The sequence below is a fragment of the Paramisgurnus dabryanus genome, chromosome 11 (assembly GCF_030506205.2).
Source record: "Paramisgurnus dabryanus chromosome 11, PD_genome_1.1, whole genome shotgun sequence".
Classification (NCBI taxonomy): domain Eukaryota; kingdom Metazoa; phylum Chordata; class Actinopteri; order Cypriniformes; family Cobitidae; genus Paramisgurnus; species Paramisgurnus dabryanus.
In genome coordinates this window covers 19,161,600-19,449,957 of record NC_133347.1, presented here as the reverse complement: position 1 = coordinate 19,449,957, position 288,358 = coordinate 19,161,600, and the positions used below count along the sequence as shown (strand labels likewise).

Genomic DNA, 288,358 nt, shown 5'->3' with positions numbered 1-288,358 from the left:
TTCTGTCCTTACTTTACAATAATGAAACATATAGAACAATTAAAGATTCATTCATTCATAAAGGTAGATCACTGTGCCTTAGTCTTCTTTTCAGAATGCTGATTGTGGACATCATCATCAGTTTCTACTTAAATTGTATAAAAAACAATGCAAGAACAATACTGAACTTTGCATGGGTGTGTACGCCATTTATAGCGGCAATGGGACACAAGTATTTGCCAAAAATCTGTGCAGTGTTTCAGATTGACATTTTCCAGATTCAGTGGCGAAATCAACCACATATTCTCTCCACACAGTGCCGTTGCTTGCTTTACCTAAAATAGTCTGTTTTATCTTAAAGCTAACTTTGATCTGCTTTAGATCCCAACCTTTGATAAGTGAACTCTGGATGAAAGCCTAATAAAACAAGGGAAATTCATAAGGCTTCTTCCATTCTTGCTGAATAGTACTGTATAGTGTGCTGTAATAAAAAATATAATAATAACACCAGACTAATGTAGACTTCAAAGGGAATGCTTAGGTAATCTCCATAGTAAATTTTTATAATGTTTTATAATGTAGTACAATTTTATACCTATTTATAATTGATATATGTTGTTGTTGTAGCAGTTTTAACTCTATTTTAAATGTAATTTGCATACAAGTTAATAGTTCAAATGTTTTATATTTATATAAATTTAACAAAATCTCGTTTACATAATAAATATGTGTTTTTAAGTAATTGAATATTTGCATGTAAAATGTAAATGAAACAGTAAAAACTTTGGTAAAACTCAGCTTGTGTATAATACCTCCTGTTATTTTTACACGATTATTGGAAAGACAGCCCAACTAACACTAAAAACAACACAGAATATATACTGTAAAAGCCATTGCTAATTCTTGCTAAGATTTGTATTGCTCTTTTCCACCAAAATGATGTCATGTCCTGTAGGATAATGTTATTATTTACCTATTTTCTAAGTTAATAATTGCTAAGAATTATTTATATTACCAAGGACTAACATGACAGATAATTTAAGGACTCTGAAATGAAAATCTATGAAATTACATTTATATTATAAAAACATATTCCCAATAAAGCAAGGCTCAAACAAAGAAAAAGAATATGTATATTTAAATGTATATGTAAATTTAGCTGTGGGAAAATGTAATACAAAGTATACAGAAATTGTTCAAAATTCATCCTTAAGTTTACTAATAGTGATGGTGTGAAAAGAAAAGATTTGCAACTAAAATCTACTACTGTTTTTTACAACTGTAGTCCTATTCATTGATAATTCACATTTATTCTTTAATTACATGGTAAAAGAACCACAATGTTTACTTTTCTTAAAGTTTGATATTAGTGCATATATTAGCCTATATGGACAAAACTTTTTTTCAAATCAGTACAGACCACCACGTGACTGTTCATTCTTTTGATAATTTCTAATTGTTAATTTAACCTAATTAAATCCATCCAAACGTGTTAACTACAGTGATTAGTGTATATGGATGCAATGGATAAAAACTCATGATAATTAGGCTATGTTATGAGTGCGTACTGTAATACGTGAATAAGTAAAAAGTGTATTGGCCACATGAGGGCGCTAGTCTCCCTCTGTAATTCTGTATCATTGAGAGAGCTATCATATCTGTCAAGGTCAAACCGCACTAAACTGCCCTCGACGCTTTAAAGTAATAACATTCATTTAGATGTCATTGCTTCACAGAGCAGTATCTGATGTATATTCAGAAATCACATCTTAAGATTTTTTATAATTATTTAAAACTCTTTTAATACATTACCTATTTAAATGTTATATAACAAACATTTTTATTATTGATGCTTATTAATGTTGATAATAAAGGGTTATGTATTGCATACACACGAGAATTGAAGTGGCTGATCATGACAGCGGAACGTTTTGCCAGAGAAATGCTGCCTTAATGTTATAAATGCATTTACTTATTTAATTTCTTTATCTCCCTGACGATTGTAGACAGAAACATAAAAAAGAACTGCGTCTTTGATTAAATAGCATTTATAAGGCATATTTATAAAAGAAAAAAAAACTAAAGGCACTTTTAGTCCTGTTTAAAAGTATCTGAAAAAGTTAACAAACACTCATTAAAATAAAAGTTAACTTCTACTGCATTCTTGCTATCATTTGCAAGAATGTTCTGCCTTTTCTATTAAAAAAAAGAATACTAATTAAATAAATCAAAATAAGATAAAACCCGTATACTTTCCCTGCTGCAATAACAAATACGATATATGACATTGTATTTTTATGTTTAGTGTAAAGCATATGTATAACGTTTGAGACCTTAATTTGCTGATACACTAAAGATCATTTTGTGGTAAAAGCGGTAGTAATTAAAATAAATAAAAAAATACTTTCAACATATGAGATCACTTGCTGGAAGGATATTTAAAAGAACAAAATCGGTTAAACTTTATAAAGAATGGATGGCGCATATAAAAATAAGTATGGATATTTTATTTTCTCTCTTTATAATAATAATAATAATAATAATAATAATAATTTGTATGTAAGAAAACTTTTTAAAAAGATAGTCAGTTGTTTGTGCCGTTTTTGTTTTGTTTTAAAGAATTACGCGTAAATTGAGGTGTGTAAATTTGTGTCCACTGCATTGAATAATTTATTAAACGTTGATTTAAAATACAAGTATAGTTAGGTGGCAGTGTGATGCTCTCTGAATGCGCATCTGCGTATCCAGTACATTCTCATGAAATGCGTATAAATAGCAAGCAGTTGAAAAGTGGTGCAATACATGGGACAAATTCCAATGTTGCGTGCATATAACACGCCAGACTTTCCCGTTGTTGTGGGTGTATTTTTTAAGCATTTTAACCATTTACAATCATTATTTATTGCAAAACAAACAGTAATTAATATTGATGTAATAGCCTATGTTGAAACACATTTAATGTCACGTGGAGATGTTAACTCGCTGCCTACCTTCTCCTATTATTTGAACGCCTGCTCCCCTCAGGAAATAAAATTATTGGGTTTTAAAAAAAATATATAATACATTTGATTTTAATAATTTCGACATGGAAGCAAGCCCATTTGATGCAATTTGCACGTTTTTAAATATCAATAAAATTAATAATGTAGTTTTTCATTTATGCTAATTAGTTGTTTGATGGTTGGTTGGATAGTTGGTTAATTGGCAGATTGAATAAAATCCATTTATTGGGCGCTAATCCAATTTTTCATACGGAATTAAACAATATAGCTACATTGTGGGATAAAACACCACAAGAAAAAAACTTTTGAAAGTACATTTGGAGTAGCCTACCTAACTGAACTTTTCTCAGAAAAAAAGTACTTTAAAATACCTAACTAAAACTGTTTAGTTTCAGTCAATTGGCAAAACACAATAAAAAAAAAAAAATACATACCTTTCCTCATTAAAAAAAGCACTGTGATTCAATAGCAGTTTTGGCCTTTAACGCATGTTCTGTTGTTCTTACCTTGTGATCGAACTATCCGAGTGGTTTAACTAAAACAGTGTTGCATAGCTGGCAAACCCTTATTGAGTTTAGATTAGTTTTTTCACCCTCTCTCTCACTCACTCACTCATTTACTATGGTGCACGTGCCACACACCTGCTGCTCACTACCATTTTGAGTGAGGGAGGGGTAGGGGGGACATATGAAAGAAAACAATTAGAGAGTCTTTCTCAAGCAACTTACATTAATCACATATATTTGCGTTTCTTTGAGCCTTGTTGTCAAAATTATTTAAATTCCAGATTACCGAACCGATTTTGTACGTTCGTTAAACCCCTTTCAACTTTTGTGGGCACAACATTTAGGCCTACACGCCACCAGTGTCGGAAGTAAAACGCTTTAGGGTAGTCCAAGCATTTAAGGCGTTTGCTTTGATTGCCTTTCATGCTTGTCCAACGAGATTCGTCTTTATGAAACACTTCGTAAACCAGAGATCCAAACAAAAGGCCAAGTCCCTGTAACACACAAGTCACGCCACCAGCACATTGCTAACGGGCTTGGACACAGTTCATTCCTCTCTGTAGCAATTACTTTCTTCATAGCACATACCATAACTTGTGGTTTTCAGACCAGTGCAGATGTCAAACCTAAGATCAGACAACTGTGAATGTCCAATGGTTTTCTTAGATAATGCGTGCACATACAAGCTGCTTTGAAGACTTTAATCCAGACACTGAGTATGCCAGTATGTCAAACACTTATCTTTATAAGTAAGCTATACAATAAATAATAATGGCATTGCCTATATCAAAAGCAATTGTATGTGGTACTGCAACACACATACCCATTTTCAAATAATATGCCCTTCTTTCATTGCAGCTCGTATTCGAAACGCAAGGGGGAGCCTTGCACAAATCTTGTTTAAGCACAACCACGAGTGGGTCTCCAGCTTCCCTGCAAAGGATGCCCGGTTACATTACAAAAGATGCCCAGTGAACCTCAACTATCGAGGTAAACGATCCATCAGTCTTCCCTACTGATGTAGCATGTAAATTACATCTCCCCCAAGGTGAGTAGCTTTCTCAGCAAATTTGGAAAAAGTGTCACAAACAAAATTAAATGAAAATGTATATTCAATAATAGTATTTTATTTAATAATACATCCAGGTCCCTTTATGCATTTAGCCTATACGTCAAATAGTTATCAGCTGTTTAGTTGATATTTTTATGTCTATATTTTTAGGTCTATGGCTTAAACGAAAATACAGTTTTATATATTGACATGCAGACAGAAATTCTAATTTCTTTATGCGTTTACTCCGTGCCCACAATTTATCAGTGCCGAAATATTGCCCTTAAAACAGTTACATTCCTTCATGTATTTAAACCAAAAATATTTTAACCAAGATGCATATTCACATCCAATTTTCGGGCAAGAAAGCGCAATATAAATCGTTTAGAAGAAAGTAATGAACTTGCCGATGTGGCCTATATTTTCTGACTGTCGACTAAAGACATTTCTTTTTTAAAGGTGTTGGGCTTGTGGGGGTTATTTGATAATGAAGGGTCATAGGTATCTCACTTGGCGACTGCTTGAAGTCTCCTAAATGGCTCGGAGGTATTACGGAGTCCCGGGAGTGAGGCGGTAACAGGGGAGCGTGACGAATTACGTATAGCGTGAGGAGGCTAGAGTTAAGTGCGTGCATTCCTCCCTCGTAGTATGATGTTTGGAAAATAGCGTGTCAATTCCCATGTTTAAATATTTAGACTTTTAAGGGATTTATTGGTATAATAAAACTGACATTAGAGTGTCCAAATGTCAATATTTTACGCATTATTTTGCAGGCGCTTCTCAAATACATTAGCTTTATTGGACAAATCGTTCATATTTCCTTGTTTAAAACGATTTTTTGCATTTTTAGAAAGGCTTGCTATTTTTAGTGAGTTTTTTCTCAATTATTTCGAAATAGAGGGAACGAAAAGTTGATTGTAGTTCATCTCCGAAACAGCTGAGGACACATGCAATTAATAAAGATCTGAAGATGAAATAGCAACCATTTGTGGGTTTTAACCAAAATTGGGATTCTAACAAGAGCTCTCAAAACGTTTTCGTAGAGTTACCATTGGTAGTCATGGTTATCATTAGTCTGTCTGAAATATTTGTGAAGCAGTAGGTTACCATAAATTCAACTGATTTATTAATTTCCTTCATGATCAAAACCGTGAGCAAAAACGTTTCCTTTCACTAAAACAATATTAATGTATTACAGTACTGCAATAAATGTTTTATAAATGTTCAAGTACATTTACGCTTCGTTTAAAGTTATAATTTTATCATATGAAACCGCTAAATTAAATACAATGCAGCTAGCACGATTTATGACGAATAAAATTCGAAGGTTACAGAATAATGAAATTGAAGGCTACAAAATGTAATTATTAATTTAATATATAAATGCAAATATAAATATCAATGCAAATATAAATTTAAGGCATTCTCTTTATTGCATTATTATTATTATTATTATTATTATTATTATTATTATTTAAAATGACAATTGATCTTACCATAATATGACACATTTAACTCATTAGCTCGATTTTTATATTTTCTGTTTAGTCGGTACTATTATTAATCCATCTATGTGAACCCTATAAGACTGCACCGGGTTTTTGCCTTTTATTTCATCTGGCTCTGTCAGCCGCTGTCTGTGGTTATCGGCCCTGATCTCCAGGTGCATCGGAGACGAGGGTCAGAAGGTTCGAGGCTTCATAATGAACACAAAAGCACAAAGCATGCGGACGGACCCGGCGTGATGCTCCGCTACCTGATATCAAAGCCAGCCGGGAGAGGAAAGGGCCTCGAAGCAGCCCGGCTAAAATCAAAATAACATCGTTGTAAGGTTTGAAGCTGCCGCATCTATTGCCATTAACATCAACATATATGTTTACAATTTTCGTGTTAAGCTTTCATGTTGATCAAATTAATTACAAGCAAAAAAAAAAAAAGGAAAAGCCCTGCGTAATTACAAGCAGTGCTACAGAATAAATGCATATTAAGTACATAACGTTTACTGTTATAATACTCTGCCGTTATTACACTGTAATATGAACACTGGAGTGCTGTTATACTAAATCACAATATTGTCAATAAAACAGAAATGAAATCTAAGTCATAATGATACTAGTAGTAGTAGTAATAATAATAATAATAATAATAATAATAATAACTACTATTATTATTATTATTAAACGGACCCTTTTTTTCTTTTTTAAGTCGTTGTTTTGATCGCTAAATTGGCACATTCTTTATTATTAAGCGTTTGTTAATTAGCAGATCACTGTCGAATTAGTGTTTGTTTTCATCTGAAAGTGCATTAATGATTGCAAAATTGCTAACTTTTTGCATTGTGTGTGAGATATCAAAAGAATTCTAAATTATGTAGATGGTCTTTTTTATTTGTTGCAAAACTTAATTTCTTAATATAAATATATAGATTCTTTTTTTCTTTCTTTCTTTCTTTCTTTCTTTCTTTCTTTCTTTCTTTCTTCCTTTCTTTCTTTCTTTCTTTTTGCCAAGCTGTCGTCATGATTATGACAGTTTTTAGACCTCATTGTTTCACCACAATTTGGCGTTGTTTACTATCCTTGTTCGCCTCTGGTTTGGGAGGCCACGCGATTTTAGAGGCGGAACGCATTTAGTTCCACACGGCAGAGTGCACGCACACTGGCGCACCAATAGCATCCCAATGTCAGTCAATAGTCTGGAAAGTGACGCGACCAAAAGGGGAGGGTGCATTCTCTGAAGCCTATCTCAGTTTTGAGCTTTCTCAAGCTGCAGGGAGCCGAATGGCCCACTAATTTAAGAGTTAACGTTTAGACATCTCCTCTATGTTCTGGTGGATTTTAATAATTTCCTAAAAAAAAAACTTTCGGGAGTCGAGGCGACTTGCACGGTGTCGGAAAGGGAGGATCACTCCTTGCAGTTCGTGACAGCGCAACCGGAATACAAACTTTGAGCTTCGTGCAGAAAACGTCTAGGTTGACGCGGTCAGCAACTTACAGGTGATTTAGCGCGTATTCTATGTTTAGTAATTGTGTCTTGTGCTTGTGCTAAATGGCTAAATTAGATTAGATCAAGAGCAGACGCTAACCTTCCCTGTGCCCGTTGCAATGAAAAGTTTTCTTAGTTGCAAAGGCAAAGATTGAGACTTCTATAATGTCATGTTATGTTGTGTGCTAGTGTGGAGATCCCAAGCGTGGACAGCTCTGACAGTATATTGTTATGGATATTACTACAGGTCCTGAGTATTAGGACAGCGCTTCCTTGCAGGTAACGGTGGGAATATTTAAAGATGTTGGACGGAATAAAACTTGAAGACCATCCGCTGCGGTCAGGACAAGCTACACTTGGAGTTATGCTGGGTAAGTAAATGTCTTAAACATCTTTATTCATGTGAGTAAATGTGATTTTAGAAAATAATATTGTACGAAATGACTATAGCTGAATTTGGGGCAGTAGTGAAGTGGTGGTACAGGCGGCTGTGATGAATCCTCATGTGTCATGCCTTTAATCGGCCGGCCGCCTACATACTACCCTCAATAATCGACCTAATAACCTCAATACACAACTGTTGTTTCTTGACATTTCATGCGTAATATAATGGATTAATTTAAATAGCCAAATACCTTCATTAAAAAAAAAAATATTAGGTTTAATTTGATTTTAATTTATTTATTTATTTATTTATTTAAACGCTACCTATTTCCAATTCACACCGCATTTTTTATTTCATATATTTATTACACTTTATTCTAAACTAATAACTGTAACGTGTTAGCTAAATCTTTAAGAATAAAAATTATTCTGATTCTCATGCAGAGCTCAGTATTTTTTTTAGTATAGAAATACACTATTAATTATTATTTAGGCTTTAAATAGACAATTATATTGATTACATTTATTTATGCTGACAGCTTCTGCGTTTCGTACTTTAATCCTCTTAATTTGATATCTTATTTGAACCTTTGAGGCTTTACTATTTAACATTTTTATTGTTTATAAATTATAAAAATGTTTGTAGGCTATTATATACTTTTTTGATTTGCTGTTGTGCAATATATATTATTATTTGTTATTGTCTTGTTGTTGTTTTTTTCATTGTGCTATAGTATTAATTTAGTTATATAAATTCAAACGTATGGCACTAATATAATAACCACTTGTTGTCGAATTACCCATGAATGTATATTTATTCAAACATTTAGATGAAGTTGGTAATTGGAATTATGTATTTAATCTTCAGGGACAGAGTGCCATCACCAGGCGGTGTGTGAGGGGTGCCAGCGGCCCATATCCGACCGCTTTCTGATGCGCGTCAACGAGTCTTCATGGCACGAGGAGTGTTTGCAATGCGCTGTGTGTCAACAACCGCTCACCACCAGCTGCTACTTCCGGGAGAGGAAACTTTACTGCAAACATGACTACCAACAGTAAGGGCATGGATTGTTTTAATAATAATATTGGTGTAACACGAAAAAGCTTAGGCTTGACCTTTTTTAGATCAAGCAACGTAGGTGACACAATTTTATTTTACCGTCCTATACCTATAAGTAAACATCACCGATTCATTGTAAATGGTGGTGGTGGGATTTTGTATGCTTCTAATCAACTAACTGACATGCGTCTTTTGTACCATTGAGCTTTAACGGGTTAAACGAAGAGTCGTCCTCGGTCCAAGAATTCCAAGTTAAGGAATTTATAATAGGCTAAATATAGTTTGCTTTTTCGTTATCTGTGAACTGATAAAAAGCCCTTTAAGCGATCGAGTTTTTTTGTGCTCGACTTTTTTTTAGTTTCAGTAAACATATTTGTTTGGATTTTGGAGCTGTAATATTTTGCTAAACGCAGACAGTCAAAGTCAAAATTCAGTAGCCTAAATTTGGATATGTTTCTTAAAATTTCGATCTGTAAAGAAAGTCGTAATTATTTGATGATCTGTTGTTTAGTCTAAAGATGTGTTTCATTATAAATCATTTGCTCTTTGTTTTCATTCTAAAATAGCTAGAAATGTAATTGTGCAAAATTGTCCAAATTGCCTGTTATTTTTAGATTACCTGAATTGTTAAATACATAATTTATTTAGTAGACATTACTACTACTAAAATTGTTGTGCCTATTATTTATTAGTTATTATTAGAGTAGTCGTATTATTGTTTTACTGTGGGCCTTGTTTATTGCGTTGTTTTATAATATTGAAGATTTAGTTTGCCCTTAAACCTTATTATAAACAATGTCATATACTCGATAATTAATCTGGATATACACTATTTTTTGATGTTATATTATTTGTATATGTTATTTGGCCAACATCCCTCAAAGTAGGCTATGTTTCTGATACAGCGCATATAATTTTTAACACCATGTATAACATGAAATATATAAAATGTTATTTTAAATGTTATAAAATGTTATTATATATATTTGGCACAAAAAGCACAAATTCGTATTTCATGAAATTGTTTTCGTATATTTTGAATCTGCACAGTGGGTGTGTACTGTGTTTATATTCACCCTGTCCTGAAGCTGTGAATGGACAGCAGGGTGCCTTATGTTGCATAATTTCTCTCTGTGCATGTCGCTACTTTTGCTAGTTTTTTGTGTGTCAGGTTTTGAAATATCGCTGCTTCTCTCACTGTGATAACTGGGAGGCCCCTATCCGACATGATGCAACAATTAAAGTGCCAAATCTACTGCCTGACTTTAAAGTCGGCAATTCTTTCGGTTTGCTCGACATGATTGTGAAGAGTTGGTATTAACTAAATTAATTTCATAGCTCAGGTCTTACATCCCATGCGACCCTCGAGGCATCAGCTATAGCGCAGAGATAGGCCATATATTTCACAACGCTGCTCACACCAACACGTGTATATTATTTGAGTGCGGTATTATATTTAAATGTAAATGAACATTTATGTTTACCTACACAGGGAACAGTTCTTCATTTTCTTCTGTGTAACTTACAATTGCAAATTTAAACTCTATTAAATGCTATTATGGCCTTTGTGGATGTAAGTCGACATCCCCTCCGACAGATTTGATTTGTATAAATCATAGTTTATAGTCTAATCCCACAGCGAATCTTTTTTGCACACACTTGCTGTATGCATCAGCATCACAAACCCCGTCGTTTCACAACCTGCAGTCTCATTTCAGTCTCAAATAAACCTCTCACACGCGCTCTTCACACGTAGATTGCAGGATTTGTTTATTTATTTTGCAATGATGGGCCACTTAGTAGATGTAATTGGCACCTTTTTGACTTTTATGACGTTCATTTAGGTTGTACTTGTCAACCTTGAAAAGCGCCTGTGGCTCCAAGCCTTTGACCGTTTTTGGTGGGACTCCGCCTAATGACATCCAAGCATCAACTGATTCATGCCCTATAATCATTAGACCCGTAAATCACAATACTGGGCAAGCGTTCATATTCACACCTCGCTGTCAGTTATTTACAGCACGGGCTTACTTTGGGAATTTATAGGTTGTTTTGGCGCAGAAATTCCTCCCCGCTGTAGCTGAAGAGTTACTTGAAATAACAGGCTTGCGTTATTAGGGGATTAGCGATGTGCATTTAATGTTCTTCAATGGCTTAGCAGACCTTTACATTAGTGCCATTTAAAAAGCGAGTGTGAATACTGTAATTGTGTTTTTAAGCTATTAGAGGGAATTAATTTCACCATATTGTAAATTATTTGCTTTTATTAGCACACCATTTCACTTGATATAATATACTGTATTCGGTCATTGCGTTTTATTAGATTAATTCTTTCTTTCTTTCTTTCTTTCTTTCTTTCTTTCTTTCTTTCTTTCTTTCTTTCTTTCATAATAATAAAATAATACTAGAAAATATTTTTTTGAAAATAAATATGTTACTTGAAAAATCATTTAATATATATTTTTAAATAAATGTTTGGAATAAATAATTATACACTTTGGGAAAAATTACTTAGATTAAAGGAAAAGTCAAGAATTTATTGTATTTGCAAATAAAATCAATTCTTGACTATTCCTTTAATCTTAGTAATTTCCCTAAGTGGTTTTGAGTAATATGATGCACTAGGAAAATTAGTCTTTTCTAGCTTGATATAAATGATTCTTATACTTTTATGTTAAGGATTTAAATACCATAGGATTCAAGGGGAATCCCTAATGTACCTATCATTCCATCCAGTGTTTGTGTGTGCAAGTGTTGTGCACACACAAATATGTAGATGGATAGATAAGCCAACCTCAATGTTTGCAATTTTACACTGTTGTTTAACAGATATCAACATACGCTATTTTCTAATGTCAAGTGCACTTCCCCTCTGGTGCTTATAGTGTAAATGGGACCTGGCCCAGGTCTGTTGTTAGTCTTGGTCCAGGGATAATTTGCTGGAGGTAGGAAGTTGTGGATGATCCCCTGGTGTGCTGATAGTTCTATTTTAGCACTGTGGGGGCGTTCTCCTGCGATTTGTTGTTTTTTAATTAGCTCTGCTTTGCGAGTGGGATGTTGTATTCCTGCTGACATGAGTGGATTTTTGTCCTGGCAGTGTGTTTGTTACATGACTAGAGCTGTACACACTCCCAGCATACCCAGCAGTTAAAGCGTTTTATCCACAAAGCAGTGCATTTACTGTTTTGTTTTGTATTGTCATTGTTTCAAGTGATCCTGTATATTGTTATGTGTCACTACTGTTTAGAAAGTGTCACGCTTTATGTTTATATGAAGGTGTGAGGAAATGATGGCTGTGGAGGGTATAATGATCTTACAGCTTTCAGAGGTTTTTGCTTAGTGTGGTGAAGGCCGTCGTAGGGTTCTGCTGTGGGATGAAACCGGGGCTAAACCAGCCTGTTCCTCTGCAAGGAAGTATTAGGTTTTGTGTCAACATTGGCCCAGCCTCTCCTGGCAGCGTTAAAATGATGCAATCATCTGTCATCTCACGACTGGTGCCCCCCACCACAAGACGGTTAATGCTTTGACCTAACGGGATGTTATTCTGGTGTATAGAGATGCCTGGATTTTGATTTTAAACTTTAAACTTATGGAATAGATTATTTAGATTTCTAAGATTGCTCTTCTTTTTGAGAAGTGCTTGACTTTACAGCTCATATTTTATTAAACTATGTTTGCTATGTCTATATATCTATGTCAAGTGTCGGTGTTAAATGATATTTAAATTGTCACTATAAATACAGTATGTGCCAGAGCTAATATTTTTTCAACCGTTCTATGCATTATATATGTCGTGATTAGTTTTCAGTTTAAATTCACAAAATTGATTCATGTTGTGTTGACTCCACCACATGACACTTATATGACATGTTTTTTCTTGAACGTCATAATGTTTTGATATTTACATAAACATATTTATATTTTCATATTTACAATGTGCTTGATTTTGTTTTGCTATAGATTTTTTTATGAGTTAAATATTTAACACATCAATAACTCTTCTTAATATTTTAAGATATTTATTTTAGAAATATTTATATTTATATAAATGTGTTTATTTTCTTAAAATTATTTTTTTTATTTTAATTGTGAATTAAATTTTGTACAATACAATCCTTACTCTAACTTCTGTCATTAGTGAGATGTACAATTCTGCAATGCGAGGCTGGCTTGGGATGCTATAAACAATTATTTGAAAGCGCTGCTATATTTTCATTCTACAGAAGAATTAACCAATGCATGGATAATATTCGACTCTAAAAATTAAGTTGCAATGGAAGGAAGGTTTTTTATACACTTAAAGTTATTTGTAATATTATAATGTACAATGTAATATTGTCCACTATGAAACAAACACAAATACAGATTTATCAGCCAACGTTAAAAGACTGTAAGCATGATATTCTTGCATTAGTCCTCTCTAATGCTGCTGTAAAATATGTGTAGTTATTTTCTCCTTGCTGTTCCTCTGAGCAACGCAACAATAAAGCTTCAGGCCTTCACATTGTTTTTCCTAAACAGACGTTTCATAGGTATGCTAGTCAATATTGGCACTGCCGTCGTAAGTGAGGCCACAGGGCATGTAGCTTGCCCACAGCTCACTATCACACCCACCTGAAACATTCTGTCTGGACATGAAGAGGGTTTGGCTTAAAACAAGGGTCTTACAAGTTAACCAAACAGCAAAACATACAATAGAATTCTTTAGAATATTAACCAACAACAACATAAGACAATAATGTGACAATTTTTATATTGGCCTCTTTTAAAATTCACAAATCCTAAAAAATAATCCCTTACTATTAAGTTATCTTATAAGAGTGTTTCAACGTTCTTGTCACAGACAAGAAGATTTAAGTATAAAATGCACGTCTTAGATGCAAGTTATGAGGATGAAAACCGCATCTCATCCTGGACTTATGAGAGTCCGTCTTGCTCCCTCTCTTTCTTCTTTCATATCCTAATAAGATTAGCCTCCCATCAGCCCTAGTACCAGCCTGTTTGAATGATGGGTCTGCTTCGCTATCCGAAGCTATCTTGCTAAGCTCTTTGCTGCTTTGTCTTCAGTGGAGGGACTGACGGAAGCTGTGTGCCCTAATCCTCTTATTTGTGTCAGAAGGAGAAAAGAGGAAAGAATAAGGCGGGGACGGTGCTTTGGAATGGCACCGTCGCCACTTCCTCCTCCTGAGCCCTCTCTCACAGCCAAGTGAGCATGAGAGAGATCTTACGAGGCTCAAGCTCACCGACAAGCACAGTCACACATACATAAACTCGTTTGATCCCTCCATTTAACCCTTGTTTAGTTTCCGCATGCATTTTCTCAACGTCTAAAACACTCGGCTTGGTGGAAAAGTCCATAAATGGAAATTAATTTGAGTAGCATGAGATTTAAGCATTACAGTCCACATTCAGAAATTCAGCAGGTATTGAATGTCAAAATGTATATGTGTGTCCATGTATTGTATATCGGAACAGTTTAAGGGTCACTTGGAGAAATGACTTCTGATAGTGCTTGTTAGATGCTTTGCGGTCTTTTGTGCCCATTCGGTTTTCCTTCACGTGGAATAAGCTTTCTCCGGATTGCCTCCTCCCGGAGCTGGTGCTAATCTGTCTTCAGCTAGAGCTCCCACAGTTCTTTATTTACTCATTCAACTAGTTGGAAGTCTGTTAGACTGCAGATCAGATGCTCTGAAACCAATCTGATTACCCCAGCCAGCCAATTACTTTCCTCTTCACAAACCACACTTCTAAAGCTTCACATAGCATACCTGATTGTGAAATTTCTTCATTTTCATTACAAAAGAGAAGAGGAGCAGTCAGAACAATCTTTCCAACAACAATGTCACAGTTGTCCTGTAAAGTGGTACCTGTAGGACCTTCAGAGGCTATAAACCTGTAGTACCAGCCTGATCTCATGGGAATTCCTATGTATTTTGCAAGATGGCTAATTCGTATGAATTCGTACTACGCAAATGATTGTTATATAAAAAAATAATGAAACCGCACACCTAACCCCAATTTGACATGGGTACAAAAACTTACAAATGTGGTCGTACAAATTAACCATGTACAAATTGTCATGACATTGCATTGGGAGAATGTTTTAGGTTTAATTTTTTGATCTCATTGGATTTTTCCTAAATAATTATGAAAACAGATGCTGATTGGGAATTATTATATTTATGGACTTCATACTGTAGTTAACTTGTATTGTTCATGAAAATATTAGTTATGGTAGTCAAGTGCATACTTTAGTAAAATTTGGGTTATAACATTTAAATGAGTTTTTTCTATTTTCTATTACTATTTTTATTTAAACTTGATACACTTAAAAATTACTTCCATTGGTCTAGTCAAGTTGATTCTGTTATACACTATAAAAATGGCGGTTTTTTTAACACATGCTGGGTAAATATAAGGCAGAACTGCTGCCATGGGTTAAAAATTACCCAATGCTGGGTTGTTGTTATGCAACCATGGGTTAAGTTGGCTTAAAACAACCCAACTGTGTATTCTGTCCACTTTTTACTCAGTATGGGTTAAAAATAACAAAGACATTTTTAGAGTGTAATAAATGTTTTTTCACTTTAAATAACTATAAAAAGTTAAAGTCAGATAACCTAAAAAATCTAACTTATTATGACACAAGTTCACAGATTTGTTTCTTATATGTTATCTCATGCTTGAATCACAACATCAAATTCATAAAGATTTTGTGATTTTCTCCACAAGGGAGCCTTCGGTCAGAAGTCTATTTGAAGAGATTAAGTCACAATTATGCTATAATGTCTGAAAAAGTTATTTGATTTTTATGTTTTGCTCGAAAGTAAAAATGTGCTGTACAGAGCAGCTTAGTTTGTGTGTATCCGGGACAGAATCCTGAACCCCAAATGGAGTGGTCTAAAAATGTCTTGTTTTCCTCCAGGATTAAGGGGGAACTGAGGTGGGAGGCAGGTTAAAGTAAACCGAATAAACAGCGTTCTGACCAGCAAGAAACATTCTGTTTCCCCACCCATAGTCTTGATCTTCTGTCACTATGGGGATCACTGTTGATCGCCCCATCGCTGACTGGACCAAGGAAAACAAACGTTAGAGAGAAATGACGAGGATCGTGTTTCCATACCTCCATGGGACTGCTTGCCCCCCGTGAGCAGCTAAAATGATTTGTGCTGGAGGTCAGAAGACCCTTGGTAGCTTCAAAAATGGATAGTGAAAATATTTGGAAGATTTTGATGCTAGGAGAAGTCAATAGGGGGCACAATGATATAGAATGGAATGATATATTAAAAAAGGCAGGGAAAAGAGATCAGTGCCAGTCATGAACAGCTAACTGGAGTGCAGATGTTAAAATTATTTGAATAATCTCTTGATTATTAAGATTCTAAGGAATAAAACGTACAACCACAGCCATGTAAACAGTAATTGTTTTTAAGTCAAAATGATATAAATAAAAACAAAACAGATTAAAATTATAAACGTGAGAAAGAAATGGTTATTTTTGGAATCTTTGATGAAAGGATTTATTGGTGAACCATAAATGGTTCATTTGGCATTGCTGCAAGGAACTCTTTATAGCACTTTTATTACACATAAGCTATGTGGTGTGTGTATGTGTGTGTGATGTCATTTTCGGGTCAGTTTCTCTCTTGCTGTTTTACTCAGGGATGCCATCTTTATAAGGAAAACCAAACAATTCCTGAATGTATGATACAGATCGACTGTGCTTTCCTATCCTCCTTGCTTTCCTCCTTCCCTCTACTCCCCACCATTCCGTGTCTCCTGGCTGGATGCTAATATTTCTCTGAAAAGAGCCACAATACATCTTCCTGGGAAATTCCATAGCTCGCAAGTGCAGCAAAATGATCTGCAACTCTAAGGAAAGGCTGGATGAGGGAATGAAAAATTGTGGATTTCCAAAAATCGAATAAAGAAAATGATTTATTCCACAGTGCCATCTTAATGAAGACTCATACTGTTTGTGTACGTAAGACACGAGACAAAAAAGCAGTGTAATATCGAAATATTAAACTTTTTTGTTTTTGTGTCATACACTGCATCCTCTTTGTTCTGTTTTACCTATTGAATACTATTGTTTTCATAGTACACTTTTCACCAGCTCTACTGATACCCCCCTTAACCACAAACACAAACTTGCTGTTCAGACACAATACTAGTTTTATTTAAAATAAAAAAACACAGTGAACCCTTGGTTGGCTTATTCAGTGGGAAGCATACCTAAACATCTGACAAGTTCTAAGTCACATATGGAGAATAGATAACTCTTGGTTTTTGCATATTTGCCCCAAAACTGTCAAAATATCATAAAATCTCCCAAACCACCATAGATTGGCTTTGGAGTCAAACATGTTCTGCATCTCAGACCAATCCATCTCTTTTCCTGGCTTCCATGCTTCTGTTGTTTTCCTTGGGAGCGAGCAAGTAAGCGCATTCCCCCCCTCCCGAGGTGGGCGTCTGTCTGTTGTCAGGCGTGAGGAGCGGCCCCTGCCCCTGCAGTTAGCTGGGGGAAAGCGATCCTGACCCCCGGCCCAGAACATGAAACCAGAGCCGGTGTGTGGCGCTTGAAGCTCAGCTGGAGAGTCGGCAGTACCCCGACCTCAGCTCCACATCACACCGAGCGCCAGACTCCTCTGTGTCCTTCTGCTTCAGGTCTGCGTTAGTAGGACACGGTGCCAAACCACCTGAAGGCAAAGTCTGAACGTTCCACGCACTCAAAACTTCTCTTCATCTGTGAGTCAAGCAGTCTGCTGACAACCAAAACAATTTGCTGTCAAATTTTTGCATATGTATCCACTTGTATTCAATTTTGCATACCTACTCTATACAAGTGCTTGTGATCACAACGCATTTATTTTGTGGAGAGTGTTATACTACATATATAATATCTTAAAAAATGCACATATTCAAATATACTTTTTAAGATCTGCCCCTTTACAGTGTGTCATGTAAGTAGGAAAGATGTGTTCTTTTGTACAAATGTTACTAGTATAAAAAACTTAATATAGATACAGTATCAACTAATGCAAATTAACAGGCAATACATATTGTTTATAAATCCAAGTTTTACCAAACGTTTTATACAAGGCCCTGCCCAAAAGCAGTGAAGTCGTATATCAGTGTTACAGCAAAAAATAAAAATAAAGTGGCAAAGATCCCTGCAGCATTTTTACTGCAGCCCTGTCATGTTTGTCGTCATACTATTGTTTCCTGCAATTGCGACTTCTGTGTAAATACATGTTGGTCGTCTTCGTTCGGCATTAGAAAAACACAGTTTGTTTACCACTTTGGTGTGGCTTCTATGTCGAGGAAAATAGCTCCAGGTAAGCATAATATTTAACCATGATATAATTGACTTATGCCTCGAGGGGTGCAAGATCTGCCCCCCGCATTACGTGGGATGCGGAGGTGTCTTGTACGTCAGTGATCCAACTGTGGCTTCAAGAGGTCATTCATGAGTCCTCTTCTGAGAATAGGGAGGGATTCTAATATATATTTGCTGTACTGGATGTCCCTTTCTTGTTCCATTGTCATCTAAATTGTTTTCTTATTCGTGGTGAGGCTCCAACCACAATAGTTCCTCTATTTTGTTGCATTTATTTAAAGGTTCTTTCTGTGTTTTTGAAGCTTTGATTGTGTTTACAGTGCGCAATATAACATGTGTTCATGTTTCACGTGTAACAAAATTCAGTATTTTTTCACACCATTTACTTATCTGCAGTGTTGGGTAAGTTACTCAAAAAAAGTAATCCACTACAAATTACTAATTACTACTTTAAAATTGTAATTTGATTACATTACTGATTACTACATGCAAAAAGTAATCTAATTACTAATTACTTTACTTGTAAGTTACTTTGACAACATCAAATGTAAAAAACTACAAAGTGAAACTGTCAGAAACAAGGACAGATAAACCCAAACGCAGTGTTAATGTGAAAATGTTTCTTGTAACATTTGAAAACAGTAATGATTACAGTGCATATTTGAATGCTTAAAGCTATTTTTGGTGTGATTTTGCCCCCTCCTAAAATTACTGGTCATATAGTGATCCAGAAATATTTGTAGCTTTTATTATAAGTTACAGATGTTTAACATTTCTCATTAAACATTCTACATTCATTAACATCTATCTATCTATCTATCTATCTATCTATCTATCTATCTATCTATCTATCTATCTATCTATCTATCTATCTATCTATCTATCTATCTATCTATCTATCTATCTATCTTTCTATTGTAGCAGTGTTTAAAATGATGTTCTTGGATGTTTATTACAACTCTGTTCTGTAAGGGTTAACGCTGAGTTTCTGTTCTCTTTGCCATGTATTCCCTGAAATGTGATTGGTTAGTGCAACGAGGGGAGGGGTTTTTTGTTTTTGTTTTGGGCTATGATGTTGTGCACGCTCTGGCGCGGGCGCGCGACTGGATGTGCGTGAGCATCGTCCTACGGGTGCTCTGTTAAAATAAAGCCAGCAGTTTAGTTAAACGAGTGTCTGTGCATTTCTCTTGAATGCTACACTATCTACATTCATTCGCGGTCGCGGAGACAGAAACTATAGTTTTAACACGTCGTCGCATTCGCGAGGGCTTTTTGGTCAAGTTAAAGAATGTTAATATTCATGTTAGTTCGTTAAATATAACAATTAAAAGTGTTTTTGGTAATTGTTTAAATAAACATATGATTACTTAATGCAGTGCACGCATTGAGCTCATGATAAAATAACATAGTTAAATAATGTTAACAAATAAAACCTTATTGTACATTAGTGATTTAAAAACACACCTGTACGACCGCTTCTAGCAGACCAGATGTCATCGCGCAAAGCCCACTCTGAAATGCCAAGGTTTTGGACATGTATTGTCTGTATTCCACTTGAAGGATCAACCACCGCTCACATAGCATCCATTTGCTTGCGTCTCAGACGAGTGAGTAAGCATATGCTCGTTAACTGACGCTGCGCGCATGCTCGCAGACGTTGCCGTGCAATGGCAAAACGTCATTTTAAAATACATTTTAATTAATTTTTCAACACTTAATTTGTAACGCTAGTAACGTAATTTTGTTGTCATTGGTAACTGTAATCAAATTACATACATTTAAAATGTAAAGCGTTACGTTACTGCGTTATCAGGAAAAGTAATTAGAGTACAGTAATGCGTTACACAGTAACGCGTTATACCCAACTCTGCTTATCTGTATAGCTTTTTTTCACTGTCCTCAAAACGGCCCAATGTGTTCCTTGTTCTATGAAGTCGCTCCTTCAGAAATACATAACAAGTTCTGATTGTGTAGTTTGTTTAGTGTGTTGTGATTCGATAGCAGCTTAGCTTGCTGTTAGCTTAGCTGGCGAATGACGTTTTTACATTTTTTTTTTTTGTCAAATCAACATATATTTTTATGTTACTTTAACTTAACAAATAAAAAATAAGTTAAACAATTTCGACTTTTTTTGTCAGCGTATCACAGTTCAAAATGTACAATAGTAGGTTGAATTGACTTCCAAAACCAACCATGCTGCCCTTTTTTACAGTGTAATAATTCACATGGATGTGCCACCTTGTGAAATACAAATTCCTTTGAGATCAGGCTGGTCAATTCTTGCTGTGAGAATACCAGTAGAGTATTGTCAAATGATATTTCTTTGTACTTCAAAGCGCCTCTAAATACATGAACTGCCTTATCCACAATTAGCCAAACAAAACTGTCAACAGCAATGTGTCAAGTTCTTCAAAAAGAGCACTGCAAACACATAATGTCAGGGCCAGTTATGAAAGAGGAGAAGAACAAATGATCACCTCTGAAGTGTTAAGTGCTTTAGTGTTATGCTATCAAATGGAGCATGAAGGCTTGGACAGAGGTATATGGTTTCGCTCCATATCTTTTTCATACTGTTTTCCTGACGTTATTGGCTGGTCTGAGCAGCTGTCTGTAACCCACACACGGACTGTATTTGCATACAGTTGCAACTTTGTGCTGACCCATCTATGTTTGAGTACAAACGTCTTTTAACGATGGCATGTAAATAACCAGGGGTTCTTAACTGGTTTTGGTTCAGAACTTGTTTACTTTTACACAGCCTTGTATTTAATTTGTTTATTGAAGGAAAGTAAACAAAAGTCGTAAACAATGCGTATTAGCTTTAAACTGCACAGTCCCAACAATGTGCAAAATTATTAACGTTACAACAGCTAAAATGTTTACGTTTCATGTTTTATTTATAATGTCAATGTTTGGTTTCTGAATGTTTTTAGAGTTTTGATGGTTTTAAACTCTTAGCAGTTGATATATACTGCATAAAACACAAAAGTGAACCTGTATTTAAAGACATAGTTCAACCAAAAAAAACAGTTACTCACCCTCATGTTGTTACAAGCCTGTATTAATTTCTCTGTTCTCCTGAAATTATATTTATAACTTTGAGCACCATTATCTTCCATAGTAGTATTTTTCTTACTATGGAAGTCAATGGTGGTTCTGTTTTCTGCTTTATTACAAATATCTTCCATTGTGTTCAGCAGAACAAAGGTTTGTAAAAACATGACGGTGAGTCTCCCTTTAATGTAGTCTGGGCTTATTTTTGATGTTGCATTGTGTCAGTTTTGTTTTAAGGATGTCAAAAATGTCACATAAAGTGTCAATGAGCAAAAAAACATCATATGAATTTGCATCAACATACCATACTTTGTACAAAATTATCTTCATAAAAGCCTATTCATGTTGATACCCTTTACTGTCCACTACTACATGCTTCATTGCATTTTAACCCCCAAGTGACCCATTCAATTGAGAACCACTGCCGCAAACCAATGATCACATATGGATGTGTACATGCTAAATATCATTGAATGGATGTGTAAGACCTCTTAGAGAGCAGCTGCACGTGTGAGTGTGTTTGCACCAGTTTGCATTTGATAGTTTTTAAGTTTTGGTGATATATTTGACAGGCTGCAGAACGTGTGGGCACTAGCTTTTTGAAGTGCTGATGTTCAGTGTGGAGGGGCAGCTGCTGTATTCGCAACAATTTGGCTCGATCCGCCGGTTATGCACTCGCAGGCACGCACATGCACGCTGCACATCTGCATCCCACATGCTTAGATACACGCGTACATATGTTGTCGGATTTGAGACTATAATCAGATTAATTGGTCCATCTTTCCTTGGAAACTCAGCATACACTGTACGCTTAAAGCATTTTTTACAAGAGCCGTATCAATGTAACATTAACCAGAAGCCATGCACGGAGTGTGGGGTCAGAGGGAGACTTGCGGGCCCCTGACATGACATTGTAATGAAATAAAGACTGCAGAACGAGAGAGAACACAAGAACGAAAACCCAGCCATTAAGAAACAAGAATGATTCTTTTTCTCCGTACCACGCTCACAAATTATACCCCTCAAACGGTCTTCTACCTTTTTTGTTTTTAAAAATGTTAACGTTTACCTCAGATGTTACGTCTCCCCATTTGAGAAACATGAGTAAAAATCAGTCATGGCCCCATGAGGGAACCGAACATTAGTTGAAGTATGTTTCTAATCCTTATTAACATTCTCCAAAGTCATGCATGAAATATGTTTTGTGCCACACGACGCACCATGTGTTTTTCTTTTTCTCCACAAGTATTTTTCAAACAGAGATCCACTACGCGCACCGCTGTGCATTATTTTATTATAGGGTTTAACCTCACCGCAGCTCTGACTGAGATTTTAAGAGAGAAAGAAGGAAAAACTGGCCTTGATTTTCCAACGGGGTTTCGTCTGCCGCATCCCAGTGTCCCAAACCATTCCGTTGTTATTTCTTAGTCATCGCTGTGATTTCATCGATGAGGTGCAGGTAAAATGTGCCTTTCTCTTGGTCTTTTGTTCTGACAGTTCTTGCATTACTACGGCTTGTGTTTTCTCTATGGCAACCGCAGGATCATCCACAGGCCCTGTCTCCGCGTCCACAAAGACTCATGAATCTCTATTTCTATTTGTCAGGTTTTCGAATCTTCCCAAAACCGCCTCGAGCTCTAGGGAGAAACGAATGATCAATCAAAGGCTCACGCGTCTTTATTTTCGCTTGCTCGGGAACTCCAAGGATCTCCCACCCATGTGTTTCATTCCTCTTTGGGAGATATCGAGATATATATTCAATAGCTTTGAATAAACTCTTTTGCCAGCCATCCGAGGAACCTTGGCAGACATTCGTCAAAGATTAAAAGAGATGTTATTCTGTGTTTCGTAATTGAAATGTTACATTTTTCTGACCAGTAAGAAAGACAGACGAGTTGCTTGGAGAAAGAAACGGGAAGTTGTGGACTGTTGGCAGGAGTTCATGAGCGTCAATGATAAGTCACTTTTAGTTTGCTGAATTTGAAGATGTGGTCTCCACACTTGAGCCTGGAGTTTTGAGGTAAGATGGGAAAATAAAAGAGAGACGAGAGAGAAAAAATACTGCAAGTGGTTTCTGAGAGCAGCATTAACACAGGGATCTGTAGCATTAAAAGAGATTTACACCCTAGTGTTTTAAGGCAGTTTTCTTTAGCTCACCAGCTCCTCTTTTACAGATATTTCAAGGAAGCTATAAAAGTGAGCCGACAACTAGAGCAGAATCCCTGACGCAGCATTGGACATCAGCCCTCAAGTCAAACTCTATCTGAGACTTGACAACTCCTGGGGCCGCTGGGTTTATGTTCAGCTACGGCTGGTGTAACTCATAGCGAGATAAATAAGTATGCCTGCGTGATATGCTTGCTTGTGTACGTGACTATATAACCTGTGATTGTATGCAAGAATCACATTTCTTCAGGAAGAGACCGAACCTGTTCTTCTCTGTGAACTGGGGTTTCTCTCTGCCGGAGGGCCTGTTTGTGACCCAAATGTAGTTGTGTTGTCTGTTTCTCATGCAGGGTATGAGCTCTTTTGAAGCATGGGATCTGCGTGGTCCAGAGCTCCTCTGCTCTGTGTCAGATGTCATACTCCCCTCTGCGCTGACCAACAGGCTCTCTTTGCACCCTGGTGTGCCCATAACATTTAACGGTGCTTTGGCAACCGCAAATGGAAACTTTTACCTTGCCTTTGCAATCAATGTTCATTACCTATATGGTTGCATTTCGGTGTACATTTCCTTTGTTATTAGTTAATTAGTTATTTAAACCTGAGTCTTTAAGACATGGGAGAATTAATGGAGAAAAGGCACAGCTTAAAGAACTACATTTTTGCTATAGTGTAAGTAGCAAGTGGTCGGCTTTTTCGGGTTGTTTTAGTGTGTTAAATATTAGTACCTCAAAGGTACATATTGGTACCAAATGTATACATATATGTACCTAAATGGTAAATATTACGATTTCAGATGCACCGATATTGCATTTTTCCACCAATTATTTTAGACTGATACTGATGGCAATAGAGATAGTTTGGTGGTTATATTAACTTGCATTAAAAAATTCGGAGAATTTAATTTTCTGAATGTTATTTATTGTAGTATGACCATTAATATTGATCGTTAAACTAGTGGGGGGAAGTTTTCCGGACAAAGTTTAGATTAAGCCAGAAATAGGTGTGCATCTTGAGACAAAACAATGGCACTGATATATTTTAAGTTATGTCAGTACAAGGTGTTTTAAATTAAAGCAGCTCAAACATGCATTTTAGTCTGGGACTAGGATAAGCCCTGTCCGGGAAACCACTCCTTGATATTTCTTTACATTTTCTATACCCAGAGCTCAAATTAATTGCATTTTCCTGTTCTGTTTTGATTGACAGGATATATCGGCCACGACTATCGGCTGTTTTTAATAATAATATTTTTTTTATCTTTTTCTGACAGTGCAGAGGCAGTAGAAAAAAATCATTCGGTCCTGGAGTGCCGACGTCCTGCAGATTTTAGCTCCAATCCTGATAAAACCTTGCCCACCTGCAGTTGACTCTTTAGACCTTGATTAGTTGTCTAGTTTAAGACCGACCTGGTCTAGGGCCTTTAAAATGTTACACTAGTAAGGCTATGCGCACTTGTATTCTTAATTGTTTTTAAACAGATTTTTACTCTGCGTGTATGAGGAAGAATGTATATGAATAGATGAATGGCGGAATGAGATCATTATAAGTCTTTGGTAACTTGATAGCTTTGTGTCTTGATAATGATGTAGGTATCATAGGATGATAATCGTGTAAGTATCATAGGATGCGCAAAAACAATGCTATCTCATGGCAATTCGTGCGTATTTTACAAGGTGGCTTATTCACATTAATTTGTATGACCACGTGCCCATTTTTGTCAGTTTTGCCTTAATTCCTTGTGAAGTTGGGGTTAGGGGTGGGGTTTTATTAATGTTTTCATGAAAATCTTTTGTTTTAGCATGATTAACTACGTACAAATCGATACGAAGTTCTTGTGAAATCAGGCTGGCAAAAATATGTGAGAAAACAAAAACTGCAAAGTGTGCTGTCTTTGTTTTCAGCTCTGCACTGTCCACCACAAAACAAGAAGTTGGTCTGGTTTGATAGATCAGTGGAAATACACAGCATTTGTGATTTGATCCGTTTTGGTGACTTTCATGCAGACGAATTTGTATCAAGTCCAGGATGCAGTAAAAATGTCCTTCGCACATAGCCGTTTATGTGGAAGGTTCAAAAGACCTGCGGGATCAAAGCACAACGGCATGGAGGGGAACAGGAAAAATAACTAGAGAGGGCATGTTTTTCTTACTCTTTATTTTGTCTTTGTCAACACTGTTAATCATGTTTGCATCGGCTTTATGGCTCCTCCCACGGCGGGTCTCTTGCTGTGGAGAGTTGCCCATTATTTTAATTCGTTACTTTTATTGCCATGAAACAAAATAAAACCAAGAGAATGCAAAACAGACCTCTTATACACAAGAACAATAGCAGTTAAAAATCAAAAAGAAAAGCAAAACATGAAACTTCACACCACCACACTTCTATCCTATTTCTGGGCATTTTTTATTGCTTCGCAACAATTTGTTCTCAAGGCCCAGGTCTCCGAAGGACCCGTGACTGAATGAAGATTGCGCTTGACAGATGCTTATTCTTCCTTACATTCACCATCCCATTTGTTTATTTTATGAGGTTTGTTTTGCATGGAAGCATTCATCAATCTACTGTACAAATGATATGTTATATGTCAGGCAAGTATTTGCAATAAACGCTGATCCCATGCAGGCCTTAATTGACCTGATTGCTACGCGTATGTGTTTTCTAACAGTTATCATTATGAAAACACATCTGTTTGTTTGTCTTACCACGTCATATCTTAATGTACTAACCACTCGAAAACTCATAAAGTCTGCAAACTGATTCCTCTCCAAAGCGAAACGTTATATTTTATGCTGTTGCTTCTTGAAATGAGTTGTTGGACAGTACAGTATGGGCAGAAGAATGTTGGATGGTTCTCTGATTTATTTGAGCTCTAAGGCCACACAGACCTCAGAAATGTGTGGTAGGGAATCCACAAGCACGTTTCACCCCATAATCAGAATTTATATGTCAGCGGGGTCGAAAGCGATTTGTTTTGGCTGTCTGTCGGAGTGCGAGCATGTGTGTGTGACTGGCGGAGATGGAAGGGTGAGCGGCCTCGGAAACCTCTGGTTCCTGTCTATCACATCATCTGTTACCCTCTCAGTGTTTTAATTGGGAGTTATTGCTCGTGAGATAAGTGTTGGGATAAGCGTGCTCTTTTGCAGTCTGATGCATGAGGTGCTTGGAAATTGCCAGCGCTGTGCGGTAACATATACGGGTCTTTGGGTCGATCCGTGCTCCACTCCTCTTGACCTATGAAGATGTCTCTTGATCTCTCACACATTTATTTTTTTCAGCACTTTTCTTCCTAATTTGTTAAAACGGCACTCCGTGATGTGTTGGTTTAGAATTGGGTTGTCTTAAATTTAACCATCAGCATTGCGCGGTAACTTTTGATTTCGACCTCCAAGGTCACGCAATGAGCATTTATTGTGCCTCAATGTTGACCGAATAGGTGTTCGTGGGGTTTATCCCCATTCCGGTGATGGCACTGGCAGGAAGACGAGAGAATTCCAGGCCTGACCATGTTAATGCTCAGCCTAAGGGGGGTATTAAGGAATGTGTCTGCTTTGAAGTTACCCCCTCTTTCCCTGTTAGTTTCTCTCCCTTGCTTTGGCTGTTACCTCTGGTGTCGTTTCCCAGGTCTCTCCCCCTGGATCCCTCCTTGCTCTTTATTCTGTTTTCCCCCCACATTATTTATGGCCTTACCCATCCTTCACCTGTGAATAAATGGTGAGGATGAAAGATTACAACTCTTCAGGCGTGCATGACTGTTGTTTCACATGGATTAATGGGACTAGGAGTGCTTTCCCTAAGCACAAGGAGACAAATTTGAGCATTAAATTAGACAACTCTTACATGCCAAAAGTGTTTGCTCATTGGACAATTGCCAACTTGTTTCCAGAGCCTTGTGGAGTAAATCACCTTAGATTCACTGATGAACACGCTAATCCTGTAAGCATGGAAAAGTATGCAGAAATGTAGACTATCTTATACATTTTTTTTTAGGTTAATGTAAATCTAGTTTTGAGTCATATGTTTTCAAACCACAGGAATATGCTTTGACGTTTCATGGGCATTTACGAGATGGTTATATTTCCTATACCTTGAAGTTTAATGTAGATGTTTAATGTTGGCCATAAATCTTTCACACCAATAGAATGTTCTGATATCTTGTGTCACGTCTAATTAGAATTGTAAATGTAACTATCATAGAGAATTTATTTAACAACCATCACGAGTGCAGTTTTCATTCTTGTATTAAAATATATTTTTTTTAGAAACAGGAAGTTGGGGTGCACCAAGATGCGTACAAATGACACGCAGTGTGATTATCGTGCAATAGATACGCCAAATTCCGATTTTGCGTGCATATGATACGCCAGTCCTTCCCATTCACTTATATGGCGAATCGTTTCGTGACGTTTTATTTATTGTTTTCTCATTTGTTTTCTGTTTTTTAAACCATTTTCGCTTGGGTTTAGGGTTAGATTTCACATTTGTTTAAGCAGGTTATTTAATAAACAGGTTTCTCTAAGTTTTTATCTATATTTAAGCCATGGTCGCTTGGAGTTGGGGTTAGAGTTGGGGTTTGGGTTAGGATGTCATTTTTATATAACAAAAAGTTGTTCTAACCCTAAACCCAAGCGAAAATGGTAAAAAAAACAGAAAACAAATGAGAAAACAATAAATAAAACGTCACGAAACGATTCGCCATATAAGTGAATGGGAAGGACTGGCGTATCATATGCACGCAAAATCGGAATTTGGCGTATCTATTGCACGATAATCACACTGCGTGTCATTTGTACGCTTTTGGTGAGAATGGGTTGGGTGGAACATATTGAAAGGCTTGTCTCTTTTTAACCAATAGGCATACAATTATTAAGTACAATTACGGGTGCTATATCTACTTATTCTACATTTACATGTATTCATTTAGGAGATGTTTTTATCCAAAGCGATCCAAAGTTGGTAAATAAATATAAAAATCCAACACAACTGTGAAGGGTTATCAAATTTTTTGAGGAATTTAAATGTTTGTCGTTTTACAGTCAGAGGCTGTGCGATCTTGTGGCATCTATCATCTCGCATGATGCATCTATGTTTATATATGTCTATGGTTGACACTGTGGCAGTATTTGTATCATTATCAGGTTTACCACTGTGTCAATGGCCAATCAGTCAAAACTGCAGATGTTCAGACCTTCAGCCTTCTATCAAAAGAAAAAACAAAAACAAATCTTTGATATAAAACACTGTGAGACAAACACACAAATACACACAATTTAGTGCCTTTAAACATCACTATACATCATTGCAACAACCAATCAATCATCCGATGTGGGCCGTGATCATTCTTTGGGACCTCGGGCCACGTATAGCCACGTCTGTGTCTCAGGACCCCAGGGCTGTCTCCCTCAGTGCCTGTACCTGAGCCTCCATTATTAGCTCTGGATCCAGGGAACGTGGCTGCTGTCTCTTCCTCTCCCCTCAGGGAGAGCCGTAGCTGAAGTCGGGCAGGGGTGGTGGGGAAAGGAGTGCTAGCTGTGCTGTAATTACTCCATTGATATTCCTTTCACAATAACGCTGTCACTGCTCATTTGCATAAGTGCTTCTCCTCTCTCGTGGGAGCAGATGAGCGCGGAAAGCTGAAGAGAAAGCTGGAGGAGTTTGGGTTTCAGTTCAGATTAACGGGTTCAGGTTGTGCTGTCATCTGCCCTGATCTATTTCCATAGAAATGCGCTCGGATATAACAGAATAGCTGCGGTTAAATGCTGTGATGGTAGGAGGGGGACAGGTGGTTGTCGCTTGAGTCGGACCATCAGTGTCAGGATGCTGATATGATTAAAACGTATGGAAAGTGATGATATTTGAGTTGGCGTGGTGCAATTCAACTTACCACGAATATTTGGATTCTGACCTGTCCATGAAACCCATGTAAATTTGGATACATTTTGGGATTGAGCCCCAATTTTTTTTTTCATTTTAGAATATAAAGATGTCTACTCATTGGAACAGCAGTTGTGTCGGTAGCATACATAGGCAGCCTACAAGGTTTTGGAAGAAACCATTTGTATAGCAGGCATTTTAGCCAAAATGGTTCTTGGTTTCTTTTGCAGCTTGCATCCATCCAGTCTTGCTCAAACAGAGGGCATGCTGGGTGGATTTGGTGGACGTGTGCACCCATGACAGGTCCTCCATCTTGGTAGCGGTAGGTGTTCGAAGCCTTTATTTAATGTCACTGATCTTCGCCTCAGCGCTGGCGTGATGAGCATTGGTCATTGGCTGTTTCTCCTCTATTGCTTTTTCTGAGCACGCTGAGGCCTCCACTCTCTCCCTTCGGAGTCGGGCCCTCGGGCTCCACATCATTTATTGCTGTCAAGAGTCAGGGAGGGAAAAAAGATGAGGTGATGAGCAGTGAGAGAGTGAGAGAGAGAGAGGGAAGCAAAAAAGTGCCCAAGTGTGCAGAGGAGAGAGTAGCGATTCCAAGGGGGACGCACAGAAGCGAAACACAGACGATTTAGTCAAATCTCAGCTGTTGAATATTTAATGGAGCCTGCAGTGTTTATTTAGTTAGCCTGTCGATTTTTAGCACACTGTCAATAGCAGACTCACATGCCGGGCCCTGATGATCTTTAGTGTCTGCGCTCCCTGGGGTACAGACGCTAAACACAATTATGGATTTTTTTCCCCTCCACCCTTTTCTCTCTCTTCCCCACCACCGCAATGTGTTTGATATTTTTACTGATCTAATTTGCAATCTGGTAGTTTATTGTTTGGCATTTTAGTGGCGCTCAAGTGGCGAAGCAAATTCGATTTCTGCTCATAATTCTTTATAATGTCATTAATGCCGTTAGCGCACAGGCGCGGGTCTTAAATAAAAAAAACACTGGAAATCTGTCCGCGGATGCACGCATTCTTGCTTTTATTGTCTCTCCTCCCACGTTCATTTCACTCATTCAGTTTTTAATTAAAAATCCTTGCCGTGGTTTTCTGTCATTGTGAAATATGAAATTACAGTTGAATTGTGTTTCCGAGTGGGGAACGGGAAGCTAGGCATGCGCTTAAATGTATAGCCGCACGTCTCGCAGACTGACAAAACCGAAAAAATGAAAATAAATGAATGAATAAATATCATGGGAAAATAATGGCACGCTTATTGTTTTCTACAGACGGAAACGTTTAAGACGGAGAAATTATTCATACCACTGAATGTCTACGTGTAACCTTTGCATCACAATATGGATCCTTCAGCAATTTGACCATTTGTACCATTTACGTGCAAGTTTTATCCTCAACCCTATGTAAATCTCAGCATCCACGTCTCCTAAATAAGCTCCACTGGAATAGTCTGATGGAGAGCACACAGCGGGCTAATGGTGATGGTGTGCAGCCTCTTGTGAGGGATCTATTTGCTGATGATGGATGAGCTGTAAGCCACCCAAGACCTGTGATTTTCCACACTCAAGAGTCTGTCAGCTTCTTAAGTGGACGAGCACAATTAGCACTGAAACCAGAGCTCGGGCTAATCTGATGGCACGCTTGAAAACGGAGAGAGCGGAAAGAAGAAACGTGCTGTTTGCAACCAACCAGAAAAGAGATTAGAGCAATCGCTCCTGTGTATTACAACTGAGGCGTATGCCGGTGAAAGATAAACATAATTGTGGATTGCAGGAACAGAATGATCTGTACTTGATCTGTAAACATTTTAACCGCAGAGTGGATCATAAATAGTGACGTCAAATTTGCCCAGCAGTCTATTTGCTGAGGGATGTTAGGATTGCTGCTTACCAAACGCACGTTTGTTTGTTAGTTCAACTGCTGACGTAACCGGTTGGCAGGTGCTTCTGATCTGTCTTAAACTTTTTTTGCGCTGCACTGCAGCCAGGTATAACAAAACTTTTCAAATGTAATGATAATTGCTTACTGTATAATGATAGGAACAGACTTTCTAAACACATCCGCCCCCACTTATCTTTTTTTGTGGTTGTAAATGGACACCTTTTGTTGCTATGTTATAAACATATTAATAATTACAGACTATGCTGGAGAACAACATGTCCCTTTATTGAACACTGTTGCACGGTTAAGCAACAACACCCGAGGCCCTGCACCTCTACTCCCATGGGCAGCACATCATCTCAGATCTGGTGTTACGTACTGTTTATTATACAAATTATAAATGACTTAAAAAAGCATAAAGGACTGTGTATGTGTCTGTGCAAGATTCCCAAAGTGTCAAAGTAGTGCAGACCATGTGTGAGGTGGAATCTCGGGCACGTCACAGCAGCTCAAGTGTGTTTCTCAAACAAACTGGCTACACATCAAAGAAAGGCAACACCCTGCCCTCTTAGCAGTACGTGTGTGTGTGTGTGTGTGTAGGTGTGTGTGTGTGTGTGTGTGACTTAACCTGTTCTCACCTGATACATACCTGCCATCGCTGGAGGGATTACCCGGCTGTAATTGAAGGCTTCTGTGTTGATGGTTATTTTAACACCTTGAGGTATGAACCAACCTTTGGTCTCATTAAGAACTGAACACGTGGTCTTCGAAAGCACCTGAGGAGACTCTTCAGAAGCTCTCCACTCGACGTGGCTTCTTTGTATTGCAATTACAGCGTAATAAATTGAGAGTTTAAGAAGGAGAAAGTAATGAGAAACCGCAGAGAGTAAGGAGAGACCGCAGAGCCATGGGGGCTAAAACAAAGTAGGTCTCAGATGGAGCAAAACTCTTTCGTATCCAATTTAGTAGACACTTATATCTTCACGCTGTTGTCTCTTTCGATTGCAAATAATTCAGGAGAAAGGATATCAGATATATGTGACAGTGATTCATTGTGGTATGATTCTCTTGGGAATATGGTGAGGATTGACTATGGAGGGATGAGGTAACAAGTTTAAAGGTTCTTGTGGGAACAACATAGAATAAGTTCTGTGTAAGAAGTGGCCGCAAGTTAATTTGTCTCTCTGTTATTGGGAAACTGTCGCGTACATACTTCGCCGCTTAAGAACAATTTAATCCCACGAACCGCATCATTTACACATGAGAATATATGTCCTGTCAAAATAAACCTTTTTATGAAGGAGCCAATGTGTTTTTTAAATTATACATAAACATATTGGTTTGATTTTAAGTCAGCAGTTGCTACTGAACAAAACGTCACCACTCTCAGTCACAAAGTTTATGACTGTTCTTATGCTAATTCTCACGCCCTGATCAGATATCTAAACTCATACTGCATTTGATGCGGTTCAGAACAAATAGTCTATTGAGGATTCACAGTCTCATCTCATGCAGTTTTTTGTCTCTGATTTTTGGGGTAACAGGGAGTGGTGAGAGAATCAGATCTGTTTTATTGCTCTCATTTTATAGCGCCATGCATAAAAAATAATATACATGCCTTATTCCATCCACCTCATGCCTTGCGCCTTTTGACTGTTCAGATGACAAGACCGAATCAAAAGAGCTGCACAACTCTTGGCAGAGCGGTCCCTCGTTTTTGCCCATTTGCATCAAACAGGAAGCAGATGTGGGCTCTGGTGTCTGCCACACGGCCAGACTGCTGGAGTGTCTCAGCGGGACTTATGCCCCCTCCTGTCGTGCCCACGTCCCCCTCGCTCAACCCGCACCAGTGTGCCTCTGCACCATGAGACATGCCGGAGCCCCGTGGTGCAAGAAAGCCAAATCTCCCAACTAAATGAGAAAACCTCTCAGGCTGGATTCAGTAATGACAGAGCCCAGAGCTGTGGTGGACTCATAAGGCAGTCTAACTAGTGCTGGGGTTACTATACTTTTTCAAAGCTTTCCCATGCATAGGAAAAAAATGATGGATTGTTGCTTGAGTGTTCATACTTTAACGTTTAAATGTCTATAGTACAATAGTCCTTTAAAAATGCATTGATACTCTTACAATAGACAGAGTCAAGACAATTGCTTGTCATATAGTTAGAGTACATAGCATAAATGCATTGCTGAAATAATTTGGTTATTTGAGATATTTATTTGGTGTTTTGGAAAATCTAAAATTAGATTATGGCATTGTTAAAATTGCTAGGGTGCTAGTTAGAAAGCAGATGTATAAGTCCCGTTCAATTCAATCTCGTTGCTCTTGGCGAAACAACTGAGAAATAAAAAAGATCTCATTTTTTCCTACAAGCGTTTTATCACTTTGTTCTTCTACATCTTCCTCTTCTCTTCCTAGTCTCCTCTGCGTCTCGGCTCATCACTCTCCCCCTCTCCTCATCTGTGCCGATCTGTTCAGCTCCATCCTTCGTTCTCTCCCCAAAGCGACTTTCTGCCCTAATTTGATCTCTGTGGCAGATCAGAGGAATGTGATTGAATTTGCGGGTGAGAGAGAGGCGGAAAAAGAAAAGATATACATTCTGATTTATCTGCTCTGACTCAGGTGTAGCAGCAGATGCGTCATTAGACCTGGGCTGAGGGGAGCAGAGCTTTGAATGTTTGTCTGGATAGACAATAATGTTTTAGTGGCACAAGCGAGTAAATTAACTTGACTTGAGTTTATATCACAATTGGATATAACGCACAGTATTATTTCGCTGATGTTGGATCCACTCTCTACTTCTCTATTGCTAATCCATCAAATTAAATTTTCAAATAATCATATCTTATTGTTTATTTTAGTTCATTCATGTTTCTAGTTCTTCAAAATCTTAACAGTAACATTAGCTAAAATTGTGGTTTAATTATATGCCCTATAAGCTTTGTGTTATGGCACCAAAGGGGTCCAGCAATGCCTTTGTTTAGCAATGCATATTTGTAACGCACTTAAAATCAGATAATTGTAGAAAAGCTGCAAAGCATAGAGTTGAGCATCAAGCCGATTTGCTTAATCCCATTTATTAGAAACCCTTTCGGATACATGTTCTGTGCCTTTAGCGTTTGCAGTACTAATTGTAAATATTTATACATGCAAATATTCACTTTGTATAAGTTTTAGCTAGCCCATTTTTGTAATGGTTTAAAATTGCCCGCAACCGAACCTGTGGATTGACACACTCCTGACATGCTGACTGGCACTCAATACGTTATCGGCCAGAACCCAGCAATGAAATAAGAGGGAGAGGGCCGGGTGAGAGAGGGCCAATAGAGCGCTATTGATTTGTTTAACAAATTAGCCATGATGATGGCAGGTGCGGTCGCCGGGGCAGGTTGCCCGGGTCAGCTCGTCATATGGTTGCTAACAGACATAATATTGCTCTGCGCTCTGATCTCTTCATACTCACACAAAAGGCTATAGGGACACCCCTGGGAAATAAGCTGTCTCTCCCTCTCTCTCTCCCTCTTTCTCCTCTCTCTCTTTCTCTCTCACACACACACACACACACACAAAATACCCATCACTGCCACTCTTCAAATTAACTCCCCAGAAGGTTAAGCTCCCTTGATTCATAATTATTCAGTGTCCGTGCTTTACTATCTCTCTCCCTCTCCATTCTCCGTCTCCTCTCACTTCTCCTGAGTGGCACTTGCCTTTTGGTGGACGACCAAGGGAATTAAATTAGCTTTACTGACCTGAGAAAAGCATAGCCAGATGATGGGCGATGGGAATACGACTTGATCTCTGCCTGTTCGGCTGTCACTCTTCATAATCTAGCTGTCTGTCTGTCAGATGAGAGTGTTATTGCCCATGGACCTCTCTGTGGACATGCTCCCTTTCCACGTTTTGTTTTTGTGATTATGTTACCAATAAACACGACTGGCGTCTATGCATCCGAAAGCGGTGCGAAAGGCCCTGAACGTCCGTCCATGTCCGCAGAGGATGAATAGTACCCGAGTGAAGTTTAATCTAAAGACGTTGTGTACGTTGAAGTATCTGAATGACAGCGAACAAATTCCTGTCAGGCCTGATGGTATTGTAACGGCAGTAGCTGCAATTTATGTCGTTGTCCCCGTAGGGTTGCTTGGCATGGGGTTACGTGAGGCAAAGGACAGAAACAGAGAAAACAACCTTAAAGTGGAAACACTGCAGAGCGCCAACACACAGTGGTTATGTTTTTAAGAGTGGGAATGACATGAGACCTTTATCTCTTTATGTGATATACCGAAGCCATTTGGTCTAGCTGGCTTAGAAGAGAGCTATTATTTCACTCTTATATCCAAAGCAGGGCAGGTTAGTGATACAGTTTTTTATATTTTCTTCTGAATTATGTGGTTTTCTGGTATTTATCCATTTCAGATTTGATTTGAGATGTTACAATTATGTTTCAGTTCTCACGGTGTGTTGTTAGGTATCACAATTCAGCTCATTTGTGGCAAAAAAGCTCTGTGTTAAATGAGAGTAAAATAGTTTGCGGTCTAACTTCAAATTTCACTGCTAGTTACAGACATTGTATTGCACTAGTTTGCCATTATGAAAGTGTGATCAGTGCACAAACTGTACATAAACCAGTAGCATTTTTGTATTCTTTAATACAAGTAGATAAATGTAAACAAAACATTTCCAAGGCAGTATACAGCTTTATATCTCATCATTATTCTTTCGAAACCCTTGAGCATGAACAAGTCAATCGCAACTTTCTCTCGAACGTCCTTTAACGTAATGAGCGCTAAAGCCTGAACTTGTATCTCTCAGAATACCTCTTAATGAACGCTCCTCAAAAGCCGGTCTCCTGACAGCCGCGTTTGCGTTCACTGCATATAGGCGAGGTTCAACGCAGCGCCCGCCCTTTTTAAAACAGATACGAAGCCGTTCCTGCATGGCCTACCGAGGATTAATTACCAAACTACACCCTCCCATTGGGGCCTATTAGGAGACAGAGCAAACATAAACACACTTACACGCACGCGTCGACACACATGCAACATTCGCACGTTCACAGACGCAAAGGGACGTTTCACAACCAAACACTCTAATGATATGTCGTCAATTTAGATAATGACCAGCAAAGAGATAAACTGAAGTGCATTGCAGGTAATTAGATTTACAACACTGCAGAGATAGACTCAGGTAAAGACTGCAGGTTTTTCCTAAGCTCTATCTATGGACCACAACGGCAGAATGTTTTGGCATTAGATGAGGGTTAGCTGAAAAACTATTTGAGGGGAACAGGGTGAATTATCTCTAAATAGAAGAACATTAAAAAGTCCCCATGAAATTAAAATGTAAGTGTTTTGGCTTTGGTAATGAATATGTTAGCATATGTTAGCCTTAAAGAAACGTGTAAACTAATGTGCTTAAAAGCACTGATAAAATAAATTTTAAGAAAGTATAGGCATTCGAAATATGCAATGAATGATTTTGATGACATCATTCTGCATTTACTGTAGCTTCCCATCAGGCTATGATGTAAACACTTCTGGCAGTTTTAAAAGGGGGAGGCATATCCTGCTCAAACTCGTCAAACAAATTCGCACATTTCAAAGCAGTTCAGCGGGTCTTTAAGACAGCAAAAACTATGATTGGTAACGCAACAGGTCTCCATTAATCTGATATTCCGATCTGCTTGTTAAGTCTGACGTTATGCACAGCTTCCGGGTCCAACCGATCTCAAATGCCATAGGGAAATAACAAAAAATTACGCTAATATACTCATATTCTCGTATCATAATGCAAAACTACCAAAACACAGATCAGAATTTTTATCTCCATAACAAAATACGAGATGACCAGACATGGACTCATGGACATGGATTTTTAATGAATTATTAATATATTGCTTTCAGCGATTCTGTAAACCTGCAGACTGCAGTGTACACTGTGAGTTTACAAAATGTCTGTTTAAATGTGTATTTTTTTAAGTATTTTTTTTTTTTTGGATAGACAGTAAAGAAGGAGATGACAGGAAAGTATAGGGTGAAGAGGGGGTGTGGGATTGGCAAAGGACCTCGAGCCGGGATTCAAACTCGGGTCGCCAAAAGTGCGTTTGCACCATGTGTCTGAGCACCGTCTACTACACCATCGGCTCCGACCGCTTAAATGTGTATTAAATAAGGAATAATTGACGACGGGCCATTGAATTATAAGAAAATAATGCACACCCAAGGTGCAATGTTACACTGTGGGTGTGCATTATTTTTAAATAATTCAAAGGACCGGAGTCAATTTTTCCTCTTATACCACGGTTACCACATACATTGCTCTGGTGCCTATTTTCAAGACATTTGTCAAGTTAGGTGTGCGGTTATCAGAAATTAATGCATACCCACGGAACATTTCTCAGCCAATCAGAATACAGCATTCAACAGACCCATGGTATAAGAATAAATAATGTTTATAATTGGCTGTTTAAATAATATCCTTTATTGAAATGAGAGGAAGCTTGGACTTGGAAACAGACTTAACAAGGAACTTATTGTTCATTGACTAGTGCTTGAGAATTATGAAATCAAGAATAAATATTAATTATCTGGCTGAAGTTAAACGTAAATCATGCTTTTAAAACTGTTCAAAAATATACTTTGCTAAGTTTGAACTTGGCACACTGTTTTTTGTAAAAAAAAAAAAAAACTTGTGTCGTGATATTTGCATACTGCAAAACACAGGATCAGGCTGCTAGAAATAAAAACTGGCTATACTGGATATTGTGTCAAATCTGCATCTTCTTGTTCTAGAAAAGAGCTCACGTTTACCACATAGCATGAGAATCACAAACGAAAAGCCTCTGCTTTTATGTGTGCCTAATGAAATAAACAGTTCAGTCAAGCAAAAGAGAGAATTTTTGCCCGAGGGTTCAAATACTGCCAATCACTGGAAAGGAATAGTTTTTCAAAATACTCGCGCCTGGCCAGTTCAGTCATTCAGAACGCTGTTTTGCCAAAGAGAGAGAGAGAGAGAGAGAGAGAGAGAGAGAGAGAGAGAGAGAGAGAGCATGCGTTTGTTGGTTTGTGTTGGTTTTGTGGAGCGTGTTGCCACTACAATCGGGGTCAGATTTTTTACCTTCTTAATTAGATGAGGGACGGGCTAATTAAATCAAATTCATTATCCGCAGGTCTGGAAATCAAGCGGCACTATTGGAAATAAGGTTAGGCTAGCCGTCATCCATCATGTTCCTAACTAACCAATTTACAGGCCTGACTTTTGCATGCCGCGTTATTAGCTTGTCATAAACAGTTAGCTTTAAGATCCGTGAGTGCAGCCCTGATAGCGTTGGCGTTTATCGCATTAGTTTCTAGCACTGTGTCAGCCTCTTTCGGCCCAAGATAAAGCACATAGCCTGTAATCGCGTTACACACACACACACACACCATAGAGTTACAGTACAAACGACCGCCACTTAAAGCAAACCTTTAATCCACCATAATTAAGACATACTGCTGCCGCCTTTTGCGAATAAAGCATCTTTAACATTCTTTAAATGGAAACTTTTCCTTAGCAAATGAATCAGACAGCACGTTTATGTTTATGCATTTGTGTTCTGCCTCCTGGTTTAGTGTCAAACAAAACAGGTTGAAGCAGGATTTTCATGTATGTACTATTTAGGAATGTTTGTTTTAAATTTCGATTAACTGCTAGCCTGATTAAAGTTATAAAAAGCTGAGTGACATTTAGTCAAACAAATTTGTATGTATTAACTGCTGGCCATACATGACTTTGATTTGATTATTTTTTCAGCACAGCAAGGTGACAGCCAAAACAAATACGGAAACAGGTTAATGCTCAAAGATCATTGATTTATAGTGCTGTTCATGTTTAAATAATTTTCTTTTTTTTTTAATAAAAAGTGCTAATGCTTCTTTGCAGCGATGACATAGAAGAACTTTTTTTTGGTTCCCTAAAGAACCTTTAAGTTTTAAAAGAACCATTTTTACCGTTATATTCTACTACAACCTTTTTCCACCACAAAGAATTGTATAACAACAGAAAGGCTCTGTGGATGTTAAAGGTTGTTAACGAAAACCAAATAACCCAAAAGAACCGCTTAGGAACCTTTATTTTTAAGACTGTGGTACTTGTCCTTCACTTTAGTCTTGAAAGTGAATTAGGGAGTGAGACTATGGAGAAGGTGATAATGGGAAAACTAAGAGGGTGATTTGTCGTCTGTGTATATTATATCGCTATGGTCTTACTCCGAGAGAGAGAGAGAGAGAGAGAGAGAGAGAGGGAGTAATGGGAGGGGTGCATGGGTAAGAATGAGTGTGTGAGCGATCGTCTCATCACTCAGAGTTTACTCACACTAAATTGAGTTGAAATAATAGGCTTATTCAAGCGGCCCTCACACAATGACACCAAGGCAGGTCATATCAAAGGCTGGCCTGAGGGCCGGGGAGACACTGCACAGGGGGAGGGCTTTCAGAGGACGGGTGACGGCACTGTCACCGAGCAGGGGACCCTACTGACAGGCACCTGGAGAAAGGGGAGAGGGGTCGGGGGTTTGGACGGGGCCCCGAGGCGCTGTCATCCGACAAGGGCTGGAGGTTGATGACAGCCCTCGGGTCATCGGGTACCGTAGAGCCACAGCGGGGTCGAGGGACTCCTGAGACCAGCCCGGGGTTGGTGGGACGTGTTACCAGCACCGGTCGCACAGCGTGTCAGTGACCCTCTGGATTTGCTCGGGGTGGGTGTTTCAATCACGAATGTGATGATCCTCTGCTTTCGTGTTTGTAGCTCTGTGTGTGTGTGACAGTCATTTTCACTGCCTGTTTTCGAGTCATTAGTCACTCTGTGGCATATAGTGCCGCCTATGCATTACAGAAGCAGCTGCTTTTCCACGGGCCGCGCGGGTACACAATAGCCTTCACATATATAGACAATACTGTGTAAAATCACCCCATGAATACACACACACGCTCCCAAAGTCAAAGGGTGTCCAATTGGCTCATGAATACAAGGACACTCGCTCCGCCAAAGAGCCGAGGGAGAGCAGGCGTTTGTTAAAGGGAGCGAGTCGTCTGCGCGCAACAATATAAAGAGACGGCCTATCTGATCAATATGAGAATTCGCACCGTGCGGGGAGGTGACAGAACAACCCCTCCCGCGGGCTTACATGAGCTTTAGACAGCTGGTGGGATGCTCAGCTGTGTAACCATGGATCAACATGTGTCCGTCATACATTTACATTTCAGTTATTGGATAGCGTGCTGATTAGTTCAAGCCAGAAAGCAAAACAAACAATTGATTTGGTTTAAAATTAAGTTGTACATAATTATCCATACTCGTGTAAACTTTAGGGTGACAGACTATAAATAGTACCAAGTTGAGTTAGTTGTGGGAAAAGATCTACCGCCACAGCGTTCAGACAAAAGGTTAGGCTTACGTGTCCAAAAGCGTGTATCCGCAATGAATCTGTTATATAAAGGCTTCAATAGAAATGTTCACATTTAGTTGACAGTGCGAATTAGAGATGGAGGGTTTCCTGTCACTCTCGCTGCCAGATCACCGGAGGCGAAATGCATAGCTGGGATGAGAAGACTAAAAGAGATTCATAGTAACATTAGATGGTAAAATCCCCATTGCGATGACAGAGATAAAACATCCCTGCAGATCAGATACACTGGACATGTATAAGCAAGCTAAATTTTTATACAATTAATTTATTGTTCTTTTTGGCTTGTTGTTTTTCTGCCTAGCACTTATGGTGCAGTGTCTAGACATTACGATGTGTTGGGTTATGCGCTCTACCTGTGAGATAAAAAGGAATTTCGTATGAAGTCATATAGTATCAATCATTATATTATAGCTAGTAATTCTCTTACATAATAGTACATTTAACTGGGTTTGACATTTTATTATTGATGTCTTTATAATTAAAATTGTGTTTTGAATAAATGTGGTTTAATATTATACATTCATAAATAGAAAGCCAATGATGATTATTTTGTAAACAACTAAGAAGTTTTAATAAAAAAAGATATTGCATTATGCATTAAAAAGCCCAAATAATTTTTACTTGTATTATATAGTGCAAGAGAGGATCATGTTGGAATGGGTTCAGTTACAAGGAAATTCTTCTTGAATCAAAGTCAGAATGCTTCTCCAGTTGCATTTGTAACTGTAATTCAGTCAACTGCGGCCAACTCCATCTGTGCATGCGAAACCGTGAGCGAGTGTATGTGTGTGTTTAGAGTGGCTTTGTGGGCTGAAATGGAGAGCCTTTGGTAAGTGGCTGATTGGAGGGGAAGTCTGTCGGTTTGGCACGTGCCCTGTCTCATGGGACATGTGATAGCCCGGTGCCCACGCAGCAGCGCCAGTCTGAACCAGCAGGGGCTTTCGTTTCACCCTGCTATTGCCAGCCGTGCGAAGATCTGACTCTTCTCAAACAAAAGGTTGTGCATGATGATCCCTATAGTATTGTTCTGCTTGAATTGAGTATGTGTTGCAGAGGAAAACAACATTTACATGAACACTAACTACAACATCATACAAAAAAAAAGGACCGTAGCGTACCATATGGAATTTATTATGGCATTACAACAATATTTATTTTCTCTCACGAGAAACAAAGTTCACAAGTGGTACTGATCTCTGTGCGCGCTCTGTGCGTCCAGATCCTCTACCGTTATGTTGTTCTCCCTCACATACCAAAGAAGCTCAGGGGCATCTTCCCATCTGACCCTGTCCTCTGCTGCTTAAGGACGGACTTTCAAACCCAGCCAGCTCCCTGTCATGCCTGGAGCACCACCAACTGGCCCAGATTCAGCCCGGAGAGAGTGAAGAAGAGATCGACAACTCCTTTCAGAGCGCTATCCTTGCCAGTCGAAACAATCGCTGGATGCCGTCTTTCACTCACACCTGCTGCTTTACAAACACAGCTCTTTACAGAAGGATTCAGACCCTTCGGATTTTCCCTCGCTGTTACTTTACATAACCCGAAGTGACATTTGGTTCTTTGTGGGGCACTCAAAACAAAGCACACTAGGTAGTGCTCAAACTCAAAAAAAGGGAGATTTTTTTTAGGTAAGATAACATTCACAACCACAAATAAAACAGAAAAGTTTTTTTTAAATATACAACTCCCACATTTTAATATTTCATGAAGTCACCTTTGGTAATAAGGTCTATTAACATTTGTTAATGCATTAGCTAGCATGAATTAAAATATGTTTTTTTATCTTTGATAATGACGGTTGTTCATGTTAGACCACTATGCATTAATGTTAACACATACAACTTTTGATTTTTAAAATGTATATGTCTATAAAATGTTATATGTATGTTGAATTATTGTCCAGTTAATGTTAACTAATGCATTAACTACTGTTAACAAATAGCCTACAACCTATTATTGTAAAATGTTACCAGTTTCATTTTGACACAGTCTATCGGTTCATTGGTGGTCTGAGATCTTCCCATGTGTGTGCTTGTGTGTCTTTTTCCCGCATTCCATCATTGCTCTTCTCTCGGCTGTGCTCCTACTTTCGCCATGGTTGCCATGGTGACATCTACACATTTCATGCCAGCCCCTCACACAGCAGACATATTTGTTTGGCTAGTGTAACTCGGCCCCACAATGACAGGCGCTTTTGAGCATAACACCTCCTAATCTGGAATTGAGCTTTTTGAAGGGGCCTGCTGAGCACAAATTCAAATATAGTTTCTCTATGCTAATCTGAGTAGTAATCCTCCAGCCTTTGGGTCCTGAAACATCCTGTCAACAAAAAAGCCTTGTTTGTTTTTCATTTTCTCTTCCCCATCTCAAAATGTAGCATTCTTCAGGAAGCCTGACACGGTCAAACCGCTAACCGATTATAGAGACGTTTTCGTTTTTTTTCTCCACCACCAAATTTCCATTAAGCTTGTGTTCCCATAGTGAAACACAGAAATGCTCCGCTGGAGACTACGGCTTAGATCCCTCTGTGAACTTTGCCCTTAGGTTCCCTGTAGCAGCTGGTCATAGCATGTACTTGTAGCCATCAGCCGTCCAGACATCACATTGGTTAATATGTGCCCGCTATGGCTAACATATCCATCACGGAGGGATGTGCTCGCCCTCTCTCTGTTGACTAGCGCACCCTCCCTGCTCTTTCTCGCACACCGAGCTTCTTTTCCTCATTCATCACCGGCGGCTTTAATGCCTGCGAGCCTGCCAGTGATGCCATGGCAACAAGGCTCTCTATGAAACAATCTCTAACCAGGTTCTTTAAAGCCTGCAATGCACAGGTTAAATTGTCTGGGACATTTTTCCTGTTCTGTGGAGTCATAGAGGGGGGGATATAATTCACACCTAAATTCCTACAGTGAGAGGTCCTCGTGATTAAAAGATTCAGACCTCGAAAACCCTATGGAGAATGCAATACCTCAGATTTCACTACTAAGAGGTTTTTTAAATTTGACCAAGGCTGTGAACCCCCCACATTTTCTCATCACATTTGTTGTTTGCACTATTATACTTAATTCTGTGTAACTGGAACCTGTTGTACACAAATGTGGACAATTACACTGTTTAAAGGAAAATATATAGTTATCATATTTATTGGTTCTTCCTAACACCAAATAGCTGGAAGAAATCTAAAATGCAAGTCAATCCAAAGTTCGGGTCTTCGGTGGTTAATACTGGATGAGTAAGGTCATGTCAAAGATTAAAAACAATGTGAGATCAAACTCTAATGCTCTGAATCTCATAATTAGATGATAAGACTTTAGCCTGAATTTCACAGACAGAAACATAGACAAAAAACTGAAATTTTTGTAAAACGATCAAATTAAATTTAAAGCATAGGCTACCCAGTCTCATGTAGATGCGTATAAATAGCACAAAGTGTGAAAGTCGTGCAATACATCGCCTATGCCAAATTCCACTTTGCTGTGCATATGGTACGCCACTCCCTCCCATTCACTTAAATGGCGCATCTTTTTTGTCACTTTATTTATTGGTTTTTCAATTAATTTCTGTTTTTTAAACCATTTTCGCTTGTGTTTAGGGTTAGATTTGAGATTTGCTTAAGGAGGTTATTTAATATACAGGTTTCTCCATGTTTTTGTTTATATTTAAAGCAACACTAGAGTTTTTGCTCTTTGCTCCCCCTACAGTTTGGAAGCGGAATTGTCCGTTACCACTGTCGTAAATAATTTAGCCTACTGCAGCATAGCTGGCTCTGATTGGATTGTAGGTCTGCCGTAAAGCAAGTTTTTGTAGTTTTCACTTGAACTACAGGACCGCGACCCGACGGTTGGAAACTTCTTTTGTGCGGTTTTGGCCGATAGAGGGCTGCAAAGCGTATGTGAAAGTGCCGTTCAACCTGTTTCGAGTGGATGAACGCCTGAAACTTTTTTGGAAATGTTATTTTAAGGTGAAAAAACTCTTTGGTGTTGCTTTAAGCCATGGTCGCTTGGAGTTGGGGATAGAATTGGGGTTTGGGTTAGGATGTCATTTTTATATAACAAAGAGTTGTTATAACCCTAAACCCAAGCAAAAATGGTAAAAAAAGCAAAAAATTGAGAAACCAATACATAAAACGACAAAAAAAGATGTGTTGTTTAAGTGAATGGGAAGGACTGGCGTATCATTTGCATGCCAAAGTGGAATTTAGCGTATGTATTGCATGATTTCACACTCCGTGAAACTTGGTTCGCATAGGGCAGATTAATTGAACAAATTAGGGACTTTAAGCAACAGCTGGGAATGGAACGGCTACGGCGACCGGAAGTATGCTGTCAGACCGCCGTAGCCAAGAACGTAAAAATCACTAAGCAACCGTAAACAGGACAGCGCAACGCGGTATTAATTCATTTATTAAGATACAAAAATATGTCATTTAAAAAAACAAGAGAAGGATTGCTTTTGGCATTAAATGACAATCTTTTGTCAGAAGAAGAGTTTTTACTATTGTATGATGTAAATAAATCTTAAAACCTAGATTTAAGCAATACTGAAAATGTTGAATACTTAAAAATCTTTAAAATTTGCTTAAATTTCAAACATTTGAACACATATTATATAAAAGACTTTTGGTACAATCATAAACTGATGCAATTACAATGTCATATGCCATAAAACATAACATTTATTTACATATTCTCTCACGTTGTAGCGACTACGGCAAATCAGCTGTTACAGTTACAGTAGAACGTCGCAAAGTAGCAGTTAAATTCGCGCATGCGCAAACCAACGCCAGAATGCCGTTGCCGTTCCACCAGAGGCTGTTGCTTAAAGTCCCTATTATTTGGCCCTCCACTCAGATATGGAGCATATCTGAGCATAGCAAGCATTGTTGAGTTTGAAAACCCTTAGAGATACTCCTAAGAGACTATTTTGTAATCTTAAACCAAAAGTTTGTTTTCTGGAGGAAAAAACATGGTACACTTTAGAAAAAGTCTCAGGTCACTGTCCATTTTCATTTTCGTCAGAGAAACAGAGATGGTTTGATGGTTTATCAGTAAATCCTTCGTTCCTCGAACTTTCAATGTTCCTCCTCTGCTCTCATATCTCCCACTGCCCTGTGAACTGACACGGTCCTCTTCAGCAGCTTTTCATGGGGTCAAGAGAGCAGCTGTTGACTTTATAACTCTGCAGAGCCTGCCGTTTCACAGCTAGCTACCGACTTTAAACAGGTCTATTAAATGTGCATTCGCCACATCTTAGCCAGACAGTGACAAGACGGCCAGGGAAGGGGGTACACAAGTTCGGAATGTTCTTGTCAAGTCCGCTGAAATATATCTTGCTAAAAACAAGCATTGTTGTTGAGGTGAGAAATGAGGAAGAGGATGCATATCGATTATTTTACGGCTGCATATCCTTTAATTCTCCTTTATGTTCATTTGCATGCCATGGTTGTAACAGTATTCTTAATACTGCAATTACATTAACATTATATTATGTTTACTAAGCATCAGTTGCAAAAGTAGAAGCTCCAGGCAGTGAGGATGTAGATAAGTAGATAAGTGAATTAGGGTACCAGAGTATAGATGTCAGTGTCCTAACTCGGTGATAAGATATTTAAAACTGTTGTTGTTTCTGTACCTTGCTTGCATTAGTAAGGCAAAGATCATTAGTTCGATTCCAGAGAATACATATTCTTATAAAATGTATACATGTGTAAAGTGCCTGCCTAATGCATACATTTAAAAAATCCCGAAAATGTTAATTTATACTTGAATGAATCATTTTTTAGTTAGTTCGAAAGGGCAATATAAAGAAACACTGATATTCTTTTTCAAAGTGAAGGTTGACTCACTGGGTGTGGAGAATTTCCCCCATTTGAAACATGAGACTGAATTCTGTCGGAATAAAGAAATAAGTGGCAGAGCACACAAACGGGTCCGGGTTCATCTCCACGTCGACTAAGCCCTTGTCACCACGCATTCTCTTGATTTTCAGCTTAAGCTAAGTCCCTGTCGCGTAAACAGACCCCCCACCTCAGCGTGCCAGCATCCAAATAATCACAGGGTCATTCCTGCTAATTAAAACCAAGGTAAACACTCCTTTTCACATTTTTGTAAAGACTTGGGGGGAGTGGGAGGAACCGAAAGGAAGAAGACACGAATACGCAAGCGTCTTTCCAGGCATTACTCTTCTGTCTTCTTTTAGTAATCCGCTGTCTATTCATCCAGGGTAAACTCCGCAAGATGGACAGGGCATGGTTCTTGATGGAGTAGTGGTCTGGTGGGGGTGTACTAGCTTCTTCAGCCTCTGTGTGGAGCTAAGGAATTTTTCATTAGTGAACAGCTGGGTCACAAGTGCTTCCAAAGCCATCTTAATATTGTGTAGGCCCACAGATTAGGGCGCCCTGAAAAGGAGCCAATGCGTGACGCTCTCCGCCGAATCCCGCCTTTGCATATTTGCAAAGCCCTCGCTTCAGAACACCTTATATTACTGTTTGTTTTATTTCTCAGCAGAAGGCCCTTCGGGGTCAATAGTAATTATGAAGCCCTCTACTCCAAATGTTGCTTTTTAACCACTTCAGAGCTGGAGAATTCCAGCCTTTGTTTTCTTTCCCAAGTACGCCTCGGGAACGGATGGGATTGGTACACTAGATCCAAGTTTCAGCACTCCGTACAGAAAAAGCATTGTGATGGTACTTTGATGTACAGTAGAGTGGCCCCAAAAGTACTAGAACACTGTATAAAAATGTATAAGTGTATTGCAACATATGACAAAATATCAAATAATGTGCCATTTGAATTGAGAAATATTTAATAAAGCAGTAGATAATTAAATTATATGGACACTTTGGACTATGGTTGTCAAACTTTAATATGAACTACACCTGTGGTTTCTCTGCTTTGATACCTGAGTGCATTTACAGTAAATAGACCTGATTTAATACATCAACTAAATTGGCTTTTGTTCAAGTTAAAAGTGATTGAAATTAAAATGTTTAATAAAAGATGATAGTTCCAATAAATCTAGCATTATTTGTTTGCAGATGCCACTTTTGATATTTTTGTATCTAATGCAAAGACACATTTCTTTTTGTATATCCTGTTAAAAAAGTAGATGATATTTTGAGCAATGTCTGTAACCAAACGGTTGCCTTCCATAGTATTTATGGAAATAAATGGTGCTCATACTTTATTACAAAATATATTTCAGAAGGACAAAGACATTTGCATGGATTTGAAACAACTTGAGGGAAAGTAGTTTAGCCAAAATGTCCCTTAGTCGAAATATATTTTGGGCACTATATAATTAATTACAGTATAGTAACTTAATAAATTAATAATTTAATCATTTAAGCTGTTAACTGGCACTGTCCCTTGAGTGTTTATTTTATATTTCTATTTTAATCTATCATGACAAATTACATATTGTTGAAAAGGTTCAAAACCTTTCAGCAGAAATAATAATGCAGTGACTGTAATTCATTAATTTGTGACATATGCATCAAATCTCACAGCAAACCAACACAAACCTCATTTTCTTTTGATAATTTTATGTATAAAATAATACTATATTGCATCATTTTTATTTATTACAATAAATTTAAACTGCTATAAAAATGTCTTATTTAATATTTTCACCTTTCACCTCCAGACAATTCCGTAAAAACTTCAGAAAAAAGTGTCTTCTTTTAAAAAAAGACCAAAATTAGGCTTTGAGACCAAAAAAATGCCAGGTTAATATATTAATTTGAAGGGGTACATCACCTTTTCACCCCCCCCCCCCCCCACTAAAAAACCACAATTCTGTCTTGTTATATTATCTCATGTTTTTAATGTAGTATATCCCCTCCAAAAGTTTTAACATTATTTAACAATATTCATTTTCATTGTGATTTTTAAATATTTCACCATATGTCTGCAGTTTGAGTGAACATGTATATGCTGTTCAACTATCGTCCCTGTTCTTCATCTGAGATTATGTCATCCACCGATGCCTGACATTAATACGGTGAATTTTGTCTGACCAGCGTTTTCTTTCATTAGGGCTATCTATGGGAAGTTATGGCTCATAGCATACGTTATACCATCTGAGAGTTATTAGTCCCCAATGTAAGCAGATTGTCCGCAGTGGTCTGCACAGCAAGAGAGTCCTGTTAGACCTCATTTAAAGTGGCTTGGAAGGCTAAACCACTGAGTTATTAGTATTATTATAAAGGTACGGAAATTTTTACAGGGAGTCCTTTGTCCGTTTGCTTTGCAGAATCTCGTTTCGCTATCATCTATCATTTGTTCGCTCTATTTTTTGCTGCTTTAGTTGAGTGTTTTTTCTTTTGTGCTTTTTCAAGATATAGTTGAATCAAGAGTCCTACCGCCCCCTCTTTCTTTCAGATACTCTCTCATTTGCAGTGCATGTGTTGTAAAGATGTCAGGTCTCCAACAGGGCCAGAGAGGAGATGAGCATTACTGCAGGCTAAAGTTTCAGAGCAGAACGTTGTGATGAGAAGCAGAGCGGTCTGCAGACATCAGCCTGTAACTCACGCCCTCATGCCTCCTTTACAAGGGAACACACTGTAGCACGATGACAAAGAGTTTGGGAGATGCTAAACGGAGAACGTTTAATGATGTTTACATCATGAATCTTTTCATATATGAAAGCTGTCTGATCTTCTGAAATCAAGACCTTGTTGTATAAAAAGCAGTTAAATCAGCTTAAGATCCATCCAGACCGGTCTGATTTGCTGGTTTTGGAGGGGTTTTGAAGATTCGTCAGACTGGAAGTCCAGATAAACCAGCTATGAACCAGGTTTTTCGTATCTTAAAAATCTTACGAGTCAGCATTTTATTTATCTACAGTATAAATCTGACTTAGATGAGTTAGTCTGGTCTCCGCACGCCCTCTCACTCCCCTTTTCTTTTATGTTTTGTAATAGGCAGCACTGTCCTTTGTACATAGGAACTGTGGTTGGGCTTTGAGCATGCTCATCGGAGAACTACAGCTGTCCAAACACACACTGTGTACCTGTCTGTCTGATGCTTGGGCTTTGCTGTGTACTCAACCTCCTCTGCTCACCATCCTGCTCTGTCCTTTTTATATTACTACAACCATATCTCTACACTCATCCTCCTCTCCTCTTTTGTGAATGATTTTTTTCTGTTTATGTATAAATGCAAAATGATTTTGACATGTGGTCTGATTTCTGTTAAGTAGTGCAAATCAATGTGTCTTCAGATTTCTTTCATTGGTAAATCAATTGGACTTTTTTGAATAGTTTTGCAAGGAATAAAAAAAAACTGTGGTAACATTTTACAAAAAGGTTGTATTTTTTTAACCATAGTTAATGCATTAGCTAATATGAACTATCAATGAACAATACTTCTATAGGATGTACTGTATTATTCTTGGGTAATGTAAGGAAAAATTGATGACGGGCATTTGAATTATAAGAAAATAATGTCAATCCGAGTCAATTATTCCGCTTATACCACGGTAACCACAAACATTGCTATGGTGCCTATTTTTAAGACATTTAACAGATTAGGTGTGCATTTACAGAAAATAATCAACACCCATGGAACATTTCTCAACCAATCAGAATAAAGCATTCAACAGGACCGTGGTAGGCTTTGAGTTAATTTTAACATTTAGTAACATTTAAACTCTTAACATTAGTTAATGCACCAACAACTAAAATGAGTAACTGTACTGACATTTAAGGGATAGTTGACCCAAAAATGAAAATTCTGTCTTCATTTTCTCATCCTCGTGTTGTTCTAAACCTGTATGAGTTTTTTTATTTATTTTGATGAACAAAAGAAGATATTTCAATAAATGATGGTAAGCACACAGCTGATTGTAACCATTGACTTCCATTTTATTTGTTTTTCCTACTATGTAAGTCAATAGTTACAATCAGTTTGTGTGCTTACCATCATTTATCAAAATATCTTCTTTTGTGTTCATTAAAAAAAAGAAAGGTAACACTTTATTTTACAATGTCTTTGTTACACATGTTACATGTAATTATTATAGTAATAACAGTTAATTATGCATAATTACATGCAACTAACCCTAAACCAAACCCTAATCCTAACCCCAAACCTATAGTAAGTACATGTTGTTAATGATTATTACTTAGTACTTAAATGTATAATTACACTGTAACAGTGATACCGTAAAATAAAGTGTGACCAAAAGAAATTCATACAGATTTAGAAAAAAATAAGGATGAGACAATTGCAGAATTTTCATTTTTTGGTCAACTATCCCTTAAACTAACATTAACAAAGATTAATAAATGCCGAAAAACGTCTCAGGTTACGTATGTAGCCCTTGTTCTCTGAGAAGGGAACGAGACGCTGCGTCAAAGTTGACGCCATCACGCTGTAGGCATTCCCCAATAGTGTCAGATCTGACGCAGCGTTGAAGTTCACTCGAAAGGGAACTATTTTGTTCATTGTTTGTTCATATTAGTTAATGCATTTACTACTAATGTTTACTAATACAAACTTATTGTAAAGTGTTACCAAAATCGTTTTTAATAATGCATTTGTACCATTTGCACTTAAACGAAAACTAGTAGGTTGAATTGACTTGCAAAACCAAGTTGTTTTAACTTCATACTGCAGTTACTTACTTTTTACAGTGATGTAATAAGTTCAGTTTATAAATTATTTTGATTGATTTGTTAAATGGATTCATTCATTAGGAAATAATTTGTAAATCCGACTACCCTGGTCATATCCAGTATGGACAAAATAACAAAAATAAGTTTTTCTTTTCACATTACAGACTCGCAACTCCACAAAAGCATCATTTCTTTTGCCGTAGTGTTGTAGATTTAGCAGTACAGAAAACACTGTCAGAGTATTTTAGTATGGTCTACAATACACACAGAGTTGTAACCAGAACCAAACATCATAAAATAATTCCCGTGATTTTTTTTTAAGAAACCAGAATCAAAAACAGTTCCAGAGTGCCGACCCTAGTTAAGTGTTAACTCTGTAGTGTTGAGATAAGTGTACAGGCATGTTTAGACACTGATGCACTCCCTAAGACATTTCATTCACCCCTGACCTCTAATATAACACTGCTTCCAGTTCACCGGACCAGAAAGCATAACATCGTTCATGGACGTTTTTCATGATCCCAGAATAATTTCACCACCCAACCAGGTAGAAAATGCCTCATATAATTTGACTTCTTCCAGCGTCATATATATTTGATTTAGTCAGATCAATAAAGTCGAATCAGCCATGCGTGGAATATTTTCCTGTCAGCTGTGCACGACTAGAGCCCCGCTGAACATGTGTTTCAGTGAACAGAAAAGAAAATGTAACATGTCATTTAACCACTTTCCAAAAGAGTAGGACAGACCCTAAGGCAGCAGTCCCATTTAAGTCCTCAAACATCACATGGATTTTTGGATCTGAAGCAAAAACACAGATTAGACTTTAAAAAAAGTTTTATAATGAGCTGACCTGTCAAATGTAGTTTTTTCGATGAGAACCATAGCTACAGTACAAAGCTGCCTTGGGGATTTCCTCAAAACTACATTACTCGATATGGGCCACATATCGCTCTTCGATCGTTACGGTCTTTAATGGTAAATTCATTATGTGATTGTATGTGAGCTCAACATTTGAATTATTCAGCTGTTGAAAACAAAACCATGCGGTTAGTGAACCTAAACTAAAAATTTACAGCATTCATGGATGCAGCAGACAACGGTGTCATAGACCACAGCAGATCCTGTCTGGACAAATCTGCCCGCCCGCAAGGCCACGGTGCGGTTAGACGATCACAAAAAGTTTGGCAAGATGGTGATGTGCCTTGTGGGCCATTTGTTGGCCACAAGCCATATCATCAAGACCCACAAGCTTCAAAACAGCCCGCCTCTAATTTGATAGATATTTTAAACATACAGGGGGACAGAAGGAAAGATGAAAACTGTCTTCTGAGATCTTCCCTCAGTGTTCCTCAAGAGAGAGGGTGAGCCCCAAGATTGTATGATGGAGGAAAACACCTCTGGGCCAGTAATGAAGGTGCATATTCTCCTCTAATGTATTTTACTTTTACCTGCTGGGAGTTTAATTAAAAAACAAAGAGCCTCAATTTAAAGCCCATTACTATGCTAATTTAGTATAGAGAGGAAGGTGATTAAGCAGCTCTTAGCTTTGACTTGAGCTTGCCCAAGGGAGCAGAGAGAAGACACTCTTTATTTGCCTTCATTAGCTCACACTGTAATCTCTCCACGCCGAAGAGAAACGCTGATACCGAGCAGTAATAGAGGCCCGTTTCCTCATGGATTATTAAAGAGTTTTACTTTAATGGTTATAGTATTTGTCTAATGAAACAGCATTTTTTAGTCTGTGTTTAAAGTTTTAGGATTTGAGTTATGATCAATTACATTTAATATTGCCCTCGCAAAATGGAGGAAGCGTTGCAGTTACTCTTAAAGCATATTAAAGAGGAAGGATTTTATTGCATGCTAGACTAGTAGAGACTTTTTATACGTTGGTCGCTCACAAGCAAATCATTATTTCGGCAGAGTTGTACAATACCAGTACGAGCCTGCACTTTTTAGTGCTTATTTTTAGGTCATTTTAATGAAATAAACTTATTCAGATTTTTGGACAACAAACTGTAGACTTTCTTTTTTTTAATGAGACCACACATGCTTGGAGTCAAAACGGTTCATGAAGGGAAACCACTAAAATATGGGTATTACTTGATTATTTCTAGTCTATGTTAAAATTTCACAAAATAAAATGCTATAGAAAAGTATTTCAAATTATCTTATGGTCGAAAATACAGAGGTACCTAAGGGCGCATTCACATTATCCAAACCAAACCGCACTCGGGCGTGTTTGACCCCCAAAGCCTGGTTCGTTTGACTAGTGTGATCGTTATGTACCACGCCCGGGTGCGGTTTGGTTAATCACGCCCTTGCCGGCTTGCAGAGGTGGACTGGAGTGTGGTTCACTTTGGCTTATAGTGTGAGCACAATCGCACCTGAGCGCGATTCAAAAGGAGAGACGTCAATTGCGCGATCACTCATCTTCATCTGCCTTCTTGAAAACGTTCTGATGCGCGCAGCAGGGTTACGTGAACGTCCGGGCTGCACACTTGACAGACCAACTAAGCAACACGATGGCATGTGAGAGGGCTGTGTGTCATTGCGCACCAAACGACTCTGAATAAAAAAACACAGACTTAACATTATAATGGGTTACAGTGTTAAGAGAGCGCTTTACTTCCTGCTTTGTTCAAAACAATCACATCCTAATGACGAAAGCGTTCTCGGGCTCGGATCGATAAAAGTACAGTGTGAGTGCGTGCATCTAGGGGAGTAGGGAGAGGGACAATCACGCTGGGGCATGGTTTGATTTCGATAATGTGAGTGCGCCCTAAGTTCTCTTGGTGGAGCATTGTGGTAGCAGTGCAAAAGGTCATGGGTCAATTCCCAGGAAACCCACATATTGAAAAAATGTGTTGTTTTAATGCACTCTATGTCGCTTTAAATGAAAGCGTTTGCAAAATGCGTAAATGTAAATGTTGATACTACAGTTTGAACTTTGCCACTTCACACAGCTACCAGAACCAAGCTGTAACTAAGAAGCTCTCTCTCTCTCTTTCTCCCTGGACACCAAGTTTGCCTTAGTCCTTAGTTTTGCGTCAAAGATGAGCCAGAAAAGAAAGGTCAAAGCAGCCATGTAGCCTGTAAATCAGCATACTGTAGGTAGACGGCATGCTAACGTGACTGTCAAAATCCAGGGGTGTCCTACAACGTTCTTTCTCACCTGTCACCCTGTAAACATCTCTGTCTTTGACAAGAATGACACATGCTCACATGCTTATCTGAAGGAGCCTTGGGGGGCTGTCTTCAAAGTGATTGTTTACAGCTGTTAAACAGAGGTAGCATGAGGACTTTGATGGAAATGCGGTGACATAAGAACCCATTCCCATCTAAATTGTTATGGGCCCGTGCATGTTCAGTAGAAAAAAATGATGATAGGTAGGGTAGAGAGCATGTGTTACTAAACGCACAGCGATTATCCCTCCGAGCACTCCCCCGCACCTCTCTTAACTTCTCTAGACTCATCTTTAATCTCCTCGGGGCATGTGCTCTTTATCAGCGAGCCAGAGGCATTGAGGGAAAGGTCTTCCATGGTTGGGAAATCTTTGGCAGCATGTGGTGAAAGCTTTAAGATGTTTTGTCACACTTTAAGTTGCTCATAATCTGCTCAAAGAAAAGCGCATACTCCTCCATGCAGCCCGGTCTGTGGTTCTGAGAGAGGAGAGCTGAGGAACTGGAAGATCGGGGCCAAGACTTGGCCGAAGTGGTGAGCCTGCAGCTGTGATTGACTTTAGGCAGTGCTTTAGAAATATTACTTGTGATAAGGCGGCAAACGTCCTGTTTCCACAAGGAGTAATCCTTGGTAAAAAATAATTAGAAAATAAAAATAAGATTTGCATGTTTACATTTTGGCTCTGAAAGAAACATTTTGGCTATTAGATTTCCAAACACCTGTTGCACTGAGAATTTAATGATGGGATGTTTCTTCTGGATGAACTTTAAAGCTTCATCACAATGCTTTTTCTGTATGGAGTGATAAGACATAAAAAAAGATATTTAGAAAAATGAAAGGTTTTAACCATTCTTTCAGTGGTTGTTTTTATTATTCCATTAGCCATCAGATTGCATGCAGAGGATTGTGGCATATGTAGATAAATCACATGTAGTATGCTGCCTTCAAAAACCGACCAGATAAAGACAAAATGTTATGCAAGTATTGTTATGCAACAAGTGCCTTGTTGGCTTCCTACCTCTGGATAGTGCCTGTGGATACTGCTTGTCTAAATACTAAATTCAACTAGTGACTGGAATCTTGGGTTTGGAAGCAAATAATCATCTCCAGAGGAGCTTTTCTAAAGTTATCTCTGTGGATTATCTGTGATTTGACTCGTGGTGTCTGAGTCTGGAAGGGTTTGAATCAATATTGGCACTGCAATGGCTGAATTGTGTCTGTTGATCTAAATGCGAGGGTCTTATCTGCTAATCTGTGCATTCAGGTGTTTTGAGGCCAGTGTACATCCTCGTGACAAACAAATTGGGTGTTTGAAGAATTTTAAAGCCAGTCCTGTTTGGCTTCCTTTTGTTTTAATGTACAGTAACTTTATCTCATCTGGAGTCTTTGGCGTTGTAATTTTAGTTCGGTATTACGGTATAACTATTACTATGCACTAATGAACATATCAGGCCAAACAGCATTGGTACAATCCAGCTGCGTCATGTTAATAACTCTCTTGACAGAAGTGGGATCTGTAGTCCTAAAGACAAATATGATCTTATGTTTTGTGTTCAGTGGTTGTACGTTCTCTTTATTGAGTTTGTAGGGGCAGATAGTTTAAAAAGGCCCAGATGTTGGGATGTGTCTGGCCCCACAGTGTGGCAGCTCAATTCCACTTTCTTCTCTCGATTCTTCTTTCATCTCAGACCACAGGACAGCAAACCCTTCCAGACCGACACACGGACACAGAATCCGAATAAGTGCCGTTTACGTTTTTGAGTACATTTACGTTTCACGTGCCAACGTCCGGTCCGGTCTTTCCCTGCGCTTCCATTCTCCATTGCTCAGCGAGGCTAATCAGGTAATGTTACGGGAGATTGAGAGCAACCAACTTCACCCCCCGCCCCCTGCCCCCACTCATCCACTCCCAACCCGGTTGGCCTTCGCCTGCTCACACCGCGGTGTTGTTTTAAAGCGCATTCTTTCGCCGCTGAACTTGGAAAGGTATTAAAGTGGGATTAGGGGCTCCTCCACAATCCAGCGCTTGTGTCATTCACCGGTTTGCTCTCTTTCAACCCCCCCACTCACACACATAGACATACACACCCGCCTTTCTGTTACCCCCCGCCTCTGCCCTGTTTGATTGTGGCGATCAGTGGGAGTTGAAGTGACTGTGCCTTTCAAAAGGAAAAAAGGGGTAGGGTTAAATCCCTACTCCACTGCTCCCTGCTAATTCCCCTTGTTCCTCCAAGAAGGATTTACTTCTTCTGCCAGCTTGTGAAAGGCTTTCTCTGCCCATCCGAAAAGTTAGCCGTCGCCTTCCTGCGGAGGTGTGGTTGCTATAGCAGGGGCGTCATGCGTGGCTATTCCATCAGAGATCCCACTGAGAATGGGGAACGGGTCAGGGGGGGCGACGACAGCCAAAAAGTCCGGATTAGATTCCGGGACAAAGCCGGGACAGGAAGATTCCAGAAGGAACAAATGGGAATTACAGCAGCAAAAATAATACAAAGTGACAGAAAGGGGAAATAGAAAAATAATGGCTTACAAGATTAGAACGGTCGGGTGAAAAGGAGGCGAGAAGAAAAGAGGAGAATTAAAATGAATGTTTTCATTTGGACGAGAGAAGTGTTGGGCGGCGTAGAGGTGAGCGGGCGAAACTAAAAAGTGTCACAACTGCTCAGTAGGGTCATTTCCTGAGCTTTTTGCCCTTTGACAAAGATTCACATTATTGAATAAACATTTGATTCAGTGTGGGTCAAGACGGATTCATTGTTCTGTTTGACAGAGCTGGCATGTAACTGGTTAATCTAGCCAGGTCAGACTATAAATACCGTGTCAGCCGTCATTTCATATGAAAGCCGTGAGTATTTGGATATGTTTAGACAGAAGAGATTCCATGAATATGATGGAATGTACAAAATCATCTTGTTATTGTTACCCACTCATCTTTTTCTAATGCACTTTACAGATGTTTCACAAGATTGTATCATAGAACCGCATTCTTTGATGCCAAAAATTACAACCATGCTAATCTTCATTGCTTGATTTGTGGGTTGAAATAGTTGTATTTTCAAGTGATTAATGAAATCTGTATGGACGTAATTGCTGAAACAATAGGGAGTAACCAAAACAGATCAAGCCGTGTCTAAACACAAAATAACTATGTGTTTTTCTGCGGTAATGTTTTGTTCCCTTCTGTCAGAGCCAGGTAGGCGGATATATCACGAGATCAAGAGAACTTATGACATGCCAAAGTTTTGTTAGGATTAGGAGTTTTCCACTGTGAAATAACAATCTTCTAATCTCTTTAATGTCCTTACATAAATAAAAGATTTGAAGCTTTTGTTCAGCCTGGTATTTCCAATGTCTGCATTGTTATGAAAAGAAAAGGCATTTTAAGTAAGTAGTAGTTCGGGGAAAAAACTGTTTAAGGTAAATATTTCAGCAACAAAAAAATCATTTAACAAGAAACACCAATATCTGAAAAAATGACATAGTTATTTGTGCCAGCTTATAATGACGCTGATTCAGAAAATGACAAGGCACTACCCCGTGTGACATTTTTTTATTCTCGTGACAACTCAATGGACGCCCGTAGAAACTCTGACACGCACAAAACAAGGGCAACAAAAAATCCCCAGCTATACAAACTCGCAAACAGAAATGCAGCTGGCCGCAGAACCATGTGTGTCCAGTGAGCCGTTATTATCACTGCTCGCATCACCATTTCACAATGAAATTACCATCACAAAAACCCGCCATATTTACACATATTCATCTGAACTCATATTAACACATATTCATCACTGTCAACCGATCCCTTCCACCATCAACAGAATATGATGATGGCTATTCTCCCGCTCGCTCTTTTTCTCTCTCTCATTCCCGGTGAACAATACCATAGATGAAATGCGGAGATACACGCAAGCACCGGGGCAGCTGTCTTACCAGCCAGACTGAACAAAAGAACCAAGGCTAATAAATCAGCTTTTAGGGGATGGACAGTGTCACACGCCCGCTCTTTCTGTGCGCTTCCTGTAGAGGTGGGATCCCGCTGAACCACAGAAGATGAGATAGAAATGGCAATATCTCTGCCTGTAATGAAACAAAAACGGTTTTATCGACACCATTTGGAGGAAATGAAGGCTGTGGAGGTGGCCGGGGTGTGTTATGTAAACAGACGTGTGTTGTGGCAAGGCATATGATTTTAGAGTTTATCTGATAGGAGTGAGCGATATCGCTTTGAAGCGATCATAGTTTAGATTCGGTTTATTGTTTTTTAGTTACTTTAAGCTAAAACCATTAAAAACGGTTTCTGGGTTGGTAAACTGATGTACAGTTTTTGTTTTTAAACACCTGTGGTGAGCACATTTCAAATTGCAAAGGAAGGTATGGTGGGACGTATTAATAGACCCATTGCTAATTTTAAGAGCCATGAACATTGATATTTGCTGTTTATGAGTAGATGGTATTAGTGGGAGGGTCACTGTTATTTTAGGGAGCATTTGATTGGGCAAATAGTATTTTAATAGTGTTAATTACACTACACTACTACCATGTACTGTAACCGTAAAGCAGAAAGAGATGAACAAAAAGCCACACAACTGAACTATTTTGAAAATATTTCATTCTTGTTGTGAATGATTACAAAGATTAATCTCCAGCACATCACCATATTTCTCATGAAGCATTATGCAGTTTGTCACATGAACATTAGATCGATTTGCCCTAACAGATTTTAAGAAATAGCTTCCCGTCTTAGCATCATTGTGTGAGTGGCGATGGAGCCTGTCTAATCACTGCAGTGAGTGGTGTAAAGCCTGTGGAGCTGAGGGCCCGCAGCGCTGATTGAGGTTTGCTGGTGCGTTGGGTCGAGAGGTGATCCTGTATTTCCTCTCATTGGGTTCTGCTGAAGCGTTGAGGGGTTATCCAGGCCGCTTTAACAGATGAGGCAGGGTCTTAGCCTCACGCCCCCTGCCCCCTTAATCACAGACTATGATGGACAAGCACATGTAAAGACATTTTGTGAGACTGACTGACGCTTTACACTTTGTTTCGTTGCTGAAATCTGTTTGTTGTAAGTGTTCCTGTAGATTGTCAGGCAACACACATACTGATAAACGATTATTAAATATACGATTTATTTGGCAACTGTTAGGATCCTAAACAGCAAAAACACTTGAAATCTGATTTATACAAACCCGATTCAAAGCACAAACATATGTGGTTTGAAATCTGATTATGAGACTGAGCAAACATGTCGCATTTCATTGCAAAATAACAGTGTGGACGGTCAGTCCTAAAGATAATAAATGAATCCAGAGCAGATCCAGAAATACACACTGAACGAATTTAAAATTTAAAGCAATAGAGGTTTATAGCTCATGCTTTTTTTTCAAAGCGACCTAATCAGTATTTGTCTAATTGAACTCGCCACCTTTGCAGGAACATTGTTTTAACTTATGCCTTACAAAGTTTTTTTCCGTTTGCTCCTCAGGTTATTCGCCACAAAATGCAGCGGGTGTCTGGAGAAGATCGCTCCCACAGAGTTTGTGATGCGAGCGCTCGAGTGCGTGTACCACCTCAACTGCTTCTGCTGCTGTGTATGTGACCGTCAGCTGAGGAAAGGGGATGAATTCGTACTCAAGGACGGACAGCTGCTCTGCAAAAGCGACTACGAAAGGGAGAAAGATTTGCTCGGCTCTGTCAGCCCAGATGACTCGGATTCAGGTATGCATGCAGGACCAAAGAATAGTACAGACTGTAGGATTAATGCATATGTAAACATTTTTATTGGGTACAAACGCACAGGTAAAAAAACATATATTGACTACAATTGAAGAGCTCAGATGCAAAAGATGTTTTCTTGTAAATAAGCATTTTTTATCAGGCTCATAACGGATTTTGCCAACAAACAGGTATTTCTGAATAGGCTGAGGCTGGGATTAAGTAGATTTGAAGCAAAACTATTTGATGAACATAAAATACGTGCCGAGAGCATTTGGTTAATATTATTATCTCATTTTTGACATAGGTGACATTTAGCAGCGTTTGCATCTGAGCTCCTCAATTGTATCTATTATTTATATTTGTTGATCATCTTTTGTCAAGCCTCCATGCAACCTGCATACAAAATGTAAAATGTATCTTCGAAAATTATTTAAATAAAGAGCAAACATGTCAGGTGTAAAAATTGGATAACACTTTTGGCCACTACTGTATCATAAAAGGCTTTGACTACTGTGTAGACATTTATTTAAATTAAGCTGCAAAAAGGTCAGAAATTTTAGATCCATATCTGTCTGGTTATTTTTCTTTTTCCAAAATATCTTCATTTGTGTTTTTCAGAACAAAGATATGTATACAAGTTTGTAACAACTTGAGTGTGAGTAAATGATGACATCATTTTCATTTTTGGGTGAACTATCCTTTAAAGGTGGATTTTGCAGGGTCAGAATATGCAAAAAAAATTAAGAAAGAAAATAAAGAGCTTTAGGGTGAAGAAAGATGGTCTCTGACAGTGAGAAGCAGAATCTGTTGAGGTCAGGTTGAGCTGCTGGAAAGAATTATCGCTGTGAGTCTCCGTGAGTGACAGAAGGGGTTTTGGGCCCTTCTCACCCACGTCCCTGCACTTCTTATCGGCCTCTTTGACTACTTCCCCTCACTTCACCGTAATGAGGCATCTCACCAAACCTCGCTCTTAACATCCCCATGTGGCTTTCATTTAAACGCATGCTCGAGAAACGTCAAGAAATTTGTCAGATGCATCCATCCTTCATTTAAAGTGTTAGAGCGTTTAAAAAAGGAGGCTTTTCCTGCGTGTGTGCATTTGAGGCATTTGGGCGGGGGTTTTGAGATGACCTAAACACAAGAAGTGAACTGTAATGGCAAGGAATTCGATTGGATCTTTGCACACCACACAACTGGCAGAAAGATGAGAAACAGATGAGAGAGAGAGAGAGAGAGAGTGTACGAAGTCTGCCCGACGTTTTCGCATCTCCTGCTGATCGCTTGAAAAGGCCAAAGCGTTCGCAGATCTTTATCTCCAGAGATGTTCACTGCTGATGCCACGAAAGCCACCAGTGCCAAATTGCAGAAGCCCATAATCTAGAAAAACAGTCACGCTGGGACTGTGCCCATTTGGGTTTTTAACTCTTGAACTGGGCCACGTTATGGAGTTTGGTGCCTTTTTTTAATTACTATTATTATTCTATTAAACACAAGCTGATGTGGCTTATTGGAAACCTCCACCCACTGAACAATAAAGCCAATCCCCTCTTTGACTATAATAATTACAGTAGCAGAGCCAAAAGCCATTTTGTGAATATGGCACATTAGCTGGACCTACTGAGAGAGATTATCATGACACAGGGCAGGCTTGATTAACCCGCCTGAGGATCACCTAAGACTAATTGAGACACTTTGATTAGTTCATATAAACCAGTATCAGACAGTGTACTTCTTGATATGAGGAGAGAGATATTGAATATTATAACTTTATGGGCTGCACTGATGAAAAACGCAAACTGACTAAGGAAAACTGCTGGTCCTAGCTGGTCTTTCAACTTGTTCCTTTCCCTGGTTTTAGAGGGGTTTGTCAGCTAGAAACCAACAAAACAGAACACCAATACTAAGACCAACAAACAACCTTAAGCTATTTTATTGTCTTTTAGCTTTAATTATCCTCACATACTTTGATTTGTTTGATTTTGTTCCCAATTGTTCGTTCTGCAGTTTGGTTTTGACAGGCATGTTTTGACCACTGACGTGGGCGATGACATACACGCACTTTGAATTTGTGGTTTCGCTATCTACTTCGCTTCCTCTGAACATTTCCCATATGTTCACCGCTTTCATGCCTTCCCCCAACAACATTGCGTTTCCTGCGTGTTGGGAATCTTATCAAAGATTTATATAGTGTAAAACAGCCAAAGCCGTGCGCTATTAATTCTAAATGACACGACGTCCAATCCAATGACAAATTCTCATAATTCACAGCGGTTTGCGAGATGGGTTGTAGTGTTGCCGTGGATGTGGCCCACTCTTTCGCTAATAAATCGATAACAGAAGTATTAAAACCACATGTGTCTCCTTTCGTTATACATGCACTGCGTCTGAATTTTTTTAAATTGAAAAGGAACAAAAACATCTAGTTATCAGTAGGTTGTCTAAATAGATAGAGAGTTTTAAAGGAAAAGTACTGAACTCTGCGAATGATTGATCTTTCTCTAGAGAAGAGTGAAGATGAGGAGCTGGATATCAAGCCGGAGAAGGGCTCTGGAGGAGGCGGAAAGGGAGACGATGGGAAAGACCCCAGAAGACCCAAGCGACCACGCACCATCCTCACCACACAGCAGAGACGTGCATTCAAGGCTTCATTTGAGGTGTCCTCCAAACCTTGTCGGAAAGTAAGTTCATCCAGAAGAACACTAGTTTCTGGGTTTCTGAGAAATGTGTGGTTTTGTTTTTTATGACAGTACATGTGTCAGATATTACTCTTTTATAGCTCAGTCTAGAATAAATAATGATATTAAATAGAGTTTTTGTGGATATAAAGTTAGAATCTAACATCGGGTTTTTCCATCTTTTTAATCTAGGTAAGAGAGACGCTGGCCGCAGAGACTGGTCTAAGTGTGCGTGTGGTACAAGTTTGGTTTCAGAACCAAAGAGCTAAGGTAAGACCCAATGTGCTACCATGTTAGTCTTTCAGTATTGCCCGTACAAGCCTGATAATGTGTCCGAGGTCCATATAACGCAACGGTTTGCAAAAATGCACTAAACTTGTCGCAACCGCTGCCAAAATGAAAAGAGCAAGAGGCTAGAGAGAGCAAATCTTAGTCCCTATCTGCCTTAAGCTTAACCTCTCGACGCATTCCACAAAAAACTCCCCAAATGTTCGAGAGAGATGTGTTCACATCCATCCTGCTCTTACGTTAGCGTTTGAAACCCACCTCAGAGTGCTGATTTTATCTTCAAAAGACTTTGGATAATATAATGCGGCCAGATCGAGCTCTGTGTAGTTCACGCTGAGGTGAACAACAAGGAGCATCTCTTAGATATAGAAAAGTTGATTTGGGGAGTCTCACAGTTTTCTGATTGTGCTTTTATCGTTATTTTTTCAGATGAAGAAGTTGGCACGAAGACAGCAGCAGCAACAGGAGCAGCAGAACTCCCAAAGGCTGGGCCAAGGTAAGATGTCCTAACATGAACCTCAAGGTCGAACATCTGTCCGAAGCACAACTCTTAACACTGTGTCCTAACTAAACTTATTAAAAATAAAGATGCTAGAAAGGGTTCTTCACAGTGATGTTATAGAAGAACCATTCTGGTTCTCCAAAGAACCAATTAAGTTAAAGGTTCATTAAAGAACCATGTCTTTCTTACTTTTTTATAGTCTAAGAAAACTTTTTCTACTACAAATAATGTTTTGTAAAACAAAAAGGCGTCTGCTAAATGCATACATGTAAATGTTTTATGTACAATTAGGTGACTGGACCAGTTAGATTTCACAGTGGGCGGAGCTACTCAGCACATCTCCACAGATTTACTACCCAAGCAGTGATGAAACTTCTGCCTCTTTGCATGCATGGTAGAAATCTTTCTAGCTTACAGTATAACGTTTGGTTAGGACAAAGTGTAAATCTCCATGAATTGTTACAAATCCCGTAGCTTAGTTGGTAAAGTATAGCACAAAAGTCATGGGTTTGATTCCCATGGAACACACATACTGATGAACTGTATACCTTCGAAGTCCATTTTATGGGATCCTTTAAGTAGTTTGTTATCCATCTTGTTTAATTTTGCCAAAAGTCAGATAATGTTCTCATACTTTGGTGTTTAAAAGAATATTCAGCCCTCACATCTGGATGTAAGGGTAGAAAGTGAAGTATTCCAACTGACCCTCCAGTGTAAGCCATGTCCATCCTCCCAAAACCAGAGTAAAGGGCTCAGACGCTGACCCCTGTTCGTCGTAGATTAGGTAGAAAAACGAGTGCAGCCCTCGTGTGTAGGGAGGAAGTGTGGAGGTGGATGAATTAATTTACAACACAAGCGCATTGAAGTTGACCGATCCACCCACCTTATTCCCTCCTTTGCTGGAAGCAACCCAGCATCCCAGCTTCAGCAAGCACTCGTCTTAAGTTGCTACTCAGCCAGGCGCAGATGAGAAGCCATTGTGTGTCTGTGATCTTCTTGGCACTTACGGATCTGTTACAAACCACTCTACCACCACATTTATTATTAGTTTTAGCAATGCGACAGTGTGGCTTGATACTAAAGTTAAAGGGATAACTTAACCAAAAATGTAAGTGCTGTCAACTCATCATTATGAATTTATATGACATTCTGTTTTGCTTGTGGAACATAAAAAAGATGTTTAGAAGTTGCTTTTTTCCGTGGATAGGGACAAGGGATGGTTGTGATCACCAGTCCCTTACATTGAAAAAAACACACTTGGACATTCATATTTATATTTGGACCATATTGACATTTTATGGAAGAAAATCATAACAGATGTCAAATGTCAAAATCAGAATTGTCATTTTTGAGTGAGCTTTCCCTTAATTTTTATTTTATTTTTAGGTTTTAAAGAGCTATAACATTAAGGAGTGTCTTTTTGAAATATGTTAATATGTTGTTGAGAGGATCCAACTATGCTTCTGTAACAGATGAGTTTGGATGAGAGCGTCTGGAAAACAGAAATGTGAAGAATATTATTCCAAGCACTCCGGAGGAGGACAAATGTTTCCTTTAAAGCTCAAGATCTTTAATTCCTGTACAAATATTTGTTGTAAGACAACAAAGTGAAGTCCATTCCCCCATAATTCATGTCTGCACTTTCTGCATTTTCCTTTAGATGTAGTGGATATAATCGTAAAGCAGTTTTACTTTAGAGATTAAGTATGGATACTGCAAGCTGGTTATGATTGTATGGGTCAAAATATGACATGTTAGGGAATGGTGCATTATTGATCCAACATTTTAACATCAAGTAAATTTAAGGCCTTGAATTAATATTATTCCATACTCTAGTTTAGATGAAAAAATCCCCACAAAAAAGAGAAGCAGATACAAAGGCAAATGTTTGTGTTGCATGAGCCATTGTATTTTTTTATACTGTTGAAATCTCAAGGTTTTTTATTGACATTTTATTGCCGAACAGACTCTCTTGTGCTTTCTCTCCTGTAAAGTCATGAATCATTTTTTAGCGATAAACCACAAGTAATAACACTTTGATTTTATAGACCTATGTTGGACTATTCTTACAATGCATTCATTTATGAGTCCTTTCACAAACTCTGCCGTGTAGAGCATCCGAAGTCTATGTCTTTGTTATCCCAATCACACAAGTTTCCCATTGTTTGGTTTAGCAAATTCATGCCCTTTAGCAGATAGTGATCTATCTTTGGCCATGAACTCTATACTTATGAACCAACAGAAAATGTTTTCTCTGAGAAAAGAAAGGGAAATGATGGTGGTCATTGAGATACTAGAGAAGGACAGCTAGCTGTAGATGAACTAGTCTGGTGGTCTAAGATATTGAGAAGTCTTGGGAAGCCATACTCCCCCTTGGGGAATATTAAGGCGGACTTGAGTAGTCCATGATGTAATGAATCATGAAGTTGACCTTAATATGTCATCAGATCTGGCCTCGTGGTTAAGACGTTACTGTATCTGTTATCGCAAATCTTATCGGTCTTGGTTATAGTGTCGGCTTACAGATGGCTTCAGATATGGGGCCAATGATTGGAGTAAAAACATTTGGGAAACTAGACTTTGGGATTATCCTAAGAGCCTTTCTGTTTGACATCTATATATATAAGTAAAAGGTTCTTTAGACTTTTTAATAACTTTTTTTTAAGTAACAATTTTTAAGGGTGGTTGAAGAATGTCATATTTTTTAAAGACAATAACATATTCTTTTCATTCTCAATTACTTTCTTTCAAAGCTCGTTTTGCAAGAGAAACTTGATATAAGCACTGTACTATTTGTGTGCACAATGTCTTTTCGGTGTGGTGAAGCTCAACTTCAAATGTCTTTGCATCCGAATAGATGTAATGGAAACTTGTGGAAGCTTGTAGAAATGAATTGCAGACATCTTTCTCGCAAGAGCTCACCACTCAAAAGAGGACTGAGATGGTGGGCTCCAGACTAGAAGCCACAAGAGTCATTCCTAGCCCTCAGCATTGTGTATGAGTCATACAGTACAGTACTGCCCTATAGGGCTGGTGTCACAGCTCGGCGTATTCCTTGCTGCAGAATGTTTCTTGTTTGTTGGTTTTTCATGCCATTCAACTTGATTTCGAGGGCAGATACCAAACCTAGCCTTGATTTTCAGCGAAACACAATATCCTTGTCGAAGGAACAATTCTTTCTAAATGAAGCATTAATGTTTTCGATTATGTACAGTTGTTTAACTAACTGTAGACTTTGGTTTGCGAAGATGAAGTCAGTTGTCTCAACCATGAGAATGTCCGGAAGCTGAAACTTTAAAGTTTTTCAAGTTGATCCTCATCATCATCTTTTGTTCTCTTTCCAGAGGTGATGTCCAATAGGATGGAGGGCATGATGAACTCCTACACACCACTGGCTCCAGCCCAGCAACAGATGGTTGCCATGGAGAACGGTTACAGCACCGATCCCTTCCAGCAGGGCCTCACCCCTCCTCAGATGCCCGGGGACCACATGAACCCATATGGTGAGCATCAGCCATCACGATCTCGTACCCTTCTCCAGATCTCGGTCTTGTTTGCTCCCTGAAGCTGGACCACAAAGTGCAGACATCGCTCACAGAACCATACCACCCTTCCTTCCTCATGAGATTCCACATACGCATTCGCAGGGCCACCGCATTATTTTGAAGTTTTGCTTCCAAATGAATCCAATATGTTGCAAAACCATATCCACCCCATTCATGATTCCCAGAGCTTTCCATTTGCTTTATTCTCTTTTCTTACATGTGGGGATTAATGCTATAGTCTGTTGTGCTATGTGACACTGTCTGTTGGTTGTTTTGTAAAAAGCCAAGCGATGATCTGTGGTGCGGCATTTAAAACAACAATGGTTAACCCTGATGACAGACACTGCGAAGCATCATAGGAAAACATCTACGGGTGTGCTAGCAAAACAACACAACGCTAAGTGCCTGGAGAACTAGCCTCATGTGCATTTGTCAAAATTGGGTGTAAGGATCTGGTAAGAAGCGAGCAATAATTCCTCAGCCGCTGCTTTGAGAACGAAGCTGCAGAACTCTAATAGCCGACGTTCTCAATATTATTGACATTAACTTCAAGCATTAGTCACATAAATCTAGAGACATTGGTCACAGCCAACCACAGAACAGGTCCCAGGTGTCTTGTCATTCATTCCCTCTGAATGGCAAGGCCCAAATCCCCGGCCTCATCACGTTCTCCAGCTTGGGTTTTATGGGAGAACAGCGGGGACAGACAACATTGCCAGCTCATTAAAAAACCATAGCCCATCAACCTGTCAGTGTCTTGTGGAATGGTGTCATTAAGTACTGGAAAGCGCATTACAGCTAACTGTGCCCACAAGGAAAATGACAGAGCGGGAAGATTAGCTCAGAAGTAAACATTTGCCATTAGTTCGGTTGTTAGCGAGAATCCATTTAGTTTAACAATATCTGATTGTCAACTCACGTCCTTTCGGAATTTGTGATCACAATCAAATACGTAAGCCGGGCGGTTTAAAATATTCCCCAGCGTTTTACTGTACAAGCAACTTGGATAAAACTATAAACAATGCAAACTTTTTGTCAGTATAAGTAGTTAAGCTGTAACAATGGCAAATCTGTTTTATAGCTGTGAATCTAACTCTTTCAAATCTTTGTTTTTTCTCACCGTAGGAAATGACTCGATATTCCACGATATTGACAGCGACACTTCATTGACCAGCCTCAGTGACTGCTTCATGGCCTCGTCCGAGGCGGGTTCGATGCAGGCGAGGGTTGGGAACCCCATCGATCGACTCTATTCCATGCAGAGCTCCTACTTTGCTTCATGAAAAGCCAAATAGACAAGAAAAGGCAAAAGTGGGTCACTCACTGCAGCTCACAAGTCTCCTCAAAGTACGCCGCCTATCAAGGAAATGGAACAGAATTCTCAGCTAAAATCTAACATGGGACAACCAGGCAAAATCTGAAAAGACAAGTGAACCCGAGGACCGATCGTCCTCATTTTCTGCAGTGAAGAGCCAGCTCAGGATGCCAGGGCACCTGAGGCTGTCAGGTTTTTTTCTAGTTACTTGTAGATTATTTGTACATGACTTTCTTGAAAGTAGCATTTCACCTTCTCTTCATCGACTCGTGGAAAAAAGACTAAGGCCTATTGATGTACAGTTCCAGTCACTGAAGCATCAAATGTCCGCTCGACGAGAGAAGCAAAGGACCAAGACACAAAGTTCATAGTGCATGAATTCATATCCTCGTGATTGTTATGTTAAAAAAAATTGGAAAAAAATCTTGTGTTGTTCAGATGTTGAAATGTGATGTTTGGACTCGATTTCTTCTTTTCGTTATGTTCAGCATTACATTTTTTCACTTTAATAGGTTAGCCCTCTGAAAGACTGTAGAGAGGGGAATATATGTATAGTGTATCTGCATTTGTAAGGATGTTTGTTTGTTTGTTTGTGAGTATGTGTGTGGTCATCCGGGATGAATGTGTGTGACTGTGTGTGTGCGTGCACTGCAGTCTCCCATGACTGTGTGCTTGTGTGAGTTTATGCTGTGCGTATATTTGAAAGCCGGTAGGGGACTGTCATTGTAAGCTCGAACCATGTGTATATATATATACTTTCCCAAACAAATCATTTGTGCATGTTAAAAATGGAGATCATTCTATTTATTTAACTAAAACATGCTTTTGAAGGTACTTAAAACTGAAAAGCTTTATTTAATAAGGAGAAAATCATGTTTAGTAGATGACGCATTCATTTCTCAACACGTTTGTATGTCTTTTAATTATGAAATACAGTGTATCTTTATTCCAGCAATGTACATCAGCAAAATTGTGCTATTTATTTGTTACAGCCCTGACATGGTCAAAAATGCATTTCCAAATGCGCAGATTGCTAAATTGCCAAAGTCTGTTGGTACAATGAATAAAGTCCTTTTTCTCCTTGATTTTCTAGTTTTAACAATCCTATTTCAGTTTTCTTATGTTAAATTAAAATATATACAGTATTTTTTATTTTGCATCGAATGGGGAAAGAAAAATAGGGTAAAATATGCAACAAAGCACCTCAAATCTACAATACTATGCAAAAGTCTTACCATTGACCATGTATAACTATTACTCAGCCTCTTTATTAGAATACAACTAGAACATTTACAAAAACTGGACATTTGTATATAATTTTAAAAAATCCGTAAAAAAAACATCGCCATGAAATCAAAATGTAGAATTCTTATTTTTATTTGTAATATTGTAGTGTTTATTATAAATGATTTATATCTGCACTTTAAATTCATGTGCCCTCATAATCTTTGATCAAAAATGTTTATCTCCTCCTCAAAATACCTCTCAAAAGCTATCGGAGACTTGTGTCTATCCGGCAAAGGATTGTAGTGATTAGCAAATAGCAACTCGTCCCAAATTCCAACCACGTAAGTCCCGCCCTACACTTTTAAATGGGAAAGTTGGATTAACTTAAATTAACTAAATTGTTAACACCTAAAAATGTTTTTTTTTCAACTTATATGTTTATGTTAAGTGAAAAATGTAAGTAAAAAAACTTTTTAGGTGTTACCAGTAATTTTTAAAGTTAATTAAACTTATTCACTTTTTACAGTGTACTGTACATGGTCATTTTTTATTAGATGTGGCAGTTTAAAGGAAAACACCACCATTTTTCAATATTTAATTTAGTTAATTTAGGCTATTTATTTATTTTTTGTCCCTGTGCGCCGATCAGAGATGAGTTCACTGCTGATTTTCTGAGAGCTTTCTAGTCTCGCGGCTGTCATCAGCAGCGCCTTGCATATCCCAATCAGCGGATGGCAGGCGGGTGAGGTTTTGAAAATCGGTCAAAAACGTTGGTGCGGATGAATGGCGGACGGATGATGAGTTTTATGATGCGGATGAAATAATAGCCCATCCGCGCATCTCTATACTGCGCCCACGGTCGAAGTGCTGCAAACTAAATGCTTTACCGCCATACAATATAGTTCGCATTTGTATCTGCTTAAACTTACTCCTGTAACTACTCATGTAACAGTCTTTAAATAAGGAAAACATGGAAATGTTTGGTGGCTTCTAAATTCATCCCTGTTTGGATCCTAAGGAATGAATGGGGCTAGGCTAAATGCTAACACATTCACAATACGCTGTACAAAGATTAAGTGCACACATTCAAAAAAGATAGGTATGTATTCTTTTGTCTGAGTTGAGGTAAAAATATAGTAAAATTTTGAAAAACAGTGGTGTTGTCCTTTAATACAGCAATGAGTGTTATTCCAAAATGAGGTGTAGATTATCTAAACACAACATTTAAAATTTTAATTATGAATTAACTATTAAGAATGCAACTTTTATGAAAGCAAGTTAATAATTTCAAAATGCATAAGACTAACATTTCCTGAAGTCATCAAACACCCCCCCCCCCTGCACACACACATCAAAAACATCAACAAAACTAAACAAAAAACATAACGCTTTGCACATTTCATTGCATTTTCCATTTGTCAAAACCCCGAATGGACGTTTTCTATGAAGTCAATATGTTTACCGGAGGATATAGTGTGTCTTCTAACAACAATAGGTTTTGAGTTACAGGAGATGGGAACAAAGCTTTGTGAGCATGAATCACATATGTTCACATCTGGTGTCACACAAGTACAAATCACATGCCACACACTGAGTTCATGCATGCATGTTGGTACAGCAATGTTGGTTTTTAAAGCCATAAATTAATCTGACTAGTTTTGGATTCTCCAGCAGGCAGAGGCCTGGGGTGAAACCTAGTGTGTCTACCAGCACTGACGCAGGTCCTCTATGATGATCAGGTGGAGGTATCGCTTCCCTTATCTCCCGCTCATCTGCCACCACAGGTGTTAGTAGGTGCGGTTGTTCCAGTCTCTGTCAGAGCAAGTCTTATCATCAGATCTTCTGTCGGATCTCTGCCAAGCATAGATTTACAGTGACACGACAGATCTTAAAATACAAAAAATAAAATAACAAATGGGGGGTGCTCAGTTTGACCCACTGACCTTATTATGGGTTCTTGTTCAAATGTATTACTGTCATTCATTTGATTCTGATCTGCCACTTCTGCAAGATGTTGCATTATTTACATACATGTCTATGGTGGGAAATCAGTTTATAAAAGGATAGTTCACGTGCAAGTCAAAATGCCAGTCATCATTTAACCACACGTTTTATTTTAAATCCATGTGACACTCTTCTGCAGAAAACAAAAGGAAATAATTTATAAATATCTGGTTGGGTGGATTCAGTACAGTAGCAGAACAAAATGACTCACTTTGATGCTTTATAAGGCGATGAAAAGTATGTTTGGCACGCTGGTAATGTTCCAGATCACACTGACGGTTATTCTGAAAAACCTGATGCATATTTAAGCAATTAAAATCTCTCATGCAAAATTTTTTGTGCAATTGTCCTGTGATTCGTCCAACTGTTTCATAATACAAACTGCAGCTTAGATCATTTTTTAGTTTGTTTGAGTCATACATTTTTGACGTTTACGCTAGAACATTCATGCGGCAGGTACTGTCATGATTCATGTCTTTTATGAGTCATAAAGACATCATTAGCGGTTAAGAACAAATTTAGATGTGATAATGTCTCCACAAGCATCTAAACACAGTGTGTGTGAAGTAAGTAAAGCAGTAGCTCAGGTGGGACAAGGTATTTGCCTTGAATCTACAGTATGGACAGTATAAAAAAATCAGTAGTAAGGATGGCGAAGAAAAATTTAGACTGAGTTATTAGAAAAGAGCTTTCAATGCAGATAGCTTATACAAAGTTTTTAAGTAGTGAAGCATGCACTTTCTTTCTTTACAACACAATTTGTTTTTTTGTTTGGCTTAAAAGGTTTGGAGCTATTGTTCCTATTTACTGCAATTGCAATATTGTTCATTGAGCTTTGTTGAGTTCTTGAACAAACTAATTACATTACCAAATGGAAGTTTGATGGGTTTCAAAGTAGATTGCGTGAAATGTTACCGTAACCTGATGGCATGCTGACCTGAAACGAATTATAAACATACTCTGGGTATTTTCCTACTTCTTTCATTTTTCATGTGCTTGTGTCTTATTAGATTATTTTAATTGTTCTTTTTTTACAATGATTTAGGCATCCTTTGATTACGTTTAATTCGATTCTCAAGGGATGTTTCCAGCCTGCAAAGCCATATTAACTGGGTTATGGCGATTCTTACTGTGGTGGGGTCGCTTCACTATTGGGGGCCCTTAGGAAAGAAGATTGAATGAGAACAAGAGAAGCTTAACAGCATTCTCAACACTGCTACGGAAAAAGTTATTCTGAGACTCCTTACATCACATTAGTAGCTACTTTAATTGTTGGGAAGTTGTTAAACTAGTTGCTGGGGGAAAAGGCGGGGAAACAGTTTAACCTGACATGGACCCGGAGGTTAGTGACATTTTATATTGCTGCACGTAGGCATATAAAACATAATTATAATTTATTGATGTGAAAATAAAATTAACCTATTTTTTATCAGAGGCCGACACTACTTAAGTATTCGTATTTTATTGTAAGAATTCATGTTTTTCTTTGGAAAACATATTATCATATTTTTACTCCAGTACATTTCATAATAAACCAAGTTTTTGGTTTATATTTAATATTTAAGTACATTAAACATCTAGTATTTTTTTACTTTTTACTCAAGAATTTTTATGTAATTAGGTAAATCATTTTTTATGCAATATAAAAGGAATACACTATATGATTCTTTGCTTTAGAATGTAGTGAACATTTTTTAGTAAAGTAAAGTAATTTTTTCCCAAGACAAACACTCTTATAAAGCACTTATTCTTGGAAAATGTACTTAAAATATTCAAGTAGTGTCCGTCTCTGTTTTTTATATAATGATATGTAACCCTGCCTGTGAAATCCAAGCTAAAGACTCATAATCAAAACATTGGATTTTAGTTTGATTTCACATTGATTGAATCTTGTGACAGAATGATTTTTTTTTTTAAACAATATGTCAAAAAAAAGACTTACGCTGGGTTTTTACAGACAGGTGCATGAGAAAGTGTTGTCACGTGCTACGAGTAAACAAAGCTGTGCTAAAATATGAAGATCTGAGATGCAAAACCCAAGTGCATCTTGTTTACCTGTTCTTATCAGACGCTTAATAGATTGTACCAACAAACCAGTACTTTTGAATTGCCTGAGGCCAGGATTAAATGGATTTGAAGCTAAAGTATTTGATCAATGTATAATACATGAGAGCTTTGGTTCATGTCATCACCTTATTTTTGGCTAAGATGGCATTAGAGACTTCTGCATCTTATATATTAACAGGTACAAAAGCATATATTTGTAGAACTGCGATACATAGATATGTATATTAAATATGATAAATGCATATTTATCTGCAAATAAAAACAAAATGAAAAGCTTTGAATGTTGCCAACAACAGAGTAGGTGGTGGGAACAGACGGCGAGCAATTTCCCTTTCGTATTTGAGGCATTCTGTAATAACTCCACTCCCGATCCACTCCAGCTTTTCTGTTTCTTATTCTGTTCGCTCCACCTAGTAAAACACATTTTTTCCATGCAGTGCAGTAATAGATGATTTCATCAGACGCATGCGCATTGTCAAGGTTATGCGCCTGAACTGAAGTGAACTTATGGTCTGTATTTATTTATCTATCAATCTGGCTAGTGGCTAAACTGATCTCTGAAACAAACACCTTGTCGAAAATAACATGTTTTGGTTTGCTAAAGACGAGGGGAGACGGCGGGCTCTTCACAACTGTGTAGAGAGGTTTGGCAGCCAGGCAAGATTTCAAGGACCTGTGGCTAACATTGTAAACATTCATTTTACACAACAACGTTAGCTCATTGTAATAGTTGATACGCATAAGATATGATGTATGAATGAAGGTAATTTACTTGTTATTTCCTTCCCTTGTTATCAGAAATAAACTACTGTAAAATTACTCCGTTGTTATTAAAGTCTACCTGAAGTTGCATTTAGTCCACAAAAGCCGTTTGTTTATGTTGTTGCTGACCGAGTCATGTTAGAGAACCAAACTGAGAAATTGTTCAATAATATCCACCTTATTTTCGAACTTGGAAGTGAGTGATGTGACAAGTGGCAGCTCGTGACTGCTCATCCGAGGGACCCAAATTCAAAATATGTGTTTGTTGCATCGTGTGAACCATGTGCATCACGTGTTTTGTCAAAATAAGTGCCTGCTGCACACGCGTCAAAAGCGTTTATGATAAAAGAGATGCTCACCTTCACAAAATACACGCAAGGCACTCCCTTAAGAGTAAACTCTGATTACGCATGAGATTATGTGAGTATCTATTAAACGCGAGCGTCTCTTTTATCATAAACCCTTTAGACGCGTCTGCAGCAGGCACTTATTTTGACAAGACATGTGATGCACATAGTTTCAGTAGACGCACAGAACACATTGTTTTGAAATTACGAACCACACACATGACGGGCCACATACATGTTGTGACGGACTTCGCATCAAACGCCTTTGGAAAAAATTAGTCACCGGGGGCCACTGGATGTGACCTATTTCCCTTCTTTGTGCAAGGCGTATTAAAAGCCGGCCGGGGGAGCACGCATAAAACATGATTTAAACAGTTATGGTAAATATTTACTACACCTGCCATGTATGACTCAGTGGGAGGATGAAATTAAGAAATGGCCTGATACATCATATGAAGATATATTTAATCATTTCGTGTTGTTGCTCGGGGTGACGGGTCTTCAATGCCCAAATATAAAAGCACAGAGGCATACCAGTATCTTTAAAATGGGAAAGTCAGTGGAGTGTTTGTACATGAAATAGATCAAAAATTTGTGTTTTAACCTGTCAGGCGATGGTCTAAAATGTCACAACTGTCCCTCTGGTGTGATTTTTTTTTTTTTTTTTTGTAAATGGCAATTTTAAATTGACTTGTTTGAGTTTTTATGGGACACATCAAGCTTCACAAGTCAGCAGCATCTTTCTCATTAGACACACTGTAAAAACATAAACATATTAAACTACTACATGTATTCAGTAATGTTTTCATTTTCCTTTTTCATTTAAAACATAACAAAGTACGCACAAACACATTAAGGATTACTATAAAAATTAACTAATAAGCAGTTTTTGTTGCAAATATTCTAATCTGTAATCGCATTTTTGTAATAATATATAGTAGCAGAATTAATAAAACTGCTAAATCAGCATGTTTTTATCAGCATAATATTTGTTTTTTAAAGATTTTTTGTATTTATTGTTCACTGGCAGATTCTATGAAAGGTTTACTGGATGGATGTGTGGATACAGATCATGAGTGCACGTGCGCCACATACGCATTCAGCTCTTGTACTGCGTTTGTACCAGCTACTATGGCAAACTCCTAACTGCACAAATTCTTCTCCTTGGATTTCATAATAAACATTAAAAAGCCAGTCAAAATGGCACACGCATGTCCCTCTCAATACGACTACCATAAGCTTTAATGGCTCACTGGAAGTCTTACACAAAGGAGCTCAAAGATGGCAGTGCCCACAATTACGTCAAAAAAATAAGGAGGACACTGTACATATATTATAACCTGGACATTATGATGCAAAATGTGGCGATGGTTAATCTGACCTCACATTTCTATATTTTTGCAAATTTCGCTTGAATCTAGTATTTCGACACAGAGCAGTGCATTGTCACAAGTAACCTCTGAAGAGCATGGGTCACCTTCTTATCAGAAACACAAAACCTTTCAGCTCATATATCAGAAATTAGAGTGTAGCTAATTGTGTCCAAACAGAAAGTGAACTGAGGTGAATACAGGTCTGTATCAGTAACAAATGACTGACCATAGAGCTTCAGTCCATAGCACTTCTCTGAATGCTTCAGATAGGACAAACCGGGTGGCCCGAAAAGACAAACATCTCCCGTAACCTGAGCAAAGACACGCACGCTTACAAAGACGTCAGTAGTTTAACCGGTGAAGTTTTCACACATTTTGTCTTCAGCAGGTCTGGCTCCACATCGGAAATTAGCCCTGCGACAATATTTTCGTTAGATTAACTCAATGCCTCATTTTCAGTCTAGTGTCTGTATTGCCTCTGTATGCCCCTCCCCCACGCTCTTCAAATTCCATGACCGTAGAAAGCTTTATCCACCCGTTTGTTTATTCAACTTATTAAATGAATTAGTGTATAAACTCTCTCTTGGTAGGCTCTTAGGTGCACAGCTTGATAGCCGACACTCTATACAGTAATGTAAATTCAGAGTTAACATATTTAAAGTCTCCCTGAAGTCAGTAATTTTATCAGTTAAAACTCATCTTTAAGCATCATAATAGCTTAAATAAAAGTTTTACCTGTCACAGTAATTTCTTCATGCTTTAAAACAGCTTGATTGCCTCATTTAGTATACGCAGATCTATGAATATGCAAATTAGTCACCGCCTCTACTCAGTAGTACAGCTGGGACTATAGATATGAATATGCAAATTAGCCCCTGCTTTCACTCTTTCACACCACCTCGGACCATGGATATATATATGAAAAATTTGGTTCCAAAACGCAATAAATCGATTTTGACTAATTTGGGTATATTAGTTTGGGATTCATTGGACGCACGATGCGGTGACGTGATAACGCATCTGGTCATAACTTCTTTCTTTTTGTTTAATTGTCTGACTAGTTGCTATCCTGAACTCTTGAACAAATACCTTGTTGAAAATAACAAATGTTTTTGTTTCCTAGGTAATCTACGTGTTGTTTATTTTGCTTGTTATATAAATAAACTATTTTGAAAGGACTTTGTTTTTATTTATTCTTACGTGTGTTCCACGAAAGCTGCTTGTTTATGTTTTAATGCTGAAACGTCTAAACAAAGAAAGTGAAAAGATGAAAACCACTATTTTCTGTTACAAACTTTCACACAGCATCTTTAGGTTATAATAACCTTAAAAATTCAAATCCATAATTTTATTTTCAAAGATATTTAAAAAAAACTGATCAGCTGTAAAATGTTTTGGTTCTGCTCGATGTTCATTCAGTAAAATAATGGTTTTTATGGAAGTTTTTCATAAGATCCCCTGAGATCAATGTGTTAGCATGACAGAAGCTTAATGTTGTCGTTTGAGAAAAGGCAACAGCCGGCATTTTTCCTTCGCCCGAATGCCTCTCGCATAAATTATTAGATTTTGATGGCTTACATTTCTTCCCCACCACAGAAAACCACCACAGGTTTATCAATGCCATCAAAAGTATTATTTTGTTTTTGTTTGTTTGTTGATCATGAAGTACAAAGTAGATGAGTAAAACTATGATCCATGTGTATTCAAAGCGCCACCATTATAGTTTACAAAGCGTGGAATGGTGCGCTGTGATTGGTTAAGTGGATTTATTGCATTCTGCAGAAAAGGAGGACTGGCGTTTGTCTCGGTTTGTTGGAAAGAAAGGGAGAAAACATGACAGAACAACACAGCGAATATCGGATTTTGCGTAAAATGAAGAATTTACTTTTTAATACTGACCAGATAAAACTGATTTTGAACCCTTTTTTTACTGCCGTTTATCACGTTTTGGAACCAAACTCTTGCCAAGGCGATCTTAAACCGGGGGAATGAGAATTTTATTTTATGGAGAAAATACTCAATAATGGTTTTGAATGATGAATTTACACATGACTTATCTTAAATCCAATTTAAAACACCACATAGACATATAAACAACAATAAAAACCTGTTTTTACACTTTATTATTTACCTTATGTTGTTCCTATTGTGCCCCAAATGTGCACAAGACAACAGTGCGTTTCTACTGGGAAATGAAAGCAAATTGCTGCTCTGTCAATTGTCAATGTGAGTAAAATCAATATTGTTTTGATTTTAAAGGTGCTTCACAATGCTGTAAAAGAACCAGTTTTTGCTGAATTGACATGAAAAGAACATTTATATTTATCAAAAAGTTATTTTTAATAAAAAAATATTTGTATTTATTTATTTATTTTGGCGTGTTGTGGCTTAATTAATTTGGTTGTGTTGTGGTCTATTTCTGCGTTTTGCTGCTTAGTTTGGTTGTATTTTGGGCTATGTTTGTTCTGATTTGAACTTTAGTTTTCTTTGTTTTATTGTGTTGTTGACCTTTAGGTCACCATATTTCCCAAACATGTATAATCCTTTCTTTAGAGAAACACAAAAACATCTACACAATGACAGAAATGTTAATAAAGTTTTATTTTTGTTGGATATATCCCTTTAACAATCACTGTATAAAAAGGAAGCTTGCAGTTTAAACAACTTAATTATGCAAGTCAATTCAACCTACCAAGTTTTGAAACTCAACTTGTTAAAAATATATGTTGATATGACATATTTTTTTACAGTGCACACTTTACCTGTTTTGCATAAGATGTACCTTTAAAAACCTTTGCGTGCATCTTCTTGTGTCATGCAGTGGAGATTTAGTTTTTGCGCCTACTGCATTGCATCCTTTAATTATAAATGCATTTCTCAGCTTATTTTCCATCATTCTTTGGCAATCCTTCAGTTACCCAAAGGCACTGCAAAACCACATATTCTCTGAACCAATTAATTCCAGTATGGGTCAAAGATAGGCAGAGCCTCTTTGAGTTTGGCTAACTCAGCCCCAATGCTCTGAGGTCAAAACCGGTCCAAACCAGCAGCAGATGAGAGATTTGTAATGGAATGTTTTGTTGCTTGGAATTCACCATTTGTGAGAGCGTTATTATCCAGCATCTAACACGTTCCTGTGAGATGTTCTTCTTGCTATTACTCTCAGAGGTGTGAGGGGTTAACCTTGATCATGCAGACGGCATGCTAGAAGGTTGTGACTATAGAGAAAGGTCATGAAAGCCATCTAAACACCTCTACACATAATAGCTCAAGGGCTTCTCTGTCCTTCTATTGATACTCACTTTGAAACCCAAGGATATTGTATCAGTGACACTGACAAGACATGTGAAAACCAATGAGGTTCAGTGAATTGGCATGCGGCCATGTTTGAGTTTACTGCACTGATCTGTATGTTTTAATTAATACACAACATGTTAATTACTAAATTACATGAACATTAATTGTTGTCTTACCGATATATACTAACCCACTGGAATCTTTTTGGAGTTGAGGACCATATAATAAGATGATATTACAGCATTTTAATATACAGTTGTTTTTTTGTGTTAACCTAAAAAAATATAACGAAGTCATAAAACTTCTCGGATGACATGAGGGTGAGAAAAATAATGAGGGAATTGTCATATTTGGGTTTACTATTTTATTGTTTTCCGAGGGTTTAGCTGTATTAGATGGTCACAAGAGTTAAGCTTTTCTACTGAATGCCATCTGTTTTGCTTTTAATCTTTTGATATAATTAGCACGTATTAGTACATGGTCAAGGAATTCAGGTGGATGGGTTTGATGTGGGAACAGGATACCATGGTCAGAGGTCATTGAGAGCACTGGCCATGACCTCGATGGCTAACACTTGCTAACACCATTACTTTACCCTTCAATAACCATCACTAATTTTTGGATCCTGCTTGCTTCTTATCAATGTTTCCCACAGTATGTGAGTGTTAGTTTTAGATGTCTGTGATAAGTTTGGCAAGATGAGTTTGTGGGGTTCAACAAAAGTCTGTTTGATATTTATCGGCCGATTTTTGATGAATTTGAAACCATATCGGCAATAGCACAAGAAAGACCGATACTGATTGTTTATTAATTAACTGCATAAAGAAATCCATTATATGTAAAAAATGAGTTAATGTTGTTAATAAAAGAAATGCTGAATAGCAAAAACCACATTTGAAGGTATATTTGTTTGAGCTTAATTTGTGCCTCTTTTATTATGTTGGTCAGTTGAATATTAATTAGATCAAATCCATGTTCAGTAAAAATAATTTGATGCAGAAATAAACTAGCTAATACACCAACTGTATAGTATTGTATAAACGTGTTTAATATCGGTATCGGCCTCTGTATCGGCCAGAAGTTGTCTGTTTAAATCGGTATCGGTCCAAAAAATCCTATTGGTGCATCCCTACTACCAGGAGTCATATGCAAAAGTTTGGGCACCCCATGACAACTATCAAATGCACCCGTCTAATTTTGTATTGATGCATATTGCAAATTTTCTGTTAATCCAATAAACCTCATTTCACTACTGAAATATTACTGTGTCCTTCAGTTATTTTATAAATCAAAATGAAATTGCTGATCCAAACACCCAAATATTTATAAATGAAAATCATGGAAATTGTCAGGGATGCACAAACGTTTGCATACGACTGTAGGGATGTTATATATGTAGTTTATCTCAATTGTAGTTCGAGTTTTTGAACACAGAATTTATGAATTAAAGATACAATTTTCAATTATGATTAAAATAACATTTAGATATTATGTAAGATATTATGATGTAAATAAAATGTAAGAATAATTTTACCATGGTGTATTCAACTTTTACAAAAACATCTTATCAAAATAAAAAGAAGTTATATAAAAACAGCATATTTTCATTTGTTTTATTTCTGATCACATAATTTTGTGCATGAGTGTGCAGACTCCACAATATTTTGTAATGTATTCAAGATTTGTCATTTAATGCATAATAATAATGATCTGTCATCAAACCTCAGACCCTTGACAATTGCACTGTGCTCATTGAAATCCATCGCCATTGTTCTCTTTTGGATTGCATTATTTAACAACGTATGAGTTGTAATTAAAGTCCTGGACAGTCTCATTATAAACTAAATAATAGCATTATTCCACCTGGACAAATATTCCTATAGAGAATTTTCAGCTGGTCACGTAGAAATTTAATTATGGGTTCAAGGGACAACATAAAAGTCATTATTTACATGCCACTTAAGTGAAACGAAAGATAATTATTATTTGTGCACTGTAGTAATGCAATGTAATCTTATACCCGTCAGTCAGTTCTTTATAGCACAACCTGCCTGGCTTTAAATGTAGAGACTAAATTTGTTAATGGCCATTCTCATAAACAGTACAGTACACGACAATAGCAGCACTCTGTGGAAAACAGGTACTGAGTATTGGATTACCCGAGAGGTTTACAAATGCATCCTATATGGGATAGGCACCGTTTTTTTTTTTTTTTCAATATGCATGCAGTCATGATAGATAGGCAGTCTGCATTTGTGGTCTTTTGCACGTATACTGTAAATTCATGTGAAATCCGATAGCAAGGTGCTTGTTTAGGTCTATGTTATAAAGCTTTACCGTTGAGGTTGCAATACTTGGATCATTGCAATGGATAAAGAATAAGCACTATAGTATTTTACCTCAGATATTCTCCACAGCAAACCACCAATGACCTGTAAATCTGAAGGAGAAGAGGAAAATAATAGATTATAGAGTCAATTTTCATGTCAGCAGCCAATGGCTGGTGAGCTCAACCATGCTGACGAGAAATCTGCCCTTGGCAAATTGTGTCGCGTTGCCTCGTTCTAAAATCACCATTAACAGCTCCATTTTGTGAACTTAAAGAAAGCTTTTGCTGTCTTGTAAGGATTAAGTGAGCTTTCCAGACGTCGTCCTGTTTGGGGCTTTTATTGATGATGTAACCCAGTATGGGTAAAAAGTGCTTTTAGTTTTTAGACTTGTTTTGAAATTACCTGCACTTAGTAACTTTTATATCCAGAATTTGTGTTTATACACCAGCTTTTTGGTAAATTTTATTGTAGTTGACATGCAAAAATTTTGGTGTTTTATTAAATTTATATTTAATCACTTTTAAATAGCAACATTCAAAATGCTCCTAATGGATTTTAATGCTTAATGCAGACTGCTAAAGCAGAGGAAAATGGTCTTCAGCAACACTGTCTCAGTTTCTCATAAAAATTTAAATAAAAAACAGGAATAGACATAGACATAATACAGACATTTGTCAAAAAAAAGGGGTACAAAACTGTACCTTTTCTGTGGCTGGGGTGGTTTCCTTAAAGGTTCATTTTTGTACCTTTATGGGTATAAAAAAAAACTAAAATGTTGTACTTTGTGGGGTATAATATTACACCCTAAGGACCTATTGTGTACCTTAAGGACCAATTGTCTACCATTTTAGGGAAACAAAACAGTTAACTACCTTTAAAGATACACAATAGATATTTAAGGTACAGTTATGTACCCAAAAAGGTACAGCATTGGATTATGTTCTGTAAAGTACAAAACTTAAGGAGACCACCCCATCGACAGAAAAGTTACCATTTTTAACCTTTTTCCTACAGTGTATAATTAAAAGCAATCCATAGCTATACAATTGTGGAGATGCTGGATTTAAATGATGAAGAATTGAAAATTGATTGAAATGTGAGGTCAAATGGTCACATTTTGGATGCATTATAGTTTATGTATATTACTAAACACTAATTATGAGCAATAAAATAATGTGGATAGCGTACCTCAAGAATTTGATGAGAGATGTCTAATTGCAGATTTAAAATAAAATACTTTTGTTTGAAGAGCCCAGTTTCAGTTATCGTTTGAAAGCGGTGATGATGAGATACATGTAAGATTTCTTAGGTGCTCCTAAAAACATTTTAATGGTGCACACTACTGAGGTTTTAAAATAGGTCTGATTTGCTTTTATCTTTAAGTGAGACTATTTTTGAGAATACAGACAACACACCCGAAGTCAGTTCAGCTCTTTTTCAAAGGCTGGAGAGATTCTTCCACTTTCACTGCATCAACAGTCACATGACCCAGGACTGGGACTAGTATTCCCAATGAGAGGACCTTTGGGTAATGTTCAGAGCAGACAGTGAACAGGATTAACTCCACACAATCAATGCAAAACAATGAATCTGCCAAAATCCAATCTGCTGACTTCTCAATTATTTAAGCTCCTCTGCCTTCCCTACACAGCAAAATCACTGGTGTTAAAATAACACCCAGGGTGTCAAATTTAACACTGGAAAAGTGTGTATATGTGTCCACACTACACTGTGTTAATTTAGTCAAAAGTGTAGTGTTAATTTAACAACACTCATTATATGTTAATTTAACACTCAATATTGTTAAATTTTACACTTTGTTCAACACTATTCATTGTTGTTTCCACACTACACTGGTGTTGGCACAGAAATACAGTGTTAAAAATTAACACTCCTAATTTAAGGTCAACACCAGTGTAATGTGAATTCAACAATGTTAAGTGTTAAAATACTGATTAATAGCCACTTTTGTTGCTAATGGGTTGTTTCTATAAAAGACAAATGACAAGAAATATTGCAAAACCTCTTTTTATTAAAGTACATCACATTTAATATTTACATTGATACACACAACACTTTGCATTTAATACTGCTTATTTAAATACCTCAGCTACAATTAGAATACAGAATACAGTATGGAATAATGAAAGTTATCTTATACCACAGCGCAGTGACATGAAAACCACTTATTATAAAGGTCTTTAATATATCAAATGAGAGTTTAAAAAAAATTAGCCACCCTACTCAAAACTTGAACATTAAAATACACTGCAATTACCTTACTGGCAGGCAGAAATGCTTATCCTTCACAATACTAAAGATTTTTCCATAACAAAACAGACATTTCAATTCAAAAGACGTTTCATTTTTCTTAAATACGTTCCAACCTGGTATTTAGTTCTGTAGTTGTTTTACTCATGATGTAGTGGAAGGCTGCATCAGTGGTCTTCATCATGGAGGGAATGGCTTTTTGGTCCAGAATGATGCAAAAATTCTGGATGCAACTTCTGTTCCCAACGCAGTGCAGGCAGGGCTGTGCTGATTCTTCCCCCTCAAAGCATGGATTGATGCTAATCACCTAAGAGTGTTTTAAAAGAGTGTATTTGATGAATGTATTTGATGTGTATTTATGAACTTGTATGCATTTACATGGGGTGAACAATGCAAGCAAACTAACTGCTGAATAAATAACTAGAACAAAATACTAAAAAAAACTTACACAGCACAATCAGTAGCTTCAGTTGCACATTGACCCTCTTTCTTCTTTCTTCCTTTCACAAATGAAAGGCAAGAGGTGAATGAGCCAGGGAAGAGCTGCCACATCACTGTCCCGTCCTAGCAAAACAGAATTTAAACACCATGAGTATACAGTTAAACTTTAAAACCGTAAAAGTAGCAAACCCATGTACACTTACCATATTTAAACTCCTGTTGACCAGACAGAGGGTCATCCATATCTTCATCAGGATGTAGTCTGCAATTATCCTTTAATTGTTGTATGTTGGTTATTTTGCAATACATCACCTCAGCATATTTCTGCAGATTTTCAAAGACAAAAAGAGTCAAGAAAATACCAAAAAGGGTGCAGTTTTAACCGTTATTTGAATCAAAATCATCTCAGTATAATAAATCATGTTAGAGACAGTGTACAGTACAAATGTACTGTGTGTACTCACATAGTTGGTAAGCTCTTATCCTCCAAACTGGGTTAAGGAATAACAGTTCCAGAATCCATGGGTATGCCGTATTCAAATATAGTCTGGTAGGGTCCTATCACAAAAATGACAATAAAGACTCTGAAAACTCAACATTCTTTTTATATTAAAAACAGCACTCAAGACAATATGAATCTTCATTTATACATTTTCAAAATAGTAATCAATTTGATTGCTATTTAATATGACATCAATAGCAAAACGATGTATGAGAAGATAATATATTTTTATTAAAGTTGGCAGCAGGTCATGTGACTTTCTTTCCAGATTAATAATAATAATATGTACAAAACTACATATACTAAAAAGATTGGTTAACTGTTCAGTTATGTCAAATAAAATGATTTATATGTATAAATATATAAACTTACCTTCTGTAATGAATTTATATAAGTATTAGCAGTCGTTTCTCATTGGAAGTCATCCATGTCAGGTCTTCTTTAATAAACTGCCCTAAAAACAGCATCTCTTCTGAATGATTTGAAGCACTCAGTGTGTACTTTCACCAAACTAGCATCTATAATGACAGAAAAAAAAAACGTTCGCCATACACGTTTTACACTTTCGTATGTATTTGCCATTTGCATCTGTCTGACATCTAGCGCCAAGAAAAGCTTACAACACACAATGCATCCAATCCAGCAATCTGTGCATACAAATGATGATATATTGTGAGGTTTTGGTCAAATTAATTGTTGGTTTGGCGATATTTCCCCTGTTTGCATACATCTTAGAAAAACACATGACGATGCGGTTGCGGTTTTCTCCGTGTTTTTCAGTAATTTGAATAATTAACCGATATCCGTGCACTCACGTGCATGTAAACGACCTCGTTAACTCACGGTATCTAGCCTATATGATTACCTTATAACGAGCATCATATGGTGAATAAACGAGCTTTCATTTTACTTAATTTCATACCTTCAATTTGTAGTGCATGTCGCGTTTTATCATGGTTCAATTCTTTCGTTCATATCTCCTGTTAATATTATCCTTCTTGGTTTTAAACTTTTAGCTAGCAGTTTAACTTTATACTAAACTAACAAGGGAACAACGTAACACAAGATAGCTTTGATTAAACTGAACCAAATAACGAACAAAGGGGAAATAAAATGGGAAAAATATCTTATTTAGGTTTTTTGGCATATGGCTGCGTAGAGTCAGACAGAGAAATAACAGTTTAATTTAGCTAAACCATGTGAATATTATGAGAGTGATTTACCTGATCTCTTCAGTCCTCCTGTGAAAGAAAATGGCGGTAAAATCCCTGACAGGATATGTTTAGTGGAGGCGTGGCTTGATTTACACCGCTCAGAGTGAAATCTGATAACACCCTTGTTTTACACTGACACTGTCGTGAATATAACACTGGCCTAGCAATGGCAGTGTTATTTTATTACCAGATAGTGTTAAAACAGCATCAACACTGTGTATTTAACACCATCCCTGAAAATTTAACACTGGTGATTTTGCTGTGTATGGAGCTATGCTTAGCCTCCACCTTCTTGGCCGGGCTATTAAATGCTTCTTTAACTGAGCTAACTAAATGACAACCCGAGCTGGCTTTGGGACCGGTGTGGCAGGCTGACCCAGGGTGATTGACCTGATAATAACTTGTTTTTACAGAGGGCTCTAACATGTCACCGCATGACCTGGGCTGACCTCCAGTGAGATATTATAGGGTCAACGTCTGTGTCAGGTCATCAGTACAATTATGTTGCTTTTATGTTGGTGTGACTATGTTCTGTAATACAGAGGAGATAACTTAATTAAAAGACAATCTTCTTCAAATTGCAGTTATTTTTGTTCTTTTTTCATAAAAAAGGGTAAAGACTTTAAAAAGGTCCATTAATGTACCATAGAGATATTGATACATTTGGTACCAGTGTACCTCTGAAGTATTAATATGGACTCTACAAAGATTAGATCATTAGATCATACAGATACTTACTGTAATTTACAAGCTGTAAAATTAGCATTTTTGTCAAATTTGTAATTACAAATTTTTATTAAAGCTCTTACTTGATCATTATGATATTTTGTAAAAAACCAACAAAGTCAATATTACAGTTATTTAACTCTTTATTTCAACAGTGCATCAATTGAATTAATTCTGAAATTGAATATTTTACTGTCTTGAAAAACATAAAACAATTATTAACAATTTTAATATTAAAAATTAAGCTTGTCCCCCTTATTTTCTATGGTGGTTTGGACCTGATTTAGTCTGATGTAGCCCAATACACTGAGATACCTACTGTGGCTCTGGGTCCTATTTTGCCTCTGGGTTCTTTAAATCATAATAATGGAAATCATTAAGACAGTCTATAGAATCTAATGTCAGCATGTAATATAAAAATCATTCATCAAATTTGAGGTTTCTGACCCTTTAGGACCCTGACATCTAATAAACACATCCACCTCCATATTCTTATGCTTGCCTGACCGTGTTGAATCTCTTATTGGCAGATGTGCTATGCATTCTCCAAATGTCTCACATAAATAAATTTAGATACCGTTTTCCACTCCCTCTTCAAAGGTTAGTTCTTCTCAAGATATAGATTTTCAGTCTCTCTTCTAAAATGCCACAGTTAATAATTAACTATCAGAACATTTGTAATGGGAACCTTTTTTTTACGATGGGTCAGACTGGTAAGGTTAATTGTTGGATTTATTATCAGCCAATTTTCCTTTCTATTGCGTAAATAGAGATGTGTTTTAAAATGAACCCCTTTGAGCTAATTAAAGAAGTTTAACCATCCTACTGTAGATTAAAAAAAATATGTTATTTACAAACAATAGACCAGAAATGATTTCAGTTTGTTGTTTGATAAAAATACAATTTTACAAAATGAAGAGATTGTGTTTTAAATAGCTGTTTTATAAATGACAAATTTTGTTCAAAAGGTAAATGATAATGTAGAGTCAGACATCATAACCACAAAATAATCCAATCAGCATGATTTAGATCGAATTGCATGTCTGCTTACCAAATAAGTAAATTGGCATTTCATATAAATTCCAGAGTACATTATTCGTTTAAAAAACAGAGCACATACGCTAGACTTTACACAGTGTAGGAGATATGGAGTTAAATATACAACATTTTTATTGCAAAATCCAATAGAAAATTATTGATTTTATAAGAAGTGGTTAATAGCTCAGAAGATTTGATTTAGTGTTTTATCAATTTGCTTAGAAAATAGAAATTGTTGAAATTAAAGATGGGGTGCATGAAAGTCTCTGAAAGCCAATGTTGATATTTGAAATCACCTAAACAAACACGCCCCCAATAGAATCTGAACCTTTTATGATAAATTTTTTTGCATTTATTTCTACTATGGATGCACTGATACCGATACTCGATACCACATTTTCTAAAGTACTCGTACTCGTTAAAAGTCCCCCGATACCTGTAATCGATACCACGGTCTGAAAAATGTCTATGTTTGAGCGGCGTGTAAGGGGTTAATGTCTCTTGTGTTGTCCAAAGAGGCAGAGATTACAACAAACTGGAAAACTAGTCCTTTGTTTTTTTGTTAAATTATATGACTAAAGCTGTTACCTGTAAATTTAAATCATGTTTTTTTATTAAGTACTCGTTATCGGTATCGGCAAGTACTGAAATGCAAGTACTCATACTCGTACTCGTATTCCAAAAAAGTGGTATCGGTGCATGCCTAATTTCTACTGTCGAACAGAAAATGTTATTTATTTTTATGAAACCGATGGTGTAGTGGGCAGCGCTCTGACATGTAGTGCTTTCGCACTTTCGGCTACCCGAGTTTGATTCCCGGCTCGTGGTCATTTGCCACTCTCATTCCCTCTCTCCTCCCTGTACTTTCCTGTCCTCTCCTCTATCACTGTTTAAATAAATGCAAAAATAAAAAAAATAAAAAAAAGTTATTTTGATAAATGATGGTAACCACACAGTTGCCGGTACCCATAGTAAGAAAAACAAATACTATGGAAATCAATGGGCACTGTCAACTGTGTGCTTTCCATCGTTTATCAAAATATCTTCTTCTTCTATAACTTTACAAAGAAACTCATACAGGATCAAAACAACATGAGTGTGAGTATGTTGAAAGAATTGTCATTTTATGGTGAACTATCCCTTTTATCTCATCTATGTGGATAAAAAAGATAAATATGTAGAGAATAATAAAAATAATCTATGTAATAATCTAATAAAAAACATTACATTTCTATGCTGGACTCTGTATTATTTTGACTTAGTATTATTTTTGTTTATTTTTATGTATCATGTTAACCTTTCATTTTGTTCCCCAGTCATCAGGAGAGTTAACCAAGGTGGTGACCACCCCCAGCTTTCCTCCATTCATTCACACTGTAACTATCCCAAGTGATTAGAGCACAGAGGTTCAGTGTTCCCCAGTAGAGATTGAGGAGCGTGTGGCTGCCATCACCCGTGGTCAGGCATTGCCCTCCACCCCAATCCCTGTGTAAGCACGTCTGCCGGCTCATGTGTTGACATGATAAGCACAGCTTTCATCCGGCCGTGGCGCTAAGAGTGCGTGTCAGCCCGTGTTTGCGTTGACGTACGTGTGTGTGTGTGTCGCGCACGTGTGCAGGAGTTTTACGTTTGGTTCAATGAAGGCCGATGGGCGTTCAGGTTGCCAGGTCGGCCTCTTTTGGGCTCCGTTTGTCATCAGCAGCAGGGTACCCTTCTCCCGCCTGAATGTTACCACGCACTTCCTCTGCTGAAAAAGTCGGGTTGACATGCTTACATTGGGCACGAGCCACCCAGAGCTGCCATACATTGAGATGAATGGCATTTGTGTTAAATAACCCCTTGATGCCTGTATTTCACATTTAGCTTAATGTTATTTTGATGATTCACTAAATTTTAAATTATGAATGTATGAGTTCTTTATGGATTTCCTGAATGGATTTGTTAATGAGATAAATTGATAGATTTACCGAATGAAATCGACAGTTATAACTTTCTTGGTAAGTCTGCTTTATAGTCACGGCCCGTTCGTTTTCACTAAACGTGGATTTAGTGTAACATAAGCCACCATCTAAGCTGTAAATCAATCAGGTGTGGAATGACTTTTCCACAGCTTCCAACCATCAGCAGAAACTGCAACCAAAACTGACACAGGAGAGCCATATTCAAAATCATTACAACAGATTGTTATTGCCCTAAATCCATACTCTGATCCACTTGGCAGCTGCTGTCAACCTTGAACGGAACTGATACGCCAGGATCGGCCCGATATGTTTCACATAGCAGAAAATAATTCTTTGACAAAGGCCTTCAGGAGCATGTTAGGGAACCAGGCGAAATCAGCAAGCCCTGACAGAGAATCGAGTTGTAAGCCATGCTGGAATGAGACCTCGGTCGCCCGGAGCCAAAGACAGCTGCCCACAAACTGCTTGCCCGGTGGCTGGGTGCTTTAAAGGATCTGCAGGTCGGTTCTTGTCTTCTGATGCCTTTGGGAACATTGAGTTCTCTGTCAAACACATGATCACAGAGGCCTACATGTCTAAAGAAGGACCTGTCTGTCTGGTAGGGCACGGTAGTTGATGTGATAGAATTGCACGGACTGGCGCTCGTGCAGTTGAGATTGGCAGAACATTTGCATCTGAATTCATAACTGAAGGTGCGACCTGTGGCTAAACAGCCCTCGCATTTTGTTTCTTGCAATGTGGAGAACTTTGTGAAAAAAGAAAAGCCCCTTGCAAGTGAATAGGTAAGGTATATCTCAGACAAATTCACCACTGAGTGGCATATAAATTGTGATTTGTTGGTCTGTCTTTTAAATATGCGTCATTGTGTTTCGTGAAACAAGCAGGATTATCGATGTGCTGCTGTATTAGAATTTATCTTGCTGATCTTTTTTGATAAAATATTAATTGTTGTCTCTCACAAATGTATCATTTTGCTTCAGAACACATGCAAAAGCCTCTAAACGCCACCTCCTTCAAAAATAAGACAATAATAGTAATAAGTTCTAATGCTCTTGGCACGTATTATACATTCATCAAATATCTTCGCTTCAAATCAGCTTAATCCCATCCTCAGGCCATTTAGAAATATTGCTTTGTTGGCAGAATCCAACTGGCTAAATGCCACATTTTTCAGCGAAGTCCTCTAAGTGCACAGAAAATGAATTGGATTAACGATTGTGGATCACATTCAAACTTCGGTCCCTTATGAGCAGTTGGACCTGAATACAACTAGAATGTGGCAGTCACATGGATCACAACACCCCCTGGTTAATTTTTGTCATTTTTACAGTCTGACTTTTATCATTTGAAATGTTTCTAGTTTCTGTTTACCTGTCTTCTCCAAAGAAGTGTAATTTACAAACTATACTAGTCAACATTTGAAGTGGATCAAACAAGTTTATCAAAGTTGTCCTAAGACAAGAATGGGTATTAGGGATTGGTTTTATGTAAACATTTATTAAAGGTTTTGATCCACTTCGAATGTTGACTAGTGTACATTAGTTAACATGATATAATAATGAATTGCACTTAAACAGCATTTATTAATCTTTGTTAATGTTAATTTCAACAATAACTAATACTTTATTAAAATCTTGTTAACGTTAGTTAACCCCTTACCCTACAGTCACATTAGGTACAAGAGACAGAGCGACAGACTACCATTCATTTTTAATGGGAGTGGCCGTTTGCCAGCGACAAGCGACGAGTTGCCGCTGCGCCGAGCAACGTTGGGCCAAAAAAGACAAGAAGGCTATTTAAAGGCACATTCACATTATATGTGACTTTGTCGCTGTGTGTCGCTCGTCTCTTTCAAACGAGGTGTTTCTATATCTGGTTGTCATAAACAAATGAGTAACGTCCACTCCAGTAATTGACGAGAGATGGATGATGTGAACTCCCCTGCTTCATTCTCATTGGTAGTCGCTCCTGAATGTCGAGAATAATTTGCATAAAGTTAAACATTTCTCAACTTTGTCGCGCGACTGGACACGCCCATCCAGCCGTCAACGGTCACCGCCAAGCTTCCATTGAAATCAATGAGATTGCGTCGCTCTGCTACTACTATGGCCGTTTCACACGGTACGCGGTAAGCGGCAAAATCGCCGCGCGGCTTCAGCTTTTCTCTTGTATTGGAAGCCATGAAGTACCATGTTCGGAGAAGGAACAGAATTTTGGGTGCACGAGCAAGGTGTGTGGACCAACTTCGCTTCACCTCTGTAACCGCCCCCGTTTTGCCGCTTTCGGTACGTCTCCTATTGAAAAAGAACTTAACACTCGCGGTTGCCGCGTACCATGTGAAACGGCCTCTAGTCGCTTATAATGTGAATGTACCTTTATGCAAATGCTGAACGATGCGGCAAAGCGGCTGCCAATCGGAGTGAAGGGGTAGCGTGACGTAAGTCAGTAGTGGCTCGAAAAGAAAATAATTTAAGATGGCGGAAAATGCATATTTCCGTAAATATCTGATAATTTTGGCATTTTATCTTATATATTTTGTTACTTTTATCGAGAAATAAATACTTATAAATCCAAAAACTTGTAAACTTAACAATACCTCTGAAGTGAATTTTGATACTGCTTTTAGATACTACCCAGAAACGCCCATCAAGTGAGTGCGTGTCAGTCTGTGTCACTCATGTTTGGAGCTAAGTGACTGTGGGGTTAGAGTCCTATGGATTACTATAATGATGGATGTGCATTTTGGACCACGATTCAATAGCATTGCAATGCTATGAAGTGTCAGGATATTATTTGATATTAATCTGATTGTGTTCAGCTAAAGAAAGTCATACACGTCAAGAGGTGAATACATTTTCATTTTCTGGTGTGTTATTCCTTCAAGCACCACTAAAATAAGATACAAAATGGTGTTGTGAAAGTGACATATCTGCTCTACTTTCGTTCTCTTCTGCAAGAAGCATAACGTGACCAACAGGATTTTCACAGAAGGGGTGGTATACTGAACATGGCATAATTGCAGGGCAACAGCTATTGGAACAGAGTTCTATTAATAGATCATTGCTCAGTTTAATGCAATTAACTCCGAGTGCTTTTCTGCTTTCTATTTCTCCAAACAGGTGACAGCCATCTTTAGTGGTTATGACACAGTTTGCCCCTTTACATGATGTTATATGGTCCTAATTGAGTTAATGAGTGATGCCCAGAGAGTAAGTGTGTTTCAGCACAAGCTCACATCAGTCTCAAGCTGTTAATGATCTCAACAGGGAATCACGCTCTAAAACAATAAACTAATCAACCTGGAAAATGCACTGGCCACTCAAATTACAGGAGCAGCAATGCCCAATGGGATCAAAGCGATGAGGGATTCCACAAAAATGATTGGTCGCAACATACTTCTTGAGTGCTGATAGGGTGACATGGAACAGTTAACAGGGCATACGCGCAAGTCTAGAAAGGTCTTAAAGGGTGAAAAGAGTTAAAATGCTAATTCTGTCATCATTCACATAGCCTAATTTCGGTCTAAACCTGTGCTTCTGCAATTTTTTATGAACATGAGGACACAATATGAAGAATGTTGACGCTGCTGCGTATAATGAAAGTAAATGGGGACTAAGACAGTCACTTACAGTAACATTGACTTTCTGTTTTATGAAAGAATTTCAAACAGGTTTGCAACAACATGACAGAGTGTTTATTTTTGGTAAGCTGTCCCTTATACTGTCCCCAATAACAACGTTTATGCTGATGAGTACATGATAATATTAAAATCTTTTCTCATACTTTATGGGGCGTTTCCCGGACAGGGCTTATTCTAGTCCCAGACTAAGGCCCAATCCCATTTCTCTGTCTTACCCCTTCCCCTTACCCCTACCCCTTAGTTTTGCATGTTCACTAACATGTTGGTAAGGACCAATCGAGATCTCGTGAATGTGCAAAACTAAGGGGTAGGGGTAAGGGGTAAGACAGAGAAATGGGATTGGGCCTAAAATACATGTTCAAGCTGCTTTAAAGGGGACATGTCATAAAAATCTGACCTTTTTCATGTTTAGGTGATATAATTGGGTCCCCAGTGTCAAGAACCCAGTTTTAACCCAGTAACTTAGTTTTGGTAAACCATTCTCTGCATGCATGTGAAAAAATAGGTAATTGAAATTTGGCTCCCCTTGTGATGTCAGAAGGGGATAATACCACCCCTTAACCTGCACTAACGGCACCGCCATTTATTGCAGAGATCAGCTCATTTGCATGTTAAAAGACACACGCAAAAAGGCAAATTTTTCCTCACACCTACAAGGTGGTAATTTTAACGTTATAATAAATGATCTATGTAGCATTTTGAGCTAAAACTTCACATACGTACTCCTGGGACACGAAAGGTTTATTTTACATCTTAAAAAAGTCCTGTGAAATGTCCCCTTTAATTTAATAACAACTTGCACTGACATATCTTAACATATATTTGTTTCATTGTATTGTTGTCTCAACATCAGTATTGTTTTTTGTAAGGTAAACCTACTTAAATGTCCTTATATAACCAAGGCCTAGTCCTGGTTTAATCTAAACTCTGTCCGGGAAACCACCCCAGAATGTCTAAATTATTGAAAAGTTGGTATTGTAAGTTAAATGTTTTCCGAAATTTTTACAAATCTTACTGTGTACCCCACTTTCTCAAGCACAGTGACACAATTACACTATATTAATATTGCATAAGTTGTACAATGTTTTATTTACAGTACTGTATATTCATATAGAAACATAACTTTGAATTCAAATATTTTTATTAATACTAAGAATTTTATAAAAATTTCAATAAACATAGGTTTCTTCTTGAGCAAAGGTGAGCATGCAATTTAAATTTCTCTCCAAGTGGGTTGTTAGATGACGGTGGTGGTGGTAACCATGGAGTAAGCGTTTGATTGGCTAATTTGATTAAACCATTTATTTTACATCGACACCACACTGTTTGTACTTCATGCAACACTGCACAGACCAATCAGCTTTGCATACCCCTATCATCACCTTGCATTCCCTTGGGTATTCTGGTTTATGGTTTATGCAAAAAAAAGAGCTCAATGTATTTTTCTATTTGTTTTAATTGTATCTATATTTAAATTTGAAACATTGTCTGTCCCCTGTACTGTGTGACCTCGTGCTTACCTTAAGCTTTGTTTTTCATTTTGTTTTATTTTTCAAACCACAAACCACTCTATGCTAAAACTGTGGCTAACCAGCACTCAGAGACACACGCCGTGACATTCTCAGATGACAAGCTCAGTGTTTTCATTGGCATAACATAAATTCATGTCATGACCACTGATTATAACCAGCCATTTTTAGCAAGCTCACCATTTTCATTTGTTGATAAATTTAAAGCATTTAGCGGATTAAAAATACCAATTCCTGTTTATGAGTAATGCAGATACCACATTATATCATTACTGGCCAAGTAAATCTCTAGGAAGCTTTTGAAGATTTGGAGCACTAAAAGTATTAACAATAGTTTTACAATAAGGTTGTACAGTATTTGTTAACATTGGTAAATGCATAACATTAACTAACAATGAGTAATATAGATTTTCAGCATTCATATGCATTAACTAATGCATTAACTAATGTTTACAATTACAACTTTAGATTTTTAAAATGTATCAAATAAATGCTGTAGAAGTTTTGCTCATTGTTAATTCATGTAGCTAATGTTAACAAACACAACCTTATAATAAAGTGTTAGCATAAAATTAGTTTGACATCAACATTACACAATATCAACTATGTACTGTATAGGATGACATCCTGGCCAGGATTTAGTTTTTTATTTTTATGTTTTGCGCTAAACAGGTAATGCTGGTCCACCAACTCCTAGCATAAACCAGTCTGTACCTACACTGAAATTCAGACAAATAAATAAGCAAAATTTTATTCACCAGACCAGAGAAGACACATTTGTGAGTACCATTAATATCACTGCAAAAATAATGTTGATCAAATACTAGACTACATATTATGGCACTACACACACATTTGTGTAACTAGCAGGTGTGAGTTACTCCCCACAGAGCCCATTCATGAAACACAAGCAGAACAAATTTCTGTGTCAATTATTCTGCAAACCATTCTTTTCAATGCAACTCATCACTTCAGCACACATGTAAATGTGCATGCATGTGCATGGTTGCACATGCATCTTCAGACGTATGCATATGCAAGTGTCACATTGGACGTGTGGCAGCTGTAGCAGGACAGAAAGCACGCTGTCATCAGTACAAAAGCTGGGAGGAGAAAGGGAGGAGCGGATCAGTTAACAGCACTGCACGCTCCTCTTTCAGTCTCTAGGAGAGGTGGCAGTGATCAAGGGCCGATGCCCTTCTGCATGAGGGCCCAGGGGCCAAGAAGCAGGTGTATGTCTGTGATGAGATGTTGAAGTAGCAGAAGTGTTTCATATTGGAGATATTTCTGGATAGATATATTTTGAGGTTGTTTATTTGTGTGGGTTGTATCTTCCAGACATGGCCAAACATAGTGTGTGTTTGCCAAGGGTTTGTATTCTATTGTATTTGATACCTTATTGCCACTGAATACATATGATTTAGCCAAGCATTCTCTCTTTTTGAAAAGATATTAAAAGATATCCTGCTCCTATTGTACAGCTGAGGCAGAGATCATAGTTTGGATTCAGTTTTGCCATACTGTAGCTAGATCATATTTTGAAACAGCGCTTTAATTTAATAGTATAAAATGACAGTGCCAGTATTTCATATAACTGTCTAGACATCCACATCATTGCTACAGCTTCTGTCGAACAAAACATTGGGCCTCCACATCTGTCTTTATTTTTATATGGTTTTTCACTGTCTATCAGTCTGTGGCTTTTCAAGCTCACTGGGTGTTGCTGACAATCCCCAAACAAGAAAGCTATAATAAATTTATTACCATATTTTCGCCACGGTTAACCATGAATATCTTTTAAATTATTTTATTTTCATAGCTGTGGAAATAAATATTTGTTGACCATTAAAACCATTAAATGTAACAAACCAAAAGCTCGGATAAAGACATCTTGTGACTATTTATTAAATAAAAATGTTAGCGATTTTGAGGTTTGTGCAAGGGGTATTCTTTTATAATATTAAAATTGCAGCTGAATTTATGATTCAGTGGCCGATGTTAATTATTGTTGTGTGGAAAGAGCTGGTTAAACATTTTGACATTAAATCCTTTGTGTTTCCATGCCACATGATGAAATTTATATGATTTTATATGAGACTATGAGGCTGGGTACAGTAAGTGAAGACAGTGTATAGCAGAATAAAAATGTGTTATTTAATTGGACTTACTAAATCTAAACTTGTAAGTGAATGTGTGATTGTAAACTAATAAAAAAATAATTAATAATTACTTTTTATTTTCCATTCTTAATCTACTTCCAGTAGCTCAGAAAACAGCATTGTGCTTTTGTGCCTTTTCAAAATTAAAATTAAAAAAATTAAATGTTTTCCTTCTACGAACTCTCCAAAAGACATGTGCCTGGCTGCTGATTTGACTTGACTGTGTCTAATCACTTGGTCTTGTGTTTGAACTCTCAGGCCGATGGAAAGAGGAAAAGCTGAAACGCAGGTCCCACAGTCTTGGATTAATTAACAGTGGGATACTCCCACTTTTTAGGAGGCTGGCATGGCCGAGGCTGATGTTTTCCTAACAGTCTTCTTTTCCACAGGGATACGTTTGCACTCATCTTTGATAGTTAACCCAGGCTGACATTTCCCTGACTCCCACACCAATGCTGACCTGCTTCCTATTAGTGTTTGTCCACCCGTTCGGCCGCCTCTGTGGGCCCATTGTGCCTAGCACACGCACGCGCACGTGCACACTCAGGGTGAAGAGGATTTTACAGTGAACGCCTAACACATCTTTAAAAGATGCTTGGAATAAACATTGTGGGCTTAAAGTTCATTTCTGAGCCTGAATTATACAGCTTGGTATTTTACGAGGGTGAGTTTACAGCATCTCGACGGATGCACAAAAAGTCATTTTAAAAATATCACCTCGGAAATACAATACGTCGTGAGTGCGTATGGACAGATTTAGTGAGATTCTGTTTTGACTCCGACTCAGAGGAATTTGTTTGTTTATCAGCATCTCCAGCACACCATCACTTTTGTTTTGTTGTCTGCTATAAGGCCAAATTTTTGAAATAATGATTGTGACTATGTAATCTTAGTGCTAATACTAAGTTAAAGCCAGGAGGTGGCTTTTAACACAAAGCACTTGTGAACCTTGCCGGCTATTTCGCGGTAATATTTCACAGAAAATCCAAAAGCAGGCGAGTCGGTTTCTGAATGGTTGTGTTTTGAATCCTTAGTTCTTTTTAAACTTATTGTCCTTTACAAATTGGCTCATATGGTGGGGGAGCTCTGAGTCAGGGCATCCATCTTCAGCAGTGCTGGCTGTTACTGTGTGCTGTGCTCGGCATTTATCAAGTAGACTCACAGAGGCACAATAAACAGGGTGATGTGACTGGCCCGAGGCTGAGCCGAGGGGGCACGCTTACTAAAGGACACCAGACAGCTACCACCTGCATTTGAGTCCCTATGGAGCTGTGTGTGTGTGTTTGTGTGGCTGGTGGGAGGAAGATTGGGGAGGGTTGTGTGTTGTATTTATGCATGTGTGTTTGTGTGTATATTTGTGTGTCTGTTACAGTTATAGTGCTGCACGTTGTTTAAGGGTAATGCAGCTGGGTTTGTGCTTGAATTTCCATTTAAAGATCACAAAGGTCTTTCTGTTTGTCTATATTTTGGATATTTCTGATTTATCAGGAATGTTTGATACTGTAGGTACAAATGTTGCAGTACTGTCTTTGCAAGCGGCATCCAGAAATAAACTTTATTGATCATTTTAATTTGTATTTGTTATATACTACACATAGTTGGGTTATGTCTTTGTGAGTAAATTGAAAAATTACAGGAGAAAACTAATATAAAGATGTTTAAAACCTATATGGTCGGTTGCTTTAACTCATGTTTGGGTAAAATATGGACAAACCCAAACGTTGGGATTAAATTAACATGTCCTGGGTTTGTTGGTTTAACCTTTGTTTTGGTCAAATAGTTTTTTAATCTAACCCAACAGTTGGGTGTGTCTATACACTCTTAGAACAAATGTGTTAAAAACAAAACATTAGTGTTGATTCTGGGACAACACACTAAATGTGTTGTCCCAGAGTCCACCCATCTCTGTGTTATTATTGAAACAACACATTTTGGGTTACTTTTAAACACAACTTGTGTTATATTTTAAAACAAAATCAACAGAAAATGACACATTGTAATCAATGTAATAAATAATGTAATATTTTTGTCCTATTAAAATATTGTATTCAATTACATGGTCAGACTTCAATAAGGAGTTTAAATAGTGTTAGCAGAAATGGTGGAAGTATGCTGGATCCCAGTCGAGATTTTGGAGTAATTGGAGACGATATGATTAAAACATTTCCCAGTTAAAGCAACTCAAGCTGAGATTCTTGCAGGGCTACATATGCCCCACAATACCAACAACCTGCCACATAGACTAAACTAGAGCAGCAATTGCAAACACCTTCTGTTATCACTGTCACTCCAATTTTCTCAGTCTGAGATTATCAAAGTTTTTATATAGAGAACTTTTTTGTAAGCAAATGTAAAAAAAACTGTATTTTAGGGGCGTATTGAAGTTATTTACATATTATGTTTATCATACAAACGTTTTGTACTTTATGCAAATTAGTAATACACTGTTTTAACTTACAGTACCTCACTAGGCTACAACATGAGGACCTGAGTTTAAATTGTTGTATGTTGTTAATCAAATATATTTCAAAATTTCCCCATCATTATTTTACATTTTCATGTTTATAACATATTATTTTTGAACACATTATAACATGTCTAAGTTACATAGCAATACAAAAAATGTAGGCTAACAACAAAAACATAACAAATAGGTGCTTTTGTGAGTATTTACCCTGTCACATTCTATAGTCACTATTGGTTTAATAGAAATGTATGCGAAAGTTGTGTTTAGCCATAATACTTTTAAACAGTTTTAGGTTTAAAGCTTGTGTAATTTGCTAATTTTATATATATATATATATATAAATATATATATATATATATATATATATATATATATATATATATATATATATATATATATATATATATATATATATATATGTGTTGCAACAACACATATATATATATATATATATATATATATATATATATATATATATATATATATATATATATATATATATAATTTCAAGAACCTGCTGACTCAGATTTCGGTAGCACTTTATTTTACAGTACGTGTACTTACCTTGTACGTATATGGTAAATAAGTTGTACTTACCGACAAATGTGTGTTACTTACTTTTAGGTATCTACATGGTAATAAAGTGGTATCATTACTGTACTTACCAGTGGTAAATACTTGGTAGTTATTATATAACTCTAGATAAGTACTGGGTATTAACATATACATACTTATAGTGTAGGTATACTGTAAGTAACGAGAAACATAACTGTACTTACAAATAAATGTACAATATAAGTATTAAGTATTTACAGGCAAGTTAGGGTTAATGACAGGTATTTATAGTGTACATATATGATAACTAATATCAAACACTACTGTACTTACAAACTGTATATACACAATAAGCGTGTACTAGTGAATGTACCCAGTAGTTAATGCATATGATAGTCAATGGTTGGGTTTGCCTCACAGTAACATGTATATGATGCTATAATCTTAGGTGTTAGATCCTTTGTAATAACTGTGTAAAAAGCAACACTTTATTTTACAGTCCTGTTTCCATGCAGTTATCATGGACGTACTAGTGAATGTACACAGTAGTTAATGCGTATGATAGTCAACGGTTGGGTTTGCCGGACAGTGACATGTATATGATGCTATATTTTAGGTGGTAGGTCCTATGTAATAACTGTGTAAAAAGCATCACTTTATTTTACAGTCCTGTTTCCATGCAGTAACCATGGACGTACTAGTGAATTTACCCAGTAGTTAATGTGTATAATAGTCAATGGTTGGGTTTGTCTCACAGTAACATGTATATGATGCTATATCTTAGGTGGTAGGTCCTATGTAACAACTATGTAAAAAGCAGCACTTTATTTTACAGTCCTGTTTCCATGCAGTTACCATAGACGTACTAGTGAATGAACCCAGTAGTTAATGCATACGGTTATTTAATGCTTGGTTTAAAGGACAAAGATACTGAGTCTGAGTACCAATATGGCACATCAGTAATGTTTGTTCTTAGTTATCATATACGTATGGTATAAGTATAACTTACACTTGCCTGCAGGTACCACACACTTATCGTGTATATACAATTTGTAAGTACAGTAGTGTTTCTCATTAGTTACAGTATACATACACCATTTGTGCCGGTCATTAACTTACACTGGCCTACAGGTACCACACACTTATCATGTATACAATTTGTAAGTACAGTAGTGTTCGATATTAGTTATCATATATGTACACTATAAATACCTGTCATTTACCCTAACTTGCCTGTAAATACTAAATACTTATATTGTACATTTATTTGTAAGTACAGTAATGTTTCTCGTTAGTTACAGTATACCTACACTATAAGTATATATATGTTATTACCCAGTACTTACCTAGAGTTACATATAACTACCAAGTATGTACTACTGGTAAGTACAGTAATGATACCAGTTAATTACCATGTAGATACCTAAAAGTAAGTACCACACATTTGTCTGTAAGTACAACTTATTTACCATACATGTACAAGGTAAGTACACGTACTGTAAAATAAAGTGCAACCCAGATTTCTCCCATTTAAGATCTGATTATCACAAATCAAATATTTGTATTTATGTATATATATATATATATATATATATATATATATATATATATATATATATATATATATATATATATATATATATATATATATATATATATATATATATATATATATATATATATATATATATATAGCTGCATCTCCAGTTCTGATGTGGGTGACTAAGACGAAAGTCTTGTGTACTAACTGCACAAGTACTAACCTGTCTGTGTGGTTTAGATGACTAAAAAATTAAGAGAGATGCATCATTTCAAATTTATGCAGTTTGCGGACAAAGCCAAAGGAATACAGTGCAGTGCATTCAAGATATAAATATTATCATTTTGTGCATTTCCAGATTGAATTATTTGATGCTCTACCAGGGGTACAAAACATAACACTTTCATTCATTTGTTCTTTGGGTTTATGGCTACAGATTAGAAAATTTTCTTAAATTAACCTTACTACTTCATTCTTAAATTTGGTGATATTATTAAGAGAGCTTTAACGCTTACATATATTCTCGTGATGATCAAAAACTGGTCAGATAACATACTTTGCATGTTTGTTCTCAGATGTTAATTGTGGCTCCTGACATAATGTTTCACAGTGTAGCACAAAATGTTCAACCTATTTAAATGCATGTTATGTCACTCTTCAAAAACTGAAGCAATTTACAACTCAGACTCAATAGTATGGAAATAAGAGCTCTCTTAGTTCAATACTGCCCCCTACATTTCAGTATGTGCATTACAGTTAAAAGGATAAGACGGCAAGTTAGTAGTGGCCCCTAATAAAATAATAAATTGAAAGTATTCAAAACTTTTCATAACAGTAGTGAAAAACATCATTTATTATATATATATACATCTTATTTATTTATTTATTTTAATGCAATATCATTGCTTAGATGCCAATGCAGTTGCTGACAATCTGCTTGATCTCTGATTGGTCTATAATTACTTCTTTAACAAAAACAAAGCATAATACGGTCAGAGTATTGATTTTGCTCCCTGGTAAATTTCTTTTTCAGATGCATGCTGTTATTCAGTCTCATATGTTAATGATTTCAAATTTTACTGAGGGCTTCTCACAGCGTCTATCTGCAAAAAGCAGTAATCTAATTTGTATTTGTAATTTTATTAGGTGTAATCATAAACGCTCATCAACGTCCATCGGCGGCACAATAGGGAAAGATGAGTGTGTGTTAAAATTAATGCTATTAAGAAAAAGCTTGCCTTCAATCAAAGGGCTATAAAACTCATCATTATTAGACACGACCCCTCCCGAGACCCATTCACCCGGTAGCTAACCTGAGTTATGGCTCAAATCACAGCTTTCATATGCTATATAATCATCACGCGATATTACAGTACATCCATAGTTTTAGACGGGCTCTCGTGTTTGTTCTGTATAAATGTTTTATTCTTTTCTACTGTCTCATCTTCTTCCTCAAGTCTTACTCAGTCTTATCCACATACTTGTTGTCTTATATTCCTCAAATTTTCCTCACTACATTGCAACTAATTCCTATTCTGCAGTATCGTGCTAGAATTCCTAATTTGTGTTTCGGATACACTAACGATGCTCTAACCTCCGGCCGAGGAAACAGTGCTGAGTTCGGGAATCATAAAGGCAGACACAGCACTCCACAGGAGTCCAGTCCGGACAATAGCGAGTTTAGGAGAATGAACCGAGGGCATAAATCCCCCTCCCAGCTGTGGGCCTGGTCAGATCCCCATGCTAAATTCCTGAGAGCACACTGGAGGAGCCTTCAGGGCAGAGTGACTGGCAGGGTGCAGGACTGTGGGAGTCTGAGGAGCCCAGAGGCTGCCTCTCAAGATTTAGGTGGGGACAGAGGTACCACAGGAGGCCTATTTGATGCACCGTGCATTCTTGACCCCCTTGTGCTTTCGGTGTCTCGTATGTGTAAGTGAGTAGGTTCAGCAAAAGTTGGACCGGTCTATGCACATATTGCCCCCCACCTTTCGCTTTATTCCTCTTTATAGTCTCGTCTAGGTCCCAGCTTGCCTCATGCCAGGTTTGATTCCAAGAGTTTCCATGGATGAGGCTCGGAGACTGAGGGTAATAATGTGTGCCTTTGTAAGGAAGTTCAGACCGAGGAATAGTGCACACAGAGTTCAGAGCGGGGTCGGGGCGCAACGCTGCTAGCACACACGACGGCCAGGCACACATCTCATATCCACGACTGAAGAGCGGAGAGCCTCAGTCTGTCTGCGACAGAAAAACAGCATGAATCACTACAGGGCGTGAGACGGGGCCGGACGAGAGCAAGAAAAAGAGGCGATGCAGTTTTTTGTGTGTGTAAGGTAGGGCCTGAAATCGCCCGTGTATCCCAGTGAGATTTGTTTGAAAAGACGAATGCACTCTCAGCAAGCGGAGTGTCTATTTGTTGTAATAGTTATCAGAGCTCTCATCACGCAATACTCTGAAATGGCACTGAGCATTTACAAAGGAATAGGAGCGGATGTGGCTTCTCTAGACGGAGTGAAGAAAAAAGAGATTTGCTGGTTTGATGAAAACCAAATCCTGTATGGTGCTGCTTCAGCGGAAGAGAGAGAGAGAAAGAGAGAGAGAGAGAGAGAGAGAGAGAGAGAGAGAGAGAGAAAGAGAGAGATGAAATAGTTACCTATAGTTTAAAAATTTGCTACCTATAAGGGCACTGAGGGACAGAGACACTGGGATGCTACTTGTAGGGTCATTCCATCACAATCTCATGGGAATATTATGGCTAATAGGGCTAATTCATATGAAATCATACAATCTCATTTGTATGTTTTAGTACAATCTGCTTTTGCCCTGGTGACGTTTAGTTTAGGGGTGGGACTTCATTATTGGTACATATTGGCTTATAGCTGCACCCGTCCATATTCTTTACAATCCTGCTTACATTTGTTAATATGTGTGAATTTCATGTGTTCAATTTCTATTCTATTCTATTCTATTCTATTCTATTCTATTCTATTCTATTCTATTCTATTCTATTCTATTCTATTCTATTCTATATTTTTGTATGCTTCACATTAAATTTTAAAAAGAAAATTCACAGATGACATCTTTTTTGATGTCTAAATTACTTCCCTTGACATCAGTGAGATTACACGGAGACCAAATGTAAAAAACAAAATCTCACAAATGTGTCCATACGCCTTATTCAGCCTGCTGTCATGTTGATTCCAAACCGAGGCTTTGAGGGCTGGACGTCCAGAGCGTGCGCTTTAAACTTATTGTTTTGCATTAGGATGCTGGGCATTCAGCAATCAAAACACAAAAAATACATAGTTTTACAAATTTCCACAGGACAAACAACCTCAGAAAACGTGGATTGTTCAAATTAGAACGGACATATATGACCTAATTTGAGATTAGAATAGCGCATTGTGTACATAATAACTGTTTGGATATATCGATGAATTTTCATTTTGTAAGCTTGTTTAGTTTTTTAAAAAACAACATGATCTCACGGAAAGTCGTGTTATAGTCACACAAATTTGATTAATTTATTGGTGTCCATGGCACAAAATTCAGCTTTTTTCGTACCTAGAGCACAAATGTATTTTTCGTGTCACTCGCACAAATTTCTATAAGTTATCTGTGGCACGACTTTCTTTTTCGTGTCATTTTATGTATTGATCCCCCCCCCCATTTTTAAATAAACCATTTTTAAAGCTTGGGGTTGGGGTTAGATTTGGGGTTTTGCTTAGGATGTATATTTATATATTGGATTCTACATCTTTTTCTTCTGCTTTTAAAACTATCTCGCCTGGAGTTGGTGTTAGGCTTAGGGGAATTGAAGCCCAGTTTTCCAGGTGGATTGGGTTAGGTTTAGGTTAGGCCGTCTAAAAATGTAACAGAAAGTGATTTTTACCCCAACCCCAAGTGACAATAGTAAGAAAATAGGAAAAACTATGAGAAAACAATACATAAGATGAAACGAAAAAGAAAGGTAGCCTATGCAACGAACACAAATTTTTTTTTTATAAAAATTGTGCGAGTGACATGAAAAAGACATTAGTGCTCATGGCACAAAAAAGCTGAATTTCATGCCAGGTATAAATTAATCAAATTTTGCATGATTATAACATGACTTACCGTGAGATCGATCTGTTTAAAAAACACAAACATAGTGCAACAATACAATATTTTATGACAACAACTAACTTTACATCTCCAGTTTGTATATAACATAAGAGTATGTCCAATGTATTTTCTCTGTTATGAACCAAAACTTAATAACGTGTTATTAACTTGATAACAAGTTATTTACGTGAGAGTTTGTTGTACAAGAGAGGTAAACCCCCATATGGACCCCCAAAGTTTTGTACAATTGTTATTTAGTTAGAAATAAAACCTGCTTCTGTTTATTCCGGTAAATGTGCTTAAGAAAAGTTTTTAATGTATTCATGCCTTGCGTTTTTTGTAATCTGTACGAATTGGAGACATGTTTCTAATTATAGGACTATATTAGTGTTTTGAAGAAAAGTAAGCATGCTTACATCTTTAGAAATTAGTGATTAGCCAACAAAAAGCTAATAACAAAACAGATTTTATGTACTGTACATTGCAGTGCTCTTATCTCAAAATGTCCCTTCTCATTTTAACAATCCATGATTTCTGAGGTTCTTTGTCTCGTGAAAATTTGTAAAATAATTTATTTTCTGTGTTTTGATAGCTAAATGACCAGCATCCCAATCGGTTTAAAGCACACGCTCTAGACGTCCATCCCTCAGAGCCTCGTTTTGGAATCAACATGGCGGCAGGCTGAATAAGGCGTATAAGAGTTTCAGAAGAAATCTCAACTTTGACAAGCCTGCTATCAAAAGTCAACATTATTGAAGATTTCAATACAAACTCAAACATTTTTATCAAATGTACATAAATCCAGATTTTTTAAACTATACAATCTGTACATTTATTTTACAGCTCCATACTGTTAATGCATTTAAACACAGTTTACCAACCGAGAGCTCCATTAAATCTCCTGATGTATGAAAGCGTAACCTCTGAGCAATTAAATGTTACTCTGGTTAAGTATGTTACAAAATACATCAGATATTTTGGACTACAGCACAATCAATCAATCGATTATAATCTTCCCTTTATACATAATATAAACAATGGATTCTCGGGCAGTCATTTGTATCACATTATATTTTAGACACCAGCAGGTCTTCGATGCAAATTACGCTCTTCAGAAAGCTCTTTGATTGTGAAGGCTTTTTGGATGACATGGCTACGGTTTGATGACACAGGCCCGTGAAGAAGAGGAATGTGCATCTAGTACCGCGCTTGCAGGCAAATGACCCCAACTCAGCCCCACTGAGGGGGCGTCTCTGGTCACTGTCCATTAGCTTCGACTGGTACTGCCCGCACAATGGGCGCACTTTGTCCGGGCCTGTCAAGGATGCACTGCGGTAGGCATGAGGGGGTGGTTCGGGAAGCTTTGATCTGCGGCCGCTCGCTCGCTGGGGTGTGCCGTGTTGGAAAACCGATCCTCTGATATTTCTGTCTCTGTGCATCACTGTGATCCAAACTATAGACAGAAGAACTGGGAGGTAGAAGGAAAAATTCGAAAAATCTGCAAATTATTAAAAGTTTTGCCTTGAACTGGGTTAAGCCTCCGTGTAGCTTGAATAAAGAGTCGTGCTAGCAGACTCGAGAAGGAGTCATTTTTGTTTTATGTCTTTATTAGATTAAGAAAAAATTAGGGGGAATGAGATCAAAGACTTTTGATTTTGTAAGCTTGAGTATGGTGTACTCTCGTGTGTATCTGTAATATAACCTTGCACAAATTCTACCTGTTTGCTGGTCTAAACTGGCCTTCTAGCGTGGTCAGGCTAATCACATGACTGGCTTAAGATAGACTTTAAACAATTTTCAGATGGTTAAATAACTTTTCAGATGGCTAAAGCAAATGTGCGTTAGCTTGACCAGGTTTGGGGACCATCTTAAACCAGAAACCCAGCCTTTCAACAATAATTTGACTTGAAGCATTGGGTTATGTCCTCTGCATGTTCTTATGTATCAAATGTGCATGTTTGAACTCCCTCGTGTGTTTGTGTGTGTGTGGCAAGGGTAACCACTTTAAAGTGCTCACTGAAGTGTGATGAAACAGAGACATGCTGATCAGTGCGCCCATGAAAGGGAGAGTGGGAGTTACATCTCTGTGTGTGTGTGTGTGTGTGTGTGTGTGTGTGTGTGTGTGTGTGTGTGTGTGTGTGTGTGTGCGCGCGCATGTGCATGTGTGTGTGTGATTTTAAAAACTAAACTCCAGTCATCAGAGATTAGAAGTGAAGCTTTGCATTTGGCCTCTCCGGTACCTTCTCATGGCGTAAAGCATCTTTGAAAAAAAAATTGTTTGTTTGTCTTTGAGTAATCTGAGCTGTTTTTGTCTGTCATTTTTCTTTTTCTCCGTATCTTCCACCCTAATCTTTCCCCTCCGCTCGTCTTTAGGCTCCTCAGATAAGTCGTTTATTTCAGCTCTATCTCATTTGAGCGGTTCTTGCGGTTCCTCTCAGGAACGATCGCTTCTCAGGTCGAATTATAACTCTTGGTGCGGTCCTTTAGACATCTATTACCTCCATTTAAATATTTAAGCAACAAAGTTTTACAAGTTCTCCCTTGGGTGCATTAAATAGGGCTGATACCGCCTGCTCACTGTCCCATGATGAGATGAATGGCATTGAGGTGGAGTCATCCCGGATCAAGTAACTGGCCAAATTATGGCAGACACTAAGAAGCGCTTCGCACAATGACCTACAGAAAACAGTAGACAAAAGGCTCTATTCTAGAGTTGGACAATGCAGGAGGTCAGAGAAGATACCTGAGACAAGGTTTCACCGAGGGTTAGTGTCAGACCATAAGACGGAGTGAGACATCTTTCAGATGGACGCAAAGACACTGCAGTCGACAAACGCATGCGACTGTATGCAGACACATATGCATTTATATAAAAATACTATGTAATTGATGATACAGTATGTGGTGCACACCCACCAATGCAGCTTTACACTGCCAGATGTAGTTTTCTTTATCAACTCTATTACTTAATTAATCTGATCTTGATATTTGTTACTGGGCAAAGGTCACATTTGATAATATCAAGGTTGTTTTTCAAGGTTGATGTGGCCTATCAAAGGTCAACCTTAAGGTCAAGGAATTGTTATTAAAACATGTTTTTCCCCGAAATATCGATTGGTGTGTTATTAAATAGGTCAACAAAAAGGCGGGCGAGAGAAAATGACAAAATATCATATACTTCCAGTTAGGAACTGAAACTTGCTTGTTACTGTGCTACATTGTATAACAATAGCTTGATTTTTAGCAAATATTTAGATTATGCACTGTCCAGTGGACTAAAAAGAATAAATGAGTCAATATACAGTTCTGATAAAAGGTTTGTATATTTATTTCCCTTTTAAATATATACAGTACTGTGGAAACGTCTTAAGCAACCTTGCTACCATTAAATGTTTTAGTAGTAGGCAACTGCAGTCCTAATTTTTAATTCTAATTGAATGCCTTCAGTCTCCTCAAAAAAGCTGAAGATGTGTTTCGTGCCAGAGAGGTCACATAATGCTGACTGATGCCTAAAGAAAACATTTAGTTCTAAAAAAATTTGTTTAATGTTTTGTACATATTTCCTGTATTTTCTGTTTGTATCTTAAAAAATAGAGTGAAAAATAAATATGGATGGACATTAAAACTTTGCTAAGACAACAAAGCTGGTGGTGGTGGCCTACTACTTTTGCACAGTACTGTATCTTGAGCTTTTTTGAGGAGACTGAAGTCCCGAAGTCATTCGATTAGAATTAGAAATTAGGATTTCATTTCATTAAAGGTGCAGTGTGTACATTTTAGCGGCACCTAGTGGTGAGGTCACGAATTGCAACCAATGGCTTAGTCCACTGCTCACCCCTCGCTTTTGAAACACATAGAGAAGCTACAGTAGCCGCCACCAGACAAACATGTCATCGTCGGAGACAACTTAGTAAAAAAATTTGTCCGTTAAGGGCTTCTGTAGAAAAATGGCGGCACAAAATGGTGACTTCTATGTAAGGGGACCCTCAGTGTATGTAGATAAAAAGGTCTCGTTCTAAGGTAATAAACACATACCGGTTCATTATGAAAGGTCTTTATACACCCCTGATAATATAGTTTTGTATATCATTTTGCATTTTCGTCAAGAGATCCTTCTAAAAATTACACACTGCACCTTTAAGGTTTAAGAGATCCTGCAGCTGCCTGCTAGTGTTCAAGTGGAAGGGGAGTTTACCCTTAATACTTCACACTTCAGCTTATACTTTTATAGTGTTTTTAATACTACATTAAAATTTCCTGTATTTTCTGGAAGTATTCTAGTAAAGAGATTAAAAAATAATTATATATGATGACTATACCATTGCAAAAACCAGAAATCTAATGGTAGCATGGTGGCCTAAGATTTTTCCACAGTACTGCATGAGCGTTTGAAGCATTATATAATGGTATAGCCACTCACTTTTTAAGACCAGTGACCCTTATTGGACCCACTTACTTTTTCTCTTATTTAGCGCATTTGACTGTTCACTTGTCAGAGTGCCGTCAGTCAAATCCAGGACTTCCACGCTGCTCCTTCCTCAAGTCCATTCCACTTGGCAAATTGAAACTCCATTTTGTGTTTTTGCTACTTTCGCCTGCGTCAATCCCGCAAGCTGCGACACTACAAGCCAAACAAAGCTTTAGGCTATTAAAGCAGTGGTTTAATAAAAAGAAAATGGCATCTACTCCAGTAAATGTTTTGGACCCACACACTTTTTTTCGACGCCCGTGCAGTACTGTATATATTAGGAGTTAAGACGCAAAATCCTCTGTGTGTCTGAAATGTAAATTAGCATTTTTATCAGGCTTCTATGTTTAGTCATTTCACTTTAATAGCAATGACAAGGTTATTATTAATAATATTATTATTAATTATTATATTATTATTATTATTAATTATAATATTATTAATCATTTAAATGTCTTATTTTCATAAATGTCACTTTAGTCATTCCATTGGTACATATTTAACAAATGTGACTGTCTTACGCTCCAAAACCCTCTAAGTGCATCCAAACTTTTTTGGCAAAACCTCCACTTAGTTATGTTATTGTTAAAGTGTGAACGGCCCTTAATTCATTAGTGCAACAAATAGCCTATTTGTTAGTCAGGGCCCTGTTTGGTCAATGTCTTGTGCAGCTTGTGAGTGTCCCTGTGAAGGGCCCTGTGTCCGTATCATCTGTCATCATCATACTCAAAATCCTTTCACCTGCACCCTAATCCCTTATTATTCATCTGAGAGCCAGGATGACAAGCCACTCACTCTTACACACACATACACGCACACACACACAGTCGTATCATTTCACTGTTGCCTCTTTACTTTCTCACAATAATGATTAATTTGAAGGGCATAGCACAAATTGGAGAGAAATTACACAGATGACAGACAATTGGTGGGGAAGTTTCACTGGCCTTGTTATGGATGTCACATAAGCTCCATCCAGAAAGGAAGATCTGACTAAGTGCTGGGCTTTGTAAGCACGGCCCATTCACATTATCATTGTGTGGCCCCTTGACCTTTTGAGTTTGCAAATTAGATTGCGTTTTATACCTATTCACATGAGAGACCATCATAGGTAAGCAAAGACTGTATTACACTGTAGTGTAGCAAAAATGGGAGGCTATGAAAAATTCCTCATCATTGATTCACTGGCAATTTCCCAGCATTGATTTCCCTTTGTTATCACTTTCTCATCAGAGTCATTGTGAATAATTGATGAGAAGCTGATATTCTTACCCTGAGGCTTCCCTGTTACACATGACGACTTGCTCAGTGATGGTTTTCCTACAGCGGGTGTGGAGATAATACTCAATATATCGCATTGTTGGAGGCACTGTTTGGTTTTATATGGGCTGCTAAAAACGTTCTTAACAATATAAGCTAGTATTGTGTTTAAATTCACAATGTCAATACTGTCTCTTATCGCCAGTTAACATCTATGTGTTTTGAATAATATTGATTACTGTACCTTGTAATTTATTTATTTATTTACATTTTTTATTTGCTTTTTAAAAGTAATTAAAAGTATTATAAATATGTTATGAGTATTGATGACATATCACCGGTGATATTGAAAGAGCTGTTTGAAAGGGTTAAAAATAAGAGTGCATGGCATTGTAATATTTCTCAGTACTGCGAAGCGAAATAATATGTTGAGACTGTGACACAAACTCTCCTCTTCTTTATGGCTTAGGGTTTTGTAGGTGCGTTGACTGTGAAGTTTATGAAAACAAACAGCAGAGACCGGGCATTGAAGAGATTTCTGCTAACATATGGTTTGTGTTTTACAAAATCTCTCATATCTCCCAGCCCTTGTCTGTGAGAAAGATATCTCAGATGGTCGCAACGAAAGGCTCGGAAATCCCGCCTTAGATGCACCAGAAGGAGCAGGATGCTGAACAATATGTATCGAATGAAACTATTCTCTTATTAAAATGCAAAGTGCATGTAGCTTTTGGAAATTTTCAAAGGCTTCATTTAAGGGAAGTTGTTACGCTGGAAACTATTAAAAAGGTTGATAGAAGAAGACAAAACACCATCTGTGTAAACACACAAGAGCTTAGCGTGGCTAGCTAGAGGCGATGCAATGAATGGCATGCACTAACAATGCTAACTTTAGCATGGATGCTACAGTAAGGATTACTGTAGGGTGTTTCTTGGCTTTGTGCTTGCACGGAGATACAAGAATACCACAAAACCAACCACAATTTAATTTCATTCTGAAAAACCATGATAAGTGAAAGTAATCCCTTTTGTGCAAAACGCTGGGAAAGGCCGGAGCTAACATAAAACCAACAATGGATTGTGTTTGAGGTAAGAAGTAAAGAATAAAAAAATGTCACCTCTGCAGGTCCAGGCATAATCTATGACCTTTTATACACTTTCAATGGGGCTTTTGATCGGTTTGGTTACAATTATAAACATTGTTTCAAATATCTTCTTTTATGTTCATCAGAAAATGGGAATTTTATCCCTTTAATAAAACATATACACAAGGGGCGGGGGATTTTTGTGATTGACAGTCAGTCAAACCATTTTTTTTTTCAGAAAGCTGCGAGCAGAGATTTCTCAGCATCCGTCTTTAAATAAACAATAAAGAAAATCTGCCCTGTGAAATCAGGCTGTTTCATAATTCACTATGATTTCCAAAATCTTTCTTTCTTTAGAAAACTTCTTTCTTTATATTTTGTAGTGGGTACAAATGTTGTAAAACAAATGTCTTGTCTTGAATGTTTTATCTTTCTTTGACATTTTTATTGTGAATGTCAACTGCATTTAGTTATTATTCCCCTTTTTGACAGGTCAGGTTTCAACCTGTTTTGATCCGGATAGTGAGTTTTCAATCTTACAGTGCAATATCAACCCAGATTGTAGATTTCCAGACAGATATTTCACCCACATCTATTCTTGTGTGGTCTGCACCTGTCATATATGCCAGTTTTATACTCTCATATCATGATATTGGATGAATTGTAAGTAGTTTATCCCCTTTTTCACTATAACAGCTCAAAATCACACTGAACAGGGGCCACAGCGTATGCATATACTGAACGTGTCCCTCAGTATGCATTGCCGCAATAGTTAAATACAGCGTAATCAAAAGGCAACTTTACAAATTGCTACTGATTTATGTATGTCCCGTACCAAGCTGTCATGGCATCTCACAGCATGCAATAAATTCTCATTCTTGTTTGACTTGTTTTTTCATCTCAGCAGAGCACTTTTTTCCTGTAGGGCCAAACAGATGTGATTTCTGTCGTTTAGAGCTGCGCGGCTCTACATCATCATCCACAATGCAGAATCGCAGCTGTGACTCTACGTTTGAAACGTAAGAAAAGCAAAGATGTGAGAGATAACATTGTTTTCAAGTACACCCAACATTACAGTCCTAAAAAGAGGTATTTGATAAGAAGCATAATAATTATAATACATAATAATATTATTTAAACATCATCAGTGTTAGAGCTGATACCAAAATCGTACCAGGACTACAAAACAGAATACAATTTTGGGTAGATAACCGTACCTTAAGGACCTACATTGATAGAAAAAAGTCAAAATATGTACCCTAGCTGTCCATGGGGCAGCACCCTTTAAAAAGGTAATTGTATGGACCATTAGGTACAGATGTGTAAACATTTAGTACCAATATGTACCTTTGAGATACTAATATGTATTTTTGAGGTACTAATAAGCTCTCTTTGGTCCCAGAATGTACTTCTGAGGTACTAAAATGAAATCCTTAGGTGCAAAGCTGTACTTTTTGAAGGGGTTCAGCCCCAGTGACAGAAAAGGTACAGTTTTGTACCTTTATTTCTGACAGTGTACCTTTCTCATCTCCGTGCGTGCTGTAACTATTTCTGACGCAGCCCCCGCTAGCTTAGCTTAGCACAAAGACTGGAAGTGAATGGCTCCAGCTAGCAAACTGCTCCAAAAAAATTGACAAAATAACGCAAACATTTTCTTATTTATGTGTTGTGATTTGTATAGTCAAACCGTGTACAAATAACAACGTCATATGAGACACAGCCATCCTTTAACATTATACATACTGCGAACTATATTTTCAAAAGGCGAAGCACTGCTACTTGGGCGGAGTGATTTGCTCGCAGCACCCGAGAAGCCCCCTGGTGAGGAGCAGAGAGTTCGGTCAGAGTTGTGCAAATCACTAGGAATATGTTTGCGTTATTATGTCACTTATTGGGAGCAGTATGCTAGCTGGAGCCATTCACTTCCAGTCTTTGTGCTAAGCTAAGCTAGCGGAGGCTGTGTCAGACAGAGTTACAGCACACACGGACATGAGAAAGATATGTATGGACTTATCTAACTCTGGGGGATTCGGTGAATAAGCAAAATTCCCAAAATGTGGGCGTGTTCCTTTAAATTTTCAGTGATTATAAGTAACTTAAAGTGATTCTCCAGCCAAATATCAAAATTACCCCATGATTTACTCACCCTTAAGCAATCCGAGATACATGTGACCATCATCTTTCAGATGAAGACATTTAGAGTGTCCAAGATGGCATCATAAGTTTGAAACATGGATTTTTTTTCTTACAAAATTGCATTGATTACCCTCAGAAGACCTTTATTAACCCCTTGGAGCCGTGCGGATTACTTTTTGGATGGATGCACTTTTTAGGTTTACAGAAGTTGTTTCCTGATCCTATTTTTTGGAAGAGCAAGGACATTTACTAAAATAACTCTTAATGTGCTCGCCTGAAAGATGACGGACATATGTCATCATCATATATCTCAGATTACTTGAGGGTGAATAAATCATGGGGAAATTTTGAAATTTGGTATAGTGAGTAGTTTTAAATTCAGCTAAAACAACCAAGCTTGCTTCCGCTGATGACCTGAACTTTCACCCAAAGACGGGGTGAGGTCCTGACTAATTGAATTATGCTTTGAGTCTCACACACTGCTTGTAAATATTGTGTTAAACTTCTGCCCTTCTTGAATCATCACTAACTTTGCTTTGTACATGAAATTATAGTGTTTTGCTTTGACCTTTTTCAAGGAGTGAGAACATAACATAACATAAGAACAACATAATGACTGGACTAGATAGACTAGACTAGATCGATAGAAGGAAAGACAGATAGACACTGCAGATAGATGGCAGACAGACAGACAGACAGACAGATCTTTTTTATTCATTTCTTTCACATACACTATAAAAAGTGCTGAATTATTTTCAACCCAGCTTTGGATTAAAAAGGGATGAGGCCAACTCGATAGGTGTAATTTTGCTTATGCTGGGATGTTTTAACCCAACATGCTGGGTTGTGTAACCCATTGTTGAGACATACATAAACATTTTCTGTGTTCATTTAACCCAAGGGTTGGGTTTGTCCTTTTTTGACCCAGTACTTGGTTAAAAATAACCCAGCATTTTTTTAGAGTGTAACATTCTTTGTCTTTGCCTACTTTAATAAACAACAAGTACATATTCGTTCCAATGCCATAACTGTTTTGCATAGATCTTTAAGCTTCAGTCATGCATGTGTGAAGTATCCAAGCACCATTATCCACCTGATCTGTACCTGCAGTTTGTCCTCACCATGTTCGTTATAAGTACTGTGAGTAGGGGCTCAAGAATGTATATTTGGCTCAGCTGTGTCCACATAAACATGCGTTTGTTTTATTTAGGAAACCAGAGCCCAGATCTGTGGGAGGGGCTAAGGGGACACAGAAAAGAAAAATGAAGGTCTTGCCTTTTTGTCCCTCAGCTGGGGCCACAGTCATGTCACTTATTGCATTGCTCTGGAATGAAGTGTGAAAAAAATGTCCGCCATCATTTCTCCTCCAGAAAACCTCACAGTTAAAAGCAGGAGACGCCGTTCATCTCGGGTTTATGAGTAGACAACAACTTGGGCATCAAGTTCCTAGTAATCCAAGTTAATGCATGACACATACCACATCTGTACAGCTGCCATCATCCTTTGTCAGCTGTGTGGAAATACTTGTGCTTCTCATGGCCTCAAAAATGTTTCATTATCACATTTGTCTCTGTTCCTATGAACCTTCTGCCAAGTGGCTTTCAGGTCCCTTCCACGGACATCTTTAGGGAACCAATTAAATTGCAGTGCAGTTTCTGCATGCGCCCCTTTATTAAAGACTTAAAACATCACGGCCAATGGAAGACTGACATGCCTATTACTGTATGCAGGGAGCTGTATAATCTTTTGGCGCCCGTGAAGTCAAATTCATACATATTTACTGAGATATTCAAAGTGGCATAAAAATGATTTCATCCGTTGGCATCTCACAGAGACCGAGCAATTAAACGGAAGGGAAATGTATTTGTGTTCCACATGAAGTTCCACGACGCTTCAAACCAAAAGAATCTGAAGATTTACTGCTGCCATTGACCCCGAGTGCTTTTGGTGGAAACCCTCAAGAGGACCCGGCTCAGGCTTCATGCCAAACATTTAAAGATTTAAGGAGGTGATGAGAAAGCTATCCAGATGAGAAAGGAATACATTGGTAGAAGCACAATACCCTTTCTCTTCCCCCCCGCACACACACACAAAATATCTTCAAGCCACTGCTTCTTAGTCTCTTGGCTGGGCATTCTGGACTCGTCCCCGGAGGTCGAGGTAGCTGTGAAGGTGAAGCATACCTCTCTAGCCACTTTGCTGGTGTATGAGGATTATGTTTATAGAGATTGGAAAATGAAACAAATGGGCAGGTTGTTTTCACTATGGGAATGTTAACCACCACAGGAAGCGTTATTGCCAGACGCTCAATTCAGGAACGGAAACAAAGAATTTGTCAGAGTAATCTGAAAGTAATTAGGTGAAGCGGAGCAGTTGGACAGACAGGACACTGATTGCCCCATTGCTCTATGAGGTGTCAACTGCTAGCTGTCTTTGTCTGGAAGCCATCTTAACCCACAATGACAGAGTTGAGAATCCGTAGCGTGAGTGCCAGATCACAGCGGAGATTTTGGTCCGTTAAGCCGAACATGACGTGATCACAAATATCCTGTAAATGTAGTTTTAACCTTGCTTAAACTCGGACTGGAAACGGGGTTGCTCTGAGACTCCCGTCGGCTTTAGATCATCTGTAATCTCAGCTGCTAATTGGCCGTCAGGTATGACATCATTATGAGGATTGAAGCGAAGACGTAAACTTTCAACCTTTTGTTTGTATGGTCCGTCATGCAAAAAGCTAATGTTCACATGAATAGAAAATCATTAGTTTTATTAGAACTGGTACTCCAAAAAGATTAAAAAGCAATCCCCATTAAAATGCCACAACACCAGCAAAGGTCAAAGGTTGATTTGGTGAGGTGCAAAGGTTAACCTGTGTTACACAGCTGTGGGTATCCAGCAGTCACTTTGCCTGAATGAGCCTGACAAAAATCAAACATGAGCGAGCACAGCTATGGGTCAGGGCTGGTTAAACTCGGTCTGGCTCAGGTTATGAGAGCTACAGTCCGATGGGGGTTTGAATTCTCTCTGGTGAGCACCTGAGCTCACCGTCTGTTCCCCGAGCGATGACCCTTCATGACTGAGATATTACTGCTTCAGGCTTTTGCTCTGTACAAACCCTTACCCCCTGTCTTTATTTTTCTCCTCTTGTTGCCGCCGGCATATTGAGCCCATAAATAGAGGCTTTTAGGGTCTCATCCAAGATCACAGGTGCTTATTTAGAAAATGACAATTTTGTCTTTCCATAATTCCATGTTACAGCATTACCTGATCTTATCGCAAGAGCCGGTATCTTATTCCTCAGGTTTTACGACTCAATGAAAGATATTTTTGGGAAGTTTCACACACAAGTAATAGAGAGCCACTGGGAGGCTATAGATGAATAATCCTGGGTTTTGGCATGGGAAGGTTGTGTGCATTTCAGAGATGTTCAGCTGTGTTGGTAAAACTTTCATGAAGCAGGGGATCTTTGGAAGAATTTCCATTTTGATTTGTTGCATATAATTTATTCACCGCCATGTTATTTCAAACCCTGAAGGCTTTCTTTATAAAACACAAAACAAAGAATGTAAAGCATAAATCACAATTCACTTTCATTTTTATTAAAGGGGACATATCATGAAAATCTGACTTTTTTCATGTTTTAAGTGCTATAATTGGGTCCCCAGTGCTATTGTCAACCTAGACAATATGAAAAAGATCAACCCAGTAACTTAGTTATGGCAAACCATCCTCTGCAAGCATGTAAAAAAATATGTCATTGAAATTTGGCTCCACATGTGATGTCAGAAGGGGATAATACCACCCCTTAATCTGCACTGTCCAACCACAGCAATGCCATTTAGTGCAGAGATCCGCTCATTTGCATTTAAAAGGACACACTTAAAATGGCACATTTTTGCTCACACCTACAAAGTGTCATTTTAACATGATATTACAAATAATGTGTTTTTTTCACATAATTATGTACTCTGGAAACATCAAAGATTTATTTTACATCTTAAAAAAGTATTGTGACATGTCCCCTTCATGCAATGAAAGTGAACAGTAAAAAAATAATCTTGGTATCTTTAATACAGACCAAGAAATCAATGACTGAAATTAAACTGTTCCTAATCTCAGTTTAAAAGATTTTATCTTGGATTTCACGGTCGTACATGTTCAAAGACCTCAAAATAGTAATAAATACTCTCACAGTTATTATTTATCAGCAAGCCATATTTGCCAAATGTAAGTGAGGAATCATATCAAGGCGGTTTATCATGGATAGCACACAGGCACGATCTGACAGTCAACATGATTTAAAGTAAATGGTCAGCACCCTGGAGAGGTGTGTGAAGAGTCAAAACACTTCCTGCTGCGTCCTTTACAAACAGGAAGTTTAAATCCTGGGAGCAGACAGTGTCTGAGACATAGTAAGGGCACTGGCTTTTGGAAAAATATTTTGACAGGATTAACCCTGGCCACAGTGAGCTATTTTCAGTTAAATGGTTTAGGGTGCACAAGAGTTGAAATAAACATCTTAAAGGCAAGAGGTGAACTGCCATGTGTTATGCTGTAATAAAAGTTACTGATTTTAAAGAACCATTCATTTTAATATTTCTTGAAAATCTTAAAAAACTTGTTATTTGCATAACTTGACTAATATTTGACAAATGTGTGACATGGCAGGCTGTTGCATGTAAAATAAAACGGCTTTATCCATAAGACGGTTATGTGTTTTTATCTCATTTGATTGTCCATTATTTTATTATATTTCTCAAAAGTACTATTCATTTTTAATATGTTAAACTTTTTTAATAAGCTAAATGTTACCTGGCTTATTTTCTTGCAATTTCTCAGTTACATAATGATCCGCTGAGACAAATTTCTTCTCTTTCTTTCTTTCCAATTTTTTTTTAAGTTGAGGCCCCATAACTCAAATACCTCCATCAAACCTTACATGTTTTTCAGGAGATGTAATTTCAGCCACTTAAGGATCATTAAAAAGAGATCATATTAAATATCGCTGGTTAAGAGGCGTACTGAGGGGGAATAGAGAGAGAAATAATGAGGAGATTTGTTTGTCAGTCAAATTCGGACCGACTCAATCCCTCTAGCTATCTGAGGGAAGGTGGTGAGGTTGCACAGAAAGAACAGCCGAGGGTCTTTTACTTTTGCAAATCTACCGATGAAATGTTGACAAAACAGACAATTTTCTGTAATTTTCGGCGTGGCACTCTTTCAGCGAGCCAGTCGGTCAGAACCCCTCATTTCGAGCAGCACCACGCCGCGACCTTTGACATGTATATCATCCTGGCCTTCTTCTCCAAATCAGCGAAGGGACATAACAGTTGTGCCTTTCAGGTCAGGTGGATGCAGCCTTGGAGTTTAAGGCTGAAGGGCTATAAAGGATCTCATTGTGTTTCTTTCCCCTGTGGAGGGATAAGAAATGTGGTTAATGGCTCAGGAGTGGGCTAATCATCGGTTGCCATTACTGCTTCAATATCAGCAGGGATGACAGACTTATCAATGACAAAGGGCCCAGGTGAAGACCCGGACCGGCCCCCGCAGTTTTGATCTCTGGTCCGCTAAGCAGGAGCTTTCATTCGAGCTAAGCACCAGTCAGTATACTTCTCTCGCTCTTACTCGTTCTGGCTCCTTCTTTCTCTCTTTTCTCTCCGGTCGTGCCAGGAATCACTCATCCACTCCCCCCCTCAGGCCCCACGTTGTGTTCTCTCAAGCCTTGGCTATTATATCCACAATTTGGCTTAATTTCTTAGGCAACCGCAATGTGATAATGCATCTCGGTGGAGAGGTATAAAATCTCTTGATTGTTATTTTCATTTAACCTTATTCGTACCACTTACGTTGTGTATGTGAACAAAAACAGTTTGGGTGCAAATTAGTGTTTGGAAATGAAAACAGCTATCTGTTGAAAACAATCAATTGGACACTTTACTGTAAGTTTGAGGAAAATTTAAGTAAAATTTGCTAGAAATATATTGGTCTTACTTGGGCATTATTACAGCATGAATACTGTTAAGTTTTAACAATTGATGTAATTATTGAATATTAAATTAAGAATATTGTTATTGCTAACACAAAATTAAAACGAATGAATGAAATACATGCATTTGTATGCACACATTAGAAAAATGGTCACAATATGTTCCCAAGCTGTGACTGGGGCAGTACCCTTTGAAAAGGTCCTGATACATTCAGATATGTATACATATTTGATACCAATATGTACCTTTGAGGTACTATATGAATTCTTTATGTTCAAAGCTGTACGTATTGAAAGAGCACCGCCCCTTTGACAGCCGGGGTACATATTTTAACAATTTATTGTATGCGAAACACATACGGTATAAACCAAACAATCAGGTATTCAAAGAAAAACAATACTTCATAAAAAAAGAAAAAAGTCTGTGACATAACCCCTGTGTTTATCTGTCATCATCGCCTCTGGCAAATGCTATAAAATACTATTGCTGAATAACTGTGATCACCCACTGGGTGCCAAATGAGAGAGCTTTATTTCTTAAATTCAATCACCCCAGCGTTTCTGTGTGGGAAACCTCACATCAATATGCTTCAGGCATATATTGCATGATTATCATCTGTCATTAGAGCTCGCTATATTGAGGGTGTTCAGTGCTAAAGTGGCGATTAGATGTAAAATTATCAGGAGAAAGAGAATGAACTGCATATGGGAACTTGAGCCTGTGGATCACAATGCTCATGTGAAATGCTTGAGAATATTGTTTGGACTATTGCACTGGACGGGTTTGAAGGCAAAAAGAAATTTGCCGATGAGTGCGATGTTACATTAATGTCTTTGGATTACATCACTGACTCTTCAATATCCTGAATACATCATAGACAATGATATTGATTGATATCGAGATATAGTTTTTATAATTGGCTCGTCTAAAGTAAAAATAAAAGACTTCATAAAATTGAAAAACTTCAGGTAATTAGTCTTTTTGTTCATATTACTAAAAACACAATTACGGTATCAGAACATTTGATTTATGGGACTGGAAGTTGCTTTCACAAGCTTATAAACACATTCAAATGTTTCCAGGAAGGTCAAAATGAAGAAAATGTAGTTTTCCAGCTAAATAAACATTGTTCTTCTGAGTCACAAAAAGACAGAGAAAGTGATTTGAAAAGTAAATTGTTTAGTTACAGATCAATGGATGTCCCCGTGATTGTCTCCTAAAGCATAAATAACACTTCCACACAGTTTGGAAGAACCATGAACATTTATAGGCTTTTTTGAAAAAGTGTAAACCAGCCTTAAAGGGGACATATCATGAAAATCTGACTTTTTCCATGTTTAAGTGCTATAATTGGGTCCCCGGTGCTTTTATCAACCTAGAAAATGTGAATAAGATCAACCCAGTGACTTAGTTTTGGTAAACCATTCTCTGCAAGCATGTGAAAAAATAGGAAATTGTAATTTGGCTCCCCTTGTGATGTCAAAAGGGGATAATACCGTCCTATCCAACCACGGCACTGCCATTTAGAGCAAAGATCAGCTCATTTGCATGTTAAAGGATACACCCAAAAACGGCACAAAGCGGTCACACATACAAAGTGGCAATTTTAACATGCTATAATAAATTATCTATATTGTATTTTGAGCTAGAACTTCACATACGTAATCTGGAGACACCAAATACTTATTTGACATCTTAAAAAAGTGAAATGTCCTCTTTAAAAGCTATTTCAACACATATCAGATATATAATTTCAGTATAACTACTTAAACAAGTGTTCTGATCTTACGATGTGTGAATAATGTGCATTACATCAACAAAAACTATGAGATATAAGCATGTTCAATAATCTGATCACTGAATCATATAGTATGTTTTCCAGCTTTGCCAAGCAGTAACCTTAGAAGAATAAGTCATGCACACACACATGCACACCTGGACAACCCGAGCCTTTCACCGGCTGCCGTGGTGAGGAGCAGGTACTGACAGACTCAAGCACCTGCTATTGGAAAGTATGTTCACCCTCAGTGATCTTGGGTTTTACAGGACTGGGAGGCTATTGTTCTCTGCTAGTGCTGACAGCCAAGGTATTTCTGGACTTTTGGAGCACATACAAACACAATGGCCAATTCATGTATCTTAGTAGCCTATAGGAAACATAGCGTCAGTATTTCCATTTCATATAACTTTCCAGATGTAAAGAAAGTAGATTTAGTTTTGTTTATTATATTAAAAAGCATTATGATATCCATCCAATATGCATAGCTATAATTGTATGAATTCATTCATAATATCCATCACCGATCTGTGGGTCAAACTACCCTTTTGAAGAAATCTAAAAATCAGTTATCGGACCGCAGTGACAGTCACCTGTGACACAAGTTTGGCTGGCCAAGAATGCAGTGCACCTGTAAGCGCGGGTGCTCTGATCTGTATCTGCATCTATCAACAGCAGACAATCAATCATCACTTGATTTTTTCTCTATAATTGACACAGTTGTGTGCAAATGGTTTTTAAAAAAGGTAATGAGTTTTTAAATTGCATTAAAGGAGGAACGTATAGATTTTTGATGTGTAAATAACATTAGTAAAGACAAATGCCGGGATGATTTATTGATTGAGGAAATCAATAGTTTCATCAACGTAAACACGTATGGATGTATGCAGCGCATTTACACTTTAAGAAATAGTAGACTGTCGTCTTCTCGTGGAATTTTAATCGCATACTGCTTTTGATCCCCGATGCAGGCTTAGAAAAGCCCTAGAAAATGATGATCTAGTTTCTCTCAGCCAGGCCTGTCTTAAGCAGGAGGGGAATTTGCAAAGTCACCTGGGCTGCAAATTCACAGCAAGGCACCTCTGAGCTCCAGAGCCACCGCGCTTAGGTCCCCCGCTCTGATCCCCAATGCTGACCCCGCTCAAAATCATCCCCATTAGCTTACTGCTGAGGAATTCTCGGTCAAGTGAATGGCGCAGGAGCTAACAAAGCCCTGTTTCAAGGAAGATTACAACTTTAACAGGAAACCCTTTGATGAGCCAGACTGTTTGAAAATGTTATCGATATCACCATCACCCCTTGGGGTCAAGAAAACCATTTCTAATCACCCATACCTGTGGCTACTTATTTTCATGTGTTTGCGTGTGCGTTTGTGTGTGTCATTCTTTAATGGGAGAAAGCGAACATGGGAGAAAAAACTAAGTGAATTAGCTTACTGTCAGAGAATAGAGGGGATACTTGTTTAACATGGACAACGCTCAAGAGCACGTGCGATGACAAAGCGGTTTTTGCTCCCTACACCGGTCACCCACCTGCACTCAGATTAGGTCAGATATTCAGTGCTGAGGCCAAGCTGTCTCTCAAATAAATGATGAAATGCTCATCGTGAATTACATTCTTTATCGATTAAAAAAATAACACTAAAACAGAATTATGTCGCCACTGGGAGGAACAATAATGCAAATAATGCTTGTTTAATTATTGTGTCTTTATAGGTATATAAATACATTATACTTTTTTAAATAAATAATACTTTTTTAAATAAAAAAATAAAGCCACCAATATGTTTACAGTATAATTAGCCTTATTGATTCATGTAGACATATGCATTTAATGTAATAATTCCTTGTTGCACTTAATTGTTTAAGTTTAAACTACTTGATTTTTTCAACCTTTTTTTTGACTATTTAGAAGTTGCTATAAATTAGAAAAATACAGTTGTAATAAGTTAGTACATTCAACTTATTTTTTTAATTTATAACACTTTTTTAAAGTCAAGTTGTTTAAACTTTTTTTTGCAGTGCAGCCAAACTATTTTGAGGCAATAGAAAGAGATAGGTTATGTGGTGGCGTGATCTTGATGAAATGTTTTAGTTTAACAATTGTTGAATTTATGTCTGTATTTAAAAAATCAAAATATCTATGATCAGCATCCAAATGGTGTCCAGTATCAAACAGATCAAGTACTTAGTAGGTAACTTAATGTGAAGGCTGAACAGACCAAACTACTGAACACATTTTTGACATTTTCCAGTGCTAAAACATTTTTCAGTCACACCCCTTCTCGTGCCATGGTTCCAGTTTCCATAAGAAATTTATAATTTAAGTGAAAGTGAAAATAAGATGTCAATATAAAGTTCTTGTTGGTTATAATTTAATGTTTTATTTATTATCATGCCATAAATGTTGATATATAAAAATGTTGCAGTTCTGCATATGCAAACATAAAATAAATATATATTTTAATTTTAACCCATTGTTCGGTGTGAAAGCACATTATGACAATTGATCATTTTAGATCATCAGAGCCTATTATAGTTGCTATAGTATGTATATAGGCTACTGTATATGAATGTTCCTTTTCTCGTGTTTATTAGCCTGTGGCGCCCTCTGCTGTTGGACGTACATTATATCAAATTGAGACTGACCAGCAGGAGGACAGATTGTAACTTTATTTCGTTTTTTATAATCGTTTAATAAAGGTTCAGATTTTGGAAAATCAAAATATTTAATTAATTTTCTCTATGTGCTCCATAAATGCCTCATCTGTTTATTTTTATTCCTTAAAATAAGGCATTTATTTACTGGAAAATTTAATAGTAAAGATAGATATATATTTTTTTTTACATTTTTTAAAAGTGTATATTTTAATTTTTATTATATTGCTGCTGTATATGGGTGTGTGTACTTAAAACCTAAAAAATACAAAGTAGCCTTAATAAGGTTATTTAATGACAAGACCACATTCCTACGCTAGCCCATAGCCGTGCATTTCGTGGAAACTGGACCCTCTTCTCCTAAATTATTACAACAAAGCTAACATCCTTAAACATACCTTGACCCTTGCACTGCAATGAAAGTGTGAGTGATGCGTCCAAGCGCTGATCTCTATATCATCTACAGGGCGAATCAAGAAACTCACGAGGCAGAGCGCGTCCTCTGGAGACCGCGCGCTGCGCACGTCCACTTCCGGTGGGGCAGAGAGCTGGAAAAATAGCAACGGCTGATCAGCAGCAGCACAGCTGGGGAAGGAGGAGGTCAGGCTGGAGCTAACGCAGTCGCTGTGCACGGGAATGGGCGACGTTTGACTGCGAAGAAGGTGAGATGTGATATTATTAACGGCGCCGTGTGCTCTATCAGGCATAGTTGGTGTTTTATTTGACGCAGTTTCATCTAGATATATATAGCTAACTGGCTAACTTGCTAGCATTCCATGACAGCTCTGGTACGGGCTAGCCTGGCAGTAACTTGGCTAGCGAAAAAATGCGATGTGGGAGTTTGAACTGTACGTTATTCAGCGTCGATTTGATCTGAACAAGCGTATTTTCTGTTTATTATCTTACATTAGTATTTAATTTTATTTATTAAAGGTTTATTTTCTTGTGTAAGCTACCAGCCTCCACATTCTTCATTTCCCTCAATCAAAAACAAGTGGGCCAGTTTGCCTCAAGCCTGTTAGTTTTTAGGAAGAAGGCAAACTTTATTTTCTGAGCCAGGACATGTAACATACCGTACCCTTACTTATGAAAGATCTACTTTTGCACCTATAACTAATCTATGGTTTCTAAAATGCTGTCTATGCAGCTGTCTAGGTTTTGAGGGTGAGCTAGTATGTCAGTTGAGATGTTACTGATTTGTTAAACATGGTGTTAATGATATATTTGCAGGTCAAGTGAATCCGCATTTGATTGGTTCGTAACTTGAAATCTTGAATCCACTATTAATCTTTCATAATAATTACACAACTGATCGCGTGTATAGAGGAATACATTTGGGACATTTGGGTCTGTGTTACTTTCGTTTCTGTTACAAACTACATATGTTGAAAACTCCAGTGTAAGAAAAATTCTTCTTAATTTATTGTTTTGATGTAATAATGACTTAGTAAATTAGTAGTTAAAGCATTTTAAAGTAGTATAGTTTCATTGTAACAGGATCTTCGTTAAAGCAAAATTATAATTTTACGCAAATGTGTATGTTTTGTTATGTCTATATATCATTACCCGTAAGACAACAAAGTTTTAGTGACAGAAGAGGTGGGTTTGACTTGGAGTAAATCTGCACCACACATAATGTATAGGTAAAATGGGTCCAAAGGGCAGGGTGTTTCATTTAGGGCAGATAGGGTACAACATGTTCACTTTAGCTGATGGTTTACATGTAGTGAAACTAAAAGTAAATGTGATGTACTTATCTGCATGTAAGCCTGTGCTCTTGCATATGTTGTTGTTCATTTATAAGTTTAAAGGTCTGCTTAATGACTTAATATACCTAATTTATTAACACAGACTAGTGGGTTAAATAGGTGATGTTACCACAATTTACTAGACTAATATGCAGGATTTCCAGTTAGGAAAAAAAAAGAATTCTTTCACGTTGTATATTGAGTTTTGGGTAATGTATCTGCATTTTTCCCTAGTGGGACACTGGATGAGACAAAAGGCTCTTTCACACAATAATTTTGGTAAATTACCATGAATCTGCCAAAATGAATTCACCAGTAAATACAAAAATGTGCTGTTCACACAAACGCAACAATGTTATGTCTATGAACCAATAAGATATCATTTACATATCAGTACCAACATACCAGTAAACTCGGTGAGAAAGCAGAATTTATCTCCAAACAATCATGCAGCGAGACCGATGTTGTGTTGCAAACAATGGCGGGTTAAGACGTCATATTTTTGTTGTTTTCACTTTTGTGGCCAACGCTGACACTTGCGCAGTTGCTCTTCGCCAAACAACATTTTATTGACTTCAGACTGAACTGTAGGGGAAAACAGTCGCAACCTCCGTCTAGAACGGCAGCAATGTTTACATATTAAGCTTCACAGAGTGTGTGCTAAGGACGTGGACAGTTCGGCAAATATATGGTAAGGTGTTTAAAACAGCTTTGGCGAAGAGATGTGGTTGGTAACTTCAGGTGTGCTCGACTTTAACTTATTCCCCGCCAGCCTTTTATAAAAAAAGTTTCCCGCCAGCATTTTTTTATGATTTTCACAAAAGTTTTACAAATTTCCTTCCAGGAAAATTTTCTTATATGAATATATAAACACGCAGATATCAAATGAAAGAACAGACCATCTGTTTTCAAACAAACAAACAAAACGGGGAAAAAAGTTTCAGCCTATCTTCACGTTTTCACTTTTTATAGCCTCTTAAATATGGGTAGGTTGCTTCAAAGATGCTAAATTTGTAGCAAAAAGCTGAAATAATTGTATCTTTGTAAAGGAATTTTGTTAGAGATCAGATTTATAACGAAGATATAGAGTTTAAAATGTGTATGAATTTGTTTTTGTAAAAATAGGGAGTCTTCATTGGCAGGGAAATGTGTTCTCTTAATTGACGAGATAACTCGTCAATGGCGGGAAAAGAGTTAAGCAGCGTGTGTGCGGTGGTGAGAGAGGTCCATAAACAGCGTGGGGGTAAATGCGTTGTCTGTCAGAACGTTACGATTGGCCCTGAGCTGTCAGCGCGTTCTGATGTCATACATGCTCTTACCGGCAATCCTATTGTCTGTTCACACATAGCAACATACCAGTAAATTACTGGTAATCTTACAACCTCTTTTACTGGTAAATAGACAATTGACTTACCAGAAAGGTTCTGTTCACACATGATCTGTTAACTGCAATTTACCAGTAAAGAATGTATGTGTGAAAGGGACTAATGCAATCTATATTGGTATGATCTGATATGTCCCTCCTTCTTTGCAACAGAAGCTGTGCCAGAAATGTGCATTGAGGTCAGACGTAAGCTTTCCAACCAGCTCATACATTGTGCAGCTGTATATTTTCAAACAAGGAGAAAAACCTTGTCTTTGAATTTATTTTCATCATACGCTGATTTAATAATGGTGATTGTAACATCTCTCATGAGGCTTTGACTTGCATGTAAACATTTATCCTACGTCATAGAAAACACCAAAATATTGATATAGTTTGCTATTTAGGAAGTTTACATATAAATATCCTTCATTGTGGATTTCATTACAGTTTGCCCTTTGCTCCTGTAGGTGCATTATGGTAACGCAAATGTCCCTCCCAACCACTCCGAAGGTTTTTCCAACTATAGGCTTGTCAGAACAGACGGAGCCAAACCAATTAAGCCGTGTGCATGAGCAGGCATTATTGCTTTGCACTCGATAAACCTTTCATTTTCGTGGTCATGGTTCTTTTTAAGATTAGCTATTGAAAAGCATTTTGGTTTGAGGGCCCTGTTATGGCAGGTTTATAGCAAACAGAAATAGAGAAGAGTTCGTCTGGTTTTTGCAATCCTGTATCTTGCATATGGCATTTCCTCTGCTTCTAAATCCAATGACATCTTTGTGGGTATATTTGTTTAATTTTTTGGAAATGTTGAACTACGGATTTTGGCTAAAGCTCACAGTTCAGGAACAGTGGGTTTTGGCTGTGCAAGCCTTGTCTCTTGGAGGGCTTCAATGGAGAGCAGCTTTGGCTGAAAGAAAGGATGCCATTGACCTGCACAGCCGAAGCAAAACAGGCTGACTTGGTGGTATTTTTATCCACTCTGATTATGCCTGGTAGATATGCGAAGCCTGGCTGATTTCCCTTGCCATTTCCTTTATAGCGATTCTTAATTATCCTTTTGAATTTGTGCAGCAGTTTCCCTTTTATGTATCCCTATTACTTTCATGCCATCAAAATTGCTGGACTCAATGTGAATCTCAGCTAAGCTAGTCTGCAATGGTTAAGAGCTTCTTTTAGTAGACAGAAGGGGCACAGGCTATGTTCTTAATGTACGTTGGCCTTTTTATGGTCTCTCCTGTTATGATCAGAGCTTTACGATAGTGTTTGAACTGAAGATTCCTTTGGTGTAACCTCATGACTGAGGCTGAGTATATAGCAAAGCTTCTGACCCATTTTTTGTTAGCTTTGAGAGCCAGCTACTGCTTAGTTGTTGAATACTACATTATCATAATTGATCTAAAAATACATGCACATGTATACTGCCTTTTCAAAGAAAAACTTTGTACAGTTTTTTGGTTCTTACCTCCAGTTTTTGTGTGTTTGGCTTTTGGCACTCTGCATAACTCCGAATAACTTTTATCTTATTAAGTCGAAGTGTTGCTGATAAAAGCCATGTTGTTTTCTCAGCCATCTCGTGATACTTCTTGAAAATAGTTCCTCACAAAGTTTTTGAGAAACCCTGGCTGCCCCCCCCCTCGTGGGTTATATCAAGTTCCTCCTGCCAAACTCTGCATGTTAAGCATTTTTGGCGCTACTGGACTAGGTTTTCATTTTGCAGAATAGGCTAAAAGCTGCTTATCTTGAAGCAGACCTTCTGCAGTGTTCATTTGCCAATGCTGATATGGCACTTTTCAGTCTTAACTGCAATGCTCAGTGAACCAGTTGAAGACGTTTTCAGAGTTATCCAGGAGTTTTTCATTTTTAATGCTGTTTAGGGATTTTGGGTACTGTGTGTAGGTTTACTACCTCTTTTGTTTGTTGTCTCTTATATCTTGGTTTGGTAATATTAAGGTGATAAATGATAAACATTAGAAATTCACCAATCAGCCGACAAGAGACCGGAATTGGCCGATTTTATGCGTGAATGGTCGGAAAGGTAACCAACCAGTCAGTCTCACGTCATTCCGATTCCATGTTGGTTCAACAATATAGTTGAAGTAGGAGATTGTGTACTAATTAATCTGTTCATATCAATTGAATGTCAGATTATTGCTGTAAATAACGTACATTGCCATGTAAAGACTGCTTCTGTTGTTGTGTTTCCATTCTCTTTAGATTCCTCAGGGTCCTAAAGTTCGTAGCTCTGAAAGGTGATTTTTGTTTGTAGACTATGCTATCAATTTAAGTTCTTAAGAAAAAACAGAATCAGACAAAATTGTTATCGGCAGGTCACCCATCTCTAATAAATGTGACAGACAGTAATACGGATTTAAGACTGTAAATGAGGCTATACCAGTCCTTGTCTAAGGCTGTGTTCACTTCATTTATCTTTTTTGCTTTGGTGCTCTAAATTCTTTGCTAAATTACAACTCTAAAACAAACAGACTTGCTTGCCTACTAGTTAAGTAAGGTGAAGACGTGCCACGCAGTGAACCATTGTGACTCGTGAAGGGATCACTTCAACTGGAACAACCCTTTGGTGCAGAAAATAGCTCTTTGACATGCACATTGGCTGCTGCCAAATTTTTTCATACAACTGTTTACGTGGCCGCCCTATCACACAGAAACTCCTATAACGATAAGTCATTCCATACGTTAGATGTATGTATATGGTCTGTTACTTAGGCAATTCAGAATATGAGGAAGTAGTTTTGATCATTTTAAAGCTATGATAAAATCCCCCTCAGGACCTATGCTCATGAAGAAACTTGTGAATCCATCTTCATGGAGCGTAGTCAGCATGCTTGTCCCCTTAAGTTCATCAGATTAACTGAGTATACATTCTCTGGCAATATGTCAAACTTGCATTCAGCTCACAACCTTTCTGTAACTTGTCTCTGTGAATGCGATTGTAAAGGAGATGATTCTGAGGTGAAACCTGATTTTCCTCTTTTTTTTTTTACACGTTGTTTTATCCCAACTGCTTTTTTCTGGATTTTCTGAAATTGTTACTGGCCCCAATAAAAAATGTCAGTGTGTCACATATTTAAAAATAATAATTCAAAGGTCAAATATAATTGTATACATGTACAACAGACATGTTCCAACAAAAAAGCTCCCAACTTTTTTGCTTTATCTGCAAACTGACAGCAAACTGTGCAAAATATTGCATTGTTTCTTTCGTTGTGTTTTTACCCAAGTAAATGTCTGGTTCCAAGATGTTAAATAATATACACTGATGAAAATATATTTTAGTGACTGAGCGTGAAGCACTGGCCAGATCAGGCAAGTGACAATACTTTTTACTGGCCCGAACGTCTCTCAAGTTTGCCCCTGGCCACCGGGCAGTCCTTTATGTTGAGCCCTGACAACCGAAGGCCTGCCTCTCCCCTCATTCGATTGGACAATGGAAAAACCAAATGATGTCGGGCCCTTTTCCACTCTGAGCACTCCTTCAAAAACGCGTGCTGCGGCAGAAGGCAAAAAATATAAGGCGCTCGCCGCGCATAAACATAACACTCATTGTCCATAGAAAATTATTCAAAAAAGGCGCCTACAACTGCCATAAACATGTTTGGTGTGATCGGCCGCCTAAGTGCAAATTACTTTTTTGTAAATAAAAATTATTTTATCAGGCTCTTATGTTAAGGTTCAGTAATTTCACTTTAATGCAATGAAAAGGTTATTAGTCAGTAATTCTTCACTGATATGAGCTAATTGGCATGGCTTAAAGTATAGAGATAAACTCTGTCTTTGAATTTTGAATTTCATTTGTGCATTTTTCACTTACCAAACCACTTCTTTTTATGATCACCCTGGATGAAAGTGAAGGAGGTTTGGTGAGATAAGGAGAAATGCTGTGGACCAATCAAAATGTCCTCTTCTTCTAAGCTTTGGCACTAAGGTCAGCCATAGGAGGTGTCTGGCAGCAACCTTATCTGATGGATCTGGGCATTTGTTTATGTTAAATCCCACCAATAGCCAATTCCGATGTAGCAAACCCTTCTTCAACATGGCAGTTGAGGAGGTGCACTGGAATGCCTTGTTTTCTGCTGTTCACTACATATTTAATAGGTTACTTCAAATATCTTTCATCTGCAGCAATATAACAGCACATGCAAATCGTAATTATGTAATTTGTTTTAGGAAAAAGCCACATGGAGATTTACATGCATTTGATCTACAAGTTTTAAATCACTGACGGTTTTATCTGAACTGATTCATTGAAAGATACTTTAAAACATCTCTGTTTTTGCACTTTGTTGTCTTTACAACTTCTGTGAGGCAATGGGGAATAATAAAAGTAATGCAATTGCTGTTAAAACACAATATTCATAATATTCTGGTGTTTCTGTGAGTCATGTCATTTCACCTTTCCCATTTTCATTTTTTTAGCGATAGCATGATGACAGCATATGGGCGTTAAGACGGGTGCCTCAGCAAGTCTTGCCAGTTGGAGAAAATGTTTATATTTTCCCAGTTGCTGACAGTTCACATTGCATTAAAAGGGAGTGAGAGGCAAAGACTTTAAAGTTGGATGAAGCTTAAGTAGAATCAGGACAGAAGAATATCAAATGGGAGCTAAGAGGAATGAGCATGTTAATGCAGCTTGAACACTGTGCAGATAAGCTTTTTACTCACTGCTGTCCATTTGTGCCTTTTACTTTAGCTTATATCATTTTTAATGAAGGATTAATACTCTTACTCTCATATTGTTTTGCTTATGCATCCACTAGATCTTCTAATGGTGCACACATGAATCAGATGCACAATAACTCATTAGCTTATTGTCTAACTTTTTAGGCTTTGCTCTGGACTATAGATAACATACTTAGCCTAAGAGCTTTGCTATGTAGACCACTGTAATACATGAGAGAGGTGTACCTGAACTTGTTTTTTCAGGTGCATTTGATAAGCAGCCAGAGGGTGTCTTTGTCCTTTATTAGGTGGAGTGTCTCTTAAGTTTGTAAAGTGCTCTTGTCTTCATGTGGACTGTGAAGGATTCATGGATTAAAGAGTGCTCTTGATGATAGACTAAAATGTGCACTTTGGAGTGTCACTCAATTATATCACTTCATTTCAGCACATATTTATGGCATCTGTTTAATTTTTTTCCTAAATTTTTGTATTTATCGTTTACATTTTTTGTGAGTATAGGTTAGATTTAAAAGGCTTTCCAGTAGATTTAAGTTTTGCAGCTTGCATCTGAATTTTTTACTGCATTTATTTACTAATAAATATAAAATAGTAAAATATCACTGACCAGGCTTGAAATTAGGCATTCAGATTTAGAGCAAAAAGTTACTTGCATAAAAATAAAAAAATGTATAATTTCAACAAGTTCCCATTTGAAATTGTAGGGCTTTCGCTATCACTATTTTCATCTGTCACTATGGTATTTAAGTAATCTGATGATTATTTTGTTACAAATGTTTTTCAACATTTTTACAAATTTTTTTTTAAGTAAGTAAAAAGTACCAAGTGAACTATAGCTTTCGAAATGACATGCAATATATATTTGGGTAATTAGAGTTTTAATCAGTAAAGTGTCAAATACATTTTTAACAGTACTGTTTAAATACATAATGTACTATATGCACATCAGCCTGTTTTCTTCTACACGAGACAGATATGCCTTAAATTATGCAATATATCATGCATATTTGTCACGTTAAATCATTACTTGTTGTTATACTGAAATAATTATGTGGATACATTTCTTAACCTCAGGGAGATTACACTTTACATCCTGTTCAAATCCTTATTTAACCTTGACTAAATTATATTTAATTCAGGTCATCCTATCAGGCTTTAAAACATTACAGTGAATGTAATTTTTGGTGTATCAAACATGTAGATATCCAAAAAAAACATGCACATTCAAAGCAGGAGTTTGAACTGAACAGTTTGCAAATTTAGAAACATTCGAACATTTACCCAAAAGTGAATTTGCACATATAAGTTATGATTTTGTCTAACCCTAATAGACGTTGTTAGGTAAGTGATGCAATATGACCAATAAACGTGTGCAGATGCAATGATTTTTGAATAATTTAATGTACTCCTAACAGAATTGAAAAAGTTACTGTCATTCTATATGTCTTTATCATAAACCGTGGTCAGAAATCAAATCTCTAAATCCTTACGGCGCATTCACACGGGGCGTAAGCGTTAACCCTTAACGGAAGGCTTGTCTGAAGCATGGCCAACAGCCAATCACGGTAGCCGCTATACATGCTCCGTTCTTCCATAAACGTATTAGCTGGCTCTGCCTAGGTTATTTGCATAAGGCGATCTGATTGGCTGACGCACTCGTTGCCGCTTGAAAAAGTTGAGAAATGTTCAACTTCTGCCGCGAGCAACGGCACTGATGCGGCGCCGACGGATCCACAATTCATTTCGGCCACGCATGACATCACCCATTAAAAGTGAATGGGAAGTGTTAACGCTGACGCCCCGTGTGAATTTGTGTTGCATCGTGAAGAGGCTCAGTGGGTAGCACTGTTGTGTTGCCTCATAGCAAGAAATGTCCCCGGTTCGAGGTTTGCATATTCTCCCTGTGTCAGCGTGGGTTTACTCCAGGCACTTCGATATACGTGTATATAAAATATCTTGTGTGGATTAAGCAGTTCTCACAAAGAATATAGCTATAAATGCTGAAATGACGTTAAGAATAAATAAATAAATAAATAAGCCGGAGCCGATGATGAAGTGGGCAGAGCTCCGAGACTTTTGGCGACCCGAGTTCGATTCCCGGCTAGTGGTCATTTGGCGATTCCATACCCCTCTGTCCTCCCTGTAGTTTCCTGTCCTCTCCTCACTCACTGTTAAAATGACAGCAAAATGGCCAAAAATATAAATAAATAAAAAATCCTTACATCATTGTCATGGTATTGTCACCGTTTGTGAAGTTCTCTTTCACTCGCCCATCTGAAATATTCACTTGTTTTGGACAAGCATAAGTGTTGAGCCATGTAAAATATGTAATGCTTGAACGCAGTGTACGTTTCTTTAGATGAAAGCATCTGCCAAATATATGTAAATAAATGTTTTTAAAATCTATCTCTATTTTAAGATAAAGTGCATTGGTCAGCAAATGGTCTTCACTCAGTGAATGCTTGCTCTGTTAGTTCTGCGCATCAAGTTTGCTTTCTCGTGTAAATGTTACGTTGGCATAGTACAACTTTGTTCAGCATATAATGTTTCCTCTCATGTTTAAAAAATCTGGTGACGTGTGGGCAGACAGTAAGCAGGCTGACTAAAATCCTGCACCAATATTTCAAAGGCTTCTTGTTGTTTGTTTTTAAGGGTTAAAGGTTTTTTACTGTACAACATTTAAAACAATATAATATTTTTGAATAAACATATTTTATGTTACCTTTAAATTTCTCTGAAAACAATGCTATAGCCAGTTAAATACTTTTGAAGTTCCGCGTTCTGTGACAGGTTTTTGATTTGGTCTGTGTGATCATGGCAATTTACCCAGTAGTGTATTTTGACAGCTTGGCTGCCAGTTTTCACTGTTGCTTAAATAAGACAGCAATGGACCATAGATATGACCTCCGGTGGACGCCACCTCTAAAATGAGCCGCAGATTGTGGTATAAACATTGTCACGAGCTAGACGTCAATATTACATACAGCTCCTTTAAGTGTAAATTGGGCCACAGAAACAGTAGCCCTGGTTGCTACTATACATTTGTTGTGTAAGGCAGTGCTTCCCAATTCTGGTTCTCGAGGCCCCCCTCCCAGAATGTTTTAGATGTCTCCTTATTTAACACACCTGATTTAATTCATCAGCTTGTTAGGGAGACATGTTTACCATTTAGGAAGGAGGCTGATAAGTTGAATCAGTTGTTTTAACTTTCTGGGAGGGGGGTCTCGAGGACCAGGATTGGGTAGCACTGGTGTACGTACGGCACCTTTCTTTTAGCTTTGCTGCAAAAAGATCCCATTAATTCATTTGATGAGTGCATTTAACACTAAAACATTGTACATTTCTAATGCGTATAACTGCATATATGTGACTCAAAGTACTAAAAGGTGTGGGGTTTTTTTGTAACTTTGATGTCTTTTCTCACATCCGTTTTTGTTTTTCTCTTCAGGTTCTCTGCAAACTGGGAGAGACGTCAGTGAGTCATGGAGGACTGCGGCAGCCTCATAGAGTTTGATGTACCGGAGTTCAGCAACACCGTCCTTAACCAGCTCAATGAGCTCCGTCTCCAGGGCAAGCTGTGCGACATCATCGTCCACATTCAAGGGCAGCCGTTCCGTGCCCACAAGGCCGTTTTGGCCGCCAGTTCACCGTACTTCCGCGATCATTCTGCACTGGGCACGATGAGTGGCCTCTCTATATCAGTAATCAAGAGCCCTGAAGTGTTCGAACAGCTGCTGGCCTTCTGCTACACCGGCCATATGGCGTTGCGCCTGCGCGACGTCATCAGTTTCCTCACGGCTGCCAGCTTCCTCCAGATGCAGGCTGTGATAGACAAATGCACGCAGATTCTCGAGGGTATTCACTCTAAGATCAGCATCCCATCGCCTGGAGAAACAGATCCGGACAGCGATTGCGCCACCTCAAGGGCTGTATGCAACGGTGTAAAAGACAGAGGTATTTTTGTAAACCCAACGCAGATTTCGCCACCCTACTATTCACGCCAGAATCATTCAAGTAAGGGGGTGTTGCAGCAAGTGGAGGAAGGACAGTCAGACCGGGCGAGCAGCGATGGCGTTTCTGAGCAGGAGGCGTCAATGGAGGTTGAGTCAGAACAGGTGGAACTCATAGGAAAGGATGGGCAAGTAACTGACATCCATATCAAGGTAGAGAAATCGGAACGACCCAGTTACTCGGACAGCTCGTCGGCAGGTGATGATGGCTACCACACCGAGCTAGTGGATGGCGAGCAGGTGCTAGCTGTTAGCGTGGGATCTTACGGGCCCATACATCCCTCTGCCGGATATACCTACTCTGCACTGCCTTCACCATGTTTCGTCAGCCTGAGTTCCTCCAGCCCCTCTCGCTCCTTGCTCAGCAGCGTCCGTGGTGGTCGCGCCCGGCCAAAACGTCCCGTGCCCCTTCCAGCTGATTTGCTAACCCAACTCAAGCCTGGTGCCGAAGAAACCGATGGAGCTGCAGCGGCAACCGGATTTGAGAATGATGTACGGGAACGAAGTATTCGTGGCCAGTGGTACCCCTACAACGAGCGCCTCATTTGCATTTACTGTGGCAAGTCCTTCAACCAGAAAGGTAGTCTGGACCGCCACATGCGTCTGCACATGGGCATAACGCCCTTCGTCTGCAAGTTCTGCGGCAAGAAGTACACTCGCAAAGATCAGCTAGAATACCACATCCGCGGCCACACGGACAACAAGCCCTTCAACTGCCAGATCTGTGGCAAATGTTTCCCTTTCCAAGGCACACTCAACCAGCACTTGCGCAAGAAGCACATGATCTCCGGCACAGAAGTCAACAATCACACAGACTTGCTGGCAGAGGCACCTGATGGCCAGAGGGGGGAGCAAGAGGACGCCTCAGAGGGTGAAGTAGCCTACCAAGCAGCGTACGATGATGATGCGTCGACTAAAAACGCAAGTGAAGAGAGTGGCAAGTGTAGTCCAGAGGAAGCCCCTGCATCCAAATGTGATTATTGAGAAATACGCCTCATTTATTTGGGTGTTTGGCTTAAATCTTTTCAAGATAAAGCCCATCAGTTTTTAAAGAATGACAAGAAATAGTGAACCTGCCTTGCGCGTTTTCTACTCGTCCGTTTTGTGTGGAAGTTCTTCACAGGACTAAGATCAAGAGAATGTTTTTAAGGAGTTTTTCAAAGGGAAGGAGTCCTATAATCTGGGAAACAAATAACAGGGGAGACGATCTGTGTATTCAAGGCCTCCTGAGAGTTTTATCACATTTTATATATATCTCTCTCTATATATATATATTTCCATGTTTTTCAACATATTTACAGAGTAATATAGGCATGTTGCAATAACGAATAATGTGAAAGCTCAGATGAGACGCTTGTCATATCACGCTTTTACCTGACCTATTTTTGCACATGTGGCCCGTTGTAGGTCACTCACTCACAAGGAATGATTTTTCTGCCAGTGCAAGGCTAATTGTGACACATCCGTTCAATACCTCATGATACAACCTCATTATACAACCTCAACATACTCATACTGGACAGTATTTTTTTAGCTTCTTGTCAACTCCAGCCAGGTTTTACCTCATAGCAAAGAACCTGAAAGGAGCGGAAGAAGCTTCTCTCGATAGACACTCTTGTTTTGTTTTCAACGGGTTTGAATGGAGGCAGTGGTGAAAACCCTGAACAAAACATCTTCAGTTATATATTCCTTAGTGATTGTATATGAATTCTGAATGAAGCTAGTTCAGTTTTCTTTAGCAGCCATTTTATCTATGTTGGGGCGAAAGTGCTACTACAAGGTGTACCTGTGGTGTGTATTACAGGATCAAGGATCCAGTACAAAATACAATGATGGGGTCCCCCGTTTAAATAATGCAATATTATTCAATAGAATCACAATCTGTATCCATAGTGCTATCCATTTCAGTATAGGTGTAGCTTTAACGTTCAACGCATAGTTACAAATAAGTGCTAAAGTTGTAGCCCAAGATGTGTTAATGTCAACTGTTTGGCCTTCATGTGTTTGCTACAGATGTGGCCTTTAAAAATGCGCGTTTCTGAGAGCAGAATGCCGCGGAGACTTCCGAAATTCTGCGAGATCCCGCAGAAGGGGAGTTCGGTGGGGGACGCAGGAAATATAAAAACCTGTAGAGGGCAGGTGTGTTTCATGTAGGCCATACTGACGACAATGTGTGTGCTCGACTTCATGCTTAGCGTATACTGTATGATATTGAAGTAACATGACACGGATTATCAATGTTTAGGCGATAGACTTTGATGTCAGAACAATAATACTAATATATTTTTACAACATTTTTAACTTTAAAACATGTATTTTTATACCACATGAATCTCTTTAAAATATTAATACTTTTAGAAAAACGGACATAATTATTAATATTATAAACAAACAATGAAACGGTGTCAAAATTCGACAACACAAATAATTAAGATATTCATTGTAAATAGAGTTAAGGGTATTAGGCTCACACTAAATTCTTTGTTGCACTTAGTATAAATGCCCATTGCACGTACAGTCATCTTAATATATGTATGCGCTGTTATGCTGGCAAGAAGGGGTTGACGTCACTTTGCTGTTTTAATAGAAATATTAAATATTCAGCAATGCCCTTATTAACTTCTGGAAACAACCGCAATGACAACGCATATAAAAATGTAGTTTTTTATGCGCCACCTGGTGGATTTTCTGTGAAGCGAAACACATTAAGGGAAAAGGGAAAGTAGCCCCCCCGAAAACACTTGCAGAATTCTGCGTGACTCCGCGAGACGATTTGGCGAATGCCGCGGGAGAAAACGCGCGTTTTTAAAGGCCACATCTGTATCAGTTTGGTGCCATTTCATTTATCTTTTTTAAGTCATATGCAGTTAGTTTTTCTTGGCGCTTATGTGGAGGGTGTGCCTTTAAAAGATAAAACCTTAAAAATTATATATAAATATATGTTTAGGAATCATGCACATTGTGGAAATTGCCTTGGGGCCATACCACCTTAGAAAGAAAGAAGGGGGGGGGGTATTATTGCATTGGTTTCCTAACTCGGTCAGTTGTTAAACTACTTTAAATGTATTTAGCGGCCTTAAAAGTGCTTTAAGTATTGTATAGGCTTTGTGTAAATTGGACAGCGATTACAAGAAGCTCTCCCCAGCTTCTCGCACTTAATGCATCTGGACCGACCAAAAGGTTCAGTGTTTCAATATAGAAATGAATAATTTACCAAGATTGACTTCCTGCAGTTATGAATGATAAATTGTATGGAGGTATATTATATATGTTAGAGAGACACCCAATTCAATAGTGCAGGGTTTTCATACTACAATAGAACAATAAGATAAAGAGCAGCTTATGTTAAAAAGCTATTTTACACATTTGGTATTGTAAAATGAAAACCCTAGATGCACCATAACTTTTTATCAGTTTTTATTGTAGTATTAGTAGTGCAAAAAACATACCTTACTCTTTTCTGTTGAACTATAAGCTAAAACTTAAAGGAATTGTCACATCCCAATATTAAATAGATGGGATTATGATGAATCGCCACACTGTCTTGGATCATTCTAATAGATCATCCAGGTTATCTCAAAGAGAATTGGTATTTCCTTGTGAGCAATATACTTGGTTCATATTTTATACTGCTCATTTCGCATTCGCCTCCCAGTCTGAAGTATATTTAAATGATAGTTCCTGATGCTAAGACAGATTTAAACATGCCCGGTTGTCAGATTCAAGTGCTTTAAAGTTCTCCCGACATAGTATTTAGAAATAGTTTGGACCTGAACACACCCTCCATACGTTCACTTTAGCAACCATCAGTTAGCATAACTAGGATCGCCCTTTGTATAAAGACTGCGGTTTTATCCCATAAAGACAACTCCTTCATGCTGTGAAATGCAACCAGCGTCACACCTTGTTTCTTAAAAGTGAAGTAGAGAATTTAAATATGACTTCCATTATGGTGCTCATTCTTGTTTGTGTAGTATAATGTTTACTCATTTCACATTTGTTTTAAACCTACATGCACATCAATGTTTAAGTTAAAAAAAACAACAACAACCTTGAATAGTATGAGGCCTTGTATAGGGCCAATGAGTACCCTAATACCATAGAAGGTCTTTGTAGGCTCCAGGACGGTCCCGGGATGTTTTTTATGCCCCCCATAGGAATAGTTCACTCAAAGTGAAACGTTTGGTATTATTTACTCATCCTCATATTGTACCAAACTGGTGGAACACAAAAAGAGGGGTAATATGGGCTCAAAGCCTGAGTCACCATTTACTTGCAATGCTTTTCTGCAGAAAAAATGCAGAACTAGCATCATTTGAAACACTGCATATGCATGCTGTTTTAGAAACAATGGCATGTGCATCATTTGACAGAGCTGAAGTAATAACTGATTTTTTTTATTCTTGAGTGAAAAACTCTACAACTTTACTGAGAAAAGCAGAAGGAAATGACAAATATACCCACTTTTCTCACTGTTTCTTTGAATTCGTGATTTCAAGTAAACCATATTCGTGCCATTAAAACCCACTTGCGTGCTCGTATTACTGGCAGAGGAACAAGAATCATCTTTGTTTTAGGATCTTTAGCTTTTAACAAATAATGCACAGCAGTTGCGAACAATGAGCCAAATTTGGTAACTGTGTTATTCCAGTTAACAAAAGCCAAAACGCTAAATGCAGAAAATATTAGATGTGTTGTCCTCATACTACTGACAGAGCACTCTTTGGTGTTGACGTATATCATTTGAAACCGTATAATCCCAACCGCTTTCTTTGTGCCATGAATGTGTTTAGATTTGCTCTATCATATCTAACCAGGCCTTCCATCTTGCATATTGTAAACACGACTTTGGCCTCTAACCAAAGAGCAAACCAAAAATTGTGAAGGGTTTGTGAAGTAGTACGCTGCACAGCCGACTAGAGAGAGAGAGAGAGACCAAAACCAAGTCCAACAAATGTCTTTCAGAAACATGAATGGTTCTTTGTCATATCCCCCATCACATGTTTGCTCTGAAACCTGTCACACACAAGGACGAAATGTATTTGTTGTCATTTGATAGAAATATCCTGGTCTATATTGTTAAAATTGTGTTTCAAAGAGAAGTGTAAAGTCTGGCCACAAGCTTTTGATAAAGAGGATTCGGATGTTGTTTTGTGGTATAGAGAGGAGAGTAAGAACGCATTGAGAAGTCAGATGTGTTTTGTCAAGAATGTTTGAAATATGATTTAACCCGTGCCTTGCTGTGAAACAAAGGCTGTGTGATAGGGATGCATAATAATTAATCGTGATTAATCTATAGCAGAATATAGGTTTTGTTTACATCATATATGTGTGTGAAATGTGCATAATAATTATGTGTATATATAAATATGTACACATTTATGTATAATTTTAAGAAAAAAATATATATATTTAGTATATATATATATATATATATATATATATTTAAATGTATACATGCATCTGCGCATTTATCTACACAAAGTTATTATACACAGTTCACACATATGATGTAAACAAAAACTTTTATTCTGCTATAGATTAATTGTTATGCATCCTTACTATGTGACACACATACACTGTCAGAAAAAAATGTCCCCTAGATGTTACTGTGGTGGTACCCTTTTTTTTAAAGTACACCTTTGTACCTAAAGAGTTTATAATGTTATACATATATGTACATAAATGGTACATATTACGACCTTTTTAAAGGTTACTGCCCCAGTGACAGCTACAGTAGGTACTGTTTTTCGTTCGGTGTAGCCTACAGGTTATGGGAATGAGATTAAGACGTTTTTGCAGAAACAGGGAAATTTGTGTTTATGTATGTATCAGTGCAGCCTGGGCTTTTGTATATTGATCTAATGGTTATGTTTAAAAGGTAACATGTCTATTAATTAGGTCGTAAGGGTTCCCCTTGTATCATTTTGATTTTGAGTATCATTGTAAGTTTTTTGTTACCTATTTGCAGGGGATTGATATGCATTGATATTATAAATAAAGCAACAGAGATTAAGCATCAGAAGCATTATGCAGTTTTGACAGCAGGAAAATATAATATAAAATGGGACAATCAGACGGCTTCAAAATATAGAAGCTTCCTTTTGAGAAAAAAAAGTAGTTTTTGTTGATTTTTGCCTGGCTATAGTAGTCTTGGAATAATGACACTTTCAGGTTAGCAGATCTCTGTATCATATATATTGTTTGATGTCTATGGGGGGTTAGGAAATTGCATGCCGGCCCACTTACTGCTAAGGAAGAATTGCATGGTGCCCTTCACGTTGTAATACGAAAATACAGACGATCATTTGTTTTTGTCTTAAAACTTTTTTTTCATAGATATTATGATATTTCATCTGGCATGCACTTAATAATAACCTTATAGAGACCTTAATAATTATTTTTTTGTTGTTGATAAAGTTGTATTCCAAGAGGGGTTGATTTACCATGTAATACTCCCAACTTATGGGACTCATAAAGCCTCAAATATTTTATTGCTTGGGATGTTCCCCTGTAATGGTGCTTTACAACTGGTCAGGTTTTTTAATAATTTAATCAAAAAGATGTTAAATTGTTATATAGGGGTTAACATACACTTGTTAATGATTTAATGAATTGTACTAATAGCGTCTAGAGAGCGTCTACTAGAGACTCATGGCTCATATTCACTCAATCACATTAAAACCAGTTCAGTTTGTGCCATGCACAGTAATCAAATAGAAGTGTTTACAGGATAGGCTGTTGGACTACTTTTTGATTGTGCAGCTGGTCCTTTTTAACTATTAATACTGACTTACTTCAGGTAGTTTATGAACACTGATATATATACTTGGAGATATTAAAAAAGTCTTCCATTGCTTATCAACTTCCAACATGTCTCCACTGTGTAATAAGCAAAAGCAATAACCTTTGTAAGAGCAGTTTTTCCATTAATACGTCTGCCTCTCAGATTGCAGCAGGACTATGTCTCAGTAAGTGTATTCAGGGTGTCAGGGAGTTCATGAGCAGGAGAGGATTTTTATTTTGGAAAAAAAAAATATATATATACATTTTTGTAAAAATTTGGATGGGTTGGGCGGATATGCTTCTTGGGTGCGGTTTGTTGTTTTTGTGGTAACCATAGTCCACATTGTTTGTGGTCATCTTCATTAAATGTGTATGCAGATACATGCGTTTGTGTGTCTGTGATCATCTACCTGCCACCTCAGTGACTTGATGGTGGAAATCTTTATCAGTGTCAAATACGAAAGGGATCTTTGGATGAGAAAACCTGCTGCTATTTTGTGTGCTAAAGATCTTCTCCGTAATGCATAGGGTGGAGATAAAAATAGCCAATTAGAAGCCAGAGAATTCTTTTATTTTCTATGCTGTGAGTCTGTAGTTCTCATGTATCTGTGAAATGGCAACAAGAAAAAGTAGAACTCAGGGTTAACTAGTACAGAAAATGCCATTTTGGATATGCAATGGTTTTTGTGTGTCCAAAAATAAGCTTGCACTTTTACTTCAGGTGGGGAAACAATTCCTCAATCATTGGTTCCCAAAAAACAGTATGCCTCAAAGGTGCAGTGAGATGCACCTTAATGTTTCCGTTCTTGCTTTTCCGAATGCATGAGACTTGCAGAGTTCAGCTCAGAGGAATACAGAAGATCTTTAGCTCGTACTAAAGTAGCACTCTGTCCAACTCTCTGTCATCCACTATACGTACAACCTCACAATCCAACTGTGAACCTCAAAACTCTACTGTTTTATACAACTATGAAGTACATAAAGCTGACGCTAATGCTGTAACAATTAACTCGCCATTTATGAATTTTATTTTATAGCATGAAATATAAAATTATATTTATTCAAATGATATATTTTACTCATAATCATTCTGCGCTGCTTTTTATTTTCGTTATTAAAGCTTGTATATTGCTTTTTTATGATACAAAGAAATGTCAATAGATACAAATGCATTTGTTTGTACAATAAAGATGCTGATTTGGCAAATTGTCTCTTGTCTGGTAACTGAATATCATATATACATACATACAGTACAGGTGTATGGTTAAATGCATGAAATAACGTTTGTAGAAAAAACTATACCTGTGCCAAACAGATTAATTTTTTTTTTAAACTAAAATTTTATTTTAAAATATTATTTTTGAAATAGATGACTTGCAATGAATATTACAGAAAAAGCTCTCAATAAGAGCCCAAATTAAATGTGAAGTCATTCAATATTCTTTAAAATTCAGTCTAAAGTAAAACTGGAAGAAGCTTCTTGATAAAATGATACAAGTACACTGTAAAAAAAATCCGTAGAAATTACAATGTTATTGCAGCTGGGTTGCCGGTAATTTACCGTAGATTTACATTAAAAAAAGTTATTTACTGGCAAGAGTTTGTTCAAAGTTAAATAAATTTAAAATATTAACAAGTCTTTATCTTTACAGAATAAAACTATACAATAACAGCCTCATGCAAAGCATTCTGGGAACCAGAAATCATCATCAACCTTTTTCTGTTTTTTGCTTCAGATTTTGTTTCCCAGAATGTTTTGCTTGATGCTGTTTTTTTAGTTTTATTCTGTAAAGACAAAGACTTGTAAATGTTTAATGTTTATTTACCTTTGAACAAAATATTGCCAGTACAAAACATAAATTTAAATCTACGGTAAATTACCGGCAACCCAGCTGCAATTTCTATGGAATTTTTTTACAGTGTATGGTTTTGCAATTTCTAGCCAAAGGGTGACTGCACTTCAGATGATAAAATATAACAGAGTTTTGATTTATTTCGGATGCTTTCAGTCACCAACATAATTCCCAGAGTTGCATTTGTGTTATGCCATAGTTTGGACAAAAGTTTATTATTATTCGGTTATGTGGAAAAATATATAAATAAAGAATGAGTGTCCAAACTTTTGGGATGTACATACATACATACATACATACATACAGTTATGTTCAAGATAATAGCAGTGTACTAATAAAAGTGAATAAAGTGCACGAATTTTAAAAACAGTGTTTATTTCCATATTTCAAATGTATTTTGAAAACATTACACATTCAAATGCAAATCAAAGCATTGACACAGTTTACAAGTCTGTCTTGTTCTTTTAAAGGGAAGCAAAGAAAATTAATATTAAGCTGTTCAAAAAATAGCAGTGTCAACATTTTTCTCTGTAGACACTTTAAACTAAAGAAAAAAATTTCAGATTTAACTTCACTATAAACTATTGAATTACTAATATTTAGTTGCATAACCATTTGTTGTTGATATCTGCTGCACATCTGTGTCAACCAACTTCTGGTATGCAGAAATAGATATTTCAGCCCAGGATCCACAGATCCTGTCAATTTTTAGGTTTTCAGACCCAAAAAGAAGAGGTTTACTTTCATCAGGCCAGAAAATGTTACATCGTTTTTCTTTGGGCCAGTTGATGTGATTCTGCACGTCTTTATTTTAACAATGCTGCTTTATGGGGGCTTCTTGCAAACAGCTTAGATTCAATCAGATGTCTTCTGGCTGTCACAGTACTTACAGATCATTTTAAATCATCTTTCTTTCTAGAGGTGATGAAAGGCTGAATCTCTGCATTCCTGAAGTTGCTTGTTTTCTTCCATGTGCTTTGGGGTTTTAGTGCCATTTGAAAGCATTTGAGATTATATTAGCTGAACATAAGAAACTTTGCTGCATTTCTTTATACTTTTTCCTTACTCAAATCAACTTTTAAATCAAATTGCATTGGGTCTCTGAACAATGGTGGAACGGTCCATTTTACTTAGAAATTCAGCAGCAGATATATTTTATAACAATGGGTTAATATCTGCTTACACTCTTTCTTAATAAAGGACAAAAAGGAGCTGTTTTTTCACAGAATTAACTAATTTTCTAATTTAACTTCACACTGCTATTATTTTGATCATGCCACTTTCAATGAATGAGTCTATAACTCATAACAAGTGGTGTGGATATCATTACAAATAGGTCTATTGCTTTTCTTTGACACTACTGCATCTTTAACATTTAAAAATGTGGGATGTTCCTGGTCTGCAGTGGTCAGTACCCATTATGTTTCAGGGAAGGAAAAGCGGTGAACTGGCAACAGGGTCATGGGCAGCCAAGGCTCATGCACGTGGGGAGCAAAGGCTGGCCGGTGTGGTCCGATCCAACAGATGAGCTACTGTAGCTGGAATTTCTGAAAAAGTGAATGCTGGTTCTGATAGAAAGGTCTAGTGGGTCAGGGCTTTTTTGGCAAAAGGGGGATCTACATAATATTAGGCAGGTGGTCATAATGTTATGGCTGATTGGTGTGTATACATGTCACAGATTATATACATATATGCAGAACGGTATTGGGAGTTGTGCTGTGACGGCCGCTTTCCACTAGATGGAGCACATGTACAGGAAATATACTATTATTTAAAAACTAGCAATAATAGATAGACTAGCAGTAATGTGATTCATAGCCATGCAGTAATTACCGTTTTCTTATTATGAGCCCTTGAGCAGGACATAGGCATGCTGTTGGGTGTTTTTAATATTAAAAAAAATCACTGGCAAACAATTTCATATGAATGGCAGTTTTTTATTAAAGTATTACATAGTATAAATCATTAAAAACAAAATAATTCGTAATTTTACACTTATATACAAGAAAACGTAATTATTACAAACTAAATACCGTTGTGTGAAAGCAAAAGTGCGTCTTAAATAATACAATAATTTCATTATTAAAATGTGTATATAATAATAATAATAATAATAATAATAATAATAATAATAATAATTGTTATTATTATTAAAATCGTATAGTGAAAATCTATTTAAGTTAAAATACTTAATGAAACTGATATTGGACTATACACGTAAAGAACGTATTTATGAAGTAATAAAATACAATGTAAAATCTCTGATAAAACATAAAAAACATAACCACAACATACAGCATGAAAATATTTTATTATATATATGTATAAAATGGTTTACTATATATATATATATATATATATATATATATATATATATATATATATATATATATATATATATATATATATATATATATATATATATATATATATATATATATATATATATATATATATATAGTAAACCATTTTCAGGAAAAAATTCATATAATATTTACCATTCATATTTATTTATGATACTATTTCGCAAGTATTTTGCTAAAAAATATTATTTCTTCTGAATGCACATTTACAACCAGAGGCGACATACGCGCGACAGTATTGACCTAATTAGTGATTCGTCAGTCCTTATAAAGGCGGTCTCTGTAATTCACCCAGAGGCTACGTGATTGGTCAATGTGTCTGTAAATCAAACGGTGTCGCGTACCAACACTTCCTATTGGCCGATTTTCAATCGGAAGGCTGCAGCTTCCGGAGGTTGCATATGCAGACTGCATACGTAATCAAGCCTGGTATTTTTAAATTAATTGAGCATTACATTCGCAAGTCATAAGCATATTACAACAAATTAATTAAGAATAATAGTCAACTATAAAAAATTGTTTCCATTCTGAAATAAGACAGTCTTTATGACGTATGCAGCCTGCAAATGCGATCTTCGCAGGCTGCAGCCTTCCGTTGAGAAACGGCCACTGATGTCGCTGCCCAGCTGTTGTGAAATGCCCCGCGTCTCCACCATCCGGTAACATCTTGCCAGCGCATCACGACTGCCTTCAATGCCCGTCTTCGTGCCAGAGCAAAACAACCCGTTTGCACAATCGGATTAATTGAAATAGGCTCATATTAGCCTAAGAATATATTCAGTTGTCAGCGGATAAGAACGTGTCTTTAAAATTCTGAGGGTCGTGCTACAGAGAAATACGCTTTGCGTAGACTGGCGCGTGCATTTTCAGGGCGCGAGGACGTGTTGTATTTACATTCACAGGTGAGCTGTGCGTATTGTTGACATCAGTGTTTGTGCATCAAAACAACGAAAACAAGTACAGTAGCAACAGAGATGGTGTTGCGTCACGGGGGGTCGTCTGCATGGTCGTCTGCATTTATCCCGGCTTCTGTCAATATAATGCATACGCCATTGCTTTGGATAGAATGTGGCGTGCGTATCGCAGTGCTTTAAATCACGCTGTTTTGTCACTAAATCCATCAACTGAATAATTTTTAGACTTTGTGATGACATTTGATGTCGGATGCTGAGTGGATGTTGTGGTGGGAGGCATTTTCATATTATTTACCAATATTCAAATATATTCTCTGCCCGTTATGTCGCCCCTGTTATATTATATTATAAACATAGCCATTACTTTCCTATTATAATTCCTTGTATAATTAACAGTGTGCTGTCAGTCTGGTATGACAGGGTCATGACGCCCTCTAAGTAGTTAGACTGTTGATAGATGAGGAAAGTTATTGTGTATAAAATTTTCTTTGAATTAAACATAATCATATAAACACATTTTTTTTTATTGGGATGAATAAATGTTTACATGTCTCTCTTGCCTGATGACACTATAGAAAAGCACCTACTTTGACATTCTGAAAAGTGTTGCTACTGTCAGTATTTAAGTTTTAATTATTAATTTGGGATATATTTGACCAGAATCCCTTTGTGTGTCTTATTAGTTAAATATAGGTCTAGCTCAGTGGTAGAGCGGAGCCTTCCGTTAGCAGTGCAAGGTCATGGGTTCGAATCCAGGTGTAACAGTTTGAGTTTGCTACAGATGTTGGAATTTGCATTAAAGGAATTGTGAGCACAAAGTTGCTTTATTAGTTGGTTACATTGCTGTGTCACTGTGTCTGGGATTTGGTCACATTTAGAAAGCTTATTATTGATATCAATAACTACAGCATTCAGTGGAAAAGTCTACTTGGGTACTGGCTGTTTCGCCCTACAGTACACACTTAATGTGAAGAATTAAACGTTTAAGGGTTATTTTTATTATCATTGAGGGGGCAGTAAATGCATGCATTATTGATGTCTTATTTATAATGTTAGGGATAGCCATGGCTGTTTTGCATGTACAAACACGGTTGAAAGGCTGACTAGTGACTAACTTGTCAAACTTTTTTAATGTAATTTTTTTTAAAAATAGTCTCTGAATTTAAATAGTCTGTAAATAATTATGTAAATAATGCATTGAATCTCGTGCCAGCACAACCTAGCAACACGTCACTGATACACCAAATAATATGTATTTGTTTGTAGGGCTGGGTATCGATTCAGATGTTCCAGATCGATTCGATTTCGATTCACAAGCTATCAAATCGATCCAATTTCGATTCTCCATTCGATTTTCGATTCAGATTCTCGGAACAGTTTTTATACTCGATTCTTAATTCAACTCAATGAATATAGATTTAATACAAATACTATATTTATAAAAAAGAACAGTGAACATAAGTTTACAAGTGGGTAATTAATAAAATAAGAGATAAGGAGCCACAAACCTTACTTACTTACTTATTCATTTAGCTGACGCTTTTATTCAAAGCGACTTACAATTGCTATATATGTCAGAGGCAACAAGGGGTTAAGTGTCTTGCTCAGGGACACAATGGGGTGTGACAGTGGATTTAAACCCAGGACTCTCCCACCAAAGGCGAGCTAACATTGTTTTACACAGTAAGGTTAGTTCAGTATAATAGTTGATACGCGTCAGATATGATATATGAACAAAGGTAATCTGCTGTCTTGCATGAGTACAATTGTTTCAGAGGTAACCGTTGTTTTCTGATTGTTTTGTGATGCTTTTATATCTTTTCTCTGGTTTTCTTTAACTTGTAATATGTGACTGTAGCAAAGCAGAGGTGATGGGTTTGAATCCCAGGAGGCATAAATACTGAAAAAAGTCTGTGCTAAAAAATCTAATAATTTTTTTGTGAAACAGACTCTACATTTACTGTAAGATGGCAAACATATCGCAGGTTTTTAAGAAAAGAGATTAAAGAGCACCTATTTCATCGCTAAAAAAACGACGTTATTTTGTGTATTTGGTAAAATACAAAGTGTTTGCGTGGTTTATGGTTAAAAAAACACACATTATTTTCTACATACCGTACATTTGTAGCTCCAGATTTCACTCTCTTCCTGAAACGCACAGATTTGAAAAGCTCTGTGTCCCTGATTGGCCAGCTAATCTGTACGTTGTGATTGGTCTGATTACATCTGACGTCAGCCGTAAATACGACGCTCCTTACCATGTTTGAAAGATTCGCTCACAATGCAATGCTAATAGGAGTTAACTTACAGGCTATGAGTCCAAAGTGGGAGGAATTATGATAATGACAGTCTTCTTTACATCACCAATCCCAGGAAGTAAACCGTTGCCTACAATCCGTATGTTTGTTGTTGTCCAAGAAAAGAGATGTACATTGGAGATGATAACTCGCGTCATTGTTTACTTTGGGATTTGTACCTTTTGCTTATCGTTAACATGTACTAATACACACTTACACACCAAAGGAAATGTAAAAACGTAAATCGGACAATATGTGCTCTTTAATTGCTAATGTTAAAAGTGCCCGACCTCTAAGCAGATTTTTATCTGCAGATTGTCTGTTCTCATACAAAAATATGAAAGCTTATTACTTATTTTTGTTGCCATAGAAACTATAAATGTCTCCTAGATGAAAGGAGTTAAATATTACAGCTGGAGTCTGTAGGAAACAGGAATTTAAATTAACTTCATAAAATTTACCAGCCATGTTTTTGCAAACTGCATCAACTAAACATCTTTGGGTAACACTGGGTTTGGGTAACAATAAGGTTCTATTGTTTAACATTGGTTAAGATCTCGAAGATAAACATCAGAGATGTAAAAAAGCAGTACATTGTATTAATTCTATTTCTTTATGCCCGTTGTTTGCCATGTTTGTTTACTTTCAAGTCACATTTGGCTGTGAGAAACATCGCAAGATCTCTGCGATATTTCCTGTGTTCTCAGATGAGACTCGCAGTGTTTGTGAAGTTAATCTGATGGTGCGTGATATGCTGTCATGCCCACATAGCGGCACTCAACACACTATAGAAACCAACGTGTTAAATCTGATATTTTTCATTATGTTTGTGGTCTCTCACATTTTAAAATTTTTTGGTGTGGTCCTAGCTTCAGTTAAAGTCACAATAGGGCTGGACAATAATTCGATATCGATCTATTTCGTGGTAGTTTATTTTTTCAATAACAGTGATATGGTTTCTAAATAAATTTCCGATATTTCAATATACATTACAGCGTAAAAACGTGTGTTAAATGCGAGGCAAGACACTTCTTTCTTACATAGCGCTTCTGTGCCATCTTACATAGCTAAGCAACCATGAGCCGCGCTCTCCGGGACAGCGAGGAAAACGTAATGCCTGATCAGATTTAAATTGCTCATCTATACCTTGCATCAAATCATATCATTGTCACCATGCGATCAATGAAGTTGATTGGGAGTTCGGAGTTTTTGTCACTCAGAAGAATGAGAAGGAGGCAGGTGCGGGGTTAGTTCGCGTCAAGTCACAGCTTCATATGGTGACACCATATAGGGAGGGAGAACAGGAGATTTAATGGAATACAACGCTCAAAATTGCTTAAATCCCCTTTCTTTCCCATTCAGTTTGCAGTTCAGGAGATTGTCTTGACCAGGACCACACCCCTAAATGCATTGAAGCAACTGCCATGTGATTGGTTGATTAGATAATTGAGATATCGTTTTGAGAAGGTGATCAGATTTGTGGTTTTTATTCAAAATTATGAGGGAACATGAATTTTTTAAAAAATGAAAAAGGTTACACATGAATCCATGACAAGTTTTTTTCTTCAAAATTCTATAAACTATTAAATCAATATATAAATGTGCATTTATCTTTGCCATGTTATATTCATTTAGTTGAACAGTGGTATACACTGATAAAAAAATAAACATTAATGGCATTAACCAAAATACTTTGTCATATAGTCATTGCTGCGGTTATACTTGCGATGTCGTCGTTTAACATTTTTCACAGCGGCCAGCTGTAAAATGTTTTGGTCCTGCTCGATTTTCGATGACTTTGAGTAAAATAATGGAAAGTTTTTGGTAAGATCCCCTGGGGTCAATATGTTAGCACAAGAGTAGCTTGATGCTGTCAGGAGAACAAGCGACCGTCTCTCGAGTGCCTCTCGTGTAAATAATTAAATGTTGATGGCTTACATTTCTTTCCTGTCACAGAAAACATCCACAGGTTTATCAATCCTAAAGTATTATTTTGCTTTTTGTTTGTTTGTTGATCATGAAGTACAAAGTAGATGAGGAAAACTAAGATTCCATGTACTCAACGCGCCGCCATTACTTGTTTACAATGCGTGGAATGGTGCGCTGTAATTTGTGGAGCGGATTTATTGCATTCTGCAGAAAAAGGGGAGTGGCGTTAATTGCGTTTTGGGAAAAAAGGGAGAAAAGATGACAGAATAACACGGCGAAGATTGGATTTTGCGTAAAATTAAGAATTAACTTTTAAATACTGACCTGATGTAATACTAATTTTGTCAGTAACTCATTTTTTTTTTAATGGCGTTTATTGCGTTTTGGAACCAAACTCTTCATTTATTATTTATTATACATGCTAGTTTTAACATTTAACATTTGTAACTTAAAAAAATTGTAGATACCAATGAATTAACGTATAACGTTTAATTAACAGAAAATGAATAATTATATATGTATCAACTTACATTAACAAAAATCAATGAATGCTGCAGCCGTAAATATATAATGTTTATTTTCATGTTGTAAATCCAAGAATTCATAAAAATGTCACCGGCCAAATGATGATAGACACGGTTTTATATACTCGCCAATGCTGATTTTTACACAAATTTGGCACAGTGTTAATTAATTTTAGAAACTGCAAAACTGCACAATGTGTTTACAAAGTTAAACTCAAAACACCCATAAGCAACAAAGCTTGATGTATCAAAACATATGCGCTGATCACTAAATCACAGCTCAGTCATCTGTGATCTTGTATCCGAGCTTGCCTTAAGTTTAAGGCCCAACTCTTTGTGTAGCTGGTCCATTCTTTCCAGTTCACTGCTGATGTTGAGCACATCTGCATCCATTGTCAAAAGCACAGAGGGGGGTACAGTGGGAGTTTTGTTATTTCTCTCCACCACCACCATGAAGCCACCAGGCAGAGAATACTTTAATGATCTGGACCTCGTCCAGCTGTCGTAAATCTGGATTCTGGCCTTCCTCAAGAAGTTCATCATGGTCATATTTTGTATTTCAGCGTGTGTCAAAGGAAGTTGCAGACACTTTGTGATGTGCATCATAATGGAGTGTGGGTCATTCAGCTCTGTGTATATGGATCCTGCTGATATATCATCTAAGGATGTACCTTGAACTTGGCTTTTGGCTGTTAAGTTCTTACTTTCTGCTAATGAATATATTTTTTCATTATCAGAGCAATCACTTCCTGGTCTTTTTATACAGCCAGTGTCTGTTTTAAGTCTTTCTTCAGGTGATAAGCCAACCGTGCTGCTTTTCTTCTCCTCAGACTGCATTAAGTCTACTTCAGATGATTTGGTCTCCTCTGATAGGTCTTGTGCCAGGATCAGTCCCCATTGGCCCTTGTGCTGATTCAACCAGGTCTGTGTAGATGCCAGCTGGAAGCTCTCAGTATCATAATAGTACTCCACATCTATGGTTTCTCCTACACAGCGGGCACTCATTTCCCTCAGGCGCACCTCTGTCTGCTCCCCTAACTCATACTCCATCTCCACTGGAACCCGCATGGTGCCTTGTAACACTTTGGGGTGTCCACCTGCACTCATTTAGTTTAGCAATATCTGTTTGAATTCAAAGTATGGACATTTTTACTTTCCCCAAGTGAAAAATTAGGATATGCAGTTATTGAGAAAGCGATAGAAAAGCATAACAAACCAAGACAAATCAAGTGTAAAATATTGTCGATGCAGTCATAACAGGCTAGTTGTTTTCTTACCTGTGGTTCTTTTTAATGAAAGTAAATCGATTGCAGGTTGGTGTGTTTGTTTTGTTGTTTATAATAAGCAAGTGCAGTTTAAGTGAGCTTTACTTGTGTTGTAGTTACTGGCTTTGTCTGTGGTTACCATGGTAAAATGCACTTGTACCTAACAGCTCAAGCTGTTTACAAATTTACATGAATGTGTGCAGACACCAAACACGTCTGACCAACTGGTCTGATGTATTTGTGTAATGCGGGCCATTAGGAGAGCATAATAAACACAACCCACTTGTAGTCAAAAAGCATGCATGTTAGAGTATTGACAGAATATACTTCACATCATTAAGTTTGATACTTCTGAGGTAAACAGTGTTTCCATATCTGGCTTCACATGAAGTTGTGTATTTTAGTATCACAAAACAGTGTACGTTGTGTTTGATACATTCGCTGATGCTGTTTTATATTAAATTGGTATGTAAAAAAGTACATACTGTGTATTTATTTTGGGTAAACGTTAATACAGTTCATGGTCAATTTCATGTAAATGTCGACCTTATCATGAAAAGAAAGTTTTTACCCAAAGTTTTTAACCGTACTAATATCTCAGAAGTCGATATTTGGTAGTTTAAATACCCATAAAAAGTCTGTTAAAGTTTAAATTGTCACATCCATAACATTGTTTCTTCCCCACCCCAACCCTAAAGTCTCATACAAAATTAAAATATTAAATTAATTAAAATGTTAAATTAAGTGGTCTCTTCTCCATTAGTTTTCCACATTTGTTTCTGTATAGCTCAGTGGTAGAATATTGCATTTGCAGCGCAAAAGGTCACAAATACTGATAAAAATGTATAGCTTTTAATTCACTGTAAGTCACTTTGAATAAAAGCATCTGCCAAATGCATAAATAAAAATCAGTTGCGTATTATTGCTTCTGGTTTGTGTCTTTTAATGTACAGAATTACTAGAAAGTAGTTTTATCTTCCAAAAACTCATTTTTTTGTCACATCCATAATGCATGCATGTGTCCTTTATTAAAAATAGAAAACATCAGATTTTTTTATCTGGACTGTTATCACCAAGGGTTTAGGAAAATCTAAACAGATGGTTCAATATATTGGTATTAAGTTCATTATCTGTGAATTTATATTTCAAGTTTTGACTGCAGATGTCATGTCCAAAACGCTGAAATTGCTCTCATCCAGTATTCTGAAATTTTTTTCAAAAAAGAGAAATTAAAATGATGTTAATGTAAATGTTTTACTGCTAAACAACCACTAATAGATAGCTTCAATTTGAATAATCATAAAGAATCGTAAAACATTTATTGAGTTCATAATGAGATACATTTATTTTTTTCTCTGTTTTTCAGTATTACAGGAGCACAGATTGGAATGGCCTCTTCATCACGCAGATATTAGCTATGTGAAAGATCTGGCAAGACAAAATGGGTATGAAAATCTCTGCATATTGTATTACATTATTATTGTTCAAGTGAGACTTATTGACATTATTCTATGTGGAGAAATTATGTTATGCATCACAGGATCACAGTTGTACACATTTAACATATAAAACTTACGTATAGCTAACCTGTTAAAAGAAGAAATCTCTATACAGTTTTCCTTACGTTGATCACACAAATATGTGATCCTAAATCAAACTTTGATACTTTTTATCTCATAATTATATTGTGGGACTTCAGCTTGGATTTCTCAGACACATAATTTCACTGCAAACCAATTATTTATTCAGCGTCATGTGATGCGTAATGGAAAACCGATGATAAGATATATTTCTTTATTTTATACTGGGCATCAGGAAAAATTGCACTGAGAAAAGAGAAGGGGAATTAATGTTAAAGGTCTCCCTCTTCTGGCTATATCAAGCAGTGCAGTTGTTAACTAATAATATAGGAGAGCCGTTTCCAGACTTGTTTCTTGTTGTATAAACCCCCTCTTTTTAACCTGTATAATACTGGAAATGGTGTAATATAATATAACATATTTAAAATTTAAATATATTTTTTTGTTTTGTATTTTTGTTATCATTTTTGTTATTTTGACTATACAATTAAACTGAATGCATTTGCAGAAAAAGCAATATATACCTATTTATAATATACTATTTATATGTTTTTCTAATTGTTTTATGAATTGTTACAAATCAAATAAATAATTAGAAAAGTTGCTTCCAGGTATTTTAACCTCCTCTATATTTCTCTATTTTTTCATACTTTCTGTTTTATAGGTTTAACACAGCCTGCAACTTTCGTAAAGTAACTTGATTTAATGGTTAAATGCGTCTGTATATGTTTGCAACAGGGATGGCTGAGAGGTTGTGTGTGGTGGTGAGCAGCTGAGGTTGGCTGTGATCTGGATCTTCTCTACAGATTGAGAGCATGTACAGGAGGAATGGGCTCCCTGCCAGCGTCAGCATCACCTCTGGCCACACACAGGTATTGAAACACATCCCATGTGTGTACTAAAGTTTTCGCCCGCAACAACGTCTGTGCTGAAATGTATTACAAGGCTCTCTGGAATACTTGATTCTGATTGGTCGGTCAGCATTCTGTGGTCAGATAAGTGCTAAACTCTGTACTAAACTAATGACTGCATGCTGTCCCAGGTCACCAATTTTTAACACTGTGCTAGTTTAATATTTCTCATATCACTCCAGGGTCCGTCTTCCCACACAATAGGTGCAGTCAAATCGAGATTTCATAAACGCTAAAAAAACTAGGCCATGGCTGTTATTTAAAAGCCTTTCAATATATAGACATTTAAAAATCCCCCTGTAGTCGATAATTTATCCCTTAAAACTCATCTTGTTGCATCATAATAGCATATGTAAAAAAAATTTCCTGTGATAAAATTACTTCATGCCTTAAAACAGCTTGAATGTAACTCTACATCCTTGCCTCATTTAGTTTACGCGCTCTATGAATATGCAAATTAGTCCCTGCCTCTATTCAATCGCACTTAGACCATAGATATATACGTAAATAGATGCTGCATCCTGACACTTAGCTGCTGGTTTCACAATGCATATGTGAGTTTGTCTAAAGCCTATTAAAAACAACAGTAAAATCTTGATTTTGACCACAGGGGGACTTTAATAACATTTATTTACCTTACACTGTTATACATTTATGCCTTTAGCAGACAGTTTTAAATCCAAAGCAACTTAATATATATTCAAGGTGTACTTGAACTGAACCTTTGATCTTGGTGTTTCTAGCGTAATGTTCGATCAGCTAAACTTTAAAAACAGTTAAGCGGCATCATTAGCATCATAACCATTAAAAGTGACATATCATGAAAATCTGAGACTTTCCATGTTTAAGTGCTATAATTGGGTCCCCAGTGCGTCTATCAACTTAGAAAATGTGAAAAAGAACAACCCAGTAACTTAGCTTTGGTAAACCATTCTTTGCAAGCATATTAACAAATAGGTCATTGAAATTTGGCTCCCCTTGTGATGTCAAAAGGGGATAATACCGACCCTTAATGCACTATCCAACCACCGCACTGCCATTTAGTGCAGAGATCAGCTCATTTGCATATTAAAGGACTCATTCAAAAACAGCACATATTTGCTCACACCTACAAAGTGGCAATTTTAACATGTTATAATAAATGATCTATAAGAACTTCACAAGCGTACTCTGGGGACACCAAAGATTTATTTGACATTTTTATAAAAATCTTGTGAAATGTCCCCTTTAAAGGGACCTATCAGGCAAAATTGACTTTTATAAGGTGTCCAAACCCAGATGTAGTGTGTGTTTTTATCATTCACATGAATCAGTTACTGTGTCTACAACATGCAAGTTCAAATTCTCTCCTACCATGACATCAATGTTTAAAACAGTACAATTGTCCAATGGCTGCAAGATTTTAAGTATGTTGTGCCTACTCCTTTTAAATCACTTGCAACATCCCAGCATCCCATGTTCTTTGATAAACACGGAAACACATGAGATATATCCCTGCTAAAACAGTATATATTTATATTTTAGAAGATATGAGGGCTGTAAAATCTGATACATTAGCACAGATTGTTAAACAAAGCCATATGAAGTAAACAATAAAAACATATTGCAAGTAATGATGTGAAAACTTTTGTGGTTCTGCAACAGTCTTTTGTAAGTCTGAGATGTTTGAAGAATGGGGGCGCTGTTGAGTTTTTTTTACAAAAGTGTTGAGTACAGCATCCAAGTTAGGTCATGATTTTTGCTTGCGAAGAGAATGAGGGAAATGTACTGTAACATCTCATTGCTCTATCAGGGCTGATACAAACTGGCAAGATGTTTCTCAAGTGAGTCAACGTGACTTCTAACATGCTGGGTGAATTGAAACGCATCAAAAGGATCAAACGCATCATTTTAATTCATTTAATGACATAGCAGTGGTTCTACTCACGAGTGCATGGATGGCACAACTGAATATCAAATAAAATATTGAAGCTCATGCATATTGGAGATCTAAGACATTTAGATGAAAATGGCAGGTCTAGGTTGAAAAGTATCTACAGTATTCTTAAAACAGATGTATCTGTGTATCTATGGTATTAAACTGAACACTACTGACCTACTATGAGGGTATAATTTAATTGTCCAACATTTCCAGGAAAGGTAAGAATCCTGTAAAATGTTTTATAATGAGTTCATGGATACGCAATATGGATATTAAACTTCAAAGGATCTGTCTAAGGATTTACTGAAGAGAAACTGTATCTTTTTTTTTTATTGTGACTATATTTTTTCCTCTTGGGTTTTTGTTATGTGGTCTATTTTGGTCTGGCTTTAATGACATTATGCACTGGCACACTGCCTGTTAATAAAATATAAAAGTGATATGTCTGAGTTCTCGTCCACTTTTACCATCTGGGCCAAAAAATCAAAAGAAATTCAATAATCCAATTGGAAAATGGGAATTAAACGGATTTAGTATCCACATGAAAAGCTAAACTGGCTGTGTCTTTTGGCCCCATGTGGATTTTATAGATGTATGACATCTTATCACTGACATTATGTTTGGCTTTGCACTCATTTTTTATTTCTGCTCTGTTGCATCTGTCTGCAGGACAGCAGCAGTTCAGAGTCTCTGGATGGACGGAGCTTGGACTCTGCTAAGAGTTTTGATGCGGTGGTGTTTGACATGCTAAAAGTGACACCTGAGGAGTTTGCTGTGAGTTCATATGCACAAACATCACCATCTGTCTCAATATATGGCATACATTTAGTGAAAAAGTATTTGTTTAAAGGAACACGCCCACATTTTGGGAATTTAACAGACTTAGATAAGTCCATACTATCTTTCTCATGTCCGTGCGTGCTGTAAACTCTGTCTGACGCAGCCCTCGCTAGCTTAGCTTATGGCGCTTTTCCATTGCATAGTACTCCACGGTTTAGTTTTGTTTGGGTCGGGTCAGCTCACCTCACTTTGGCGTGGTTAGCTTTTCCATCGAGTTTAGTATCACTTCGGAGTGGGAGGGATTATAGGCGTGTCGTTATATTTACGCTGCCTACTGCTGTGACATCATACACGTGAGAGCGTTGTTGTACATTCCCATACATTCATTTATTTCTCAGTCTGCCACAAAATTAAAATTGGCCACCACAAATAGATGTTTGCACATCGCGTTTATAACTACCTCTGTCTCACATGACAGTTTCTGTTCAAACACCCGACCCGTGGCGTCAGTCGACGGCGCTCCGCTGAGCCTCATTCAAGTTGCATATAAGCATATATAATGCGGACGTGCACGTCGCGAATGTGCCGCCACAAACTGTAAGTCTGGAAAAAACTGTTATGGTGTCCCGGATTCTCAACCTGCGGATGTTTTTCATCGCTAAAAGGGTGTTTGGAAACTTATAGCAGAACACAGATAACAACATGTTTGCTTGAGACAGCGCAAGCTAGCAGTAAGCTAAAGCTAATATTTAAATTATAGCGATGACGTGACGATTCTCTCAGACCAATCAGTGATCTACAGTGTTTTCGTGTCACGTTTGGTATCAGCTCGGGTCGCTTGGAACCCCAACCGAGGTGGTACGAAAAAAAGTATCGGGTACTACGTACTGCACCCAATGGAAAAGCTCCCAACAGTAAACTGACCCGACCCAAACTAAACTAAACCGTGGGGTACTATGCAATGGAAAAGCGCCATTAGCACAAAGACTGGAAGTGAATGGCTCCAGCTAGCAAACTGCTCCCAATAAGTGACGAAATAATGCGAACATTTTCCTATTTATATGTTTTGATTTGTATAGTCACACCGTGTACAAATAAAAGGTGATATGAGACACAGCCATCTTTTAACAGTGTACATACTGCGAACTATATTCTCAAAAAGTAAAGCACTGCTACTTGGGCAGAGTGATTAGCACAACTCTGACCAAACTCTCTGCTCCTCACCAGGGGGCTTCTCAGGTGTTGCAAGCAAATCACTCCGCCCAAGTAGCAGTGCTTTGCCTTCTGAGAATATAGTTCCCAGTATGTATATGTACACGGTGTGACTATACAAATCAAAACATATAAATAGGAAAATATTTGCGTTATTTTGTAACTTATTGGGAGCAGTTTGCTAGCTGGAACCATTCAGTTCCAGTCTTTGTGCTAAGCTAAGCTAGCGGGGGCTACGTCAAACAGAGTTACAGCATGCATGGAGATGAGAAAGGTATGTATGAACTTATTCTACTCTGGGGGATACGGTGAATAAGCTAAATTCAAGAAAAAGCTATTTAATTTAAGAATTTTTTGATTTTGCACTTATAATAAAAAAAAATTGATATTTTTACTGAAAACATTAACATGCCAAATACCATGTTTATGCTACTGTCTAATTACGGATGTAAAAAACAACGATCGCACCCCACATTTAGGGGGGCCACAAGGGGGTCCAAGCTTGTTGTCACAGGGGCACTGGCCCCCGCTGCCCCCTCCCTAGAACCGCCATTGTTTATTGGTTATTGGTCTGTATTATTTATGGCAGTACAGTTTGGTCCTATTTAAGGTGCATTATAGCTTTTTTAACCAAAAATCTAAACCCTCAACCCCCAACAGAAATGAATTGTACTTTTGAAACATGTTTAAAGCCTCCAGTCATATAAAGACTCAAGTCATATAAAGTCACTGACTCTTTGAAGCATTAGTTAATGCATCTTTAAATTGTCTTACACGAGTTAAGCAGCTTGAAGTATGTGACAATGCATTTTTTGTTTTGTTTTTGCAGAGTCAGATCACTTTGATGGATGCTCCTGTTTTTAAAGCGATACAGCCTGAGGTGAGACCTATCCATTGCAACAACTAAACAGGGAGACTGGGGTTAAGCTGCCTTTCCACTGCACACGATATACAGAAACGATTGTCTGACTTCTTCCCCTAGTGCCGGTCGTAATGAAGTTTCAGTGTAATCGTAACATGGGAGAGAAGTTCATTTCAGCGCAAGAGCCTTCATTCCAATATTTACAATAGTGGAAAAAATAAATTTTTAAAGTTGCGTTTTTCATGATTTTCACCAAAGTTTAATGCCTTCCAGAAAATGTTCTTCTTTAAATATATAAACATACAATATACCAAATGAAAGAACAGACCCTCTGCTTTCAAACAAAAAAAAAAAAAAACGTTTCATCCTACCTTCAGTGGTTCTTTTGCAATCAGCTTTTGAATATGGGTAGGTTTCTGCAAAAACACCACATTTTGAGCAAAAAGCAGAGATAATTCCATTTTTGTGACGGACTTTTCATAGAGATCCCATTCAGAGCGATCTTTAAAACAAACACGGACATGCAGCAGCTTGCCATAGGGCAATACTTCCGAGTTTAAAAAGTTGCGGAAGGGCGCCACCTGGTGGATAATAGAGGTATTGCGGAAAGACGGAAAATCCGTCATTGGCGGGGAAGCGTTTTCTCTTAATTGACGAGATATCTCGTCAATGGCGTTGAAAGAGTTAATAGGCTTTTAAAACACCTTTTGGTGTGACAACTTACCCCATGCACACAGTCAAGACTTTAAGGTGTGCTACATTGAACTTACCTTCAAAAAACATCTGAAATGTGAAAAAGTGTGACAACTAGCCCCAGTCTCTCTTACATATTTTCTAGTTTTCTCGTGGTTTATCAAGACCATAGGATATGAAGAGAATCATGAAGGGCATTTCATTGGGTCAGCCAAACTGAAACTACACGCAACAATAGAGACTTCAAGAGCTAGGAACTGATCTCATGTGCGCTTTGGTGCTAGAGATTAGCTCGACGTGGCGGCCCTCGCTAACTGTCCATTAATGTCCAGGCAGACCGCGTTAGCCACAGCCTAGCTCTACTTTCTTTCATTACTGTAACCACAGGCTATTCTCTGGTCTGTGTTACAGACAGCTCAGTACTTTCCTAAATTAACATTGTATGGGTGGATCAAAATAGAAAGCACATAATAGATATGGTGTAGATTTGGACCAGAATCTCCTTGGATGCATGAGAATGGCGAAAGCACTGAACTTTTCCATCGATAATGATGTTTATTACAGTTTCTGGAGATTATATAGTGGTACAGCACATTTTAAGGGTTTCCAAAATGCTTTTACTGTCGTAAAGCATCTTAAAATGTTAGTTTATGTATAATGCATGGCCACATTAGACCAGGGGTGCCCAGGCCGGCGGTGTCCTGCAGTGTTCAGCTCCAACCTTAATTAAATGCACATGAAGCAGCTAATTAAGGTCTTACTAAGCATACTAGAAACTTCCAGGCAAGTGTGCTGAGGCAAGTTGGAGCTAAACTGAACACCGGCCCTCCAGGAGTCACTAGACGGTCAGTATGCAAACGGATATATAACGTGCTGCTTCTGGTCTGCAGCGTTCGCTTGCATATCACTGGAAGTCAATGGAACGATAAGTCTAGTGCGACTTTGGCATAAGACAGTTAAAGTTCACAGATGAGAAAATAAGCTACATGCATTTTTTAAAGGAACAGGAGCATATAAAGCAATATATAACAATATAATGCTAGAGTTAAAACTGGCTACCCATAAATCCATATTCATAAATATTAAATCTTCAGCAGTATTTTTACAAGATGTTAAATCGTTTGAAAGGTGAGAAAATCTTGAAGAAATATTAGCCTGGCTTTCTTTCTAGACTGGGCAATGGTGTAATGCTTCTGCAGAGAATTGCCTGGCAATATGTTTGGCATTCGATCTTACACAAGTTACACTTCAAAATGCAAAAGTCTGGAATATTCTGCTCCCATTATGCTGACCCTTTTTAGAGACATTAGCAGATGGATTTGCTATTTAGCGACTGCGGATTGTTGATAGTATCCAGAGTGTGTATGGGTGTAAGTGATGTGAATGTCATAGAAGTATGATAATGAACAGTCTGTTGATTTACATCTTTCTTTAGCCCATAATTAATGTGACATTCTCTCTGTGACCCACTGATGCTAATGGTTCAGTGTGTGGAACTGAATCTACTGTTTCTCATAGACAGCCACTGGCATTCAAAAGTGGACCTGTTCAATAAGGCCAAGGGCTTGACTTATTCTCGATTTGTTTATCCAGTTAGCAACAGCTTTAACATTGTAAACTAGAGGTTCTTATGTAATCTCTAATGGTGTGCTCAGCCGTTGTAGTTTTAGGTTGACGGTAAAGACATTTACCTTACAGAATTGGAGATGGGGAAAATAATAGCACTTGACTCATTCCCCGCCAGCCATTTTTCGAAAAGTTGCCCCCCAGCATTGTTTGTGATTTTAAAGGCACACCCAGTTTTTGGCCACTAGGGGGTGCTAGACATGTATTTTTAATGTCTAGCACACCTAGAGGCCACAAGCGGCGGAGCACTATCGCAAAGGAAAAGAAGGCAACTCTTAAGGTCACAAAGTGTGCCTTCCGGCATGTCATATGAATATAATTTCATAGGTTTCATTTTTTTCAAACGCCAAAAGATGCGTAGCTCATGTTTACAAGCCAGTTGTAACGGTGGTCGCTTGGTTAAAGTTTATATAAAAAAATATTGCCTTAAAGGGGAATCAAACCCGGATCACCCTGTGTCGTAGGTCCATGAGGTTAACACAGCTCCACAGTGTCAGATGACTTAAGTCTCTCTCTACACTCTACAAGTAGGCTCCAGTAAAATTCACGAAAAAAATAGTGTTCGGAAACCAGACATAACTTATATATGCAAGCAATATAACATTACTGACTAGTCCAAAAGCATGACGGCCAAGTCAGCATCGGTCAGAAACCCCTCCTCCTTTAGTTCATGGAAGCGAGTGAATGCTGGACCAATATAATTGATCCTCGTTTTTTCTTTTTTTTCTGTCACTCTCCCATTTTCTCTTTCTGGTCTCCTTCGACAAAACCTTGGGTTTCTTTTTCTTAGTTGCTGCTTCGGCCATGACAAAAACATCAGGAAAAGAAATAGTTGCACTCTCACGTCCGAATTTGAGGAAGTGGAGGAAGTGACGTATGCCGTAAAGCAGATTTTTGTAGTTCTTTTTTTGTGCTCGGGTTACAACCCGAAACCCCAAGTTTAAAAGTATGAGTAAAAGTAGACCCCGTCAGGCTATGGTGGACATGTCATTCAACCTATTTTAAGTCGATGTACCATCACAAGGGTCTTGAAAATATATTATGAAATTGAAAACCTACAAAGTGTCACTTTAACAAAAGTTTTACAAAATTCCTTCCAGGAAAATTTTCTTCTGAAAATATATAAATGTATAAATATATCAAATGAAAACCAGCCCCATTGCTTTCAAACAAACAAAACGGGCACATTTTTTTTTGCAAAAAGCTGAAATAATTGCATTTTTGTTAAGGAATTTTGTTAGAGATCAGAGTCAGAATGATTATCAAAACATATACAGAGTTTAAAATTAGTAAATAACATTTTTGGCTTCAGTTTTTTTCATAAATTGCGTTTGGCCTAGTTTATAGTGGATAATCATGGTATTGCAGATTAACACAAAAATTCATCAGGAACATGTTTTTTTCTTCAAATGTTTTTTTCTTATTTATCGAGATAACTCGTCAATAGCAGGGAAATAGTTAAACATTTTGGAGTGGCCTTTTTTTGGTAAAATTAATCAAATTAAAGTCATTTTAGGATGCCAAAGTCAAGTTTAATCATATAAAATGTATTTTACCAACAACAAAATTTTGGCCAGTGAAAATGCTGAGTGGCTAGTAACTTTGGAAAACAACTAGCCACTTTGGCTGGTGGACAAAAAAGTTAATGTCGAGCCCTGATTATGACTCATTTAGAAACGCTCCTGTAGCAAAGTTTACAAAATTTTGGTGCTTTATAGTCCAGAGTCACTAAGACTACACCTATCTCATTGGAATGTGCATGTGCACAGGCGTGTAGTGTTTCTTTCCAAAGTAACATTGCCATCTATTGGCCTGGCACAGCATATTTAGTCATCTTCGCAGATCAAATGTGAATTTTTTTAACACCATTGTTGTGTGTATGTGAAATTTCTCAAAGTGCAAACGAAAAACTTAGTTTTTTCACTCGTCATAGCCTAAATAAAATGATACATTGACTGCATAAAGGACTATTCACCTAGGCATTTACTTTTGCCTGGATTGGTTGTAGGAAATGGTAATGCAGTATTTTAACCCTTCCTACCCTGAAGTCTACTACTCTAAATGTCACCAGTGCTTTTATAGTGGTGCATAAGACGTTCGTTTATTTTACTCAGAGTGGTTTTAATAAGTCTTCACCGAAATTGAATGATTTGTGGAAAACAAAATATTGTTTTATGCGCGTAGAACGGGATGAATGATTTTCCTGTTTCTGTGTCAACGTTTACACTGGAGTACACATAAATTACTTGGTTTACTGATTTTGTTTGCGAAAAATACAAACATTGACCTTAGTGAACCATCCCTGAAAAGACTTTTTCCAAGACAGCAGCAGTTTGAAACACATTGACTTCATTAGGGTTACAGTTGGGGCTCCCACTGGAAAAGAGCTCATTTTAAAAATGCTGAGTTTTACTTCCCCAGCCGCTAATTCTCGACTCATTCATTACAATCAGTTTTTCCAACCCTGACATTTTTGACAATGAACGTGGTCTTGTTTTTGTTGAGACTTTTGCCTGTAAGTTTCACCGTCTGTGGAAATACAAATATATACTATAGTTACGTTTTTGTGTTTGACCACAGACTGTAGGTTCATTCAGCAATATTTCAAGTCTGTTTCGAGACTTCATGATGTTTTTGAAGCTGATAAATAGATTTCAGATGTTGCCTGGTTCTACAACAACTATTTATTTGTTAGTGGTATTTGCAGAACGTGACCATGCATTGTCCTTTTGCATGACGTAATGGCATGATTGTTTTGAAAGTAAAAATAATAATAATAAATTGTGACTTTACAATAAAAAATGCAAAAGTTATTGCTCACACAAATGCATTAACACACAAATGTGCATTCATATTTGAACAGCAGCAGCAGCATCCAATTGGGTGTACTGTTACTGGGTGTAAAGCAACTTAGCCCATCATCCATTTTGATATGGTAATAAGGTGAATGGCGTTATACATTTCAGCTTTTGTTTCATGCTAATTTTCATATCGGTCATCTAGCAAGATCCAGACCAGAGCGTTTACTTTGTCAAGTGTGGTTATACTTTAACATTGACTCGAGTCCAAGAAAACGTGTGGCTGGAAATGATGACTTTGCAAACAGACCTGAAATATTTTGGGAAGTACTGTACCCAGACTGAGGTACATATTCACACGAAACTTCCCTTTCCATGGAAACTCACATGTTTTATTTGCAGACTGCACAATACTGTTAATGTATAAGTATTCATTGCTTATGTAAACCCGAGGAGTCTTGAACCCTGCTGAAGTCTCCTGTAATAATCTCAGATTTCATTTTATTTTAATATATAAAAGTAAAATGAAAATGTAGATTTGTGTTGAGAGCTGTCTAATAAATCACATTCTGTCTGTATTTCTTAACATCTCATTGTTCCTCATATACAACACTGGCAACACGTAGTGAAGCTCTACAAGGCTGGGAGATTTTACGTAACTACAAAAACACAAAGCACAAAATTAAACATTTATTTGAACTGAATAACAGATGTCTATTATTAGACTCTTTGGATAAATGTGCTGTAGGAGTTCAATGACGTTGTGCATGTAAGGTTATTAATATCATAGAAGACACACGCATCAGATCTAAATATTGCATTTTGACATCATCATTGGTTGTGGTTATGTAGGAGCTGGCCAGCTGTGGATGGAACAAGAAGGAGAAGCACAGCCTTTCACCCAATGTTGTGGCCTTCACGCGGAGATTCAACCAGGTATGATCTGTTATAGCCGTATTAAACACTGAGTCTGCAGATATAAATCAGTCTTTTGGGTATTAAAGGAACCTGTAAAAGTAGCCTTAACCTTAGGGACAGTCTTCTTCACATTTATATTGCCCCTTTCCAAGGATGGAGGGTTATAGCTATTACCACCAGATTGAATCAGATAATACAGGTGAATGGATCTCATTACATTTAATAAATAAAACACTATTGAGTGGCATCTTTGCTTTAAATTCAGTTAATAAGAGTGTATTAGTGCAATAGATGTCCATGTGTTGCTGATGTAGTGCACATCTTTGGCTGTTTCAAATGAAATTTGTCTGCCACAAGCTTTGATTTCACAGTTAATATTAAGTGCAAACAGATGAAAACTGTCTTAGTGTGTTTAAGCCTGGATGTGTCTTTTAGACAAAATCTGTAATGTAGCACATATCTCTTAATGTTTTTTATGTTTTGTTCTTGTTTTATTTTTTGTTTATTAGACAGGTCTGTATTTTTTAAAGGTGTTTAAAGACTTCTGTATACATATGTGAACCCTGCCTGTGATAACACAAATTTTATGATTTACTGTTGTCTACATAAATTAATAACCTATACAGAATGCAAAAAACATTCTGTAAAGCAAATAAACTTGATTTTTTTATATTGACTGAGTAAGGCATGTCAAAGATTTAAATTTTAATCTAAATTTGATGCTTCAAATCTCATTATAAGATTTTGCGACTTTCACAGGCAGGGTCACACATGACCTGACAAATCATCCGTTCGCATGCTTTTACTGTAAATGCACAGCACTTTCTTTATCCCCACTTCTGAAAATATGCCTAGGAATAGCCGTTGAATAAGGGCAGTTTCCAGTAGGAATGAATATGATTTTTATTTACATGGAATTTCATTTTGGCAAAGCTTAAATGTCTTGGAATATAAAAGGCCATTTAGGATCTGCAATTACATTTGCCATTTCAGTTCTTTTTAATCTTGCCCCTCATTTTGTTCAGTTTTTGCATTTTTATGAAAAAAAAAAATGCTTTTATATTAAAGACAATCATTTGTTTGTCAAGATGATATTTCATTCCACTTGGCCTGTTTATTTTAGTGTAAATGCATTTGATTATATCAGGATTGGCTTGATTTTGATAGGATTGATATGGTTTTGTAATATATTGATTTTGTGCCTTTCCACCCTGTAGATCTTGCCTTACTTTGTCAGAATGCTGTTTTTTTAAAAAAGACCTTTAACGCTTTTCTTTGTTAAAGCGATCTCAGTTTTTTATTTCTGTTGTCTTCATTTAAGTTTAGATTAATGTTTCATCATGGCATGATGATGTCAGAAATGAAGTTTTGCATAATGTGACTGGAAACATGTACTGTTAATGCCATAATAACAAGCACTTTAATACTTTAGCTTTAATTAATACTCTTAAGCCCATAAAGATAGCTATAGGCGTGCTGTGTGTTATGGGATTAATCTGAATGCATGTTTAAAATGTTCTCTTAGGTGAGTTTCTGGGCAGTGAGGGAGATTTTGACAGCTCAAACACTGAAAATACGAGCAGAAATATTGGGCCATTTCATCAAAATAGCAAAGGTGAGAAATTCTGCAATGCAGCCTAATGTAATTTAGGCTCATTTACTTTTCATTTGAGGGTAACACTCTGTGCTTTGCAATGAGATTAGACATATACTGTAACTGACCTGTGTGTTTTATTGAATTCAATCTGAATTGCATTAAGTAAATGTTGTAGTAATTGCATGGCTTTGTCTTTAAATAATAAAAATGCTGCTAAATAGTACTAAAAGTGGGGCAATTGCTTGTAATCGTAGGGGAATCACTTTTGGTGCTATTAAGCATATTTTTTTTGTTATTATAATGAAAGAAATGCATGCATTAAACATGACTTTTCCTTTAATGTGGAATTTCACAAGACATTTTTAAGATGTAAAATAAATCTTTGGTGTCCCCAGAGTACGTATGTGAAATTTTAGCTCAAAATACCATATAGATAATTTATTATAACATGTTAAAATTGCCACTTTGTAGGTGTGTGTAAAAAATTAGCTGTTTTTGGGTTTGTCCCTTCGCATGCAAATGAACTGATCTCTGCACTAAATGGCAGTGCTGTGGTTGGAAAGTGCAGAGTAAGGAGTGGTATTATCCCCTTCTGACATCACAAGGGGAGCCATTTTTACCTATTTTTTCACATGCTTGCAGAGAATGGTTTACCAAAACTAAGTTACTGGGTTGATCTTTTTCACATTTTTCTAGGTTGACAAAAGCATCGGGGACCAAAGTTTAGCACTTAAACATGAAAAAAGTCTGAGTTTCATGATATGTCTCCTTTAACAATGAATATTAACATGATGTCATGCCAGACCAGTGGCAGGTGAGAGAAGTGTTTGGGAAACAATTATTTTTGTAATTTCTTATAATAATGCAAGTAGTGCAAAAAGTATGTACTTAAATCACAAATTGTAATATCTTTCCCTTCATTACATCAGAAACATTTCCTGAACATAAGTCGCTTTTCTGAAAGATTATCAATGAAGACACATTATTGTGAAAATTATCATTGTTCAACACTGTAAGTGTATTTTTTTCATATGAAAGTCAGACTTACATAAATGCTTTTCTCATTAACTCATATTTTTGCACATTTTATTTGACTTTCCATGTGTCTTGTAAATGATGTTAAAATAGAATTTACTACAGAAAGCGGCACAGTATGGGAAACTGACCAAAATGAAATCGAGGACGAGGTTCAGAATGCAAACTGCTGAAATTACCAGTAAAATGACATTTATAGCTTTAAGGGTTTTGTTCTGGAACAATCCACATACAATGTGATATTTTATGAAAAGGCATAAAAGCTTCAGTTTAATAATGTTATAATGTTTTTGTTGTTGTTCTTGCTGTTAATTTGGTACTTAGTTTGTAATTTTTTTATTCTTATATCATGAGGGTCTTTAAATCTTTTCATCTGTGTCACCACTCTCTCATACATATAAACACACTCACACAGACTGCAGAGCCACACACCTGTGAATTCAATCAGTCTCTCCTCAAACTTAATGTACCATAACACAGGAAAACCTGCTGAATGACTCTATATGGCTGAACATTCAACCTGCAAAGCCTGTAAACTGCAGGACTTACCCTGCATACTCTGCTACCGGCAGACATACATGAGCGAATCTGAGTGGGCAGCGTTAAATGAATAAAGCAGATCAGCCAATGTCTAAACCAAACCAGGTGCTGGTTTCCTCCTGTTACGGGCCCATGACAGGCAATGCATGGTGCTTCACAGAGGTCAAACATAATGAAAAATTACATAAGCATGACATCATCTGACTGAAAAATGGAGTGGGACAAGCAGATGAAAGTTGGAGTGCACGGGGAGATTTCTAAATCAATTATTTTCTAGCGATCTTACAATTAATTCCACGGTTAATTAATTGGCACGATTATTAATCATCTGATCAAGGCTATTTGACCTAACCGTGAATAATTTACAGTGGTCTTACAAAGGTGAGAAATATTACTTAAAGTAGTTTCCCTTAGCCACTATATGATTATGAACCACTTTTAGTGCTATTTAGCACAATTATTTTTACAGTAAATATGTATTATCTGTGTAGATGACATTTCTCCTGTATAGCTTAGCGGTAAAGCATTGCATTAGCAGTGCAATAGGTCATGGGATTGAACCCAGGGAACAAACATACTGATAAAAATGCATACCTTTGGAAAAAAGCGAAACTGGAAATCTTATTTTCTTTCCAAAACCAGCACAGAATGTGTCTGCAAAAGAAATTGAATGATGTCTGTGGTGTACGTTCATTAAAGCTGTGTGTCTTCTGTATCTTTATAGAAACTGCTGGAGTTGAATAACCTGCACTCTCTGGTGTCGGTGGTCTCTGCCCTTCAAAGTGCCCCCATCTTCAGACTGAGCAAAACCTGGGCAGTAAGTTATTATTAATCAGATTTTATAAATGATTAAAGGTGCATTGTGTAACTTTTAGATGGATCTTATCTTTTGACAGAAATGTAATATAATATACATAACTAAATTATTAGTGGTGTAAAAAGACCTTACAAAATGAATCTTGTTTTTATTACCTTACAATGAGCCGTTTTTATCTACATACACCGCGGGTCCCCTTAAAGAGCACCTATTGCCAAATTCACGATTTTACATTTTCCTTTGGTATGTAAGTGTGTATTAGTACATGTTAACGATGTACAAAAGGTACAAACCCCAAAGTAAACGAAGATGTGATTTATCATCTCCAACGTAAATCTCTTTTCTTGGACTACAACAAACACACGAATTGGAGGCAACAGTTTATGTCCTGGGATTGGTGATGTAGACAAGACTGATATTCTCTCGTTTTTTAACCATAAACCACACAAACACATTGTATTATACTAAATACACAAAATAACGTTGTTTTAAGCAATGAAAATAGGTGCACTTTAAATGGAAGTCGCCATTTTGGGCCGCCATGTTTCTACAGTAGCTCTAAATGGAAAAACTGTTCTATAGAGCGTGCTTTGTCACTACGCTGTCTCAGACGATGACATGTTTTTCCTGTGACCGCTACTGTAGCCTTTCTATCCATTTCGAAAGGGAGGGGTGAGCTGTGGACAGAGCCATTGGTTGCAATTCACAATCGTACCACTAGATGCTGCTACACATCGACACCATGGCTCTTTAAATTAGATTGGAGTACATTACTCATTACGTTAAGATTTAGATTTCATGACCAGTAAATCTTGCGCTCTATATTTAATTTCATTACTTTACAGTACATGCAAGCATTTACAGAGAAATATAAAGAATAAAGTAATATTTTTGTATTGTACTAAGAGTAGTTTAGTGTAAGAGTGTTGTTCATTATACCTAAAGTACAGTAGTGTACCTGAAAACTCGTTTTTAAAATGTGTTTTAAAAATATAGACTACCGTACATACCCGATTGTTTAATTTGTGATCTAAAGACTATCAAACGTTCTACAGCACAAACTACGGATTTTCACTAGTACTTTTTTAGGGTAGAGAAAAATCTCTTTTAATATTCTGTTCACAGGGGATGTATTGTGTTTAACCACTGAATAGTAGCTGTTTGCTGCTGTGATTTAGCCGCCAGTGCTGTGTTTGTATTTCCTTCTCCAGAGAGCCCCAGTACTCTTGGATTTCCATTGATCTTATTTGCAGAGATGTAGAAAAACAGAGCACACGGCAGTCTGAGTGCATTATTACAGCGAGAGACTGAACCCATTTGATCCCATTTCCCTGATTTGGACAATTTTGAAAGAGCTTCTTCCAAGGCCTTGTTTACTATTACCAAAACTCAAAATCTATTTATAAGTGTGTTCTTTACCACAGATTGAGGTCTTATAACCTTGGGCTTATTGGAGGAAAAACGTTGCACCGCATAAACTCTGTTTATACAAAGGCCCAACTTGAATATACATCTAAATAAAATTGACAAGTGAAGTTAATATTATATGGTTATGAGTAAGGCTCATCCAAAATAATAGTGTGTGTTGAAGTAATGCACCAGTATATGAAGAGTTAGGTTCCAAAACGCAATAAATCCATTTTGACAAATTTTGGTAAAAATGTTTTCTTTACCAAGAAAGTGACAAGATGAAAATGCACTATTTTCTGTTACAAATTTTCACATAGCATCTTTAGGTTATAATAACCTTAAAAATTCAAATCCACATTTTAATTCTCAAAAAAAATTTTTTAAACATTATAACAAATGCCTGCAGGGGGCGCTAACCGACACGCTTCTGTTACTTCCACTTTAGACGCTTACTTTTAGCCAAACAATGTTTAAATACATTTAAATCTTTAATATTTGTCAAATTCTTTACAGTAGAGATGATCCAACCACTGTTATTCTTAAGCAAGAACATGCAGACATTAAATCATGTAAACTCCAAGTGAGGGTTTAATCTGCTGAGACACTTCACATCTGACATTGATCAACAGACAATAAAGCATCTCAGACGAACATTATTGGAAACCCAAACAAAAAAGCAAACGCAGTAAAAAACATAATATATAATGCATACACATTGCACTGGAAAAGGTTTGGACAGAAACTTAACTTTATGCTAATATTAGGACAGTGGCCGTTTCTCAAACAGAAAGCTGCATCCTCCTGAGGTCGCATATGATGGCTGCATACATTATCAAGCCTGGTTTATTTCAGTTATCTGATCAAGTCATTAGCATATTACAACAATTTAAGATTAACTTAATATAATAATAAACTTTATAATTGTTAATATTCAGTCTTTATGTGTGCAGTCTACAAATGAGACCTCCAAATGATGCAGCCTTTTGTTTAAGAAACGGCCAGCATTTTTACCTTCATGAGAAATCTCCTGACATAATTCATTTGGTGATACATATTTAATTTCGCAAGATCTCATCACACCCCTAGTGTTTTACTATCACTAATATTGTCTTTTTATAACCTTAACTGAAAAATTGCATAAAAGCGACAGTTAAGGGGTTAAAATAATGCTGAGGCATAAGGGTTAGTTCACAAATGGTCTTCCCTCCTTTTGTGGTCCTTGAACAAATTTAATTTCTTGTTTCAAATGATGTCAGAAGATTTATTTTTGGATGAACTGTCCCCTAACGTGTTCAAATACGTTATGGAACAACCATAAATACATACAGTGATTTATAAGGAAGAAAAACAATGAGACAAGAATCAGAACAAAACAAAATGTTTGGAGAAGAGAGGCAATAAAAGAGTTTGAAGGGCTGTTGTTGACAGTAGAATGAAAGAGGTAAAGCTTTTGGAAATGAGATGAGAGAAGACAGGGTTTGTTGACAGCAAGACAAATAGCTCATTGATTCCTATAAGTATCGTCAGTGTAACAAGTATTGTGCAAAGACATTTTCCATATTCTCAGCAGTTCTTGTTTTCCAATTCCCTTTCCCATTTTCTCTAACTTGAGCTTCATTGTTCTTCATACAGCTGTTTACTAATAATTAATCTCCTTTAATGTTTTTTTCCTAATTTAAACAAGAAAGATGAATTTGACCTAACAGCATTGTTCTCTGCAACATGCATAGGCACACACTTGAGCTCAGCGCCGTGCCGTCTTCACGCCTGCTGATGTATGGAGGCTTTAACTGTGATCTGGCATTGAATTCTGGACTCCATGAGTTTCATTCTATAATCAAAGCCAGTAATGCGTTACAAGCGTTTGCATGTGATACCCATACTGTTATCACCCTCAGGAGGATTGTTTTGCACTGTGTGTGTGTCCATGGGAATATGCTATTAAGAATATGTAATTTTGAGGTCATCAGATAATAAACTTTTTTTTTGTTAGATCTAACTGAGGCAGAAAATGACAGAGTACAGCTGCTAAGATTGTTAGACACTCTCGCATTCATACAGTACACTCAGATGGAAATCACATTTACTGAAACACGTTACTGTAAGCATAATTTAGCCTGTTCATCAAGAATAATGTCTTCGTAATTAGTTTTCTCTTTAAAATAGCATAAAGAGTCTCCCTTAGCTCCCATTAGTTTTTCATCTCGTTGTCATAATATTATTCTTTTCCACACCAAGTCGCAATCTAACTGCATGCCATTGGTTTTCTCAGAACATTTTAAAATAAACCAAAATCCCTAGCACTTCCTTTTAGATAAAAAAACGCATTTTTAAAGCTTTCCAGTTGAAGAATCAATGTTGATGCTAACTTAAGTTTTAGGCCAACACCTAAACACTAAGATAAATTTATATTGCACAGAGAGACCGTTTACTGTCTGTTAATCTTATCACTCCCTAACTGCATTGCTTCACTATGAAACAAACTGAAGAAATGAAGCTGTTGCATTATAAATGTATCCAAACATTAGAAACACATCTGTTGTAATCTTAAAAGATTTCGGATTATTACAGCTGTTACAGACCTAACTTTTTAACAGTATAAACAGGTCTTAGAAGTATCAGACATTTTGCATGCTCATTCGCATGCACACGTTCACACATAATGTCATCACAAAATGTGAGTTTTTTTAAACAAATTTTTTTTTGGTTGAATAGGTAAGTATATAATAAATAAATACATACAAAGTCAATGCAAAGACGCAAGTTTGCGCAAGGCAAAGGACACAATTTGGGCAATGCATTTGCCGCTTCTGACTCAAGGCTTCTGCCTATGTTTTCATATTTAAAAAAATTGCTACTGACTATTCAAACTCATGAGCCGTGTAGAGTAGAGCTTATTGTTTGTCGTACGATCACAAATGCAGACATGGCTTTGGGCCAGATTTGCTAACGGCTTGCGCCAGCGCAAACCTTCATTTTGTGGTTAAATAACGACTATTGGGATTTACCAAAGATGCGCAGTTGATAATTAGCGCTGAAAAGGTGTGGTCTAGTTATTTTTGCGACTGACCTATTGCATATGCATTTCTAGGAGTTTACCTTTCAGACGCAACATTTTTGGGATGAGAGTATTTAAATGCCAGCAGCCATATCACCCTGTAGCCCAAGACAGCTTTCCCTAGAAGCTAAGCAGGGCTGGTTAGTACTTGGATGGGAGACCACCTTGGAAAACCAGGTTGCTGCTGGTAGAGGTGTTAGTGAGACCAACAGGGGGTGCTCAGCCTGTGGTCTGTGTGGGTCCTAACACCCCAGTATAGTGACGGGGACACTAAACAGTCCTGTCAAAAAGCACCGTCTTTCAGATGAGACGTTAAACCAAGGTCCTGACTCTCTGTGGTCATTAAAAATCCTTCGAAAAAGAGTAGGGGTGTGCCCCGGCATCCTGGCCAAACTTGCCCGTTGGCCTACTAATCATCCCCCCAAACTAATTGGCTATATCACTCTGTCTCCTCTCCACTAATAAGCTGGTGTGTGGTGGGCATTCTGGCACAATATGGCTGCCGTCGCATCATCCAGGTGGATGCTGCACATTGGTGGTGGGTGAGGAGATTCCCCCGTTCATATGTAAAGCACTTTGAGTTCTGAGAAAAGCGCTATAAAAATGTAACAAATTATTATTAATGATTCACTCAATGCAATTTACACATTTTTGCATTTGTTATGATTGGTATTTGCACCATTATTTGACGCCAAAAAAGCATGTCTTAACTCTTTCGCCGCCAGCGTTTAAAAAAAAAAGTTGCCAGCCAGCGCCAGCGTTTTTCATGATTTTCACCAAAGTTTAATGCCTTCCAGAAAATGTTCTTCTTTAAATATATAAACATAAAATATACCAAATGAAAGAACATACCCTCTGCTTTCAAACAAAAAAAAAACGTTTCATCCTACCTTCAGTGGTTCTTTTGTAATCAGCTTTTGAATATGGGTAGGTTTCTGCAAAAACACCACATTTTGAGCAAAAAGCAGAGATAATTCCATTTTTGTGACGGACTTTTCATAGAGATCCCATTCAGAGCGATCTTTAAAACAAACACGGACATGCAGCAGCTTGCCATAGGGCAATACTTCCGGGTTTAAAAAGTTGCGGAAGAGCGCCACCTGGTGGATAATAGCGGAAAGACGGAAAATCTTGTCATTGGCGGGGAAGCGTTTTCTCTTAATTGACGAGATATCTCGTCAATGGCGGTGAAAGAGTTAAATTACTTTGTACTTAAAATGGCTGCAATTTTTGCTAAAAAAGAGGCGTCCCAGAGATCAGAGAATGCGTAAAACAATGCAGAGGGTTGTTTTAACATCTAACGGTTTATTTGGAATGCCAGAGGAACATATTATTCAAAAATAATGTTTGCTAAGCCATGTTATTTTTTATCTGCTAAAGTAAATAAAATAGGCGTCACTAGGAGAAGTTACACAATACCAGACGTTTTAAAACTTGTTCTCCAGTTGTGGCTTCATGGAATTACACACTCCAAATTTTCTGCTACGATGTCCCTGGTGCTGAACTCAAGATCAGCTCTGCTTATTTGCGACCCTGAACTAATTTGCGCTGCTCTTAAGATAGTATTGGTCATTATTGAAATCCGCTGTTGCGCCTGTGTTATTTACTGTAACTTGTGCCTTTTAGTACATAACCCCAAGATATTACCACTTCCACCGGCGCTTTTTTGGAATTGCACTCTCATGCTATTTTGCCCTGTTTAGTAAATCTGGCCCTTTATGTTTTAGTATCCTTACCTTTATCTGTTATGTCCTGCTCAAGGCACGCTGGCAAAGTTGATTGATTAGCTTGGTCATCTGCATTTTCTGGATCAGATTCGGGCTTGTGTTGATAAGGTAGTAAAGATTTTGAGCTGATCTTCCCAATAGGGTACGGAGCATAGACATTATATATGTAGACACCTCATAGACTGACGCTGCCTATCGAAGCTGACGTATCAGCGTGGTCGCCATCTTGAATAGGTCCCCAAAGTGCCCCCCTTCATTTATTTATACTAAGTAAGGTGTATCCCCAACTACAATAATCATAAATTTTTTTTTACCAGATTTTCACACGGTTTGGTTAGTTACGACATAATATTATAAATGGTAAAATAACCAAAAATATTGTTCAATCCTAATTGTGAAAGGTAATCCCATGCGATCTGGTATCAATACTGCACCGGTTATTGGAAACGTACCTATATAGCAGCAACGCTGGATTGCATTCCAGCACGTCATAACGCATCTACGTATATAATGTCTATGGTAAGGAGTGCCGCATTTTCAGCACGCGCTTGAGGTTTTCGGCCTTTCACAACTGTAGACTGTAAAAAATATGGACGTAGTTTCCGTGACGTCACCCTTAGGTTTTTTGAAGCCAATAGTAGGCTTTGCCTGCCATCTCCATCTTGGCTGCAAATCACTTGCAATAACCGAAAATGGGTAAAGAAGCGGGACGTTGTTGAAGCTGAGGTGGCTGGTTGTTGAAACCACACCCGACTAGCGTGACTCTAGTCACAGCAGTGGCCATTCACTCATCACTTGTGGCCAAAAAAAATATTAAACAACAACAGGTCAGAAATTAATATATAAAATAATAATTTATAGACGCGAGACTTCACAAAGAGAGTACATGGCATTATACTGTATATGCTGAGTTAACACGTGAACATTAATGAGCAGTAACACTAACAGTACTCTGGAGAGACACAGTGGGCTCTCAGCAACATGCTGTTAAAAGTGTTTGGAAACCTGCCTCTCCTTGGCTTGCAAAAGTGTTGAGTTAATACTTTCCCTGAACACATTTGGGGAGTTAACATTTTCTTTCTACAGCAGATGTGCACAGATCACATGGGTTTCTTTCTGAATTCTAGGGGTTAATGCATTATGTAATCTTAACAGGTATTTTACACATGGTTGTGCTGCTGTCTGGCATTCAGTGGCACATGTGCTGTTAAATGGAGGTGTTGGCCAGATTTATCCCACTCATAAAAATAACACTGAATCTGTTTCATATGACTTTGTTTTTCCCCATTAATGAGAAATATGTCCTGTGCTGACAGCACATATTTGTAAGTCTGGAGTGGGTTTGTAATTCAGGCCCTGAGTTTTCATAACACAACTTCATCAACCTCCAAATATTATGTATTGCTTTTAATATTCAACATGTTTGCGGACGGAAAAATGACATTTGCCTTGTTTAGGATCAGTAGTTTTTCTGTCTACACCACAAATCAGAACAGACAGTCTGTTAAATTGTTGTTCCTGTTTGTTTTCCTGTGTTCTGCACAGTTGATCAGTCGAAAGGACAAGGCCACCTTCGAGAAGCTGGATTTCCTTACGTCAAAGGAGGAGAATTACAACCGCATGAGAGAGTACATCAGATCCCTCAAAATGACCCCCTGTATCCCCTACTTAGGTGAGTGAGGTGAATCTGTCAAATCAAACGTGGAATGTTTTATTTCTGCACAGTTGGTATGTTATATATTTTCACAGTTGGTAACTGTATTCATCCTTGGCTCTTACCAAAACATCTTGCCCAATGGGACTTCATCTAGTTTTTAGTTATCTGTACACAGATGCTTTAATAAATCCCTTTAAAAGTGACATCTGGATGGTTTGCACCTGTAGATGATTGGTGTTGGCAGGGCTCTGTGACCAGCAGAGGGCGTTTTATTAAACCGATTCAGTTCAGTACTGATTGAGAAGTGTGTTACTAATATAAATTGTGTTACGGAAATTCATTATAAGACTGTTGTGTATGCCATTTCCACATTTTTTTTGCAATTAATCCCATGAATTGGGATGCACCCCATATGTTTTTTTTTTTAATAGCACATTAACGCAGATCAGATCCTTTACTGGATTCTTTGGAATTCTGCAGATATATTGAGGATTGTGGTGTTAAGGTGTCAAGATGCCCATATCTGCTTTTAATCTTTTTGCAGCTATCTGGAATTCCTAGTAATGCCAAAAGTGTCTTCAATCTTCTAATTCCAACACAAGTCACGCACCTGCCTATACTAATCGCCCCTGATAGCTGCTATTTCTCTTTTATGAAAAGGTATTTTGTTGGAGAAGCTTGGTGAGAATGATTTAAAGACACGTCAGTGATCCTGCAGGTTATAATGACAGCACTTGGAAATGAATGCCTCCTTCATGAATACCCAGAAACCATCACTCTCCTCTCTCTTTTACTCGATTACACCACTTTAACTCCAAAACAGTATGATCTGTATTCCTGATCTTACTGTTTTACAAAAAACCTGAATCATTTAAAAAGGAATCAGAGACTTAGTGTTTGAGTTAGATTTTAACTCCCGTGTTGTTTTACAAGAAGCGTTTGTGTTTTTTTAGACATGGGTTATTTGATGACAAAACAAAGCAGACCGTACATTGCCACATGTGCTCACAGTCTGAGCTGTTTTTTCCAGGTGCTTCTGTGCCATTGTGGAATGCAAATAAATGACAGGGCAGTCAGAGATAACTTCAGATGGTTGTAACTTAAGTTGTCTCTCGGTCTGTACCGCGTGGGCTGGTTAGTTGCAAACGTCTAATCGAAACTGAAATGCACAATGAGCGGCAGTAATTTTTTAAGAAGGTAAACATGCGGGTAGAAGTGACGTACCCTGTCTGCGCTCCACCGCACACGTCTTTCTTATTAACCAAATTTCCTTTACATAATTCACATTGAATGTCTGCTTCCTCTCAGGCAAAGTGTCAGTAAACACCATGTCTTCTGGCACGGTTTTCCCTAATGCAAAAACATAGAGCTTTCTCAGTCGCAATACCGTGCAAAGCTCGGTACCTGCTGCCTGTGCCTTGTGGTCGAGTCAAAGGGAACTTTAGAAATGTGCTTCTGTTTTTTTAAGGAAGGAGACATCTCTCAGCAGCAGGCTATTGAAGTACAGGGTCGGAAAGACTGGCGTGGCTAAGGTTTAATGGGCTGTCAATTCTTATCTGTGTTTCCACTCGGCTTCTCCAATGGCCCTTTCCATTTCCCATTGGGATAAAGAAGGATTTTGTCAAGATTGGTTGCCTGGATGTGGTAAAGTGCAAGTTATGCACACTAATGAAAGTTAATGTGACTGGACTGTCAAAAGTAGGTTATCATGTAAGGCACAGCCCCAGACTTTCTTTCAAGTGTAGTCTCAGTGATCTTAACATAGACTAATTTTCCCTTTTATATCATCATGAAACATTTTAATGTTGGTGTACATCAAAAGTACTATAAGGGACCAATCACATACTGTAGAATGCATTTATGGCAGTGACAGACCCTTTTTTGAATGATTTTCTATGGGCAGTGAGCGTTATATGTGCATATGTTTATCCCCGCCGAACACCTCGCGTTTTTGGACGTGACAAGCATTTTTACGTGGACACTCTGAGTGGAAAAGAGTTTTGTTTAAAACTTATTCTGTGTATAGTAGATTGATGTTAACCACCAGTAACAGAAACAGTCGCTTACTGTACATCTTTTATTGCAACAATTTGACCGTACATGGGGAAATATATAGTATATTACAAATTACACATTATTTTCAACAATATTGCGTTTATATGTACATAAACATGTGTTGGTTCTTTTGATACCAACAGATAATTTACACAGTAAATACAGTTTTTAGATGGAGCAACTGTTTTAAAATTTGGCAATGAATCTTTTCTATGCATTAAACTATGACATGTATATGAATTTTTAAAATGATGTCCCTGAAATAAATTATGAGTCATTCATCTCATAAGGCAATATACAGTATATATATTCTCTTAGCTTTGAATAAACTAGGAAAGCGTAAGCTATCACTGGATTGAATGTCCTGTGTCTTATTTGTAACAAGTAATGACTTCTGATCATTTATTTGCAATATTTGTTAAAAAAGCATAGGCCAAACCATGAGGGACTTACAGTAATTGCGTGTTATGTCTTCTTTAGTCACCGACAATTTCGTTCTTATGTAGTTTCCAATTACGTTAACCAAAACAATGTTCATATCTTACTGTATATACGTTAGAAGCATAACAATTCAAAAACACAGTCTAAGTGAATTGCACTGTATTGAGTGAAGATGGGCGAGCAGTCATCAGTTTTTGCCTTATGTGTGTGTGCTGCTCAATGGAAAGTGTTTGGGTTGGGTCTGATCATCATCACCACCTTCTTAAGGGAATAAGAGCCGCCTCTGAATTCAGCCCAGTAAACTCCGTCCTGATAGCGACTGCGGTAGTGGCCGCCCCTGTACCACACACCGTTTAGATTCGAGTGGGCGCAGGCGTTATACCACCAGCCTCCTTTTTGGTAGTGGGCACAGTTGCCTAAGAATAAACACACGTATATAAAATAAGTTAATTATTTATATATATTATCCTGATATCACAGGAAACATTACTTTTTCACAAGGAGACCATTTCAATGCAAATCATATACTGTAACAGTGTACACTTATCCAAATAAAGCACCAATAAAACCCGGCCCTAACCCAGACGTCTAAGAGGTTAAAGCTAACTGAACTAATATGTACAAATCAAATTGTACGAATGAATACGAATTAGCCACCTTGTAAAATAGGTACGTATTGACATGAAATCGTGTTTGTAAATACATACATTTTTCAGTTGCGTACGTACATTGTTTGGGCCATTGGGTCTCATTCATTAAGCATGCGTACACACAAATTTGTGCGTGAGATGTGTGTACTGATGTCTTTATGAACAACATTGTGATTCAACAAAAACTTTCATATAAAAATTTATTCTGAATATACGCAAAAAATCAAGAAAACCTAAAACCACTCGTACGCAATAATCACATAGGCTAAAATTAAATACTAGGCTATAATTATAATGTTTATAATAATGTTGATATATAAAATGGACATGATTATATTTGATATTATACACTGAAAAAAATTATTCATTGAATTAAATCAATTTTTTAAGGTAAGTGGTTCGAATCAATTTATTTAATCTACGTTTAAACAAAAAAAGATTAGTAAAGTAAAATAAAATATAAAACTTTTGTTTGTAGCTTAAATAAATTGATTGCAACCACTTACCTTAAAAAAATTGATAATTTTTTTCAGTGTAATATTTTCTGTATTATATATATATATATATATTATACATGATCTATATTATTGTTATATACATTATATTTAACATTTATTATTGCCTACTTATTTTTTTACATATATAAAGAAGATGCACATAATGACAAATCTTTACGCTTTCCTTCCTCACTTTAATGCCTAATGTAAACGTCAATTCCAAACGTCAATCACTTGATCTCCTGTCTGTTTTATATTAGATACAGATGCGCGTCTCTGTCATATTAATTAAATGTCATATTTGTTAAAGAATTCAATACTTCTTTAATGTTACACCGGTCGGTGGACAGCACTGGCTTCCTCCAGCGACAGCAAAACCTCCAAAATAAAAAATGCAAAGCAAAACATAACTTTACCGACAATAAATCTGATCAGGGATTTCTTTTCGAACTCTTTTGCTTTTATGACAAACTGCTTAAAATTTTCTGTGATCCAGCATTGCGCTGCAGAAAGCCTTTATATGGAGCTGGTTTGGGCGTGGTTTATGCAAATTACCAAACTCATGCTCATGTAGAACACTCCAAAATCACTAACGTAAGAACAAATATAAGATCAAATTAATGTGCGTACGCACATGTTGTGAATTAGGCGGAAACTTTTTGTGAGAAGTAAAACTGTGCATATAAATACGAGAAACGTACGCAGTTGTTAGTGAATGAGACCCATTGTGTTTTCTTCTTCAGGAAAAAAGTTAACTGCGTTTGGTATTTAATATCTTATACACCAGATGTAAACCTGTGTCCTATATAACATATAGGACACATAGAATGATAAATAATCATTTTAAACTTTTTTTGTTTTGTACCTGTGTATGCGTCGTGATCCCTGTCCAAGGTGGTGAACTGCTTCCCATTGTGCCATGTCAGAGAGTCGCCGGCGTTACCGTGGTAACGACCAACCCTGAGCTTGTAGAACTCTGATTCGGCCTCGAGACGGAAACTTGCATACTCGGCAAACGTCTTGCGTCCAGACCAGTCCTCCAGCGTCACCAGCAGTTTGTAGTTCCCCTGGTTGGTTAACCAATGTATGTTTTCCAGTCCTAACCAATATTCTCCATCTATGTTTCCAAAGCCTTGCTGTAAGAAAACAGAGAAGGGTCCTGTCATTAAGAATTTGATGGACCAAGTCAAATATTTATCTTAGTCTGCATTACTTACTGTACAGTATTTTGTCATGTTCTTATAACTAAAAGTTTGGATTTCTTAATGTCTTTTTGTCAAATGTCTCACTGTTTTTTCTTCTAGTTTTACTAGTAGGTCTTTCTTTAGCCAGCGCATACTTTTTACTGAAAATCTGCTTTCTGAACTTTTGGAAAGCTTGTAATTTCTGAGCCTGCTGTGTATTCAATACTACATCTCCAGGGCATTAAGACTTGCTTGCTTTGAACCTGGCCACAATACAAAAAAAGTTTTAAAAATCTTTTGTTTAATTTAGTTAAATTCTAGAATATAATGAAAAACTTTATTAATTTATGTGCATGAATGGTATACTGTATCAAGCATATACAAATCATGAATGTTCAGAAAATAATGCAGTGGATTTCCCATTTGCAATGAGGCATTTCAGTGTAGTAGTTTCTGTTTGGCATATGTTTTTTATTAAACTTCTTTAATGGTCTGTGTCTGAGCTGACTGCTTTCCGGTTTAGCTTATGTGAAGAGTTATAGACCATATGACATTGAGCGACTTGAGTAAAAACAAGTTGTTATCACAGCAACCTATCAACATAAATTTACAATCCTTCAGAAATCATTCTGAGAGGTTTGTGTTGTTATGGAAGAAGCATTGGATGAAATATCTTACTGTAAGTCAAATCCAACTTGATTGGCACTGTGACATTAAATTGTACTGTATACAGTATGTGAGCATATATATAAAATCCAGATGAGTGCCTTACCTTATATGTCTCCCAGTTTCTGAAGAAGTTGACAGATCCATCCATTCTTCTCTGGATGACTGTCCAGCCACCAGGGTCATGTCTCTGATCACACCATACCTGCATCAGCTTGTTGGTGTTTTCCGGTTTGACTAGATACATGTCACTGTTAGTGTGCCCATCTTCTAGAGCCTGCAGACAGTCTTTCCATGGACCTTAGCCAAACATAAAGTAAATAAAAAGATAACATTTTTACCTCATTCAGTCAGACCCTGTTTATTTAAACCTATATTTGCTCTGTTCCCGTTCTCTTTTGCGGTTCCTTACATTAGGAACATGACAGCATGACAGGCAAGCATACTGTTGTGCTTGAGGGGAAATTCAGGGGCAGAGCTGCAGAAACTTTAAACATAAAGATTTCTGAAGCTCAATTGGTAGACCATGGCTCAGTTCCAAAAAACACATGACTGATAAGAAAAATATACATTGGATGCACTTTATGCCATTTTGGGATAAAAGTGTCTGCTTAAAGCTTAAACGTAAATAAAGAAAAAAACATTTCCATTCATTGTAAAATCAAAAAAGCTGAACAGCAAACACTCCCGCTCTGTCTTTTTCCTCCGCACAGCTGGAAAAGCCTTTAGTATAAAGAGGATTGACCTTGGCTGCCATTCTGGCCTGGGACGTTGCCTCTTCTCTTCCAGCCAAACATAACCCTGGCACTGAGGCCAAAGAAAGACCCATTCGCTAAATAATGCAACAGTAGCAAGTAGATTAAGCACTTCCAAAGTTCCCCGGGCTTAGAGTAGTGTTGTTATAGCGATGTGTCAAATATGGCTCCAATTTTCTTGTTTTTTCCAAAAAGACGCAAAGGAAAAGGCTGTTCATAATTTATCCCTGTCTTCAGAATAATTATCTGATTCAAGGATTTTATTCTGATTCTGTTTAAGTCCCCATAAATCATTGTTTGTTCTTAATGGATCCACATACTATCCATGCAGTGAATTTAAAAGATCACATTTTCTAAAGTAATTGAAAAACGTCCTGCTTAAAATAATCAACCAGTAAGACCAGTAAGATTGCATCCTAATTCAAAGGTATTCTCTGAAGGCCACATTCGAATGCCAATGACATCACCGTGGTGTGATGAAGGCTGTCCCAATTGGAAAGCTCCTTCAAATGCAGCCTCCAAATGCATCCTTCATTTCCAATGAAATAAAGGATTTATCTGAACCATATTTATTTAAATAAGTCAAAATTGTCTCTGCTGTGTGTCGCTGCAGGCACGACGTCTCATTATAGTTGCCTCATGTACTTCAAAGTCTGCGTCTTTTGAACGAACCAACGTTCGCTATTTTCCGGCTTCGTTGTTTATTTTATTTTTTACTGATTAAATAAATTCATGGATATGTGGAATATTCAGTTTGATTTGTTTTATAAACAGAGATACAATACAGTTATAGCTAGGTTTTCCAAATACTGTACATTTATCTGGACAGCGATCATTATTCAGAAAAAAATATAAATATAAAATGTGATTATAAAACAAGTATAACATATGCTAAAGTAAGCTAGATTTGAGCCCAACCTGAGGCTTCAAAGCAAGATGGCGATGAACTTACTGTATATGTTCCAGTATTGTTTGTGTATTTTAAATGTGTCCTCCTTAGTGTCGAAATCTGGCAGACAGTCTTGTTATCATAGATCTTAGTCTTTAAAGTACTTCTGAGGCCCTGTGGTTTACCTACATAGTTTGGAAACATTTTAGTGTTTACTCTCATCTTGTACCTTATAAAAAGCAGGCGTCATGCCTGACGGCTGGCCAACAGCATTTAGCCACTTAGGCCCTTTACTGTATGTTGAATGTTGCTTTAATGGATTTTGGTGTTGGCTGCTACTGTATGAATTACAGTATGTACAAAAATATATATAGCCTACGTTGTGATGAACAATAGTTTGGAATGACTTATTTAAAAAAAAGTGTAGGAACAATTTTATCTTTTAGTCTTTAAAAGTGTTTTATGGACAGATGTTAGTTTAAATCAGTTTGTGGCATATTTCGATGTTTAAATGTCATTTTTGACATTCTGTGCTGTAACTATTATAAAATTGTATAATTAATAAATATTTTTTCACTGGTTCCCAACACCCCACCGGACGCTTTTATCCAAAGTACATTTAATTCATACATTTTTTATCAGTATATGTTCCTGGGATTGAACCCATGACTTCTATGTTGCAAACACAACGCTCTGTGCATTGAGCCACAGGAATATTTCACTGAAAGACTTGGGCTAATACAAAACACCAGGTTTTACTAATTGGAAACATAGTGTTGTTGGTGTAGTGCATGTCGAGACAGACTGCGTAGTCTCAAGGGAAAGAATGTAGTGTTATGAAGATCCCTGTGTGTTTTTGAATTCGTCACACATTTGTCACAGATATTTGGGGTTGTGCTTGTGCTATAAGCTGTGGGATTGCTGGATTCATAGCCTTCATTGTACACTCCACTGAGCTGGATTGTGCCATGTCTTTAAATTTCTCTCTGGTTGGCTGATTTTCACATCACACTACCTGACAAATTTAAGGTAACTATGAAGACCGGGCTCATTAGCCTCTCACTGTGAACACAAATGAATTCTTTTAAGCATTCCCAGACTTTGGAGTCTGATAAAAAAATTATGTGTTATATATTGTGCCAAAAAATTTAGTGAATGTTAAGAGGTAGACAATATTTTTACTCAAGTAAATTTTTTAAGTATCTATTCTTGAGTGTTTTTCTTTGAAAACTATTCCTTCACTACAGTACATTCTGAAGCATACTGACATACTTTTCATACTTTTTTCCACTACTTTTATACCTTTATTCCACAAATTTATTTAATTAATTTTCATTTATAACCTAATTATATTAAAATTCTAGTGCTTTTTAACTTTTACTCTAGTAAAAGTAAGTAGAAGTTTTACTTAAAGGTTCTCTAAGCGAATTCACGCGTTTTAGACCATAACATTTTTTTGTTACATACAGCAAACATCTTCTCACTATCTGCAAAAGAAGCTACGGTCGCTTCCACATGACAAACAGGTGACATTCGAGACAATCTAGGGACGAAACGCGCTCTGTAAAGCAGTTTGTCCTTTGTCCGTTTAGGGCTACTGTACAAACATGATGGTGACATCCATGTAAGGAGACCCGCGGTGTATGTAGATTAAATTGGTTAATTTTAAGGTAATAAAAACAATACTGTAGGGTCTTTATACACCACTGATTTAAACCTGGAAATAGCTAAAGTATTTTAATTGTTTTAAACTTTCATATAAATCCAGACAAGTACCATAAGGTTCTGTATTTTAGGTCACAAATCAAACATTGTAAAAATAATCTGTAGAAATCAATTTACAGAATTTTGCCACAGTAACATGTAGATTTAAATGTATGCTATTTACTGGCAACAATTTGTTCGAAGTTAAATGAACATTAAACATTGACAAGTATTTATCTTTACAGAATAAAACTATGAAATAACAGCCTCATGCAAAGCATTCTGGGAAACAAAATATGAAGGAAAAAACAGAAAAAGGTTGTTGAGGATTTCTGGTTCCCAGAATGCTTTTTATGAGGCTGTTATTTCTCAGTTTTATTCTTTAAAGATAAAGATTTGTTAATGTTTAATGTTAAATCTAATTAAATAAATTTAATCTACAGTAAGTTACGGGCAACCAGCTACATAAATTACAGCAATTTTTACAATGAATCGAAAATAGTGCATACTACATATAAAAATAGTGATAATTTGTTGAAAATATAATTTTACTTTGAATTTAATTGCAAAAATAAAAAGGTAAAAACTGACTTTTTTACTACTAGTCTCTAGTGGGAGTTTAACCCCCTCTATTTATTTTGCACAAAACTGTGTTTTCTGGCTCAGGGTGTTTGTTTTATCAGTGATTTGCACTGAATATCAAGTGTCCTATTTGATTAGGTACATAAACCTTGAAACCACCTCATTCTGCATTCCCTGCCTCATTATCTCTGAGCTCTCACATTGCTTACTCTCTAGTTGAGATGTCTGCATGTCAGCATGTTTCAAAACCATTCATCCTTCTGTTTAATTGGACACAGAAAGCTTATGCCATGGAAACTCTAACAGGAGAGCTGAAATTATAGGTTCAACTGAATCATTTGTAACTCTTGTAACTGTATACACACTCATGATAAAACAATGATGGCAGTCTTAAGTAGGTAGTAAAGTTCAGCAAAGAATTTTAGCTGGCATGAACTCCAGGAATAACTCCAGGTTATTCCAACATGATTCAAGAATGATCCAAAAAACATCTTGGGTGTTTCAAAGAAAGCAGGTGCTACAACAGAGTTTCAGAGATACTGGGAAGAAAGGTGCTGCAATAATGTAAAATATGTAATAATGTATGTTTTTTTTATCAAGCATGAAAACACTATTCGTGTGGACCCAAAAAACAAAATAAAGTCTTGTAAATGAGTAATACACTAAAAACATTCAAAACGGTCCCTAGCTTTTACTGAGGTAGTATTTTTTCAAAAAGTACAGTACAAGTTAGTATAAAAGGTACATACATTTCTAAAGAATACTCCCCCATTGACAGTTTGGGATAATTTTTGATTTTTTTCTGACAGTGTAGGACCTCTTTAAATTGGATGTAACTTTTTGAATCTCTAATTTTCAATGTGGACTTCATTGTGGATTATCTGAATTCCTGACTAGATTATTTACATTTATACCACGGGTCTGTTGAATGCTGTATTCTGATTGGTTGAGAAATGTTCCGTGGGTATGCATTAATTTCTGATAACCGCACACCTAACTTGTCAAATGTCTTAAAAATAGGCACCAGAGCAATGTTAGTGGTAACCGTGGTATAAGAGGAATAATTGACTCCGGTCCTTTGAATTAGTTGAAAATAATGCGCTTCGCGTCGTGCCGCATTGCACCTTGGGTGTGCATTATTTTCTTATAATTCAATGGCCCGTTGTCAATTATTCCTTACTTAATGTTTTACAATGGCAGTTGAAGAGAAGACAAATTTAGATGAAGACAGCTGCTGGGTCTGGCAGGCAAAGTTTGGATTATGTGTTTATGAAAGCTGGAAACAGGCAGTGCCATGAAAGACTCATAAAAATGACTAAAGAAAACTAATGGGCTAATGCTACAGAAGATACACATTTGGTGAAATCTAGCTAGCATTCACTGAGATGGAGGAGGTGATGACCTGAAGCTAAAGACAAATCCATCAAGTCAACATAACGTTTGTAGAACGATAAAATAAGAAGGAAGAGGAAACAAAGAGGATTTCCATTGGTGCAGGTCATGTTAAAACAACAAAGCTAATCCATCAGCAGGCCATTTCTGTCTGTCTCTTCCTTTCTCTCAAGGTTTACCAGAAGACACACACGAGATAGAAAAGTGTGTTTGTGTCTAGGTCACTCATGTCTGCTACTACTGGAATAAATGACTTCATTGCAGTGGAAAAAGTAGCTTTTCTCTACCTCAGCTTTATTGTCCTTATGGTGGCACATTCTTATGCCATTTCTTAAAACGTCTCCTGTAGACATTTTCTGTCTGTTTCTTTCAATATTTTGTCCTGTGTCCAGATTCTTCCTCTCTGTTTCTGTCTTTCATATACTGTAGTCTCATTGTGAACACTAGACTCTCATTGAACTGAGGTTGTGGAACATTTGCTATTAAATGCAAGTAGACTTAGCCAGGAAATTGCTTAAATGACCAGATTTAGTGGAAAGACAGACACCAAGAGCAGCCTTTTTATATCTTTAAAATTTGTGTAGTTATTACGGTGCTGAATACAGAAATTATATATTTGCTAGTAGCCTAATGGTAAATGTTGCAGTTGTAGAAATCTACATAAAACAGATATTTACTTTGATGTCAGGGCTAGATTACAGCATGCAACTTGTTGTGCATATAAATAAATTATATTTGCTTAATTGTTGGCAAATTATATATATATATATATTTTTTTTTAAATAAAAGCCAAATGCTTGTATGCATTATTTGTTTTGTTTGTTTAAAAACACATACAAAAAATATCCGATTAATCAATTAATTGATCGATTAAGTGCTAGATTAGTCGAGTAACAAAAACAATTGATAGCTGCAGCCCTAAATGAATAACTTTTAATTTATCTTGCAACAGTGCCTCCTATAAAAATCATATTTCTTAGGGGTGGTTTCCCGGACAGTGATTAGTTTAAGCCAGGACTAGACCTTATTTAATTAGAAAAAATAACTAGTTTGAACAAGCATGCCTTATTAAAACATTACTTGTGTGCATTTTGAGGCAAAACAAAGGGTGCACTGATGTATTTTAAGATATGTCAGTGCAATTTGTTTTCAGTTTGGACAGCTCTTACATTTCTATTAGTCTAAGACTAGTCTAATCCCTGTCCGGGAAACCCCCCATAATGTCCATAATGTGACCAGGTTAACAAACACTATATTGCCCTTTGTAAGCTGAGACAACAGCAGATGCTTATTGTCAGTCTCCATCAGTAAGTGTGTGGGAGTTGGTATGCAGACCCAGTTTCAGATAAATGAACTTTGAAAGTCAGTGGTGATGACTAATGATGGAGGAAAAACATGTCAGCAAACTGCAAAGTTTGTAAAGATAAGACCTATTTATAGAGAATGTCATGGAAATAAGGGGCCATTTACATAACAATGTTTTCAACTGTAAACATGTTTTTATGTGATTTGTCTGTCTATGTTATTTGGCATTTTGGGGTTTTGAAAACACAAACTTTTCAAAAACGACGTGTTTTTGAAAACAATGCCTGTGTAAACTAAGCAACCGCCTGAGTTTAACAAACAACAATGGCGGCCTACAGGACTGTGTTTGTGCTGTTATTATACTGGGTTTCTTAACTCTTCTTTAACAAAGTTTACAAAATGTTGGCACTTAGTCTGGGGTCACTCATCGTCCATCTAAACAAAACTTCTCATTGCTTTTCCCATCTTGTCTGTTTATATTTATCGCTCTGTGGAAAACGTGTATGTGCGCAGAAGTGTAGTTTTCTGTTAAAGTGCACCTATTTCATTTATAAAAACAGCGTTATTTTGTGTATTTGGTATAATACAATGTGTTTGGTATAATACAATGCGTGGTTTATGGAAAAAAAAACCACAATATTTTCCACGTGCCGTACATTATTGTAGCTCCAGATTTCATTCTCTTCCTGCAACGCATGGATTTGAAAGGCTCTGTGTCCCTGATTGGCCAGCTATCTCTACGTTGTGTTTTGTCTAAGTCTTGTGTTCAGTCGGGAACGTGATGCTCCTTACCATGTTTGGAAGATTCGGGCACAATGCAATCCTAACAGGAGTTAACTTACAGGCTGTGAGTCCGAAGCATGGGGAATTATAATAATTTCTGTCTTGTCTACATCACCAATCCCAGTAAAGTAAACTATTGCCTTGCTCTGCAAGACTTCAAGGCCTTAAATAGCAAGGAAAAAATATATAGTACTTTGGCGCATGTAAACTGTGTTTTCTATAAATGTTTTTTTTTTTTTGGAATCCATATAGTTAATTTCCAAAGTCACCAAAGCATTATGTATAGAATAAAACTAAATCTTACCAGACGGTTTGTTTGTTGTAGACAGGTTGTGAGATGCACCTGGAATAGTAGGAGGAGGGACAGGTGGCACTTTAAGGTTCTGATCGCTCTGGATCTCATTGGTGATCTGAATGTTGCGGTTAAAGGGAGGTGGCTGGTAGGGCTTATTGAGAGGTGTTGAGGGTCTGGGTTGAGGTTGGGGCTGAGGCTGGGGCTGGGGCTGTACCCTTGGGGCCATAACTGGTGGTCCCCTCTGACACTGTGCCTCAAGAAGGGCAATGAGCGTTGACTGGTTATTGGCCAGTGAGGCAAGGTGCTGATACTTGTACTCCAGATCTTTATAGCGGTTTGTGAGCTGCAGCATCTCGGAAGTCTGGTTAAGGATCTTGTTCTCCAGCTGTGACAGCTCCAGCGCATTGTCGCGCTTGCGGATGATCTCGTGCAGTAGTTGCATGTATAACTGTGTTACTCTAGAATTCATGTTACGAGACTCTTTGCGCAGAAGCTTCACCTCGTTGACAATTCCACCGTCGACCTCTACGAGTTGCTGTAGGGTCTCAATTTGTCTCTTCTGTTTGTGGAGCTCAGAATTGAGAAGTTCCAGCTCCTGCTTATTGACACGATTCTCCAGCAAAGCCTCTGGCTCCTTGGAGTTCACACAGATGGCTCCTGTAACCTTCTGTTGGGGTACAATAAAAGTGTACGAGCACTTATCTTGAGGAATAGGCTCAGGGGCCCGTCGGGTTCGAGACAGAAATTCAACCTTAGGACCTTCATCGCTGCTGTCAAACTCTTGAGCGCCACCCTTCGTTCCTTGGATTGGTCCACTCACCAGGAGCAACACCAACCATACTACCACGTGAAGAGCCATGACCACACACTCCTCACAGGCCTGGGAAATACATGAGAAGAGAAAAAAATTGAAGGAGAGGGAAATTGAATGGATTAGATACTGAATTGCAAACAGAAGCAGCTGCATGACCAACAACCACTCAAGTATAAAAATACCGTTCAGGTCAAATATCCCATTTGCGTCAAAAAACTTACAGTTTCCAAAGTTGCTTTTGTATGTACAACTGAGTTTTTAGTAATCTTTCAAATCTAATAATACATAACAACTTTAATACCACCCTACGGGTGTAAAGATATATTTTTACAACCTATAGGTTCACGCATGATAAAATCTGTCTGAACATGTCTGTTAACCAAACTAACACAACCCCAACTGATCCAGACAGAAGATCTGGCACCTCACTCGGTTCCTCAGAACCTTAGACGCACCAGTGAGCTCATTACTATGGAGTGAGCTGCCCTTGTTTCTAATCCAGCCATGAAAGTTCATGATCTCTAGGGACAGATTAGATTTCACTTGGAGAATAAATGATCCCGCATGCCACCGTGTTTCTCCAGTGCTGATTGAGAGACAGACAGGAGTGTGGCTGGGCATCACAGTGATGGGCTACGAGGCCCACCTGCCCTATTTTTTGTAAGTTCTTGGCTCAAATATTGAAACTTTCTGAGTTGAAACTTGTGACTGGTTTTCAGTGCGTCCAGTCCTTCCAGTATCTTTTCCAAGCTTTGCAAAATCAAGCAACCTTTTTTTGAAATATGACACAGACTGTTTAAAACTGCTGAATGAATGGACTTGTTTGGTCAACACTGATGTCCTGGCATGATCCAGGTCTGGGAAGCTGCCTCATGAATAAGAGCTACATGACGCCACTTGGTTATCTAAACCTTGCCAGAGGCTCGAGCATCGCTTAGGGAGAATGGAAAATCTGATGTAGTTCTTTGTTCACGCAAGCACACGTTTGGGTTTTTCTTCGATCATTAGAATGCATTGTATTAAATGCAATGTGAGAGTCTTGCAAAGCTTTCAATGGTCGGTAATCCTAAAATTTTAAAATCTGGGCACCTGCTTTAAACAGATTCTTTCAAATTCTTTCACACAGTCACCATGAGTGATTACAACATGATTTATTCTTTCACCCTGAAAATACCAATTACATAAAAGCCATTATGTCAAACCCAGTAATGACCTTTTACATAACATGAAGCTAATTTGTGTTATTTACCTCAAGTTTCAAAGTGAGCAAGTGTATTATTTTAAAACACCCTGAGGGTGTTTTTGAAGGGTGGATACAGTGGGAGATGGAAGGTTTTGCTTCCCATGAATGAAAGATAGCGCAATGGTTTCATCTTTGGGAACTTTAATTGAAAGCTGCTGGTGGATATTGTTATAGCATGCTGCTGTGCAACACCGTTCTGACCTGCTGCGAGCAGGTTCTCTGATCTTCACATATACAAAATATGCACGCATCTACAGTACAGTCTACACATGCGTCTTAAAGAGCACCTATTATGGGATACACGTTTTTAAACATCATTTTGTGTGTAAGTGTGTATTAGTACATGCTAACGATATTCAAAAAGTACATACCTCAAAGAAAACGATGACGCGAGTTATCGTCTCTAACGTTCGAGGACTACAAAAAACACTCGGATTGTAGGCAACAGTTTACTTCCTGGGATTAGTGACGTAGATAAGACCAACATTATCATAGTTCAGCCCTCTCTGCTTTGCTTGGGTACGCCCTCAAAGACGAGGGTGGGGAGCGCCGAGTCAGAAGAGAGCTAAAATGGCGGAGGTTGGGAGTCCCTGCTTTGACTCTGTTTGCAAACTCTTGTTTCATCGTTTAAGCGATTAAATCTCTCGAGTAGACGCTGTCTCTTTAGATGCGAGGGCAAAATAGCACTTTATGGACTTACACAGAGGACATCATGTTTAATACGGTTCCGGAAAAATCCAGTCAGAAGTTGTTCACGGAGTTTTCACAATAACTGCTTCTCATGAACCGAACCTGGACGTCTCCTTCTGAAAGTTGGATTAACGTTACTGTGCACTTCTGGATCACAGGCTGTAAGTATTCACGTTTATTATTTGCCTTTTACTGTACATTACGTAACCGGTAACCGGAGATTAACATAATGTGCGTGTAGAGCTAAGCTTGCAAGCGAACTGTTTTGTGTTGTAATACTGTATTTCATAAACAACGTACCATATTTACACACGTGTATGTTGAATTATGCAGACTATCGTTTTTTTATCGATGTTGGTTAAGACATGTTTACAAACTTGCTAAGTTACCAGCTAAACTGTTACCGGTAAAATTTGTTCTCATGATCAAACTCAAGAAACTCTCAAGTACAGATGATTTGTTTAAAGTTATATGTATTTTACTGTTGTTTTTACTTGAAGCTTTCTTAGATTTTGAAACGAAGTAAACACGTAATGTGTGTTGCTAATGTTGGGCCATGTAACATGTAATACATTTACGTTTTAATGAATAGTCTAACGATTTATAGTCGTTGTACTCTATTGTTATAATATGTCTTTTTGACTGAATACATGTTTGTTTTATTTGTCTATATCTTAGATTCGCAGCTGGACACATCCTTCTACACTGTATGCAAACATGCAACATCATAACACACAGTACAAGGAGTCAGACTGGCATATGAGGAGCAAAGGTGTGTAACACAAATTATGTATTTAGCTAATGAAACCACTACCAGTCTTAAATGTATAACTGATGATGACAAAGTTTTTTTTCTCTGCATAATCATAGGAACCCAGACAGTAGCATCGTTTCACAATGTTTCCATCACCATCATCAGTGGATGCCTTTGCCGTCCGTAGCCTGAGATTTCAGATTTGCAGCAAAAAAAATTGATTTTCTCATTTATTGGAATGCTATGCAGGTATTTAAGTATTTTAGTAACTGTGTTAAATAAAGTAGTATTTACTTTTACAATAAATTTATGCTTGCTTATATTTTTACAGGTTGTACCTTGCAGCCATCCATTACAATGTCACCAAGCCGTAACAAAAGCAGGAGAGGGAAAGTACAAGGCTATGTTCCCAAAACACACAAATGACATACCGTAAGCAGTAATGTTTTATTTCAAATACATTCATAATTAAAAACTTAATGTATGAAGCAGGGAAATAAATGATCAAAACAAAAGATTTATTGACCGCAATATTTCTACAGTTATGTGGATGATGTGATCAGGCTTGTGTTTGCTGAGGTATTTGAAGATAAGCTGAAGGAAACCCCGATTCCAATGGACCTGGCATCACAGTTTGAGAGACCTTCAAAGGAGGACGTGATTGCATGCCATCTTCAGTGCAGGGGTCGTCGGAAGCCAACATTCCGATCAGGAAGCTCCAAGCGTATCTGGAGAACAACACACGACAGGATGATAACCCTAAAGTGTCATCTTAGATAGCACCAGCTGACAAAGCTTTGATATGCCATTTATCTGAATAGATAGCTGTAAGAAGTGAATTGAACAATTTTTGAAAGAAGAGCACAATATGGTTACTAAAGTATGTTTATTTGTATATTGTTTAACATTTAAATATATATTTGTAATAAATAAACTTTTGACTGACTTTTATATTTTCTTTAAAGTTACATCTTTTGTTCTTTTGGGTACTTTGTTACTATAATGATACTTTAGTGTTATTGGTTTAAAAATGTAATAAAACTTACTCTAGTCCCGAGCCTCAAAAGCTTATAGTCGGTACAATAAATGTTCTGTGTGTAGGGATTTAGACAATTTGTGCAAAACCTGGATGATGAATCACGCAGGTAAGAGGCCCTGGAACCTGTTGCATTCTCCTTAAAACCTAGTAAGTAAAAACATAGCACAGTCTTTCATAATAAAGTTTACCATAGTAAATAAATAATGTAGAACTAACATTCATTTCAATTAATACTTTTTTTTGTGCTACATTTGGTGTTTCCATATAGTTTGCACAGTAAAATAGTATGTAAGCAGTATTTTATAATTAAGTTTACTATAGTAAAATAATGTAGAAATTACCAAGTGAAATCGTTTTATAATCATTTCAACAAATACTTTATATGTGCTACATTTGGTGTTTCCATATAGTTTGCACAGTAATACAGTATGTAAGCAGTCTTATAATAAATTTTACTAGAGTAAAATAATGTAGAAATTACCAAGTGAAATCGTTTTATAATCATTTCAACAAATACTTTCTATGTGCTAGATTTGGTGTTTCCATATAGTTATGTAGTACGTTATAATTACCTTTTGGATGTCTTTGCAACACATTTTCGTCTTCGTTTAGCATTCTGGCAGAGCTAAGGACACCTAAAAAAGTTAAATCCAATCGCGTTCATTGACGGAGATCGTTTATATCGTAACGGCCGTCTGAACTCTCTGGATCGAGCTTGAAGTGGTAAGGCAGTACAGACACCATCGTTTATAGAGAAATATAACGCTTGTTTACGATGCCTCTGAGGCTGTGACTCTCAGTCAGAATCTGTGTCAACCCACGCGTAGTCAGGGGCGTAACCTTTCAAACACACGCCGAACCCAGTTGACCAATAACAGTTGAGTAGTCATCTGACCAATCCGATTACACTAGACATTTTGGGAGGTGGAGACAGGAACTAAACCGAGCGTTTTCCAGACATGCAGAAATCGGTGAGGTATGTAAGCAATTTATAAGACTCACAATGCATTAGTTCAAGTTTTAATAACATGTATGTACTATGGGATCTCGCAATAACGTGCTAACGTGCCAATTTATTAGCATAATTGGTGCTCTTTAAGCCCTACATGTATAATTGGTTTCCTGCTTTCCTAAAGCTCAACTGGTAGAACATGGCGCAAACAACACCAAGGTCATGGGTTTGATTCCTAGAGAAGACGCATACATAGACTTGTTTGCACTGTAAGTGACTTAGGGCCAGATTTACTAACAGTTTGCACCAGCGCAGTTGATAATCAGTGTTGGGGAAAGTTGCTTTTAAAAGTAATGCATTACAATAGTAAGTTGCTTCCAAAAAAAGTAACTAATTGCGTTACTTAGTTACTTTCCCTGAAAAGTAATGCTTACGTTACTTTTTAGTTACTTTTGCGTTACTTTTTCTTGGCTGAGGCTTGATCTCTTTCAGGCCTTGCAGGTGTTTTTTATGACTGAAAAGTTCTATATTCAGAAATTGCATATTTCTACACAAAAATGTCGAGCTCTGGCCTGCTATCTCAGTTTTTGACTCAAATGGTTCCCACACGGGCCTGTACGCATAGAGTGCATAATGTGACTACGTTTAGTTTAATTCAGTACACAATTTTTTCGAATTATGTTAAACGAATTAAATTATAATTAGTAGTAGAATTAATGAAACTAAAAAAGTAACTTGCATTACTTTTTTTAAAAAGTAACTCAAATATTAATGTGTACATTTAAAAAGTAATGTGTTACTTTACTCGTTACTTCAGACAAGTAATATTATTACGTAATGCACGTTACTTGTAATGCGTTACCCCCAACACTGTTGATAATTAGTGCTGAAAAGGTGTGGTCTAGTTATTTTTGTGACTGACCTTATTGCATTTGATTTCTAGTAGTTTCCCTTTCAAACGCAACATTTTTGGGAGGAGATAAGTTAAATGATTCACTCAATGCGATTCACTCAAGTTTGCGCCTGTCATGACTGGTATTTGTGCCATTATTTAACGCCGAAAAAAGTATGTCTTAAATGCAGAGGATTGTTTTAACATCTAACAGTTTATTTGGAATGCCAGAGGAACATATTATTCAAAAATATTGTTTGCCAAGTGTTTGCACACTAAGTCACACAATGCCAGACGTTTCGAAACTTCTTGTAAATCTTCATTTTTGGTCCTACAGTTCTTTTCAGTTGCTTTTTGCGACCCTGAACTAATTTGCACTGCTCTTAGTAGATTGCATTGGTCATTATGGAAATCAGTTGTTGCGCCTGTGTTATTTAATTAGCACATTTTTAGTAAATAACATGCAAATATTTCCACTCCCATCTGCGCTTTTTGTGGGATTGTGCTAATTTGTAAATCTGGCCCTAAATGTCTACATGTAAATAAATTTTGAGTTACATACATTTTTGACACAGGATAATCTGTGGTTTTGGTTCATTTTACTTTGCCAATACAAATATAAACTAAATAAGATTAAACGGTTGCGTTTTGTCTAGCAGTGTACAGACTGACATCTGGAACTGACAAGTGTATTGATACAAAAAGCAAATAGTTCCAGTGCTGCTATAAGAAACAGCCTTTTGAAGCACTGCTTGTCCAAACAAATTAAAGGACTGGATCTGTTATATAATACAGCAAAATCATGAACTGTCATTGTTCATGACCTAAGTCAGTAGAGTAAAGATCTCTTTGCTCTGTAAACAAATCCAAAATAGTCTATCATGCTGTTATCATAATAGCACAGAACAAAGCTGACAACAGAGTTTTTTGGAAATTTGAAAGGAAATAGAATTGGACTGGATGGTTATGTAGCATATTCTGGGAGCGCAGCCAGATGGGGATTGATTTTATTGCTAAAACCAGTAGCACTGATGGTTGTCATTGATTTCAAATTGAAAGTATTTATACTACGCAGATACTAAAAAGAGATCCTATATCACAGGTTTTTGTCTCAAGCTGTCTGGTATCACTGAGGCAGGACTGAAGCAATCTTCAGGAGTAACTACAATAACAGATCTTATTTCCCAGATAAAGTCAACACAACAAGAACTCATCCGCAATCTTAACATCCACAACTAAATCACCCAGATTTATTCATTTAGACAGCTTAGCCAAATCTCTTTCTTTTTTTGGCATCCCTTGACAGGACGCCTCATGTTAGTAATGTTTAAGGTCACCGTAAACACACAGAGCTGAAACGGGGTGATCTTAAAATTGTTTACAAAGTACTTATATGTACTGCCAAACTATCAAAGTACTTCCGGCATCTGAGTCACACAATATTCCTTGAAAAAAAAATGTGTTTTATGTTAGCAATAAGTTAATATCCTGCCATTCCCTGCCCGTTTGTCACAGTATTGGCTCATCACATGTTCACCGGGAAAAACAACTTTCAACAAAAACATGTTATTCTCATGGCCCCTTTCTGCTGATAAATTATTACTGGTGTGCAGTCTGAAAAACATGTCTTTAGTTGTGACCCTCTTTACAAATGGTTTCTCTCTGATATTAATACTCAGGAAAGTGCCGTTTTAAAGGTGTTGACTGACAGAGAAGATCTATAGAGACAGCTGTTTAGATCATATTTGGTTTGACATAAAGTCATGTGTTGTTGTGTATAGTTGTTCTTATGTTAAGAACTGTCTTCTATCTCAGCTTATTATACAGAGACAATTATAAATAAATCATTTGTTGGTTGCTATTTCCCAAAGGTATAAACACTGTTTCTACTCAGTTGAAAGACAGTCATATGTTGAACACACTTGCAAACGCTGGGTTATTTCCAATCAAATATAAACATTTTTTTGGGTTCATTTACCCCAACGGCTGGGTTTGTCCCTTTCTGACTTTTTAACGTTGGGTTAAAATACACTTTAAAAAAATTATAGCAGTTTTTAGAGTTTATTTTGTATACTTATGCTGGTGTTCTGGTGACCCCAACTAGATTCCTGGCAAGCTTTAAAGGGACATTCCACTTTTTTTGAAAATATGCTCATTTTCCAGCTCCTCTAGAGTTAAATATTTGATTCTTAACGTTTTGGAATCCATGCAACCGATCTCCGGGTCTGGTGCTAGCACTTTTAGCATAGCTTAGCACAATCAATTGAATCTGATTAGACCATTAGCATCGCACAAAAAAATAACCAAAGAGTTTCTAAACTTTTCCTTTTTAAAACTTGACTCTTCTGTAGTTACATCGTTTACTAACACAGACAGAAAATTAAAGTTTTGATTTTCTAGGCAGATATGGCTAGGAACTATACTCTCATTCTTGCGTAATAATCAAGAACTTTGCTGATGTAACATGGCTGCAGCAGGCATAGTGATATTACGCACTGCCCGAAAATAGTCCTCTGCTATTGAAAGTCACCAAGGGGACTATTTTCGGGCAGTGCGTAACACTTTACATTTTCCGTCGCTCTTAGTACACAATGTAACTACAGAAGAGTCAAGTTTTAAATGGGAAAAATATTGAAACTCTTTGGTTTTTAGCATGATGCTAATGGTCTAATCAGATTCAATGGATTGTACTAAGCTATGCTAAAAGTGCTAGCGCCAGACCCGGAGATCAGCTGAATGGATTCCAAAACTGTAAGAATCAAATGTTTAACTCCAGGGGAGCTGGAAAATAAGCACATTTTCAAAAAAAAGTGGAATGTCCCTTTAACTAGCAATTCAACCTAGCTTCACCAGCTAAGCTTTACTGACCAATGAGTTATGATGTGTGTTTAGGGTGGGACTACAGTATTTGCTCAACTGACCAATGGCAAACAGTAAAGCATTTAGGTAAACCCATCGTCATTGTTTTCAGCTTGACACCCATTGTGCAGAAATGAGACACGTTGGCTTTAACAAAACAAATAGTGAATGGAAGAAAGTTATTCATGACAATCTCATGTCAGCTATGGAAAATAACAAAAGTAGCAATTTCAGTGTTCTTTCCACGTATTTGTTCCCAGGAGGGACAGAGGAACCCCCTCATGCCTGTGTAACAGCCCAATAATGATAGGTTGGACTTGTGACTTGTTGGATATACTGACAGGCTGTCGGACAGCAGGGATATTACAGCAGGCACTGTCTCGCATGAGCTAATGCTGCGGACGGGATGCGGTTTCTCTGTGGCGTGTGAGCTTGTGTGTGCGTGTGTCCTGTGTTTGTGTGTTCTGGGACTGTGGGATCCCTGTGGTTTTGCTCAGTGGAACATAAGATGTGTTTGAGAGCTTGCGATACAGAAATTCATCGGAGACCCCAAGTCTTAAGCACAAGGACTTTCCTTCAATAGACAGTGAAAATATCTTTAGATGTGGTGACATTTTTGTGGGATTATTTGTGATCATGGGTTTAGCAGATGGCACTCACAGACAAGAGAAAGCACATCTGCCTAATTCAAAGAGCTGTCATTATTTCCTCTGGTGGGAACAAAACAATATTCCAAAGCCTGTCCTTTCTTAACTGAAGAACATTTGAGAAGTGTCCTGACAGGCCAAAGTGACGTTTACGTCGTCCAGTTTTCCATTACAGATGTGCCATGACTAGCTACAAGCTACTACATGACTGAGCTGGCATTCAACTTTCCGACATATCCCTATTTAGAAAATAAAGAAACACATTTCAAAAGGCGGATGAAAGGGAGTTCTGCCTCGTCTTGACCAAGATTGTTAAGAATGACTTTTAAATTCTATGTAATTTCCTTAAACTGTTTGAGGAGCTATTGCGGTTAATGGGGTGTCACAGTACATTAATATTGGTGATATGTATTAACAATATGATCGATGCCACACGTAAAATATCGATACGAGGTAACTTTATTTTGACACTCTCCACATGTTCACGTAATGTACGTCTACGCATTTTCATTTACTGAACAACAAAGCGATGGTAGTAGCAAATAAAAAAAAATGCAGAAAACTGTGTCCGCTGTTGGATACTATCCAGATAACTATCGATTAATTGATTGATAAATCAAAATCAATTCACAGAATGAAAAAAAATCATATCACAAATCAAATAATCATCAAAATTATGGAGAATATTAATTAGAATTTGATTTTAAGGAAATAAAGTGATGAAAATAAAGTATGAATATGAATTACACAAACAACATTTGTTACCATACATAAAAGAGCACCTATTTCATTGCTAAAAAACAACTTTATGTTTTGTATTTGGTATAATACAATGTGTTTGCATAGTTTAAGGGTTAAAAAATACATAATTTTCCACATAACGTACATTTTTGTAGCTCCAGATTTCCCTTTCTTCCTGAAACGCACAGATTTTTTACAAAACTGTCCCTGATTGGCCAGCTAATCTGTACGTTGTGTTTGGTCTGAATGCCTCTGATGTCAGCCTGAAATGTGACGCTCCTTATCATGTTCGAAAGATTTGGTTGCTAACAGGAGTTAACGTACAGGCTGTGAGTCCGAAGTGGGAAGAATTATGATAATGTCGGTCTTCTCTACATCACCAATCCCAGGAAGTAAACTGTTGCCTACAATCCATGCGTTTGTTGCAGTCCAAGAAAAAAAGATTTACGTTGGAGATGATAACCGGATAACCCGAAAACTCGTTTTCTTTTGGGGTTTGTACCTTAACATGTACTAATACACACTTACACACCACAGGAAATGTAAAATCGTGAATCAGATAATTGGTGCTCTTCAATAATCAATGATTAAAATTCCACCACTGAACTTTCTAGTTCCAAATGTTGTATTTTGTCATTTGTTTTATATCATATAACATACAATAATGTGGTTCATATAGACTTAAGTGCATTTAACACTACATTAACAAAATACATAGCATACAAGTTAAAAGTTTGTGTGTTCCCTAGGATTGAGCACATGGCCTTTGTGCTGCTAACGTAATGTCTGAGCTGCATTAGGGAACAAATGGACGACTCATAAAATAAAGGACTAATGATAATTCCAATTGTCAGTCCGATTCCAATTATTCCAATGATCTTAACCAGTAGCTTTAGTAAAACGTGCAATTAGATAGTTCACAGCTAGTGTTACATGAACTGACAACAGCTGTTAAAGTATTTCAGTGTTCCGGTTGACAATTAAGGGGCGAGGGGACACAACTGTTAGATTCTCTTTCTCTCTTTCGCACACTCTCTCTCTCTCTCTCTCTCTCTCTCTCTCTCTCTCTCTCTCTCTCTCTCTTCCATGTCATTCACTCATCTGCTCTTCTCATTTCAACCTGAGCATTGCATTCCTTGGATTCCAGTCCTCATTATGGGTGAGAAAAGTTGCCATGTATACACGCATACACATAGACTGGTGAAGGGCTGATAATTCCCTAATCTATCACTTAAGCCTGTGTGTCCTCACACACAAATACATTGTTCTATGTTGGTTAACGGAACACACACAGAATAATGAGACTACACACATCTCTATTAATTTTCACAGTTTCTCAATTGTTTCTCATAGACATCAATGAGATTAAATAGAGAGCAATGAAAACTGGTGCTTATGTCTCCTGTCTCAGATATTTCTCATGAGTAAAAGACCCAGTAATCTCACAAATTAGAGTTTTAGATTTTAACAATGTCACAAACCGAGCTCAGATTTGCCAATTCAGCAATCAAAGTCAATATTATTCAAATTTATATTTAAATGAAACCAATGAAATACTCTGCCAAATCTCCTGAGCTATAAAAGAGCAATCTCGGAGTAATTCGTGCACACCGATCATAGAATTTATCCGTGCTTGTAAATTTGTTATATTCTGAATTATACAAACTTTGTACATTTCCAAAGTTGGCAAGAATATGATGCCTAGTATATCTGTCTTGATATTTAGCAAAACACTTGAAATGTGCAGACTGGGAGGGGGGTGGATTTACAAAGGAGTTGAGTAATCTTTGTCTAGACCATTGTATAAACAATTTTGAGAGGTTAGTACTTACAATTGCAATTATGAGTTGTGTGCATGCGTTGCCATGGCGTCCTCATCTAAGACAAGGGAAATGGAAAAGGCTGACGTGTTACTGATTTCGAGAAATGCTTACGTGTTCATCCACAAGCTCTCTTATTCATATTGAAACCGTGACTGAACAAAGCCTAATTCAGTATCTGTCTCTATTCTGATCGCTAGAGCTTCCTCAGGGATGAATCAAAGGGACACATCCAAAGTCTCCTGCATCCTGTCCCATCTAAAGCTTTCGCTGTGGGAGCAAGATGTAGATCTTACAGTAGCATACCTCCTTATATCCCGCATCCCTCTATTCATTTCTGTTTCCAAAAATAATATGTTCAGTAGATGCATTTTGTAAAACATTCCCCCTAGATTTTATGCTGTTACAAACCAATTTTTCTCTTTTTATAATTCACACCTCACAGCGCATCTACAAAATGATCTAGATCTGGACAGTACAAGCGAATCTTTTTTTTTTTTTTTTGCTTTAAATTCAGCATAGACAGTTATATTGATTCTGCAAACTTGCTGCAGCTGCTTAGTTGACTGTGTGAGAGACGCTGATAACAAGCATTGGGTTTTATTAGCAATTATCTGCCTGTTGCCACTGAAATGCGCTGTCCCAAATAGCTCACGTCCTTTGTCTTCAACAAGCCTGGAGGACTTCCTTTAAACCCTGCAGAGATTAACCCTCCACTTAAAACTATCAAGATGAGATGTCGCCCAAGGCAACTGACCTAATCCCCGTATGAGTCTCGGGGTGGGTGGCAAAGCTTTAAAACAATTGTCAAAGCACACAGAAAGTCATTAAGGAAGCATAAAAAAGATCTTACTGCATTCTTTGTTGTACTAGACAGCAATGAAAATAAATTAAGGTCATCAAGAGACTACTGCTTCTCAGATGTTTCTCCTGAGCAAAGATTAAAGGATAAGAGGAGAATGAGTCTGCAAAAAATCAGATATTGTAATGTAATCCATGGCTTCATTTGTTTCCATTTTATATTTCTCTTAAGAATAAACATCTCAGACAACATTTATATGCTTATGCATTTGCATTTGATGTGTGTTACCTTGGATCAAACCTATCACCTTTGCATCGCTAATGCAATGCTTTATTAAGTGAGCTACAGGAACAGACACCAAGTTTTCAAATCCTTTGGCAATCAAATTTTCCTCTGGGCTCCAATAACCAAAAGCATCTCATTGCACAATACAAGCACACCGCTGACCATAAACAGGTGTTTAAAAGTGAATTCCAAGATTAGCACAAGCACTGCATTGTGGTGAGCTAGATGCAATTACATATGTTTAGATAACACCAGCGTTTAGCAGAGCGAGGAGAGCCCCGGGCTCACCTTAACCTTACCAGATAACTTATTGAACGGCTCCCGTTTCAAACCCGTCGATATCCTGAAGAAACTCTGAGGAGTGCTTTGAAAAGACTCATCACAACCGGTAAAAATTGCTCTGTGGGGTTTCCCTCTCTCTATCCGTCTCTCTGTCCCTTTTAATCCCCCCCACACTTTTTTCTCTTTGTCAGTATGTTCTCTGTGTCAGGTCTTCCCTCATAAAGCTTTCTATTAAACACCTCTGTCTGTCTGCTGACGCAAAAGCCTGTGAAACCTCAGAAGTCAGACGCCGGTGCCGGTCAAATCAAGCCTTTGAATAATTGTTAAAGTATGCAGTCTTTAGTATGTGAAACCAAAGTAGTGTGAACGTTGCTAAAACAGCCAGAAGAAAATATTTTTGAGGTGTTCACCAAATTCTGAAGTGTGCCAAAGAGATGCACAGTATTGAGGTTTCAAGTTGTCAGACGTCCTCAGCCTTTGAAGAACCTCAGAAGATCAAGTTAAGTGCTCCTCAATCCATATGGTGTTTTGAAAGCACAGAAGGTCCACAGCATGGTCAGCCTGCTCCTCACAACCCAAAAAATAGGAGCCTTGGTGAGCTCTGTCAGTCTGACTGGACTAAGTCCATCACTTCTGTTCCAGTAACCCTCTCTACTGCTTTTACTCTCTCTCCTCTTCACAACAGGCAGTGAATTTGGGGTTGGTCCACTCCCCTCTCAACTTTTCTCCTCCCCTTGGCACAAAGGCATCTGGAGGCATGAGCTTCTTATCCCCCACCCATATTCACAACCCCTGCCGTTCACATCTCCTTCTCTCTGGTTATTTCCAGTCGGCTACCGGCTGCAACTGTTGTCTGGAGTTTAGAGATGTCACAGCAATCAGGTCCTAATTGGCCGTATATACTGTGTGTGTTCAATGGTTAGAAACAATGCAGTGAGGGGTATAAAGATCAAAAGGAAGGTTAAAGAGACGGGGTGAGCAGTACTTATTGTGTCTATTCCCCGAGGGACTGTTAAATTGAATAATGGCGTTACTTACACACATTTGGTTTATATCAAGTCATAATAACAGTCCTGGCCAGTGTCTCTTTATTATTCCTAAAAAAAATGTTTCTTGGTGCTTTTCGTAGTTTGGTGATACCTTGACTCACAACAACTAAGTTTATTTTGATGCATTAACACATTATCGTGCTTGTTTTTGTGGGGTCGATCTGGATTCCGTTTATTTTATTGGTAACAGGCCGTAATCTTTCTAATACTCTTGTTTTGGGTTTAAGCTGGAAGGTCTGGTTGATAGTACTGCTTTAAGTGTTAGATGTTTAAACGTGAATGAAAGAAAGAATCTGTTCTCATTTTACACTTCAGATGTATTTATTAAGCATTTCCTCCTGCATGGAGCACTATAAAATTTCTGGCATACAGTGATGGGCCTGTTAAAATCCGTAATTTTCCCAAACAGGAAATCGGTTTGTTGGTATTTACAAGCCGTGAGATGTTTCACTGTGGAACATTCACAGTCCATCAGACTCACAAGGTGTTCTCGTAGCAGATGTTAAACAGAAAATGTTTCTTGTTAGGGTCAAAGCTCACCTGGTTTTCAGGAAGAACAGCTGAGAATGGGACATTTTGGAGAGATCAACTCTACCCCACTATCATCTGTCTCTGATCAATCAAGATCGGATGCCTTTTTTACACCGTGTAAAGACTTATGGCTGTTAAGGTCTTAATGGGAAACGTTGAAGAAATGTTGCAGAATGGTTGTAAAAAAAATTTGCATTTAAATGTTTAAGTATAATCAACTTGGTTTTACAAGTCAATTCAACTATAACATTTTTATCTTGATGTGATGTGTTGCTGTAACTTATAAAGTTGAATTAGCTCAAGTTATTTTAACTTTATTTATTATGCACTGACTTTCTTACTTCATATTTTTGTCTTGTTTTCAGTAAAAAATATCTTAAAATTCTTTAAATAATATGTTTTTTAGACAAATATATATAGACCGTTTCAGCAGTAACAACATAAACAAGCGGCTGTCGCGGTCCGCACGTAACTTCCGGTAAACTCCGCTAAGAATAAATAACAACAAAGTTCTTTAAAGGTAGTTTATTTATATAACAAGCAAAAAAAACAACACATAGATTACCTAGGAAACCAAAACATTTGTTATTTTCGACGAGGCATTCGTTCAAGAGATCAGTTTAGTAACTAGTCAGACCATTAAAAAAAACGAAACCGGAAGTAAGGTTCGGATCCAGACGTGTATCACGTGCGTCCGATGAAACCGTCTATATATATATATATATATATATATATATATATATATATATATATATATATATATATATATATATATATATATATATATATATATATATTGATGTGATGTGTTGCTGTAACTTATAAAGTTGAATTAGCTCAATTTATTTTAACTTTATTAAGCACTGACTTTCTTACTTCATATTTTTGTCTTGTTTTCAGTAAAAAATAATCTTAAAAACTCTTTAAATAAGATGTATATATATGAAGAGTTTTGTTGCAAAATGAGATAACTCCGATTTTTAATTGTTCAGAAATCTAGTTTTTTGGTTGAACAATTAAAAATCGGAGTTATCTCATTTTGCAACAAAACTCTTCATATATATATATATATATATATATATATATATATATATATATATATATATATATATATATATATATATATATATATATATATATAGCAAAAAAAATGCAAATGGAATAAGAAAATAATTCTTGAATTAAGTGTTTATGAAAAAGTAAATTTATTTCAAGAAATTTTTTTTTATTCCATTGGCAGATTTTTTTTCTCGTTTTAAGCACTAATTTACTTAAAGTTTATATTTTTTGTCTAAAAACTAGACTTATTTTCCTAGGTCAATTTGCTCATCAAGAAAATAAAATACATCTTAATTTAAGAATTTTAAGATATTTTTACTGAAAACAAGACAAAAATACTAAGTAAGAAAGTCATTTTTTGCAGTGAGTTTACAGCAACTCATCACTAGTTAAAATAAAAAAATCTAAGTTGAAATGACTTGTAAAACCAAGTGCAATAAAAATATAATGTGCAGTAAAACTGAAAACAGTTTTTAAATGATTGTGCAGCCAAGAAAATAAAAAATAACCTTCTGCGCATTGTTTATGTGGAAATAAAGAGCTAAATCATTGTGGCTAATGTGCACTTTTTAACAAATGGATACTTTTTCTATATAATGTGAATGGATTGTAAGGACAGGAGACCTTTATTAATTAAATAAAACTTTTTGGATTTAATTCATCTGGCCTCTCTGGAGCTATTTTGTTGGTGCTTGGTAAAATTTTTGCTTTTCTTGGCAGAAATTCTCCTCTGGAACACAATTGAAAGTATTGAACGCTATGCCTGATATCCAGAATGTCTTGGAAATAAAACCCTACTTTTTCCGTGATTTGCCAGGAAGCAGTAAAGTTTTGAAGGGAAAGAAAGTTTTGGAATATTAAGCTTTTATGCCACGTACACACTGAAAGATGTGTTTGGGAGCGACAAATTATTTTAATATCTATCTGTCTGTCTGTAATCTACTACAACAATGACAATATGAAATTATTGGTGGTGATATTCAGTATAAGGTAATAAGAGTGCACTTACCATAGCTAGATTTATTTACAGAATATCAGAGACACATAAAGTGGTATCAGACCATGGACTTTATAGGTGCAACCTCTTGAAAGTGATCTTTGATCAGAAATGCTGTTAAATGTGAACATAGGTTTTCCACATGCTTGCGGTGAGACAAACATCACCATGTGCAGCTCCCCCCGTTTTGTGTGATTCACAGGGTTAGGCAGCATTGTGGTTCATGAATAGAGCTCTAATCTGTGTCATAGACCCAGTTAACTGTGTCAGATTCTTTGTCGAGGAGTGTGCGCTTGGATTTCATCCAAAAACAGTGTGTAACTGTGGGCTTCTCTTTCCATTGCTAATCCAAAACAGGTGCAGCTGTGCTAGCAAATGTTTTCCTATGTATTGTACTGGCGATCAATCAGTGTTTTTGGAAACAAATTATGGTTAAATTAAGAGAAAGCACATTCTCACTTGTCGAAACCGTTAGCAAGGGCGCAGACGTTTAGTAAGGATCTTGGGTTGTAAGTGACTTTACTGAGTGAGGAAAGGCAAAGTGATTTCTAATAAAAAATTTCCAACTTTCTTCTCACTTAAAAAAAAACAAGCGTCTGATGCTGCATGTAGTCATTCGACTGCAGAAATCATTATGTGATGGGTGAAAATAATATGTGAGGCTATTATCCCTCTCAATTTAGGATTACCCACTGTGAAACATCTCCTGTGAACTCATCATAATTTTCTAAACAGATGTGAGCGATTCATTCAATGTCAGCAGAGACATGCAAACATCAGCTAATAGTCTTCTTTGTGTGATTTAATTATTATTCAGAGGTTTATTATTTTTTTGCCAACACTCATACCGGAAATATTTAGAATTTTATGTTTAGGTTTAGTAATTTGAATTAAATGGCAATGTAAAGGTTTTTAGTCAGTATAATTGAAATGCCTAGTTTTTCCACAAATATCACTTTACTTTAAAATAAGTTAAAAAGTCTTTCACTGCAAAACCCTCTAAGAGCAGGTTTTTCGGCAGTAACTTCCACTTTTAAAGTCTAATTTTTCACAAGGGACCCGAGTCTGAATGTCATCCATGGTTGTTTCACATTTGTCTTCAGTGTACTTTGAGGATTTTGCTGGAAAATCCATGTGGTGTTTAACTGCCAACAAACTTTTATTTCTGAATGGCCTCAGGCCGGAATTAAGCAGATTTGTAACGAAAGTAATTCATCTGAACTTTATATGTGCTGATAAAATAAATGTTTGATTCTGACAAATGCAACGTAAATGTCAAATGACATCAAACTGACATTTCCTGTGAAATCGGACATGACATCTCCAGACCAGACAACTTTTAAAGGTCCCGTTCTTTCTGCGTTTTTGAAGCTGTGATTGTGTTTACAGTACGCAATATAACATGTGTTTATGTTTCACGTGTAAAAAATTCATTATTTTTCACACAATTTACTTATCGCGCTGTTTTTACTGTCCTCAAATGGGCTGATGTCTTCCTTGTTCTATGAAGTCCCTCCTTCAGAAATATGTAACAAGTTCTGATTGTGTAGCTTATTTAGTGTGTTTTGATTCGATAGCAGCTTAGCTTGCCGTTAGCGTAGCTGGCGACTGACATATTCCTGTGGGCGGAGTTTAGTCAAAAACTCTTGTATTGACGTCATTCGACTGGGAAGTAGAGGACTGTAGTCCAAACCGGCCATTAGCTGTAGGCTTTGAAAGTGGAATTCTATTAAAACAAATATATATTTTGCCTGGTAGTAAACTTTGAACTTTATCATTTTGCAGGTATTTTTTATGCTCTAACAGCAACATACACACTAACTAAAGTTTGAAAATGGGATCAGGAAGAACGTGACCTTTAAATTGTTTTAAGCTAACCGTTGTTAATCAGAATAATGTAGAGAGTCTTTTTGAGAGAGATGTTTTTGTTTAATGGAAAAAGTTATGGATCGCAGCTTTAAAATTAATAAAAGATGGAGGACAGTAATGTAAACAAATCAAAATTTGGGAAGTTTAAAGTACATTGCAAAGCTACTAAACATGTAACAAAATCAAGAAATACTATAAATGTTTGTTTTTTTAAGTCACCATAGAAAGGACATGACTGTAATATAAATGTGCTTTTTTATATGGCTTATTTTTTATTTTAATTCCGTATCACAGCATTTATGTCAAAAGCGATCACATTTGACGTTTTAGTTCTTCGGTTTTGTTTCACCTCTTTTGTTATTTTTCGTTCTCCTTCTCTCTCTGTGTACTTACCATCTGTTTTTTGTTTGTTCCAGTACTTTTGTTTAGCAAGCAGACTTGTATTTGGTAACAAAGCTCTGTTGTATATGCCTGGACTCGGCTCAGTTACGGGCCCTGAGCCACTTAATTGCACAATGAGAACATTTAATGATATCTGCCTTTCTTTGCTGTGACTTGAAAGCACGTCGAGGGCAAGCTGCAGATAATCAGACAGTGGACAATGAGTTCAAAGGAAACAGGAATGATGATAGTTTATCCGGAAGATTGTTTACTGATTGTGGCCTGGGTTATTGCAGCGCACCTTCTTCCACAAGCAGTCTGGTATTATTTGTTTTTGATGCCAGCACTTTTTTTATTCAACATTAAAATATGTGTGCCTGTTTTTTGTTTTTAGATGGTAAATGTACTCAACATGTGAGACACTAACACTATAAACACTATAGTGACAATATAAAAATGCTTTTATATAAATTTAATACAAACTTATAAATATCAGCATAAGTGACAGTATTTTGTTGTACCCAATTCTGATTTAATAGCATCTTGCACTTAAACTGGCATTGCTTCTGCAAGTTGTTTTAAACCTTGTTTCCCAGCTTTTTGTGTGCTTTACTGAAAGCTTGGAAATCTGACCCTTCGCACTTGTCTTAACATGGTCAGTGTCACAATATTTGTTCTTTAAATACGCATTCCAAAGTGTTGATTTAATTGTCAAATCCCATCATTTGTTTAAAAGGTTTGTGGTATGAAAGATATGAGATACCAAATGTGATAAATTTTAATCCTGAATGATGTGCCTATCGTGCGTGAAGATTCATGCGCTCAAGTTTTCCAGCCATGGAAAAAGTGAACATCTGAGGTCATGGACAATTCCTCAGAGCAGTCTGCAAGAGGCAACAGTTCACAGCATTGTTGTTAAAGTTTTGGGGCCCTATCTTGCACCCAGCGCAATTGACTTTGTCAGTGACGCATGTATCATTCGTATTTTGCGCCGGCGCACAGCGGGGTTTTTCCCTCCACAGATGCACGTCAGCAAACTAGTGAATGAACTTGCGCTCCCTGGGCGGTTCAGCGCAAAAAGGAGGCGTGTTGTGGCGCAAACCATCTCTTATGCTATTTTGCAGTTTCAAAAAACAATTGCGCTACTAACCAAAAAAAACTAGTCTAAAGTCAGTGGCGCGTTGCGCGTGGTTCATTATGCTATTTTAAGGGCGCATGCTTGACCATAATGTGTAGCGTGCACAACGCGCATACACTTTGCTTATCTAATCTACACAGATGCAACAGTTATTTTTGCAAATCATAAATTGTTACACTTAAAAATATTAATACACGAGATAAGGGGAATCATAGTGGGGAGCATTGTGGTGATATTTTGTATTTATTCTCATGCAACGATTAAAATATTTTCATAACTTTGTTGTGTGGCTGTATTACGTTTATTTTATGTAAATAATAGTTAAAATGTTTTCATAAGAAACCTTAATGTATATGAACTTGATTTGTAAGAGTACTTTGGGGTTGGACCTTGCTTGCGTTTCTTGGGTCCGATTTCAAAGCCCCCAAACCCTTTCAGCGGGAGGGTGGACGCAGCGATGTCCTCTGCTGGCGTCAGGTCCTGAGGCAGATCCACCTCCCGTTACACGGCGTGCCCGATTTATGCTGGCAAGCGTGGGATTCCCCCGTACAAGGACGTCGGTCTCCTCGGCTGTGAACCGCTCCTGGCGTGCGCCTGGTAAATCCGTCATAATAATAGCAACCCGCCATGGAACTTGCGCCCTTACGTTTAAAGGGAATGTTGGCTAGCGTTCTGATTGGTTTATTTGACGTTACGCCCAAACCACACCTATGAATAATGAACCTACTTCAGACCAACCTCTTATTGATTTGCGCCCGGCGCAAGAGTTATTTCTCACGCCGGGAAAATAGCAACAGCGCCCAAGATCCGCCCACAAACTCACTTGCGCGTTGCGCTTCGCACTTGCGTTTCAGATCGTTAAAATAGAGCCCAAGATGTTATTTAGGTCGCAAACGCTCACAAGGCGCCAATACATTGATTCAGTGTTTTATGGCACAAGGTTTTTGTTCCTGAGCGTGAGTGTTTCTCATTGATGATAGAAAAGGGCTTTACTGGGTGAAAGTCTAATTATAGCGGAGGTCGACTGTACCAAGAAAATGATCTGTGACATCATCCCAGCTGCAAGAATCAGGAATTGTGTGGGATGTAGGAGTAATGTGTTTCTATTTAAGCTATTTGTCTTATTGTTGATTTCACTGAAGTTTTATCGAGCGGAGGTTGACAAGAATTGTGTGGATTTCTTTTGCAGTCACATTACGCATATGAATAGTCCAAAAACACACAAACCTCTTTACCAGGTCCACCGCATGGATTTTGCTGGGTAAACATAAGTCAGAACAAGGCTGAAGTGTTCTCCTGTCTTCATCGATGATGGATGTGCTCACGTTGACCTCAGGTGACCTCTTCACCCCCAGAGCCTCAGATTACTCATCTACTCCACTCTGATATAACTGACAACACCTCCTTAAAAAGAGGTTTGTGTTAAAGGCTGGAAAATTACTCTTAACTACACTGTTAGATGTCGCTGTAGATTTAGCAGCACTGTACTGTAAAAATCCACAGTACTATACTGTATGTGTACATTACAGTACAGTACTGCAGTTCATAATGCATTCTGGGTAAATTTGTTTGAGCGGGAACATTTTACAGTATATTTTGGTCTTGATGTAACCTTGCTGTAGCCATTGCTGTAATGTGCCAGGTGTACTTGCAATAATCAGAGAAAGTGCGCCAACGTCAAATCACACAGACAGAGGGAGCGCACAACTCTTGGCTGCAGCTGAAGGAGGACGATTGATTTCTGTCAGTTCGGTAAGTTTGAAATATTTCTGTTTCATGAAAACTTAATTTTTAGTTTAAGAATGTTGTCAATAGTTTGTCACAATATTGTTTTAAACGTGCAATGAGAGAGAAAAACGGTCGCCAACAAAGTTTCAATCTCCCTCAGAAAGTAAGCTAACGTTACACACAGATGTCTACCGCTGCTTTAACTCGCTTTACACCTTTATTAATGAATATATGGTTGTTTTAACTAAATTATGAGGGTTTTGGTGAGTTTATATTTTGTTGAAAGTGTGGTGACAATGAAACTATTTTTAACGAAATGGACATAGACCACCCGGCAGCGCGGTCTTGCGGTCCCAGCATAATGGTCGTTTATCTCGGCGTTTCATCCGTTCAGTTAGCGTCAGAGAAAAGTATTAAGTTCGACTGTTTGGCAAGGCTGACTCGTGGTTGTAAACAGATAGGACTTGACACCCCGTACACAGCATAGTACCGAACTACTCCACAGAAGTGAAAACAAGAAACCTCATATTTAACTGGATACATGCATCGAACTCATCGCAGCTTTAACTTCGACCAAATATCATTCAGACCTGGGCTCATCTTAATATCAGATGAACGAAAGGGATTGCCGCGCTTATTGTTGTTGTTATTACGTTATATCAGCAAAAGCAGAGAATATCTTCTCTTAAGCGTTTTACACGCCCAGTACACTCTTAGAAAGGATGTGTTAATTTTTGACACATCTTTGTGCGTTAAGCTTTTAACACATTATGTGTAATTTTAACACATTATGTGTCATTTTGTGTTGATTTTGTGTTAAAATATTACACAAGTTGTGTTAAAAGTAACACAAAATGTGTTGTTTCAATAATAACACAGTGATGGGTGAATTCTGGGACAACGCATTTAGTGTGTCGTCCCACAATCAACACAAATGTGTTGTTTTTAACACATTCGTTCTAAGAGTGTAAGTTGTCCAATACATTTTTATGGCATATTGTTTCCACCACTTCAGATGCATTACACGCTGTATATATAAGTTTCCAAAACACATCAAATCAATGCACGAAAAGAGAATGGGCTCCGCATTTACGTACCTTTGTCTTCTCGTCTCTGTCATCTGATCCTTCATCTCTTGATGTAAAACAGTCCATTATAACATCGTGTAGGAAACTGGCATCACCAGGATTGCTCAGATTTAGGCGATCATGTTTATCTTTAAAGTGAGCAGCTAGCTACTAACTTGTTAAAAAACTTTGCGTGAAATAGTGTTACACCGCAGCCGTCCGGGTAAAACATTAAAGGGACCGTCCTTTTACCTTGTCACTATAAATCGCTATTTTCTGCAGTAAACGAGACATTTTCAGAGATTTTCTGTAGACAAGATGTTATAGAATAATAATTAAAAAAGACTTATTTAGATATTTATATATAATATAACAACTAAAATATATATATATATATATATATATATATATATATATATATATATATATATATATATATATATATATATATATATATATATATATATATATATATATATATATATATATATAATGTTTTACAACTGACTTAACACTTACAGTAATGTTTTATTTGTTAGCATAGCATGATATTAGATTTAAACACTTAATACATTTTTAAATCAATCACTTTGTCTCTGCACAATGAACATTATCAAATATTATTAATGTTGTAAAATATATTGTTCATTGTTAGTTCATATTAGCCAAGGCATTACCAAATGTTAAGGAATAAACTCTTATAGTAAAGTGTTACTAAGTTTTCTTTTACCATTTCCTTCACAATGTCTACTTATTTCTATGGCTAACAGATTTTGTAACATTTGTCTTTTTTACAGTCTTACCATTGCTTGTAAGTCGGATTGGGTAAGATGGATCATCTTTAAAGGCACCAGGCAAGTACATGATGTACAGTTACAAGTCATGTATTTTTTTGACTGCAATATTAAATGCTTTCACGTCACATGTAAAAGTACACAGGAATGTGCTGATCACTTTTTATTTGTAGTTTACATGAGTGTCATTGCACTTTTCAGGAGTTAAGGCAGATGTGGAGGCACAACGGGTGACACCAGACACACACCAAGCACATTGTTCGGTAAGTTTGCACTTTACCACAACAGTTTCTTTAAATACCCATGTATACACTCATTCACAATTCCCACACACAACACTGTAACACGACCATACACAACATGTACACAATTGTCTTAGTTTGCCATGTAGAAATATACAAACAGAAATATTCAGACTTTGGTTATAAGAAATTTAATTTAATAATTGTATTTATTTAGCAGAGGTGTCCCTGGACTTTATTGACAAAAGATTTTGTTTTCAGAATAAAAAGTTGTGTCCAAATCAGTAACAATTGCACTTTCTGTTCAGGACATTCAATCATGATATGATCCATGTGGATGCTGTCCATTGAGGAAAGAGTTTGTTCAGCGGTAAGTGAATCTTCTGTATTTTAGTGAAATTAGGTGTGGAACAGTAGAATAAGAGCAAAAGGTTTCAGAATAGGAGTAAATTCAAGGCTGAGTTTAGTTTTTTAAGAATCTTTTTCTATCTTATATTTGTTGACTTAATGTTTATGATATTTCTAACAGGTTTCTGGATATAATTAATTCCAAAGATGGGAAAAAGTGCACATCCAGACAAGGAGCAAGCAAAAAGACAAGGAACTTGGTGCAGAGAAAAGCTGTGGCCATTAACCCCCATGTGAACAGCTTCATGCAGTCCCTGATTGAGTTCGAATGGACGACTTCAAAGTAAAGGCCACTGTGGTCTGTCTGCCACAGTTTAATGCATTTATTTTTAGTGTTAAATGAAATTCAAGTAGAATATTTAAAACTATGGGCCAGTGTTCTTTTTACCACAGTGAAATGTTACCTTTTAGTCGATGATGGACTTTAAACTGAAAACTTCAAACTATGGAAGAGTGTTCTATTTGCCAGAGTTAAATATGTTACAGCAGGGGTCTCCAAACTTGTTTATACTTGTTGATTTTATTTTATGTTACTTGATTATATGTTTATTATTGTTTAAAATCTTGTTTTAAATATGTTTTGTTTCGATTAAATGTTTTTTAAATAAAATTTTGATACAAACATTGCTTGGATTGCCTTTTAATTCATTATGTCATGTCAAGGATAGCATTTTTACCATATTAATAACTATAGATTTAAACCTAAATATCTAGCTATTTTATATAATATTATTGTATTAACTGTAATAAGTAATAAATAGTATTTATGGGTCAATATTGACATTACAGTAAATTACTGTAAAAATAGACTACTGTAATAAAATATTGTAAAATTACAGTACAGTACTGCTTTGTAACTATACAGTACTAGTTTGTGTACTGTAAAATGGTATTACAGTACAGTACTGTAAAACCAAAATACAGTAACTTACTGGCAACCGTGCTGCCAGTACCGTACTGTAAAAATACAGGGAAATCGTTAACAGTGTAGTTACCTTGTTAAGTCAGTAGATGTCAAAGATTAAAATTGAAGTAGTGTTAAAGATTGAAATCAAACTTTGATGCTCATATGAGCCTGGACTTAACATGTTTTATTTTATATCACATTGTTTCATAAGCTTCTTCAGTATATTCAGTCACATATATGGCATAATAATAAAAATCAAGCATCGCCAGATGACTCTGCACGTTTCAGTATTACTGTATATTATAAATCAAGGGGGATTGCTTATATATGCCAGATATGCCATATTGATCAGCTGATATAGGCCATATGAATAAATACATGTGATAGATACATTATATTCATGACACATTTTAAGATTTGTTAGATTCAATCTTTTCATTTAGTCATACTTTCCTACAATGATTTCCACCAACTATATTGTATATATACTATATACGCATCAAGTCATTTATTTTCATTTTTAACCAACAACCTAAAGCTGTTTTTAGTCTATTCACCAGTGTTTTTGGGGTTATCAGTCTTAACTGATTTTTAAATATGAATTTGGAGCTTTATAATGGTCGTTGTTTGCATTCTATCATGTAAAATGAAACTTTTCTTCAACATTAATCCACTGTATGCTGAATTAAGTATTATTCACCATCCTTCCGCAAGATTTCTATCTCCAGAGATATCACTATCTGTTTTACTGATGGTATAGTTCACATTTTAAAGATTTATGACATAAAAACCACACATAACACAGTTGACAGACAAAGTAACACTGTTGACAGGACACATTAAAATGTTAAGAGAAAACTTTCTTTAGGATGGTAGCTTTTTTATGCATCTCATATATGCAACAAATGTAAAATGAAAACAGAAGTGTCAACATTGTCAAACGTGTTAATCCTTGTCAACTGTGGTACAATTGAAGGGTAACACGGTTGACAGGTAACACAGTTGACATTTCAGCCATTGTAGGGCCTTGGATTAGTTAATAGCTGACCTTGATTAACTTATGTTTGTATATTCTTTCTTTACACATTTAAAAAAAAAACATGTGAGGCAAGTTCACCAGAACATGTTGGTATTGGTAACACAGTTGACTATCAATTAATCTACTCTATGCACAGGCAACAACATAGATAATATATTGAAGAGGAGAAGACAGCATTGCTGATTTATACACAAAATGGATGATTTAATGTAGATGCATGAGCACAATATTTTTTTAAACATCTTTCTCACAATTTAATTATTATTTTGGACAAATATTTATAAAAAATATATACAGAAACAAGCATCTCAGAGCAAATCTGAAAAGCAAAACCTCACATTTGCCTAATCGGACAGCACAAAACCAGCATATTCCAGTATAAAAAAATGCCATTTTGCAAGATAAAAGATGGGCATGTGATGGATTGTTGTATTAAATGAATTCGAAATGTCCCTTATTATAAAAGTGATCATTGCTTGAAGTGAAAAGTAAATGAAAAATGTGTACAATTTATAATAGAGTCCATGGACGTGACATGTACCCCTAATTATAGAATGACTCACTCATATTTTTTTTTTCATTTCTTTCTCCCAGGCAGATAAATACATTTTTCCATTAGCTCATCAGTTTGATTGCAGAAACATATACTATAGCAAACATCTCCTGTTACAGTTGCACAGCCCCGTCCTCCCCCAGTATTCACTCACCTGCCCTGTGCTTCCTGTTAGGGGTAACCAACCATGCAGCTGAGAAATCGATTCTGACAGTTTCTTTTAAATAGACATTTTGACCCCCTGATACTTTTGTGCATTCAGTTTAATGTCTCCACTGCTTCATTTTGAGCTGACTCACAGCTGCCTGCCTCACCTGTGAATAAAAGCTCACGTCTTGACATCAGCACGTTCGCGCATGTAACAGTAGCTCAACCTCAAGTCATTTTCCATGGTGTCACTGGTAGGGGCCTACACATGTTCGCTTTGGTTGAAAAATTAGATCCGGCTGTTGATTCTGCACCTGGCCGCCTGGCATTAAGTGTAAAGAAAAGTGCGCTTGTTCGTGTACCAGTGTTTTTATTATGATGATGTATTTGTTTCCGTGGGGAAACAGCTGCTGAGTTATCGGGTTTAAGATATAGTATTTATTGTATTTTGCAAAACACTGCACTAACTGTTACTTAGTCATTCAGGTTGTTTCTAAGATCAGTTTTTATAAAGATGCACTGTACATAAAGGAAATGAATGGATCATTTCCCATTTGAATTACTCCAGCATTTATAGCATTATAAAGACATATTGCTTATGGCTTACTCTTACCATTAATTATTGTCTTTTACATAAATGCTTTTACATGAAAGAACTTAACTGACTGTGTCCCAGTCCCTACATAAAAAGCTTCTGTTTCACCATCATTAATTTTCTTTTTCCTTTTTCTTATATCCTAAGTTTTATTGTCCTGCTGTGCATAACATATTTTCGACTTGAGCAGCATGGTCCTGGTGCGAATCCCAGTTATTTTAACCGGTCACCTCACACTCTCCTGTCAACAAAAATGGCTCCGGCACTTAGCTAAGAAATATGAATGATCTGAACTTAAATCTGTTTATGCTGCATAGTTTGGTAGTCCTAGTAATAAAATTGTCTCCCTCGTAATGTCTCTGTGACTTCCTTAGGGAAGAATCAAAAACTTGGCCTAGTAGACATTATTGTAAAATTGTTATGACATCCCAGGGTTTCCTGAGGCTCATAAATTTGCAGTTGATAGGAACAACAGACCCTCGGTTTTCTCTGAAAAATTCTGACTTTTATAAAAGGTATTCAAAGCTTATGGGTCCCAACAGTAATGTTTATGCTTACTATCTAATTATATAAATTGTATTTCATTTTACATTGCAGGTGTTACCCCGGGGACTTTGGTTTCCTCCCACAGGCCAAAAACATGCAGGTTAAGTGAATCAGAGATGCCAAATTTCCCCCTCCCCTGACGTGTGTATGGATGAACTTGTTTGAATCAACATTCAGAGTTTTCATACAGTGCTTATGAACACATGTTGTACATGTCACAGCACTTTGTGTATTAATGCGGCAGGTTGCTACATTGCTTGGCAATACAAACACCCTGCAGTTAGGATTGTAAAGTCATCATGAAGTCTGTGCAAGCGCGCGTGATTTTCATGTTAAGTCAATGCAAAGACTCAATTAAGGTACATTCACATTATAAGCGACTACCAGTAGCAGAGCGACGCAATCTCATTGATTTAAATGGAAGCTCGGCGGCATCAGGTGACACGTGCGACAGTGACCATTGACAGCTGGATAGGCGTTGAGCAACAAAGTTATATATGCAAATTATGAGCGACATTTAGGAGCGACTACCAATGACAACGAAGCAGGGGAGTTCACGTCATCCTTCTCTCGTCAGTTACTGGACCATTACTCATTTGCGACAACCAGATATAGAAACACTTCTTTTGAAAGAGACGAGCAACACACACAGCGACAAAGTCGCTTATAATGTGAATGTACCTTAAGGCATCCTGCGGTGCTGTACACGCGTGAGTTGAAAAATCTGAACTTCGGCGGATTTCCACGCCGCGTTAGCCAATCAGGACCTTGCTGTAGTAGTGACTTGATTACAGGAACCAAGCAGAGTCTCAGTGGAGTCACAGAAGCCCTTCCCATGACGAAAATTTCTGCGTGAATGTCTCGAAGCACTATAATGGCGCATTCACACCTGCCGCAGTAGAGGCGGCAAAAAATGCGCTATTCACGCGTAGTTAGACACTTGAAACTTTGAGTTCACGCGTGAATAGCGCATTTTTTGCCGCCTCTACTGCGGCAGGTGTGAATGCACCATTATAGTGCTTCACAGGTAAGGGTAGCCTATTTTAGGAGCAGTTTAAGACCACCCCATTACCCATGGTAAAGTCACTGTAACATACAACTTTTTGTGAGTGATTATAAGCCTGCAAAACACGATCTAACAGTTTGTACGTTTAGGGAAACATGATGGGGCGAAATGGCGACTTCCGTGTAAGGGGACTTGCGATGTATGTAGATAAAAACAGCTCGTACTAAGGTAGTTAATACAGTTCATTTTGTAGGGTCTTTATACACCACTATGGTTATGCATAATGTATTTCTGTCAAGAGATCCTTATAAAAGTCCGATATTGCACCTTTACTTCATGTAAAAATCATGTAAACCTAAAGATTCCTGATGCAGATAGTTTTTTCTTGCATCAAAGGAAGGTATCTATATAACTATGGATCTATAAAGCTTTTTAAAGGTGCCTTATTTTATAACCTTAGAGGCCCATTGTAGTAAAATGTTAAAATAAAGAAGAGCAAGGCTTTTATAGGGTGACACCACTACTGAGATAATGCAGCTTAAATAGGGATGAAGACACATTTTTCCTTTGAGTAATTATCCCAACCTCAGGCATTCCTAAAGACGTCATTTAATTTCCATCTACTTTACTGTATGTTACCGGGGGTCATTATTCAGTGGCTGTGCTTAATGTAAACATTGTGCTTGTGGTTAGAAGACGTCTCATTTAACTGCTGAGGAAGATCAGAGATGCCAGATAAATCTCATTCAGTTGTTTGGATCTCTGCCAGGGAGATAGACTGCCAGAGCATTTACCATAGTTTCCCCATCTTTAAAATGAACTTTCGGCTGCCAAAAACAACTGAAGCAGTTGTACCTTAGAGGATGAGTAGAAGCTTCAGCTATGTAACAATATATCGGAAGATATTTTCCTTTTGCCACGAAATACTTTTCCTTGAACTTTTGTGGGAGAAAGAATTTGAGATTGAAACCATGCACACTTCTAATAAAACCACTAAGTTTCTTTTTTCCAGAGGCTTGTAAACCTGAAACCAAAGAATTCGAACCTGACGCTGTCTACACCATCAAATGCATCAAAAGCAAATTGTTTCTATTAGGATCACTAAAGCCATCTACATTGATGCATCTGTTGTGATGCGTAACATCATAATCCGCTGCAAAGCATTTTTAGATGCTTTATTTTACAGTTTCCTCAACAAACTTTCGAGGCGTTTATAGTTGACGGGCTTGCTGTTGCACTATTCTTTGAAATGACAGGGGGCGACACAAGCAATTGAGTCAAAAACAAACACAAAGAAGAGGATAGAAGTCGTCGCTCGCTGGAACAACCCTGGTGCTTTTAACATCAGAGCTTGATTAGAAATATGAGAACAGGAATAAAACGTCAATCTCTTACATTATAATTTTATTAAAGTTTTACTAAACAAATCAAGTTTGTATTTTATTCCTCATCCAGTGGTACATTTATCACAAATATAAGCCAATAATTTTCAATCATATGTAAAAAAATTGTGTTTTACAAGGTTACCATACTTTAGTTTAATAATATGCATTATTGTGCATGGATTGTTCAAAGAGATACGTCACAGGCTTGCCTGTTCGGCCAGAATTGCCTCAAGGTCGGATTGTTTTTCGGATGCAGAGCTGTGTGCGCCGTTAGAAAAATTGCCATGCACACCTCTACGCGAAATGGCGTCTTGCGCACCCAACGGGCACGACTGCCCACTCCGCACTGACATTATTTTTTTGCCGTGCGCACCAACGCACTCATGTGGATACGTCGAGTGTAAACAAAGCTTAAGTTTCAGCCTGCTTCACTGTTGAAATTCACTCACAGTAGACTGCTGTCATTCCAGACCTATACTACTGTCCCGTATTTCTTTGTAAATTGCCAAGTGTTCCTATTGCTCATTTGGTAGACCATTGTGTTACCAACAACCCACAGTTCCCAGGGAACTGATCCCACAAATACTGAATAAAGAAGTGTATACAGTAGATTGAATGCACTGGAAGTCACTTTGGATTAAAGTGTCTTCCAAATGCATACATGTAGATGTAATTGTAGCCATCAGTGCAGTGTGAAGGTCTCGACTACAGTATATGTTTTCAGTTGCCTTACGGGTGTTGATCTCTCATGCTACACGGTCCTAAAGTTTCAAGGGTCTACAAAATTGTAACACGGCAGCTTTGATCCTAATAATACTCGTGACTGTGGGAGTGTTTCCTGTTAAGTCACAGCGGGATAGCTGCAGAAAACAAGGTGTGCTCTGTCGATGTGTGATGAGTTAATGCTTGTTTGGGTTTAGGTCTGATGGTTTTAATGCTCACTGCTTTGAGGAACAGAGCTGGAGCGACGTGGTTGGCACGTTATGTGTCACGTCATGGTTAAGATATTGCCTGATTTGCTTGTGTTAACTGTAGGGGGAGATGACTGCCAGTCATTGACCCTTCATAGACTCGTGTGTGTGCACCAACTACCTGCAACTCTTAATATAATCTAATATGTAAGCACTTATATATAGTGTGTAATATACCTGTAATTCATTCTGTCCTTCTCACATTCAGAGTCCTGTGAAATGTGTGCAGCGAGAGCCAGCGTGGTACACGTAATTTCCCTGCTGAGTGGATGACTTTTTTCCAATATGAGAATGTGAAAGCCTTTTTAGACATTGTTCACAGTAGGGGGCAAGTGGCCCATCTAAGCAGAGACTGACCGCACATTTCACCACATTATGGGAGTTTATGAGGCAGATACATAGCGGTGCTTTTTAGTTAAAGAAACAGAAGTCATTGCAGATGTCTGGTAATGTACTGGATGGTGTCGGATCTTTAGTTGAGCAATGCAATGTGTTTTGTGAATTTGTCCTCTGCTTTTTGGTTCATCATTACAGCTTGAGTGTGTGATCTGAAGACTTGACTCTTGTTCATATTTTGAAGCAGGCCAAAGATCAGCATGAGATCATATCCTGTCTACAGGAGAAATCCCTGCGAAACACTATAGTTTCGAGAAATTCAACCAAAATACGACCCACAAAAACCAGGAACAAGAGATGACCTCGTTCTTTGTCCTTAAAGGGACCGTTCACCCAAAAATATGCAATCTGTCATTATCAATACCTTTAATTTCTTTTCATGTACTTATTATTATTATTAAGGACTAAATTAAATCGACCAAAATTGTGGTCCATTTTTACATAAACTGACATATACTGAATAAATGGAGTTTTAGCTCATTCCTGTTTCGACATAAAAGCATTGAAGACCTCTGCCTTCGGAGACTTTGGGAGTAAAGTGATTTATTGTGGTATTTGTTCTGATGTGCATCATTAGGTTCCCTGTACCAATGTTTATGTTACGTTGCTCAGGACCTCCGTGCAGATCTTGGTAAAGAGGCAAGGACGAGACCTCCTCTAGGAGAAGCAGGGATGAGTGAAGCAATAGACCTTGTATCTTTGAAGGATGTGCTCAGCATGGGATGGCTGCACTTGAAAAAGCCATTGTTTGTTTTGGATCGTCATGGTACCCCACACAAAACCGTTCTGTCTTTAGGGCCCTTTTTTGAAGGCTCAACCTTGAAGCACTTTACTTTTTTCACTTCATTCTGTTCTCTCCTCTCAGTTTGGCTCAACTGCGTTTAAATCAGCCCTTTTTAAATTGCTCCTATCCGTATGCGGAACTGAATTATCAGGAGATTGCTGGCCAATGGTTCTTAATTGCCAAGTGCAGATGCTCAGCTCTTCTGGAATGCAGTCTAGTTTAGTCTTTGAATGAAGTGCTGTTGGCTCTTTGTTTTCCATTCCATTTGTAGTCAAAATGAGCTTAGCAGACGTTACATCCTCTAATCTGTCATTATCGAGTCGTAAATACATGAGTGTTTATATAAAAGTGTACTCCTTTTACTTAAAAAAACATTCTCTTCATTTTGTCTTTTTCCCAGTGAAATATTTTTTTCCAGTCAAAAACAATAATCTTAGAAGCCAAATTCTGTGAGATTGGACTTTCACAAATATCGGCAAAAGCCAATAAACACCACCTCCATCAAAAATGAGATAATGATATTAACTGCATGCTCTAGGCACGTATTATAGGTTCATTAAATACTTCCACCCTGAAATCCACTTAATCCCGGCCTCAGGCCATTCCGAAATAATGGTTTGTTGTCTAAATTCATACACACTTTTTGCATCTGAGCTCTTCTTCATATATTGCATTAAGAGTATTTTTCTTATCACACTGGCAATTTGTTTAGTAGAGTTTATGCTAAAGCTGAAATTTTGTGATGTTTATGCTTAGAACAAGAGAAACTTGTTTTAGAGAATTGAGAGATTTTCTTAATTGTGTAAGAAGAATCCGCTAAGGCATGAAATAAGGAATACTGTTCCCGGGTCCAAGCCTCCACTCATTTCAATAGAGGATATTATTTAAACAGTCGTTTATGAACACTATTTGTTCTTAATTTCTCATTAATGCAATTATCTAATCAACCAATCACATGGCAGTTGCTTCAATGCATTTGGGGGTGTGGTCCTGGTCAAGACAATCTCCTGAACTCAAAACTGAATGTCAGAATGAGAGAGAACAGTGATTAAGCAATTTTGAGCGTGGCATGGTTGTTGGTGCCAAACGGGCGGGTCTGAGTATTTCACAATCTGCTCAGTTACTGGGATTTTTACGCACAACCATTTCTAGTGTTTACAAAGAGTGGTGCGAAAAGTGAAAAACATCCAGTATACGGCAGTCCTGTGGGCGAAAATGCCTTGTTGATGCTAGAGGTCAGAGAAGAATGGGCCAAAGCAACTTTGACTGAAATATCCACTCGTTACAACCAAGGTATGCAGCAAAGCATTTGTGAAGCCACAACACGCACAACCTTGAGGCGAATGGGCTACAACAGCAGAAGACCCCACCGAGTACCACTTATCTCCAAATAAAATAGGAAAAAGAGGCTACAATTTGCACAAGCTCACCAAAATGGACAGTTGAAGAAAAATGTTGCCTGGTCTGATGAGTCTCGATTTCTGTTGAGACATTCAGATGGTAGAGTCAGAATTTGACGTAAACAGAATGAGAACATGGATCTATCATGCCTTGTTACCACTGTGCAGGCTGGTGGTGTAATAGTGTGGGGGATGTTTTCTTGGCACACTTTAGGCCCCTAAGTGCCAATTGGCCTCGTTTAAATGCCACGGCCTACCTGAGCATTGTTTCTGACCATGTCCATCCCTTTATGACCACCATGTACCCATCCTCTGTAGGCTACTTTCACCACCATGCCACAAAGCTTGAATCGTTTCAAATTGGTTTCTTGAACATGACAATGAGTTCACTGTACTAAAATGGCCCCCATAGTCACCAGATCTCAACCCAATAGAGCATCTTTGGAATGTGGTGGAACGGGAGCTTCATGCCCTGGATGTGCATCCCACAAATCTCCATCAACTGGATGATGCAACCCTATCAATATGGGCCAACATTTCTAAAGAATGCTTTCAGCACCTTGTTGAATCAATGCCACTTAGAATTAATGCAGTTCTGAAGGTGAAAGGGGGTCAAACACAGTATTAGTATGGTGTTCCTAATAATCCTTTAGGTGAGTGTATTTACAAATAATAAATAAAAATAAATAAATCCCTGTGTCTCGGGATCAGGATCACCCTGTCAGGGTTTATTCTGTGATAACAACTCGTCTGGCTGTACATTATTACACGTATTGCATGGCTACCTGCTATAGCAAATGTATGAACACAATATGTGAAATATTACATTAGCTTATCCGTAACAAATGCAGACCATTTTCAAAGAAAACCTGTTGCCTAGTAGTTGTAAACCAACGCCCAATGTTCAAACAAGACAAATGTGAAGTTTGGTTTAATCATTTATTTATTTATTTTTTATTATATGTTATTAATTTTGAGATTATTTGCAGTGGTGTGTTATTACACTCTTAAAACAAATGTGTTAAAACAACACATGTTATGTCTAGTTAAATGTGTTGTTGTTAACTTGATACACCCCTTTTGCTATTATTGAAACAACACACTGTTTTAACACATCTTGTGTTGTCCCTTTTATTTATTTGAACATAAAGTGACACATAATGTGTTAAAATAACACGTAATGTGTTAAATAGGATAACATAAAGAATGTGTAATTAACACATCCTTTCTTAGAATGTAGTTTTAGTGGTTGTTATCAGATCGTCGAGTCATTTAATAATGTCTTACTATTTTGCGATTTTTTTTATTTATTTATCTGGTTGTAGGTTATTTTATATAATTTATATACTTATGAGAAAATAAGGCTTAGCAGTGCAAACACTTGTTTCAATCCACAAGTCTTTTCTCTGTAGTTAATACTGTTCATGTGAGAATACAAATCATCTCTGATATCCATTACACAAACTGCTCTTAAAATGACAAATGCAAAAGGCTGCTGTTTGAAATGAGAAAAGCAGAGTTTTCAGCAACAGAATAGAAAAAGGAAGCAATTCATTACCTTGTCACCTCTACCTCTTAATTTTATTTCCATGTTTAACTTCTTGAGTGGCTTTCCAAATATTCTTTATTATTCTGAAAGTCTGTCTTGATATAAACCTCTCCTTTTGTCTCTATAGTCTTTTACTTTATATGGGACTTATGAATCAGTTCTGTCATAAATTCTTCCACTGGGAAAAAAACATGGAATTGATTTTACATAAGAGAGATCCAGAGATATTCCCACTCACTGACAGAACGGTGAAAGGTGTGTCACATTCACTCACCCAAAGGATTTCTGAATACTTAGTCATTAAATCAGTAATCCAGTAATGGATGTTTGATTTACGCATTTGTTTGACGGCATACAATATAACAACTCATTAGCTTAGGGCTATAAAAGCCCCAATAGCCACAATTCTTTCTTTTTGTACAAAATCTTGGATCTTTTTACTCCAACCACATTATTAAAGATTAGCCAGAGTTTTTCTAAAGCTTTTTTTATGGTTAAATAGCCAGCCTGGTTTTGTGTTTTATTGTCTGCTGGTTTTGGAGCCAAGGTTTCCTCTGAGACCCCCTTGTCCCTTTGGAGAACCTTCCATTCTCAATTTCTCCCCTTTTCCATCTTTTGATACTATACAAACAATAGCTCTGCATTACAACCCTGAGCAGTATGGAAAAATCCAGGCGTCAGCCTCAGGCAGTTTGATGGTGTGGTTAGACAGAGGTTCCAAGCACAGCACATACCCGGTGTGAGGAACTCGCCGTTTGTTATTATTTCCCATGTTCAGTAAGTATGATGATTCCTGTCTGATTGAAAGAAGTGCCTCAATCAACCGCAGCTAGCTTCCAATGCTGTTTCAGTGCTCACAGTATAGCGTGGCTTTGTCACTTTCCACAGTACCTTGAGATTTTTTATTTGTTTTAGATATCCTTAAAATGTGCATAAATAACTGGATTGGAGGTCAGAATTTATCTGAAGCACAGATTATGTTTTAAAAAAAAATATGTAATTTGGTGCATTTTTACAACTTTGTCTGACCTTCTTAAAGAAAAATCTAAAGTTTAACATGCCTTAGTTTCCCATCACACTGTCATAAAAATGGTCTAGAAATTATCCCAAGCTGTCACTGGGGCAGTACCCTTTTAAATGTCATAATATGTACTACTATTTAGGTACATATACATTTGGTACCAATGTGCACCTCTAAGATATTAATATGACGTCTTTAAGTGCAAGGTGTACTTCCCCATTGACAACTTTTTCAGTTCCCCCCCAAAAAGAGTGTACAGACAGGCATGTACACAACAGAAAAGCCACCAATGAAAATCATATATGGTAATGAGCCAAAACCTGGATCACTGCTTTTACATAAACCGTTCCTTGTTAAAAGAGAAATATAAGATCTACATGACCTTACATTTTGTCATGTTACAATATAAAGCAAAAGCATTCTAGATCGTGCACATGAACTCTCTTTAATGAGTATCAGACCAGTTGGAGAACAAAAAGTCTTGATTGAATTTGATGAGTCCTGATGAATAAAGCAGAAAGCTTTTGACCCTAATAAGAAATGGGTAAGGAGGGTTTCTTTTGAGCGGTTTTGACACCCACATGTTCTTTAATGAAATTTAGAAACCAAGATGTGAGATCTTAGAAGAGGGGATGGAAAATCCTCCCCAGCCCTCCAATGTGGTCCCTGCTGAACCTCATGAGCTCATTGTCTGGCTAGACGTCTGCAAAGTCTTTCAGCACAGAGCTGAACAGTAGCCTGACCACATCCTCAGAGCTCCATCAGTCCCTGTAGATCAGTGCTGACTATCATTTTACCTTACTTCTTTTATTGGAAATGAACCTACAGCAGTGTGGATTGGAGAGCGTGTTGGTGGTGTACAGTAGATCCATCAACACCTATGAGCAGATAAGTAATGTATTATTAATTTGAAGGTGAAATGTGTCATTAAGGAGTGACTAGTATCACAAAATATAACGATCTGTTTTAAATAGATTTTCTAAACACTCACATACACATTTTAGGGAAAAAAAACTATGGGTACTTAGTTACAAATAAACAATACATTCGGAATGGTTTTGTAACATACAAAAATGTAATTTGTTATATTTAAAATTAAATAATTTTATACCTGTATTAATATATTTTTTTAATATTTTGGATCATTTATATGTGAAGCAGGTTATTGGTTTCAAATAATTTCTGGTTTGTTAGTTAATGCCTTTTTATTATGTCTGATTAATTCTCTATTTACACAGCGGACCAGTTTCAGCTTGAATTAGTTTTTTCGTGCTTTCGGGTTTGGGGTGCTGTGCATGTTGCAAAATACCTGCTCCATCACTTATTATTAGTTGCTGTTAGTGCTGAAGATCCAAGAACCATAAATGAGGAAATAATAACAGCTTTATTAGTAGAAGCAGAACCACATTTTTATTATTTACATTGTTTTACAAGTTCGCCTGCTCATTCTTAATAATTAACGGAAAACAAATTTGGCTTGCTGTCCTCGAAGGCAGCGCAAATCTGAGGCCAGGCTTGCAAGTTCAAGAAACAGAACTGCACAGAAGAAAAAAATGAGCAGAGAAGGAGGAGATTGGGATGCCTGAAAATTTCCCGCTGCACGAAGGTCTGGAGACTGACCGAGTGGTTGTGGACCTCTGCTCTATTGTACTGTTTGCCAAATCTGTGACAATTGACATTTTCTGTTTCCATCAACCCAACATTAAATAGAATACCTACCCAGAATTCATGCTGATCAAAAACAGGCACATCCCTTTTGTTAGAGGAAGAGAGGAAGCAGTAGTATTCGGGAGGTCACAATTAGGGCTGGGCGATGTTGACTGAAATTTACACTCATCTAAAGGATTATTAGGAACACCATACTTATACTGTGTTTTACCCCCTTTCGCCTTCAGAACTGCCTTAATTCTACGTGGCATTGACTCAACAAGGTGCTGAAAGCATTCTTTAGAAATGTTGGCCCATATTTGATAGGATAGCATCTTGCAGTTGATGGAGATTTGTGGGATGCACAAGGGCATGAAGCTCCCATTCCACCACTTTCAAAAGGTGCTCTATTTGGGTTGAGATCTGGTGACTGTGGGGGCCATTTTAGTACAGAAACCAATTTGAAATGATTCAAGCTTTGCGACATGGTACATTATCCTGCTGGAAGTAGCCATCAGAGGATGGGTACATGGTGGTCATAAAGGGATAGACATGGTCAGAAACAATGCTCAGGTAGGCCGTGGCATTTAAACAATGCCCAATTGGCACTTAGGGGCCTAAAGTGTGCCAAGAAAACATCCCCCACACCATTACACCACCACCAGCAGCCTGCACAGTGGTAACAAGGCATGATAGATCCATGTTGTCATTCTGTTTACGCCAAATTCTGACTCTACCATCTGAATATCTCAACAGAAATAGAGACTCGTTAGACCAGGCAACATTTTTCCAGCCTTCACCAATTTTTGTGAGCTCGTGCAAATTGTAGCCTCTTTTTCCTATTGGTAGTGGAGATGAGTGGTACCCTGTGGGGTCTTCTGCTGTTGTAGCCCATCCGCCTCAAGGTTGTGCGTGTTGTGGCTTCACAAATGCTTTGCTGCATACCTCGATTGTAACGAGTGGTTATTTCAGTCAAAAGTGCTCTATCAGCTTGAATCAGTCGGCCCATTCTCCTCTGACCTCTAGCATCAACAAGGCATTTTCGCTCACAGGAGTGCCGCATACTGGATGTTTTTCCCTTTTCACACCATTCTTTGTAAACCCTAGAAATGGTTGTGCATAAAAATCCCAGTAACTGAGCAGATTGTGAAATACTCAGACCGGCCCGTCTGGCACCAACAACCATGCCACGCTCAAAAGTTTGGAGTTCAGGAGATTGTCTTGACCAGGACCACACCCCTAAATGCATTGAAGCAACTGCCATCTGATTGGTTGATTAGATAATTGCATTAATGAGAATTTGAACAGGTGTTCCTAATAATCCTTAAGGTGAGTGTATATCAGGGATGTTTTAGTATGCATGGCAATATGCGATAAATACCTCTGTATTTTCGACAAAGTGTAATGAATCAAAAGTGTCAACATAAATCTTATGTGAAATCATCAAAATAGTATGAAAATAAAATTTAACAACATGCAAGCTAACTGGAAATCTTAAGTCTAACCACAGTGTACATTTTTGGCTTCTGCTGAAAAAAAAAGTGTTAAATCAGAACGTACCGATTTAGACAGTATTGTCTCATTCTGTTTCCTGCTGGGAAAAATGCTGCCCAGCCCTCGGCACGTTATATGGAATATTCTCATTTATTGGCATTTGACTGATGCCCTACATGTACGAATGTTGAGGTGGCACCAAACCACTGAAAATCTCTAAAGATTTATTACTTAAAGATGAAATGGGAAACTCTTGATTGTTTACATGAATAGTTTGCCTGTAATGTATAATAGATTACTGCTTTTGGCATGTGTACAGATGTTTGAACTCAAGTTTATGTTTTTGTGCAAGCAGAAAAAGTTATTTTGGGATTTTATGCAGGGAAATTGTGTTTGTAAACTCAGATTAACTGTGTTTATCTGTATTAAATCCCACTGCGTAATGTTAACAGTGTTGAAAGCTTTGAAATTTCTAATAAATGATTTTAGGTGACAGATGTGACAGCAGTCTCATGTCAAATGTAACCGTTTTGGCCACATCAAAGTACCAAATAGAAACAGTTGCATAAGTTTGTCACATCTTCCAAGAAATGGTTTTTCCATCTGCATATGTGCGAGTCTGAAGCCATTAAGTGTATTAAGTCACTAAGTGTTTGTAGACTTTGTTATTTTCCGGTGTCTTTAGCTATTTTATGAACAACCCTTGATTCGTAGCACAATAGACCCTTTTATCTCATTTTGCAGTAAATAAAGTATGCCATCCACATGGCAATTTCAATAAACTAAAGTTTCCAGACAAGCTCGCATATCAAGTTTGTTTGTTGGTGAAAGAGGCTTTATATCCCGTGTTTGTGCTAGAGTTTACCACCACTGGGCTTACTAGCTATGCCAGAAATGTATATTCTGCTTTGTCTATTAACTTGTTTATACTCATAAACGAATAGAAATTCTGATCAGAAAACTGACAAACACTTTTTTGTGTGCGTGCCACACAAAACACTTTGGGCAGGTCAATTGCAAATATTTTTCCTAACTAAGTGGTTATTGGCCAAATAAGCTGTAACGTGCACTTGACCTTTTGTAGTTCATTCAAGTCTCAGGCTATATAAGACTATAAATTCAGCGTTACTTGTTTATTTAAAGTATGCTTTTGGCTGCTTTAGTTTTGCACTCTGTTCCATCATACACTTTGCTTATAGTAATACCAGCATATTTAGCCTTGCTGCTCATAAAAAGTGTTTAGGGATGCATTGGCGCAGACCAATCCAGATGCTCCAGGTCGAACTGAAAAAGGCAAATGTGCGTATTAAATTTCTTACTTGACATTGTAGATTATTGCAGTGATCTACAGTATCTAATGTTGTGGAGTTCCTGTTGGCATTTCCCAGTCATCCCAGTTGTTCCCGCAGTCTGGAAAGCCCCTGATGGGAAAGACAAATCACACCTCTGGAATTTTTCTCAGCCTTCAGCCAGGCCAATGTCACTGCATTTTAACCAGCACTTTACTAAAACATGCATTCATATCAAAGTTTCTCCATAGTAAATCATCACTGCAGACAGCTCCAAACCACACATGGCTTCAAAGCGTAAAACTTAAGCCGTTTTCCACAATTCTTATTCCACATTTAGATGTTCTTCCCATTTTCAAGAACTAATGGATGTTGTACTGTTTTAAAGGTGCACTTTGGCTTGTTTCACAGGCTGATACTTCAGTGGTTTTGGACTTTATAATGATACTTATTCCTGATGCAGCATTGAAGTGTTGAAAGTGCCTGGTATAAGAGGGTTACCAAGATAAAGTGAGCTGTATTCAGCTGGTCACCTCATGTCAATATGTCTGTCATCATGCTTGGGGTGACCTGCTTTGACTGCTGAAGTTTTCATTAAGTTTTTGTCTCACATTTGTTTTGTACAAATTTAAGTTTACATACTGTAGTTTTTTATACCGAGTGCACCTTTAATAATTTAGCAGCTCTGACTGAATTGCTCTGTGCTTATTTAAGCAAGGGTTAACAGAGCGGGTTATATAATAAATACCATTGACACCATGCCTTAGATAAGAGCAGCCTGTGTGTTTAAACTGGGATTGGCTGACAGTCATAAACTGTAAACATGATGCCTTTACACAGTGCTGGTATGCATTTGCCATCCATACTGTGCTTGATTTGTAACTTGATTTACTGTATTTTAACCCATCAGATAACGTTAATGTAAAACCTTTCACTGATTTTAAAACATTTTTGTTGACATTTGCAAAAATGAACAAAAAATTGTTCTCGCATTGCATCACCACCGAGTCAAAACAAAACATCTGCTCATTGTCATGTTCATTATTCAAGTTTTCCACTCTGTCTGGTTCGTATCTGGCGTTTTAGGTTGTTGATCTCAGGAACAATGTTGGCCGTTAAAGTTGTGAAGAAACAGCTGGCCTTTGCGAAACGTTTAACTGTCCTTTGGTCTTCTACTGTATGCTGGCCTCTATCAACTTTTATCAAAATTTCAACATCACTGCAGTCGAAATGGGCATGGAGATTTTTATAAATATATTTTATTAGGTAATAGTTAATCAAAGTTTGCATTAATGTATTTCACCTACATTTTTATCAATTTTCTACCTTCTTCAGGCAATATAAATCAGAATTGGAGCAATGTAAAAATTAATGCGTAATTTTCGTTAGACGCTGCTGAACAACAACAGCCACAGTTTGACGATCCTGTTAACTCTTTCTCCGCCACTGACAAGTTATCTCGTCAATTAGGAGAAAACACTTCCCTGCCAATGGTAATCCATATTTCTGGTATTATCCACCAAGATGCCCTCTTACCCGAATTTTAAAACACTAAAGCATCCATGGATTCGAAACAGTAAAATCTTTGTGTATGTTTCGATCATCATTCCGAATCTGATCTCTAATGCTGAGTTTACACCAAGCGCATTTCAGGCGTCAAAATCTCGTCTACAGCGCCTAGTTTGTCGCTTGAACACTTTGAATCCATTCGTGCGTGTAGAGCGGAGTAGATGCGCGGAAAAAGCAAGCATTTGACGTGCCTCAGAGGCAAAATCCGCTTCTTGTGGGGAGGCAAGTGCTTTGAGGTTGTCTGTTTGCAGGATGACTGATGTTGATTGTGCATTTATGGAGAGAGTTACCGGTTTGTATTTAGTCACCTTACTATAGGGGGAAAATAAACGGCGCAGGTCGATAAACTTCACGTTACTCAAAAGTTAAATGTTTCTTTACAACTTACCAGGTTGCCCAATGTCCTCACTGACACTCTACCAAGCCAGGTCCTTTTTATTCCTGTCTCTAAAGAAATAAGAACTTGTACCGTATAGTATAGCTCCGGGTGACTGCTCACGGACAATATCAAGCGTTCCTTCAGGTTGAATGAGTGACTCTAGGCGGAGCTGCCGCCACAGCAGCAAGCAGGCTCCTGATTGGTTAACGCGCCTCGAAAAATCTGCCAAAGTCCAAGTTTTCCAACTCGGGAATCAGATGCAAATTCGCGTGAAACGCAAAATGCACAAAAAGCACCATTCGCGCATGGGGCTCAATTGAGGCGGAAACGCGTCTACCGCGCCGCGCTACATGCCTCATCCTCGCCGCTGGACCTCCAGACGCGGGTCAACTCGTCTTCACATTGACTTAACATTAAAATCACTTGCGCTTGCCGCCTCTTCTGCAGTTGGTGTAAATGCAGCCTAACAAAGTCCTTTACAAAGATGCATTTATCTCAGCTTTTTGCTCAAAACTTTGTATTTTTGAAGAAACATATCTGGTGATAAAAAGAAAACAAATGATGATAGGATAAAAGTTTTTGTTTGAAAGCAGAGGGTCTGTTCTTTTATTTATACTTTATGTTTTTATATTTTAAGAAAAAATATTTTCTGAAAAGCATTAAACTGACTGGCAACTTTTTGTTTTAAAATGCTGGCAGGGAAAGAGTTAAAGAGCGTGGAATGATGGGAGTTGTAGTCTTTACCTTCAATGTCGATTGGAATTTTTATAACCATTTAATTGTAATGTAAGGCCACAGTGCGATATTTGATTTCATAGTCCAATTAATCTGCGCAGTGCCGCCGCATGAAGTCAAACACATGGCTTCAATGGCAGCAAACCGAGGACATGACACCAATGACAGGTGACCCAATGAGCAGGTGCAGAAAACTTTTTAAAACTGCTAATTTGGATTTGTTTCAATTTATTTGTGACAGCCCCTTTTAAGTATGTACTGTAGTCTTAAAGTGTGTCTGGGCTTCCAGCCTGATCTGTGGCCTAAATGCTTTTGATATTTATAGGCCAAAATCCACAGCTGTCTCATTTGCATGTCCACTGTGGTTTACTGGTATGCGATCATATTTACTTATTATTAGCAATAGATCACAGGTGAAGCAAATCAATCATTGATCTGGGTCATGTCAGGATTTATTTTAAATGAAATTTATCAAGACTTTTTGTTAACAGTGAACTGAACTATAGGTAATGTAAAATGCATGCCGCGTATAGTATTTCAGCTAGTATAAAGTCTGTAAATGTCTTGGGAGATAATGATCCCTGATTTTAGGAGGTATGGCACATGCAGGAAAATCCTCCAAAGTTACTCCCTGTTCTATTCAGAGACATCAGTGCTGGACTCAATATTTGCTGGACTCATTTGTTTATCACCTGCTGACTCTCAGTGCGTTCCAAACCCCATAAATAAATCCTTCCAATGACATTTATTTGGGAGAACAATCATGGAAACTATGTTGTAAATTTGTTTAGAACAGAAGTTTTCAATAAACTTTATTTAAAGTTATTAAATGATGTGTTCAGAGTAACTGTGCAGGGTAAAGCGCTTGAAGGGAATATGGGTAATCACTTCTGAATGGAGCGCAAACTAATATGGATATTATTTAATAAAGAAACCGTGATTGTTGTAGACAGATTTGAGCAAGACCACAATTGCTACAGTGTGTTCTACATTTAAAGTTATATAATACATTTGTGTAATAGAAATCAATGTATTCCTGTGTATTTAAAAGCAGTGTTTTAAAATGTATGAATGGATACAGTAGTGACCTTGGGTTTGACAGCAGTAAAGATCACATGTGCACAGTGACTCTTGTTGTCTTTCTGCCTCTTTCTCTGTGTGAAGCTGAACTTAGACTGTTGAAGGACTGGACTCATTGAAAACCAGCCACTGGAACACTTTTTTCAGGAAGTCTGACTTTTATTTAGTGTCCCAGAAAGCCTAGTATAATATATCATTATTTGTAATTATTACATGTTTGATGCCAAGTAAAGCCATACAAATTTTAGCTTTTACTTCTTTTTGTATCATGTCAGGCAGGGATGCCCTTTTCCACATTTAAAGGTGCAATGTGTAAAATTAAGGAGGGTCTTTTGACAGAAATGGGATATAATTTAGTGTGTAATGGCATTTCATAATTAACAGAATAGATATAGTCGCCAAAACTCCCCGATTGCACCTCTAATATCACACCATGAATCCCGCGTAAAACGTTTTTCTGTTATCGGGAAAGCCCGTAAACAGCGTAAGCAAAAACCGTTCGGCACAGGTAGTTTTTTGCTCAATACCTTGATTTAACATGTCATGTAAACACCTTAACTGGCTTTCTCAAAATTTTCAAGATCATAGTTAAGTCCATGTCACACTGTATGATCTCAGTTTCCATCAATATCAGACTGTACGAGTTTAAAGACAAACACGTCCGCAATTTTATGTCATTGATCGACGACGGCTAGGCAAACACACGCTGAAGTGAAGGCTAGCAATCGAAACAACATCTACTGTTCATTTTAATCATGACTTGTCTCGAGCATAAAAAGAAGAAAAAATGGAGGAGACGAGTACCTCGCATTTGTATTTCCAGCGTGCTTGATTTTTATCCTATCATGGTACAGTGGCGATGACACTTTGTACAAACCATAGACCGTAAAAAATATGGACGTAGTGTCCGTGACGTCACCCATTGGTTTGTGAAGAACGTTTTTGAAGCTTAAAGTAGGCGTTGCCTACCATCGCCCTTCTTGCCCGCGCGTCACCGCGAATCACTCACGGAAAACCGAAAATGGGTAAAGAGGCGGGACATGGGTGAAGCTGAGCTGAAACCACTCTCGCCTAGCGCGAGTCTAGTGACAGCAGTGGCTGTTCAACCGTCACTCAAGCAGCCACGCCCTTAATTATGCAGAAGTTTAAGGCTTAATATAATTTAAACCAGGGGTGTCAAACTCAAGGCCCGCCGGCCAAATCCGGCCCGCCCCCTCATTTCATCTGGCCCGCAAGAGTTTACAAATTATGTTAATTATGTGGCCCGCGAGAGTTTACAGATTATTTTATTGTTATTATAAGTTTTATTTTTGCAGGTTATTTCCTATATAGATTTTTTTAGCAGCCACAAAAACTAATTTTTGCCCCGCCAAAGTCTTTTTGTAATGTAATTATAGTGATAATGTTGATGATTGCATGAGAGAGAATGAGCAGTGCCCCGCACGCGCACACTACTAGAGTGGGCGTGTCTGAATGCGAACGCTGCAGCGTCCGGAGCTCGCATTTCCAGGCTGCATACGTCATCAGGACTGTCTTGTTTCAGAATATTAACAATTATAAAGTTAAATATTATTATTGTTTATAGTAAATAGTTGTAATATGCGTATGACTTGCGAATGTAATGGTCAGTTAACTTAAATAAACCAGGCTTGATGACGCTGCCTATACGACCTCCGCATATGGAAACGGACAGTATCTGCTCGTTCTTTCTCTCCCTCTCTCGCGCCCGCTCACGCGCATCCAGCGAGAAAATGTTTTCCGACTCGTGAACAGAAATGTTTCGCGATGTCCAGCTGGGATTAGTTTACAACGCGTCTATTTCCGCTGAATACGCGAACTAATGACCCATCTGACTCATTAATAAACGATTGAATCTATTGATCTGTAGCCTACAACAATGAACTCATGAGACATCAGTCAAACAGTAGGACACTCAAAGCCAGGTAAAAAAATCACAGCTTTTTTGTAAAGAGGGCAAGAAATGACAAGCGAGGGTAGATGTGTTTAATAAATGCCTAATTTTGTGGTGGAGATGGTAAAACTCTTTATTAGTATCTAAAATGCCTCTCATTTTCTGACCTGCACAATGAAGGATAACATAACATTTTGAGTGTACTGTACTCACATACAACATGTGTTTTCACAATTATTTTTTAAATAATCTGTAGAATAGTTGTACTCTATACACTTTGTCATTATTTGCCTGGGCTTCTACTTTCAAAGCTAGGTATTAATTGAGTTATTAACAAAACCAATAGTAAGCAAATGCAGAGAAAATTATGCAATATACAGTAATAAAAGAGTTGATAGATTCATACAGTCATTCAAATACAACCGGCCCTTTGAGATTAACCGTAATGCTGATGTGGCCCGGGATGAAATTGAGTTTGACACCCCTGATTTAAACGGATGAGTTACAAACAAATTCACCCCCTCACAGTTGTCATGAAGGGCAAAATTGTGACCAGTCACGGAAAGTAGGGACACAAGTCGGATCTGGGCATTTTGAGTTATTCACATATTCTGAAAGTGCAGTTTCTAAGCTTTCCAACGATGTGTGACACATGGAAATCTGAAAAGATTTGGAGAAGTTGTGGCCATTTGAATATAGGAACTCAGAAATACTCAAACCGAGAAAATCGAGACGAAAGGGACTCTTCTTTTCAGCTGGGGGAGACAATAGGGCTCATTTACATCTCATTTAGCTAAGCCATGCCCCCTGTAAAACCCTTTTTGAGATGTTCTAGCATCATATGTAGTATTTTATGACCAAATGACAACACGCAAAAATAAACATGACTCTTTTTACCTTTGTGGGGATCACAAGTCGAATCCAGTCTGTTTCAGATTATCCAATGACCATTTTTGTCCACAAATGCGTATAATCCGTGAAATATAGATTGTTTACATGAGATTTCGCATGAATGTCTGGTAATACAATATAATATATAATCTGAAGACTATTTAAATCGTAACATGTAAGGGTATATGAGCTTACACTCCGTTAAACACATGAACCCGCCTTCAAAGTTTGTATTTAAAATAGGGAAGTAGTATAATAGATCATCCAAACAGCGCCGTCGAAAACGTAACATCCTTTAGAGATGTTACCAATCGATCGCTCGTTCCTCCATCAGCCAATGACTTTGTGGAAAATATTGATAGACAAAACATGTAGCCAATTATATAAAGAATACAACGATATCTGTGTAACTTCTGTGTGTTTGGACTCATGCTGCGCTGCAAGAACTGACATAGAGATGACGTCAAAGTACCGCGAGAGCGAGTCGAAATTAAACTACTCCGTAAGATTTCTTGAAGCGCTCTCTCGCGGTACTTTGACGTCATCCTACTGCGGCGCCGCATAAAATCAGTGACGCGGCTGACGTACGATGCGGCTGACTGTTATTTGTTCCGCCCCAGCTTCTTTTATTTTATTTTTTTGTTTTGTGCGCCCGAGCTTTACAGTCTGGGGAGACGCACGCTATAAGTTTGAAAAAAAAAAAACTTAGCAAACATGTCTGAGGAACAGGGCAGCCCACTACAGTCACGTGACTTTACACTCGAGGCGGAAGAGAAGACAATGCTGAATAAAGTCGTAATTCTGCTATTTTTGGACCAAACAATATTTTCGATGCATCAACACAATCTTACTGACCCACTGATGTAACATGGACTACTTTGATGATGTTTTATTACATTTCTGGACATGGAAACCATACATAGATTTTAAATGAAGGGGATAGAAAGCTCTTGGACTAAATCTAACGATAAAACATCTTAAACTGTGTTCTGAAGATGAACGGAGGTCTTCCGAGTTTAGAACGACATAAGGGTGAGTCATTACTTACATTATTTTCATTTTTGGGCGAACTATCCTTATTTAGTAGTCACGCTGTTCCCTTTGGGGGCGGAGGCGAAAACAAAAGCTTATACAGTATGTAAATATACACACAGACAATGACGGCCCCTGCTGCACGCTAGAATCTCCGGAAAAACAAGCCTATTTCAACCGCAAAATGTACGCTTTTAAATATACAAAAACTGCTATCTCAAACATGGAGAGGCTTCTTCGTGATCTCAACTAACAGATTCTGCAATAAAACGAAAATCACAAATTTTGAAAAAAAATCTTTGTTTCTCATTTTCTCGAAACTTGTGCTGCCGACTTGTGTCCCTGGTTTCCGTGACGGGTCACAATTAGCTATATAGACCAAAAACACGCTTTGTACCAGGTTGTAAACATAATATTTTTTTACTGTAAAGTTGGGCATTTTTAACATGGGAGTCTATAGGAATTTACTCCCTTTTGGAGCCAGCCTCAAGCGGCCAGTCGATGAATTGCAGTTTAAGTCACTTCCGTATTGGCTTCATTAGAGAGATCGGAAGGTTGCCCCACGGTACAAACACTATTTATCTTTCCATAACTCCACAAGTTTCTCCTCCTGCTGTACTGCTCTTTTTGACATTTGTCTGCGTTGATTCAGGTTCTGTGCTTCTATTGGTTCTTGATCTGCCGGTTGTCGTAGGGAGATGTCACACAGCAGGATTGTGTCCCATCATTTCTGACACTGCCAGGATTTTGTCGGAGGATAATTCAAATCAAAAACGGCAGATTTTAGCCTAGGATTCCAGGAATCTTTTAGGATTTCAAAATTGGTCCCAGACAGCTAAACCATGGCTGAAATCTCACAGTGTGCACGGGGCTTTAGACAGATATTATGTCTGCTTTTTAAAACGGCTATATATAGGGGTGTGCATTGGCACTGTCCTCACAATTCGATTCAATTACGATTCATCAGGTAACGATTCAATTCGATTCTACGATGCATTGCGATGCATCAGAATTCTACTGTACACAACAAGGCAAGTGCAACTATTCTCAACAAAAACGGAAGCTTAGCAGCTTTAAGACAATGACAATTATAAACCTGAGATGAGAATTTACACACAGCGTAAGTCTTGTCTAGTTGCCCATTAACTTCGTAGAATCCGAAATGTGCCCATATGTCCACTTTCCATGGAAAAGGGTGCGTTTTTATTTACCCGTCTATCACTGTCATCTCTCTCCGCCTCAGCCATCTTGATTGTTGTTGTTATGCCCCCGGAAGTAATTGAAACAACTTTATTGTCCACTCGAGGCCAGAAAATAAACAGTGACATACATAATCGATTATGGCACTTTGCTGCATCGATGCTGAATCGTGCATGCCCGCATTGCGATGCATTGCCGAATCGATTATTGTTGACACCCCTAGCTATATATAGGTGGTGACATCACTACATGCCAGAAACCTGACAAATCTCATGTAAACGTAGTTTTCTGCATAGCTGTTTTATTGATTTGAATGTAAACGCATGAAAAGCGTTTTCTTTAATAAGCAGATTTTTTATTCTGTGCATGTAAACGCACTCAGTGTGGTTTTGGTGTTGTAATTGAATCGAGTGAGAGGTCACTAGAGGTCACCGAGCCTCCCACTTCACTGTTCACAGGAAGTATGTCAGGGTCAGTCTCATCTATACAGCTGACCTCCGACCTCACGCTAGACTATTTCTGTGGCTTGAAATGACAGCTTCAGTGTCTGTCGTAATTCCGAGTACTATTTTAGTCCAACTGTTCAATTGTGTTAAATGTTAAGTCAACTTAATACACAACTTAACTGAATGGTTAAACTTGGCCTTTTTTCATAAATGTGGTAAGTTTTCATGAATTAAATATCAATTTGTTTGAACAATGGTTTGATATTTTTTGTATGTTTGTAGTTTTGCTGTTTCATAAAAAAACTTTCCTCATATAGTGTGACAGCGTGCCCCGTGAAAGCATAATTCAGCCATTAAACAATAAGTGGAAGTGCACATATGATTTGACCAATAATGAGAGCGCCACAAGAATTTTCTGTGTCCCAACCCAAAACCAGGTGTCACTTCTGACCACTTCAGCAGAACATTTACCACATTCAACCTCCATACAATTACAGAAAGCAAGTGATCTGGTTTTTAACTGACTGTTCACTCACACCTGTAATTCATTTAGCACCAGATAGCCCAGACAGCACATTACACATGTGTAAAACACGTTTTAGCTCTTTAGTTAATGACTCATTTTCCACATTAGGAGACTCATAACCTACACATGATAATTAGAAGGCATTTCCGTGTCCACAATAGCGGAAACAGATTCCTAAAAAGCAAGCCGGAGCTATCAGGTGGTACCCTGAGGCTATCATATACAGGCACTTCATGTGGTTTTAGATGGGTTCCTGTCGCCTAGAAATTAGCAGTGAAGTCCTGGAGAAAAGATCATTTTTGTTAGAGGAAGTGTTACAGGGTGACAGTCCACTAATGTGGACAATTGAAAACCTTGAAGTTTTACAAGATCTAAAGAGTTTAGGGTCCAGTTGTGCAATGTATTTCAGAGAAAAAAATATGATTAAATTGTGATAAATAAGAAAATAGAATGTGGATATATATTTTGTATTGTTGTATTTTGTGTATATTGTTGAACTTATTGTTAAACAACTTATATTGTTGCTATTTAATGTGTCTTATGTAGTATTGAAGAGTTAAGTAATTTTTTCTTGCAGCTCAGCATGTTGAAGATTTTTATGTCTTGTGTCTCATGCAAAGTGATCAAAAATTATCCATGATTTGAAGTTTAATTTTATAGCACTGGAACTTATTTTAGTGAATCTTTTGCTGAATGACTAAAAAAACATTCGAAAATTCATAAATATTTAAAATTATATGTAATGATTTAATAATAGTTTCAGTGTATTTAGCCACTTGTTGTTGTTAACTTATTTTTCATGGTAACTTTACAGTATTTTCACTACATTCATTTCATAATTTTAATAATTTCAGTACTTTATTATGAGTACTATAGCTTATCGCTTAGAAAGCAACAGTTTGAAAGTTATGTTATGTTTATTCCAGAACTTTTAAAAAGGTCCACCTTCTTTACATTATGTGTCTATAATAAAACACTTTTCCATTTTTGTTTACATTTAACAGGAATTTATCTGTTTGATATGACCTACATTGACTCCGCCTATCCTGCCTCTGACAGCATCATAGAGACGGAGCAGAGAACCAATCAGATGAACAATCTGCTGCGCATCATCTCCGACCTTCAGATGTCCTGTAACTATGGTCAGTTTCTTTCCTCAAAATATAAACTTATTTTTGTTCAAATGTTTCATAAATATTAAACTTTCTATAAAAATAAAGACAAGCTTCCAGGGTTTTTTTTCTCTATCATGCTATACATTAAATCGCATCTCCACATGTATTTATCCCACAGATCATTTGGTTATGTTACCACACGTGCAGAAGTACCTGATGTCAGTGCGTTACATTGAAGAGCTGCAGAAGTTTGTTGAGGATGACAATTACACGTAAGTTCTGCTTTTACACTTTTATCACAGCAGATTTTAAAATAATATCTCTTTATATAGATCCAGACCTTTTAGGTTGAAATACTGTATGTTGTTCAATTCATTACACATTTTCACACATTTATTGTAAGTGTATTAGTATATATATTTTAAATACAATAAAAGAAGGTGCTGGGTTCAGTTGTTTGGCTGAAACTATTGGTTTCTTGCAGTTTTGCTTACCTATGCATTGTATTGTGTTTAACTGATCATAATGTCTATGCAAGCTCTCACTTCAAACTATTCACATCTGTAAGACCCTCGTAAACCAAGACCCCTCCTAGTTTTAACACTTTATTTTGCCTAGCTGCTTATAGTAGGCTATTTATTAAAACATGGTGTCTGTGGACTTTATGTTGTCTCGGTTTAGGTGCATGGCCCATATGGCAAGCAAACACCTAATTTACCCGCCACAGCTGCACCAACTTGGCATAACTTTAAGTTGCAATATAATCCCTGTTTCCTTTACCTCGGGCCACAGAAACATATGATTCCTATAATGTATTTTCCTACTAGTCTTATATAATATAGTTTAATGTAAACACTGGCCTACTCTGTACACATATGGTGAGGTATGACAAATAAAGTGTTAGTATGAGTGAGATTTTAAAAGTTGAATTTAGGTGTACATCTGTTTTTTAAATGTTAAATGCTGTAGATACCATGTATGCTTCTGAGTCAGTTACAGCGTAAATGTTTTTACAGGGTGATATCATCATTAGATGAGGCTTTCCTGGTTCCTGTTTCCAAACTCACAGTCCAAGTTTTCTTTATTTCCAAAGAGTTTTCTTTATTCGTACTGTGTGGTCCTGTCTGTCTGTGTTGAATGAGGGACAGGTGGTTTTATTGCGGTCCAGTTTCTTGCAGTCTAGACATTTATAAACGCAACATCAGGGAACTGCAAAATTCTGGATATCCGTATTTTTGGTTTCACCATGTGGATGATTCAAATTAATTCTCTCTTTGTATATTGTCTGTTCTCTTGTATAAATGTCTTTGTTCTGATGAACACGAAGGAAGGTATTTTGAGGAATGTTTGTAACCAAAACGACCACGAGCCTCATTGACTTTCATAGTAGGAAAAAGAATACTATGGAAGTGAATGGGGCTCACGAACTGTTTGGTTTCAAAGATTCCTAACATATAAACTATCCCTTTAATACACTCATGTAAGAGCATACTGCATACAGTATATACACTTCTGTGGCATTTAAACATTTTGTATTTAAACGTTACACTCAAAAAGTTATTTCATTACTTAATTTAATTGAAGAAACATTTTCATAATGTAATTATTCATTCAAATTAAATTAGTTTTTTTGAGTCAGCACAATTTAGTTGGTCTAGGTTAATTAATTTAGCTAAAATCAGAAAAATGTATTTCAGATGTCAAATGCATTTCTTTAATTTGTCCAACATCATTTTTAAAACAATGCTCAAAGTTGTCACGAAGTAACAACAGCCAATCACAGCAATAGCATTATCAGTGTAATGCCTTCTGAAGGGGGTCGCAAACTGGACGAGAAGCGTCGCGTCTAGGACAACTTGGAGGTATTGTACAAGTTGTCCATTAAATAGCGCAAGCTTGGTCAGATAACGTTTACTTCGAAATGTAAAATATACGTTAGCAGCCAATGTTAATCGCTAAGGATTTGGGAGAAATATGATGTTATTTAATGTTGAACTACGTGAGTGGCGCTCTGTGGCTTGACAGGGATTTGAGCAGTGTCCAGAGTCACAGCGGACAGCCAGCACCAGGCGCCGCTGGTATGCGTACATTCATAGAAAATAATGTCTGCTTCCGAAAAACTCTAAATTGCTGCCTTCTGAGGCAGCATTTCAAGGCAGGAAGGCATCAAGGCATGTCCGAATTCAATGTTAGATTTACTTCCTGACTCTTAAGATACCTTCATCGTCCTGTCCCACAATTCTATGCGTGTGTGCGCATGGGGAATTTGATTGGTCAAGCTTGGTCGAGTTCGAAAAAAAAATGGCGGCCAAGAAAGTGGCTAGAGCACAAATTTAGTGTAAATAAACATATATTTTCACCTTTCACACCTTTTAATTGCATTTCTAATGAGAAATTAGTATTGTAGTTTTCAAATATGTGATCACAAAGTTATCACAAAGGCACTCTGTGTTTATATTTCAAACACGCTGCCTATGAAGTGTGTCCGAAAGCGTTTCTCTAAGCTGCCTTCATGCCTCCGAAGTCATTGCCTCATGAGGCAACAAGTCAGCTGCCTACGTTTTCGGACGCAGACAATGTGTTCTGTTTTTAGATTCATGACGCAACGCGGTGCTGCGCTTCTCATCCGGTGTGCGACCTCCTTTATCCGAGCAACATTTAATACTACCTTTAGGCAAATGCTCTACTTCTCTGCACGATGGTAACCTGTTTAAATTCAACAATGTAACATAACCTCTTTTAAATACCAACAGAACAACAACTGAACATTATTCAGTCCCATGCAATGCATGCTGGAAACTTTCTTTTCTTTTTTGTTATTTATATAGACGGTTTCAGCAGTAACAACATAAACAAGCGGCTGTCGTGGTCCGCACGTAACTTCCGGTTAACTCGGCTAAGAATAAATAACAACAAAGTTCTTTAAATGTAGTTTATTTATATAATAAGCAAAAAAACAACACATAGATTATATAGGAAACCAAAACATTTGTTATTTTCGACAAGGCATTTGTTCAAGAGATCAGTTTAGCAACTAGTCAGACCATAAAAAAAAAACGAAACCGGAAGTTAAGTTCGGATCCAGACGTGTATCGCTTCAGCGCACGGGCGTCCAATGAAACCGTCTATAGCACACATAATACAACAGGCATTGCCCAAGTTGCTTCACAAACAGTAGAATAAAACACTTAATCAAACTTACATACATACAAGCAATGCAATATAAGAAAACGTAACAAACAAACAGACATAGGACAGGAGACAACAACATAATGTAGCACTTTTACACAAAGGCCAAGCCACCTCAAAGCGCCCCCCTTGCTATATCTAATAGGTGGGTTTTTAACAACGACTTAAACACAGCCAACGACTTTACTGATCTGACCATATGTGGGAGGTCATTCGACAATATAGGACTGTTTCGCTGTCTCCTTTACATTTAAAATTTGTTCTTACAGTCACCAGGAGATTAAGATTTTCCGATCTCAATGACCTGGACTGGATGTACACAGACAAAAACTCAGAAAGATACAGTATGGTGGTGCCAAATTATGTAGTGCTTTAAAAACCAAAACAATGATTTTGTAATGTACTCTACGGCAGTGGTTCCCAAACTTTTTCAGCGTGTGGCCCCCCTTGTGTTTGGTGCAGCCCCCAAAGAAAATTTGTGACAAAAAAACTTTCTAAAACTCAACATTTTAATAAAAAAAAAAAAAACATAAAATTATACAAAAAGTAGTGCTTTTGGTTAGTAGCCTTATTTTTTAAGGTTTAATTACACAGAATTCATGATAAATTAATGTATTTCATAAAATGTCATAAAACTGGGGCCCCCGGCCTGGCACCATCTCGCGGGCCCCAGTTTGAAAACCACTGCTCTATATAACATAATCTTATAATGTTGTTTTAACTAAATAATCTTAAGCTTCACAACATTCAATTTTTTTTATTAAAGTATTTTTTTTATTACACTAACAAGCACAAATAGCGAACTTAAGATCACTGATCTTAGTTGATCTGTGCAATCTTGATTTTCATGTCCTGTGGTTAAACATAAAGTGACTTCAGTCAATTCCCACATTTATTTTTCTAATAATTAGTGCAGTTATGTAATACCTGATCTTTGTGCCTGCAGCATCAAGGTCTTGAATTGTTTCATTCTAGGGGAAATGGTTATTTTTATTTTATCAAAATGTACCGGATTATTTCTTCAGACACATTCTACAAGCTGACAGTAATGAGTTGAAGCTGTTGGTCTGGTAAGGTTTTCAAACACAGGCCTTGAAGTTAATTATAAAATAAAACCTAAAAAGATGAAAGACAACCTTTTTGTGGCACGGTAACGTAATTCACACATTTTTTCCAGGCTTTATATAGAAATTACATGCCTGGTTTACTTTTTAAAGCAGATGAAACACATCTCGGCTAAATCTAGGTCATGCAGGAACTTATTGTTTACATAGATGTTGTATGGTGTTCTGTGCACAAAAGAAATGGGTTGTGAAGATATACTGTAGTTTATATCAAAGGCGCACACTGTTTAGTTAAGGTGTAAATAAAGGGCTTTTACGTGATCTGACTGTCTTAAATTTGGTTCTTAAATATGAGCTGTTTTAAAATACAGTGTTGGCCACTAAATGAATGCCAGGTGGTAAATAGTTATACATGAAAAAAGAGTTTTCATAGCCAAGTTACCCCCTACGAAAACCTACTCATTACCAGATTATAAAGCCATCATACAATGTCATTCTGCTATTAAGACAGGGATTAGGGCTTCCAGGACACTCTGGCAATCCTGCATCTTCACGGTTTGGTGGATGTGAAAGGAAAGCAGGGTAAAAACTGGTAATAATTTTCATCTGGGAACCTGACATCATCGTCTGGACCTCTCTGAGGTTGGAAAACTACAGCTCTGGTTCCTCACTGATCTTGCGATAGTCTTAAAATAATTAGGCCACACTTACAGCAAATCCTGTCATTTGGCACTACTTTTACAGTAGTCAATAGAGCAGGGGTCTCCAACATGCTCCCCTCACAAAGTCTGTGAGGTGCTCGCCAAAGCACATTCTATTAATAGTCTCATTTGTAATATTTATTTATTACAAATTATTTATATTAGCTTGGCTTGGTTTGCGTAGGTTAACATTTTAAACAATACTAAAACATATCAACAAGTAAAATAATATAATATTATAACAAAAACATTTTGAGTAGATAATATTGTTTATCCAGTGTGATAGCTCTTGCTAACAAAAAGGTCGGAGACCCCTGCAATAGAGAATATAAGTAAATATAGTGCATATTTTGTACTGTATAAAGGCAATTCGCAACTTTCACTTTTTGTTTGTTTTTATTCCCTTCAGACTATCTTTGAAGATTGAACCTGGGAACAGCTCACCTCGTCTGGTGTCCTCCAAAGAAGATCTTGGAGGTAAAGGCTGATCTCTAATCTTCCGTGTTAACCAGTGGAAAATAGGATCATGAGTAATTCGGCTAAAAACTTAGTTGGAGGGATTTCACAGATGTGTGTGTTGGTGGGGCAATGAAAAAGTGAGACCTGTGTAACCTTAGTACTTTAAGGGTGTTATAGATAAGCCCCACAGACGCTTGTTTAAACAGAAGAAACTTCTTCCATGAGCTTTATTGCTCTCAGTCTGTCTGATAGGAACCACCTGCCACCATTAAAGTGGTTTTGGAGTCTTTAGTAACTTTGTTTTGGACCTCTTGTGGGCAGTAGGTTTAACTCTTTTTAAGCCCATATGACTCATATTGGTTCTTACCCTCTAAAAAATGCTGAGTTACTTTCAACCCAGCAAGGGTCAAAAATAGGTTGAACCCAGTCGGTTAAATTAACCCAGAAAATGTTTATATTTGACCCAACACAGGGTTGAAAATAACCCAGTATTTTTTAAGAGTCTACAGTTCAATTGGTAGATTATTACAAGCAGCCCCAAGGTCCTAAATACATCTGTCAGATATGTAAGTGACTTCCTTCAGTGGAACACAACTACATATTTGAAGAATATACCAATATGTCATTTTTGTGCTCTATAGGAGCAATGAATGCACAAGTTTAGTCCTGCAGAAAAGTGAAAAGTTAAAGCTCACATAATATAAGCTGTTGCTGCTTATCTCATGCTAATCTTAAGTACCTATAGTATTACATCCTTCATATATCCGAAGAGTCTTTAGTTTTATCAGATTTATACAGATCAGCTGTACAACTACTTTCCTGGAAAAACCGGAGCTCCTGGAGGTGTACCAGCAGCAGAGAGAGTTGCGAGCAAGCAACACGCACAAAATATTATCTCACTTAGGGATGCACCGAATCCAGATTTTTTGGGTTTGGCCGAATACCGAATCCACTGTTTAAGATTCGAATCCGAAACCGAATACCGACTCGCATCCTTATTCAATTTACCCAGTAAAACACATTAATGAAGTAAACAACGTCCACAGCAGTGTATTTTTCATTTTGTTTGATTTTAACTGTAAAAAAAAGGATGCCAGGATGACAAGTGGGAAAAACTATTTTGACAATTACCATAAGCCTATGCATAATGAAAGTGATGCGGTGTGATGCGCTAGTTTTTTCCAGGTGCGTCCACGAAATGTGAACCGCCCCTAAGGCTCACAGAAAAAAAATGCTTATCTCCACGTCAGCACCCGATGTGTGTAATAAACGGCCGCGTGACGTCGGCCAGCGTAGCTCAAGCCTAGGGTTCGGTTCGGTGGAAAAATCTAAGATTCAGCCAAACCCGAACCCCGTCAAAAAGCCCAGTATTCGGCCGAATCTGAATCCTGGATTTGGTGCATCCCTAATCTCACTATTGCTTGACAGTGTATAATTTCCTACACGTTCATGCCCTTTACATTATATGTTCTTACGATTGCCAACAAAAGACAGACATTTTATGTAGTTTCACTTACCGCCAACGACTCATGACAAACTTGGACAACTCTGCTGCTAACTCACACAACAAACTACATCCATTGTTTCCTATCAGATGGTTGAGCTGGAAATTGAATTGAATTAAGGATTTTATGACTTTAACAGCTGTGGTAGAAGTGTGACAATTGATAAAAGAATATTGAGATATGGATTTAATGTTCTGCTGAGTGAAGACATCACTATTTATTCTCACAAATGAGTAAATGATGTGATAATACATGATTAAATCACATTAAGGGCCCTACTTTAACGATTTAAGTGCATGGTCTAAAAGGCACGACGCAAGTGCACTTAAGCCGTGTCCAAATTCAATTTTGCTAGTTTAATGACGGGAAATATATGGTCTATGCGCCTGGCCCACAGTCTAAAAGGGTTTGTTCCTATTTCCGTAATGGGTCTGTTTTGGGCGTAATGTGCAATAAACCAATGAGAGTCTCATCTCCCATCCTCTTTAAAGCCAGTTGTGCTTGCGCCATGCCGATTCCTTTTTTACATGGCGGAGTTTGTTAGTGGAAAAACTGTAAGCAGAGGAAGAAGACCACCAGTTTAAGATTTGTGTTAAAAAAATTGTGTTTTATTAATTGAAATAATTATTTGTGTAATTAAAGCTTTGGTTGTCTTAAAAAGTCACTATTTCAGTCATAGATTAATAAGTAAAAAAAGTATGATGCATGATCACTGTAAAGGTTATATTAGGCCTACTACGGTTCTCATCTCATCATATTCAGAGGTACAAAGTCAACACATACAATAAATCCATAGAAAAAAACATTTCAAAGTAAATCCAATATTTGCACTTTTTAAAGCAAAAAATCATCTTACCAGGCTACAGATGAAACAGCTCTTCACACCTTCTAAAGTCCTGTAATCTGTTCTCATTTATGTCCAAGAGACACCATAAAAATCTTTTACATTTTAATACTTAAATTTTTCATATTGAAAAATGTTTGTGGGCTGCTGCATGTCCATGTCTGCTTGCATTGTTGTCCTGTTTATAGGCGCATATTATTAACAGACTCTTTAAATAACCCAAAATAATATTGTGCCATTGACTTTAGACTTTAAACCAGGTTTTAGTTGGTATATTTTAGTAGTTTATTTTAGTTGTCTCAAAATAGAAACGTGCCAACAATGTGCCTGAACACACCTTGTTTTCAGACCAGCACACCCATGGGTGCAGAAATGGGTGCAAATGAATGTGCCATTTAAACAATGTTGCGCTGGACGTGAAAATGATAACTGCGTTGGGCTGAAACTAGCAAAAAACACTTGCGACATGCTTCATTGCGCCAGGAATATGATAGGGCTCTAAAGCATCTGCTGGGAATTTCTAATTACATTCAAGCATTTATAAATGTTTTAATTAATTTCTATGATTAATGGCATAAACAATGAAAAACACACTTTGTCTAATATAATTAATACTAAAAAGTAATGCTGGGCATAGATTAATCTAGATTAATATCCTACAAAATAAAAGTAATTTATTGCATAACATATGAGTTTGTGTTGTGTGTAATTATTATGTTTATATAAATACACACACATTTATGTATGTATTTAAGAAACATTTACATGTTTATATATATTTATTTCTATTTTTATAAATTCTATATTATATATAAATAAAAAACGATATATAAATAAAAAAATTCTTAAATGTATATATATGTTTGTGTGTGTGATTAAATATACATAATATTTATACAGTACACAGCACAAACTCATATATTATGCAAAAAAATACTTTTATTTTGTATGAGATTAATCTATGCCCAGCCCCACTAAAAAGGCATATTTCAAAGGAAAACAAATGTTTTCTTGACCCAGATATCTACTGTTGTGCAGGTTTCTAATGACACAACCTCTCCTGGCAGCATTCAAAGCAACTTCCGATTTATATTTAATCTCGAGCTCTTCTTGTACACTATGGGACCTATTAAACTGCTTTTAAAGACAGTAGGGAATGTCACGATTAGCGCAGTCCTAATAATAAATAAAAACTATTTCCAGCATTGCCACTTAAACTTCTATGGTTTCGTTTTATTCTGGAAAGGCCATGAACATAAGACAGCAGGAAATGTTTTTACTAGAGAAAGAAGTCTCAATTTTTTTACCAGGCCAGTAATATTGTGGCTAGATTATAAAATAGATTTTTCTTATTTTAACTGTGAAACTATGGCACTATTTCAATTGTTTCAATTGAGAGCCAGAGCTTGGTCCAAAGCTTTTTATGGATGTTTGTTGTGAACAGAACAAAAAAAAAACTTGAAAAAGCTATTTCTGCCTATATGTAATAAGTATGGACACTTTAATATAAACATGACTAAATATTTATAGGAGTTTATGTACTAATTAACAGAATCACATATGACATGATTAAACTTTTGTGTGCATTTAAAAAATATAAATCCCTTCCGTCAATATAGCAATTCTAAACATCTATTTCTCCTATTATTTCCAATTCTACTCTTTCCATATATATAGATTTAACTTGCTTCCTTGTTACCTCATTTGTGAGACACTTTGGATAAAAGCATCTGCTAAATGTAAGGTAAATGTGTGTGCATGTGTGTTTGTACAGGTCCCTCCGAAGTGTCCGCTTCAGTGAGATATAACCGCCGGCCGACCTGTCCTGATACCTCAGTGGTAGCCTATATCCCCACCCCTCCTCCTGCCCGTCACAGGAAGAGCCACAGCTTGGGGAATAAGTTAGTATCATGCTATAATACATTAAAACAGTACCATATGTGTTATGACATAAACACTGGTCACCGTGCCAGTCCCAAGTAAAGGAATTAAAAACAACAAACAAACTTGAATTTTCTTTTTCTCTTTTGAGTATGATGTGCCAGTTTGGTGTGGCGGAGAGTAAAAGTGCAACTTTCCCAGCCAAAGAAAAGGCTCGACATCTGTTGGACGATAGTTTCTTGGAATCACACAGTCCTGTCAGAAACCACACCCATGATTCAGTCTTCACCAATGGCATTTCTCTGGGTAATTCGGTTTTGTCATTTGTGTAAAGTACACTCTTATAAACAGACCAAATCCCTCATGTGTCCCTTGAGTGTTTTCACCACTAGATGGCAGCAGTATTTAAGTATGTTTGCACTGGGTAATTGCCTTTTGCAACTTCACATTAATTTTCGTGTTTCAGAGTTTATTTGCATTAATAGAGTTTTCTGGAATATTCTTTCAACCCTTGACTTTGAAAAAGAAAGCTGTTTATTGACTTTCATCATTTCTCTGTTGCAGGCAGTAGAGAAAGTTCATTTAGTGATGAATTATCGAGTACTGTTGAAAGGTGAGACATCACTTTTGTATTTTTCTATTAATCGTTTCTGAATGCAAATGAAAAACACATTATCCCTTCTGAACTTATTTCAGAGGTCGTATGTACGCAACACTCGGTCCAAACTGGCGAGTCCCAGTCTGTAGGTCCCCTAGAAGCAGAAGTTATGTTTACAGGTAAGCTGATGTTTGAGTACATGGCAATGAATTTGATGTCATTGAACTGTTATTGTATAAAACTTTGTGGTTTGTGTTGAATTATATGTTTGGAGGATGTTTGGGGTAACTCATATTCAAAGCAAATAATTATAAATTAATTTTCATCAGTACCTCTGGGGCTGTGTCCAGCTATGAATGCAGTTCTCTGAGCAGTATAACCATCGAAGGGCCATTACGAAGGAAGACACTGATGAAGGGGGGCAAAAAACCAACTGTAAGTGTGCGGCCAGTTTTTCTGTATATTTAAAGGTGTTGTAAGATGTAAAACTGTATTTACCTAGGCATAGATAAATAAAAATAGTTCTGTACATAGTAATGGCATATCGTGAGCCTCAAATACGATTGTTTCATCATTCTTAGTTTAATTATATTCCCAGATGAATTGTAAAAATTATGTGTTTCACCTCATGGGCTTGATTGCACAGGTTAACTGAAACGCTTTGGAATTTAAAGGTGACATAGAATGATTGAACGGGGTATTTATCCTTGTTCTGTGATGTGACATGTAAACAAATTTTTTTTGTTTGGGTCTGTAATGCCTTAGAAGCTTCCTAAAAACCCCTCTCAGATAGCTCTATTAGGGTGGGGGATTTTAAACAAGTGGTTTCGCACCTATTCGACTCCCCCTACTGGCTTAACTGGCAATCTCATTACTGATTGGCTGACTTTGCTGCCACTCAAAAAATGTAGCCAATTATTTTAAAGTGGAGTGGCAGTTAGATGCCTGTGATGTCATAAGCATCAGTTTTTCAGATTGGGCTGTTTTCTGGCTGACATTTCGAAAAGAGGAATTTCTATGAGACTGAGATGTTTAGCATGTCTAGCACTTTTTGTATGTTCGTGAATGCGGGTAGACTACCATTAGTCAACAAAGACAAGGTAAAAATGGTTTTTCATTCTCTGTCCCCTTTGAGGAAAACACTGAGAAATTATTATTTTTCGTGTCATTGTTAATAAATTAGATTAAATTATATTCTGGGGTAACATGGAAGAATGAAAAGAAATGTCCTGTTTAGACATTAAATTAAATAAATTATTATATGACCCAATGGTTCTAATTGGTTAAATAAAATGAAAATGTTTAATACTTAAAACACTTTTTTACATTTTTGTCTGTTTTGTTTGGCAGCTCTCATCATGGAGGCGATACTGGATTGTGTTGTCTGGCTCTATTCTCATCTATTTTGGTTCTAAAGCACTAAGAGCAAATGAACGAAGACATGTAAGTAATTCATTATTAATTCAATGAGAAAAACAGTGTTTTACTTAGCGTATGAGGTGCCATTGAGCTCATGCCTGGGTTTTGGTTATGCTGGGTACACACCAAAAGATAATCGGGATGATTTTGGGCCGATTTCCCCCCTTCCGACAATCCTAGCTAAATCCAGATTATCTTGATGGTTCTACAGATTATTTTATCAGATTTTTCCTTGGTGTGAGGTGTGTTAATAGTGTCCGAACCTGATCGGAAGAACGTCGGAGCCGCCCCAATCATGAAACATGTTTAATATTTACGATCAGAAATTCTGGTGTGTGGGGGGAACTTCGAGGACAAACACTCTTGAGATCATCACGTGAAACGAAACAATATCCAATCAGAAAGCAAGATGACGGAAGACGGAAGCAGTCATGGCACAGCATAAAGTAAAGTTAATGCAAAGTTAAGGAAAAAAAATACAGACCATGTTCCCCCTGTTTCCACGACGTCACCCAATCTCTTTTCTTTATATTCCTTGAATTTTCTGTGAAAATCATTCCAAACACTATCATTGAAATTTCTTCCTGCATATCGCCCGCCATACTTTTTCTGAAGTCTTGCGAGATATCCTGAGTTCACAGTCGAAAATTTTGTGCATGGTGTGCTGTCTTTGACACATCATGGCACACCACACACTATAGGAGCAAAACGATTAAATCTAGGATTTTTTATCCTCATGTTTGTGGTTTATCACATTTTGAAAATCTTATAAGATATAAAAAATCTTTTGGTGTGTACCCAGCATTAGTTTTAAGTAATGTGACATCATATCCACTGTCTTTGAATTTAGCTAGTAGGGTGAGGAACATTAACTGCAAATGACTGCAAACGTTTAGACTGAAGTTACCAAACTTCCACAGATAGTACACAAATAATAAACACCCAGCGAAAGGTCATGGCTAAGCAAGCATTGTGTGGTCCAATTAAATTTGGAAATATCACATTTCACTTTTTTTCTTACATTTAGGGCTGCCAAAGTTCATCTACTGTATTATATATCTCTTTGAAATTGTCTTTTTGTCTTGAAGTACAAATCCAGGCCATGTAAAAAAATCACACCCACAGGTTGGATGGTGGCACTGCCCGACAACCCTGAACATCCAAACATTTTCCAGCTCACTGATCCTGAAAGAGGTACGGCAATGTCCTGTTTAATGTTTCACAGCGATGCACTGATATATGACACATTATGTAAAGTATTATTGGTTTAATTTATTAGTTATGCATCTGCCTTGTAAAACTGCAAATCATGGGTCATCTTATTATTTACGACTCTTCTTTTGCTTTATGTTGCATGAAAATGCGTTTTTAATCTAAGCGCAAGTCAATCAGATTGTATTAAAATGACATGCACACTTCAGTATTGCAGAGGAAACTTTTACAGCTAATACAAATTACTGTAAGATAAAGCCATTGCAGCGAAACGTGTTTTATGAAAAAATGGCCGTGTCCAGATTTGCTTAAATCAAATAGTAGTCAACATTCTTAAAATTAGCCGTGTTAATTGTGTTTGACAAACATGTGCTTTAGTTTTCCTATGTCTCAAAACTTAATTTGAATAAGGTCAAGGAAGATAATTTGTTTTCATTTGTGGATCCAGGCAATGTTTACAAGTTCCAGACTGGATCACGTTTCTCTGCAGTTATCTGGCACAAACATCTGGCCGAGGCTTGCAGAAGTACAAAACCACAGGTAAGTATCTCAACACGAAATGTAATATTATAATCAATAGGTCCTGTATAAAGATGTTTTTAATTTGTAAGTCATTTTATAGAATAACATCTGCAAAAATGCTTACAACGAACCAAGCGCAGGAATACAGTATCCATCATCTTGTTTTCCACAGATACCAGCAAACCTCATGTCTTTTGAATAGTCTTGGAAAGTAGAAAACAAACCAGCGGAATTGAAAGATGTGAATACCTACAAAATGTGAAAGATTTTTGATCTGTAGCCAAAGGGTGATGATATTTTTACATTTCGGAGAATGAAATTGCGTTTTGGGCACCTCAGCCTCCATGTAAGCGGACCTATACAGCTAAAACTGTGTCTCCGAAAGCTGTATAAATTGCAAAAATCCGAAATTAATTTATGGCGCTTTTCCATTGGATAGGACAGCTTGGTACAACTCATTTTCTTTGTGTACAGTACCTAGTACCTGATAATTTTTTTTAGTTCCACCCAGGTTGAGGTTCCAAGCGAGCCGTACTCATACTAAAACATGACGTGTACACTGCAGATCACTGATTGGGCTTCGTTGCTCCAGTGTTGAGCTTTTGTTTGGATCGCATTTATGATGTCACGTCAGTAGAGGCGGAGCATCTGTAACAATAAGTCTATAATCCCACCCACTCTGTAGCGGCACTAAACTACCATTGAAAAGCAGATCGAGCCAAAGTAAACAGCCACATCGTACTACACAATGGAAAAGCGACATTGGAGTCACACAGCTGATGTCTGTCTGAAATTCAGTCTTACCGTAAAAAAACTGAAGATATGTGTGAAATATGTTGTAAATAATGTGTATAAAATAGCATCATCTACTTGATGTTTCCATGTGATTAAGTGCCAACATAATGTGACAACTTTTGTATTGTTATAGTTTTGCTCAGTCGATTTTGCACATTTCTATAAGGTTGATGGTCTCAGATAAAGCAGAGAGAAAGATCAAGTGTCATCACTTATGGCTGTCTTCATTGGTCAGTGTGGCTGGTCACTAAGGACATCTTTATAGTGTCACATACCATAACATCTAGCATGATTCAGACTGTGATGTTTACAGAAACTGAAGGACCTGATAAAGCTTTATTTTCTTGTTACTAAAGGTATGTGTCCACATTTTAATCATTCCACCATACCTGCATCTATTATAACTGTATCCAGGTGTACAGTACTGTTTTCTTTCAGAGATGACCGCTGAATAGATTTGACCGCTGTCGCCTATGACCTCTGACCTCTCCAACTGAGACACATGCATGCCAAGTCTTGCCATTTTAAAGAAGACTTCATGTGTGTTGGCTCTTATTATAGCCCATATGGACAAAATGCAAAAACAAAATAGAAAGATATTCATTTAAAAACTTTAATACTTATTTTTTCTAATATAGTTCTATTGCAAACATATACAATAAACAGCAGTTTGAATGCTTTTGTTAGATGCATTGGCTGAAACCAGTGCGGTGTTATGCACACTGGTTTGAAAAAATAAAGTCAGTTTTGAAGGGTGTGTTGATCATTTGTAAGCATTGACCAAAGTTTGTAGAAATGTGTAAAATCGATTGACAATTGTAGAATTATATTCAGTTCATGTTAGATGTTAAGGTGGAAGACAGTCTAACCCTGCAGCATAATGACAAGCATAGGCACACAATGTGTATCTGCCTAATGGAAAGACAAGAAAAAACCCAGGTGCATTGTATTAATGTCACAACTCTCCTCATTTTCTTTTGGGTAATATACAGATGATTTTTTTTCACGAGCACATTACCTGGAGTGAATTAAGCTTGTGAAACTTTATTTCTTACATCCCTGCTTAGAGCATGGCCAGATATGTATGTATTCAAATTAAAATGTGAAATTCCTGGGAAATGTGAAGGATTGTACATGGGGTCAATATAAGTCTGACGTCACACAACACCGCTTCCGGGTCCTTGTTAAGTCTGAATGTTTAGATTGTTGTCTCTATTGAAATCATTGGAGGCTTGGACACGGTATGTTTTGTCACGACTTAACAAGTGGAGGTACATCAGAATTAACTTTTTTTCTTAATGTGATCTTTGGAAAACCACTGAAGCTCTGCGATGTAGTTCAGTGTTCACATAATTTAAATTATTATTCAGCTTATTTATTTATTTATTTTATGAAATACAACAAAAAGCCTGTATAAATTGTAAAGCCCAGCATTTATCAATGACACATGTTTGTAAGGTGTAGAAATTAGACTTCTTCCACGAAAGTGTAATATTTGTGAAATGTATGTCAAATTAACTTTGATTTTAATGCTTTATGAATTAAATAAAGTGATGATCAAGGTGCAAACGAAGTTTTGTAAAATTTCCAATTTCTCTCTTCCCAAGTTCTCTGAAACTGAAACGTGTATCGGTTTGTACAAACAGAGACATTTTTGTAATTTCAGCTAGTGGTTATATTTTGTATCATTATTTCACAGTTTGTGGTGGTATCACTGGGGGGCCTCCGAGGGGCAACCTTCCGATCTCTCTAGTGAAGCCAATATGGAAGTGACTTAAACTGCAAATTGTGACTTAAACTGCAAATTCGTTGATTGGCTGCTAGAGGCTGGCTTCAAAAGGGAGTCAATAGGCTTTATGCCCAGCTGCACTACTTCCTGAACTTCAGCCAGCTCCTTGTTTCCTGTCTTCCATTATTGGACAAACTGATTAATCCAGGTGTGTCTGATTATTGTTGTGGTGACTACTGAGGTCAGGCACACCTGGATTCATGTTAACATGCCCAACTTCACAGCAGAAAATAATATGTGTATAATATTAACTCATCTGTTTAAATTATATTAAGCCTTAAAGTTAAAAAGAATTAGGGCGTGACCACTTGATAGATGAACTGCCACTGCTGTCACTACCATCGAGCTAGGCAGGCGCGGTTTTAGGAACCAGCCACCTCTACTTCACCCACGTCCTGCCTCTTTACCCATTTTTAAATATAATTTGATACGTGTATTTGGGGGTCCTTTCTCCTCCTCTTCATACATTAAGTGATCCTTGGTCTAAAAAGGGGTGAAAGAAGCAGGCAAACGAGCAGCAGCTCCATCTTGTGGCAGTTGACAGCAAACTGCTCCAAAATGCGGTCTACAGAGAGTGAACACTTTTAAAAGAACAAACATGCCCCACGGTATAACCCCACAATCAAAAATGATTGACAGGATTCTTTGTAAAGCAATCGAAAGCAGTTGAAAATGTGCAATAGTTTTCAATATAGTCTGGAAATGGTGCCATTACTGATCATGTTTAATAATAATAATTATAATATAATGTAACCAAACAATTTGAAATAATATCAAGACTACAAATGAGATAAACTGCATGTTCATAATAAGTATTTTAAAAAACGTCTCTCTTGTGCAACAACATAATAAAATTTTTATTTAATAATTGCAAGTTATCTTGATGGTTAGATTTGCTGCTTTAAAGTTTTTGTTAATATAATGATAAAATTATTTAGTATCAAGATAACTTGCAATTATTAAATCAAATTTTTATTTCATAATTGCAAGTTATCTTGATACTAAATAATGCCTAAAGTTATGACAATATACATTTGACATTGCAAATTATTTGCATACTTTTTTAATTTCTCTTTCTTTTCCCCACAGGACCTAAAGGGCAAATGAAAAAATACAGACTCAAAACATTTCTTATTTTATCATGTATTGTCAGTGTTACCGGTATGTTGATTTTGGCATACGTACAGTCATATTTTTTTACATAAGATTGTATCTAACAAATAATAAGCAAACAATCCCAGATTCTTTAAATTCAATAACGCCCATCAAACTATAGAGATGTAAAAGCTTCTGGGCGTTCAGCGAGTGGTCATCTATAACACTAGCTGTGGACCGGGCCTGAAAAAACTTTTAAAGCATTATGAAAGAGAGGGGACACTTGAGATTGTTTCATGGCTAAATGACAAGTTTCTCAATCCATCTTCAGGTTGTTATTTTCAGGAACACAAGGGTGACCTTCATTACTACGGTCAGTTAACAACACTCAATGAATGCGTTTACAGACAGATGTATCAATCTAAGTATGTTCTTCTGAATGACATCGATGAGATCATCATGCCTTACAAATATGACAATTTACCATCTCTTATGGAAAACCTTCAAGCTGCACATACCAATGTGGGTTTGTTTTCTATTGAGAACCACATGTTCTCCAATACACAGTTTGATGACAGTGATCGCTTCAAACGGCAAGAATGGAGTAAAATTGGTATCAATATCATGGAGCACAGTTATAGAGAACCTGACCGAAAAAAATATTTTTTAATCCCACAAAAATGAGTGTTAATCCAAGGTTGGAGGAGCAAACCTCAGTGCATTCCTCTTTAAAACATTTTGGAGATTTTTTACCGTGTCCCATTTGATATTTGTAGGATTATACATGTGAAGAAACCGCTGCAGGGCCATCTTACCAAAGCTCAGCTGAATGTGGACAAAAGATTGTGGGACTTCCAGCGAGAACTGGTACCAAATGTTGTAGACTTTGAAACTTTCAGGGATTGTGAGTCTTTCCAGCTGACATTTTTGTATAGTTATTATGTAAATACAAACTAAATTGAAATTGCTCTTAAATGTTTGTATAAAACAGTGCCTCCCACAATTCGCTTAAAGAAAAATTAACAGGGATAAGAAGGTAAAGTTTATCTGCTTGTTGGTGACCTCCCAACACTTGAATACAGCCAGATGTCCCAAGTATGAAGCAGCTGTAACCTCCCTGCTGTGAAAAAAATAAACAGCATACTATAGCTTCGGTTATTTTTATTAAACCTCTTACTTAGTACACTATACAGTAACATATGCAGTATTATGTTTAGTATACCTAAAGGTACAAAACCTTAGAGAACCTTAGGGTATCACCATTTTGTACCTTTTTTCTGATGGTGTACAAAAAGATTTTGTTTTAAAAGTTAGATTATAAACTGGCATTCAGCCCTTGGTGTATTGTCTTAAAATAATTCACAGGAATTTTTGCAGTGAATGCTGGTCATGGCATAAGTTTAGCTATATTTTTAATTTTGATACATGTATCAGGGACATTAATAAAACATTTCTGTAAATGCACCAGAATTAGCCAAAGGCTATTTTTATCTGTTGTCCCTGGACAGAATGTTACAAGTCACCCTTAAAGGAAATATAAACAAGTACAATTAAGAGTAAATAAAAACATTGCATAAACCATAAAACATACTTTTATACAAGGATTATAATGGGTGGTTTTCCAGAAAGGTATTAGACGTTGTTTTGAAACTAATAAAACTAAAAGATTCGGTTGCTAACAGGAGTTAACTTACAGGCTGTGAGTCCAAAGCAGGAGGAATTATGATAATGTCGGTCTTTACTACATCACCAATCCCAGGAAGTAAACTGTTGCCTACAATCCGTGTGTTTATTGTAGTACAAGAAAAGAGATTTACATTGGAGACGATAACTTGCGTCATCGTTTACTTTGAGTTATGTACCTTTTGCATATCGTTAACGTGTACTTAAACACACTTACACACCAAAGGAAATTTTAAAACGTGAATCGTATAGGTGCTCTTTAAAGGGCCCATATTTTGTGGCTAAAAAGCACATTACTTTGTGTATGTGTTGTTATACAATGTGTTATTGTAAGAAACATACATACTGTTTTGGACACATTTTGTTTGCAAACAATTCTCTGTATTGTCTTTTAGCCTTTTTTAGCCAACTTGTGTAAAACTATTACCAATTTACAATACCAAACGCATACATTTGTTTCAGTTCCCTTCATCCAACTAAAACAGCAGTTTCATTTCCCTTTAACCATCCCTACCCCCTAAATTAAGGATTATCTGAAGAATGTCTTATGCTAGAAGTGAAATTGAAATGTAATGTCTGTGAACTGTAGATATATTTTGAAAATGGCACAACAAATAAAAAAACTGAGTGTTGCGTTTTAAAATGCTTTAAACATCATGAGACCTAGCCATGCACCACCAGTGTTGGGTGTAACTAGTTACAAAGTAACTAGTTACTGTAATAATATTACTTTTTTCAGTAACTAGTAGTGTAAGGCATTACCCGTCTGAAAATGGTAATATTATTACAGTTTTCCTGAGCTAGTTACTTGAGTTACATTCGCCAGTAGCACCTTCATCACAAGGCACAAAACACAGAGAACAAAAGGAAAGGGGAGGTGGGCGTGAATGGAACAGTGATTGGTCTAAGTTTGGCACGAGGTATCATTTACCATCACTGATTGGTCGACACCCGGCAGCCAGCAGCACAGAGCGGCAGACTCAAAGACAGATCGGGAAAATGGAAGCGTCAACAACGGCAAGCTCTTTTTCAGAGGAAGGTTCCCAGCAACAGAAAGCTAGTTTCGACGGGTGGAGCTTCAGTCATATTTTATTATGTTCAACGTAAGGAAAATAACTTGACGGTGAAGTGCACACTCTTTAATGTTTCTCCGAACACTGTGTGCCCCACATCCCGGTAGTGGGTAAGGAAGCCAGCATTTTCTTGGCCGTGGCTTGCCCAAATAAACATTCTTGTCCAGAAAAAAATATAACTAGTAATATAACTAGTTCTCCAGGGAGTAATAAAGTAAGGCATTACTATTTTTGAGAGTAATATGTAATACGTAATATATTACTTTTTTGAGTAACTAGCCCCAACACTGTGCACCACTGTAGTGGATTTCCTTATACAGATATCTCCCATGTTATGAATGTCATCCTGTTAAATCCTGTTGTTCCCAAAAGTGACCATTTTGCTCTTTAAAATGACATCACGTGTGAGGAGGTGTGACCTTGTCATTTCAAACTAATTGCCATTTCAATGATCACATATGAAAGATAAAAAGTTTTTATAACTTTTTTTTGCCTGTTTGTAGTAAGTATATATATCAGCAATATTTTGTTTTTAGAGCTAAGTGTAATTATTTTCCTAGGAAAAACTGTTCTAGGACTAGGCATGGGCCGGTATAAAAAACCTAGGACTATAGGCATGGGCCGGTATAAGATTCTGGTGGTATGATAACCTTTAGCAAAAATATCACGGTTTCACTGTTACGGTTTTGCCATTGCAACACTAAAATGTGTTATTTTCAAATACCAGGTAAAAATAAAGCCTTTAAATTATATTATGCTTTAAAAAAATATATAATATTTTCGTAATGTATATAAAATGTAAACATCAAAACAATCACATGACTTAATGATTTAATGAATTTTGTATAAACACAGCTCATACCTTGGAGAAGGTATCACAGAACATTTTTGTGGTTTTGAAACATTGACTGATTAAAACCTTGGTATACCTTGAAACCGGTAACCAGCCCATGCCTAATCAGGACTTTGTACTTAGTGTATGTCTTTTTCACTTCGTCTAATATAGGCAGTTCTATGACAGATGCTGAGAAGTTTTTGAAAAAAAATAATTGGTAACACTTTACAAAGGTTGTATTTGTTAACATTATTAAATGTATTAACTAACATGAACCAACAATGACCAAAAGGTAAAATGTTTATTATAGCATTTTTTAATGTTAGTAATTTTAGTACAAGTGTTCATGATATTGCATTAACTATGGGCCTGTTGAATTGTTTATTCTAGTTGAGAAATGTTCAACAGTATGCATTATTTTTCGATAAAGGCACAACCAACCGGCCAAATGTCTTAAAAATTACCACCAACTCAATACTTTTAGCAGATACAAATTTTGATTTTAAAAATGTATTAGTAATACTTAAATTAATATGAACTAAGATTAATAAAGAGAAAAAATGAGTCTAGAACCGCCCCTGTATCACTAGTTATTAATTTACTATTTATAGGTCTGTGTTTAAATATGGTTTATTTAAAATTATCTTTTTTTCTGTCAGTAGCTTGGGCCCCAATGCTTTGTCAAAAACCTCTGATGATCTGTAAATGATTGAAACGTTTAAGGTTAAAAAATATAAAATTTATTCATTTTATTATTACTTCTGTTTGTTTTACTATTACACGCTTCGTTATTTTTCCCACTCAACGCAACTGTGAAACTTGTCTTACTGTATGTGTCAAGTTGTTAAACACTACAGTATCTGTTCCGGCCTGCAGGTGGCACTGTTGACAACATTCATTCTTTGAAAATGGTATTTTATCGGGAAATAAAACATTTTACTTTATTATCAGTTCTTACTTTAAAGCTTGATAACCTATCAAAGCTTACAATGTCAATACTATAAATATAAAAATAACTTTAATCAATAAAATAAAAGCCTATAAGAAATATCAAAGGATACGCTGCATAAACCTATAAAACTACAAAAACAAGGAAAGAGAAATACAATGGAATGCAAAAAGAAGAAACGTCCTAACAAAAAGATAAGACGGACAGAATTGGGTAAAAAGGAAAAACATAAAAAAAGAAATGAGAGGACAAACAGACCAAAGATAAATACGGAGTGAACAGCTTTATTTTTATGTTTACAATTAATTTCATAATTATAAAAAGTATTGGCCATGAAATCTCCAGTATCCCATTTCTTTCATAATGCTTTAAAAGCTTTTCCTGGTCCGGTCAGTCGTCAGAGCTAAAAGGAAATGGGTTGGGTCTGACACTTCTATGCTTTTTTATATGTTTTCTGTAAATTGTAACGGTTGCTGTGTGAACTGCACCACTGAAGAAGTTGACCAAAAGATGTTACTGTGTATTGTACCAGCTAGCGCTTTTCTGTAAAACCTTCAAGATTATGAGAATCAGTAGTGTACTGAAATAAATCAGGCTATATTTTGCCTATAGACTAGACCCTCTCTAGACTAGCCTATGTTATATTATACAGAGCAGCAATAATTGTGCAAAATAGTTATCACGCTCAGGCAAGCATGGGCGTGCGCGCACGCACATTCTGTATCTCGAGTACGGCTGATAATGAAACTGTTTCATAGAGGGAGAAAACCTCCTGTAACCTGTTATCGAAACGACTTTGGTCTCCTTCAAAAGTCCAGTTTGTGGTGCATCATTATTAAAGGTAGGCTGTTATTATTATTTTATGTAGTTTTTTATCTCTTTCAGAAAACCTAAACCGAATTATATTGTAAATCATATGATGTTTGTGCACTGTCAGTATATTTTATCATATTTATTACGGGAATAAATCTTTTAAATATAGCCACCAAGGTGAACGAGCTCGCTGTTCAAAGTGAAAGTAACCGTTTTATTCAATTATTCTCTCGCATTGTGTAGTAGCCTATAGAAGATCTTTGCTATCTTTGTAGAACAGTTTGCTATTACAATCTTTAAAATGATTTTTACAAATTGTTTGATCTATATAACTGTAAATATGATAGTGATTTACATGTTGTTTAAAAACAGGTCTAAAATTGTATCTCTATGTCTTTGATGCCGTGTACTTTGTACATTTCCTGTTTTCTATGATTTCATTATTCTCCATATTTCCTTATTTCTACACTAAGTCTCTACTTGTATTTGTCCTTAACCTTTTTTAATGCTCCCATTTTTTTATGTTCCCATTAGTTTGCTGGGCCATGTTACAAAAAAAATTGTATCTTTAAGATCTTTTCTGTTTGGTAACCATTGTCATTTCACCTAGGACCTCATTTAAGATAAAAGCTATTACAGAATAACATTATCTTATATTAACTGCTGCTAGGAAATGGGTATTTCTGAAGCATTCTTACTTGACAAAACATCCTAAAAACTATCTTAACTTTATAGGGTAACCCCACAGAAAACTTAAATGAAAGCCAGCTATAACAATCAAATTATGATAGCAGCCCCGCAGAAGAATGACAATCCTAACAATGTTTAGGATGAAAAACAGCAAAGTTGATTTTTTGACTTTTTTATCTTCACAAATGGCCAATACATCTCTCCCATTATTTACATCCAATGGTTCTCACTAGTGTCTAACCAACAGTCATCTTATCTGTGAACACTTGATGGGATTAAATTAATACAGTACACACTCGACTCTTCTCATGTCTCTATCCAATGTTAAAATGTAGTACAGCCCTTATAGCCAGCTTGGGAAGAATAGTTTTCTCATTTTTGTAAGTCACATTTGCTAAATGTTTACATTTAACAGTAACTCCCAGATGATGTACATTGATGCTAACACAATAATAAAAAACAGAGACTATGATTATGTTTTCTGCACAACTGTAATATAAAAGAACATATATTTTGCTTGGTAACAAACCTAATAGTTGATAGCCGATTTCCTTACAAGAGATGAGATCAGATATGGTGAGATAAGATGAGAGTCATAAATCAACTTAATATGTGCTTCTGTAATATGAATTTGCAAAAAAATAATTAAGTTTACACCTAAGATAAAAAAAGTTTATGTAATACGCCCCCCTGAACACAAATAAATCAGTTTAGAAAAATCCCCTGATAACTATGATATGTCTTCCTCATCTCTCCATAGGTATAAAAAGACACATGGAAAACCTCAAATGGAAAGGACTAGGAATATTATTTCTTATGAATGTTATTGTCATTCTGATATGGACCTACACAAGCTGGCATCCTCAGTTCATACGGATTTCTTCATTTTATTATAAACAGAAGACCCCAGTGTCTTTAAATTCAATAACGCCCATCAAAGACTCAAAACACTTCATGGTGTCTGCATTCATCGACCACAGAATTGATGGGACGATTCGAGTCATCAGCATAATCCACAGAGAAAGTCTTCAGCCACTTTACTGCGTTTACTGCAATACTGAACATGACTGTACAACTGTTGAGACTGATGTCCAAATACACAGTGACCATTTTGGGTTCCCATTTCATGTGTCGGATGTGATCTGTAAAGGTAAACACTTGCAGAATGCAACACATGTCCTCATCTCAACTAATGATTCAGTCAATCATACTACAGAATTTATACCAATAAGAAATCGTGTTACGAGTGAGACCTTCAAGTATAACTTCACAGTTTGCATCTCCAACCTTTTTGGTGACTACAACAATGTGCTGCAGTTTGCTCAAACTATAGAGATGTACAAGCTTCTGGGCGTTCAGCGAGTGGTCATCTATAACACTAGCTGTGGACCGGACCTGGAAAAACTTTTAAAGCATTATGAAAGAGAGGGAATACTGGAGATTGTTTCATGGCCAATTGACAAGTTTCTCAATCCATCTTCAGGTTGGAATTTTCAGGAACACAAGGGTGACCTTCATTACTACGGTCAGTTGACAACACTTAATGAGTGCGTTTACAGACACATGTATCAATCTAAGTATGTTCTCCTGAATGACATCGATGAGATCATCATGCCTTATGAATATGACAATTTACCATCTCTTATGGAAAACCTTCAAGCTGCATATCCAAGTGTGGGTGTGTTTCTTATCGAGAACCACATATTCCCCAAAACACAGTTTGATGACAGTGGTCGCTTCAAACGGCAAGAATGGAGTAAAATTCCTGGTATCAATATCATGGAGCACATTTACAGAGAACCTGACCGAAAAAATGTTTTCAATCCCACAAAGATGATTATTAATCCAAGGTTGGAGGAGCAAACCTCAGTGCATTCCTCTTTAAAACACTTCGGAGGTTCTTACCGTGTCCCATTTGATGTTTGTAGGATTGTACATGTGAGAGTCCCACTGCAGGGCCATCTTACCAAAGATCAGCTGAATGTGGACAAAAGATTGTGGGACTTTGAACAAGAACTGCTACCAAATGTTGACAATGCACTGAAGCTTTCTGGTTTGTTAACGCCTTAGTTACAGCTGACATCATTGTATTTTAAAAAAATTATTATGCTTCATTCTGGATATAGACTTAAAACATGGACATGCAAACAAAATCAGTGGTTAAATCCAACTTTTAACTTTTTCTTTTTCAAAGGGGGTGGAGATGGCACAGTGGATAAGACACTCGCCTTTGGTGTGAGAGACCCGGGTTGGAATCCACTGTGACACATCATTGTGTCCCTGAGCAAGACACTTAACCCTTAGTTGCTCCAGAGGCGTGTGACCTCTGACATATATAGCAATTGTAAGTCGCTTTGGATAAAAGCGTCAGCTAAATGAATAAGTAAAGTAAAGGCTTTTATCGAAAACTAAACCATTTTATTGGCCAGAGATATTGAGTAAGCAATTTCCGCTTTACAAAGAACTATTGTAATTCGCTCTAGCTTGGAATTGATACAGTAGCAAAGCACTGGCATGCTTGCAAAACAAACAAAATGTTGCAGCCAGAATGATTAAGTAAAACTGACCTCTATTGAGATCCTTAAATAAGCTGTCCATCCAGTACAGAGTAAATTTAAAAATTTTGGTTCTTGTTTTTAAAGCCCTACACAATTAGCACCACCGTAGATCGGAAAACCAAAACCTTCTTGTATTTGTAAGAACAAATTACAAACAAAAAGGTGACAGAGAATTCTCCCAAGTCAGTTCTAAACTTTGGAATGACCTTCTGCCCCCTGTTAAATCAGCAAAATCTTTGGCTGTTTTTAAGGCTCTTTAAAAACTGATTTACTAAATGCATTATGGGGTTAGTCTGTGGGGACTGGACCTGTTGTAAGTGGTAGGTTAGTTTCTTTTTTTTACGTTTAATTTAAACAAACCAGTCAGTTTTCTTGAGACTTGATTGTATTGTATTGTCACACTGATATTTGTATTTAACTTGTAAACTTTGTTTATTGTTCCAAGTAAATAAAAAGGTGAAGCAGAATAGCGGTGAAGTTGCGAAGGTTATATGTTTATAAATCACACCATAATATAATTTTTTCAAGCACTTGTCAGTTGCATTTGTTGCTTTTTAAGTTTAGTGGCCCCTTTCAGAAAGGCGGTGAAAGTGAAAACCCCTGAAATGAGATAAACTTTGAGTTTAGCAGTAGCAGTGTTTAAATCTTGTTAGTTTATTCATTAAGTACATTTTTATTACCTACACTGTAAAAAAATAACATGTCTTTAAGTTTAATCAAATTGGTAGTGCAAGTCATTTGAAAATATTATTTTATATATTTAGTACACTTAAATATAAACTTAAAATATAAACAGCAAATTGAGATGACTTGTAAAGATAATTTGATATACTTTGGTGCAGAGACGGTCTAAGTGATGCAAATGATCTGTAGATGATGATGTTGCAATAGTTTGTAGGAAGTTTCCTCATCTTAGAGTTAGTCAAATCAGGGTTTAAGTTTTAACTCAGCGTTGGTTGAACTTCCTTATTTAAACGGGCCCCATGATGACTGGATGTTCTTATGTTTGTTTCACTTCTTGTAATAGGCAGTGAACAAAGGTAGCTTCTGATAAACTCCGCAAAGAATCAATAACAACAAAGTCCTTTTAGAGTAGTTTATTTCTGATAACAATCAAAATAAACAACAAGAGGATTATCTTAGCTTAAATAATAGCTAAAGCATATCAAAAACTACACTTAGCTAACTTTACTGTGTAAAATGTGTACTATAATGTATGCAAGCTTAATTACAGATTGGCTGCCAAACCTCCTTTCACAAAACTGTAATCCATGATCGCCGTCTTCCCTCGTGTTTAGGAAACCAAAACATTTGTTATTTTCGATGAGGTATTTGCTTCAGTGTTTAGTTTAGCAACTACTCAGACCATTAAACTAACAGAGACCGGAAGTAAAGTTTTGCATGTGTGGCCAATGAAACTGTCTATATCTAAAAGAGCTTCACATTCTTACTGCTAGAATAAATAATGATGTTTGTTATCAAAAAAAAAAAAATAGATATATAGATGACAGTTACCCTTACAGTGCATTACAAGGTATACAAACTTTTTATTAATATGTGGGTTCTCTGGGTTCAATGGGTTCATTTTTTGGACCACTAGGTATACAGAAGCATAGCTATATTTACCCTGCATGCATACTTGTAGACTATTTTTATAAGGGAAGGTTAATGTACAAAGCAAAAAGGTGTCTGCGAAACTAATTTTATTTTTATTCTTTCTTTTTTTTTTTTTTGAATCTGCATTTTAGTTTCAAGAAGTCATGAGCAGTCAGATCACATACATCACAAATACTCCTACAGTGGTTTATATACAGACACAAGTACACGCTCCCCCCATTTTAGCTGGTGGGTACTTTCCGTTTAGTTTGATGTTATCAATGATAATATTTTCTGACTCTCACAGAAAGCTTTTCCATTTGAACATTTATTTAGTTTAGCACCACTAAGTAATCCCAACAGAATCTCTCTCTCTCTCTCTAATTTGCTAGTGATATCATATAGGAATATGTATCTACAGTAAGTTTATGATGTCCATTGTTAATTATTGATAACTGCACAATGCTGTATGTGAAATATTAACTTTTTTGAGGTTTGACCCCTGAATGATGGGTGTAAACACATGTAACTTCCCATTGCAAAGCTTTTTTATGCAAATGTTACCTAATAGTCTTTTTGGTCAAAATGTCATAATGGCACAACAGTGGAAAAACAAACGGTCAGGAAAGATTATATTTATATCTACTGCAATACTTTTAGATAAAAATAATATTAAAAGGTGCGGTGCATTTATTAACTTTATCATAAGAATTCATTATGAAAATAACAGTGATAGTAATGTCCCAGAGCTTCATGGTGTGGACTTTGAACGATGTTTCCCTTTTATGGCTTGTTTGTCTAAATGCACATGTTGATATTGCACCCATAATTTAAAAGGGCACTCAGGAATCAAGTCCATTTATTTATGTTTCTCCTATGGCCTCTTGAGCAAACAGTACATCCAGGGCTGTTCTACTGTAAGTTTCTCCATTGTAATTTTGCAGCCATGTGTATTCAAGGCTGATTCAAAGTTCCTAGCCATATCTGCCTAGAAAATCGCAAATGTATCATACAACTCAGAAGCAAAGAGCTTTTCTGACTGGCTAAATGTAGGCCTGACTCTTTATTATCATACCAATCATGTCCAGGCATATTTGACTATAACGACACATGTGACTGCCATCCTGGCATTTGTCAATATCTGCACACAACAGAAAAACATGTTTACTATCAACTAAATTCATATATTTCAAACAAAACAGAGCCTTAAATGGATTAGAAGAGCCTTTTCTGCCGTGGTCATACCAGCTGGGCAGCTGTCAAAACACTGATAGCCTCCATCTGTGTTTCTGCACTGTTGATGTGCTGGACACACACTCCTCAAACACTCATTTATATCTGAGTACAAACAAGCACAGCTTGGAAATAACCTTTTCAATAATATTTAAAAGGGTCCACACCCACATGACATGATGTGACAAGAGTATTACGCAGTGTTACTCACCTACTAGCTGGTATCCTGGGTTGCAGGCACATAAAGTTTTCAATCATTGATTTTACCTCGATTTCAATCTTTGATATGACCTTCCTCAGTTAATTTTAAAGATATCAAGGTTTTATTTGTTCTTTTCAATATATAGGATGATTTCATGTAGAAAACATTAAATCACACAAAAATACTTTTGCTGGGTTTTACCAGACGGGGTAACGTATCTTCAAATAAACCCTGACCTGGTATGAGTAAACTTGCAGTTATAACAGCAGCCCCTGATGGATCGCTGGACCCTCAAAAACTACAGAATAATTGCAGAGCAGTGTTAAAGGGTCCCCTTGATCTCACATGTGATTCGGGGAAGACTTTTATGAAATATAATATCTGACCTTAAACTGGGGAATCCCTGCCATGTTAGTCATGCTGCCAGTGGAAAAATATGGTACACGCGCATACCTGATCAAATGAAACTTCCTGTCAAATGCGCTTTTATTACCATCAGATGAGATTGTGAGACTTTACTCCAATAAGTCATGTTTAAATGCTGTTTTCATAACTCTTAGGCAACTGAAATAAGTTGTTGTGAAACTGAAACAGATCTCAGTTCAGAGAAACGACCAGTCCTGGCACAGACGCTGCTCTGCTGTGCACGCGCGCATGCTCTGTTCTGATTAAGTTCAACTGAAGGCGCTTGCTGTTTTTTGTTTCCCATGTAAAGAGCAGTTTGCGTGGTGTCTCCTCTATCTGCCATGCTATCTTTTAACTGACTGTAGTTAGCTAAATTAGAGAAGGTTGTCTCCCAGCACTCAACATGTGATTTATTTCCCGCTTGGCAAGCCGACCAGACGTGACATGGGGGGGGGGGGCAGCATCAATGATTCAATTTTTAAATTTGAGGTTGTGACTTAATTTGCACTCAGTGTCCTTTTGAGGAACCGAAACTAACTTAAAAGCAAAAGAGTTCTATTTAGGTGACAGAAGACACATTAATATTCAATATTGTATGCATTACAGTTAAAACACCCGAAACGATATGATAATAAAACAATACAGTATATAAATGCAATATGAATCTCCCAAATTCTCTCACAACCTGTCTTAAACTCCATTCGAGATTCCTGTCTGAACTGGCCTTGTGTGAGAGAGTAAGCATTTTGGGTCTCTGCTGATTGATAGACAGTCATCCAGTAAATCGGGGCAAGCACAGACACGAGTACTCGCAACAAAGAGTGATTCTCACGGAATCCAGATTTAAAAGGTGTCCAGCATAAGAATTTTTAAAAAGCCCTTAAGGCCCTTTTTTGCACATAAAAGATTAAGGTCTGAACTTATATCATAAGTTATAACCTTTTTTTTTAGAGGATTAAAAAATATTTCTTAAGGAATTATTTACATTTTTGTGATTATCATTATCAAAAATTATCATTACCGCAACATGATAAATGCATATACAAACTCATGTTTCGGTAATGAGAACTAAAAAGTTGTCTAGGTACTATGACAAGCAAAATTTCAACTTTTATCTGGAAAGAAAAAAATAAGAACTGCTTACCTGGTAGCCATCTTAAGTATCACAGTCATTTTTTTTGAAAATGTTAGTTCCTTGAGGGCTTAAACAATGATTGAAAATTATTGCCGAGGATGAGAAAATTGGTCTAGGACAGATTTATATTCCTTATTATTGTCTCTACATTTACCAATGATCACCAAATACCACATGTTTCTTAACTGTAAATGTTTATCGTATAACATGCACTGAAGCTTTTTATTTTTTTAGATTTATAAATATTTCTATGTCAAAGAACCCAAATCCAGTCATGGACACGTTGCGGTAAAGAAAATGTTCCCGTTAAATGTGGAAAAAACAACAAAATTGGTTTGTATGATGTCATTTGAAATCATGTGCAAACTAGTATATGAAGAGATGTTTGTAACTGTATGCTTCTTATTTTGATACTCTTACTTTGCATTCACTTTTTTATCAAAATGTTTCATGACACCCAGACAAGTTTCAAAAACAAAGACACACCAACATCCAATGCAAAACAGACTTGTGATATGCTTATAAAGTACACTAGTTTAATATTGCTCTTTTTAACATCTTAGAATTTGTTATGGCACTGTTTTAACAGAGTGAACTTAATTAATGCTTTACTTTTCACTCTGCTTCTGCCCACGTTTACAAGGAAGTGGTTTTACTTACCACTTTCCTGTGAAGGTGCACAAACAACACTGTGGTTGACATAAAGATCATTTTAAAAGAACCAAACCCAGTTAACTTAAAGTGAACCAGTGAAGAAACTTGACAGTTTATTAATGATGAAAAGAACACTTTATAAATATTCAAAATTAGTTGTAAAATTATTGTTATAAATATATTCAGACACATACATATAAAAACCTGCCAAGTTTTGTACTGAGTTTGAGGTTGATATAACAAACAACCAGGTTTCTGTAAAACGTTTAGTTTCTGCACCATCAAATTCCACTAGGGGAGAGTTCAATGTGGATTTCTTAAGGTCACTTATTACAGTGCATTGAAAATGCGCTGTACTGTTCTTACTGGGCTTTTTATTATTATTATTATTATTATTATTATTATTATTATTCTTCCAACCAAATTTCCGCAATTAATACGGCTCGAACCGTTTAACTTAGAAACTTCATTCAAACTTTCAAACGTGCGGACTATTCGGGAATAGTGTGCTATGACTTTTATAAGCAATCGGGGGTACGGTCTACGCCCCAGGGGCGAAAAAGCAGCCGAAAAATCCCATAGACTTAACATTGCGACAAACTTTGACGAGTCGTAGCTCAGACCTAGGATTTCACAGAAACTTGTGACTTGCCACATTTGAAGAGGCTGGCAGGCTCTGTAAGAACATACCTCACAATGGGGTGTAAGTTGTACCCCTGGGGTGTAAGAGGTCCCCAAATTTCCCCATAGACTTATAATGGGGCAGGAATCATGCCCATATAAGGAACTAAAAACGTCCCGAATGGGATATCTTTGCAACGCAGTGTCATAGAGACATGGGGGTGGGCTCATTTTACTCAGGCATCCAATCAGTCCCTTAGGATCCTTATTGAGCTATCAAGCCACGCCCCTAGCAACCATTTTGGGCACCCTAGCAACATCTCCCATAGACTGCCATTATAAAATGCCCAGATGGATATCTTTGCAGCACAGTGTCACAGAGACATGGGGGTGGGCTCATTTTACTCAGGCATCCAATCAGTCTCTCACCATCCTTATTGAGGTATTAAGCCACGCCCCTAGCAACCAAATATGAGCAGCCTAGCAACATAATAAACAAAGCCTTATATCTCTGGATCCGGACATCATAGAGACATGGGGGTCGGGTCTTTGGGTCAAATTAGCTTCATGCTAGCTTCATGCTAAGTCATGCTAGCTTTGTGCTAGTTTCATGCTAGCTTTATGCTAATTTTATAATAAATCTTGCTAACTTAATGTTAAATCATGCTAGCTTCATGTTAAATCTTGTTAGCTTCATGCTAAAGCATGCTAGCTTCATGCTAATCATGCTAGCATCATCTTAATCATGCTAGCATCATGCTAATAATGCTAGGATCATGCTAATTTCATGCTAAATTCATGCTAACTTCATGGTAATCATGTTAGCATCATGCTAGCTTCATGCAAATTATGCTAGCTTCATGCTAATCATACTAACATCATGTTAGCTTTATGCTAATCATGATAACATCATGCTAGCTTCATGCTAATCATACTAGCATCGTGCTAGCTTCATGCTAATCATGCTAGCATCGTGCTAGCTTCATGCTAATCATGCTAACATCGTGCTAGCTTCATGCTAATCATGCTAGCATCGTGCTAGCTTCATGCTAGCATCATGCTAATCATGCTAGCATCATGCTAATCATGTTAGCATCATGCTAGCTTCATGCTAATCATGCTAACATCATGCTAGCTTCATGCTAATCATGCTAGCATCATGCTAACTTCATGCTAATCATGTTAACATCATGCTAGCTTCATGCTAATCATGCTAGCATCATGCTAACTTCATGCTAATCATGCTAGCTTCATGCTAATCATGCTAGCATCATGCTAGCTTCATGCTAATCATGCTAGGATAATGCTAGCTTCATGCTAGTCATGCTAGCTTCATGCTAATCATGCTAACATCATGCTAACGTCATGCTAATCATGCTAGCTTCATGCTAGCTTCATGGTAATCATGCTAGCATCATGCTAGCTTCATGCTAATCATGCTAGCATCATAGCTTCATGCTAGTCATGCTAGCTTCATGCTAGCTTCATGGTAATCATGGTAGCATCATGTTAGCTTCATGCTAATCATGCTAGCTTCGTGTTTATCATGATAACATTATGCTAGCTTCATGCTAATCATGCTAGCATCGTGCTAGCTTCATGCTAATCATGCTAGCAACGTGCTAGCTTCATGCTAATCATGCTAACATCGTGCTAGCTTCATGCTAATCATGCTAACATCGTGCTAGCTTTATGCTAATCATGCTAGCATCGTGCTAGCTTCATGCTAATCATGCTAGCATCGTGCTAGCTTCATGCTAATAATGCTAGCATCGTGCTAGCTTCATGCTAACATCATGCTAATCATGCTAGCATCATGCTACTCATGTTAGCATCATGCTAGCTTCATGCTAATCATGCTAACATCATGCTAACTTCATGCTAATCATGCTAGCATCATGCTAGCTTCATGCTAATCATGCTAACATCATGCTAGCTTCATGATAATCATGCTAGCATCATGCTAGCTTCATGTTAATCATGCTAGCTTCATGCTAGCTTCATGCTAATCATGCTAGCATCATGTTAGCTTCATGCTAGTCATGCTAGCATCATGCTACCTTCATGCTAGTCATGCTAGCTTCATGCTAAAACATGTCAACAGCCAGGTAAACTACTAGACTAAATTTCTTTTACATTTCTGTCAATCAGCTTTTTGCATTTTCATGCACTGGTAATTCCTTGGGAATTGCATATCTAGTTTACTTTATTAACTTGATATTTGACCCCAAAACAAATACTGAGCTTATTAAAACTCTTTTTTACTTTTCTCTTTCTCATACTATAATGTATGAATCATCAACATAACAATCCAAGTTTGAATCAAAAGAAGGGAGGACCTCCTTATGGCCTCAGCCTCTGATGCAATGTCTTGTTCCCGTTTCTCAGGAAACCAAAGTTACGATATGATGCAAAATTTACTAGAAATCAAGTTTCTGATGATATTCTAATGATATGATCAGCACCTGTATAAAGAAACCTGCATCTCTCTTGGTTGATTGCATTAATAAAATGGGGGCATGGTTACTTTTATTATTAAGTAAGGAATAATTGACGACGGGCCACTGAATTATAAGAAAATAATGCACACCCAAGGTACAATATGGCACACCGCGGGTGTGCATTATTTTCAAATAGTTCAAAGGACCGGAGTCAATTATTCCTCATCTTACCGCGGTTACCACAAACATTGCTCTGGTGCCTATTTTTAAGACATTTGACAAGTTAGGTGTGCAGTTATCAGAAATTAATGCATACCCACGGAACATTTCTCAGCCAATCAGAATACAGCATTCAACAGACCCGTGGTATAAGTTAAAATAATCAATAACAGTTAAATACTATTAATGTTATTAGAAACAAAGTTTTTCTAAGCAAAATATATGCTATATACTGTAGGTAAAAAAGTAGGCTGTTTGCATGCATCCCCATTGTGTTTATAAGCTTTTCACGATGGCTTTGAACACAGCTTTTTAAATTTTGATCAGAATTTACCTTTAACTTTCAGAGATATTGAACTTTCTGCAACACCTGTCTCTAGGGTGACCATACGTGCCATTCTTCCCGGACGCATCCAGTCCAGGAATTTGGGTTCGTCTTCCAGAAGTCGTATTTGTCGACCGCATATGTCATAGAGGATTATTATTATTATTACAGAAAAGCAACCGTTACATTTTAAGGTAAGAATGAAACTACGATTGTATATTATGTTTTTAACTGAATGGCTTATGCTGTCAACAAATACGACTTCCGGAAGACGCACCGAAATTCCGGACGGGATGCGTCTGGAGAATGGCACGTATGGTCACCCTACCCGTCTCGCTCTCTGCAACACATTTGTAATCACCAGAGTCTCCGTTCTGGAAAATACACAAACACACATATAATTCACACAAACTTCTCTTTTAAAGCTGCCTGCAGTAGTGGGCTGTTTGACAACATACTGTACTCTGAATAGACAAAATCTTATTCAAGCATTTACACTTAACCTACAAAAGCTTTTGCAGCCTTTGTTACAGATAAGAAATGTTTACTGTGGCACTGTAAAGAGCCAGAGAGCCATTGGGCAAAGGTAAAACCGCAAAGAGCCAAGCAAGGGCTGACCATCTTTGTGCCAGCATAGCGAAGAAACAGGGTCTCCATTGACAGCACGATCAAGCATGGCTGCTTTTCCCTGAATTACAGTCTGAGAGGTGTGGGCTTCCCCCAAAGCACTGGAGGGTTTTTTTTAGAAAATTGACTAATCCTTTAACCCTTATAAGTCCTTTGAGATTGTTGTGTTCGGTCGTCCTGGAGATTTAAGTGCCTGTGTAAATTTGATAAACAGATTAGTTCTGTTGTAAAAGCCAGTTTCTTTCAATTGAGACTGTTGGCTAAAGTCAAGCCCTACATGCCGCACAAGGAGTTTGAAATAACATCTAGACTAGACTACTGTAACTCTTCGTACGTTGGTTTGGATCAGTCGTCTCTACAAACCTTGCAGTTAGTCCAGAATGCAGCAGCTCGTCTTTTAACTGTAACTAAAAGTATACGAACACATAACCCTGATCTTAGCTTCACTACATTGGCTTCCCGTCCGCTGCAGGATTGATTTTATAATTTTATTGTTTGTTTTTAAGAATTTAAATGGGTTGGCGCCTGTTTATTTATCAGAGCTTTTGCATGTCCACACTCCTGTTAAAGCACTGAGGTCGTCCAATCAACTTTTATTTTGTGCTAAGCAGAGACATGTTTTTACATTTTTTATGTTTTTATTGTATTTGTCTTGTTTATGACATTAAGCACTTTGGTCAACCATAAACGTGCTATATCAATAAATTGAACTGAACTGAACTTTGGGGTCAATATTAACCCAAGCCACTTTTCTTTAGTTAAAAACACGGTTCCCTTCATCTCAGTAGAATAAGATTTTGTGACTTTTCCAGATTATCTGTCAATATTCATATAAAAACTGGGTTTGATTCGGTCGTTCTAAAGATGTGTAAAAACATTTAAGAAGCCGTTTGGTGTTAAAAATGACCCCAATTGAAAATGAAATAATTTGTTCCTTTTATTTGTCAAAAAAATCAATGCATCTAGAATAAATCTAAAAATTTCAACAAAGAAAAGTAGGTCTGGTACTAGAGCACAAATGCAATATAGAAAAGACATGCTCAATCACACATAAATTCACAAAATGTTTTACTAAAGTACTGATGTGAGCAGTTGGCCACATCCAGTGAAATGAATGGGTCTCTATGGGCCTCTGCTGGTCAAAATGATTTATTTCATAAACTGTAATTCTTTTACGTTTTTTTTTTCTAAACACCACACGACCACATTTAACACATAACATCTAGATCAATACACTTGAGCACTTGCTCAAAACGGGGCAAATAGTTTTAATCAAGTAAAAAGTACACAAAAAAGTATTTAAAGACAAAGATGGTCTTTTTAGAGAGTAATATGAGTCTGCTATCTCTTGTTTTGTCCCTGGTCATTTCAGTCCAGTTATCTTGGGCTCAGGACGATCCTCTTCTTCTGCTTTTCTCTAAATACCTGGATCATGAGCAAGTCGGTTTATGAGGTTTAAAGGACTGTCTATGTTAGTTTGGCATCCGGAAAAAAAATGCATAGAGGAACACTTCCTGGTATAACCGGTCATGATTATATGGTATAGTTTATTTCTTGATACCCAAAACAAAAACCTTTTCAAATTTTCTATAAAAAACATTTGAGATAAAAGACACCTGTTTGAAATCTAAGAACTATGAGGTACAAAACAGTTCAGCTGAACCCTTCTCTTTTATTGATTTAAGCAGTACGCAGTTATGCAATGTATTACAGGATGAAAGCAATTTAAGCCTGTATAAATACTGGAGGCGTCTTCTACTTTTCACTACTGTATTGAAATCCACACAATGTTAGAAAAATGTTACTTCTTTTCTTTCTTTATTACTCACTGATTTTGATTTTTTAAAGCTTCATCTGTGCTTTTAAAACCTTCCTTAACTGCTCAGATAAACTGCACGAATGACCTCAAAAACAAATCAGCCCTTTTAGGTGTCATTTAAGAGTTTCTCTTTATATAGATGTTCGTGTTGTGGATCAAGTATATGTGAACGTCTACAAATAAAAGGTTTTTAACCTCTTCAACCCTGAGGACCCTGTCCCGGGTCCAGAATTTCGTATTTTGACTTAATATAAAATATTCTTTTAATCTTTAATGCTTCGTCATGGACCCCAGTAACACATATGAGATACTGTTTGAAAGCTTAGAGTCTCTACTTTCTGCAGATATGCATCACTTTGACACATCTTTTACTGTAAGAAAGTTATTTACACTTAATTTACACTATCACCCCCCCCCCCCCGATATTTTTTTTCTATGATTTAATATTCACATGTTTCATATTTGTCAAATATGACAAACATGGGCAAGTCTTATATCAAATGAAAGCTCTCATTCTCAGGAATAAGGCTACAGCATTATTTTTGTTCTATTATCAACACATATCCAACAATCTTTGAATGAATAATAAGGTAAAAAATGGTATTTTGTAAACATATGTGAAACTCGAGTGTGGACTGCCTCAGATAGCACAGATAGCCACAAATGATACACCATCTTTTATTTTAGGTCCTTCTCTAAACAATGAGTCCATTCACAGCATTTTCTTTGGTTGTGTGCATATATAAACCCTTGCTATTTATTATATGTGCAAAACAAAAAATTAATATTTATATGAAAAATGTATTTTCACACCCTTCAGTAAAATGATAATAACTTTTGAATGCGACATGCTAAAGAGTTCATTCTTTTTTTGGGTGTTTACTGTCTGCTGCTGGTAACAACCAGAACTGTCTGCAGTCTGCTAGATCACCCAGAACCAGAGTTATACACTATCAAAGACGGTGTTTACAACATAAAAAATAAAATTTGGTGTTTCATCATATGAAAAACAACATAAATAACAAAATTTGTCACAAACAGCAGCATTTTAAGTAACTTCAAAGGGTTTTCTTTAAAATGATATAAAGAAATTGCATTTATTCCACTGTATGTGGTTATGGGGACACTTCAAATGTTTTTAGGCAGAAATTGTATACAAAAAGGGTATTATTCCTCCCTTCAGTTGGAGTAAAATAACTTTTGCATAGATTATGATAGAGAAAAAATTCTTTTTTCCACTGTAAGCTGACAATTGCTGGAATCAAACAAAACTGTCTGCAGGGACCTGAGATACCCAGGGCCAGAGTTATATACTTTCAAATAAAAACTTTAGAAAAAAAACATCAAAAAGCGCCTATTTATTTTTTGTGTTTATTAGAGGACTGATATTACATACAGCCATGTTTACCACTTTCAACAGTGTTTTATGTAATTTCAAAGGGTTACCTGTAAAAAGATACCAAACCTTTGTATGTAAACCTCTGCATGTGGGTATGGGAAGCTTTTGAAATTGGGTAGGCCAAATCCATGTGAAAATCCCCAAAATAGCTTCAGGGTGGAAGAAGTTTTGTATGTTTTAAAGACTGATTTAAAGCATGATTCGACATGACATTTCATTGGTGCTACTGTACAGGTTCAAGCTTGCCTGCCATTATGAAGTGAAGCTGGGCCTCCATACCTTTCCTCCAAAAAACAGAAGAGGAAACCTCTCCCTCCACCTCACAGGAAACATGATCGCACAATAGAGTTGGCTTTAAACCAAAGTGACAACATGATGTTTGGCTCAAAAACTACTGGTATTAAAGGAACAGTTCAACCAAAAACATACTTACCTGTATTTGGACCCCAGTATCATTTCAAACCTGAATGACTGTTTTATGGACAAACCATGTAGTGACCACTACATATCAAAACATCTAAAGCAATGTGATTACTTTTGTGTAAACAAAACAAAAAATTCCCTTTCAGACAACTTATAAAGAGTCTCTATGGTGAAGAACATGAGAAGGTCCAGATGTCATGCAATAGTTTCAGATATCTTTCTATGTGTTATGCAAGTACATGAATCTTTTCTCACCTGTAGTTTGACATCATCCTTGTACCACTCGATCTCTGGAGGAGGGTCACCATCAGTTTGACACTTCAGTGTCAAATGACCTTTGGCTGGTACAGACAAGGTTCTGATGTCATTGGAGCCCAGCAACGTTGGAGGAACTGTAAGTAATTTAACAAAAAAGATGCTACTGTATCTAACTGTTATTACTGTGGGTGGGTTCCTATTAATGATCTGTTAGAGAGAAACCTTTCACCAGCGTAAATTTTCCAGCTACAGTAGTCTAGTTGGTGGTGGGCAATCAAAATACTGTAAAGCTAGCCAACCAGCATATTCCTTCCAAAGATGCTGGTTGACCAAAATGGTTAAGCTATAAAGCGAAAATGCCCGTTTCCCAAATAAGCACACCAGCATCAAATTCTAGACCAGCAACCAAACCATGAACAGCTATGGTCTTTGCAATAAGTTACAATATTTAATGCTTAGTGAGGATCAACTTTAGGTTTACTCACGTTGAATGTGCACCCAATAGTTTCTGCCATCTCCTCCTGCTGGACTAGTGGCAAGGCAGGTATACAGACCCGTGTCCTCCACCTATTCCATATCACAACAGCATACACAATGCATTAACCAAAACACATTAAATGGCTAGTTAAAATAACAAGTTACTCTTTCTTATTGTCTTATTCAGTACCCAAACTTTGTTGATCCTGAGAAGCTGCCCAGCTCTCTCTATTGTTGCCATGCTCTCCTGTAAGGGGCGCCCATCTTTTAGCCAGCTCAGGGTTGGAGGGGGCTGACCAGTGGCGATACACTCCAGCTCCAGCACACTGTCCACAGCAACCAGCTGCTAATCAGAGTGTTCCAGAAAGCTGGTTATATGACATACCCAAGTATGTTTGAATTTGAAAATGTCATGTGCACGCATACATTTTCAGGTTACAACTAGGAGGTTGACTGAACTCTTATCAGGTGTTTTTGAACCGACGTGATCAGTGTAAGCAAATTTTGGTTTAATCAACCAAAAATTCAGGGTTTTGCTGATGGTAGGTATCATAGACTAGTTTAGGGATACCATCTAGAGTTGTTCAACCACCACATGGAGGACATTAAAAGCCAACTTTATGTTTACTTTAAGTTCTCCCAAGCTAGTACAGTACAAGGTACACAAGTGCAAAACATGAAAAAATCTAAAGGAAAAAATTATGAATAAACAAACCACTTTGGATCAGCTATAACAATTAAACCCAGGTACTCAGCTACTGTTCTCACTACCACCCATCACAGACTAACTTGCCCACCTGCTTGTGTCAGAATTAATACACATGGGCACATCCATTTTCCAGCAAAAATGTATCAAAAGGTATCAAAGTCATGAACCGGTATTAAAGATTAAGTAAAAGTATTAGACGATCAAGAAACCCAATTTCCTTCCATCCACAAATTTAAATAGCACAGCACACACTTCATTTCAACAATAATTGTACAAAGAAAACATCAATAACCTCATCAAAACAGTTAAACCTCTTACCCACCACCACACTTGGTATCTCCCACTCCCATGATGTAACACAGTATACTCAAAGCAAGATGGCTGCTAGTGATGGGCAGTCCGGCTCTTTCCATTGGTTCGGCTCTTTCGGCTCAAGCTCCGGCTCTACATTTTAGTGATGGCAGTCCGGCTCTTTTCATAGATTCGGCTCTTCTGACTCGGCTCCCTTAGAAGAGCCGGTTCCCCTGCATGCGTCTGAAGATTCGGCTCTGCTCGTTCGCTACAAAGAATCAGCTCTTAGAGCCGGCGTTTGCGAACGACCCATCACTAATGGCTGCCACCACATGCTGATCCAGATAATAGTCCATAGTTTGAGAAAATGAAAATGCATAAATAAATCAGATTTGAGTAAGATACTAGTGATGGGAGAAACGAAGCATTTCGAAGCTTCGAATCAATTGAACCAGTTTTTGAAAATTGATTCAGTTTTCGAAGCGTTTGAAACCCCACACACGCTGGCGACACCTGCTGGGCAAAATGGTGTAAAAGCAGGTATGTCCAAACATTTTACACTTATTTTACAGAATAATAGCGAGATTTTTATTAAAGTATGTTAAAGAAAATATTTAACTTAATACATAATTAAATGTGTGTTATTTAGGGAAAACAAATAATTAAAACTAACTATTTTTATTTACTTTTTGTCATTAAATCTGTCTATAAATAAAAAGTAAACAAAATGGTAGTGTTATTAGTAAGAAGGATGAATGTTTTATGAACTTGCATAACTGGCCCAAGTTCTCCTGGTCATTTGTCATCAACTCCCTCTTGTGGTGAATCATCGGATTTTCAAAACGTTTCGAAACCATTATTTGGCGTAAGCCTTGTTTGCTAAAATCACGTTACTTGGCCAGTTTGAAACAAGCTCCGAAACAATTGATTCGAAACAAAAGATTCGTAAAAGTTTTGAAGCCTCAGAAGCCGTGCTTCGAAAGCGACCATCACTAAAGATAACCTTGCTAAAAAATACCCATTTAAACCAAAACTAGTGCAGATCTGGTGCTGGTGCCGTAACTAACATTGTGATCTTTCAATGATATTGAGAAAGTCAGACGTCTCATGTGTGTCACATTTAGTAAAGATTGGAATTGATTCAAATTTTACATTTTTAAACTTAATTTTAAGAGAAACAACAGAAACAAAGTTTATCACAAAATGAAACAACATCTGAGGTCGCCTTGAATCTCAGGAGGTTTGAAAGAGAAAATCTTTCCAAGGTTTTCCTCTGGGCTTTAGTCCAACAAACATGTTTACATTTTTTAGGCTGCCAAGCTTATCAAGTTCTCATGTTACACTACCCCCAGGCTGTAGTAATTTAACTAGGATTTTAATGTATAGTTTGCCCTGTTGAAAAAACCATACCAGCAAGACCAGCATATGTTGTGTTTTGGTGCTGGTTTGCTAGTGAACACCAGCTAAACCAGCATCAGCACCAGCATTAGCACCAGCTAAACTAGCAACAAACTAGAATTAGCACCAGCTAAACCAGCATTAGCACCAGCATCCCATGGTGGT

The 288,358-nt window shown here is 37.2% G+C and overlaps 6 protein-coding genes, 4 long non-coding RNA genes and 1 pseudogene across 16 annotated transcripts; 7 read left to right on the top strand and 4 right to left on the bottom strand.

Annotated features, from left to right (window-relative positions):
* The first annotated feature begins 7,267 nt into the window (after nt 1-7,267).
* lmx1bb (LIM homeobox transcription factor 1, beta b) lies at nt 7,268-69,661 on the top strand. The gene is made up of 9 exons (XM_065247286.2): nt 7,268-7,531; nt 7,768-7,891; nt 8,773-8,959; nt 60,019-60,251; nt 62,754-62,929; nt 63,119-63,196; nt 63,644-63,710; nt 67,061-67,219; nt 68,387-69,661. The coding sequence occupies exons 2-9, from the start codon at nt 7,822-7,824 to the stop codon at nt 68,542-68,544; spliced, it is 1,128 nt and encodes a 375-aa protein (XP_065103358.1). The 5' UTR covers nt 7,268-7,531; nt 7,768-7,821; the 3' UTR covers nt 68,545-69,661.
* A 14,334-nt stretch (nt 69,662-83,995) lies between these two features.
* LOC135729560 (uncharacterized) lies at nt 83,996-86,674 on the bottom strand. Of its 3 annotated transcripts, XR_010525704.1 has the most exons (6): nt 86,421-86,674; nt 85,570-85,715; nt 85,160-85,253; nt 84,899-85,019; nt 84,703-84,818; nt 83,996-84,561 (listed from the first exon to the last, which is right to left on the bottom strand). It is a non-coding gene; the product is annotated as an uncharacterized lncRNA (long non-coding RNA). The 3 variants fall into 3 exon arrangements; XR_010525703.2 differs by lacking the exon at nt 86,421-86,674 and having other exon boundaries at nt 85,570-86,247; XR_010525705.2 differs by lacking the exon at nt 86,421-86,674 and having other exon boundaries at nt 84,703-84,808; nt 85,570-86,247.
* Nucleotides 86,675-126,042: 39,368 nt separating this feature from the next.
* On the top strand, nt 126,043-141,369 carry zbtb34 (zinc finger and BTB domain containing 34). Its single transcript, XM_065247285.2, has 2 exons — nt 126,043-126,159; nt 136,758-141,369. The coding sequence occupies exon 2, from the start codon at nt 136,792-136,794 to the stop codon at nt 138,301-138,303; it is 1,512 nt and encodes a 503-aa protein (XP_065103357.1). The 5' UTR covers nt 126,043-126,159; nt 136,758-136,791; the 3' UTR covers nt 138,304-141,369.
* A 7,581-nt stretch (nt 141,370-148,950) lies between these two features.
* On the top strand, nt 148,951-261,969 carry ralgps1 (Ral GEF with PH domain and SH3 binding motif 1). Of its 3 annotated transcripts, none has more exons than XM_065272117.2 (21): nt 148,951-149,223; nt 156,625-156,695; nt 157,569-157,702; nt 160,332-160,436; nt 162,484-162,534; nt 168,486-168,569; nt 170,077-170,166; nt 172,448-172,540; nt 180,281-180,407; nt 246,177-246,314; nt 246,466-246,559; nt 251,651-251,718; nt 255,824-255,950; nt 256,082-256,236; nt 256,495-256,543; nt 256,627-256,707; nt 256,858-256,963; nt 257,879-257,971; nt 259,036-259,141; nt 259,608-259,699; nt 259,854-261,968. In XM_065272117.2, the coding sequence occupies exons 3-21, from the start codon at nt 157,646-157,648 to the stop codon at nt 259,881-259,883; spliced, it is 1,746 nt and encodes a 581-aa protein (XP_065128189.2). In that variant the 5' UTR covers nt 148,951-149,223; nt 156,625-156,695; nt 157,569-157,645; the 3' UTR covers nt 259,884-261,968. The 3 variants fall into 3 exon arrangements, with proteins under 3 accessions (XP_065128189.2, XP_065128190.2, XP_065103356.1); XM_065272118.2 differs by having other exon boundaries at nt 156,617-156,695; XM_065247284.2 differs by lacking the exon at nt 170,077-170,166 and having other exon boundaries at nt 156,617-156,695; nt 259,854-261,969.
* LOC135757564 (uncharacterized) lies at nt 154,168-155,092 on the bottom strand. Its single transcript, XM_073816283.1, has one exon. It carries the CDS (start codon nt 155,090-155,092, stop codon nt 154,259-154,261), a length of 834 nt encoding a protein of 277 aa, XP_073672384.1. The 3' UTR covers nt 154,168-154,258.
* On the bottom strand, nt 182,456-208,077 carry angptl2b (angiopoietin-like 2b). Of its 2 annotated transcripts, none has more exons than XM_065272046.2 (5): nt 207,428-208,077; nt 193,600-194,470; nt 185,992-186,185; nt 184,901-185,171; nt 182,456-183,304 (listed from the first exon to the last, which is right to left on the bottom strand). In XM_065272046.2, exons 2-5 carry the CDS (start codon nt 194,447-194,449, stop codon nt 183,105-183,107), a joined length of 1,515 nt encoding a protein of 504 aa, XP_065128118.2. In that variant the 5' UTR covers nt 194,450-194,470; nt 207,428-208,077; the 3' UTR covers nt 182,456-183,104. The 2 variants fall into 2 exon arrangements, with proteins under 2 accessions (XP_065128118.2, XP_065103354.1); XM_065247282.1 differs by having other exon boundaries at nt 207,821-208,077.
* On the top strand, nt 195,935-197,774 carry LOC135729555 (uncharacterized). 2 transcript variants are annotated; one of them, XR_010525700.2, is made up of 5 exons: nt 195,935-196,498; nt 197,016-197,109; nt 197,208-197,340; nt 197,423-197,523; nt 197,634-197,774. It is a non-coding gene; the product is annotated as an uncharacterized lncRNA (long non-coding RNA). The 2 variants fall into 2 exon arrangements; XR_010525699.2 differs by having other exon boundaries at nt 195,941-197,109.
* LOC135729556 (uncharacterized) lies at nt 197,525-199,223 on the bottom strand. The gene is made up of 3 exons (XR_012337864.1): nt 198,703-199,223; nt 198,217-198,274; nt 197,525-197,819 (listed from the first exon to the last, which is right to left on the bottom strand). It is a non-coding gene; the product is annotated as an uncharacterized lncRNA (long non-coding RNA).
* Nucleotides 215,883-219,295, top strand: LOC135730058 (uncharacterized). The gene is made up of 5 exons (XR_010525856.2): nt 215,883-216,186; nt 218,027-218,083; nt 218,225-218,286; nt 218,574-218,635; nt 218,795-219,295. It is a non-coding gene; the product is annotated as an uncharacterized lncRNA (long non-coding RNA).
* Nucleotides 261,970-263,406: 1,437 nt separating the features above from the next.
* Nucleotides 263,407-264,282, top strand: LOC135729237 (glycosyltransferase family 92 protein ZK381.2-like; annotated as a pseudogene).
* Nucleotides 264,283-268,371: 4,089 nt separating this feature from the next.
* On the top strand, nt 268,372-272,430 carry LOC135757555 (uncharacterized). Its single transcript, XM_065272126.2, has 3 exons — nt 268,372-268,741; nt 270,164-271,456; nt 271,598-272,430. Exons 1-3 carry the CDS (start codon nt 268,642-268,644, stop codon nt 271,666-271,668), a joined length of 1,464 nt encoding a protein of 487 aa, XP_065128198.2. The 5' UTR covers nt 268,372-268,641; the 3' UTR covers nt 271,669-272,430.
* Nucleotides 272,431-288,358: the final 15,928 nt, after the last annotated feature.

Coding starts and splice junctions, on each gene's coding strand:
- lmx1bb (XM_065247286.2), top strand. CDS start 7,822: ATGTTGGACGGAATAAAACTTGAAGACCATCCGCTGCGGTCAGGACAA. Junction 60,252..62,753: donor CCCAGATGACTCGGATTCAG/GTATGCATGCAG, acceptor ATCTTTCTCTAG/AGAAGAGTGAAGATGAGGAG. Junction 63,197..63,643: donor TTCAGAACCAAAGAGCTAAG/GTAAGACCCAAT, acceptor TTATTTTTTCAG/ATGAAGAAGTTGGCACGAAG.
- zbtb34 (XM_065247285.2), top strand. CDS start 136,792: ATGGAGGACTGCGGCAGCCTCATAGAGTTTGATGTACCGGAGTTCAGC.
- LOC135757564 (XM_073816283.1), bottom strand. CDS start 155,092: ATGAGTGCAGGTGGACACCCCAAAGTGTTACAAGGCACCATGCGGGTT.
- ralgps1 (XM_065272117.2), top strand. CDS start 157,646: ATGTACAGGAGGAATGGGCTCCCTGCCAGCGTCAGCATCACCTCTGGC. Junction 180,408..246,176: donor CCCCTGTATCCCCTACTTAG/GTGAGTGAGGTG, acceptor TACATTTAACAG/GAATTTATCTGTTTGATATG. Junction 259,142..259,607: donor GCTCACTGATCCTGAAAGAG/GTACGGCAATGT, acceptor TTGTGGATCCAG/GCAATGTTTACAAGTTCCAG.
- angptl2b (XM_065272046.2), bottom strand. CDS start 194,449: ATGGCTCTTCACGTGGTAGTATGGTTGGTGTTGCTCCTGGTGAGTGGA. Junction 185,172..185,991: donor GAAACTGGGAGACATATAAG/GTAAGGCACTCA, acceptor GTTTTCTTACAG/CAAGGCTTTGGAAACATAGA. Junction 183,305..184,900: donor GGATCACGACGCATACACAG/GTACAAAACAAA, acceptor GTTTATTCTTAG/GCAACTGTGCCCACTACCAA.
- LOC135757555 (XM_065272126.2), top strand. CDS start 268,642: ATGAAACTGTTTCATAGAGGGAGAAAACCTCCTGTAACCTGTTATCGA. Junction 268,742..270,163: donor GTGGTGCATCATTATTAAAG/GTAGGCTGTTAT, acceptor ATCTCTCCATAG/GTATAAAAAGACACATGGAA. Junction 271,457..271,597: donor CAATGCACTGAAGCTTTCTG/GTTTGTTAACGC, acceptor TCTTTTTCAAAG/GGGGTGGAGATGGCACAGTG.